General features: G+C 43.2%; 6 protein-coding genes across 11 annotated transcripts; 3 read left to right on the forward strand and 3 right to left on the reverse strand.

The window, feature by feature from the left end:
• The first annotated feature begins 1,784 nt into the window (after positions 1–1,784).
• Positions 1,785–18,962, forward strand: LOC131557669 (histone H2B 5-like). 4 transcript variants are annotated; one of them, XM_058805066.1, is made up of 5 exons: positions 1,785–2,039; positions 3,699–3,821; positions 4,713–5,012; positions 6,219–6,288; positions 14,183–18,962. In XM_058805066.1, the coding sequence occupies exon 5, from the start codon at positions 14,215–14,217 to the stop codon at positions 14,593–14,595; it is 381 nt and encodes a 126-aa protein (XP_058661049.1). In that variant the 5' UTR covers positions 1,785–2,039; positions 3,699–3,821; positions 4,713–5,012; positions 6,219–6,288; positions 14,183–14,214; the 3' UTR covers positions 14,596–18,962. The 4 variants fall into 4 exon arrangements, with proteins under 4 accessions (XP_058661049.1, XP_058661050.1, XP_058661051.1 ...); XM_058805067.1 differs by lacking the exon at positions 6,219–6,288 and having other exon boundaries at positions 14,183–18,961; XM_058805068.1 differs by lacking the exon at positions 1,785–2,039 and having other exon boundaries at positions 3,175–3,821.
• A 28,827-nt stretch (positions 18,963–47,789) lies between these two features.
• On the forward strand, positions 47,790–212,689 carry CELSR1 (cadherin EGF LAG seven-pass G-type receptor 1). Its single transcript, XM_058804814.1, has 35 exons — positions 47,790–50,487; positions 115,868–116,506; positions 137,228–137,450; positions 141,771–141,886; positions 144,522–144,610; positions 164,654–164,811; positions 165,714–165,877; positions 166,895–167,020; positions 171,675–171,841; positions 172,296–172,481; positions 172,796–172,909; positions 173,223–173,397; positions 174,089–174,230; positions 175,916–176,036; positions 177,130–177,313; positions 178,265–178,366; positions 180,184–180,278; positions 180,538–180,747; positions 183,242–183,425; positions 186,206–186,349; positions 187,539–187,740; positions 188,067–188,234; positions 190,593–190,719; positions 191,095–191,295; positions 194,673–194,847; positions 200,510–200,622; positions 201,917–201,996; positions 203,510–203,636; positions 205,533–205,658; positions 205,969–206,105; positions 206,542–206,645; positions 207,447–207,614; positions 208,492–208,734; positions 209,031–209,295; positions 210,594–212,689. Exons 1-35 carry the CDS (start codon positions 47,805–47,807, stop codon positions 210,616–210,618), a joined length of 8,283 nt encoding a protein of 2,760 aa, XP_058660797.1. The 5' UTR covers positions 47,790–47,804; the 3' UTR covers positions 210,619–212,689.
• Positions 212,690–223,042: 10,353 nt separating this feature from the next.
• Positions 223,043–233,544, reverse strand: TRMU (tRNA mitochondrial 2-thiouridylase). 2 transcript variants are annotated; one of them, XM_058805587.1, is made up of 11 exons: positions 233,457–233,544; positions 232,839–233,004; positions 230,551–230,657; positions 229,880–230,002; positions 228,597–228,769; positions 227,602–227,655; positions 227,009–227,075; positions 226,137–226,237; positions 224,950–225,094; positions 224,635–224,717; positions 223,043–223,490 (listed from the first exon to the last, which is right to left on the reverse strand). In XM_058805587.1, exons 1-11 carry the CDS (start codon positions 233,542–233,544, stop codon positions 223,344–223,346), a joined length of 1,254 nt encoding a protein of 417 aa, XP_058661570.1. In that variant the 3' UTR covers positions 223,043–223,343. The 2 variants fall into 2 exon arrangements, with proteins under 2 accessions (XP_058661570.1, XP_058661572.1); XM_058805589.1 differs by lacking the exon at positions 233,457–233,544 and adding an exon at positions 233,103–233,307.
• A 1,356-nt stretch (positions 233,545–234,900) lies between these two features.
• On the reverse strand, positions 234,901–244,977 carry GTSE1 (G2 and S-phase expressed 1). Of its 2 annotated transcripts, none has more exons than XM_058805627.1 (11): positions 244,949–244,977; positions 244,266–244,349; positions 243,510–243,573; positions 242,830–243,433; positions 241,832–241,979; positions 240,344–240,721; positions 240,080–240,152; positions 239,357–239,605; positions 238,004–238,202; positions 236,248–236,388; positions 234,901–235,304 (listed from the first exon to the last, which is right to left on the reverse strand). In XM_058805627.1, exons 2-11 carry the CDS (start codon positions 244,342–244,344, stop codon positions 235,221–235,223), a joined length of 2,019 nt encoding a protein of 672 aa, XP_058661610.1. In that variant the 5' UTR covers positions 244,345–244,349; positions 244,949–244,977; the 3' UTR covers positions 234,901–235,220. The 2 variants fall into 2 exon arrangements, with proteins under 2 accessions (XP_058661610.1, XP_058661611.1); XM_058805628.1 differs by lacking the exon at positions 244,949–244,977 and adding an exon at positions 244,582–244,607.
• A 6,728-nt stretch (positions 244,978–251,705) lies between these two features.
• TPRKB (TP53RK binding protein) lies at positions 251,706–256,577 on the reverse strand. The gene is made up of 4 exons (XM_058804872.1): positions 256,341–256,577; positions 255,765–255,887; positions 255,301–255,477; positions 251,706–254,478 (listed from the first exon to the last, which is right to left on the reverse strand). Exons 1-4 carry the CDS (start codon positions 256,479–256,481, stop codon positions 254,392–254,394), a joined length of 528 nt encoding a protein of 175 aa, XP_058660855.1. The 5' UTR covers positions 256,482–256,577; the 3' UTR covers positions 251,706–254,391.
• An 18-nt stretch (positions 256,578–256,595) lies between these two features.
• Positions 256,596–260,599, forward strand: ALG10 (ALG10 alpha-1,2-glucosyltransferase). Its single transcript, XM_058804873.1, has 3 exons — positions 256,596–256,822; positions 257,073–257,270; positions 259,053–260,599. The coding sequence occupies exons 1-3, from the start codon at positions 256,658–256,660 to the stop codon at positions 260,106–260,108; spliced, it is 1,419 nt and encodes a 472-aa protein (XP_058660856.1). The 5' UTR covers positions 256,596–256,657; the 3' UTR covers positions 260,109–260,599.
• Positions 260,600–287,765: the final 27,166 nt, after the last annotated feature.

Genomic DNA, 287,765 nt, shown 5'->3' on the forward strand with positions numbered 1-287,765 from the left:
ACCCCGGCCCCGCCGCCCGCACCTGCCCCGCGCCACGCCGGCGCCTGGAGCTCGCCTGCGGAGGAGTCCAGACGCCCAGCAGGCAAGACCCTCCCCTGCGCTGGCTGCCTGCGGTGCGGCAGCGGTGGGCACCGCACGCCGCAGTGTCCGCAGCGGGGCTGCGCTGCCCGGCCGTGAGGGCTGCAGCACCGCCGTGCCGCGATGCCCTGCCCTGCCCTGCCTTGCCTTGCCCTGCCTTGTGCTCGACCCTGAGCCCCGCAGAGTCGGGGCTTTGTCGTTCCCCGGGCTTGGCGAATGCATCGGAACGGTGTCAGCCTTGCCAGTGCTTTGCTGCCATGGTGGGAGTCGTATCGCCGGAGCTCAGTGCGCTCCGGTTAACCGGGGCTGAAGGCGAAGCCGGGGCCGGGCACGGCCGTGGCGGGGCTGGGGCCGCAGCCGGCACTGACTGACTGCAGTGGGGCAGCGGTGCCCACGGGCCGGGCTGGCCCTCGGCAGCCTCGCCGCACACATACCGGGGAGCCCGGGCCCCCGGGGAAGGAAGGGATTATCCTGTGTACAGACCCCCACTGTGTCAACACTCTGTGAGGTTGTTAATTATTTAGTGAGCGTGTAGGGCTGTGAACCATTGCTCATGCACTGTTTGTTGTGTTTTATGTTGCTTGTGGTTAACCCTGATCTTTTTTCCATAGCTTAAAAAATGCAGGGAGTATACGCCGTAGGAAACCCTTTTTTTTCTCATTCCTCTCACCTCCAGTCTCACGGGTTTGGTGATGCAGGGGCTGCCCAACCGAGTGGCTGCTGTGCAGCATAAGCAATATTATATTATACAATTTTGTAATGATTTGTCTACCTCAGCATGCGCCTCTAGCGCAGTGGCGATGAGCCGGGGTTTGCTGCGCGGCGTCCTCCAGCGAGCCCCTGGAGAGGGTGGCCCTGTCTCCAGTGCTGGTCTCCAGCAGATTTGTCCCTTTGCAGGGTAGTGATTGATGGCACGTTCTGTGCTCACCAGCATCCTTGTATTTCACGTCATCTCGTGCCCTTTGCATGCGGGCTGTGTAACTCTTTCATTTTTTGATATCAAGAATTTATGAATCAAAAGGTGGGGGAGTGTGGAGGCTGAGTCAGATCGTGAAAAAGGAAAGCCAAATGAGAGCGTGCAATTGCATATCACATTTACAAACATGGTTTCATTCATCTCCATATGTTGCTCCTGTTACTACTAATAAAGCTCTGGTTTCTCAGACTGGAGCTACCCTGGGAACACTGATCTTCCTGGCGTTTTTTCTCTATAGCCTGCATAGTATTTGTGTTACAGTATGTTATTTTCCTGATTATGTTTTCATTATATTGAACAGGTTAATATCAGAAAGAATTTGATAATATGAATGTACTTCCCACACACTCCCTCTTGTTCCTATTATTTGATGCTCAGGGGAGTGACAGTTTATTTACAGGCAGCAATTTCTTTCCCTCTCTACTGGGTAAATTAACTAATTATAATAACAAAAAAAAAAAAAAGCTTTTTTTTCCTGAGTGCTTACCCCTGTTTCCTTCTTCTTTCTTTCCTCATTTTACTAATGATAGCCAAATCCAGCATTGTGATTTTGGAGCTGCAGGAAATTTACCTTTATCTACTCAAAGATTTCTACAGAAGCTTCTATAGGCAAAGGGAGCCAGAGACAAAGGTCTGCTTTAAGCAGAATGGTGTCTGGGGTTTACTTCCCCAGCAGAGAGGTACAACTGTAGAGTGTACAGTAATTAATTTAATCCAGCGTTGAGAGAGAAGGAAGAATGATTGTATTGGGAAAGAGGTTTTTGTCAAGTATCAGATGTAAGATTTAAGCAGCAATTTCAATGACCTTTGTGATTTCTGTTTCAGACAAAAGGCAGCAACCTAGTACAAGGGTATCATTACCTTCTCCCAGCATTGTCCTTTGTTCTCCTTGGGTGTAGCCTGTCACTTCCTAGGGTTTGCCTCTGTCCGTTGTTGGGACAGCAGCACCTCTCACCCGTGACTCTCAGAAGTGCTGTGCTAGCAGGTGATTTATTTTTCCCCACTGCTCATTTCCCATCTCTGCTGTGCAAGGTCTTTTTTTCTTCATGTGGCCCTTCTTATGAGATTCTCTTTCCTGTGTCTTATTTATACTTAAGTATTTCTACCTTACCAAACATTGTGCTCATTACTTTATCTTCCTCCTCTGGTTTTTTTCTCCACTCATTTATTTTCTCTCATTTTTATTCCCTTTCATATATCTTCCTCTTACATCTCTTTTCCCCTCTGTGTCATTCTTTTTAAAGCCTCTCCTTCTCTCTCTCCTTTCTGACATCTCACTTCTGTCCACTGCCTAACTCTACCTTCCTCTTGACATTTCTTCTCCAAGCTATTGCTTTGGTCACTGTCCTTTTCCTCCCTTATATTTACATATATTTTACTTTAATATTATGTATATATATGTATACATATATTTCCACTCCACATCTTTCACTCTCCAGCTGAAAACAAGAAATTACTCATGCTGATAGTCTGATCCTATTTCATCTCTTTCTTAGCACCTGAAATACACTGCTCCTGCCCATCCTCAACCATATGTATTGGGTAGACTGAAGAACTATGTGGAAAATGTTCCTAAATTCAGATGAGTACTTGAGAAAGCATCTTGCTCAGGCTGCACTGTGAACAAAGCAGATGTTGTGCTCCCACTGACATTATTAGAGGAGGACTTTAGGCCCCTTGAAGAAAGAACCTCAAGAACCTAATGACATTCTTTTTACGTTTCTCAATTTCAGGGGGGTTTTTGGTAAATAAAAAGACTTATATTTTAAGTGAGGGACTCTGCCATATTTTTGAGATATCCCTTGGATGCTGGACTGACCCAAAATAAGACCTCCCAAAACACTTTTCTTTCTTCCCCCCCAGTTGTTTTGTTTTATGCATTTGTTAAGCCAACATTGTGCAGCTGTTGGAAGAAATATCTGCACAAAAGTGACTTAACAAATGCAAAAATTGGGGAAATGCTTTCTCCTCAGCAGAGCTAAGCTCTTCCTCTGGAAAGGGTTCTGTGTGGGGTGAGACTGGGATTTCAGCTTGTCAGCTTCCTTTTTTTCTGGAGCCAGAGGGAGAGGAGAGAGCTGTGACTGCAGGATCATATGCATTGGGTGGGAGATGGAAGAATAGATGCATAACCCAAAAATGCTACATTAACCTCAGAGGGTGGGAGAAAAGTTGTTTAATAATTTTTTCCCTTGACTGTCACTGACTACAAACATCATCATTGAGGATTAAGGGCAATTGTTAGATTTTGCTATTTAGATAAGAGTCTTAGTTTTTAAAAATATAATTTATTCTTTAAACTACTTTTTTCTGTGTTGTTCAAAGAGCTTACTACCAACTGGCTGGAATGCAAACAGCTCCATCCCACGGATTCCACCTCCGCTTTCTGGCAGCTTACCTGACTCATAAAGAGAGTGGGGGGGTTTTATGTGCCACCTACAGCAGCTCAACATTTTCCTTTGTGGTGAGACTTAATCACCACCCTTGTCATATTATTTCATCGACCTTCTTGGAGTAGGAATCCTTTACCTTTCAAACCAGCCTTAAAACTTCCTATAAAAATAGGCCGATGGTTTTTTCCTGAATTTGGTGAAAGTGCTTAGGTGGTCCAATGCAGCAAGGTTTTTTATTTTTTATTTTTTAAAAGATAACTTTTACCTGAGGACCGTGGAAGAGAGAGTGTCCATTTGCAGAGGATGTATCTGTGACACAAGATGTGTCACTTGGAGAGTTGAAATCCATCAGCTGAAGGTGGAGGACCATCCCCCAGGTAATCTCTGCAGGTGGTGTGTGCTGAGGGGCAAACTGTGGGCTTTCAGCCACCATGGTCAAGGATGAGAGTGGGCAAAATTTGTCAGAGGCAGTGCCTGTATTAGTCAGGAAAGACAGACATGCCTGTGGGCACATCAGATCTCTCCTTATAACCTGTTTGTGTAACCTCTGTGACTGTCTCTTGTAGGGAGAGAGATCATATGAAGTAGACTGATATTTGTCAAGCAGAAAATACTGCTGAGAGAAGACTGCAAGGTCGAAATGAAAACAGTAAATAAATATATAAATAAATAAATAAAACCATAAATAAACACAAAGGTGGCAATGCAATAGGTAATGTGTACAGGAGGCAATGGAAGAAAGGGTAGGAGAACAGAACCACCCCATGTTGTTGGGAGTTACAAAGAGGACATGAGTTATGCTAGAAAGCTGGGGCAGAAAGCATTTGACATTTTTTCTGAAGAAATTCTTGGAATGACATAGGGGAAGGGCAGAAAGGAAGGTATTCTGGAGCTCAGCACTTAGAGATAGAACCAAGTGTGAAGAGAGGCCAGGGAAGGCATTTGGTAAGAGTCTCCTCATTTCTCTGTCACAAAGGCGGGTAGAATCAAGGAACAGGAAGGAAGGGGGAACATTGAAAGGACTGAAGTGAACCATTGGTAAATATCAAAGAAGGAAGTGTAGGGAAGAGAAGCTGCTTGCAGGTTAACAGAAAGGCAGAAGTCCTCTTTGAGTCCTCTGGAGGACCTGGAAATTGACTGCATGACAAGTGGGGTTCTACAAGATGGGAGACAGAGAACATTCTGTCAGGAAGAAGCTGTCTGACCACACCTAATATAAATATAGGCTGTTTTCATTCTTGTTCTGTTTGTCTTAAAATGCACTGCAGGTGCAGCAGCTCTGCCCTGAAGATATGGAGGCTGCAGCTGTCCTGACCTTCCAGTACCACCCTCCTCCTTCTTGCAGGCCAGAATCAACCCCATATTATCTCCTCTCCTGCACTGGGTGTCCTCAGCCCAGCCCCAGTGATCCTCCTTATCGACTGCAGCTGCCTGATAACTGGGACACAACTCAAGAAAAGGACTTGGCAGTCACCTGCAAAGATGTGCTTCTGGAAGCAGAGGCACTAATGAGCTCTGTGGAGGGAGTGTGCTGGGGAGGCACCAGCAGGGAGGGAGGAGAGCAAAGGGTGAGCACTTCATCTGGGGGAGAAACAGCTTGGGAGGCTGTTGGACTAAAGCAGTGGGGAAACTAAGGGCATGGAAAGCTCAGGAGGAAAGTGCATGTGAGAGGATGGAGCCAAGGATGGTTAAAAATAACAGTCTTGTACAGCTAGTATGGCACTCCACTGGCATTTTAAACCTGCTGCCTTTCTGAGTTTTGAAAAGTGAGCTTTACATTTAATAGTTCTAATTGCTACTGACCATCCAGGACCACTGCCATTTTGTCCAGCAGCCCCCATTTTCTTCACTGCTGCTCCAGTGGTTGCAACCAGGTCTTCAGCATATTGCTCTTTGCATCCTTGCCTGATGTAAATATTGGTGTATCTCCAGTTATACCTTGACTTCTCTGGTAGGGAGATGGTGGGTTTTAGCTTGCATCAGCACAGTGACTAGCACACTAAATTCATGCAATAATGATCTATCACAAATTAGAGGTAAATCAAAACACTATTCACAAGCAATTTGTACAGTGTGGAATTTGGGCATGGGCTAACTTGACAGCCATTTCTTTTAAAGTTTCTGGAGAGCTGCCAGTTTTCCAGCCATGTGGCTGTTCAAAGTGCTGTGGTAGTCTCTGTATGAATACCACATGTGAGGCAGGACCAAGTGGCACAGACCTGCTGGGGCTTTGAACCTCCTGGCACTTGGAATGGATGTGAGAAAAAGAAGGAAGGAACAATAAATAAAAGAATAAAGGAAAGAGAAGTACAAAGTGAAGGACATCTGTGCATTCTGATAACAATTCTTCAGTAGCACAGCACCATAAAAAATGTTGCCTGGTTAATGTAGAGCAGTTACTTGCTATGCTGGAGCCATTTCCTAGAATTTTTATAATATCAAGTTTTGTCTTTGAAATATGGAAGGAATGGATTTCTTTGTCTTTCTCTGCTCCTCCCTTGCCTTTATCCTCCCAGTTCCAAGTAAGGATGTAAGTGAGGTTCCCTTTCATCTCCAGTGTAAATTTATTCATGAACATTATAAAACTGTTTGTCAGTTCTTGTTTCAGAGTTTACTTTTACCTTCGATAACTCTTGTGTCTTTAGTGCTTGCCCTTGTCTGTTTCTGGAGAAAAGCCAACTTGTCTCTTCAGGGGAGCTTTGCCAGACCTGGCTGTCCCAGCCCTGCTTCTCTCCTTCCATCTAACAGACTCTCCATTTTCCTCTTTCCTACAGAAGATGACCTCTAATGCTCAGAGGACTCTCTGCCTGTGGTAATGTGATCTGGTGGCAGCAGCAGAAAAGTGTCAGTAGTCTTGGATCATGTTCCCAATCCGGTTATTGAATGATCTGGGGAAGGACATTTATCTTTGTTTGACTGCAGGCTCCAGTAATAGTCACACATCTCTGTTTTACAGTAAAATTGCTTTTACCATGCAAAATTAATTATTAATACATACATTACAGTATTTTCAGTGTCCTGTAGAAATTAAATCAGATGCTGTGTCGCTTGCTGTCCTTTAGTTTGTGACATGGCTTGCAGTCCTTTTGGATATACCTGTCTGGTACCTGCTGTGTTTACAGTCTGTGTTCCCAGGCTTTACCACCATTATAAAACAGCTTTCACATATCCCTGACTTTTTTGATTGCATGCTTTCTGCTATTTTTTCTGAAACCATTTTCAAGACTTGCTGAAATGTGAGTAATGTAGCTGGGAAGGGCTGATTGAAGTGAGACTCATTTAGAAGGAATGTTGGTCATGATTGATTGCAGCTGCACACATCATGCCCTTGCCTGACATTTCTCCCCATGTAGGGGGAGACTTGGTGGTGGCGAGGTCCAGGTCTGTTGAGCATACATGCCTTAGACCCATATAGATACCTTGAAGGTTGTTAAAAGATTTTGCTGGGTTTATTTTATCCATGACATTGAGAATATAAGTACACAGGTAGATCACTACATGGCGATGTACCAATCACATCACTCATAAAACCCTTCATGACCTTGGCCTGGTCTTCAGCCTAATATGGGCACAAAGCTTTCCACTTCAGCATGGGTTTATGTCCAAATTATTGTTCTCAGTCAGTGTGGTTTGGCCAAAGTACACATTTTGGGGTACAATCCCAGCTTTTTGTTTCTTTTTGCTACCCCAGTTATCCATGGTGCTGGAATAGGGTTACAGGAGCCTGCCAAATCCTGGGTGAGGGGTGGGTAGGAGGAGGAGGTGCTGCATGTGTCTGCACTGGTTCCCAAATAACTCCTACCTTAACTCAGAGCAGCTCTCATTGCTTGGTGAAGCTTCTCCCTCTGCCACCCACTCTCTCCCTACGGCCTGCAGGTGTTGGGCTGTAGTTTCTCTCCTATTTTTGGCTGAATGGCTGAATTAGCACATTTTTAATGGATGCCTATTTCAGCACTTATGAAAATAGTCTAGAATTTTGATAATTCTCCATTACTCCATAAAATGCATAAAAATAGTTTGCTTAAATGTGATAGCAGTTCTTTAGGCTTATTGTCATTACTAGTTTAGAGACCATGGTTCCACTGAAGAAGGAGATATTTAGATATAGCAGCCTTAGTGAGGTTTTGCTCTCCTCCTTTTCCAGAGAAATTGAAATTATGTGGATAAAGAGCAAGTGATTTTCATTTTTGATACAGCACAGAGCAATTTGTTTCAAATCTGCAGTTTTTATTTTCAATAGCATAGGGTGCTATGGAATAAGTGGTATTACAGACCCCAGTCATCTCTGATTTTGGTTCTCACACCCATCTCCACTAGTCTGTACATTGCAAACCACCAAAAAGATAAAGTAGAGCTTGTGATGCTTGTGAGCAGTGGAGCTGCTGTGATGCCTTGCTCCTTCTGCCCAGCAGGATGGTCCCAGGTCAGTTGGGACAGTCAGCTGTCCTTACATGGTGAGCAGGCTCTGACCTCCCCCTGCCTCCAGAGCAGTTTTGCTGAGTTAGTCTGAGGATGGGAGCTGAACCCTGCAGTTGGACACGGGGCTGCTGCTGACAGGCTGGCTCCCAGTGGGTCCAGTTGAGTTCAAGTGGGATATGAAGGGAAAAGAAGGCTGTGGCTTGAGGAGAGGATTCATGGCAGAAGCAGAAAATCCTGATGATCCTAAAACTTGGGGAGGAAGCTCATGATGCATTTTATGTCTGAGGTTTTGAGTTATTGATAAAACATCAGGAAGAAAGTGAGCCTGCTTGTGTTCTCTGTTGGGCTTCCTGAGGATGGTTGTGATAACACAGAATCACTGAAGGGATCCACAAGGATCATCAAATCTAACTCCTACAGGTTTCTCAGAAACCCTGACCCTCTGTGGGAAAGCTGATTGGAGTGTAATTGTAGCACGTGCTGTACCAACTGGGTGTATCCCACACACATTTAACAGGTATGGATCAGTAGAAAACATAATTTTTCTTTTTGTATTTATTGGATACTTGCTCAAGCATGGGGATCAGGGCTATCCCAAAGCAAGTACACAATAAGTACTCTTACAAAGAGCAGATAATAAAGCTTTTTAAAGTACTCCTTTATTAACAGTAACAAAACCTTGATAAAATATGAGGTCGGATTTTTGTGAAGTAATGAGCCTTTTGAATTCCAGTGGAAATCAATGTCAGCTGTTGGTGCTAAACATCTCTAAACATTTCACATGTGCTTTCAGACCTGTGTTAAATCCCCACTGACTTCAGACACTCTTTAAATCAGCATAAGGACTACAGTATTTAGTCTCCCAACAGTCATTCTTCTTGCAACATTGTCTCTCTATTGCTCTATATCACTCATGGGGTAAGATTTTATTTTCTTTAAAATTTCAATGTATCTTCTCTGCAGAGAGCTCTGATGTAGGGCCCTGCTCCTTATTTTGTAGGTAATAATACAAAATCTCTGATTGAAACCTGTACAGCCTTGAGAATTACTTGCAACTTGGGCAGAGGTAGCACAAGAAATTACAGCTGTTACTGGTGATTAAACAGTAGAGAACTGTAGAGAACTCCCAAGCAATGGGTTAGCACAAGCAAGATAAGAATCAGTCAAAGAGCTCAGTGCTCTGTTCTGCTTGTATTTGTTCTAAAGAAATCTGAAAATCTACGTGAGCATCATGGGTCTGTGTCAGGCACTGAGTTTGTAGCATTTCTTTCTTGGTCAGTGAGTAGAGGTCATCTTCAATTTTAACCTGTAGTCACAGCCCTCTGTTCACTAGAAGACTGCATGTGTACATCCAATTTTGAAAGGTAGCCATTAAATGAAAACCTCACAGGAGCAGAGATACAAAGTGCAGCAGAGCATGTGGAACTGAGGATGGGGCCTTAGTGCTGTTACTGGATTACTTGGGAGGAAACCTGGGGTCTCAAAACTGTTTTCTGTACCCCTCCACCGTTGGAAGAAATCAGGCATTTCAGATTAGTTTACCTTATTCTAGGAATTTCTCCTCCTCCTTACTTCAAAGCAAATATTACCTCATCATCACATGCTAGACAACATACCAAGGGAAAAATTCTCTTCAGACCGAAATACAACTATCAGTTTTTGCACGAGGCAACATCACCAATGTCTCACAATGACTCATCATGCATCTGCTTTATACCTGAGGCAGAGCTTGCTACCAGATAATCACAAATATTGTTTGTTTTCCCAACTATGACTATATAATGACACCTGACAGATGAACAAGTTCTTGTATAATAGTAGATGGCCATGCATAATAAAAAGGAAGAGGATTTGCAGTTTGCAGAAATTCTCTTTTCCAATAACAGTCATTTGCTGACACATTGTAATTTGTAAGCTATATTTACCAGATCTCACAAGCATTTCAGAGCAGGTGAATCCATTAGAAAGCCTTTTCCTTTTGGTGGAAACATTCCCTAATTTTTTACCCTTTGTGTTTCAAAGAAAATGAAACAAAAAGCAGCAGCAAATTTCATTTGGTATTTCTTGGCATGCAGGAATAAAGCCAGGTATTCTTTCTTTTATACAGAAAGAGAAAATGAGGAAAAGGGCAATAATTGGACAGAATGGAGAGAACATTCTTATTTAAGGGGCAGAATTATCAGCAGGTAGCTGTTGATTCTAGGAAGGATTAAAGTAGAACATCAGAAGATTAACAAATATCAGAATTTCAGATGTCCAAATGATGAGAGCTTGAATTTTTTCCTACAAATATTTAATTTGTCACCTCCTAAGAACAAAATGCCGATTCTACAAATGTAACTTTTATGGTTGAATAGGAAATTACAAAAAGGGCATGAGGATATACAGTGAATGCCCCAGAACTCAGCAAGGACAGCTTTTAAAAAGAAAAAAAAAAATTTAAAAATCCAAGTGCTGTTTCCAGCCCTGCATGAGGAGAGGTCCAAAAGGGCAGCTCACAGCCCACCCACGGTTATCCATGCACACTGCTGGCAGCAGCTTGGCACTGCTCCTGCAGACTCAGCAGCAAGGCCAAAAATGAACAAAAATCTTCCCTGCTTGTCTCCCCATTGATATATCAAGCCTGGGGAGAGGAGACAGCATCAGATTCCATGTGGGATTTCTCAGCAGGGCTCCTCTCCCATTTCAAATCTGAAAGACTGTGGTGATTTGTATCTTTGAATATGTTTTTCCGTTCACTTTCCCTTTAATGATGCTGAAGAAAGGAGTGTCAGCACAAAGGAAGATGTATCTGTCACTGGCACTGCTCTGGTTTCTGGCAGCACTCAGGCTGCTGCTTGGAACTGGCTGGAAAAATTACTGTGCTTGGTTTTGTTGTTGGTTTTCTGAGGAAGGAAAAAACTGCCAGCACTGATAACGGATTTAACTCAGAGCATACAAAGCCATAAAGAAAAAAATGTTCCCAGAGATTTTTCTCAAAGACCTGAAACTTTCCAAATGTGCTGCTTGAAAATGCCTCCTCATGCATGGCCATGGCCTGCATCCCAGGGACCTCAGTGGCCTGGACCTGGAGGTGAACACCATCTCTTCTTAGGAATCCATGCAGGAATCTCAGGCTGCAGTATCCCATGGGAGATGTCAGTCAAGGGAACACAGCTCATAAAGTGTTCATAAAGTTCTACCCAGTTTCAGTCCCCAAGTGTCACAGAATGGATGAGGTTGGAGGTGCCTCTGGCAAACATCTAGTCCAGTCCATGCTCAGAGCAGGGGCAGCCACTGTGGGTTTCCCAGAGCTGTGTCCAGTTTAATTTTGAGTATCTCCAAAGATGAAGATCCTACAACCTCTCTGAGCAACCTGCACCCAATGCTTGGTCTATCTCAGAGCAGAGAAGTCAGTCATGCTGACAACACTTCCAAAATAAAAACCAATAATTATTAACCTCTTCAGGTTCTCCAGGTTCTCTCTCCAACTCTCTCCCTCTTTTATTTTTTTTCCCTTAAGGAGACAAAGATATGCAACTATTTTTATAAAAAGAAACCGTTCTTTTGAAGGTCACTTTTTGTTTTCCTCAACAAACTTTCCACAAGGACACTTTGGGAATAATTCCACTAGTTCTGTATTTATACCAGAGCTGCACCTGCTGTGGGTTGCACTGCACTGTTGACAGAAGGATTGGTGATACTGTTGACCATTATTAACATTATTTATTTAGCACCTGGCAAATGCACTCAGGCTCTGCCTGCTAGGGACTGCCCAAATAAACCACAAAGAACACAACCTGTTTTCAAAAAAGGTCTTATTTACCTGGTAAACAGTCAGCTGCAAAGAAATGGATGGAGGGAAGCACAAGCTTTTGTGCTGATCTCTGAACTTCAGCATTGTTGCTTCCCCCATTGCAGCCATGCATGGGAGGGGAGTGAGATCTGGGCTGTGCTACCCAAAGGTGTTGGCTGATCTAATGGATGGAAATGTCCTGTAGATGTGACCAGTTCTGGAGCCCTGTGAGATCACTGTGGTGCCTGTTGGGCACTCTATTCATTCTTTTAAAGCTGCAGTAGAAGTGCACTTAAGAATTAATACTTATTTTAGAAGGACATACTTTTCAAAATGCTTAAGAAATATCTATTTGCATTTTTCAGTTGTGGTGTTTTTCAGTCAGGAAATGAGCTCAAAAGAAAAAGAAGCAAGTGCACAGTTATTTCTTCCTGTAGAAAAATCATTTTCCATTGAAAAGGCATATTCAAGTCTACAAACGGGATTTCTTTTCCCAAGACTGTTTCCCAAATAGATAAGAAAAGGAAGAAAACTTGTGATTTCACCAGAGGAAGAAAATGTTGTGTTTAAGTGGGCAGGTGTCAGTTCTGAAAGGTGTCCAGAACTTTTGCGGCAGTCCAGCACTTGCCATTCCAAATGCCACCCTGGGAAGAATGCCAGAAAAAATTAAGGACATGAGGTGGCAGAGTCAGAAACTTGTCACATGAAAATCACATCTTTGGAGAAGGAACTGCTCTTCTGGAGCAGATACCCATTTCTAAGGACACTGCTGACTTTGGCTTCCAGACAGGAGAGTGTTTGGGAGGGCTGTGGTGGAGGGAGATCTCTCTTCCCCACTCCACAGCATCCCAGGCTGCCCTTGCAGCTGGGCACAGCCCTGCCTGGGAATAGCCCAGCTGGGCACAGCCCTGCCTGCAGTGCCAGTGCTGGCCCTGGACAGGGGCTGCCAGAGCAGAGCCCAGCCCTGGTGCTCGCTGCAGGTGGGAGGCAGCCCCACACAGGCTGGTTTGGAGCCATGGAGGGGATTTGGAAGCAGGAGCTGGTGCCCACGGAGGTGTGGGTGGGCACATCAATCCAGCCTCCGGATCAAAGGTGTCTCCTCCCACAGGGAGCAGCTGGGAACTTGGTCTGGGCTTGTTTGCAGCAGTGCTGCTACATCTGGCTGTGATGCAGATGGAGAAATCAGACATCCACTCACTCTCTCCCAAGGAGGAGAGGCAGGGCTGAGCATGCAGCCATTGCCTTGGCACAGGCACTGTTTAGGTCCTTCTCTGATACTCAGAGTGTGCAGACCATATGTTACATCCCAGCTTTCTCTCTTCTGTTTACTTCTATCCATTTCCCATGTGCCAGCAGCCCTGAAGCTCTTTTTTCTCTACCAGTCTCTCTTGGCCAGCAGACTGTAATTCCTAGGCCATCTTCAAAGGAGATGCAGAGCAATAAAACCCAAGCCCTGGGGTGATGCTGTAAGCTCATCCTCCAGCAAAACCTGAAGCAGCCTTCTTTCAAGGGAACATTTGAAGTGTTCTCTGAAACACAAAACCATTTACCAGGTTGCAACACAGTTATTCCCCTTGGCCCATGAAGTAAAGCCCATGTAAATTTGTAGTATAGGGGAGGCACACAGTTTTTTCATGGGTTTACATACTGGGTTTTTGTTACTTCACTTTGGATGAGAGCAGTCAGCTGCAGGTCATGGCTCTGCACATTGTGACCTAATGAAGAAAAACTCAGAGGGAGGATCAGGCATCTTGGCCAGCAAAGGCTTGCTCTCTTGAAAGCAAAAAGCATCAAATAACAGGAAATAATTTTTTCCATCAACATGTACCCTGAAAGCACTTTGCTTTTTGATTCCTATCCACATTTCTGTTTCTCAGCCAGGTGATTCCTGCCACCTCCTCTAGGCTTTTCTACTCTCTGGTATTTTTGATAGCAAATGTGAATATTGATACATTCCTGTAGCTCAGCCAGCTAGCTTAAAAGTGTATTATTTTTGATATTTCACTGGGAAACATGGTGTCAAACAATAGCCACAGAAATGCAAGCACCCTTAAAGTAAAATTCTATCTTCATGCAAATAAAAAGGGTTTATTGGAGATTGTAAACCACATAAAATAATTTTGACCAGTCTCATGTGCCTGCAGTGATACCTTGCAACAGTCTTGGGCCCATTCCAGCAAGATTTGATTTAATCCATGCTGCAGTTAGTGTTTTCTTTGGAACTGCAGTGTTCTCAGAAAGATGTTCAGGCTCCATCTCATATTTACTGAGTAGATGCCAATTAGGCTTGTGTTCAGAGATGTTGACAAGGCCAGTGTTGTAGGTATTTAAACAAAAACAACAAAAAGCCATACACAACCCAGAGAAATTCTTGCTGGCAGTTCAGAAATGCTGGCAGTTCAGAAATGCTCTTGCAAGGTCATGGGGTGTTTGTCTCAGATTCTGAGCTGTTACGTGCCTCCAACTCAGACTCTCTCATCTTGCAGTTCAATTATTCTGTAGAAGGTCAAAAAATAATTAGAATTTTTTTATTTTCTCTCCAAGCATCTCCAAGACACTGCAAAAGAGCTCTCAGGATGCCAGAGCCAGCGAAGTCAACCTCAGCCCCCAAAAAGGGCTCCAAGAAAGCCGTGACAAAGACACAGAAGAAGGGCGACAAGAAGCGCCACAAAAGCAGGAAGGAGAGCTACTCCATCTACGTGTACAAGGTGCTGAAGCAGGTGCACCCCGACACGGGCATCTCCTCCAAGGCCATGGGCATCATGAACTCCTTCGTGAACGACATCTTTGAGCGCATTGCCGGCGAGGCCTCGCGCCTGGCGCACTACAACAAGCGCTCCACCATCACCTCGCGGGAGATCCAGACGGCCGTGCGCCTGCTGCTGCCCGGCGAGCTGGCCAAGCACGCCGTGTCCGAGGGCACCAAGGCTGTCACCAAGTACACCAGCTCCAAATAGCTCTGTGTGTGTCCCCTCTGCAGCAGCACCATCGAGCGCAGGGCCCTCCACGCCAGCACGGGCAGGCAGCCATGGTGAATGGTCACAGCTATTGTCCACAGCAATCTGCAACTGGGGATGGGCACGGGAAGCTGCCCAGAGGAGGAGGAGACAGTGGTCTGGATATCAACTGGTTTCCATCATCTGGTCAGGATGTGGGAAGGATCTGCCGAGGCTGGCAGTGGAGACCCCTGCTTTTACATCTCATTCAAAGAACTGACCAGCCATGGTTTATCCAGTCTCCTCTGTGCTTGGCAAACATTCCTGTTTGGCACTGGGAGGGGGGACTGGCAGCAGCAACACAGAGACACCCTCACTGAAGTCTTCCTGTTTGACTGCTTTCTCACAGTCATCTGATATGGGTACTGAGGAGTCAGCGTCCTCTCCCTCAGAGCCTGAATCCCTCCTGGTGTGCAGTGCCTCAGCCCACCCTGTGCTGGCAGAAGTGGCATCAGCAGCTCCCAGGCACAGATTGATTCAACAGCTATCTGTGCTTGACAGCCTGTTTTAAAGAGCAAGCCTGGCAGGCAGGCAGATGCCCACGTTGATAGCAAGCACTAATCCTCCTCCTTGCTCCTGATGGATGAGCCATGGAGCAGGATGAGGGTGCTGGAGCTGCCCACTGCCTCCCGCCTTGTGCTGAGGTGGAGGGATGGACAAGGTGGGATGCTGGGAGTGGCCCTCTGTCTTTCCTGGCTGCTGCTTTGCCTGCCTTAGGACTTGCTTTGGCATGCAAGACATTGCTAATTCTGCTGCTTTTCAGAGACTTTTCCTGCCTTGATGCTGCCTGGGTGTTCCCTTCCACCATAAGTGTGGGCAAGATGGGGTGGTGCCCATGGGGGTCCCCTCTCCTGTGAGCAATAGGGTGGTGCAGGACAAACAGCACAGATGTTGTGGGCAGGGACTGAGGATTTGGGAAGCATCTGGTGTGGGAGCACAGGTGGTGAGTGCATTTTGAGGGGTGGGAGGAAGCTGGATCCCCTCAGAGATCACTGCAGGCAGCTCGCCTGGCCCTGCCCTCCCTAATTCATTCAGCAGTTAGAAAGCAAAAGCAAAATTGGGGGCTGAGTGGATATATAGGGACACTTACCTGCATCCCAGATATTTAAAAGATTAAATAGTTTTAAACTACTTCAAATACTCCCCATATCTTTTCAAAGTCCACAGTAAGGTGAGCAATAATAAAATCATGATAAAGCCATAGAGGTTAAGGGAGGAATGTCTTGGTTACAGGTTTATCTTGCCCAGACTGCTGGATAGCAGAAGGCCCTGTGTAGAACTGGTGTGAAGTTGAAGCTTCCTACTCAAACCACAAAATTAGCCAACATTAAAAAAAATCAAAGCCTCTGGTAGGCAGTAACATTCAAACAAAAAATATTCATGTCTAAAATAACAACAGCTTTCTGCACTTACTCTGTAAATAAAAGGAGCAGTAAGGAGATAGGATCCAGAACTAAGTTCTGATTCTCCCTAAGCTTCAGGACCTTGCTTTTAATTAAAAGGTAAATTCATATCCCAAAATAGCAGCCATGCAGTACATTTCTATCTTTCCCCCGCCTTTATCCTGTTTCTTTACACTTTGAGAGTGATTGGGACCTTTGGCAAATTTATGTTGCTTTTGGAGCTGTAGGGCTCTGCAGCTCCAGAAGATTCTCATTGCAGTCATTTTTCCAGCTGGTCTGAGGCATAGCCCTGCTCAGAAGGCTGGGAGCAGCCTGGGGTCTCTGTGCAAGAGTGAAGGTCAGTTTGTTTGTGGGCTGCTCACACACCCCTGCTTTGGGTGTCAGCACCCCACACTTGGGAGGGGGCCAGAGGCCACATCTCCCAGGATCACCTCCCACACTCTGCTCAGTGCTACCACACGGCTGTGTCTCATAGCCTGGTGCTGACAGCTCTCAGAAAGAACCAAACCCATCTCCCTGAGTGCCAGCACCCACAAGGAGCAGCTGCCAGCAACAGCCCCTGTATTCAGTGTCAGTGGCCTTGGTAACCTGGGCCTCTTGGCCAGGACACTGTGCAGGTGACAGCTCAGTACTCCCTTCTGTTTGCAATCCAACAGTCAGAATCAGATACCAAAGATGAGCATGTACCTGCCGTGGGCCCAGAGCCACCATCCTTGACACCTGTGCCACAAGAATCCGGGCAGTGGATGATGCACCAGGGGCACTGTTGGGAGTGAAGGGCTGGGTGCTATTGCTGTAGCTTTCTTCTTCTGTCCCTGTGAGCTGCAGGTCAGAATTCATCCCTGTGAGGAGCTCTCTTGAAGGCAGGAATTCAGATTGGAATGAGCCCTCTCCAGTCCAAGCAGTGTGTTTGAGCCAGGACACATCTCCTAGGATCACCTGGCACAGCCTCTAAACTCTCACTATTTGAGCAGAGTCCTGCTTGAGTCTCCACAGGCTGCAAGAAATCAAGAAAATAAAATAAGGGTTTGGCCCTCCAGGGTCTCCTGGGCAGCTCAGGAGCCAGGAATGAGGCTGGGCACTCAGATGGGAGCTGCTCACTCCATACTCAGAGCACTGGTCCCATTTTCTTCTGCCACTGTTGTCATTCTCCATTTTTGGAGATTGTTTCAGAGAGGAGAGCCAGTGATTTAAATATACAAAATACTTGAAGGCTTAAAGAAAACTTTTATATTGTCTAAAGCCAAATGACTGAGGCTGATCATGTCCATGCATTTATAGTTTAGGTTGTCCTTTTATGCATCATTTGCTCTTCACTGTCCATTTATATTTTTTTTCACTCACTCCTGACAATGTGAAGCACAGGATTGAAGAACTGATCCATGTTAAAACAAACCTTTTTTGTTTTCCTTTCTTTCAAGCTTTGTTTTAATCATGTTCTGGTGGCTGCTCTGTTCTGTCATACGTTTGTGCCAGCAAAGGGAAGGGATGATCCAGGAAGGGCAAGGCTGGTATTAGCTAGGACTGACACAGAAAGCATTTGGGAAGTTAATGTACAGGACACCATCCACACATCCAAATGGGAATTAGTTTGCATGTGATAAGCTTCGGCTGAGCCTTAATATTAGAGGCAACAGAAGGTGGTCTAAAAGTTCAGGGATTGATTGTCCTGTAAGTAGTCTGAGGTGTGACATATTTCACAGTTTCCTGGTAAGGAGATTTGCTGCAGAAGATGGATTCTGCACTACAGGATCAGTGCTTTTAAAGAATACATATTTCCAGCTCTGGAATTGAGAAAATGTTTTAAAAGTGAAGATAATATACCGAGCCCCACTATCTCTACCTGATCCCCTCTGCAGTCCCAAAAGCATCTCTGGGCCATGCCTGTGTTTTGCCAACTAAAGTAAATCAACTACAGATTGAAAGTTGGAAAGGAAGATGAAAAAGGTAATACAGCCTTGATACTAACCTCATATTAACCCCAAGGATATCACTGTAATTGTTATTTGTTTTCACATACAATTTAAAAGAGAAAACAAACTGCTATAGGTCTTCTGATTTTCCACCCTGCTTCCCCAGAAGGGCCTAAAGTCCATCTGCCTTTCACAGCAGAGTTCAGCCTGTAGAGGAGCTGAGTGTGGAGGCTTGCTCCTGCTCAGGACTGACAGGTTTTTAGCAAGCTTGGGGAAAATGAGCAAAAACCAGTGTGGAGGATGAGTGCCTGTCCTGGGCACAGCTGTGTGCCCCACAAGGGACACTGAAGGGTCCTGCCCAGTGGGGCTGTGTGGCCTGTGCACCCTTCACTCTGGTGAGAGGCAGCCCCAAGTCTTGCCACCCCTGGAGCAGAGTTTGGCATGGCCTCTGCATAGCCCTGAGCTTCTGTTCCATCACAGCATGTCCTGAGGGTTTACTTCCAGACCAAATTGTTTGCAGGCAAAGGAAGAATGGGAACTGAATAATAAAAATCACTTAGTGACAGAATTTGGAGGGTTTCCTGGGACCACCACCTGGGGAGCAATCTTTCATGCTTACTCCATGCATGGTATCTCTTGGGCTTATGTACACAGAGTTTTTCTGACAGTAAGTGTTACATCAAGTATGATCCATGTTAAATTGCTGCTGGGTTATGACTTTAGTGCTGCTTTCTGTTAAGTGTCTAAATAAAATGTAACTTCCATCCTGTTGGAAGTCAATGGTACCCAGCTGTTGGGGTGTCTTTGCTTCTGCCTTATCACTAGTGTTCCCCAAGCCCTGCATTTCTCCCTCTCCATGATATTTCCTCCAGGCCTGGGGTGACAGCAGCCACCCTTCCAGCAGAGACAGAGCACAGACAGCTGATGTGGCAGAAGGTCAGTCAAAAACCAGAGGAGCCCCTCACTGAAGGGATGTCACAGGCTGCCACTGGAGTCCTCATGGGCTGTCACTCAACCCAAACATGAGTGCAACATCAACATCTGTTTTTCTCAAGGCCCTTCCAATGATCTTGTCCCAGGCAGAGCTGAGCCTGCCATCTGTCCTTGCCACACTCCTGCTTGGGGTGTCTCTGCCTGGCACCCATCATTTACTTCCAAGCAGGAACAGTTTGGACTAAACAGTGTGAGATCCTGTGGCTGAAGAAGTGTTTCATTCAGAATTTCTGTTGATCTGAATTAACAATTGCTAGCACTAGAAACATATTTTCTTGGCCTCTGAGAAGTTTATAGGCAACAGCCATGGGATGAGATGTAGCATCTGAAAACCCCAGAAAGAAATAGATCTTGCCTTTAAGGAATGGTTGGTAAATACACTGCAGTGAAACACTTACCCGCTGGACATCAATATCATAATGCATTCCCTGGAGTGGGAAATGCAGGGGCCATGCTGGACACTGACTGCTGGAGAAACAAGACTTCAGACATGGCATATAACAGCAATCAGAGCTAAAAGTGTTTCCAGTGTCTCTAAAGAAATACAAGCTTAACATAATTGGGAAAATCAGCATTTAGAAAAAAATTCCCAGCCTATAACTAGATCATCTGAAATATTTATTTCCAAGGAAATAAATTTTGCTACCTGTACTGATTTCCATTTTCATACTCCTTTCCAGAGACACACCCACAGTGCAATTTCAGAACAGAGCTGACACCAAGGTATCACAAGGTTATAAAAGGTAGAGCATAGCACTATGGTCGTGCTTCTCCAGGATGTTGGGAGATAACTTTTTTTTAAATTATCCAGTTATTATCTAATAATTACTGACTGGTTATTCAAAGACCATTAAGTGGATTCAGGTGCCAGAATAATGTTGGCAGAACCAAGTGGAAGAACTCAGGAACGCCAGAATGAATGATGAGAGGATGAGGTTTGAATTAAGAGGAGCAGCCCTTCATGCAATGGATGAGCCATGAGCCACCTGTAGAGCCTTTGCCAATGGCTGTTGATGATGCTAGAATTGGCTCAAGGACAAACTACTGGGAGAAAAAGTCTTTAAGTCTTGCTAAACACATAAACTGTGCTGAAAACTATTATAGGCTGAGAGAATACAGAAGAGAAGTGACTGTGTGTGTCTGTCCTATTCCCACAGTCTGTCTTGCCTGTTCTGTCACAGCCACAGCTGGAAACAGGATTTTGGGTTGGATGCACCAAAGGGCTGGTCTGTACACACATGAACTGTAAAGAGTTTCAGGCAGTTTTCTTAGGTCTATGGAGCTTAGATCCAAGCATAAAAGAAAGTTTTTTACCTTGCTTTTCTGTGTGGCTCCTGCACTTGCTTTGAAGGTTATGTAGATTCTATTACCCTGGATTACATGAAAGATGTAAGAGATGTTTTGTTTCTAAAATAGTTAGGGTTAATAAACACAGATGTTGTGAGAATGAGGAATGGACCTTCTGCTTTCTCATATAATGGAAAGCTGTTCTCAAAAACATTTCTCATTTTCTCCCTTGAAGCAGTTTATTAAAAAAAAAAAAAAAAAAAAAAGAAGAAGAAGAAATACACCATTTCCTGCCTTTTAGTGTCTGTAATGCTAATTCCATCCCCTGGCAAAAAAAAAAAAAAAAAAAAAAAAAAGAAAAAGAAAAAAAAAAAAAAACTCTTACAGAAATTAATTCAGAAGAAAATTCTTACAGATTTAACTGTCTTCTAATAAAAGAAGAATATTCCAATAGTAATAGAAATGGGAAGGTTGGTGGGAATGAGAAAGGAATGGCAATGTGTGGGTGGGTGTGAGGCACCAGAAGGGACCTAAGGCAGGAGACTGTCAGTGATTGCTGCAGGATTGACAGATGCTGGTGAGAGCTCTCTGAGGAGCTTACCAGGGTGCCAGCACACACGGTGTGCTGCTGTTTGGATACAGGAAATAAAGGACAGGGAGTGAATCCCTGGTAAATCCCAGGGCTGGAGCAGGATGGACAGTGTAGCTGCTACCCGAAAAGGTACAAAAGGCACATCCAGAGCCAGCACATGTCACCAGTTCAAGAGCAGCACAGGAATGTGATGCAGACATGAGGGCATCATCCCTCATGCTCAGAGCAATTGCAAAGCTGGGCACACATATCCTGTGTGCTGGTCGGAGAGCTCGGATACATCTCATGAGGGTGCTGCTGCTGTGTCTGCCAATAAGGACACAAAGTCACCCTCCTGTAGGGATTTGTGTTCAGTTCGCTACACTGTGGCTGCTCATCAATCTTTTGGGTACATCCAGACTTGGGGCAGGAAAACTTTCCCATCTTCTGGGCACCGCTCCCATTTATGGGCCACTAAACCTCCTCCTAATCAGGTGTGGAAAGCATTCTTTATACAAAGTACAGCCCTATTTGCCAAGACTCAGAAAAATATCCAGCACAACTTTTCAAATAAACCAGGAGATGTTTCTGACCTAATCTGCCATATGGACTCAACACATTCTGGTGAATACAATGCCTGCCTCTGAAAAACTCACTCTGGATGGGAGAGCTTATGAGTGCAGCTGATCCAAGCACCCAGTGCCCAATCTTTGCCTGACACTGCCTGGGAGTAAAAAACAAAGGAGGGAACATAAGTACAGCACACTACTACTACTACTACTACTACTACTGAATTTCACTAAAGTGATGGAAATGTGAGAGTATTGAAACTTTGGGTTTTTTGGTAGCCTTTTGGTTTGTTTGGAGTGCCATAGTATTCAAGGGGTTCAAGGAACCCTGGTCTTGCAGGCACAGATGGAAACAGACTATTGAAGTGCTCCATCCCAATAAAACCTGCCCTTGCACAAAGCTTTCTGAGGCATGACTAAGTTATAGCAAAGTGGGAGGCCTGCAACAGTGAGGGCTGCCTGAGCATGTTGAGAGGAAGATGGCTGCTTTGTTGGGAGGTTGCTTTTTTGGGATGAACACGTATCTCACAACTCATTTCTCCTGCCATCAAGGTAATAAAATGTCACATCTGAGTACTGACTTCAGAGATGCAGGATCCTCCCATCTCTTCCACAAACACCCTGCAAATGCTGCATCCACTGTACTCACACCAAATCCACACTGCTCCCATGCTGACTTGCACTCTGGCCCTGAGTTAAAGCCAAGCAAGTGCAGCTTGAAGTGGAAAATCCACAGTGGAGTGTGGTGGTGTTCACAGGGGTCCCAGGATGAGGGAAGAGATGAGAATCTTGACTCCATGTTTCAGAAGGCTGATTTATTATTATAGTAAAAGAAAATTATACATTAAAACTTACTAAATGAATGGAAGAAAGGATTTCATCAGAAGGCAGGAAAAGGAAAAGGAAAAGGAAAAGGAAAAGGAAAAGGAAAAGGAAAAGGAAAAGGAAAAGGAAAAGGAAAAGGAAAAGGAAAAGGAAAAGGAAAAGGAAAAGGAATGACAACAAAAGCTCATGACTCGCAGAGAGACCGAGCCAGCTGACTGTGATTGGCCATTAATTAGAAACAACCAACATGGACCAATCAAAGATGCACCTGTTGCATTCCACAGCAGCAGATAATTATTGTTTTTCTTTTCCTCTGAGGCTTCTCAGCTTCTCAGGGGAAAAATCCTGGCAAAGGGATTTTTCAGAAAATATCATGGCAACAGTAGAGCGAAAGAATAAGATCAGAATTCATCCCCCGGTGCCTCTTGCAGCTCGTTTTGTAGTGAAAGGCCCAAGACACCTCACGCTGCAGCTGACCTTGGCTAACAAAGGCTGTCCCAGTGGGGTGTGCCAGCAGTCACTGGGCACTGGGCAGGAGCCAGCCCGAGCCCCTTTGGCATGGATGGTTCAGCACAAAGAGTCTTTCCAGCCCTGCAACAGCACCCCATGCCTCTGCTCTCACACCTCTCCCCAGGCTTTAAATACAAGGGACAAAAGTTCTTACATACCCCTGATTCTGTCCACTCCCTGGACCCACACCTGAAATGCTCTTTGTGGCATTTAAGTGTCTTCAGATGGAAAAGAGAGAGCTCAGGATTGCCTGCACCATCTCTCTTGGAGGCAGTTTGGCTGATGGATCCTCCTTCTGTGAAAAATGCCAATCACTTGTTTTTATAATTTTAAAAGTTTAATAGTAATAAAATGGTTATAAAAATAGTAATGCAATTAGAGTAATAATAATTTGGACAATTTGAATTAGGACAATGTGAGACAATAGAGACAAAGAGTTATGGATGTTTGGGTATCTTTTTCTGGGCAGCACGAGCCTGGAAAGGGACACACGTTAACAGAGGATTAACCCTTAAAAATAATAGCATGTTGCATATTCATACACTTCATACATGATGCATAAATTCCATTCAAATACAGGATTCTTCTCATCATCGTTCATTTCTTCTGATAAGACAGCAATAAATTCTCTTTCTCTGAAAGATTCAGGTGTCCTGTAGCTGCTATCTTGCTGCGAGTCCTTTCTTTAAAAAAAGTATCCTACATAGCATAGTTTCTATTTTAACATTTTTTTATAACCTAAAACTATATTTAACACAGTACTTAAGAGAATTAATCCAGCATTACTTTTTAACACAACACATATAATATTCATTTTAATATTTGCGAAAAGCCAATCATAAAATACACATTTTTCACACTGCCATACCTGGGGGCTGCAGGGCAGGGCAGGACACTGAGCCCCCTGAGCTGCACAGAGCTGGGGCCAGCAGCTGCAGAGCCATGCAGAGCCATGCAGAGCCATGCAGAGCCATGCATGCAGAGCCATGCAGGGGCTGAGCAGGGGCCTCCCTGCCCAAGGGAGGGCAGCCCAGCAACCAAAAGCTCTGCAAGGTTTTAAAGGGATTAGACGTGCATAGATGGCAAGAGGGATTTTCATAACAAAGGACTAAATAGATGCGAGTTTGCAAGCAGCAGTAGCTCTCTGCTTTATGGGAAAGTTACACTACATACAAAGAAATCGCAGGAAGAAATCTTATCCACCCTGCAGCTGCTGCTGTGGGGCTGGCAGCATCCTCAGAAACAGCCCAGACCTGCTGGTCCAGGCAAGGAGCCTTCCCTAGGTGAAGGCAGAACAGAAGCTCATGCCCTTGCTGCCCTTTTCATGTAAATGAATAGTCAGGTCAGACTGCTCAGAAAGAAATACTCACATTTCAGAAATTTTTCCCCTTTTTTTTGTTTTGGTTTTTCTGTTTCTTTTGCTTTTGTTTTGTTTATAATTTACCATTTTGATAAAACTATCCATGTTTTCTTTGGGCTTTAACCTGGCTGTGGGTAACTTTGACATGCAGCTACACAACTGTCAAGGCCTGAGCAGGCAACAGCTCTGAAAATGATGGGGAAAACATGAAGGCAACCCCAATATCAGCAGTTTTGCTTCTGGGAACAAAGATGCCAAAGCCTCTGTGCCTGTACAGGGCTGAACAACTTTCTGCTGATGCTCTCCCTGTTTGTCCCTATCAAGCTGTCAGGAAATGCAAAAGCAGGGAGCCACTGCTTGCCCACTCAGTGCTACAGCTCAGGGGAAGAAAAAGCACCCTGATTTCTTCCATCTGGTTGGCTGTGTAGGAAACAAGACTCTTATTTCCCTGCCAATGGCCTTGCCATTACTCCTGTGCCTAACCTGGGGCAAGCCTTTCTACCCCACTGCTGAGGCTGGGCTGCTTTTTGGAAAAAAGAAATCAAGTAAAACAAGTGTAGGAAGAAGCAAGCATTCCCAAAGCAAAGGATAACAGAGCAGTACCCTAGAAACTGTTTTTATAACATAAATTATTAGTGAGGAAGTGTGTGTGACTTGGAGCAGAAATCCATTCCCCAGGGAATGCCATCTCTTCCAGGTTCCCCACCAAGGGCACTTTTGCTTTCTAATATTTTTGGACAAGAGATCGATTTAGGAGGCAGCCAAGGGTGAGAACTCATTGGAAATTAGACACAGTAGTAGTAGTATTAAAATCTCTCACACATCTCTTTACCACAGCTCAGTGCCTGCTATGGATAAAAATCCAACCTCTGCTTCTCATTCTAGTTTCAAAACAGATGCATTAGCTGGGTCTGATGATCCAAGTACCAGCAGTAGTACCAGCATCTGTTGTTGCTCTTACCAACCTTCATGAAAGGTCTTTTGCCTGTCCTTGAAGGCAGTTTGACACTGAAAATGGTGTTCTCTCCATTTGGTGGTTGTGTCACATTCCTGCACTTGTCAGATGATGACCCAGAAGAGCCACATCAGACAGATTTCTCAGTCCCCTAGAGCCAGCCAGGGATAAGGTTTGACTGGATGCTATAAAATATTTATTGGAAGACATGTGGTTGAGCTGACATCTCTGCTCACTTGTGGGATTTCATGGCACAGCACACCAGGCTGCATTTCTCTGTGCAGGACTGCTCTTCTCCTGTGCTGGATCTCCCTGGCTCTGCCAGTGAGCCCTCACAACTGAGATTTTAGCTGTGGACTGCACAGTCTAAACCACATCATGTGTTCTATCCTGTGTCTTGCTGGATGCCCAGTTGCTGTGCTCAGTGAGCTCCTGTGAAAGATCCTAGTTGGATTCTCAGGAATCAAGTGAGATTTCATTAAGAAGTTAAATATTTTTAGCAAGGTGGAAAAATCCTTTTTCATTATCTAAGATTAAATTCTCCCCTTGAAGCCAGCCAGCCAAGACACCTCCAGCAGGGTGCTGAGTCACACAGCTGAAGATGGAACCACCTTGTCCTTGCAGCAATGAGTGTGATATCATCTGGGCTCTGAGCCCTGAGCTGAAACAGCTCCCTGACATACTGACAAGCCAGGCCAGAGGGGAAGGGACCTTGGACACAGCAAACACTCTCCAGCAATCCTGTCCAAAGCCTTGAGCCTGAAAGCAACACACACACACAGATCCTTCAGCAGCTCCTGTGTGAGCTGCCTTAAACCTGCTGCTGACAGTCTTTGTCATTCTCATGGATAAATGTAAGCTGTGGGAATGGCAGAGCAGTATTTGGTATAAATCAGTTAATTGAAACTCAGCCAGCTTGTGTCAGGGCTAAAATAAACCTGAAAGATTTCATCACAAACATTTCATTTTTATTTTAGAAATGCTAAAAGAATTGAAAGGAGAGCAAGTCTCAACACCAAAGAAAACAGCTTCTCTTCCAGAGACACTGCTCCCAGGCCCAGGACAGGCTGCAGGATGGCAAGGCATGGCCAGGAGGAGTGCCAAGGGATGCTGCCAGGGGTGCTGCAGGCAAGGGCTCTGCTGCCCTCCTGTCGCAGACATCTTTTATGGAAAATCCTTTCCTCAGGATTTTTCCTCCTGAGAATCTGAGAGGCCTCAGGAACAAAATGTAAACATTGATTATCTGCTGCTGTGGAATGCAACAGGTGCATCTGTGATTGGTCTCATGTGGTTGTTTCTAATTAATGGCCAATCACAGTGAGCTGGCTTGGACTCTGTCCGAGACAGAAGCTTTTGTTATCATTCTTTGCTGTGCTATTCTTAGCTAGCCTTCTGATGAGAACCTTTTCTTCTATTCTTCTAGTATAGTTTTAATGTAATATATATAATAAAATAATAAATCAAGCCTTCTGAAACATGGAGTCAGATCCTCGTCTCTTCCCCAATCCAAGAACCCCTGTGAGCACTGTCACACCCTCCCCTCACTGCCCTTTGCTCAAGTGCCCCCCTCCTCCTTCTGCTCCTCCCTGCATGAGGCTGGTACAGGCAAGGAGGCTTTGGCTGCTCTTCCCTGACAGGCAAGGAGGAACCAGCTCCTCTCTCTCTGAGCTCCTGTCTCCAGAAGTAGATTAAACTTGAAGAAATGAAGGGCTTATCCATTTCAAAGTCCCCCAACAGCAATGTAAAGGTGAAAAGGCCTCAAAGGATTGCTCATTGTGCCTCTGCATGGAGGAGGTTTTGTTCAGGGAGGAGTTGTAGTCCCCACACATGCTGTCAGCTGCAAAAACCCAGCATAGATAAAGGAGCATCATTCTGCTTTACTCCTCTCTGCCTGGAGGACAGATATCTGATGTGCTGGTGTCTCTCATCACTGGGGTTAAGAGCAATTTCCATTCTGTGAGCCAGCTGACATGCACTAGCAGGAAGTGGCCTGTACCCCAGGAGTGCACACTTCTCTCATTTTGCAATGGAAGGAGCCTGGAAACCTTCCTTGAAGAGCAATGTCTGGAATTAGGCTGTGGTAGGTAAGACATGGCTGAGGGGGAGCCAGATCCATGAAAAGTCCATCCAGCAGTGTCTGGTGGCTGTGCATCCCCCAGGATGTCACATCCTGACCTTCACCCAGCAGCCGTGTGTGAGCTATTCACTGTTCCCCATGGCGAGCTGCTGGGCTCAGAGATGCTGAACAACATCTGATCCAGCTCAGCAGGAAGCTCATCCAGCTCAGGCTGGCATGGACATGTCCTCTCCACAGACCTGATGCTCACAGGGACAGCCAAAAGCCCTCCCAGAGCTACAGCCCTTCCAGGCACCCATTTACCATCTCTGTGGTTTTTGGGGCAGAAACTCTGCCTGGGTCACCTCTCAGCAGGGCTCATCTGAAAGCAGGATGTCAGGGGCTTGGGTCATGGCCTCTTGGAAAAGTGGGGAGCCCCTTGAGAAGATTGTCCTGCAGATCTGTCCTCACTCACCTGCTCAGCTGGCACAGCAGCCTTGCTTTCCCCACTGGAAACCTTTCCACTGAAAGAGAAAACTCAGTGCTGCTTTCTGAATCCCACAGAGGGCAAGATAAATCCATCTGCAGGGAAAAAAAAAAAAAAAAACCAAAAATAAAGTGTGCAAGTTTTGCAGACAGCTTTTGCAGGCACCTGACATCAGTTGCCCATGTCTGTCCTGCCTGCAGCCGCTGCCAGAAGTTTTTTTGCCATTTCCATATTTGTCCTGGAGGAAGTTGTCTCTCTGCTGTTTGGAGATTGTGGGCACCAGCAGCAGCTTGAGAACAGTTTTGGATTCAGTTGTTTCAGCTTTACCTGCTTACAGCATTGGGCTGTCACCCTCAGGAAGGCAGAGCCACCTAGCTGCGTTTCTTCTGCACTGAGCTGCACAAAGAAAAGTTCAACCAACAGCTGCTCAGGGACTCAGCTGTATCTGGTGCCAGTGGTCATGGAATGGCCTAAATATGCCCTTTCATCTTCTAGTTAGAAAGAAAACAGGAAAATTATCCCTCCTGTTACCCTGCCTCCCATAAGAAAAGGAGTAAAGGAGAGCACAGATTCCTGAAGCTTTTGGAGAGGGTTAAATACTGTCACAGACTGACCTGGCTTTGTATTCAGCCATCCCTGCTCTCCCTCCAGTGTTCCTTGTGCCTAACAGCACTGGCCACATCCATGGTGCTCATATCTCCCATGGGCATATTTTGCAGCAGAGCTTTGATTCCATGAAGTGGGTGTTAGCTTCATCCAGTGTGAATAATTTTGAAGGTGGGACTGCAGGTTCGCTCCTCTGCCCTGATTTGGAGATGCCCTGAAGCAGTCAAACCTAAACACTCATGTCGCAGACATATTTTATGAGAAATCCTTTTGCTAGGATCTTTTTCTCCTGAGAAGCTGAGAAGCTTCAGCTTCTCCATGTTTTGCTGCTTTGGAATGTGATTTGGAGAATTGTTTACCCAGCATGTGAAATTTTTTTTTACTTGATGACCAATGACAGCCACCTTTGTTGAGGCTGTGAGCAGTCACAAGATTTTATTATCATTCCATTCCTTTCCTTGCTAGCCTTCTGATGAAATAATTTCTTCAATTCTTTGGATAGATAGTTTTAATATATCATTTTATTTTAATATAATATATATAATAAAATAATAAATCAGCCTTCTGAAACATGGAGTCAAGATTCTCATCTCTTCCCTCGTCCTGGGACCCCTGATAACACCACCACACACTCAGAGGCAGCAGGGGGATTAGGGACAGATTTTTGAAGCCTGTGTCTGTTCTCCTGGTGCTGAAGGAGCCAGGATCTAGCTAGCAGAGCACAGTGCTTTCCTCAGCAGCAAAGCAAGCTGTGTTTAGATCCCAGAGATCTGGGTCCCTTTGATGCTTCCTGCAAGTGAAATCAAATGCTTTGCAACTTACTTCATGAGTACCTGTGGGAGCAGAATCTGACATGCTGCATCTCTCCCTAAAACTAACATGATCCTACTACAGGGGAAGTCTGGGGGATTAGCAGCACTTAATCACACAGTTCTTTGAGCAGTATAAATCTTCCTGTACTCAGGCTGGAGAGTCACAAGTTAATGACAAATATTTGTTCTCTCTAATGTGTGTACCAAGGGAGGAGTGCCCAGCTCCTTCCAGCTTTCCTCCTCCATCCCTCTGACAGCTCTACCACCGCCTGCTCTTAGAGCAAAGTGGGCACAGAAATAAAATCCATGCTGGTTTTTGGACAGGCAGGGAATACAGGCTTGTAATGTGAGAACATGCACTTTATTTTTAAGTGCAGTGAAGAACTTGGGCACACCTTGTTGCAGATGGAGCGATGCACTTCACTTGGAAAAGAGAAGTAGCAATATTCTTATTGATATAAAACATGACGCACTTGGTGATTTGCTGCATAGAGGACAGAGTAACATAACTGTCAGGGAGACTCTCCCTTTGAGTCCTGAGGTTCACAAAGACCCTCTTGCATTCTAAACTCCTACTTTGAGGAGAGTTTAGGGATGGCTGGACCCAGACTTAGTCCCAAAACTGGTCAATGATTTATATGTAAAGGGTTTTACATGTACAATCCATCCCTTTAATCACTTAGCTAAGATTTCAAAGTTTCAGAAAATCTAAAAAGAAAGCATTTAATTCTTTCCCCAGGCTGCCTTTCTGGTATATTGCTATTATTCTACCATCTTTCCTCCAGGACCCCACCCCTCACAAGGGTCATTGCTCAAATTCCCTGGGAGCCAGGACCAGCCCCACAGGCTCCCCCTGCTTCACCTCAGCTGTCAGGAACCCTGAGCACTCTCTTCTGCCTCCCAGGCTGTCCCAAAACCAGCTCCTACTCCCCAGCAGCTCTTCTCCTCCTTGTCCTCCTCCTCATCATCATGTGCTCACCCCTCTCCTTCATCTGTAAAGACAGATATAGCCTGTGTCTCCCTTTGCCAGAGCCTGTGAGTGCTGGATCATCCTGCCCTTCTCTGCTCTGTTCCCACTCAGGAATCAGATGAAAAAGAAGTTTCTGCTTTTCTTGTGTGGATTTCAGCTTGTGAAAAGTTCCCACACAGTAGATCACAGGTGCAAATAGCCCACAGAGAGGACACTGGAGAGGCTGCCTGGCCAGCTGGTCTCACCCTGCCAGGCACAGTCAGAGTGATCACAGCTCATGGAACCAGGTGCATTTGTAACTCTGGGGCTGCAGACTGAAACACCATGGTCCAGAGAGGTGACCAGATCCCAGGCTCCCAGGGATCTATGGTGGCAGGGAAATAGCATGAAAATAAACCCAGAGGGTGCTTTTCAATAGCAGTGTCACCCTGCTGAGCCATGGGCACCTCCCAGTGCTGCCGCCATCCCTGGGATGGCACAGATGGGTTTGTGTGGCCATGCTGGGAGCCCCTGCAGCAGTGGCTGGCATAGTCACATCCCACAGCCCCATCCCAGGGTGTCCCCAGCACGCTTCAGATGGGCCTAGCCCCATCATTTACACCCTTTGGGTTCCAGGGGGGTGTAGTTTGAGTTTTTGCCTTTTTTTAATGGTGAAATAGCAGTTCTTTATGCTGTAATTATGGGGGACAGTTGAATAGCTACAGCCTTGCTCTGCCAAGACAGACATGTACCATCAGTGCTCTCATTCCAGCTTGTATGTGCATGGTCTGTGGTTGTCACAGACATCTTTTATGAAAAATCCTTTCCTTAGGATTTTTCCTCCTGAGAAGCTGAGAGGCCTCAGGAACAAAATGTAAACAATGGTTATCTGCTGCTGTGGAATGCAACAGGTGCATCTGTGATTGGCCCATGTTGGATGTTTGTAATTAATGGCCAATCACAGCTGGCTCGGACAGAGAGCCGAGCCACAAACCTTTGTGATCATTCTTTCCTATTCTATTCTTAGCTAGCCTTCTGATGAAATCTTTTCTTCTATTCTTTTAGTATAGTTTTAATGCAATGTATATCATAAAATAATAAATCAAGCCTTCTGAAGCATGGAGTCAGATCCTCATCTCTTCCCTCAACCTGAGACCCCTGTGAACACTGTCACATGTGGTAGAATGGGGTCCTGAGCCACATGAAGATCACTGAGCTCTGCAATATGAATGATAATTGGTGCAGGTGATATATAAGGTTCAGAAAAATTCAGGTCTTTGAAAGTTTAGGACTGATGCTGCTCCTGTACAGAGAACAAATGATCTATGTAAACTTAGTCCTCAGTTTTCCATTATCTTACATTTGCTAATGTTTCTGCTCCTGGTAAGTAAAACTGATAAAAACTCATTAAAAGATCATGAATATAATACATGCACTGTTGTGGATATCTAAGGTTCATGCAGTAGGATCATGTGGATATCTAACACCTGTGAATATTGGTGGCAAGATTTGGACCCTTTTTAATGACTCTTTTTGTAAGGCCACATTATAAAATCTGTGATTAGGAAACACTTTACAGGCAAATTATTAAATTTTCCTAAAAAAAAAAAAAAAAAAAAAAAAAAAAAAAAAAAAAAAAAAAAAGAAAAAGCCCACCTTCTAAAGAGCTTTATTGGCTATTCTTTGAGAGATCAAACAGTTATTCAAATGTTGTTATCATTGTATAAAAAGGTAGAGCAACTCTAGCATGATTAATTTTCCATGTATTGAGTAGAAGGGATAATTAGGGTGTGCTTCATACCAATTGACTGCAATGGCTTTCTAATTAAGTAGATGACTGCAGAGCTAATGAGATTCAAAATTAATGTTTATATATGAATTTGGCCAGACCTATTTTAAGAACCACGAAGACTGATTGGTCAGAAGCTTTCTTCTGATGTCAATCAGATTGCTATTTTGGAAATGGGAGTTTTATCACCAGGGTGGCTCCTTTGCAGCGGCTTTTGCCTCTACCTGGTGGCTGGAAGATGAATTGCAAGATTCCCGGGGTGTTTTTGCTTGAAGGCAGGCAATATGCGAACATGAAAAGCACTCTAAGATTTTACCATTTGAGGACTTATATTTTTCCCCACCCCACAGTTGGGTCAAGTAACTATTGGAAAGGACTGGTCATGTGGATATGCAAATGAATAAGGTACATTCATCTCAGCATCAACAGTCATGGCTCACATATCAAGATTCCTTTGAAACCATCAACAAACAGACAAGCAAAACCCAAAAGACACAGTCAATTCGATTTTCAAAAGGCATTGGGTAAATCCCACAACAGCAACTTGTGAAATAGCTGCCATGGATTAAGAGAGAGTGCTTTCATGTGAGCAAGCACTTGGCAAAACCCAGGGATGCAGCAGCATTATTCACAGGCAAGGGGAGTCCCAGCTGGAGTCCTGCACTGACATATGCTGCAGCTCCTCTGAGCAACCAGCTTCTACAAAACCCACAAATGAAGGTTTAATAGACCTATTATAGGAAAAACAGACCTTCTGGGATATTGAGTAATGTCAGTCAGTATGCAACTGTCCAAAATAATAAGGACAAAAGTTATTTCAGCAGCTGCAGAAGGGTTTCAGAATACCCAGAAACTGGACAATAAAGTGGCAGGTGAAATTGCAGATAAAACACAGAATAGTTTAAGTCAAACCTATCAGCAAACACAGTTGTAGCCTCCAGTGTGCAGAGATAAAACCTGAACAAGCTATTGCAAATCAAAACAAGATACACAGTTCTGGGCCCACGTTTCAAGGCAAATATAAATGTGAAAATATGTTACAGGAAAAACTGCAGCCATTAGCTCTGAAAATAAATAACTAGGAGGGTGGGAACTCTGTGCATGAAGTCTTGAGCAGGATGGAGAAAAGGAGCAGAGAACATTGTCTGAGGGTGTTTGCAGCCCTGAGCAGGTGGCAGATGCCACAGGGAAGGAGGAGGGTTCCTCTCACAATGAATGCTCAAGTTCCACAACTGTTTGTGGGAGGATGCCAAAGTTTGCACAGTTCAGAAAGCAATCAGCCAAATTCCTGGAAGAAAAATCAGTTTGTCACTATTGAAAATGAAGGTGTTTTTTCTGGTCAGGAAGTCTTTGGACCACAAATAGTTGCAGTCTGCAAGCACTTCCATGAAACACCAGCACTTTCCCCTCACCTCCTTTTGCTCTGCCTGCAGGACCTGTCACTGCCAGAGACAGGGTAACAGGCCAGGAATCTCTTTGGTCTGCTTATTCTTGATTTTTTGGTGTAATTTATATCCATTACATCTCACATTTGAAGAAAAACACCAAAGTTTATTGAGCATTTGCTGGAGCACATCTCATCTCCCACTAGGTGACATTTCAAACCTCAGCAGGAATCATTTACAGTGTCTATAATAGGAATGGAGACAGCTAGCCAGAAAAGCCTCAAGTAAACGTGAAATATGGCTAAATTCCTTTATATTACTAAGCGCACAGCGTACAACAAGTGCTACACTGAGCAACTGCAACAAACTCCCATAGTAAGTGTACTTAGAAAGTCTGTATAGCATGTAAAACATTTTAATTCTGGCATACTCTTGTGAGCTTGACTTTACAAAGGCAGTAAAGTTCATTTAATCTGATGGTTGCGTGGTTTTGTGTGAATAATTAGTAGAAATTTGTTGTCAACTTATTGTGAAAATTCCATACCTTCTCAATGATTTCTCATGGGCATTGCCTCATAGCATTGATTCCTTCTTCCTCACAGTATAGACAACAAACTGCAATTCTCACCCAGCTAACCCACTCTTTTGTAGCACTCATCCTCATTGGACACAGCTGTGGCCTGTTAAGGGCAGCCTGTTCCTAATCTTTGGTGATTGGTACAGCTGCAACTCCTCAGGTATGAGACTGCCTTCTGCACTATTCTCTTACATTCTATCCTTCCACAGAATTATTTTTTTTTTAATCACCAAGACTTTACATTTGTAGTGAACACTTTTACAGTTTGGGATGATTTTCCTTCATCAGACCCAGTACGGCTCAAGCTGCTCCCTTCCTGTTGGTGTAGGCAAAGCATGCCCAGACATGGAAATAACCCATTAGAAGGTTTAATCTGCCAGCACCTTTCATTCAGATTGTGTCCCAGGGCAGTCAGTGCTCCCCCAGCCCTGAGAGCCTGATCATGGCCCATGGTGAGCACTGGTGCCTCACAGGCTCAGCCCTGAGGTGCTGAGCACCCCCTGCCACGGCCCCACCTGTGGGCATGCTCCTCACTGCACAGCCAGCCTAGAGCAACACCAAGAGCAGGAGAACAGGCCTGTGTGGCTTTCAGACAAGCCAACAGCAGCAGCAAACCCCTGCAATGGCACTGCTGGTTACAGCAGTACAGAGGCAATCCAACCCGAGCAGAGAAACTGGGCTCAGCCCTGCCAGCAGACACCATGCCAGCTGTGACTATCACATCCCAGCATACCTCAACTAGCAGAACTGTCAGTGGATAATAGAACATTCTAGATGAACAGCGCCAGTGAGGGCTGCCAGGGAGGTCCCCCCAGCCCTCCATGTGTTTGGTGTGCCCACTGCTCCTGACCAACCACTGCAGTACTGCAAGCTCATGCCCCAAGCAGCTCCAGCTGCTGGGATTCAGACTGAGGGAGAGGGAAGACCACAGAGAAATGCTTGATTAGGAGCAGCCATGTCCCTTGGATCAGCCTGCCATCACCTCTGTGTGGTGGTGTTCACAGGGGTCCCAGGATGAGGGAAGAGAGGAGAATGTTGACTCCATGTTTCAGAAGGCTTGATTTATTATTTTATGATCATTATTATATTAAAACTATACTAAAAGAACCAAAGAAAGGATTTCATCAGCAGACTAGCTAAGAATAGAGGAGGACTGATAACAAAGGCTTGTGACTGACCAAGACAGTCTGGACAGCTGGACTGTGATTGGCCATTAATTAGAAACAACCACATGAGACCAATCACAGACGCACCTGTTGCATTCCACAGCAGCATACAATCATTGTTTACATTTTGTTCCTAAGGTGTCTCAGCTTCTCAGGAGGAAAAATCCTAAGGAAAGGATTTTCCATAAAGCATGTCTGTGACACCTCTGCCCACCCAAAGAAGGCTGTGCAGTGACAGTGACAAAGTGCAGTGCCAGCCCTGACCCTGGGCAGTTCCTACAGCAGCTCCAGGTTTCACTGGCTCTGTTTTACAGGGGGATGGGATAGCCTGGCACAGGCTGACTGCAACCCATGACAACCATCCTGAGAAGTTCAGTACCTGCCAGATTGTGAGGCCATTGTGATTTTCCACTTTGCAACCACTTTCTACTGCAGCATTGTATCTCAGTGTGTCCTAAGATACTGGTTTTAGATGAGGCCAGAAGAAAGGGAACACTAACTGATGCTCTCTCCTGGCAGTTTCATCCCTTTCTTCTGTTCTGCCTCTGGCTCTATCTTCCTTGCCCTGTTTTATCCTGCTTTTTTCCCACTATTTGTTGTCCTGTTTTGAACCACAGAATAGTTGACTTTGGAAAGGACATGCAGAAGTATCTGGTCCAAGCCTCTGGTCAAAAAAGGTCATTTACAGCTGGTTGGCCAGGCCCATAGTCAGATGTCCTTTGAGTATCTCCAGGGACAGAGACTCCACAAGATGGAGACTCCTGGGCAGCCTGTGGCAGTGGTCAGTCACCCTCTCAGTGAGAAGGTGATTCCTTGATATTCAGAGGGAAGCTCCTGTGTCTCAGTTTGTGCCCATTGCCTCTGGTTCTGTCAGTGGGCCCTGCTGAGAAGAGCCTGGCTCTGTTCTCTGTGCCCTCCCTTCAGGTGTCTGTATAACCTGATGAGATCCCCCTGAGCCTTCTCTTCTCCAGGTGAACAGTCCCAGCTCACTCAGCCTTTCCTTACAGCAGAGGTGCTCCAGCCCTTCCATCATCTCCAGGCCCATCTCTGGGCTGTCTCCAGCACATCCCTGTCTCTCCTGTGCAGGGGAGTGCAGAACTGGACCTGGCACTCCAGGTTTGGGCTCCCCAGTGCTGAGCAGAGGGGCAGGATATCCCTGACAATCTCCTCCTGGGAATACTTTGCCTGGGAGGACACCAACAGCTCACTTTGCACTGGACAATACCAGGGGAGCAACACTGCAGGGCTCACCTGAGAAGAGATGTCCCATTGAAAGAGCTCTAACAACCAAGCTCCTACCAATGAATTTGCAAGGGCAACCACTTCTGTATTTTAGAAAAATGCCACCTTGAGCCTGAACAAACCATCTGATCAAAAGTTACAGCATATGAAAAAGGCAAGGACTTTCCGAGAGAGCCTTGCCTCAATCCATGAAATAGGTGGATATGTGGATTTTTGAATGAGTTAGAGATGGGATTTTTGAGGTTTTCAGATGTTGTGATTTATTTTTCTTACCTTCTACATAGGTAGGAAGGGTGAGTTTGGTTTACATCTTTATTGTATGGCTCAGAAGGTCACAAGACTACAGGTGGAGATCATGGATTAGGACAGGAAGCAATCTTGGCTGTAGAACAGTAAAACACAGATACAGGGCAATATGCCTTCAGCAACCCAAATATAAACACATCTCTGACATCTGCAGGTTTATACAGCATGCAGTTGGGTGAGAAAGCAAAGAAAGAACATGAAAATTTCCTCCTCCAAACAAGACCAAATGTTTCCCTTCACCCCCTTTCCCAAGGAGCAGTCCATTAGCAGCCAGTGATATCCACCCATGAGAAGTGCAGCACCCCAGCACCCCAGCGCTTTGCCCCATGCCTACCCCAGGACTATTTCCTGTCCCAGCCTGTGCTGACAGCATGCTCTGTTGATTAAAAATTTCAGCATAAGACAATTTTGACAACCTTTTTCATCAGTGACAGTGGCAGCTGTGGGAATGCTTTTACTTCTAAGTCTCTCAGCCTCCTCATAGTTCAGAAAATATTTCATTTTCTCTGCTGTGGGTGGAAATGGAGATCAGCACTTTCTAATGTTAGAGCAGTGCTCTCTGCATGAGTAGCAGAGTCCCAATGTTTCACCCACAGTCTGCAAAACTGCAAAATTTCAAGGGCGCCCTGCATTTCTCTAACATGACATGCAGAAGGTGCAATGAACCTTAGAGGCAGCAGCTAAGGGTGATGCTGCACACTACAGTAGGAATGGTTAGAGATATTCCCAGAGGAATTTTTTCACCTGAAAATATGTGTTGGGCCCCCGAGGACAATGAAATCATCAAAATGGCATTTATAGCTGAAGGTCAGGTCAGGAATTATGGAATCATCAAGGCTGGAAGAGACCTTTTAGACCATCAAGTCCAACTGTCAGCCCAGTACTACCCCTGTACCCCTAAGCCACTGTCTCAGGTTTTGGGTTGATAATTGCTGCCCTGAGATGTGTGAAAGGTCTCTGTTTCGGCCTGCACGTCCGAGGAACGAGTCAGAGCTCTTCAGTTTTCAGTCTTGAAGTTGTTTATTAATTCTTATCTATAAATTCTCTTTCTGCCCAGCCGAGATCTGCTCTGCAGGGCAGCCACAGGCACTCTGACTGCCCCTGAGGTGATGTTGTCTTTTTATACTACAAACTACATATATCATATTTACACTTAATTCCCAGTACCTATCACCTATCTTAGACATTGCACTTCTATTCTAAACCAGTCCCCAAGTGCCAACATCACACCAGAAGATGGAGACCAAGAAGAAGAAGAAGAAGACTAGACACGCCCAAGTTCCTCCATCTTGTCCCCATAACCCCCATACCAAAAATCCTACAATCTCCATTTTCACCCTGTGATCACTTTGTTATTATACTGTTCAAACTTCTGTGACTTTCAGGTCCTCATACAAAGCTGGTAATTTGTTCCAGGGGTCACAATCAAATCCCCAGGTGCTCTGGGCTGTGTGCCAGGGTCTCCGAGCCCCCCGGTGGGTCCTCAGCAACTCTGGACACCCAGAGGGACGTACTGAGCTCTGACACTACTGAACTGCTCAGGAGCAGCAGGGTGGCAGTGGGGTTTTTGGCTCTGCAGAGCCCTGTGAAACCATTGCTGTGGCATGGCTGATGGTGGGATTTGACCCCAAAACTGCTCTCTGGAAATCATCCTGTGTGGGTCTTGTTCCTCTGAGGGCTGTGGGAACCCTGTCTGTGGGTACAGGGAAATCAGCCTGGCAGCAGAGATGGCGTTGGAGCACGTGCCTGACAGCCCAGTGAGCTCCCATTGCCCCAGCCTGTGCAACCAGGGGTAATTTCTGTCCTTTTTCCTGACTGAACAAGTGTTCAGGCTAGAATACCTGATGATAAGGCTGTTTTGGGGCGTGCCAGATAGAGCAGGAAATGACTCCTGGCTGTAACCAAGCAGGAAAGAGGGTCTCTGGTATCCTCCCACAGCCACTGTGGTGCTGCCAGTGAGGCTGCTGTGTACTGAGGGTTCCAGTCACTGCAAATAAGCTTCACCAATTTTACTTAAAAAGCAGAATTTGGACTGCTTCCCAGATTATAATTACCTATATATAAATATAATTATAATTACACTACCTAAGAGAGACCTCAGAGCACAAAGTTGACAAGTGATGACAACTAAATTCATTAAGAGTGCAAATGCTCTTCCTCTCCTTTATGAAACAACACTGAGTGATCTCTGAAGAAATCCAGCAGCCAGAGACACAGTCTGTTAATAAGTGGTGAGCCTGGCGAAAGCTGCTGGAGAGGCAGGACAAGGAACCCTAGTGCTCAGTAGCAGCAGAGCAGCAGAAATAGAACAGCTAAGACACTAGATTTTGAAAATGCAACGTGTTTCATACATTTGGAGTGAAATCTGTCATTCAGCTTGTTTAAACTGGGAAGTAAATCAGGGCAGGGGCCATTTTTCATCACAGAGGCCACAGGTATGGCCTGGCTTGCTCCCAGAGAGCAGCCAGCCCTTTCACCTTTCCCAGCACATTCAGGGCAGCTCTGCCCAAGTTTCTCACAGGGCACAGTCCCAAGGCTGTGCAGAGCCAGCCTGGCATGGGCTGCCCAGGGAGGGGAGCTGGCACAGGCAAAGCCCAGCCTGGGAGCCCAGCAGCAGGGCAGTGCACACAGCCTTGACCCCTCTGGATGCCTGCACATGGACGTGGTGCCTCTGTGCACCCAGCCCAGAGCCAGGGACAGCCTGAACTGAGGCCAGCACAGTGTTAGTGAGGCTTTTTTAAGTGGTTTTTCAAACACTTCTTATTTTTCCACATTCAGAATTGCCAAGCCTCAGGGATGCCAATGAATGCTCACAAATAAGTTACAAAATGCATCTATGAGAAAAAATTACTATTCTTGGGTCTTCTGGGAAAAGATGAAAAGAGGTTATGGTGCAGAGTGTGCTTCCAGGCCAGGACTAGAAACCAAGACTCTGTCTTTCCATTGAATTCTAGGTATGAAATAAAACAAAGAAAAGGGGGGACATAACAATAGCCATAATATCTCACATGGAAATCCTGTGGTGATTAGGAGAGGTGCTAAATGCTGACTTCTCCTTCTCCTGCTGAAACAGTCACAAAGCTGTAACCCCCACCACTGTCTGAGCAACCGGCTATGCTGACTTCATATTCCCACATTAAGCATTTCAGTTAATATTTTTATTTTTCCAACAAGGCAACTAACTCCCTGCCTGCAAGTGTTTCATTAGAGCTGAGTGTTTCCTCCCCTAAGAGGCTGAAATCCCTTGTCTCTGAATGTAATTGAACTTCTAGAAAATGAACAGGTTAAACCAAAGTCACAGTGTCCTTTCTTTCACTCCACCTCCATGCCCATCCACCAGAAGCTCTTTGAATACTCCTTGATAAGTTGTTGAAAGAAATTTCCTCCATGCTTTTCTTCTGCAAATGTTGCTGTGTCCAACGAGCCCATGGCAAGCTCATGAAAAACAGATACAGGGAAGGAGCCAAGCAGGAAGGGGGCTGGGTGTGTAGATGCTACAAAAATAACCAAATAACCCAGCACTGTTTAATCTAATGGCATCAGATCTAACCAGCTTCTGGAGAACAATCTCTTGGTGCTGAGCAAGTAGGCAATATAATGGCAGATGATGCTTGATGCTGATAAAGACAAAATAACAGAGATTGGAGGAAAAAGCCTAATCCTGTCTCTGTGTAAACCATAAAAAGTTCAGAAAATGTTAGTTCACTCCAATAGAAAAATAGACCCTAGAAAACAGCATTTCAATATGATATGGGTGTCTAAATATTAGAGAGAGCTGAAGGAAATACTAGGGGAGAAATTGGAGCAGTCTGGATTCTAACATCATGTTGCAAGCATCCATGTGTAGGTACTGAGGAGTAGCTGCTGATGGTGGTCCTTGTAGCACCACCAGGAACTGCTCCCTGGTGACCACATCAGGGTGTTTGTAACGTGTTGTTGGACTTCAGTCCCAAACCCATCACTCAGTCAAGCTAGAATGCCTACCAAGATAGTGTTTCCCTTTTGTACTCTGTTCTTATTAATTAGTGCCCTAATCCCCCCATCAAGCAACAGGAGCTGGCAAACCCAGCAAATCTGTCCTACTGCACCTTTATTTTGATGAGCTGACTTTCCTCCAGCAAACTTTCCTCAAACTCTTGGCCAAAGCCACAAGAGCTGACTTTTAAATCTGTTTGTACATCATAAGGTGAGACCCTGTGAGAAAGAAAGGGAAAATCCTGCAAAACCAACAATAAAAGGTAATTTCCAAGGGTTTGTTTTTCACTCAGTACCTCAGTTAATGAACAGGTGAGATATGCAAAGTACAGAAAAACACATCAATGTGCAGATTTGGGCTTTCCCCTCTGTTTGTTTACTTGAACTGGATGATTAGTCTCACATTTTATTTATTCGTTTGTTACAGTATGTGGTACAGAGCTTGTTATTATGTAGAACTATTTTTCTGATGCATTAATCTCCATATCACTTCCTTCATAAGTAACAATCAAGCCTTATTCAGCTTTCATTTGTTCTTGGCCACTGTGCAATTTTTGAACATGAAATTTGCTTTTCTATTGGTTTATTTGTCATTTTGCATGTTGTAACTGGTGGAGCCTTTAGCTAAAGTGGGGAGGGAGAAAATACCCAAACCAATTTAGAGTGAGGAAACTCACAGGCAGTGTTTGAGTAGGGTGGGGCTGAGCTCCTTAGGGTAAATTATAAATGGATGGTATGAAGTCTAAAGAAATAAACAAGTTCCAACACCGAATCGCTGCTGTATCCACTGAGGATTTTGAAAGAGGCAACAGTGTGATTGGCTGCAACAAACACCAAGAGAACTCAAAATTGTTTCTACCCTTTCTGAAAAGAAAAGCTGCATACAGCCAAGAAGCCTTAAACATAATTCCTGCAATGAGGATCCCAGCATTTTGAAATCCATTCTTGGCTTTAAGAAGAATGAATGTTAGCAATAAAAGTATTTTCTGGAACACTTCCAAACCTGTGTGGTTCCTGCAATAGGGGAAGGATCAAATTTCACCATATGGAGCTTGAACCAGTTCTTCTATTCCTAAAATGAACTCAGATTCAATGTGGAAACATAAATTGCTTTTGCTCATTTGACCATTCTTGGGCTGGACATGGAACAGATTTGCATGGGGACTGCAAGTCCAAATGCCTGCTCACAGAGGAATATCTCACGCTTTCTTTCTGTAGTGATTGGAGAAATAGTCTAAAAACCTGGGTTTATTCAACTTAAACTCACTACAGTGATCCTGTCAGCTCCTGTCCTCAGACTACTTTGCACCCTGTGGCAGGATGAGGTCTCCTGGAGGAGCTGTGAGCAGACACAGATCCTCTCTCCAGTGCCTCTCTGCACAGATCCTCTCTGTGGTGCCCTGTCCCAGAGATCCTCTCTGTGTGCCTCTGTGCACAGATCCTCTCTGTGGTGTTTCTGTGCACAGATCCTCTCTGGTGTGCCCTGTCCCAGAGATGCTCTCTGTGGTGCCTCTCTGCACAGATCCTCTCTGTGGTGCCTGTGTGCACAGATCCTCTCTGGTGTGCCCTGTCCCAGAGATGCTCTCTGTGGTGCCTCTCTGCACAGATCCTCTCTGAGGTGTCTCTGTGCACAGATCCTCTCTGTGGTGCCTGTGTGCACAGATCCTCTCTGTGTGCCCTGTCCCAAAGAGCCAGGGCTGACTCAGCCAGTGACAGACCAGGGTTCCCCCCTCCTCCTGCCACAGGCACAGGGAACCTTCAACACTGGGCAATTCCTCTTTTCTCCCCTTTCATTTTTTATCGGGCTCTGTCTGGGATCACAGAAGATTGCACTCTGCTGATGTGCAGTCCCAGACCATGGAGACACCCATCTGTGAGGGTAGGATGTAACAGCAGCCAGCACAGGTAGTCTAAAAACCAGTGAGCTATTTGTTATTTGGGTTGGTTTGGTTTTCTTCATGTCTAATATGCTGCTAGTTTATTTGAAAGAACGGGTAATAAATAACATTCCTCTCCAAAATCCATTATTCACTTGTAATGTGTGGCACAAAACATCCAGTTTCTTTCAAGTTGCTGGAAAATTGTAAGGTTGTGGAATAAATTGTGGTTAAAGGCTGTTTTATTACTACCTGTTGTGGTTTCTTAGATTATTTTCTCAAAGTGTTACTGTAGCAGGAATAGATCATTGGTGCATTTGTGAAGTGAATAAATGCAGTTATGAAGATGTGATACATATATCAGTTTATGTTAACACTATGTATATAGAGATCTCATACAAGATATAGGTTGTGTTGCATGGATAGCTAAATTTGAGGATAAATTTTCTTCTTCCCTCAAGCAAGAGTTTAGATGATAAAACCCCTGGTTTGGAGGGGTGGGGTACACACTGCACATCACTTTTTTGCAATATGCTTCAGCAATCTGATGCCAAAAAACTTTTCACCACTCTTGTTCTTTTAAAAAAATAGGAAAAAAAGGGAACTATTTTAACACAGCATTACTGAATGTGAATTTTTAAGTCTTTCCTCAAACTACTGGTGGGCTAAGAAAAGCTCCATCTCCTTCTATAGAACCACCTCTTCCACAGGGATGGATTTACACTGAATCACTTTATTCCCAACCTCAAAAATACTATTGGATCTAGATGCAGGCAACCCCACTCTGCACAAGCATTCCTCTGGGCTACAGTCCCAATTAAAGAATGATTCTTGATCTCTCCCCTGGTCTTGTAAACTTCATGTTTTAGGAAAATCCCTTACAGTTTAACTACTATTTTTTTTAAGCTGAATTAAGCTGGGTAACAATTATGCCCCTCTTTATATATATATTTCTCTGATTTTTTTTTTAATTCACTTTGGAAAGAAACTTGAAATATTTCACTCCTCCTAGACAAGTTGAAACAGAGCTTTTTTTTAGCTGGGAAATGCATATGTCATCAATTGGTACTAAGGAAACAAAGGGTCAAGGAAAACCTCTCCCACCTGCATTTTTTATGAACGTTGCTCATCATGGTGATGTCAGTGCCATTTCTTCTATAGGAAAAGGACAGCTCATATGAGAAAATCTGCAAAATTAGACACAAAGAAAGTATCTGGTTTTCTCTGGAGGATCAGCCTTCACTAAAAACCTGCCAGCTAAAACAAGAGAGATGTGTAATTCTGTTTTTGTTCCCCACCTTGAGTTGCCTTTACCAAACGTTCTGTTTCACTGCTGCCTTCTCTGGCTCTTCTGGACCCACAGAACAGCAGCAGGGACAGATCCACCTCTTGTCTAACAGCGACCCCTGTTCCCATACAGAGCACTCTGGGAGCAGGCATGAGTCATTTATTTCACCACTCCAAAGTCATTTGAGCTGCCAGAGTGTTAAACCATTCTTTTTGCTAGAGCAGTGAGTCAGTCGTAACAATTGTATTCACCATTTTGGGTTTGAAATCCATTTTAATGGCAAGATAATCTGACAAATGGTGTAATGCATGCAAGGAGCAATAAGGATAATACATTTAATCACAAAACAGTGAAACATTATTTCAATAAGATGAAATTGACTGGAAACAGAAGGCAGGTCATACAAATAGGGAAAAGATGGAGGATTTTGGGTAATCATACACAAAATTGGTTTATACAGAAGATATTACAGTATCTTCCCAAGTCACAATAGCCTTTTATTGCAATAAGAAAAGAAAAAAGTTTAAACTGTCTTTTCTTACAAATCTAGTTTGTCTTGAAATATCTACTTGGATCTCATTTTTGAAGAGCCAAGAAAAGATATTATTTCCTATCAAGAGGTTATTTTTCCAAATTGTGGGCATTGAGCATAGCAGCAATAAAATGAAGAAGGAAGCAAGAAAAGTATGGACTTAAACTGAAGTTTCCTTATGCAAATTCCAAGTTAATATTGATTAACCCAGCTACCAAGTGAGTTGCTTTGTTTCTGGAGCAGGTCACTGCATCCACTCAAACTCAATAAATGAATGGAAGGTTAAGTTTAATTTTTTTTAACTTTCTTTTCATGAGCAATCATTTTAATCAGAAGACATGCAAAGCCAAGTAAGCTTCTAAATTCCATTAAAAAAAAAATCTCAAATTGAGTAAAGCTGAATCAGCAAAACATCTTCCAAAACAACAATTTAACAATTTAAAAAGCGGTTGTCCTCCTGACAGACATACTGGCAATTATCCAGGTGGTCTTTCTTTCTCTTTCTTTCTTTCTTTCTTTCTTTCTTTCTTTCTTTCTTTCTTTCTTTCTTTCTTTCTTTCTTTCTTTCTTTCTTTCTTTCTTTCTTTCTTTCTTTCTTTCTTTCTTTCTTTCTTTCTTTCTTTCTTTCTTTCTTTCTTTCTTTCTTTCTTTCTTTCCTTCCGCCACTTCCTTCCGCCACTTCCTTCCGCCACTTCCTTCCTTCCTTCCTTCCTTCCTTCCTTCCTTCCTTCCTTCCTTCCTTCCTTCCTTCCTTCCTTCCTTCCGCCACTTCCTTCCTTCCTTCCTTCCTTCCTTCCTTCCTTCCTTCCTTCCTTCCGCCACTTCCTTCCTTCCTTCCTTCCGCCACTTCCTTCCGCCACTTCCTTCCTTCCGCCACTTCCTTCCTCCCGCCACTTCCTTCCTTCCGCCACTTCCTTCCTTCCGCCACTTCCTTCCTTCCGCCACTTCCTTCCTTCCGCCACTTCCTTCCTTCCTTCCGCCACTTCCTTCCTTCCTTCCGCCACTTCCTTCCGCCACTTCCTTCCGCCACTTCCTTCCTTCCTTCCTTCCTTCCTTCCTTCCTTCCTTCCTTCCTTCCTTCCTTCCTTCCGACACTTCCTTCCGACACTTCCTTCCGCCACTTCCTTCCGCCACTTCCTTCCTTCCGCCACTTCCTTCCTCCCGCCACTTCCTTCCTTCCGCCACTTCCTTCCTTCCGCCACTTCCTTCCTTCCGCCACTTCCTTCCGCCACTTCCTTCCTTCCGCCACTTCCTTCCTTCCTTCCGCCACTTCCTTCCTTCCTTCCGCCACTTCCTTCCGCCACTTCCTTCCGCCACTTCCTTCCTTCCTTCCTTCCTTCCTTCCTTCCTTCCTTCCTTCCTTCCTTCCTTCCTTCCTTCCTTCCTTCCTTCCTTCCTTCCTTCCTTCCTTCCTTCCTTCCTTCCTTCCTTCCTTCCTTCCTTCCTTCCTTCCTTCCGCCACTTCCTTCCGCCACTTCCTTCCGCCACTTCCTCCCGCCACTTCCTCCCGCCACTTCCTTCCTTCCGCCACTTCCTTCCCTTGCAATAATGCATTTCATGGAATGAAAACCACTGAAAGAATCTGTTTTATTCACAGTATTCATATAAGTGCTGAAGTGCCTGAACTGCCCGTGACAGATCGCTCTGAAAGTTGCCTCCCAGCTCCTACCAGTAACAAACTTTTGCAAAATCCCAGTCGGCAACTTCGGGCTGCTCGTTGTTCACCACCCCGTGTCTTCATCCTGCGTGAAGCTCCTGTACGCGGGATCTCTGTAGATCGGCCTCGGTCCTTGCCGCCGGCGGCGAGCACGGCGGGCAGGGCGAACACGGCGGGCGGCTTTCCGGCATTCCCGCATCCCCGCATTCCCGCATCCCCGCATCCCCGCATTCCCGCATCCCCGCATTCCCGCATTCCCCATTCCCGCATCCCCGCATCCCCGCACTCCCGCATCCCGCCCCGCGCCCTTCCCGCCGCCCCCACCAGGGGCCACTGCAGCCGCGGGGATGCGGCCGCAGCTCGGGCGCGTGGCTCAGGTGGCCGCACCGCTATGGGAAAAGTAGCGCGACGTACAGTAATCAGCATAAATTCGTAGAATCTACATTATTATCACCGGAGCGATATTTTCATGGGGAGTTGAGCTTTGCTTCTTCCCACAAAAGTTTGCGTTCTGTTTATTATTATTTGCGATCGCCCCAAAGAAATCTTTAACTCAGGGCTCCAGATCCCGCCGGCTGCTCTGTGTTTCAGAGCAAGGCGTGAGCACGGCAGCAGATCTTGCGCCGGGATACTGGCAGCCCCCCTTGGGCCCCCACATGATGCTCATCTTGCCCTGGAAAGTAGTTTCACTTTATTTTTCCCCCTCCATAGCGAGAATTTAATAAACAGAATTTAAATTAATTTCTGTTTAACTTTGTCCTGGACGACGGACTGAGACGACAGGTGGCTGCTGCGTGGGGAAGCGGCCGAGAGTCGCCTCCCGCGGAGCTCGTTCCACGCGGGGCAGCAGCGGAGCCGCCGCAGCGGCCGCTGCCCGAGCGCGCCCGGCCCCGCCGGGACACGGCAGCATCCCCGGCCGCCGAGGGGCGCCGGGCGGCGGAGCGGCAGCCCCGCGGGGCTGAGCTCGGCCCGGCCCCCGCCGCCGCCGCCCGGGAGGGGCCGGGCGGGGCCGGCAGCAAACCCCGCCCCGGGCAGCGCCCGCCGCGCTCCAGCCTGCGCTGCTCAGCGGAGCCGAGCCGAGCCGGGCCGGGCCGGGCCGGGAGGCTGGAGCGGGACGGGACGGGACAGGACGGGACAGGACGGGACGGACGAGGCGCGGCGGCTCTGCCGTGTCGCGCAGCCACGCGGGACCGCGCCGCCCGTGGGCCGGCCCCGCCGCGGGGGGGACCTCGGTATTTGATTGTCTTTCTTCTTTTTGGCGAAGGAGAGAAGCAGCAGGTTTATGCTAATCGCCCTCTGGGGAGCGGCGGCGGGAGGAGGAGGAGAGGAGCCATTTTGAACTCACTTCAAAGTTTAAGGTGGAAAAGTTGGAGCTCTCCAGCCTGCTGCCCGCGGACCGGGACGGGGCGCGGGGCTTGAGGCCGGCGGTGCCCGGGAGGCGAGGGCGGTGGTGGGGCCGGGCCGGCGGCTGATGGATGCAGGCGGGCGGGCAGCCCGGCGGGTGGATGGATTGTGCAGCAGCCCGCTGCCCGGCCCCGCTGCCCGCTGAGCTCCGGAGATGCCGCGGCTGCTGTCCGCCGCCGCCTGCGTGTCCTGGGCCGCGCTGCTCTGCGCCCTGGCTTCGGCAGCCGGCCGGGACCCGCGGCCGCCCCGCGCCGCCCCGCTCCTCCACCTGCCCGCGGGGGCCCCGCGCCGCCCCGCCGCTGCCGCTGCCGCTGCCGCCGCCGAGCCGCCGGCGCTGCCGCCCGCCGGGCGCCTGAGGGCTGCGGGCACCGCGCCGCGCCGCGCTCCGCCCGCCGAGCCCCGCGGGCCCCGTGCTGGCGGCCCCTGCCCGCGGCGAGCCCGGCACCGGGCGGGCGCCGAGCCCCGCGGAGCCGCCGCCGGCTGCGACCCGCTGCCGGGCACCGAGGGCGGCGGGCGGCGGGCAGCGCGGCGGGCGCGGAGCCTCAACAGCCCCCCGCAGTTCCAGCTGCCCAGCTACCAGGTCTCCATCCCCGAGAACGAACCCGCCGGCACGGCGGTCATCGTGCTGCGGGCCCAGGACCCTGACGAGGGGGAAGCCGGCCGGCTGGCGTACTCCATGGAGGCGCTCTTTGACGAACGCTCCAACGACTACTTCACCATCGACGCCGAGACGGGCAGCGTGGTCACTGCCCGCAGCCTTGACCGGGAGACGAAGGACACCCACGTGCTGAAGGTTACCGCCTCCGACCACGGTTCCCCACGCCGCCGTTCGGCCACCACCTATCTGACAGTGACTGTGAGTGACACCAACGACCACGAGCCAGTGTTTGAGCAGCCCGAGTACCGGGAGAGCATCCGGGAGAACCTGGAGGTGGGTTATGAGGTGCTGACTATCCGTGCCACTGATGGTGATGCCCCAGCCAACGCCAACATGCTGTACCGGCTGCTGGAGCCGGGAGCTGGGGACGGAGTCTTTGAGATTGACCCGCGTTCCGGGGTTGTGAGGACCCGGGCTTCCGTGGACCGTGAGGAGGTCTCCGAGTACCACCTGGTGGTGGAAGCCAACGACCAGGGCAAGGATCCGGGCCCACGCAGTGCCACAGCTATGGTGCACATCACCGTAGAGGATGAGAATGACAACTACCCTCAGTTCAGTGAGAAGCGCTACCTGGTCCAGGTGCCAGAGGATGCCCCCGTGAACAGCCAGATACTGCAGGTGCAGGCCACAGACCGGGACCGGGGCAGCAATGCCCAGGTGCACTACAGCATCGTGAGTGGCAACCTGAAAGGCCAGTTCTACATTCACTCTTTCTCTGGTGCCATCGACCTCATCAACCCTCTGGATTACGAGACTATTCGGGAGTACACGCTCCGGATCAAAGCCCAGGATGGGGGCAGACCTCCTTTGATCAACTCCAGTGGTATGGTGTCAGTGCAGGTTGTGGACGTGAATGACAATGCCCCCATCTTTGTGAGCACTCCCTTCCAGGCCACGGTGCTGGAGAATGTTCCTCTGGGCTACTCGGTGCTGCACATCCAGGCTGTGGATGCTGACTCTGGAGAGAATGCCCGCCTGGAGTACAAACTCATAGAGATGGCACCATCCACTGGAGGTGCCCCTGTAGCAGGTGACTCTGGGTTCCCTTTTCAAATCAACAACAGCACGGGGTGGATCACTGTGGCTGCAGAGCTGGACCGAGAGACTGTGGAAAACTATCACTTTGGGGTGGAGGCCAGGGACCATGGCGTGCCGGTCATGACCTCCTCAGCCAGCGTGTCCATCACTGTCCTGGACGTGAACGACAACAACCCCACTTTCACAGAGAAGGTGTATCACCTCAGACTGAACGAGGATGCAGCTGTGGGCAGCAGTGTCCTGACCCTGACAGCAGTGGACAGGGATGTTAACAGTGTTGTGACTTACCAGATTACCAGTGGCAACACCAGGAACCGTTTTGCCATCACCAGTCAGAGTGGAGGAGGGCTGATCACGCTGGCCTTGCCCCTGGATTACAAGCAAGAAAGGCAGTATGTGCTCACAGTCACTGCCTCTGATGGCACTCGCTTTGACACCGTCCAGGTCTTCATCAATGTCACAGATGCCAACACACACCGCCCGGTCTTCCAGAGCTCCCACTACACAGTGAGCGTCAGTGAGGACAAGCCCATTGGCACCTCTATTGTCACCATCAGTGCCACTGATGAGGACACGGGGGAGAATGCAAGAATCACTTATATTTTGGATGATAACATCCCCCAGTTCCGCATTGACCCTGATACAGGCACCATCACCACCCTGATGGAGCTGGACTATGAGGACCAGGCCTCCTACACGTTGGCCATTACAGCCCACGACAATGGTATCCCCCAGAAGTCGGACACGACGTATGTTGAGATTCTCATCCTGGATGCCAATGACAACGCACCCCGCTTCCTGCGCGACCGCTACCAGGGCTCGGTGTTTGAGGATGTGCCGCTCTCCACCAGTGTCCTGCAGCTGTCTGCCACTGACCGTGACTCAGGCCTCAATGGCCGTCTCCTCTACACGTTCCAGGGGGGTGACGATGGAGATGGGGACTTCTACATTGAGCCCACCTCCGGAGTGATACGCACGCTGCGTAAGCTGGACCGCGAGAACGTGGCTGTCTACAGCCTGCGGGCTTTTGCTGTGGACAGGGGCAGCCCGCCCCTGAAAGCCTCTGTGGACATCCAGGTGACCGTGCTGGACATTAATGACAACCCCCCAGTGTTTGAGAAGGATGAATTTGATATCTTTGTGGAGGAGAACAGCCCCGTGGGCTCTATTGTGGCACGCATCAGCGCAGCTGATCCCGACGAGGGGACCAACGCACAGATCATGTACCAGATTGTAGAGGGGAACATCCCTGAGGTTTTCCAACTAGACTTGCTCAACGGAGACCTCATAGCCCTAATGGACCTGGATTATGAGAGCCGGACAGAGTATGTTATTGTGGTGCAGGCCACTTCAGCGCCTCTCGTGAGCCGAGCAACTGTGCACATCCGCCTGCTGGACCAGAACGATAATCCCCCCGTGCTGCAGGACTTCCAGATCCTCTTCAATAACTATGTGACCAACAAGTCCAACAGCTTTCCCTCGGGCGTCATTGGCAAGATCCCAGCTCATGATCCCGATGTGTCTGATAGCCTGGCCTACACTTTTGTCCAAGGCAATGAGTTAAACTTGCTCCTTTTGGACTCTGTCACTGGGGAACTCAAACTCAGTCGTGATCTGGACAACAACAGACCCCTGGAAGCCCTTATGAAAGTGTCAGTTTCAGGTAAGCAGGCATTTGAGTGCATGATTTTGTTTGTCAGACCAGTATGGGGGCACGGGCAGAAATAACACACTTGCAGTTTAGAGTGTAGCTCTTGGTTTCCTGAAGCAGAAATTGATCTGTGAAATTTTTGGAGAGGGACCATAAAAATCTATCAAGTCTGTGTGCTGTGGCTTGAAGTGGTGCTTTGAAGTTATTTAGTAAATGTGGATCACAAGGATAAATAAATATGAGTGTGCATTGAAGGGAGCATACTCCCTCAGCTGAGGTGGTACTGAGGCTGGAGCTTTTCTGATGTGGTTCCATAAAGGTAGTAAATGATGTAACTTGCAAAGGTAGTAAATGATGTAACTTGCAAAGATGTAGGGAATGCACAGGTATCTGTAATGCTGTTTCCCTTCCCTCTTTATTTTTCTGTAAAAAAAAAGTTGAGATTTGATATCTGCCTTTTCAGCAGCAAAACATGTTCACTCCTTTCTGTGTACCCAGAGCTTTGGCTGGTAGTTCCTCAGACCTCAGCCCAGGGCTGGTGTGGCCCAGGTGTATGTTCTGCTGTGTTTGCACTGCTGGCCTGCACTCCTGTGGGACATGGCAGCCCTGAAAGCAGTGAGCTATGGCTGTGTGATAGCTGTGTGACATGGATAATGGCACTGGAGCTGCTTTAGTGGCACTAGGGGCAGATACTGGCCCAGTGCAGCCCCCAAATCATGGGGAGGGAGAGACAGGGAGAGGGAGGGATGCTGTGCATTAACTTCATTGGAGAACTTGTGTCTCTGTGTGTGTGTGAAGACTGTTCCATATTGTCCAATATGTACTTTTATTTGAGCACAAACACGCTCTTGGGATATCATTCTTTTTCTGCTCAGTTGCCTGTTTATCATGGAATTACTTTTTATGCCTCTAATTGTGACATCAATCGTGCAGTGAGTAATTTCCTCTTCAGGTGCCACTCTATAAAGTTTACTGTGGACCTGATCCCATATTTCTGTTGACTTTCAAAGGTTTAGCCAGATAATTTTCTTGCTGCCTCTCTTTGCAGATTAAAAGTAAGATTTGTGGTTTTTTTGTTTTAAAAAAAGGCTCAAAGTACTAGGTATGTAAAATCACACATGGGGAGATTTTTAGAAAAATAATAATCAATCTGTGGCATAATCTCAGCAGCAATTGTTTTGCTGTAAAAGTGGCCACAGTGTGCAGCAAGGCCTCAGAAAAGTGAGCCACACTCTCCCTTGTGTTTGGAAGCTTGAGGTTCTTTTTTCTTCAGAAAAATGAAAGTGACATTAACTGAGCTGACTGGTTTTGGTGCAGTGTATCCCCTGAAAAGCCACTCCTGGTTCTTCCAAAATGCTAGGGTGCAGCTTATGCGGTAAGGTAAATGCTGTTCCCATGTCCTGTGAGGACTAGCAGGAAAAACAGACAGTAGGCTTGTGACCTTAAAGAAAAACATTTGGATTAAGGTGCAGATGATTGCATGGTCACTGTCTGTTTGAACCAGTAGCTCTTTATCTGGTAGCAGAAGATAAGCACTCATCTTGGAGCACAAAGCTTGGAAGAGTTGTTAGGCTGGGTGAAGAGCGCGTTCAGTGTAGAAAAATAGCTGACATGGGTGATTCCTTTCTCAGTGTAATGATTTACACGGTTTAAGTGGGTGAAGTCGCAGGCAGGAGTGAAGACCTGTTTTCTTATGCAGGACATTGATTATTCCAGCATCCTTTTCATGTTTTGTGAAGGTGTGAACTTTGAAACTGTGCTGTGATGTTCATCAGAATGGACTGTCGCGTGTCTTGAGATACTTGAAATGCTTACGTTTTTTATGGCTAGGATTTTAAAATAATTTTAACGAGCACTGAACTACATTTGACATTTATTTGGAGAAGTTGGCTGTGTGGAAATTGGAAGGGCAGTTTGTCGTGTGATTAGCCCATGAAAGTCTCACCTGCCTGGTTTCTCTGATTTATCTGATGAAGTTCAAAAAAGAAGAGAGACAGAGAAGAAGCTCAGACAGAGGTACTCCCCGGGGTTATCTCTAAGTGTTGCGTAACACCTGCAAATCATCTGCTAAAATGAGCTGCCAGTTAACTGGGAAAAACGCGTCTGTGGAGTAGCCATTAACCTCTCAACCCAGACAAACACGGAGTCCTCGCTGCTCGCAGCTGCTCTTGGGTCAGGGCAGGACTGGAACTCCTTATGAACTTCGGGATTTGATCTCTGTACGAGTCGGAAATAACAGTGCTGCTATAAAAATCTTATTCCTGTCCAGCAATGTGTTGTGCAGCAGAGGCATGTGAGTGTGTGCAGTGCTAGCCAGGAGCCTGCTACTCACGGAGTTACTTTGAGGCACTGATACGTGGCTAAACGCAGCACTCTTTCATTTCACTTGGGGATTATTCAAATAAGCATGGTAATTTTTGCTTACTCCTTAGAAACAAAATGTAAGAATCATGAAGAGCAAGCAAATGGAGCTAAGAGGCTTCACAGAGCTGTCAGAAGTTTCATGTCATCGCTGTCAGAGCTCTGTGGGGTGGTGAGCAGTGGGGCAGGCTCTGCCCTTGTTGGAGTACCTGTGGGCTGTGCCCCCAGCCAGGCAGGAACCAAGCCAGGCCGAGGAGGGACGAGTGTGGGTGGTGTGGATATTAGCATGGCACTTTGGACTGGGAAGGAGCGTTTGAAGTCTGTCTCTTTTGAAGTGAATCTCTCTGGGTGTCCCTCTGCCTGTGCCTGTTGTGCAGGGCTGTCTGAGTGAACAAACCGGACCCCTTTTGCATGCACCTCTTCCAGACGTGCTCCAGGGGTCCCTTAAAAGGCACATTCTCCTTTTTCTAGTGTACCTTCAAGGCTTTCCTACAGAAAGGCAGAGCTTTAGCTTTATGTTCCCATGTCTGCACATTGTGTTGTTGTTTTAACAACTGGGGTAAAATCTGGACACTGCTGAAATCCTGCCCCTACTTTCCAGGAGGGACAGAATTTTACTCTGACCTTCTGAAACAGGTGGTCAAGAGCTGATCAGTCTGTGATTTCTTGGTTTTACTAATTGACAGGATGGTTAAATATGATTATTTTTTGTCCACAGCAATGTCCATCGTAATGCTAAAATGGGATTTATTTGGTCCAAAATGGGTTAAACATTGTTGAAGTCACGTTCGTTAAACATTATATTGCAGTTCTTTCTGGGGCAGCGGGAGAGGGAAGGCTGGTCTGAGCATCAGCTTTTCACAAACGTTACACAAGTTTGCTGGGTATCACATTGCAAACACTGCTGGCACCTGCTTGGCTGTGTTGCCACAAGTAGTCCCACTTATCATCAGCGACAGCTCGGTGGGATACAATGGATGTGTGTGCAAACTCCTCTGGGAACCCAGCCTAAATCAGCAGGGCAGACAAAACCCAAACTGGCTGGATGCTGCCGCTTTCGAGTGGTCCAGATAAATGTAAAATATCATTATGCAACAGACAATATACAATTCTGGGAAGGTGTTGCACCTCAGGCAGTGAGGGATAGACACCCAGGCATTTCTGAGGACTGTGCAAGCTCAAGTATCATCTTTTACATTTCTTTAGCTTTAAATATCCAGTGGCATTCAGTGAGGTTATTGACTATCAGCAAATAGAAATTAACATAGAGCTCATTTGTGTTACAATCAGCTTTGGGAATTTTTACTCAGGGCTTCATAAAGAATCTTCATTATTATTGTAATTTTAATGTCATTATTGCTAATGATCCTTAATCTCCAGGTCTGTGCCTTTTCCATACAGATACAGATGCTGCAATACTTTGGTGCAGCCCTTCTCAGAAAGGTGAGGCCACAGCTGTGCCTGAGATAAAAAGTATTGGGGTGTTACTGGTGTGTGGCAAGATTTGGGATTAAAGGGAAAAAGGAAATTTCAGCAAAAAGGTATCCTTGTATGTACAGGGACACCTGTGGGCATGGAGGGTGAGCAGGGTGTGACCTCTCAGGATGTGCAGGGCAGCACCAGGGCACAGCCCAGCCTCATGTCCCCACCTTTGGGCAGCAGGGCAGCTGCTTCTGGCTGCCACTAAGGACAGGCTTCCAGGGACAGCAAGGGACACTGAGCACCCAGGCTGCTTTCCATGGCCCCCCTTCCAGGGAAACATTGCTGCAGGCAGCTGCTGTGGGGATCCCTGTGGGTTGTTCAGGTAGGAGATGATGGAGATGGATGGGTGGAGAGTCCTCCCCTTGGAGCAGGAGATGTGTTGGGGCCTGTTCTGTGCCTGCAGGGCATCCCAGGCACCTTGGGCTCCTGCAGTTCCCTGTGCATCCATCCCACTGCAGAGCAAGGGGAGGAAGCAGCAGGGCAGAGGCTGCCGAGGCGGGGGAGGCAGTGGTGAGGGACACCTTTAGGAAGATGGCATGGAACCACAGGCTGCAGGATTGCATCCCAGTCCTTGTCTGGTGTGTTTGGTGGGACTGAAGTGAAGGATGATTGATAACAGCCAGTAGAGATGACTTTGAACATTTACATTTCTTTTCCTGAAACGGCAAATCAAGAACAGCGACCATCAATTACAGCTAGGGTAGCTCCTGGATCTGCTGTGGCTACCTGTATCCTTTATTGCATCCTTATAGCTTCCATTATAGATGTGTGTCCTTCCAGCCTGCTGGAACGTGACTTTCCATTTTCAGCTGCATGAGGTATTCCAGCTGATAAAAAGTTGTGGTTGCCTTGTTGCTTCCCTACAGGCTTCCTTCCACTTCATGCCTGGGTTTCATAGGAGTGCTGTATTTTTGTTTCAAAAGACAGAAAAACATGTGTGGCAGTGAGGGGAAATTATTTGGTGGAAGTCTGACTGACAAAGTAACATTTTATGAGATAAAAGGTATCTTCTGTCTCTCAATAAATAAAATGTTGATACTTTTCTCGTCAATTTCTGGGAAAGAGAGAAGCTGAGGTAACAAGGAGAAAGTATTAGAAGAATGAGAATGGAGATATGACAGTGAGAAAAATCTAATAGGCTTTACTTCATAACAAGTCTCATGGGAAAGAAATTAAATGTAGAGAAGTATGGTGGTGGGATTTCCTTGAAAACTTTTTTCCTCTCATTTTCACATTATTTGCAAATGAGGAGATGGTTGTAATAACATTTTCTAAAATTGGATTAGTAATTGGTTTATATTTTTGATTGCTTTTTAAGCCTCAGGGTATATTAAAGAATTGGTTTCCTTGGTGTATTCTCTTGTGATTTTTTTCCATCTCAGACATCACTGAAGTATTTTTCCTTCTGACCTGCACCCCTGAGTCCAGAAGAATCCACTCTTGTTCTGTTTTTCTGGTCAGGCATTTCAGAATTGTTTTAGGCTGGATTGTGGAGCCTGCTGCAAACTGCCAAATACAGAATAAACATTGAATTGTTGTCCAGGTAATGGCAAAAGAACCCTTTGTTCAGAATACAGGAACAGTTTTCTAAGTTTCCATGTTAGCATGATAATAAACCTGCAACAGAGGTAGTGGTGGGGGAAGCAGGTGATGTGGAGCAGTGGGATTTTATACTTCACTATCTCCAACATGCCAGGTGTTACCTGAGGAAGTGTCTGGCTGCTGATAACGCCTATCATGTTACATCTGCTCACTGAATGGTCCATTTTCCTTCAGTGTATCTACTTAATACCTGGGAACTCCCATCCATTGCTGACTCCTGTCTTGGAACTAAAGAAATTTTCTCAAGACAACCCATGACTGAGGAACATAATGTGAGGTTTTAAAGTGTAGCATTAGGTGAAGTAGGTAGTGTGCTCACTGCTCTTCTGTAGGGTGACTGAGAGACCCTTAGCAGACACTTGGATGGGAACCCAGACAGCCTCACATTTCAGCCAGTCTGGCCAGAGCATCTTGATCAGAGCATCTCGCCATCCTGGTATCTCCCAGCATCTCCATGGAGGGTTTGGGGTGACTCAGTCATGATCTGCCTCCCCCTCAGAGTGAGCAGCAGGTCTGTCAGACACCCCTGTGGCTGACAAGTTGTCTGCAATCTTTGTGCTGGCTGAGGAGTTCATGGGTCCCGGGGCCTGTGGGAGCATGCCAGAGCTCTGATGGTGATTCCAGTTCAGCCAGATGTGCTGCTGCTGCACACATTGGCATAGCTGAGCTCACACCCATCTGGTTATGTTGGGTGCAGCAATTGTTGGGCACAGGTTTGACTTGTGGGCCCTCAATTCCCTTGTGGGTCAGGTGAGACTGATGCCAAGACCCTGGGAATATGACTGCTCTGAAAACTGGAGCAGGAAACAACTGAATGTGGAGCAGAAACCTCTTTAAACCTGTGTGCAAGCACCTTTTCAATATTTAGCAGTGTAGGCAACTCTATCAGTAATGCTCATGCATGGAGGATGAGTAAGGGAAGGATCAAATGTCAAGACACAAGATCTATGCTGTCATCCCTTCTCCCTCTCTTTCTGAAGCCTTCAGGGTTTTGAGAGTCAGTTGGTGAGGACAAGCTCTCTATGAGTGCCTGAGATAACAGCACAGCTTACCTGCTTACCTCAGTATTGCCCAAGGTACAGGGTTTGGGCAACTGCTCTGTTGGCTTCCTTTGACCTACTGACTTGCATTTCCAAAAATATCTATGGAAACTATTTAGGAAATGTAGGAGGGTTAGAAGAGCTGAAGATACTCAGATCATATCTAATGACGGTCTTTGGCAATCTTCCATGTTACAGTTTATCTGTCCTGGTTTCTGTGGGAATTATGATGTTTTTAGGTAATACAGTAGTCCTGACTACTCTGACATCTACTTTGCCATCCAAGAAACAAGCATGGTAGTACTGTCTTTTCTGAAGAATAGGTTTTTTGTTGTCTGCTCCTTTTTTAAGACTAGTTGTACAAAAAATTGTGTAAATCAAAGTACAGAACAAGATGACAAGAAGTTCAGTTCTTCAAAGATTTTTTCACAGTGGTTGTCCACTTGAAACAAAGAACATCTGAGACTTAATTAAATTCAGTTTTGCCACTTTGTATTTCTGTGACAAGTGACAATATTATTTTTCCCTCCCCCAAGTGAGCTCTTTTTCCAGTGTTGAAAAACACTGAGCTATTTACAGAAGTAATGCAGTTTTCCAAAAGGGGCCAAATGTAATCTTTATAACAAATTTTGAAATCTGTTGAGATTTGCCTAATGCTTTTTTTTTTAAATTCTTAAGTCTTTGCTTGAGAATGAATTGCAATGTGTTGTTCTTGTTGGATTGAAAACAGCTTTATCAAAGGTACAGCTTGGCTTTTATGGTCAGATCTCTATCTGGTACCATGATCATCCTCTGTATCTTTTCAAATGCTTCAGATGTGGGTTGCAGCCATGACTGGGTGATAAGCAGGAGGGCTGTTGGCTGGAAATGTCCACCTTGCCCCACTGATTAAAGAGGGGACAGAAACGACTGACCTGGGCTGAGTGCTTTGCTGTTAGGTGGCTGAAGTTCAGTGGGATGAACCCACCCTGAACATGTGTGCCAGAGCAGAAGGGTTTGTTTTCTTTTGGAGAGATGATTGTACTTATTTCTGTTACTGCAAACTACCTGTAGTAACAGGCTTAGCAGATCAGATAGAAAAGATGGGGGAGGCTGTAATTTGCAAAGAGGAAAATGTTTTGCTGTGAATAATGCTAGGATATACTTTAAATATTGTCAAGGGTTTGAGTGAATGAAGGGGGAAAGTATGCTTTTATGGGGCTTTGGCATTCAACAAAGAAAGAAAATTTTAAAATACTTCAGAAAGATGATCTTCAGACTTGAAAAAAAGCACTTGAACAGAAAAGTAGGATTTGCTGGAGAGAAAGGAAAACTGTTGGACTTTGTTTCAACAAGTCGTTAATGCTGCTAAGCCGTAACCACCTTCATATTTATTCTAGTGTTTACCCTTGCCAAGCACAAAAAAAGCAAATAAATGGAACAGCAAACCTGTAATAAATCCTCAGGGGACCACATGATAAACATAGACAGGTTATGTTTATCACATACAAAGGAAAGTGATCTGTTTTCAACACCATTGCCTGACATGTGATAGATGGTACATTCCATCAGGTCTCCAGCACTTTTGGAGATGATGCATATGGTCAAAATATTTCAATGTTTTTTGAAGGAGACAAAAGAAAAATCCCTTGTTAACAACTGCTGTCAACGTGGCATCTCCTGCCTGCCATGGTCTTGGGGGCTTGGCCCAGTTTTAGGAAGAAGCAAAAGGTTCTGGACCCCACCAAAAGGGGCAAAACAAGGACTGTGCTATTACATTTGAGTTTCCAAGGTGTGATGGCCAGCACCCAGCAGCCTGTCTTTGCTGTTAGATGCCAAGGGGCTGTTAGGTTTGGGAGCTCATGCACTCAAGGAGAATCTCTGTAGCTGCCATGCCAGCGGGGCATGCATCATGGGCACAAAGATCGGCTGGGTTGGTTGGGTTTGCTCTTTCCTTTCACTAGCCACAGATCACACTCCTTGATCCTATTCAAAACTGATGTTAGCAAGTCACTGAGCTCATTACATTGAATTCCTGTCACAGCACTTTTGAACTGTCCAGGAACCGGCTCAGCCTCTCATTTATTTGTGTGCTTGTAGTGTTCGTGCTGGCTCCGTTTACTGAAGGAGACCCTTGAACATCCAAGCTGTGATTTTTAGTTTTAAAATTGATTTGGCTGTGTGCATTTACTTTAAATCATGTAAAAGCTGTCCCACACTAGTGCATTTCTTGTTTTAGCAGGCTCCAGACACTGCAGGTACCATTCAGTGGGGACTAGGGAGAGGCATTTGGCACCTTTCATCCCTTAGGCTAGTAAGAGGACTTGGATCTAACCAGCAAGTGCTAGAGCATTTCACTTGTAGGTGCCTGTTCCCTGCAGCCCTATTCTGTTTTAGGCAGTTAAGTGTCCTATAAAGTGGGAATACTTGAAATACCATCCCACTACAGCCTGGGCACTTCACTCAGCACAGCCATCAGGACACTCAGCAGGGCAGAGATGGGCTGGGCTCCAGCCCCTGATCTGAGAGCTCTCACTGTGCTGTACATTAAAGAGGAGCCCAAGAGGGTTCACAAGCTGCTGTGGGACTCATATTTCCCATCTCTTTGGTGAGTGCCATCAGGATCACACTCACTCTTGCAGGAGAGGAGGATTTCTGGTTCATGGGCATGGGCACCTCTGCTGCAGCAGCACTGTGGGCACTCTGGCTTTTACCCTCAGGATGCTGTTTAGGCTGTAACAAAAGTGGGATCACAAGCCATTCAGGCCATGTCAGGACTAGGTCACTTCTGGTTGTAACCAGGAACTGAATTCTTCTTACCTGGGTACTTAAAATAAACAAGAACCCTGGGAATTTTCATGGAGTACTTTTCTGTTGATCAGAGATGATTTGTTTCTCTCCTGGCTTTAACTATTTGTAAATATATTCTGATTTTATGTGGAGCAGCCCCCAGATGGGCTAAAGAGTCGATTATGGAAGAATTCATGGGCTCAAACTTACATTACACTGCTAAATATTCAGAGTCCAACCCATCTTTGCCTACTGTTTAATCCTCTTTCTCCCTGCACTTTGCCATGATGATAGACTAGCTGGCAATTAGGGACGTGTTGCTGCTCGTCCCCTGGGAGCGGTGGCTTTTCCTGCAGTGTGCTCTGGTGCTGCAGGCAGCCCCTGCTGCCCCACACGTGTGCCAAAGGTCCCTTGGCAGCACTGACTGGGCTGAGCTGTCCCTTTGGTGACTCAGGTTTCCTTCTCACAGGGTGCATTTCTGGTGTTGGCCTCCTCTTACTGTCACAGCGTAATTTGGTGATGTGTGCTCTGCACGATGAGCTCTCCATCTGGCAGGTAATTGCCTGCTAGTTTAAATCCCATCTTAACATCAAGTTTCTCAAGCTCATGAACCTGCTGGTGCCTTCTGGTTAGTTTTGTAGGGTGTTTGCTAAAGGGTTTGGTGCAAGTTATAGTGATGTGGGTAAATTTCTCTGGGTTTTTTGATGGATATGTAAGACAGATTAATTAACTTTTAGGTCCTACTTACCTGACATTGTTCTGCATTGAGTTTGGCAGAATGACACCTGGGTTTGTAGACCAAGCTGCTGACAGCAGGCACTGGCTGTTTGCACTGGTTATGCAGAGTGGGAACCCTGGGCATGTTCTGGGACCTGATAAATGCTGAGAGCTTGTTACACAATACATGCTGCTGTTCCTCTTCCCTTCTTCCATATATTTTTCTCCTTTCTGCCTTGGCACTCGCTGGATCTGTTTGCCCTATCCTGTTGTGCAGCAAGGTGCTGCATCTCTGGAGCTTGCTTGCTGCAAGTTTGTACAGGGCCAAGCACAGCAGAGGCCTTGCTGGGCTGCTTTTGTAATACCTGCTGTAAATAATGAGTATAACCAGCAGGCATCGAGTGAGTGACTGCCCTGTGAGATAACAGCAGTGCTGGGATGTCCTGGGCCCATGGTGTGTGTGGCAGGCCCTGGGAGCTGGCTGGCAGGGCTGGCAGGGCCTCTGGGAGGGCCTGCTTGGTGTGACAGCCTCCATTGCCACTGCCTTCCCTCTTGCATTCGGGGAGGCAGGGCAGATTTCTCACCCCCTCTGCACCTCTTCTGAGCACTGTGCTGTCCCTCAGGAGGGTGTGTTGGTGCAGGGAGAGGGGCAGGGTCCATCCATTCCTGGGATGCCCCTGGAGATGTTCCTGGTGAGCCAGTGCATTGCCCGTGCAGCCCTTGCCCTTCCCCTGGCAGTTCTGGGCTTGAGCCTTCAGCAGTGGTGGCTGCAGGTTGCAGCTTCCAGAGGTTTTGCAGGCACAATGCTCTGCCCCTGTCCCTGTGCAGAGCCCAGGGGGTTGCAGCATCAGGTGCTGCTGGCAGTCCCACAGAGGTCACCAGCATGAGCAATCCCAGGACATCTTTGTCCAGCTCCACGTGTGTCCAGCTCCACGTGTGTCCAGCTCCATGTGTGTCCAGCTCCACGTGTGTCCAGCTCCACGTATGTCCAGCTCCACATGTGTCCAGCTACGCGTGTGTCCGGCTCCATGTGTGTCCGGCTCCATCTGTGTCCAGCTCCACGTGTGTCCAGCTCCATGTGTGTCCAGCTCCACGTGTGTCCAGCTTCACGTATGTCCAGCTCCACGTGTGTCCAGCTCCACGTGTGTCCGGCTCCACGTGTGTCCGGCTCCACGTGTGTCCGGCTCCATGTGTGTCCAGCTCCACGTGTGTCCGGCTCCACGTGTGTCCGGCTCCATGTGTGTCCAGCTCCGGGCTGCAGGGCATGCTGCACACTGAGTGTCACTGCTTGCTGTCTTTGCAGTCTGTGGGAGCAGCGTCTGTGTGGCCCAGTCTGGGTGTGATGTTGACTGTATTTTTTTCCTATCCCTTGTGAAAAGGTGCAGTTGCCTTTATTGACTTGTGCCTTGGTGCCTCAGCTACCCTATGGCTCAGCTAATAACACTGTCTGGAACTTTATTCAGCTTGAAGAAGCTTTAAACTAAGAAATTCCTATTTACTACTGACAGCATTGATGGACATGACTGATTAATGGCAATAAACTCAGGTGAGAACTGAGAGACAAGGACATTTTTTGTGTTCTGGGCCGTGAACATGCTTGTTTTGTATGACTGAATTTTACAAACTTTTGTACGATCTGCTTTTAAAATGTGTCCTTTGCCAAGTGGTGGGGATTTCTTAAGCTGAGATGACTGATTCACTCCTTTATCTCAGCCAACCTGCATCAGACTGGGCTGAAGCTGAGATGCTGAAATGATCAGATAAAATTCTTCACACCCCTTCTGGCAGTTAAGTATCCATCCATCCATCCATCCTTTTTTTTCCCCTGGGGCGAGTCCTCCAGGAGAGTTTCTCCTGCTCTAGGTTGTGTCAGTGACTCCCTGAGTTTTTGCTCTGAGTTTCTTTGATCAGTCTGTAGCTGTTAAAAGATTCCATTGCTCTTTTCAAGGCCTAAGGGGAAAGTAAAGTGACATCTCTGATGGCCAGTTTGAAAGCTTTCTCAGACTGCAAAGTATCCCGTGGGGCAAACAACTTTACTCACACTCTAGCATCCCATACTGGTCATACAGGATGGCTTAGTGCTGCATAAAATTTGGATATTGTGCATTTTCAGGTATTTCAATTAAATTATAAAAGTGACTAATGATAAGAAAACCCTAATTATTTTTTCTCCTGTGATGAAACAGAATTTTAGAGAAATCAGGTTGAGATTTCAGCAGTTGTGAAATTCCCAGTGTTGTTTTTTGCACTGTAGAGCCTTTGTGTTTACTGCTGTAGTCATGTTACATGACATTGCCTAATACCAGCAAGGCGTATTCTTGGCTCATTCAGCAGGTAAGATTCCCTGAGGGTCACTGAATCTGTCCCTGCACTCAACAGAGAGCTCAGTCTGATGCTTTCACAGCCATGGATTTGCATTTCCAGTGCTTTTTTTCTTTTTGCCATGCTTTTCCCTTCTATTCTACCATGATCATCAAAACCAAGGCTCTGACTAGTTTTGTGACTGTGTCATCCCTTCCTGCATCCCACTTGCTAGCTGGTGGTCTGTGCTGGGATGTGTTTTCCCTCTTGGGCTCCATCTCCTGATGCAGTGGGAGGGCCCCACGGGTGTGGGCACCTTGCAGGGGTGGTCATGGGGTGGGTGTTGAGCTTGCAGCTGAGAGCTGGTCCATTAGAATCATGAGAAAGTGATCCATTAGAACTTCAGGGTAATATAATCCCTTTTGGAAAGCACAAATCCAATAGTTAATAATCCAATACTTAGAAAGTACCACTGTTTCTGTTCCTTATTAGACACCTTGATTAGTTTATTTTCTATTTCTGTTCTTAGGTATTTTGTAGCATTTCATTTTCTCTATGACAGTTTATGAGTCACAAAATCTCTTGGAAGAGGTTATCTTCCATGTTATAGCATTTCAGCACCTCTTGCATTTCCTTTAGTTCGATCACATGTTGCTGTTTGTTTGGAGGAAATTCTGCTGCTTCTCTGAAGAAATCAATATCTTTTTACCTGGGAATGGTGTGCCAGGGTCACACTGCTCTCTCTTTGGAGATGGACCCTCCATCAACTTATATAGTACTTAAGGTGCTTGTCAAATACTGGGATGGAAAATTACTCCATTTTCTGAAATTACACTATTTGGGTGACTTAATTTTCTTTCCTGCCACCTCCGTCTGTGTGTTTGAGTTGGTTCAGACACAGAGAAGCATCAGACCAGCAGAAAAAATGCAGTGATGTGTGGGACTTCCACCACAGGGGCTTGATAAGTGAGATGGGTTTATTACATGAAGTATTACATGCTGTTGTACAAGGCACTGCAAATATCTCATCTCTCTCTGAACAATCTAGTTCTGATTGTTCCTAGTCAAGAAAAGTTAATATATATTGTAAAGAGGACAAATGGGGGAACAGAGAGAATTTGTTTTACCAGAGGTATCATTTATGGTAGAAGATTGCATCCTTCTTATTGCAAAATAAAGGCCAAAGAAAACTATGACTGCTACCTACACCCTTGAAGTACAGGAGCAAGGCAGTTTAAAGAAAAAATGTGTAAGTTAATATAATAAATTTAGGTGGGATGTTAGAAGGCAGTTTGAAGCCTTCAGGGAAGAAAATTTCTGGGATAACTCCTCTGTGAAAGGATCCAAAGAAGTGTAGCTAGGTTTAAAATAAAGCTTGATAAATTGATAAGCTTCATAGTTTTAAGTAATATTATGTGTATACAACACATTTCCTTGAGAACCTTCCCTAAACTGAAAATTGAAGTTGCTGGTGGAAAAATTATTTCCTGTTCTCTTTTTGCTGCAGAAATTAAACATACATATTAATAAATTGTGAGAGCAATTAGCTCTTTGAACTGCCTGAGCTTGTGTAATTTGCTGTGTGTTGATAACAGCATTGCTATCTCCTCCTAAGCTTGGTATCAAAATAAGGTAAAAAATCCACAAAGTAACATGGTTCAGATACATGAATGGGACTGGAAGTTATTCACAAATGTCACAGGATGCAAGTGGCAGCAAAGATGAGCCAGTGTTGCTGCTGGCTGTTACAGCCTTTTGCTTCCCATCCCCTGTATGACCTTGTGCTGGGCTGTTCCCATCCACCAAGTTTCTAAAAAGCCAATCTGCCAATAAAAAACCCCAACAAAACAAGCTTCTGACTTAGTATGAGGAAACAGCCGAGTTCATTGAATGAGTGGAAGATAATGCAAGGAAGGATGAGTGTTGACAAAAAGCCAAACTAGCAATAAGGAACAGACCAAGAAGTTCTTAGTTGGTGTAAAGAAACAGTTCAGTGCAGTATGAAATGAGTTCCAGTGTGGAGGTGGAGAGGAGCTGTGGTAGTCAGCCCTTCCTTTAGCTTAGGGCTGCTTTGAGTTTGCAACCAAAGCAAAACTAATTTTTCTTGGTTTTCTTTTTTCAGTAGGATTTCTGTTGCCTTATGCTGGAGCAGTTCAGTACATGGTTGGACAGACATAGGGATGGTGTTAAAGAGGAGGCATTAATTAGGTGGATTTGGGCTCTGCCCTTGGCTTGGTTGTTTCTCTGCTGCTTTTTCTGGAAGGAGATATTATATAATTCTGCCCACGCTTGCATTGTGTCCCCCTGAAAGGTCAGAAGCTTCTAGAAAGTCCTTTTAAGTTATGAAGATGTTGTACTGTCCCTCCCTCAGGCCTGTGTGACCACATGGACTCATACCAAGGGAAGGATTTGTTCCAGTGCTCTGTGTGCAATACTCAGCACCTAACCCATGTAGGCAAGAGTGTCAGCACTCACCACTTTCTTCTGTGGGTACAAAGTTCCAGCTTTCATCTCTGTGAATTTCTGCCACCCAGAAATTCTACAGCTTGAATCTATCAGAGATGTTATGATACAAAATGCAGCTGCATTGTACTAACATCAAAACCTCAATTAACATGGCTAAAAATACCTGTCTTGAGAACACACAGAGTGCATGAAAAAAAGTAATGAATGGATGCAAAAATAAAAACTGAATACATTTTCCCTGTAGATTGCTGCCTTTCTAAATTTGTTAATTTAAAAGATTAACAAATTTCAGTTAAAAAAGGTAACAAATTCTCTGATAATAAGAGTTTGGCATTGAGAAAGTGTACATATTAATGAGCTCTGGCTCGGTCCTTTGAATTATCTAGGCACTACTGTAACTGATAAGTGAATGCTGATAACCCTGTTAATATTTCAAGGGCTCTGCAGCTATAGGGGAGCACTCAGTAACTATCACATTCCTTTGCACTGCAGGACAGGTTTTTTATTTGCTATCTTAATGGTATTACATACATACAAGGGTTTTTTTCTAACTCAGTTCACCTTGTCTTGCAGCAGCCCCTTGGCACACAGCCTCATGAGCTCTCTGAAATGCTTTTTACAGCAGCTAGGCTCATTGCCTGCTCTGGTGTGGCAGGGATTTGGATTGCAAATTCATGATCCAAACAAAGAGGGGGAATAGAAAGGGCTGGTCTCTGGCCTCTCTCACACTTTAGGCAACTTTGCTAGCTTCACAGGATTGTTCTGGTAACTCTGGTTACACTTCCAAAAAAGAAAAAAAACCCTCTATCTTTGCAAAGATGGGTGCAGCCCCACCAGTTGGAGAGAGGTGGCCCTGGGGAGGCTGCTGGCATTTCAGGCTACCTTGAGTTTTGTCCACACTTGTTCTCTTTTTCTCCCCTGCTTTGCTTCCTCCAAACCATGCATGGGTCTGGAAGTCCATGAGTTTAGAAAACTCATGAGAGAGTGGCATTAAAAATGGATGGAGGCAAGTGGTGCATGCAGGATGTATCCACACGTATTCCTTCACTGCTTGTTGGCTGCACACAGGGCCCTGCAATCTCAGCAGCAGCTTCCAGTAATTGATTTTGTGAGCCAGTATCAACTGGGTAGGATTTGGCCTGTGCTGGCTTGTGTTCCTTGAGGAGCAGAGAGAGGAGTCAAACTAAACAGGGTGACTCATTGGAGTCAGGTTCCTGCAGTGGTTTGTGTGAGAATGCTCAGAGTTGGGAAATGGGCTGTCATGGTTGTTAAATCATTACCCCTCCTTTGGTTTGCTGCTCTCTGGAGCCACTGGAGAAGGCCATGAGGTCCCTGTCAGTCACAGCCAGGGGCAAAAGTCTGTGTGTGCCTGACCCCTGGCTGCCATGGGGCTCTGGACAAGGACAACCACAGTGCTGCAGGGCAACTGCTGAGACTGAACCTGTGTGCTTGCACCTGGGCTTCCCTTTCTGCTGTCCCTCTCATTAAAAATGACCAAAATTGCTCAAATCACTCATTTGTGTGGAAACCTCTGCGGAGGACTTCGCACAATAAGCAGTGCTGGGCTAAGCAGCCTGCAATTATTCAGTGCTTTGGTTTAAGTGTGGTAACTACATCCCTGAAGCCAGGTTTGTGCTGTGCAATGAGGAGAGGCACTGCTTTGCTGTCTCTTGAACTGTGTTTTGACTTGACACCATTCTCCCTCTTCTCTTGGGCGCTTGTGTGTTAAAGATGTTCACCACATGCTGGAATCTCCATTTCTTTTGTGGCATAAAATCATAGGTTTTGTCTTAATGGACCAAGGAAGGACCCAGGTAGAGGCAGGGAGCAGGAGGCCAGATGGACACCGTGATTACTCTCCTTCACCCCAGGGTTGATCAGAAGAAATCCAGCCAGGGGTGAATTTCTCCTGCATGAGAAAAAGCCTCCTGGAAGGGGGAACTGGAAGGTGGAGCCAGGTGTGGATCTCTGGGAGGAGGAGAGCCTTGTTTGATCTGCAGATGAGAGCTCCTGTGGGTGCAGGGCCGGGTGGTGGCCGGGAGCAGCCGTGGGAGCCAGGGATGGTGGCCGTGGGCGGGAAGGAGCCCCAGGGCTGCCTCGCACTCATCTCTGCACACAGGAGCAGCCTCATGAAAGCATGGTCTTGAATATTATATGCACAAAACAAGCCTCTGGGAAAAGCTGCTGCTTGCTGGAGACATTTTTTGGGTGTATCCTGCTCTGTGAGGTACAATTTCTGTGAGATACAACACACACCCTCTTTGGGTGAGTTTGTTAGTCAAAAAGTGCACTGACTTCCTTCTGTCTCAGGGGGAGCAGGGCTGCAGGAGAGGCAGGTAAACAGTGTAAGGGGATCTCCTGGCATGCCTCATTTTAGAGCCAGGAGGCCACTGGGATGGGGCCTGGCCAGTTCCAGGATAGAGGTAACTAAGATATATCCTCCAATTAACCCAAGTGGCCCTTTTATTGGTGTGTGAGATCAGTGAGCCCAGCTGCCATACAGACAACAGAAAAGAGTCTGGATGATTTTAACCACTGCTTTGCATGTTTTAGTAATTTAGAGATCTGCCCTGTTAATGTTTACAGAGGCTCATTAAGCAGGACAGGTACACTTCCCTGCCCTGCAGGATAAATGGCAGAGGCTGGCTGGGCTGGAATGGTTCCCTTGGCTTTGTCCAGCCTGGTGTGGCCAGATCTGTCCCTGCAGGTGAGCCAGCTCAGCAGGATGCTGCTGCACCTGCCAAAAATTGCACCAGGTCCAGGGCTAACTCTGCTGTGTTATGTGGCAGCACTATTTGAATATATGAGTGTCTGTGGTGCCCTGTTTTATTTAGAGCCACAGGCATCACCTCTCAGACCTGCTAAATGCTGTGAGGCCAGAGGGATGGCCAAGCCAACATCCCCACTCTTGCTCTGCCCAGCAGCATACACTAAGGAAAGTGTGTGAGGAACAGGACAAGTACAGACTGATCCTTCCCTCCCTGCCCTGCTCCAGCCCACAGCAGGCAGAGGTTTGAGGGCTTTTGGGGCCACAGGGTTCCCCTGATCATGGTATTGACTCACTGTGGGGCAAGTCAGTGCCACAGCCCATGGTCCCCTCATCTCTCAGTTTCTTCAATCCCTCTGAAGTTTCTGCTTTCCCCAGTGCCTGATCACAGTCCCCACCATTCAGATCCCCACACTTGCAGAAATGGTTTTCTGTTAAAACGTTGCCTGATCATCTCACTGAGTGATCTCTTGGTTTTGTATCGTGAGGGACAGGGATTTTTTTGTTTTTTGTTTCCCTTCTTATTGTGATTTTGTATTTCTTTGTTGTGCTTCATCTTAGCCATTGTCTCTCCATCCTATAAGGAGTGCTCCTAGTCTTGCAAATACTGTGAAGATGATTTCTCCAGATGTGCCCGACTTGCCCAGGGGGGTGCAAATGAAAGAATCCCAATGTATATGGGGGGTGCATTTATGGCCAAACAATTTCCAGGAAAAAGACAAATTGCAGAGGTGATAATTGTCTGCAGTGTTCTCAGATGCTTTGAGCTTTGTATTTTTCCTGCAAGAATTGTACTGTGTTTACATAATTTTTAAAAACTTCTTTACAAAACTTCAGATATATAAACATTATTTTCCCCAGATAGCTGCTTCTGGTGGCTGCTGTTTGAAGAGCTGCAGGGTACCCCGTACAGCTTTTTGTTATTCTTTTTGCTCATCTCTCTAGCTGGGCTGTTTTGGATACTGAGCTGTTTTAATGCCCATTTCAATACACAAATAGTAGCTTTATTGCCTTCCCACTCATGTCAGAGCAAAGCTTAGTCATATATTTCAGAGAAGAATAAAGAACCAGGTGCAGCAAATGTATTTTTACAATTTTATTTGTATTTGTTGGTAGCATTTTAGCCTGCAGAGCTCTGCTGAGCAGTGTTTGCTGCAGCTGATGGAGGGTAGCTGTGACCTGGGCTGGGCATCATGTCAGAATTGAGATGTTCATCCCTTTTGGGCTCTTGCTTACATTTGGGCCCAGCTCCAGGTAATTGCTGGGAGTGCAAACAACAAGGAGAGGGTGGGAGATACCCATGAGGTCAGGGTCTCTGCACACCTTAAGCCAGGGTTGGATAGCACACCTGCCCTGCTGATCCCTGCCAGCTGGTCTCTGCTGGGTGCTGTGCAGGGAGCAGGGATCACTGTGGCTCTCCCATCCCTGGGGAAAGGCTTGACTCCTGCTAAACGTTTTACCCCGCTCATGATTCCTTTATTTATTTGTTTATGCATCTGGATACTTTTGCTTCTATAACCACATGAATTGTGAGCACATCTGAACCTGATACTTTAATAGCTGTATGAATTGCCTTTGGGTTGCTAAGGGAAAATCCCTGTTTTTTTCCTTCAACGGTGCTGTCGACCTGGTCAGGATTTTGGTTTGGGGTGGGGCAGGTGTGGCTGCCTGGTTTCTTAGACCCCCTTGCTCAGCCCTTTCCGATAGAAAGACCAGGGTAGACAGTTTATTATTTTTTTTACAATAACTCTTTCTGCTAAAATCATTACACACTGATTTTTTTAACAAAGTCAAAATCAGCTCAAGAAAGAAGATTTCTGTAGGCTTCTGAAGAAGACCAAAGCAGTGAGAATATTATCTGTTTGGCATATGGAGTATAGGGATTTGGGAGCTTCATGGTGCTGTGGAAGAATGTCTTCATGGTGCTGTGGGGCCCTTATCACCAGTCTTTTGGAGAACAACTTCACCCAAAATGGGAGCTCAATGCTTGGCAACAACATTGGACATTATTTTTAGTTGTTAGATTTAAATTTGTCTCTGTTTACTGATTTTAAAAAGTGAAAAAAAAAAAAGGCAGAAAATCCTAAGCACCATTGTTCAAATGACATAAAAAGCAAAGTGTTTGTTGTTTTTCTTTTGTTTATGTTTTGGGTCATAGGGGCTTGATCTTGGATCAAGCTTTGGATTATAAATCACTATAATAAAATGAAAAACTCCAGCAATTCTGCTTTGCCTTGCACACAAGTATGATATAGCATTTCCTTTATTTAATTTTTTCAAATTTTCCATATATATGCTTTTGATTCCATTTTTAGACTTAACAGGAATTGTATTGGTTGTGTCTTGGTCACAGATGATTGAGCAGGGAATTATTAACCCAGCATAAGAGCTAACATGAGGATTACTGGAAAGTTCCTGCCTGTGACAGCTTTAAGTGAACTGTGTTACTGCAAAAGCTGCAGAAAGTTCAGATTGCTTGAGATCGTGCCAGAGGACTGTCAGTGGTCTTTTGTTAGAGGCTGACCACCTCAGGCAGGGCTCACAAAGGGAGCCTATTTTGTTTAAACCAAACAGGGCTGGTTCTGTGCTCCAGAGTTACTGCCTAGCTACCTTTCCCTGCATCAGCATTTTGGGTATTAGCACAGTTACCCCTGTCTCCAAATGCCTCTAGCAGGGAACCTGGCAATGCTGTGACTGGGGTCTCACCAGCTTTAATGGGAACTTACTGCAAAGCTCCTGTTGTCTTGTGGACCACCTCTGTTTTTACCTGAGTCATAAAGCTTGGTTTTGACCAAATACTGCTCCTGGCTGCTCCATATGGCTGGTGACACCTGCACATCCATCTCGCTGAGGCTGAGCCCTGCCAGGCTGATGGATCACTGAAACAGAGCAGTTCCCTAAAGCCTGAGCAATCTATGAGGCTCTGAGCCTTTTCCTAAGCAGTGCAAAGCTGTGATGCAGGCATCTGCAAGGACCCTTGTGTGGCTAGGTCTGGGGAACAGGCCTCCACAGCTATCAGATTCCACCTCCAGGTGCTGAGAGAGGTCCTCTCCATTGGACATCCCTGCTCTGCACAGGCTCCATTGCCTTGAGGGATCTGAGATGTTTCACTCCTGTAATTCTTCTGGAGCAGAAAAGCCTCAAATCAGTTGCATTAGGGAACTGAGGGTCTTCTGTGCATTGGGCCAAGCCTTTCATATCAAATTGAACAGGAGTCTGTACAACCCCTGTTTCTCATGTTGTCATGTAAAGCATCCTCCACTGAGTAACTGATGTCCTTGATTCCAGTATCTGCAGTATCTGGATTTTAGATCATTTCAGGAGGTATTTGTCTGGGTTGCCAAACCCTTGGAGACAGAAGCAGAGACAGCAGCAGAACCAGGAGCTGTTCTTCACTGTCAGCTGCTGGAGAGGCTGAGATCACCCTCCAGGAAACTGGAAGATGTTGAAAACCACTGTACTGTTTGTACCTTGTGGGAAATGTGTAAATGGTGCCTGTAAGAGGGAGGGCAGAGCAGTGGGGACTGGGGGGGTTCCATCAGTTCCTCAGCTGCTCACACACACCAAGGTTACCAGCAGCTGTCCTGAGTGTGTGACCACAGCTTTCTCATGTGCTCCTGGGGATGCTGAGAGGACCAGCTGGAGAGCTGCACGCCTGGTTGCTTGGTGCTCAGTGGCAAAGTATTCTGACAGAAGTTTAACAGAAGAAATGACCTGGTCAGTGGGCAGCAAAAATCATGACTTTCAGCTTCTCTTGTCTTTTCACCTATTTTCTAGATTCATCGACCAGCTTTAGGCTGGGAGGTGTTGTCTTCTGGGATGATTTTTTTCCATCACTGTCAGCAGATTATGGAGACTGAGTCTGACTTTGTGCACCTGTGCCTCTGCTGGCTGTGATGGATGCAGGAGTTTGTCACTGATCAAGCTCCTCCCAGCATGGCCAGCATCTGTCCTGGGGGTCTAAACAAGGACCAGCCTTTGTCTTAGCTGAGAGACAATGTAATCTGTGTACAGAAGCTGGAGCTAGCCCAGGGCTAGCTGTGTGCTCTCATGGCTCTGCTGCCCTGGGAGCAAGAGGCTGCATTTTCAGAAAGGAATTGGTTGCTCTCATGGAGAGAAGCATTGCCAGTCCTACCCTGTTGGCATGTCCTGCCCACTCCCAGAGGTCCTTTGTGCTTAGTCTGAGGGGCTGTGAATGCACAACCTTCACTGGCTGTTGTGTCTTGAGGGTGAGACCTGGTTTCTTGTCTCTTTACTGATGTAATTTTTCTGACAAAGCTTATTTTCATTAGCCAAATGTATCAGCATTCGCAAATGCTTTCTAGGAAAAAGGATCCTCAGCTCCTGTGTCTTAACACTTCAGAGCTTTTTTTTTTCTCTGATGATAGCATGACAGGGACACAACTTTTACCAGGTTTTTGGTGGATGGACCTCCAGGAGGTCTATAAATAGACTTATATTGTTACATGTATGTGACCACATATCACTGCAACTATTCTTGAGGTAAAAGCATTAAGAGATCCACTATTGTTCCAGCATTTTAAACCCTAAATAGTGGCAGTAGCATGAGACAATATCATGGGTTAGTCGGACCATTTTAAAAGCTTTCTGAAGAAGCAGACCCTGGTGAGTCAGAGGAACAGAATACAGGTTTATGTGGATTCTTTCAGAAACAGAACAACAACATTGTTTCTGTTGTTTTCCCAACATCTGAAATTGTTGTGGGAGTTTTTGTAACATCTCTTTCTCCTATACATATGTGCTGCTTCTAGAAGAGAAGCTCAGTACAGTAGTTGCACTCTTAGCAAGTCAAAGGCTACCCTGCAGCACTGTATTCTACTCAGGCATGTCTAACACAAAATTAGCTCCTTTCTTTTAACTATTGTGTATTGTATAACATGGTATTGTTATTGGATAACACTGGAGTCCTCTTGGTTGTGTGTGTACCCACACGTGTGGAGAACACCAGCGTGGTAAAGGGAACAATTCCTGCAACACGTTGCTGGGGCTGCCAGCTGCTGATGCCGGCTGTGTGCAGCCTTTGCATCCCTCACATTCAATAGCAACAGCTGCCAAGGCTTTTGCGCTGGCTCTGATTGTAAAACCACTCTCTGCCTGTTCCTCCCCGTGCCCAGCCCTGCTGCAGGCTCTGGCTAGCGTGACCATTTGTACAGGATGAGTCTCCAAAATTCTCATTTTGCACCCCAGCATCTGATGCTGGTTCTCTGCCATGTGCTGTCTTAGCTGTGCCGTGTAACCTGTGTTTATTCATTTCCCTGTGAAAGGGGGGAGTAACAGGTCAGAAGTCAGAGCAGAAAATGATCAGGCTGTAACCTGGGTGGGTGCAAATCCTCACTGAAAGGGAGAACAGGGCAGCTTATGGCTACAAACCACCCCGAGAGAATGCTGAGCTCTTGGGGGGCTGAGCTAATGAGCCTCTCAATTGGCACGGGGTGAGAACTGCACTGTGAATATTGAAGAGTCTCTTTTATCATACTCCTGGTGAGGTAGTTCTTATGGAATAACACCCAATAATTGATTAAATGGAATTCTTATGGAATAACATCAAATTATCGATGAAATGGAATTCTTATGGAATAACATCAAATCATTGTTAAAAGGGAAGCCCTTTATTTACTTACTCTGGAGAGAGATGGCAATGTAGTACAAGAAATGCTGTGTAAATGCAAGTGACAAGAAATGGTTGGATTTGATTTTGTTGATGGAGATATGGTAGAGACTTGGCAGATAAAGTTTGACAAATTCTAAAAAAATCCATATTGTGGATTGAAATAAAATGCAAATGTGCAGAGGTATATAATCTTCTCCTTATCTATCCCTATGCATCTTTATGCAAGTTTACAAACTCATGAGGTACCAAAACCTTTACATCCCAGAACACCCATGCTTTACTCAAATGATGCTTATGGCATGTTGGTCTGGCCTTTTTTTTTTTTCCTTATTATTCTTTCTGTTATTTTCTTCTTCACAGCAGCAATCTTTTGGCCAGCTATAATGTAAAATTCCTGATTCTTTTTGAAAACTCATGTTTGCCAAAACGGTAACCTCATAGATTTTTCTCTTGTCAGCAAGGCTTTTAACCACGGTTTTGGCAGAGCCTTAAAACATGCCCTTTCTCAAGAAAGAGTTGTCTGGGCTAGAAAATCATTGGCATTAAAAAGAGGTTGTCATAGTGATTGAAACCTCCTCATAGACATTCCTTAGGAAAAGTAGGCTGCAAGATGCACCTTTGTAGTCTCTTTTTTAAGTAAGGGACCCTTTAAATTGAAGAGCCTATTTCATTGTCTAAATGCAGATTTCTGTCACTTGTAAAACAATAGGACTCTGGAGTGCTGTTTGTGTATCAATGCTTCTTTTAATTACTTTCTACAAGAAATGACTCAATGGGAATTAAGTTCCAATTTCTTGCTATTGCAAGGCACCAGGTTTTTAGGTTTAAACCAGGATCACAGCTTGGTTCTGAGATTAATAGGAAAAGATTTGAGGAAGACACTCCAAGTGAGCCCTGAATGACCAGCTCTGAGAAGGCTTGAAAAGCACAGCCTGGGAAATCCTTCCTTACAGAAGTTTGGTCTCTTGCCTGAAAAGACCAAAACAAGGTCGGGAATTAACTCTTACCTCTGGAGCAGGCAGATCCAAACGTGTCATCAGTGTGTTTGGCTCTGGACAGAATGATGCACATACAAAAGAGACAGCTGAGAACATGAACAAATCACTTTTATGCTAATTCTAGAAATATAGCATTGAATCAATATGGTGGGGATTTTTTACAGAGCGATGTCATTATTTATTTGAATCACTGCTATATCTGTGCTGTATTTCTCAATAAGACTAAAATAAGATGAGGAGGCACATGTTTCTTGAATGGGATCTTCACTATATAAAGTGAATAAAAATGTATAATGGATAATCTGGGAAAAGATTGAAAGAAATTAAGCTAGGAATAAAATATGTGCAGGGGCTGGGGTGAGGTTGCAGAAGTCTCTTGGCAATTATATCTTTCACTACTTGGAGTCCCTGGATGTGCTTTATTCCATACACCTACTTTCAGTTCTTTCATAACACATGCACATGCAAGGAATATTAATTAGATGAAAGTAAACTTGTGGCTAGCCCAGAGCCATCTGTTAGGAACCTACTTTTTTACCTGGCTGCCCAGCAAGAAAGGTCTAATCCTGAGCTGTTTGGAGACAGTGGCAGAATGAGAGGTGTTGATGTGAGCTGCACTGGATTTCAATGCCTGCTCCTGCAACAAAATTAACCCCGAATTCCAATCCTGTTGGGATTAAAGAAAGAGACAAAGAAAGAGACCTTCAGGAAGATCTTGTTATTTCTGGAAGTACCCAAAGCCCTGCTGGGAATGAGGCCTAATGAGAACCTATTATTGTTCTTATTGTTGTCTCCGAAGTCAAAGGGACTTCTGCAATCGACTTGAAAGGAGCAGGACCTGGGAGCCATTTATTTTACTTTCATTCCCTGCAGTGAGAGTTCATCAGTTCCAGAATAGTAACTCCAGCGTTTATGGGTATGGGAAAACCCATCTGAGGGGGAAACAGGGGCTACTTTTTTGTATTGCATCAGGGTGTCTGGGGAGCTGGGCAAAGCTGAAAGCTGCAGTGTAGTTTAAATCTGTCTCACCAGAGGTGCCAGCATTTTAGCTCAGATCTCAAGTGTGCTTTTGAAGCAGGTCTGATCATTCTCACTGACTCCACTGCAATGTGCCCTTCAGTGTGCTTTGTGCAGCCACTTGTGAGTGCAGGAACTGGGCTTCTCCCACGTGAAACTTGTCCAGAGTGCTCACTTTAAACACAGCCAGTGGACAGGTGAGACCAGGAACCCCTGAAATGCACGCAGAGAGGTGTCAGCCCCTGTTCTCTTCACCTCACGGGTCCTGCTGCACTGCCATGCCAACATCATGCGCTGTGCTGCCACACAGCCTGGAGGGGAATATGTGCCCCACCCCGAGCTTCCCAGCTGCCCATCCTTGTCTGGGTGTCAGGCAGTAGCTTGGAGCAAGTCTGCAGGGTCTCATCGGGTGAGGAAAATCCCCAGGAGGGTCACTAAGCTCACAAGATATCAGGAGACTGGTTTTGTCATTTTAGCACACAGCCATGTCTGCCTTCTCTTGCTCTCAGGGTGCTGCAGCAGGTGCTGAGTTACTGCTTTCATAGAAAAGTTTTTCTTTTCACATACGCAGCTGATTTTAAACATTTCAGAAATACTGGAATATTGAAACATGTTTAGTAGTAGATTTTTAAACCAGCTCAGCATGGTTGGATGTGGTATTACACTTGGCAAAGGGATTGCTACAGGTGAACTGATGGTTGAAATAATGTTGTGAACAATTTTTTGTCTGTGCTTCTGTCTGCCTTTTTGAAAGCTCTGAAGTTAAGGAGGACCAAAATCTGGATCCAAGTCATAATTCTTATGTGTTTTCTCCACACGAGAAAGTGCTGTAAATAATAATTCAAAAATCCTTTAGGAAGAATCATAAAGGCATTTGACAAAATTTGGCAAAATTTGCTTCAGTACTCCCTTTATGATTTCTCCCACCAGCTACGGGTGTCTCTCCAGCTGCCGTTTCGGCTCGGACATTTCTTCCCCGGGGTTTGTTTCCCTGCAGCCATCCTTTCCTGCCCCTTGCGGGGCGCGTTGGGACCCGCGGGGCGCAGGGCGCAGCATTGTCCCCGGGTTACTCATCAACCACCGGGGCCCGGAGCGCTGCCCCGTTGCCGTGGCGACCGGCGGCATCGCGCTCCGCTTGTAAATGCGATCTTTGACCGAAGCCGCTGCACCGGAGGAATTTTCACAGCTCCCGGAGAAGACAAAACTCCGGGAGCCGGGATGTAAAAGGTTATCTGATACAAGGTGGATGAAGCGGAGGCTTGTTCTGTGTGAAAGGGAATCCCTCTGCCTCGCAGTGAGGGAAATGTTGGGAAGATTTTAAAGTTTCAGGCGTATTCCCTTGCAGCTATGGTCTTGTTAAATTTGTTTTCTCTAGCTCGGTACAAGGGTCCTAGGCAGCGGTAGGGGTTTGGCCGTTGGCCATTTGCAGAGGTATAAGGTCACTCAAAATTGTTCTTGCACTTGTGTGCTCGCAGTAAGGAAATTTTAATGAGTCTTTCATCGGTAGCAGCCAGATTGTATCTGCTCCAGGGTATCACTCATCATTCACCCAGCAGAATGAACGTGCTGAATGCCCTGAGCTACGGGCTGAACTTGCAGAAAAGGAGCTCAAGTCTTTGTCTGCGTAGCCACAGCAACAAAATCACAGCTGAACTATAAGGTTCTCCAGGATCTGACAGTAAACAGGCTTTAGCCTGAAAGACTGTGATCACCTGCCTATAGGAGGCTGTTCTCAGTCAGGACTTTTTGCTTACCTCTTTCAAAGTGGAGGGTCACTGAATAAACAGAAATTGGGGCCAGAGCACTGGAGACATCATAATATCATTACATTTACCATTGTATTTTGTCTCATTTGTTCACTGTTGCATTATGTTTATAACTTTATTTTTCAGGGGAGTTTGTATGCATAGACTATATGTATCTATTCTGTATCACATTTTTATTTACTCGAATCGCTTAAAATGTTTAATTCAAGGCACAGGTTTAACAGGGCTGGTGCAGTGCTGGCAGAAAGGGAAGTGCAAGAAGTGCAGATGATGAGATTGTCCCCTCTTGCTGGGAATCTGCCCCCCTCCCATGTGCTTTAGACATTCCAAGCTCTCAGGATTTTAGAAGTCCCTTCCTTCTTCCCATACCTATGAGTTCAGGCCTTATCTGCCCCTATTCTTTCAGTTCTTAAATGGAAAATACACTGGCACCTGTGTAGTTAATGAAAATACAAGAAGTGATTGCCTGCCTGAGTTTAAGATCTGTGTGATGGCTGTGAGCAGATCCTCAGCCCTTACAGAGGGAGGATGGCATCTTGCAGCCAGCAGTGCAGGTCCTGCCCCTGGGTCAGAGGACAAGAAGGGGTGACAGGGGCCATGCTGTGTTGGCTCCAGGCTCCAGGGACAGGATGAACATCTGGTCTCTTGGGTGGTGTCAGGAATGAAACCAAGGGAATTAATGCAGTTAAACCTGCATCAGGTTTTTTCTGTTCCTTCTTAGCTACTATGGGAAGCTCCCAAAGCGAGTATGATTCAGCAGGGCCAAACAAGATGAGCTTTTGAAGATGCTCCCCTTGTGCCACTTTGGGAACTGCATTCAGATCTTGAGAGGTGCTGCAAGGAGAGCCATCCCAAGGCAAGTGTGCAGGTGAAGGCAGTCAGGGCATGGTGCTGCAGCACCACAGCCCCAGACAGAGATGATAGGCCAGATACAGTTTCACTGGGGCTTGCACTGTGGCATAAAAGGTTCTTTTTTAGTGCAGCCAAGAATTCCATTAGCCTTTTCTTTTCCCAAACAGCCTGTCTCCTAACCACTGGCAGTACGTTTTGCTTACGTTGCATCATATAGTGTGTCTTGCATGATTTTGTTCTAAAATGCATCTCTTTACATTTGCTTATATTACAGTGAATTCTGTCACTTCACTACAACCAGCTGCCACAAGCCTAAAGTCATGTAGTGTCCTGGTGATTCCATGAGTCTGTTCTCACTGGGGAGGTGAGCAGAATTTGGTTGCTAGTGGGACCAATGCCTGTCCAGCACAGTCTGTGTGACGTGGGACATTAGATGTGTTGAGGAGATTTGTGTGGTCTGGGGTGTGAAGCCTCAGAGCCTGTGAAATTGCAGTGATACAATGACATTGTGAGGTGTTTGACTTTACAGGAAATCTTTTGCTCCGTTCTTGTAATTTTTGAACATTTATCCCATTCGTAAAGACAGAATTCTCCCATTTCTTCCACTTGAATACTCTGAGAAAGCAACTCTTCTGTGGTGTGGTTAATGTTACAATACTGTCTGTGTGCACCCTCTAGTCCCTATAATGTCACATCACTTAGGGCTAGGAACCTGAGAATAGTTATTCATTACTTTAGTACAAAAAGCATCCAAAAGATCCAAGTTTTTATACCATCAAAATTAAAATAGTAGATATTAGGCACTATCACTCTTCTTAGTGAGTAACTTTGACTAAATTAGAAGAAATGTGTACTATGAAAAAGCTTTTATCTGCTAAAAGTATCTTAAAACTGTTTAAATTCTTGCTGAATTGCTTGTGAGTGGCCCTTCTGCTGTGAGAGGTAAATACTGGTTTAATTGCACTTTTTGGTGGAGCTCTTTTGGTTTCCCTGTAGATTACCAGCAGTTTATACCCACTCCTGCCATTACCCATCAGTGCAGAGAGCAGACTCTCCAGTGCTGACTCTCAGAATAAAATGGTCTGAGAAACTGTTGGCAAACAAACTGCTGCAGTTAGATGCTTTAGAACAGCACTAATGAGGATAAATTCGCAGGGATATTTGGCATGATTCAGCATGGCTGTCAACCACGTTCTCTGTTTCTGCCAAAAATACTAGAATGTGTGTAATTTGATTGCAAGTAGTAAAACAGTTTTCAGGTATAAACAGGTCATTTCTCTATAGAACAGAGACACCAAAGTGTATTATAATAATTTTCAGGTCTGAAAACTCTATCACTCATAAATATCTCTTTAGGCACCAACACTACAAATTCTTGCCTGAGTGAGCTATCTTGTCTACCTTGAGCGATTTCATTACCTTCATTCTAACTGCCAGGGTAGGAAGAGATTTGCAAGACCAGGTCAACAGTTTGACTTCCTTTCCCACGTGGTGCTAGACTTCATTGTAACAAACTCCTTCTTACCATTTTCAATTCATTTTTAGGAGGAAAGGCTGGTTTTGATAAGCGATATAGACCCTATTGCCTGTCGTCTTTTCATATGGATTTTTCTTCCCCATGGATTTTGTAACATTTTTCTCTGTTGAGATCTATTCTTTTAAGAATTGTTCTTTTGGTAAGAGCTGTTTACTTGCAGAGATTTGTGTACCTAAAGTGCTGAGGTTGTTTCTACAGTGGATTTCCACGTCTCGCGTATTTGTCTCCCTGTCGGATTAACTGTTCTTGCTGTGCCACTAGGAACATCTGTCAATCTTTTCTGCCCTGTCTGGCAGTTTCATTAAGGATCTCAAATGCATGTAAACACCTTGGGGCTGGGCCTGTCTGCCTTTCCTCTTGGCCAATGCAGTGTGTTCAGGAAGTGCTGCACCAGTGACAGCTCTAAGTAACAGACACAGATAGGGTGTGAGTACTCAGAAACAGTAGAAAATTCATGGTCTCAGTTTGAAGGGTTTGGGGACTCGCCTCTCTCACAAAAGTCCTTGGGACAGGGAGAACTTGGACTTTCCCAGGTCAAGCTTTTAATTTCCAGAATGTCCAGATTCTCTTCTGTACTGCAATTTACTGTTGGAAAGATATTTGAGGTCTTGGTAGTTTTGTTTATTTAATGGGGTTTTTGTGTGATCACTTAAGGGAATAAATGAGTACTTTTGTGTTCCCTAATTTTATTTTATACTTACATCATTGTTTGTTGGACAGATCACAGGCACAGTTTGTTCTTGGTACATGCACTTCAAGTGACATTTCCAGTGATGGCCATAAGAAAAAGAAAGCAAACAAATGTAGTAGGCACAATTATTTTTTCAAAGGCACATGGATGGAATATGCCTTCTAACCAGGAGACACCTCAAGGAGAGGATAAGACCTTCTCTGCCTGGTTAGGAAGGCAGAGAGGTGGGGCTGGCAGTCACTGGGACTTTGCCAACAGGGTGGATGTGGAGTGGGAAGCCCCAGACTGTGCATTTGGCATGCCTGCTGTGAAATACAAGGTCTTTCTCCTTTCCCTTTTGAAGTGCATTTTGTCCTTTTTTGGAATGCAGCTTCCTTGGACTGAGCATAATTATCAAACTCTGATTGATAGCTGTTATCAGTGCTTCTCTTCTCAGACACAGTTCAAGGAGGATGTGAGGAGATGGCAACCACAAGCCAGGTCTGCCCCATCTAGAATGGATCTTTTCCATTTTTATATGGAACCTGTTCTTCAGAAATTATGCAGAAACTTTTTCAATGGATGAGTTATGTCAGCTTAGTTTTCAGTGGTTTTCACTGTGGAAAGTATGTTACGTTTTTCTGACTTGGCTCAAACAATTCACTTCAGTTCCCCAAGTCATGAGATCAAGAAGGTGAGGGACTTGGGATCAAGAAGGTGAGGGAATTCTATAATCCCCTTGCAAATTTGCTGAGGTCAGTAGAGTTTTCCTACCTGAGCCCTTTGAGCTGACCTTACGGAAAATATGGGTGCCTTATCTTGATTATGATTTCCCTCAGGGTAGGTGACATGCACTAGTTAACTGCAGACAGAATAAAGCAAGAACCTCCCTCCCATGTATTCAGTACTCTCCTAAACTTCCTTCCAGTCCTTCTGCTGATATTGCCAGTGCCAGCACAGCTCTTGCTAATTAGTGAGCCCTCGTGGGACTTCTCACTTTCCCACTGGATGTGGATGGCAATCTAGGAGCAGGATCCTTCTGTGTACCCAAAACCAGAAGACAAGAGACTATAGCTATAGCTCACAGGGGAATTTGGTTTGTTGTTTAACTTTAGTTGTCTGTTTTCCAAGTAGTGCAGATGGCCCAGTTCTGAATAGTGTACAGACTTGCATGTTTTTCTTTATAAATTGTCTCTCTGTATATATTTGGGAATGTACCAATATCTATATATATTTCTCTTTTAAATGGTTTAAAAATCTCACTTTTTAAGGCAATGGCAAACTACAGTATTATTAAAAGATACAAGCATGTTGCCTTCTTCTTATATTTAGCCCAAATACGGTGAGTGGAGAGTGATTATTAGGGCTGTGAGAATGTAATGAGTGCGTTAGCAGGCTTATAAAGTCAGATTGTGAATCAAATCCTGACTCATGCACGAGAAGTTTTGACTTGCTGAGTTGCTTGTTGGATTCACACAGCCAACAAATTAATGAAGTATATGAATTATTAGCTTTTCAGCATCTCCCTTTTCCTTTTTTAGTTAAAATGTTGTTTTCATTTCAACTATGGACAGTTCATATAATGAAACTGTTTTGGTAACTGTAGACTCCTTGTTTGCATTTTCCTGCCCTTTCTTGGTAAAATTGATGCTGAGGTTTCCAGATTTGCATTGGCAGAAGTCAATGTCCAGCTTCCCTGCACAAAGACTGCATCTCATCCCCCTTCCAAGCTGCTCTTTGCCCATCGAGCAGATGCAGCATGGTCAGGATGGCAAAGCAGGTTCCTGGGCCAGAGGGACAACGGAGACAGCATCAGCACCTTTTTATGGCATGAAATTTCTACAAGCAAGCACACTTACTAGTTTTCTGAATCCCCTCACACCTGGAGCCCTGTGATTTCACAGCTATCAAATTTTCATTTTTGGGGTTAAAAAAACCAAAACTCTTTAATGAGCAAACGTTTAATTGCTTTAATACAAGATTTCCCAACCTGCTGCAATTTCATTTTGAAATCACGTGTTGTTATGAGAAAGCTGTGCTCTGACAGTTGTGCCGCATTTTAATAGAGTCCTGGGGCCTAATTCTGCCATGTTTGCATTAAGCAATGCTTTGTTCCAGGAGCAGTTGTATGGCAATTACCAGGTGTACATTACTGCACACCATGAGTAAGCATGTGATTTAATTAACTCATGGCAGATTCTCATTGATGTAAAAAGAAATATTGACCCTTCCAAAAGCTGATACCTGAACTGTGGTGGAAGTATATAAAGCTGTTTTCTATGTGAATACCAAATGTAGTAATTAAACATCAGGAACTCACTGTAAAAATGTAATGGGAAAAGTTGGCCACAGTTCTGGAAGAATTGTGGTATGGGCTGGAGCCTGTGCCGTTCCCAGGAATGGGAATTTTTCCTTTGACTTGGTGAAGAGCAAGATAAAGATCAGTGTGCTGAGTTCTGAGGGACCAGTTAAACAACTCATGTTGGTCACATTCTCACGGCAAGCCTATGGACTAAATGTGCAACTACTTCAACAAGTAAATGCCTCTAAATTAACACCGATAAATTAACTAACCTAGTCCTTTGCAGTAAATAATGTCTGTTGGGCACCATATTAGCATGTTGGGATCTGAAAAGGTTTGAAACAGAAGAGTAGAGTATGCACTCTAATGAGAGAGAGCAAGTCTGTAAGCACACTTTAGTTTTGGGGATCTCAACTGGACAATAATCAGTAGAGATTTTATTAGCAAAGCTCTCCTTTCAAGTCTGTTTATGTATAATGCACTAAGCACCTTTTATCAGATTTTCTCTCAGAGGGAGTGGCAAGAATCTCTGATGACAAAACTCTTGTCAGTGTGTTGTGTTTGCATCTAGCTCGAAGGAGGAGATATGTGCTGTACAGTTTATTCTCATCAGGTGGACAAGAAGCCACTCGTTGCTAATGGGGTTTTCTTGATTTTTTTGGTTTTTGGTTGTTCTTCATTGAGTGTTTTAGGTTTTTGTTTGAAAGATGTATTGCTGCCCCATAGACTTCTCTATTGTTTGTCTCTATAAAGTCATAGAACTGGGTTCTCACCTTCCAACTCTGAAGGGGCATCTTTTCATCCGATGATTTTGAAGTTGGAAGCCAGGGAAGCAGGAGATCTTTGTGTGTGCTCAATGTATCTTCAAATAATTTAGGAGTCAGCTTCATGGGGTGTGGGGTCAGGATCTGCCTCCTTCCCTCACTGGGTCCTTTCTGGTTTGCAGACTAAACTGGGTGGGTTGCTGGTCTTGCCTTCTCCACTTGACTATTGCAGCCAGCCTTGTAGCTGTGGTGAGGAAAGGGTGCCTGGAAATGCCAGGGCAGGATGTGAGCCCAGGAAGGGCAGGGACAGCCATTAGGCCTCCGGCACTGGAGTCCCCTTTGCTGCCCAAGTCACACATCCTGAGGGTTACACAGTGTATCGTTTTGTTCATTGTCTGAAAAATTTGTGTGACTGGGGAAGTCCATAATCTGTGGTCTCTTTATTCGTAAATACCAGCTCAGCAATTTTGTTTAATTCTTAAAAAATCTGCAGTACTGTAAATGCCTATAGAAACTATGCCCTTCTGGGTAGCATTTTCATTGGGGTCTTACCTTGGTATTCAGAGAAATTTAGAGGAAAAGTGTACTCCATTTTAACTATATAAAATCTGCTCTGATGGTTTACTGCCTGACTTGCAGATATGATTGGATTCACATGCCATGTTGGTATGTTTGTTTTGCAGTATATATTAATAAATTTGAATGTAAGGTTGCTGGAATACAGGAGACACCAAGTCTACTGTATCTTCTGCACAGTGCAGCTGTCATGCAGAAAATTCATTCCTTGTGCTACAAGAATATCTTGGGTGGTTCTTGTTCCTAAATGAGGGAAGCATTTCTTATTTCATTACTTTTGCCCTCTCCAAAGTGTTGAGTGAGGACTCTGTGTCAGGCAGCATTGAAATGTTGAAAAGTGGAAGACAATGGAAAGACAGGGATTTGTGCCCCTTCACAGTAGGAATCCCTCTCTGTTACACAGAAAAAGTATTAATCTATAAATTCCCTTATAAAACTTGCATCTATTGAAACAGGATTATTTGAACAACATAATAAAGGAAGTTATTTGAAGTTTTTAATGGCAGGATACATACCACTTTCAATTATTAATAGAGAACTCTTTCATCAATGTATTTTTCTGTTTTGATGAGTAAGTGTTTTCACCTGAAGATGATGAGTGACAGCTATGAAGGCTCTTGCAGAACATGTTGCCCTGGCAGATGAAGCCTGGGGCGGCTTGGGGCAGCTCATCAAGGAGGTGCCCATCACTCCTGCAGTGCCAGCAGGAGCTGCTTGGAGGGAAAACACTGCTTGACTTCCCATGCTGCTTCCAAAAATATGGCTGTAAAAGAGCTTGGCTTGTGCTGCTTCAAGTAACAGCTTGATCAGAGAAGCCTTGCTTACTTCATCATTTTTGTGCACTTAGACCAAGAACAGAGGCCAGTGTGACTCTGAGAAGAAACTCACACCAGGGTGGACCTGAGGTGACTCCTCTGGCACGGGTCCTAGCTCCTCACAGCTTAGACCTTGCAGTGAGATTCCTAAGGGGTGGGAAGGTTTTTAGGACCAGAGGAGTAGATTAACAGAAAAGTGTTTAATAAGGAGATTTATAAACTTTCTGTGTTAGATATGTAGATAGATATTTAGGAACTGAAGTGACCACTCATGGGATGTGGAGTTAGAGCCATGTAACAATTTTCTAGCTGTGGCACCTGGGGCAAAGTAACTGTCTCCTTTGGTCACCACTCATTGTCTTCAATTCAAAATATTAGCCCTCTGGTTTTTTTCTTTTTGTGCTGCTTTTATAAACCTTTGGGCAGGAGCAATGCATTCTTGGCATTGTTGCACTTTTTGGGGGAGCACAATTCCATGCATTCTTAGCTTTGGGAAGTGATCAGGCAGAAAGGTGTGAGCTAATGTCCAGTGATTTATCATTGTTCCACCAGAAAAGGGACACAAGACTTTAAATAATTACTGGCTGTATAAGCTCAGAAAGTTATTTTACATGGGGTTGTTTAAGCCCAAAATAGGAATGGTGACAGCCTTGCATACTGGAAAGTTGCACTCCTGTTTAAATCCATAGGCATTATTTACTTGCATGATAATTTTAATAATGCAATAATGGGGAAAAGTTTGTAAAGAAGAGATTTTTCAGGACAAATATTAAGCCTGTGAAAGCTTAATAAGTCAAAATATTTGGTACTTTGTTCAGTCCGGGAGGTCTTTATCTTTGTGTTTATAACAATGGTCTTCTCCAGCCTAGGATTTAAGTTTATTGATGGGCTGTCTTGGTGAATGAGGAACTTCCTTTCTTGCTGCTGAGAGAAAGAAAACAGCATACTTTACTGAGATTCCCCTTTTATTAAATCCAAAATCAGTTGCTTGACAACTGATCGTATGTTCTCAAGTTTTTCACAACAGAAACCCTGCATTTAAACTTTGTTTTTATTCTACAGCATACATCGTGTAGTAGAAACTCTCTAATTTAAATACAATAGTTGTAAAAGGAATATGTCAAGTGCTCTCTCAATTTCACTCTCTTTCAGAAAGCATTGGCAATTCAGATAGGCAGTAAATTGTTTAAATTTAGTTATGAATTCTGTAAAAATTATCTACAAAGTTATCACATTTCTGGGTTTTCTTGGACATATCTCCTTTCTCTTCCCAGCACTTTTGTCCAGGCAGAAAGACAGGACTTTGCTTATATAAAAGCACATTATGTCAGGCTCTTAGTGTGTGAAAATTTTGCCTAAGGAGGTGTTTGATAATTAGACTAATTAAAAGTAAGCACTAGGGCAGATGTGCTAAGGATATTTATGGAAGTTTATTCTCTGTATAAACAGAAGAGGAGCCACTTAAAAGGCTGAAAGCTTTATTTTGAATCTTTCAGTCTTGAACCAGAACACTAAGTAGCACCACTGCTACTTTGGCTTTAAAGATAACACTGCTGTGAAGACTCGTCTGTTTTTAGTACTCAGTTTTCTGGGTGACAGTCTTTTGAAGTTTGTGATGGACTACTTTGTACAGTCACATGCATGAAGTGTTTCCAGCCCTGGGTCATGATAAAGCCTCTTTAAAAGAAATCAAGTAGTGTATTTTGTTCTGGTTCACAAAAGTGGTATTGGATAACATAGTGAAAACCTTTGCTGCTTAGTGAATCAGGAGAGAAACAGTGAAGGGAGGAGAGTTGGATGTACAGAGCCTCAAGAAGGGGGAGTCCCAGGGCCTTTGGGTTTATATTCTGAAAGAAATAAAGTGCATTTTCTTTTAGACACAAGTGATTCTAATTTTGACTTCCTTCAATTGGGAGCCATGGGCAGAGCCAGGAAGTGGCTCTGAGGCAAAGCAGGGTGAGGGGGTGAGACCTGGAGGATTGGGTGGGAAAGGAGAAGGCTGCCTGTTGTGGGAAGCTGTGGGAGTTGGACACTCTCACTTAAACTGAAAAGTTTTCCTTTCCTGACTGCCCCAGAGTTTCCTCCCAGCCCTCCTTGGTGAGAAATATCTGTTGTCCTGGATCTGACAAAATATCTGTCTCTCAAGGCGTAAAGATTCCTGTTTACAGCTTTACTAAGAGAGGGAATATGTGAAAGGAGAGAGTGGGAGGGGACAAATACATGCTGTGTCTTGGGGAACTTGTGTTTCCCAGCATGTGAAGGACACAGGAATTAAACTCCCTGCTTGAAAGATGTGACTCTCATTCATTGTCAGTGTTTGTCCTCAGTCCATATGTATGTATATATATTTACCTATGTGTGTCTATGCCCATGTAATGCATAGTCATCAATGGGATTTTTTGGTTCTGTAAAGAGAGTATATTGCTTGTATTGTCATACAATTACTTAACAGCATTTGAAATAAATGGAAAATAGTGAACAAAGTTCCTGTGAGATAAAAAAACTCAACACTGAAAACCCCTCAGCAAACTAAAATTCCAATTGCAATACATGAAAAATTATTGTATTCAGTCTCTGCAGATGGAAATGTTCACCTTCAAGTCTGAAAGTGGAACTTCATTAAAATGAAGGAGTTGGAGAAAAAGAAAAACGTCCCAAGTCCAGAACCATTCCATTTCAGAAGTTTGAGCTTTCATGCTCTAAGAAAGGGAAAGCATTTGGATTTTTCAGTATACATACATGTGCTGGTTTACAATCAGAAGAGAAGTGTAAACCTCATCAGAACCACTAGGATTATTTCATGTTGGCATCTGTGAGAATAGTATTTGTCTTGTGATCCTAATGTTTTAGCTCCTACCAGAACTCAAATCCACAGGTGAAAGCTGCTGATATTTTCCTGTGAAAGTGTGAATTCACAAGGGAAAAATTGAATGTGTGGAATGGTATCATTAAAGTTGAAAGCTAGAGGAAATTGTGCAAAGTCCCAAAACACAGACACTTAGGCTGGGATCTGCTGCCATTATAGTGAATGCCAAAACTCCTATTGTTTTCCTTAGGAACTGGATTAACACTTCTATTGATATCATGCCAGTTTGAATTCCTTCTCTTATTTTTGATTTTGACAATCACTTTTTCCATTGAAGTTTCATTAAAGACTTATAACACAGCATAATAAAAGTCAGTGAAAAAAATAACTTAATGCACCTAAATTATTATGCAGATGGATACAAATTAAAATGCATTCACATAATTGCAATTCTATCTTTGCAGCAAACAATAGAATCTAAACTTCATTCTTTTTGCTTGCTAATCAATTTTCAGTTCATTGTCCTTTTTTTCCAGAGGTTTCTAGAGTATCAAAGTAATTGAAAATAATTGGTCTTTCAGTTGTTTTACAGTTAGTACTTGAATAATTAAAAATTAAGCAGATTGTGCATGTTGTATTTTAATAGAACAATTAATTCAGTGGCATTATTCAGTGGCCTCTGTTGAGCATGCCTGGCAGCGCTCAGCCCCAAACCAATGGAGACCAGTCCAGAACACAGAACTGGCCTCTCTATTTTGGCAGCCCCTGAGATTGCTATTATGGACTCTCCACAAGGAAACAAAAATAAAAGGACTGAAGTATCCTTTTTTCACCCAGGAGAAGCTGCTGCAGCAGAGATTTGGGAGCAGGGGCAGCGAGAGACTGCAGGTGTCAGAGGCTGCTGGGTCAGCTACATCTCATCTTCATTCACTTTGGCATTTGTGATAGAGTGTCTATTGGAGGATCATATGTAGATCTGAGTAAATAGTTCTTAGTCAGTGTCAACATAATAAATTCTGTCACGGTTGACCTCCGCATGGCCATGTTCCAGATTATGTATTTATATAATTCTGAACAATTGCAAACTTGGTTTTAAGGTGTATTGGCTCAGAATTTGCATGTAGGAATAAATGGAGACACTGCAGACTGTCAGTGTGCAACTTTGCTGTCATTCAGGCTGATCATGATTTATTTTTGTTTATATGATTTTGATATGAATTTAAAGATGTGACAGCAAAGATACGGTTTGAAGAAAATTGATATATTGCATCTAAAATGTTTGCAGTAAAGAACCAAAGTGTCTTATGCCCTTTTGGCTTTGAGTCCCCACAATGTCAATTCCTTTGCCTCCAGCCTTTGCATAGGACAGCTGTAGGAGCATTGCTGTAATATTTTAGTCCTTCATACAGCAAATATTGCAGACAATTAAAGACAGTTTGAAAAATGCTTTTATTTTTCAGATTTGAAAATGGTTTAGTGAGAACACCAGCCTCCTGTCTACAATATGCAATATAATTTTTCATATTACACCAAGTAATAGAACCTGACACAAACAAGGGGAGTTCTGCAAGCTGCATTTGTTTTGGGGCATTTCTACCACTTACCTGTGTGAGCAGGGTGTTCAGGTAATGCACACAGACACTGAGGAAATGGTGGTGTGGTAAGAGGCCTCGTTCCCTCTTCAAACATTGTTTTTTTTTCTCTACACATGGACACACAAGTGTTAGATGCAGAGTCCTAAGTCAGTCCCAGCAGCCTATGAAGCTCAGGCTCAGCCAAGGCCTCTGCTGGTTAATAAAGACATTTATGGCCTCCAAAAATGTCCTTGTGACAGGACAGATTTTTAATAGGGGTAATGGGGAGCTGTGGAATCTGTTGCATTCACTCAGTGCTCTGTGATGGCTCTTAGGGAGCTGGAGCTTGTTTCTGTGTTTTCCCTTTGTGGCTGGATCAGGAAAAGAAGGTAAGTCAGATAAACTCAGTTAATGGGAATGTTAGAAACACGTTGTCCCTAGGTTTTTCCCCTTCTTTTCATACATTTCATTCCACATACATTTCAAAAGAAATGGGTATTGCCAAAAGGAATGAGCAGCATGCAGGGACAATGAAACCTGAATTTGGCAGCCCGCAGCCTGCCAAGGGCTGGGAACCAGGGGGTGCAGCCTTCACAGGGCGCCAGACCGAGTAGGCTAGACCACATGCAAATCTTGATTTCAACTGTAAAGGCAATTTGGGATGGGTCTTGCTGGGATGGGTGTTCCAGATCATTCTCATATGCCCAGGGCAGATGTATTACTGTTTGAACATTTGGTTGAGACTCAGAGAGCTGTTAGCTTTACTGCTGGAGTCAGGAAGGCCAAGTTCTCTCTTCTGTAATAGCCCTGTAAGCCTCAGCAAAATCAGTGCAGTTATGTCAGGTCTGCATCTTTGGGGGTGAGGACAGTGTTTTACTTCTGGGCAGACTTCAAATACACAGATAAAAAGGGACAAGTTTCTTTTGTCTTGCAACAAAAGAACCAGCTCTTTTCTGAACACATTTGAATGGGTTTTGGAGGCCCGAGTCTGTCATCCACAGTGCATGAAGCATGGGATGAAGCTGCTCTACTGGAGCCCTGCTGCTCCCTTGCTTTGCCACAGCCCTGTGCACATGCTCACAGCTGGGTGGGCTTGCCTGGAAATGTGCACTGAACCTACGTGGTTTTATTCTTCAGCTGTCTTCTAACATTCCACCCAAGCATTGCTAGTAAAATTGTCCTTTCTATGGAGATCTAATATCATATGAGCTCTGCTTTTGAGCAAATTTACATTATTTCATGGCATGTGGTGACGAGTCTGAGGTTGCAAAGCACTGGGGTGACTTCTGTGCCAAGGGCTGGAGGGGCAGCTCCTGATGGATACCCCTTTACACATACACAAAAATCTGTGTCAGTTCTGACTGCAGCAGGTTTGTGGGCTGTGCAAAGGAATTTCAGGAGGTGTGATCCCTCATGGTGCAGCTGCAAGGACATCAGCAGAGCCACCCACTGCTGAGATTTTCTGCTTTTTCCTTTCAAAGGAGAAGCACGGAGTTTCTGTGGCTAGTTTGGAGTGTTACCTGCCTAAAAAAATCCCTTGATCCTTATACTGTCTGAGAGGCCTCTCAGGTGGGTGAACACAAGCTTAGTAGAACACAAGAGCTCAAATAGTAATCAGGTGGTTGTTTGGATAGTAATACTTTTTTATCATTTTCTTCACAAAAGGCTTAGTGAAGGTGTGGATTACTTGCTAACAGCTGAAGTCAAGCAGTGATAGGCAAATCCTTTCCCTCTATTTATGCAATATAATGCCAGAAAGCAAGAAATTTTTTTGAAATAGTCTCTGTAAGCACTGTAAAAACAAATGTCTCCACCCTTCACAAATAAAGGCTTTACTGGAGAGGCCATTTGCCATGTATAGAGCAGAGAAAAGGAAATAAAGCTGGTAAAAGTATCCTGTTCATGATGGAAGTGAGAATCCTGGCTGTTCTTCTGTCCAGGTTTGCAAACACATCTCTGCTGACTCCATGAGCTCCACAGAGCTGAGCACAGAGGAGGAAGAGAAAAACTTTGGGGGAACAGTCAGAACATCAACCACTTCCCAAACCAGTGCATTTTAAAAGCAGGTTTGGGTAGAGGGTAATGCCATTTTGGCTCTCCTAAGAGCTCCACAGCACGGACTGCTGGTGGTGCACTCCGTTTCTGAGGGCTGGTGCTTGCCTAAAGCTCACTCCTGCCCTGAAGATGCCTGTTCCTGTGCTGGTTAGTCACTGGTCTTATATTTTGTACATGTTAGCTGCTGCTCCCCAAGCAACCAGAGGTGAACCACAAACAGGTTGCAACAAGACCCTTTAAAATGCTGAAAGGTTAGAATGCAGCAAGTGGGATTTTCAGCATGTTAAAAAAAAAATCTTGTAAACCTTTCATCCCCGAAGTTTTAATGGACATTTTTAGTGTGTATGTGTGTATGTGTATGTGTATGTGTATCTTTCTAGGAATAAAAAACTATTTGAGGAGATCTAGAAGTATAAATTAACTGCAAATTGAATTAGGAAGGCATTCCAAATTCAAGAGGGAGAAGAAGACTCCTCTCCAGCATTTCTGAAGTTGTTGTGCAGTAGGGTACAAGATCTTGTAATGTTTTTTCCAGTTGTTTATTTTTATGTTTTTCAATATGGTTACTCTTCTGTCTGCCTTTTACTCTTCAGAGGGGGCTTGGCATGAACTGGGAGATATTTGAGATCTCAGCAAATCTCTGAGTTTCTGAGTTTCTGAGCCCTACATCATCTGCATTTGCACACCAAACAAAAATCCCAGAAAGGAGTATTTTTCTCTCCATGTTCATGCAGAGTTAAGAATTACTTAGTTGTCTTCCTTGTGCTGAGAAAGATCTGTGGAGGCCTCAGTTGCAGAACATGCAGCTGTTTGAAGACTCTCAAACTCCTGTTTCTGAAACGGTGATCCCCAAAGTTTGGTGCATTTTGGAAGCTGCATGGTGTTTTCCATTTAACACATGCTGTTCAGGTGGCATTTTGGTGCTCAGCCTGGTGGCCCAAAAAGCAGAGGCGCTGCTTTTGCTGACCTTCCCCAGTGGGGGCTCCAGGGGCTGTTAGTGGAGGTGAGCCTGTGGGTGGGCGGCATTGGGCACGGTGTGGGGCAGGGAGGGGATGGATGGGGTGGGCAGTGCAGTGGGAGCTGCAGCTGCAGTGCCCTGTGCCCTGCCTGGGAGCACCTGTAAGTGGGGCATGTCAACAAAGCTCACTGCTGCAGTGGAAAGGAGCTGAGCAGCCCAGGCAGGGAGTGTTGGAGACAGTGGCAATGGAGGAGTGCTGTGAAACTCCTAATAATTAACTGCCTACTGTGGACTAGATGAAAAATCTGCAAATGTTTTCTGTTTTTAAATCCTTTTTTACGTGCTGTAATGAATGGTAGAATTATGATGATCTGCCAAATAAGCTGGGGTGGCAAATTAAATGACCTTTATACAGGAAAGGGTGTTACATTGCTGTTCTCATCTTCAGCTGAAATATGTCCAGTGCACTTTTCTATTGTTTAAATTGCTTAATTGCTATGTTCTATGAAGGCATTATTTTGCTTATTATTCTTTAATTTGTAAGGTAAACTTTATTTGGGGCCAGAAGGTCAGCTCGTGAATATTTTTTAGTTTTTAGGTAAATAATTTTGCTTTTAAGAAAACTTTCAGTGCTAATTCTCTGTGTCCTGTAAAATAAGTCTGCATTGAATAAAATAAAGAAGAAGAAACATAGGCTAATGGTGAAACTGGTCAGGAGCAGGGTGCCCCTGGCTTGCCTGGTGGTACTATTGGTCACTGAGTCTGCAGCATGTCACCCTTGCAGAAGCAGCTTCTCCAGGAGCTTCCTTGGTTTCTCCTGGCAAATATTGTCTCTCATGCAAGGAGAAGGAACAGCCCTGGTGCCAGGCCTTGAAAGGTGGCAGACCCCTGAGCTAACCTGCTCTAGTCTAGTAGAGACAGATTGATGTGCTTCTCACAGCATGTTTTAAAATATCACTAAAACATTCTAAATGCTAGTCTGTACAAGTTAATCAGCTGAATTTTATCCCTCCTCAGTGCCCTGGGAAGGAGTGCTCTATGTCTGAGCTTTACCTGAGCTTGGCTGTTTGCTGTGCTTCAGAGAAATGCAGCAATAACAGATGATGGACATTCTTTCTCACAAACGTATTCTTTTTTCCATACTCCTCCTTGAATGAGCTTGTGCCAGAATTTGCTGAGCTGTTAGGAAGGTGCCGGAAGCTGGTAATTTGCTCTCCTCTCACAAAAGCTACCAATTTTTTGTGTAGTTCTTACCATCTAAAGGCATATATAATTAAGAAATTTACTTGGTTTACAAATAGGTCATGGACCATCTAATAAATTGCAATTGTTGACATTTATGGAGGCTTTTTCTCCCAAACATTGTTTGTGAAAGGCAACTGGCAAAGGCAAGGAGACAAAAACTGCTGTAGGCTCCTATTCTGGGCAGCACTCAGCCTCTCCCGCTCCTCCTCCTCTTTCTCCCCAGCATATCTTTTGAAGCTCCCTTTGAGTATTTTCATGTATGTACATGTGCTACACTTCAAATGGTGCAGTAGTTGATTTTCTTGTACTGAGAGCTGTGGGTTGTTAATTGCTAGGCTGGTATTAATGGGTTTCATCCAAATCCTGGCTTTCCTCTGGTGAGGCTGCAGAGCACGCTGATGATTTCAGCTGCCATGCGGGCTAGGCAGGGTGTCCCAGCCAGGCACAAAGTGTCCTGCCAGACCTCCTGTGGAGCTGCCACCTTCACTAGGTCAGTGTGGAGCACTCTGGCTGTCCAGAGACATTTGTGTCAGCCCCAAATCAACCTCTGGAGCAGCTGTAGGTGCATGTATGGTCTTGCTCTTTGTGGGAGAGCAGCAGTATGTCAAGCATCAAAGCTGCTGCAGGCAACAAAGGGTCAGGGTACAGTCTGTCCTTGAAGCAGCCAGTAAATTTACCATCAGGTTTTTCTTATTTCAGTTTGCTGTGCATTGCATCTCATTCTTGTACTAGAATTATTTACTCCAGTTAGAGGCAGCTGATCTGAACTAAAAATGTTTTGCTGGAGGCAAAACACATATTCTGTCTTCATTACCCACACCAGACTGGTGAGAAAAAAACAAAGGCGGGGAGCAAGGAGAACCAGATCAGGGAAGGAGCTGAAAGCAGAAGCCTGGTCTGTGTTCAGTTTTTTGCCCATGATCTGGTGTACTCAGAGGTGTGGTTAGTTAGATTCAGGAGAAGGAAAATAAGGGTCAGTCAAGGAATGACCTCAACCTGATCTTCTCAAAAACTGGCAGTATTGGGTTGTGAAGTTGCGCTTCAGAACTATTGGTAAGGAGGCAAAACCTGGACCAAGCAGATCCTGTGGGGATCTTCAAGGAACAATAGCATCTTTCATACTTCATACTTCATGTCTATAAAACACATGAATCAACTCACCTGAGGCAAGAGAAGTCAGGAGCAGCTGACATCAGCCACCAGGAGCCGAGCTGCTCATTCTTTCGGAGTTAGCGCATTTCCCGACCGACCCGGTCTGCGCTCTGGAGGCCGATCCCTCCTTCCCTGCCAATATGAGCTGGGCCAGATGTTTCAAACACTTCTGCTCTTATGTCAGACAGCTCACCACTCCCACAGAGGCCACCATGCAGGTGAGAAGCCCAGCTGGACACTGCCACTGCCGCACATAACACTGGGCAAGAGGTGCTGTGTCAGGCCCTTGGTGGTATCCCCACCGTGTGTGCTTATCCTGCAGCACTCAGGGTGTTGAGAACAGTCCTGCCCGGGGTGGTAGGGGACAGCCCAGCTCTCCCTCATGATGGGAAGCTGGAGATCAGTGTGCAGGGCTTGGCTTTTTGGATGGCTCATATGCAGTTCCACAATTGTGTCTGAGAGGCTACTTTCTTTGCACTCAAAATTATAACAGTTGGAGTTTTAGTGCAAAAGATCCCAGAGTGATCAAACTGGGATTTAATTTACCCATGGAAAAACCCCTTGTAGCAAAATCCCACCCCTTCTTGCATGGCATGTGTTAGTGTTTCAAACACCAATAAGAGCCAGAGGGAAGCTAAATGAAACTCATTTAATTTTTTTTCTTTTGCCGGAGCACTCAACCTGGTGTGAAAGGCTCCTATTAGCAGGATTATTGTCTTGTCAGATGGAAGCTGGAGATAGTTGTCCCAGATGTGCACGTCTGGTTTGAAGGCCTGATTATCTTGTTCATGTCACTTCTTGGCCTCCTATCAAAGGAACTCTCACGCACATCACCTTTCAGCTCCTCGCTCTCAGCTCTGCAAGGAGGAGGGGTACACTTAAACCATTTCCAGCTACTAAGCCAGTGTTTGTAATTTTTTTTCCTCTGGGGCAATAGTGTCAAGTGGAACAGGCTCCTGAGCATGTTAGGTGGAGAGAGGATGGAAGAAAGTTTCTCATGGTTGAGGACAATAGATGAGGACAGAGTTGCTGTGCTGCAGCAGGAGGATTACAGCCCGGTGCATTTGCCAAGCATGAGGTGCCTGTTGGATGGAGCCTTCTGGATAGCTGGGATTTGATTTAAAATAATTTTTAAACACCCTTTATTGGCGAAATGTAGCTTAAAACCTGAAAGTATTATCAGGTGGCTCAAGAGGAGAACTTAAGGAAGATTCAGAAGTACTGTAAATACTCACTTAAAAAAAATAATCTATTATTACTTTTATCAATGTGTCAATAGAGTAACTATAAGTTCTGGTATTCCTGGAGTCATTTAGTAACTTTTCATAACAAAGGTATCAAGAAGAGAAACCAAGTATTTCCTGCTTGTAAAATCCCCAGACATCATTTGATGCTTGTCAAGATGTCACCAGCCTAAATAGAGGCATATGTACTTTTGAACAGAATAAATGTAGGAGCTTCCATCTCTGTCATTCACTGGAAGGGAAAGCTTGTCCTTTCCCAAGGCACATTGACAAGGGGATGTTTAATTGAGCTGAACAAACCGGTACAGAGGGGCTGGGGCGGGGGGGATGAGCAGTGCTGGCTGTGGGGCAGGCACTGCTGTGGATGCTGTGTGCTGCTCAGTGAGCAGTCCCAGGCAAGGACTGCCAGTGAGTGAGCTCTGCTCTCAGAGTGAGCCCTGAGTGTGTGCTGTGCTCCCTGGAGTGAGCCCTGAGTGTGCACTCTGCTCTCTGCACTGAGCCCTGAGTGTGCACTCTGCTCTCAGATTGAGCCCTGAGTATGCTCTCTGCTCTCCTCACTGAGCCCTGAGTGTGCACTCTGCTCTCCGGAGTGCTGGGAGTGCCACTCCATGGAGTGCCCAGAGCCAGCACTGATGCCAGCTGGGGGAGAGAGGGGGGAATTAAAGGAGAGGAAGGAGGTAAGAGTTAAAGGAAGTCACTGTGGTGCTCCCAGCTAGATTGGCACAGGCAGCAGTTGTGAACTCAACTCCCCGTGACCATCTCTCAAGTCCAGGTGGACTGGAAGTTACTTCTGTGATTCCAGGAAAAACACTCTGAAGATATTCCACTTTCACCATATATCATTTTTATCAGTAACTAGTCTATATTAGGAAAAGTGCAACCAGTGAAGTTCACGTGGGATTAAGTTGGCTTCTGTCATGTCTGAATCCTGCAGATGGGAGCATTACTAGTATTAACAATTTACTTGTATTTTGCAAATCAATTTTAACTATGCTGACTGCTGTATTTGTTCATTACTAGCACTAAACTGCCACGTGTTGCATTACCACCTAGTTGTTCCTTTAATTCCTAAATCCTCTCAAATCTCTTTTCTTGTAGTTACATTCTACTGTTCACAGAGCTGTTCTATAGATCTACTAGCAGAATCTAGCATGCATGTAAATGCACAGTGTGTTAAAATTCCCTACCTCTTTACAAAGTGTGAAAAGCCAAGCAAGTTTATATTGTGGTGTGGTTTGTTCCTGATGTCCAGCTGGCTTCCTCTTGTAGCTGCTTTGGGGTTTGTCCCATTTATTCACTCCCATAATGTTTTGCCTCCTAATTTTCTTCATTGTCATATGGCCTTTTGTTAGCTACATCTAGCACTGCATCACCACCCCTCTGCCTCCATTCTCTCTCTCCATTGCTAGTCCAGGAATCATTGTTCTCTGTTTGGTGATGTTGCCTAGGTCACAAATTGCATGATTTATTAACATTTTTGCATAGCTCACTTCTTTCCCATACCCTCTGCATTGTGTGTGTGTACATCAATGTAGCTGTCACCAAGCACTTATATTTCACTTTTTAAATTAGTATTTTGACTCTTCAGGGTTTCTTTAAGCCATAAAAAGGAGCAGAGAGTTGGCTTTGCAGAGTAACACATTCAGGCATTTCCCCCGGCTTGCAGAAAACCCAGCTGACACAGACCTGAGAGGTATGTCTGTGTTAGGAAGATGTTTACATACTGGGGGCCTGGCAGCAGTGGAGGCAAACACCAGCCATCAGCGTGCCCTGTGTGGCTTTGTTTCTTGTCATCTATATTGTTGTGAGAATGTGTATTTCAGGAGTAAGAAAAACAATTATATTTTCTTTTAGACTCTATGCTGGAGCCTGTACTGAGACCTCTGAGCCAAGTGCCTCCTCTGCTGTTTTGCACTTATCTTGAAGCTCTTCTGAACTGTCAGTTGTGAACATAGGGAGGTCAGCACCCTCTTTGCTTAAGACCATTTAATCTTAGTACTAACCTTTCATTGAAGAAAGCACCCCTTAGCCCTGCCACTGCAGGGTAATTTCTGTGGCACTCCTGCATCCCTTGGCTGCTGTGCCATCTCTGATGACCTGCAGTGGGTACCAGAGCAGTTGCAGAGGGTCCTTCCTCTTAGCTTTTCTAGCCACACATTTCTAACATGATCCTCTTAAGCACTGACTTCCCTGTTGCCCTTCTCAGTAATTTTCACTTGAAAATACTGACTCAGAAAATTCCCTGGTATTCTTGAACTGATCCACCCTCCATATGTTTATTGTATTAATCCCAAACTTCCGGAAGGTAACTTCACATCCCATCCCATCCCATTCTCTTTCTTACAGACTGCAGGTTTTGGCTGTTCACCATGAAATAGCACTCACAGTGAGTCAGGTCACCTCTGTGTCTCCAGCCTTTGGCTCATGTTTGCTTCTTGACTGTGAGTTAGCAGAGTTTTGGGTTCCTTGTGTCCTTTGCATGCACTGCTCTCTGCAGGAGCTGAGGCTTAGTCAGTCTGAGCAGTCTCTAAGCCCACACAGTAAATTCTCCACAAACATATGCCCTGGGACCATAAATCCCTTTCTGCAAGAGATACCTTTGCTTTGTTGCCCTTCTCTCCTTGCATTTTAGCAGCCTGCTGACACCCAGAGCCAGGTGTGTGAACACAGGCAGTCCTAGGGGCTGAAAAAGGAGATGGTGAAAGTTTGCAAGGCTCTCTCAGGGTGAGGGAGGGTGGAAGGGCAAGGCCATTTGTCTCTCTACATTTGCACCCACATTTGCAGTTTGAATCTTCCCTTATCCACATGAGCATGGGAAGAAGGCATCAGTGGCTGCAGCCACTTGCACCTGCTGTCACCTGCTGTCACCTGCTGTCACCTGCCATCACAGGAGGGCAGCTTCCCAGCAGTGCTTCAGAAGAGAGAAGTTTACAGTGAGCAACAGAGGGAGGACTTTGTGGTCATTCTGGAAGGAGAGTACTCAGTACTAAGAGGAGATGAAGTGTAGGGTAAATCTGATGCTGGGAGATGGAGCCCTGCTGTGCTGACAGAGCAGAGGGTAAGTGAAGGTGTGTGACCTTAATGATGTGGAAATCTTGATGTGCCACGCCTACAGCCCATGGTAGCTCTCTGATGTTATTCCTGAGCTCGTGAGGATCCTGTGAGCCACCACACTACTGCTTTGAGGACTGTATTTGCTTTTGTTGGTGTGACAGCTCTCCTTTCTTTCCCATTTCCTTTGAGCTCTGAGGGAGGATTTTCTACAGATTTCTTTGCAAGATCTCTGCATCTCTCCAACAGAAGCATCAGATCAGGCAAGAGCTGACAGGACCTGAGCCCACACTGGTAGTACCAAACAAAAACTAATATGTAGTTTCCCCTGAATGATTAGTTTTCATATCTGCATTCATGGTTTTCCCCTGCACGGCTTCTCTGCCCATTTCTTTACTGACTGTTGGTAATTTGCATTTGAAGTAGCTGGCAATTTGAATATCAGTAGATGTTTTGTGACATTTTGAGGTGCCAAATTGGGACCTGTTCACCTCCTCAAACATGCATCTGCCTCTTTGCCCTCCTGTGCAGGTCTAGCAGCTGAGAGGAGAGGGATTAGTCTCTCTAGACAGGGCTTTCAGAAACAGACTTTAATTAAAGGTGCAGGATGGAGCTCAGTGATCACCTCTGATTACTGCTGCAAATGCTTTAAGAAGAGAAATTAGAGCAATGGCGTATTAAGAGGTGGATTCTCAGGTATTTATCTCAAGCAGTTCAGTCTTTTTAAAGTGATTTGGCCAGATTCTGCCTCCTGGTGCCTGTGTGCAAACCTAAAATAACTCCAGTACACCAAAGGTGTTCCAGAGCAGAGCAGTTACTTTGCTGCCTTGGGTAGAGACTGTTTTGAGCTCAGTGCTGCTGGGTGTGTAGCTCTGTGCTTGGAAAGAGGAGAGGGAAACACCCAATTTATTTTAAAGTGGTGAGTGATAATAGAGAAATAGTCTGCTTCATGCTCATGTGACCTTGTTGTTGCCACATTATTTCTCAACTTCTGCTGATGTCTTGGGATGTTGGTTTGGTATTTTCTAGGGCAGTATAATTATTCAAATCCCATGCCTTGCACAGCAGTGCACAGCATGCATCTAGTGAGGTCAGTACCTTAAAGTAATTACAGAAATATCATTACTTGATTGGCAGATAAAAACAGTTTTGAAAGGGAGGTACAAGATGCACTCAGAGAGACCTAAGGAGCCCTTCTGTGCTTTCATGATCTCCAGAGTGTCCTGTGCTTTCCAGATGGCTCAGTCAGTAAAATGCAGCAGATATTAAATGATGTTAAATTTAAAGAAATTGTAATATCATATCTATTGGCCTTGAGTAGTGTCTTGGTATGAGTCATGGACTGATACAGAAACCCCTAAATTCTGATAATGATTGTAAACATCTAAAGACAGAAAGGTGCATTAGGTAGGTAATATTAAAATGTTTCCTTTTTCTGGGTGCTGACTTAACTTGGGCCACCTGTTCCAACATTTTCTGAAGCCTCAGGTTACTGCTGGAGAAACAACGTGTGGGAGATGGCTTGAGCCAACTGAGAAAGCAAGAGGAGGGAGGTCACTTGCAGAGCTTGGGCTGTTTTAAAGAGCACAGGAGCCTGGTGTCACAGCACAGCTTCCTGTTCACAAGAGCCTCTTTCAAAGACAAATGTGAAAGGGTTTATCCACTAAACATGGAGCTGGCAGCAGTCCTGAAGCAAGAGCGTGGCGTTGGATTTCCGTAAGGGGAGACTGTGAAATGTCCTCTTTGCCAAACAGGTCTCTGAAAAGGACACAAAGGCAAACTGGTAATTTTTTTCAGGGCTAGAATATCTTATTTTGAGCTTGAACATTTTTTGAAATTTTCATGAGTTTTTTTTTTTTTTGTTTGGTTTGGGGTTTTTTGTTGTTTTTTTGTTGGTTGTTTTTTTTTTTTCTTTTAATTACATATCTATCCATCCTAAAATTTTAATGTTTGTTCATTTTGGTTTTTTTTAATTCTACATCCATCCTTAATTAGAAGATTGTTCCTTTTTTTTTTAATGGAACCAAAGTAGAAGACATGTTTTTCAACTGAGGAAGCACTTATAAATTTTACTGTAATGACGTTGGAGTTCATGAAAGCTTGAGTCTGGCCAAACCCACCTCACCCCATGGGCTTCATGCCCATGAACAGTTTTCCACCACTAAATGCACTGTTGGTATTTGCTTCTGCATCACTGCTCAGAGAAGAATGCAGAATGCCTATGTGAGCTGTCCTTTTCTACCTCCATCTCCTTGTAGCTACAAATGCAGCAGTTTGTTTTTCCTGGTAAGACAGAAAAAAAAATAGAGGAGTAAAAGCCAACTTCTCTGGGACAATTCTCTGTTCCTCTAGGGGTGGTGGAGGAGCAGCTGCATCCACTTCTTGTAAGCAGTCACAGGAGTCAGCCTGAGCTGGAGATCAAGAACTTCTACAGTTATGGAAGATTCCTGGTAGAAATGTTTCTCCACATGATGCTTTCTGCAGACATTGCAGCCACCTGTCATGACACTTCCTGTGCATCTTGCTCTGAGTTTTCTGGCATGAGGAATGACATCTGTGTGACAAATTGTGGAGCAGGGTTGGGTGGCAGCTAGGCATCACCACTGGCCACCACGATGCCCCCACCCAGCCTCCTGCCTGTGCTCCCTGTGACCTGGAGCGTGCCAAAGCCATCCCTGGCACACATTTATGTGAATTTTGCTGTCCTTTCCACTTACATTGGCTGTGTGGAGCTGCTGCTGCTTCCTGTGCTGCACAGGCACACTGGGCAGCCCTGTAAACCTCCTGATCTGGGTTTCAGCTGCTCTGCCTTTCTCCCCATTACCAGCTGTCACATCCAGAGAGAAATAATTCTTTCCATGCAAATACTGAAGCTCTACTTCCCTTTTGCATGAGCCCACCTGTGAGACATTCAAAGTGCCTCAAGCAGCCAGTGCTGTGGGGTCCTGCAGCTGAGGACCACTGTGGCAGGATTTGGCTGTCCTGGGACCCACCTCAGGGATCCTGCAGGCTGGGAAGCAGGAGGGGGTTTCTGGTTGGCTCTGTGGAGAGAAGGAGCAAGTCTTCCCATGTGGGATGTTTTTGGGGTTATTAATGCAGTACAGTGACTGCAGGTGTTAAAACTGAGTGGTTTTTCAGCATTTAGGAAGCTCTTTCATGAAAATGCTCACTGGCTAAATAGAGAAATATCAGGGCTAAATATAAATGGGACTAAAGAGGGTTTTGAAAATGGAGAAAATTTTAAAATAGCTGAAATACATTTTTTTTTCCTGAGAACTTTGTCATTGAGTTGAGCCAAGGCATAAGCATAATTTTATAAGTGGAGAGAGAGAATGAATGTCTGGACTCAAAGGCATGGTCCAAAGGGCTGATGTACTGTCTGTCCAGTTGCCCTCAGAGCTTAGGTGGTGAAAAGAGGTGCTCTGGACACTGAAACACAAAAATTTTCTACTAATTAAACTTCTGCTGTTGTCTGAGCTCTTGGGAAGTGACTCCACAGTGTGAAGCATCCTGCAGGAATTCAGATAATTCATATATTCTTTGCATGGAAAAATCCTGATTTACAGACAGCTGCTTTTCACAGTGTGTACTACTAAATTTTAAAAACTATATTTTAAAAATAAAATTAGTATTTATATTCTCTCAGGGATAACATTTATCTCATTGCATGCCTACAAATGGAGGACATGGGTTTGGTATGTTTTATAGAAAGATGATAGGATGAACCTCTACTAATGCTTGGTGAAATTTCATCCTTGTGACTCGGTGGTTTCTCAGGAAGCTGCACATTCTTGATATTGTACCAAAGTAGTCTCAGAGCTCAGGCTGAAGGCTTCATGTCCAGCAGTCCTGTAATGGTCAGCTGTGCTGAGATCAGTGGTATTACAGGGGTGGGGATTCCTAGAATGAAGATTTTTGTGTTTTACCAGAGCGATTGACATTTTAAGGCTCAACATTAATGGTGATAGGTTTTGAGTGTATTTTACATATGTTCAGTATTTTTATATTTTTCCATAAAACATAACTAAAACAATGAAAAATAATGCCTTTAAAGATATTAATAGGAATCTACTGGTACTATAATGAAGGAGATACATAAATTCTTTAGGTTTCATAGAATATACTAACAGCCCTGGGAAAACTCAATGTACAATGAAACATTTTGCCTCATGGGTAGTTTATTCAATGCTGTTTGGAAAATGCTGCTTCCATGGCACCACTGGGGTCATCAAATATCCAGCTTTCACTGTGCATCTCCTCTTCTACACCTGGAAATTCAGCTTGTGTTGAAAGAGAAGGCTTTTCTGCAGATGTTAAGATGTCCAGTGATCTGGTGGGAGCATTAGCTACAATGGGATACCTGGAAATGGTGAATTAAGTCTCACTGAACTGGAAAAATTTGGTGCTGTCCATGATGCAGGGAGTGTCCCAGGGAGTCACCTTGCCCTGCTTTGTGGTGGGCACATGCCTGCTGCATTTTGCCATGCTATTGTAGTAAGGCTCTGTTTGCTGTTGAATGCCCAGATCTTACCAAATAGAAGTCACCCGGATTGTCTGCAAATTTGGCAGAATAGGAAGGAGAGAACCATCACCCAGAAGAGAAAGACACAGTGATCCTGCCCTTGGCCAGAAACATGTGGCTGCTTGGCAGAGCCCAGCCTGGCAACTCCTGGTGATGTCCTGCTGATGTTGTGCTGAGATCAAGTATGTTTCAACAGCACAAATTTTTTCTCCATTTATCCATATAGTAAATTCCTTTAAAGAGAATCTTTTCCTTGTGGAATTTGCTGGACAATCTTACATTAGTCCTAGAATGCAAAATTTTGCTCCAGATCAGTGTCTTACAAAGTGTGTCTGGCAGAAAATCTTATCTGATTCTTCAGAAGTGAATCATGTAGTTATGACTTCATTTCTACAGTTCAGCTGAATAGGAATCCTTAGATAGGCATTTGAGATTGCAGTATCATTTCTGAGGATCAGTGTAGTTTCTGTGTTTCACCAGTGGCTCCCAGTCACTGCCTTACCCACTTTCATCTGTCATAGCTCGACCTGCCCCTTCTCTGCATGGGCTTCCCCAGATGGCGTGCAGCAATAGGAGCCAAGCTCTTCATTCTCCATATTTTGCCTGGGCGGCTGCTTTTGTCTTTGGAAAAGTTTTGGGGAGAAAAATACTCACCCACAGGTTCAGTACTACAGAAACAGGAAACGAGTGCTTTGTCTCTTTTGATTCTTGTCCAGCATTCTAGTTTTAGCGGCAGGGATCCAAGAATAATCTCAGCTGACCATGCAGCCAAGCCCACCATGATCTCATTGCCAGTGGCCAGTGGTGTGTAGGTGGTTGGTTAATCAGAAGGGGGTTGTTTTTGCATTACATTTTTAGTAGACTGTGTAGGTCGCCTATCAACAGAGAGTCCAGACAAAGTACCCAGCATTTTCCCTATAAATATTCCCACTGCCTGGGGAGTCTTTCCCAAAACTGTGAAAGTTTGGTAAGAGTGGTTTTACCTGTTTATTTTGTCTTTGTGTTTGTACTTCTTTAATCACATGATGCAAGCAATTTTTTATTTACATTTCTTATTTGCTTACATTCATTTCCTCATGCTTCTGATTTGTTTATTCCCTTCTTACTCTGCTTAAGTCAGCAGACCTCAGTTAACAGAAAAGACCAGCTAAACTGGTCAGCTGAAAATCTAGTAATAAAAAGGAAAATCTATTCCCTTAGAAATCAAAAATGAAGGAAAATGTGATATTTTGTTTAACATTTTCATTCTTGAGATTTTTAATGGAATTAAGCTAGTTGAAAGTCTAAATTTTTCAGACTGTGAGAGATGGGTGTATTTTTTGTCAGAACCCAGTGGATGGACTGTGATGGACCCCATCTCTTCTCTTGAATTTTATCTCCTTCTTATTAAAAATTCTTAAACATTAATTGAGCTTGAGAGAGGAAGGGAGAAAAGGTAGAGTTATAAAGGCTCTGAAACCTTTACTTTTGGATATATATGCTACAGGTGAGACATCCATGACCTGTCATTGCTCCCATCAAAATATTTGAGAACTGAAGCAGCCTGAGAGTGCTACTTTGTTTATGTGGGTCCCTTATGTTTGAGTCTGAGTCTCCTGCGTCTCCTGAACCAACTTTTCCTGTGCCTATTACATGTGGAAGCTGACATGTAGCCATTATTGCTTGTCCTGTCCCAGAGAGATAGCCCTCTGTTTTTACCTTGTATTAATTTGCAAATGCCTTAGGATGATAGAAACCACAGAAAACAACAAAAAAGAAGTGCCTATATGCCTAAGAACCCTCTTATTTCCCCAAGCTGGGCCTCCATAGCAAATGAGCACAGTCAGCAACCTGTTGAGCTACCACAGCTGAATTTTTCTGGTGTTTTTTCTGTTTCAGAGAGCTGGGCAAGTCTGCATCACCCCATATACCAATAACTTTCAGCTGATACATAGCTGTTTTGAAAGCTTGTCTGTAAACATAACTGTTGTCTTTCTTTCATTGTTCCCTTCTCTTTTTTCCACTGATGATATCAAACCTGAACCCCATCCAGCAGGAAGTGTCCCTGTGGTTTCACTGTGGGTCACAGCAAGGAGCAGAGAGCATATCTCCAGAGAAAAGCAACATGGGAATATGGAGACATTTAGAGAAATAAACCTGATGGATTTCATTTTGCTGATGCTGTTTTGAAAGGATACCTTTGAGGTTACTAATATGCAGTATGGGTGCAAACAGTGAGGCAGAGAAGCAATTTCCTTAGCACCGTTCCCAGTTTTGAAACTCCCAGGCCCCCACCCCAATTCATCCCACCTCACCCTTGCCATCCTCAAAACAGTTTTCATCTATTCCTGCTTTGAAATTGCAAAGAGAGAGATTTGAATAGAGCTCTCGCTTGCTTGTGGAAGTTCTTGCTTTAATCAGACACCATGAGTAAAAATGTTTGCAGGGGATGTGTAGCTGTGAGGAGAATGGAGGCTTTTATGGTGACCCATGAGTTGTCCCCCCACAGCACAGCCAGGCACCCCACACAGGGGCTGTCCTGTTTGAAGTGGGGTAAATGACGTAAAAGCATCTCAGGGTAAACACATTGCTCTTATGCCCTCTGTACAAAATGCATCATTTACTTGAGGACCATAGCCTGAATGGAGATTTAATTCTGGAGCATCCCATGACTGCAGTTGTTAGTCCAGTGCTTTCATGGATTTTTCCTGGAGGCCCAGGAAAAGCCCTTTGGCTGTGGGGTTAGGGGACAGCAGTGCTCCCTGTGCCTAGGCTTCATACACCTTAATGGTGTCTGACATCTCTGCCTGCCCAGCAGTGCCCACCAAGCCACTGCTGCCACCACTGCAGCACACTGTGAGATGGGGCTGCAAGCCATGAGAGTCTGCTGGGAAACTCTTTTGGCTAACAACATTTAGCTCTGCATTTAATTAGAATTAAAATGTGAATGATATTAAACCCCTCTTCCTTTAAAGTTCAGAGAAAATTATTGCAGTAATTAGGCAGTAGGTTTGATTATATATGAAACAAGATCAAGCTTTATGGGAGGTGCTGGAGGCCCCAGCAAGTCAGTCTATGAATTTATCAGGTGTAGCGATCTGGAGCAGGGTTTTTCAGCTGAGCAGGTCAGATGAGTGCTGTAAGGTGCACAGTTGCCATGGACATTAGCATTAAATGGAAATCCTTGTCTTCAGTGGGAGTCTGGAACCTGCATTGTGGCTGGCAGCTGTCAGTGGAGAAGCAGTGGAGTGGGCTCCTTGCCTGGCAGCTGTCTGTGGAGAAGCAGTGGAGTGGGCTCCTTGCCTGGCAGCTGTCTGTGGAGAAGCAGTGGAGTGGGCTCCTTGCCTGTGCACCCCACCAGGGTGTGGCTGGGAGCAGAACAAGGCTCTGGAGCTGTGCACCCCACCAGGGCTGCCATGGTCTAGAGCAGGGCAGGGCTCCTGGGCCGTGCACCCCACCACAGCTAGAGTGGCCCAGAGCAGGGCAGGGCTCTGGGGCTGTGCACCCCACATGGTCTGGTGTGGCCCAGAGTGGGATAGAGCTCCTGGGCCATGCACCTCACTGGGAGCAGTGCAGGGCTCCTGGGCTGTGCATCCCACTGAGGGCTGGCATGGCCTGGAGCAGGGCAGGACTCTGGGGCTGTACACCCCACACGGTCTGGTGTGGCCCAGAGGGAGACAGGGCTCCTGGGCTGTGCACCTCACCAGGGCTGGCATGGCTTGGAGCAGGGCAGGGCTCCTGGGCCTGTGTTGTCATATATTGCAAGAGTTCTATTGTCACTACACTGCAAGGGTTCCATATTGCTAGAGTTTTGTACCTCCTTGAGGCTTCCTGTAGGCAGCTCCTCTAGGTACTGACTCTTCCTCATCCTCACAGCAGCCAACTGACTCCAGTTCCCACCAATCCACTCTTTTATAACACTCCTCTTGTTGGCTACAGGCGTGGCCTGTTAACATCAGGCCTGCTCCTAATCTTTAGTAATTGGTTCAGCTGCAACTCTTTAGGGGATAAGATTACATTCTATACCCCTTCATTTACCCGTACTGTACCCCCTACAGAGCTGTGCACCCCACTGGGGCTGGCATGGCCCAGGGCAGGGCTCCGAGGCTGTGCACCCCACTGGGGCTGGCACGGCCCAGAGTGGGACAAGGCTCTGGGGCTGTGCACCCCACAAGGCTGGCATGGCCTGGACAGGGCACGATGCACAGGGGGGAGCTGGCCCTGCTGCCGAGCACAGCTGGGCAGGGGAGTCTGGCCAGTCCTTGCTAACAAGGAAAACCAGCTGAGGAACAGGGAGGTGTGCAGAGGCCAGAAGGAAAATTGGTTTGCATTTTAGTTAGAAGGGAAATCTCCTCTTTAGTTAAATAGCCTGTAAGGAGCTGGTTGTTAGCATGCTCATGCTATCTTCCCACATATCATACTTCCCTCTAAATGTCCCAAATCCCTTCTACTTGTGCTTTCTGCTCAGGACAGGGATTTGCTTCCTTGTTCAACCTGTTGCTCCTGCATCCCCGTGAGCATCCCTTGCCTACATCTCACCCCCTACAGAAGCTATAGCCCATGGGCACCAGGTACCTGAAGAGCAAGAAGTGATTCTGTGGGAGGGTGTTCAAGGAAATGAGGTGTATCTTCAGCCTTGCTACAGTTAGAAGTCAAGAAGGCTTATTTCTGTCAGCAGATCCAACTTGCTTTACCTCCTACCCTCTGGAAATGTTCCCCCAGACTAGCGTTATCAACCCAATTAACATTTCAAAATTCTCAGCTTGCAGGTGCTGGTTTCAGAACAGCAATCTTGTACAATGTTGAGCAATCCAGCTGGCATCAATTTGTTCAAGTTGCAGACTCAAATATGCTCTTTTTCTTTTCAGGATTGTGTACAAAGTAAATAATCCAGAGCAGCACAGGCTACGTTAAAGATAATGATGCTGAAATTGGTTTGTTTTCTTCTCTTATGTACGTCGGGAATTCACAGTTGCTTTATGCACAATTTATCCTCCCACAATTTGGGTATTTTTAGCTGTTTGATTTAGTTGGTTCAGCTACAGCTGCTGCCAAGGGAACTGTGGGGTGAGAGCCCCAAGTGCCACTGCCCACTCTCCCCAGGTGTCCCAGATATTCATCTTCTTTGCAAAAAGAAGTACATTAAGGTTTGACTTGAAATTAAGAGTGCCTGCAGGTTGTGAGCAGAAGAGGTGGCTTTGCCTGGAAGTGTCTGAACACACTTGTTGGGATCATTGCTTGCAATGACCCTGACATCATTTTACAAGTGGGGATGTGGCTGATGCTGCCATGGGCAGTGCAGTGGCAAGGCACAGCCTGGCACAGCCATCACCCAGGTGCATACCCCGTGGCCTGGGTGGCCTGGGACAGACCTCTGGGGTGCTCTGAGTTGCTGCAGTGGCAGCAGGAAGGTGCTGGAGGCAATGTGGTTAATGCTGGTTTAAGGGGAGCTGGGCACCGGCACAGTTACACATTGGCACTCTCTCTGCCACTGTGGACTTGTCTTGTCTTCTATCAGTCTGCCAGTCTTGCTGTAGTTCATCCAGACACCTTCTTTTCCCCTAAAGACATGTCTCACCCAGGACTTCCCCCTTTCTTGCAGCTCAGTCAGGACCTGCCAAGGTACTTGCATACACCATGTACCTCAGCTGCCTCCTGTTTTACCTCACCCTGAAACCTAAATACCCCTGTAACACATTTTTGTATTCCTTCTTCCTGTAAGTGCTCCAAACCTCCTTTCCTCCAAATGATGCTGGGCAACATTGGCCAATGTTTCAAAACAGAGCACCTGCTGAGGGGTGGCTGCAGGTGCTCATCCTTCCTGGAAAATGGGAGATGTTGAGGTACAGATTCAGACACCTGATTTTAGAAAACCTTTTCCACCATTACAGCTCAGGAGGTGCTGTCCATGGGCCATGTTTCTAGTGCTTGCCCTGCTTATCCCTCATGTTTTGCTTTCTGCTCTTTTGACTTTTCAAGCCTGCACCATTTCCTGGGCAGACTGTTCTTGTCTGGGGCTGCAGGGTTGGGAGTGAAGCTTTGTGTGAGTGCACTGGCAGTGACTCTGGGAATTAGGCTCTAGGCCAGATTTTGGCAGGGAGTCCAACTGAAGTCCATGGGTATCTTCCTGTTGGTGTAATGGGCTTGGGAGCAGACCTGGACTTTGACATTCTTCACAGCAGCAGTTCCATCATGAACCTTTGGCATTGTGTGAATAATAGATAGTTATTTCTATATATTGTTTCCAAAGCCCACAACTTGTGTTGGCAGTCAGTGCTCCTAAATGCAGGGAGCTGACTGGCAGCCTGAAACAAAGGGACAAAATCAATAACATAAGCTTCACGTGGCCAAGGACAGTCTCCATGTGGTTGCACCCAACTTGCTGTATTGACAGAATTGCTCATCAGCAGTGTTTTCCTAGGAAGTAGAGGCTTTGACAGAATTCATTAATGCCTGTCTAAGAAATAATAGGATATTACACCCAATATGTTATGTTTTTTACAGCAAGTGATGGAGTGTATTTCTCATGGATATTACTTTTCTGTTACTGTACCACTTAAAATCACTTTTCTCTAGCAAAAGAGGCCTTTGCACTTTGAGCTGTTCCAGCTACAAAACAGAGACTCTTTAGGGACACAGAGAGGATATTTGCCACTGGACATTGTGGTTGTCTTTTGGAAAGCTAAGACCAAAACCATCACCTGCTTCCTTTTCCATGGTGCCCTGAGGGAACACTAAAACTGGGCTCATATTCACTTTCTAAACACTTCCTCAGTGAGGCTGCTTGATAACTGGGAAAACCCTGAGATGGGAGATCTTTAAATCCACAAGTATGCCCATTTTCCTTTTCCTTTCTGGTCATGTCTTCCTGGTGTTTCAGCAAGGAATCTTGCTTAGGTTTCCACCTGCCATTTTCTGTGCAGTTTATTTTCTTTCAGGGTATTTTCTTTGCGTTATAAGCTGCTGAACTTTCTGTAACACAGAAGATATTTTAAGGAGTTTATTTTATGGGTGTTCATAGAGTTCTTATTTCTGCTCATGGATGTGAAGCTTTGTAATGCCTACAGCACTGGTTTGGAAGGGACAATATTAGCATTTAAATATTTGATGCATTTTAAATCTGCTCCCATGGTGGTGGAAGCACAATGCAAGGACAGGAGTCAGCCCTGCAATGGTGGCAGATTCTCTGAGGCAAACTAATGCTCAGGGCAGGACTGTGCAGTTTGTCTCACTTTTATTGACACATGTTGATGTTTTACTGCTGTTTGCTCAGTGGGAAGTGTGGTTTGGGTGCCAGCCTTGCTCAGACAGGCCAGCATTGCCTGCAGTGTTCATTCCTGTGAGCTGCTGCTACTGATGTGCTGCTGCCATCCAAGCTGTGGAGAGGGCACTAAAAGCACAGCATCCTCATCAGAAATTCCAGGTTTAGTGCTGGACTGGGTGTGAATGAACTCCTGTATGTAAAGACATGGCTGGAAGCAATGAGGATGCAGCTTTGGTCATTCCAAGGCCTTTACCAAGCAGTGGCTGCTACCCATGGCCACAGCTGCTTCTTATGATCTGAGAAGAGCAAGAGGTTATTTGAACCTCTGGATTGCTGGCCAAGGATTTTGCATGGCTGTTGTAAAAACTGGCATCTGCTATTTCCAGATGTGTTATAAAGCAAAATTAGAATGAGTTTGAGTCAGTATATCTGTGAAAGAAAGCTCTGATGCTAAAGTATAAAGTATGCAGCTTTCAAAAATGGTACTAAGACCATTGTATGTAATAAGCTAAAAATAGTGTTAATTATTTTATTTCTGCAAACTTAAAAAAGAAACAAAGGAGCCTTTCTGGTCAGGTGCTGCCATTGCCAAATATGCATTTCAGTTAAACTTTGCTGTGTTTACATTTCTAGGTAATAAAATTCTTTGGTTTATGGACTGCCAGAGGATAGAAAGCTGAGATTAAAGTATCAGATTTGATAAGGTTTGTTGTAAAGTAAAGGCAATAATTAAAACAATGCCCATTTAGTCAATTTTCTAGTTATTAATGTGTTTTAGAGAGCATCAAGCTTTCATCAGCCTTTCTTGTCTTCTCTTCTTTGTAATGCATCAGGGTATGTGTTTGCTATTAGATCTTTTCATTAATTTGATGAATGGTGAAGATGAGTAATTCTAGTTTTAAGTCTCCTCTTCAGCAATGACAATGACTCAAAAGACAACAATCTGCTTTGATTTCCACCTTGTGGAGAGCACTTTTGTGGAACTTATACATAGAATAATATTGCCAGAATAAAAATTCAGTGTACAGGGACCGCATTTGTAATGAACAAATTTCTGGACAGCCACCAGGCTGTCCAGAATTCTCTTTGTTCATTCATGGGTCTGTGAGACAGTAAAAGTCTTATTTTAATCCTTCCACCTTGTTTTTGATAAACTTGGCTGCAACAGCTCTTAAAAGAACCTTTTATGATTTCTTAAGGACATTTGTGTTGGTTTTGTTGTTATCCCAGTGTCTCAACATTTTATCATCTGTACCCACTATTTCACAGTTTACATATTAAGTGCTATTATCCCTATTTTATGGAAGAGAAACTTGAGGACCAAGTGACAAAAGCCATTGGTACAGGGATTTAGGAGCCAAGCCAACAAGGGTTTGGGTGAATCCTTTTTCATTCTTTGGTCTGTTCTGTGTTTCCCTTTCCTCAGGCTATCTGGGTGGCTGGGGCTGCTAAGATCCAGGCTGTCTGCTCAAATCACTCTTAGCAGGATGCCTGCACATCCCATCTGCCAGCATGAGCTGAGTGTTTAGAGCCCCTTCAGGAAGACTCCTGCACCCAGCAGGTTTGCTGAAGCCCCCACATGACGGCTGTGAGAACTGGTGACAGCTAAGCCTGGGGAATGTGTGTGCACTCGTCTGTTCCAAGATCTGCTTGAAAGAGTAAAGTGCAGCCAGAATTTTCCAGTGTAACAACTTGAAGGTTCTTTCACACCCCTGACTGAAACCATCTTGCACCTGCCATAAACATGATAGGGACTTCTTATGGCTGTATCATGAGACCTTTGGAATCTCAGATGGTTTGAGCCTTTTTAGCAGTTTGGTAGCTGCATATGGTGGGCATCTCAAACACTGAAGTTCATGAAGCATGGCCACTCCACAAAACATTACTTCCTAATAATAATAATTCTCTGGCATTTCTGGCAGGAAACCTTTTAAACATTCATGGAGTATTTCAATTATAAATCTCAAAATACATATGTTACTGGGTATTTAGGGCTTAAATAATTTCCCAAAAAAGACCAAAAAAATTTTCCACTTTCTTTATTGCAGTTGTTCCCCACCTCAAAGCCAAAGTTGTCTGTTGAAAGGAGAATAGATACTAATTTGGTCTCATAAAACCACAGATTGTTTCAACTTTCCTTGAGTTTCTGAATGAATAGCTGATCAGATCCTGTGATGCTGCTCTCAGCCTAACTGAGATATGAAAGAGGCACTTGTCCAGCCAGTTCTATGGCTGTGCCATTCTTTTGTTGCCTATAGTACACATGCTCTGCTCCTTTTTTACTCTCTTTTTAATTTAATGCTCTGCAACAGGGCTGCACAAAGCTGAGTTGGCTTTTAAAACACAACTTCATTTTGCAGCTATATGGCTGTGCCCAGTTTTCTTTTGTGCTGCCCATGGAACAAGGAGGCTGTGTGGTATCTGACACCAGGCTTTTTTCCAGTGATTTATTAACTGTGTCAGAATAGCTGTTGTGAATGCTGGGAAGCTCTTGCATATTGTGACAGTTGATATTGATTATGACAGTTTGTAGACTCTACTGCATTGTCAGACAGTGGATCTTATTTTGTCTTCTTACTATACATACCACGGGCTATAGATCATAGTGTTTTCTTTAAAAAAGGACCCATTGTCCAGCATTCTGGCTGGTATGAGGGAACTTCTGTAGCATATTGTGCAACAAATAGCAAAATAGTTCAGGCACCCTATGGGACAAACAGGCAAATGTCAATTGCTTTAGGAAAAAAAAAAAGTGAATAGTTTGTTCTGGCCTTTCAGGGGAATGAGCTGTGCAAATGATAGACATGGGTAAACTAGTCTGAGGATGTCATTTATGAAAATACTAGAAATCCTGTATTGTCTGTTGACCAGAAATCCACAGAGGATTTTGGCTACCAATAATTTGTAAAAGCTGCTTTGGGTCTTGATGGAAACTGATACCACAGATTTCTAGAATGAGTCCAAGGAAGAGAAGAAATAGATTTTTGCAAACTTGGGAGAAAATGAAAGCTGGTATGTGAGCTTCTGTGATCGGCACATAGAATCATAGAATTGTTTATTTTGGAAAGGGCCTCTAAGATCATTGAGTCCAACCATTAACCCAGCCTTGCCAAGCCCACCATTTAACCCTGTCCCTAAGGGTTAAATCCACACATCTTTTAAACACCTCCAGGAATGATGACTCCACCACTTCCCTGGGCTGCCTGTTCCAGTGCCTGAGCACCCTTTTGGTGGAGAAATTCTTCCTCATACTTAATCTAAGCCTCCCCTGGAGCAACCTGAGGTCTTTTCCTGTTGTCTTGTACTTGTTACCTAGGAGAAGTCAAACAGATCACTCCAGACAATGTCCCCTCCTGGTGGATTGGTTTTAGCCAGGCAGTAGTTAAAGTAGCACACAGAAGAGATTTTTCTATTTGCATAAAAGCTGCTTCCGTGGGGAAAAAGTCAACAGCTGAGCTTTTACAGACAACCTGATAGGAGGAAGGAGTCAAAAGCCATTTTGTTAATTAGGCTGCTGTGATCTACTGTATTGCTGCTATAAAACTGGAGGAAAAATTGTCCAATAATACATTCCTTTTTAAAACAAAACCATACTTGAGATGGAGTGGTGACAGTGAATAGGAAAGAAATAATTCTGATTTTTCTGTTCTATTCCTGCATGACCATAATAGGTCAAAAAGTTACACTTGGAGATAACAAACCTTAGCAAAATGACATTTAGCAGTCTATGCTGTTAGACTTTTGATCTCACACTAATAGATTTAAACACACTTCCTGATGCAATTGACATTGATGTGATTCAAAATCCATTTCTGCACGTACCTTGTGGTTTAATTGAAATCAAGCTTAATGGCAGGTTACTTGTGCATTATTATCACTGAGGTACTTCAGACCAAGGCTGTGACACTGAGCTGTGGCCTAAGGAAACTGGGCTCAGGTCTTGACCCCACTCTTGGGCTCATATTGGCCACTCAAAGCAATTCATCTCTCTCATGAGACAAATTCATGCCCATTTAAGGTTGTTTGTTTACACTGTGACATCTTTCAGAAGGAACATTTCCTACCGGAAGCCACTCTTGATCTCATCTGGGATTTCTGGATGCTGCTCTAATGCTAACCACATTTTCTGTAATGCAATCTGTATTTTAATGAGTCCCTAATGTTAGCAAGGAGACACATTTAAAGTAAGTGATTTGATTTAGTGATGATGCAACTTCCCATTCCACATATGCATTGAAGTTAGATTAAATTTAGCACTCTCACTGTGTCATAATTATTTTCCATAATGCCAGAATAATCTAGAATTTGTACATTTACAGTGCTGCTGTAAGCCTCAGGGTGTGCTGAAATTTTACAGTGGCAATTCTCAGTCCAGTGTCAGGTATTAGTGCTATATTTTTATAATTATGGGTTTTATTGCAGAACAGGCACAGCAGTATCAGAAATGCCTTAAAGGAAGAATAAAATGGAAGAGTTTTTAAATGTCTACTTTTCACTACAGGCATATTTAATTAAAATTTTTTTCTAATATTCATAAAATATTTTTAAGAAGTTACATGTGAGAAATGAAAAAGTTCCAGCACTCAGATGTGAAGACTTGTTTCCTTAAATGACTTATCTGAAGCTCTGGTCACAATTCTCTGTCTGTGCAGGGTTCTGGCTCCTTAAGCCTGAGACCACACCTGAAGAAGATAATTTTGGTATTGTGCTGTGAAAAGCAGCAGCTTCCCAGCACCAGTTGTAGACTAGCGGTCACTGTCAGGGGAGTCACCTTCCTCTTGGTTTCCCTTGGCTATCATAGGGCCCTCAGACTGTTTCCACACTAACCCTTGCTAGTTATTTGCCTGGCATCTTCTCCAGGTGTTCTTGCCTCTTTGAGATGTCTTGGGTCCTTTGAGTTACAATTCTTAAGAAATTTTATTTTGTTTTCCTGATAAAAGGCAATGGTAATAACTTCAGAAGGTGGATACATTTCCCTCTCTCATCCTGGTGCCCAGAACTGAGTGCCTTGCAGGTTTGTTTCATTTTCAGGAGGCTGTGGGAGCCCCCCTGTCCGTAGGTTGAGGCCTGCTCTCTGACATGGCTGTTATTTTCTCCCTTCCCTTCAGATGGAGTTCACAGTGTCACTGCAGTCTGCACCCTGCGTGTCACCATCATCACAGATGACATGCTCACCAACAGCATCACAGTGCGCCTGGAGAACATGTCCCAGGAGAGGTTCCTTTCTCCCCTCCTGTCCCTCTTTGTGGAGGGGGTGGCAACCGTGCTCTCCACCGCCAAGGACGGCATCTTTGTTTTCAACATCCAAAACGACACGGACGTCAGCTCCAACATCCTGAACGTCACCTTCTCAGCCTTGCTCCCTGGTGGCATTCGAAACAAGTTCTTCCCCTCTGAGGACCTGCAGGAGCAGATCTACCTCAACAGGACGCTGCTGACCCTGATTTCCACGCAGAGGGTGCTGCCTTTCGACGACAACATCTGCTTGCGCGAGCCCTGCGAGAACTACATGAAGTGCGTCTCCGTGCTGAAGTTCGACAGCTCGGCGCCATTCATCAGCTCCAACACGGTCCTGTTCCGCCCCATCCACCCCATCAACGGGCTGCGCTGCCGCTGCCCGCCGGGCTTCACCGGCGACTACTGCGAGACGGAAATCGACCTGTGCTACTCCAACCCCTGCGGGAGCAACGGGCTGTGCCGCAGCCGCGAGGGCGGCTACACCTGCGAGTGCCACGAGGACTACACCGGTATGTGCTTATCTTATCTGGGGCCCGTGATTTATATGTTGGACCAGCAGCCAGGCCAGCTCTGTGGCAAGCTGAAATTGCTGGCATTCTTAGGCAAAGGGAGGGAAACCCCTGGCGCTGCCTTCTAGTCAGGAGAAGGTTTGTGGGTGTCACTGAGGGTGGGTAAGTCCCGTGTCTCTGTGTGTGCACGGTGGTAGGAAGAGTGCCTCGCTCCAGGTCATGCAGGGGGACTGTCAGCTGCTGAAGAGATTTGCACTGTGTGAATTTCTGCTCAAAATGCTTTATGCAGACACATTTCTTCTGTCTGGAAAGAAAAAGGTGGGACACATCTCCTGGTTCATGGGATTGCATGTAAACCCATTGCAGGCCCCTTCACCTACCGGGGCATAGTGTGGGTGCACAGCCTCGACAGGAGCTCCTCAGCCCTTGGTCATCAGCCAGCACAGAGCATTAGCCTTGTTCTTGTTCCCAAAAAGCTGCAGTAATACACACTTAAAGGGAAATGCTGTTACTCAGCTCTGGTTTGTAAATGTTCAGATAAAACTCCAGAAGAACATAGCTGCTTCCAGGCCTGTCTCCACAGCCCGCTGAGGAACGTACTTTGCCTCATCATGGGCTTGACAGCTAATAAAGATCAAAGTGCTGCTTCTCAAACGCTCCTGAGAAGTTACAAAAGAACATTAGGTGAATGTTTTCTGGTGCTTCAGAAAAGTCAGTGAGATTATTTATGTATTTGAAATTGCACACACATTTAAGCATTCTGCACTGACGTGCTGCCAGCTGTAATTTACACTGACAGCTCAGCAATGTCTGCTGTGATCCTGCAAACAAGGGGTGGAGCAGAGGGGGCTGGTTCCCAACACTGCCTCTCACTGCTGAAGTTATAAAAAATTGAAACCATAAATTATTTAAATTCTGATGTAAAAAAAATCTCGTTGATGTGGATCCAGCCCTCCAGGTGGAAGGCTTTTCCTTCACAGTCTCTGGCTTTTGCCTCAGGGCTGTCATCAAAAATGTGACTGTGAAAGGAGCTAGGAGTTAGCAAGCAGGGACATGGCAGCAAAGGAACTGGGCTTTTCCCTGCATGAGGGACAGGCGGTGCTCCCTCAAATTTATGCAGGGCTTGGGGCAGCAGGACCAATCTGATAAGACGAGAAAAATTTTTTTGCCTGATGGGAGAAACCCTGAGCAGAACTATGAGATGGTTGGAATATTTGGTGTTTGTTACTTTTGTGCCAAGCCTCTCATGAACAAGTTCCACAGCAAAATACATTTTAAAGTCCATTATCCATAAAAACACAATACACACAGAACTGGGCATCACAAAATAGATTTTATAATTGGTAGATTTAATTTAAAATGTTTGTATACTATTGTACTGTAAATAGGAAGTAGCAGGATTCATTAACCAAAGATATGCATAAAAATGAAGTTAATACATCCATGTCTTAGTTTTGGAATGACATGCATTCCATCACATTTTTAGAATCTCTTGCTAGAAATCTGCAGAAAAAAAAGGCTAAATACACTTTTAGAATGAAAGATAATAAGCTTATATTAATAATTGATGAATGTGTTTAATACTTAATGCTGTAGTCAGAACAAACAGCACATATTTAGAAGAGAAGCACCATATTATTCTTACACAAAGATTTGATCTGGAAGTCTATTTTCAGTGCATAGTTGTTGAGTTAAAAATTAACTGTCCTGCTGTCAGGATATTAAAGTGGTCAGAAGTTAAGGAGGGAGCACTGCTTATAGCTTTGCTGTCTTTAGGTTTCAGAGTTAGCTACACTTGAGTGAAACCACTTTCTTCTGTGGAAGGACAGTTTGATCACATTCAGATTGGCCAGGGAAAAACACTTCCAACCATGATAAAGAGGGCTCTGGAATACTTTATCCCAAAAATCAATGCAAATATTGTAGAATATTTCTGGCTTATCAGTGGATGAATGCAGTAGAAATTTGACATCCGTTCTGGGGTTGGTTGAAGTTGCTTTGATGCTTTTAGGTTCCATGTTGCATAACAATGTTTTGTTCATCCAACCCAAACATCTACCCACATATGGTGGCCATTAGTTCCTTGATTTTCAACCCTTTTACAAAGCAGGATTAAAAATGTTATCAACAAGAAATCTATTACCAGAAATATTTAATGAAGGTGCATTATTGAATTTTGTCCCAATCTCCTTTAAGTATTGTTTTTTTACCTATGATTTTAATAATTTAAATATATTCATATCCATTTGCAAGTTCAGTTTATGACTATTAATCATTGTGTTTTCAGCTTGGATGTGAATTTATTGTTTACAGCATTCCAGATTTTCTATCTATTTGATATGTAAATAGCACAGGTTGGTTTCAATAGCAGCAGTGTGTGTTGGCTCATGGAATGCAGTGGCCATAAATTGGAATGAGCAGGGAATTGCCAAGTCTGAAGGTTGGAAGATTCTGGTATTACTGAAATTTTACCATGGTACTAACTTGGTGTAGTAACATACCAGTATGAGACACCTACAAATCTTTGAATTAATTGTAAAAGATGAAATATGAATGGTAATAGTCTGTGAAATGCAGCCTACTTTGGGAGCTCTCATGTTTCCATTTCCCAATTAAGAGCCTACATAGAAAAATAATTATAAGAAAATACCAAGATCTGTCATCTCTCTGGAGAGATAGGCTGCAATTTGATGAGAAATCACTACACAATCATAACCCTGTACTGATTCTATCTAACTAGTCACCTGCTAAAAATATAGTGTTTATTTCCTGTACAAGACAATTATGTCCTCTCTTAATAGGATGGAATTTCCCTCCATTTTTCCACCCTGCTTTGAAGCCCTCCATTTGGTTCCATGTAATTGTTAGTCATTTATACATGATGAAAGTTTCTCTGTCTTCAGGAGTCTTCTGTTACGGGCACAAAGGTAAACTGAGCTTCCACAAGGTATTTCTGAAACCTGATTACTGCCTGGGCTGGGGTGATTTGGAATGAACTTCACTTCCTGTGATGTAAGGATGTGAGTGAGGAAGTACATATATTTTTAATCCTTTTTTTTGTTTCCAGACTTACAACCTCTCTAACTTCTTTATATACAAATCAGTGTAGGGAACTGAGCAATGTACACACTAATAGTTGAGCCATTGATGGCAGAGAGCTGTGTGCATGACTAAAGGTTAAAGGATGTAATTTTAGTTAAGCAAACAAATTTATTGAACACTGTATAAAGCCTGTATAATTTTTCCAGCTTCATTTCATGTATCTTTGAGCGCTGCAGAAGCAGCTGAGATGAGCTGTAGGTGAAGGCTTAGACACAGGTGGAATTGTCTGTACTCCCCAGGAGGCAACCCCTGAAGTGCAAATGGATCATGTCATGGGCACTGTTTTAGGGGCATGGATGCCACAGCAGTTCCTGCATGAGCTGTACTTCCAGCCCCATCCTGGTGCCTCCTACAGAGCACACCACTGTGGCCATAAATCAGAACATTTTTGGGTGTGAATTCCCACTGTTCCTGCCCTGCCATGAGCGGTGCCTCCTCCAGTGCTGTTCTCGTGGTGCTCCTGCTCAGCAGCCACCAACACTGCTCTCCTCTATGGTCATGTTCCCAAAAAGCAAAATTTAATCAACACAGAACAAGAGCGCTCTAAGGGAAAAGAAACCAACTCCTGAAATAAAGAAATTCAATGTTCCCACAGTTCTCCTTAGCATTATCACATTCTCTCTGCCTCCTTTGCTATGCAACCCCTAGCAAGGAGCAGTTTGTAGGGGGAAAAGATCATCAGAGAATTCCCCATATCCTTTGCATGTCTCCTTGGATTTCACTTCAGAGAGAGAAGAAATCTTATGTGGCTGTAAATCTTCTGGTAATCAAATACAGCAATTAGAGATTTTCTGCATGTTACACTTTTTTCCCTCCTAATTTGTATTTGTGATACCATATTGACATGAGGAATCATTACATCTAATGTGCCTGCTATGAATTCAAACTTTGTGTCATAAGAAGGTAATTATAGCTGGTTTCTCAGCATCCTGCCAGAAGTTCCTAATCATATTGCTTAGTAAGTTCTCAGTGTTTGGCTCTTGCAAACATAGAACATAAAAGTAAACGTGAGGATATCTTCTGCTTTATCTTTACTTATATCCATTCTTCAGATAGTAATTTCTCAGCTCACTCTGATACCAGATTCTCCTTTTTCAGGTCAGAGAGATTTATTTCAGGGAATTTCAGCTTTAAGGTAGAGAAATCTGGCAGCCACAGTAGTCATAATGAGTGTTTTATCTCATGCAAGAAGGTCTGAAATTCCACCCTCAGTTGCATTTCTGCAGCTTGTTGGGATCACAGGTGTGTAACAGCCAAATCCTGCACAGCAAATCTAAATTTGATTCCTTCCTCACTGCATCTTTAACTCCTTGTTTAGCTTATGGAAGGCTGTGGTTTTGTGACAGCAAGTATGAACAAGGGTTATCTTTACTGGCCTGTGGAGCTTTGACAACATTTTCAAGCAGCTGTGACCAAGTTTTTCTTTAATATAAAACACCAAACAAGAAATTCTGTCATTCACAAACACTGCCATGAATGTAAGGACATTGTCCTTGCCATGTGACAGCTTCATTGATCATCTCTCTGAGTCTTCATTCAGATATTGAGGGAACACAATGAAGATACTGAAATGTTTTGTATCATTGGTGCCTTAACAGTATCTTTTAGTCTAGGTCTTCAGAGTTACGCTACTGGGCTCCACATGGTTTTACATACTAAAGAGATAAAAGCCTAGGCAAGGTCTAATACTCTAAAAAACATATAGTCAATTTTAAGAGTTTAAATACAATTAGAGTTCTAAGAGTGCTGGATGATTTGCAGTATTTCCAGAATTTGAACTATTAATGGGTTTTTATGAAGTTCTTCTGTTGATTTTGGATGCAGGAAAAATTGAAGAAGAGTGCTGACTAACTTTCATTGTTTCTCAGTGCCTCGAGTGGAATACCTGGTTGCCTTACCTTGCAGTGTCTGTATGGCAATATTGTGAAAAAGCTTGTGGAGGGTGATTGCATGCCAGTGAAGGTCTGGACAGCGTTGAAGGTTTAGACATTTTTCTATTTTTTTTTATTTTTCAGCAGTGCTATGCCATGCCATTATTCTGATGCTTGTAGTGAAACTAGGTCTGCAGAACAGCCTCACCACTTCCTTTGATTGCTGTGGACCTGACTCCATGCAGCTTTTTTACATCTGATGGAAAGATAAATAATTGTTTGCTTGTAAGATCCATCCTTACAATTAGTACTCTTTGGCTGATGTCCCAACACAGTCTTTTCCATCCCTCTTCAACTTCCGCTGTTTCATCAGCCCTTTTCTGTTATCTCTGTTGGTGTAGGCATGGCAAGCTGTGCCCCACATTGGCAGCAGCTGTGTACAGCCAGGTGCCTCTGTTTCCTCCCAGCCCCTTCCAAGCCCCCAATGCTTACAGCACTTGGGTAGCTTGCAAGGGCCCCACAAGCAGGGAGATGGATGGTCCAGAAGCAGAGTTTAAATCCTCCAAACACTTTTCAGAGCATGACTGGTGTAAAAGCTGGAACAGACTGTCATTTATTATCTTCATCAATGACATAGACATAGGGATCAAGCACACCATCTGCAGATTTCTCCGATGACACCAAGCTGAGTGGTGCAATCACACACCTGAAGGATGGGATGCCATGCAGAGGGACCTGGACAAGCTCAAGAAATGCATGGTGTTGCCATGAGAATCTCATGAGGTTTAAGAAGACCAAGAGCAAGGTCCTGCACCTGGGTTGGGGCATCCCTGGTACCAATACAATCTGGGGATAAGCAGATGGAGAGCAGCCCAGCCAGGAAGGTGCTGGTGGTTGTGAGGCTGGATGTGAGCTGGCAATGTGCTCTTACAGCCCAGAAAGCCACTTGTGTCCTGGACTGCACCAAAAGCAAGTCAAGAGCAGCTGAGGAAGGGACATTGCTGGGCTGCCCATGGCTGGGAACCTGGGGGGGATCCCTGTGAAAGGCATTTCTTTCCTGACACAGATTCTCAGCAGAAGTCTGTACACCCACTCACCTGGTGTGTTTAATTCTGAGATTTGCTGTGCATGTTAAAACAGGTCCTTGCTTCTTTTTGTGGCAAGGTTTGCTGTTCATGCATGCAGGGATGGGGCCAGCACACCACAGCCTTACAGCTGGATCCAAGTGATGCTGCACTGGGGCTGTGGCCCAGATGTCACAGCTGCATAACTGCTGCCTCCAGAATATAAGTGAAACAACAGAAACAGAGTAAAAAAATTCAGTCAAATTCTGAAGTCTATTATTGTCATGTTTCTGTTGATAGTATTCCTGTCCATGTCTATCATCAAGTCACAGGAGATGAATGTTGCAAATCTGGAGTTTATATCAGATTCTCAGGACTCACTACCATTTCTCTAGGTGGGTTTTTATCTGGAGGGCATGTCCTTCTGCTAATCTTCAACCTACGCTCACTTGTCAGGATGCAAAGAGCCTTTGCTAATTGGATTAGTGTGGTGTCTTTGTTGACAGTTTAGCTCTCAAATGCTGTACATGGCCTGCAGCCTTCACAGCAATCTGCTATGCTTTTTCTTAAACCCAGGCAAAGAGTTTTATCGCATTACCCTCCTCCTGATGTACATAAACTGGCTACTGTTTAAAGTTCCACAGTTTCCTCAGCCATGTCCAAACCCTCCTTGCCCTCACCCCAAGGTGCTGCATGTGGGATGCTCTTTGATTCAGCTGGCCTGCTGCAAGTGCTGGGGGCTCAGATGCCTCATCTGGAGCCTTGTGTCTTGTCTTTCTTGCCCATGGAAATATTTGCACTGATCAAAGTCCTTTTGCTGTCATGTGGAAACCTAGCTGCAGACTTCATGTTGTGTTTGTTCTTTTTAATTAGTTTTATAATTATTTGACAGGACTCATGTTCTTGCTGGGTGCTCCTGCAGTGGAGGCACCGTGGGTGCTTAGTAGAAGGAAGCAGCAGATCACACACCAATGCAATCACTTAGCTCTGGTTTCAGGAGCTCCCTTAGTAATTAATCTCCAATATACTTATGAATTCAGCTCTTCCAAACAGTTCTGTGCCTAGGAAATCCTCCTTACTGATTATGGCTTATCTTCTTTTGCTTCTCCATAAGACAGCTGTGGGGCTTGGCTGCTTCTTCCCTTCATTTAGCCACTCCCCTCATTTGTCAGCCAAAGAGTCTATCGCTGATAATTTTACACTTTCTCCCCAGATTTTGATTAAAAAAAAAAAAAAAAAAAAAAAGTAAAAGTAGCATATAGCTAGAATTCAGTGACCAGATAACTCTGGCAGTAACCTGTTTCAGGGTGGTTCCATTCTCACGGTTACATTTTCACACTTGCTGGCTCCTGCTGCCCTTGGTGTCTGTGAGATCAGGGGGAAGATGGAGGGAAGGTTGTGGGTTTTTGGCTGTGGGCTGTACAGTACAAAGTCAAGCCTTGCTGACGTGAGGGGCCTGCAAGCACAGACTGTGGTGGGACAGGGTTGCAGCTGAGGGACAAGTGCTGCCCCAGCTCTTCTACAGTGCAGGTGTTCAGTATCTAGCCCGGATGGCCAGCTGTAACCTCAGGATGTTTTGGGTTGGAAGGGACCTCTAAAGATCAGCTAGTCCAAGCCCTCTACCGTGGCTAACATCAATTTCAGTCTCTTTTTTCCAAGTTGAATTTCATTAAATAGCTGTGTGAAAAGAGCACATTTGACCCAGACACGATGCCCAGCTAAGCTCCTGTGTGCAGCCTGCTCTGTGTGAGCAGGGCAAGCTGCTGACCTGGTGTGGGTGCCTGCCTGCCTCTGGCACTGACCTCTCTTCCCACCCCTTGGCAAGGAGATGTGCTGGGAGTATGAGCTCTCAGTGGTGTCCAGTGGCAGAGAATACACAGTGAGCACCTCAGCTTTCCTTTTGGCAGCCTGCTTAACAATAGCCTGCTCCAAATTTAGCATTCCCTTTATTCTAGCGCATGTGAAATCTCTTTTATTGTATTTTATTGTGTATGACATTGCTCTGTCAATTATGAGCAGTTTCTTGAATTATTTTCCTTTTTTTATATTGATGGTATTTCTGTTACCGCACCTAAATGGGAGTCACAATTCTCCCAGGCTTTTTGAAAACCTTTGTTATAGCACATTTTCTTATCATCATTGGTCAAACTGAAATTAAAAAAAAACTTCACTGTGGGAAGTGGAATTCATCAAAGTGAAGGTATTTGCTATTATAATTTTATAGGTACATGTAAAACCCCTCCCCACTGATGTAGCTAAATTCCCACACACCGTCATAATTGTGAACATATATATGCATTGCAGATCTTTGATATGACAGGAATTAAACACAGGGAGGCTTGTTTTCATTAAAATATTTTAAATAGCAGTTTATTAAACTACAGCAAATTTCTGTGACTGAAGTTTACAATTGTGTTTTCATTAACTTAGCCAAGTTGAGCCTTGTGTAATGTAAGATTTGGGGGGATTTTCCCCATTGTTAAATTTCAAAAAGGTTAGCTGGATAAAATTTTAAGCTGCACAAGTGCATTCTCGTTATATACACTTGCTAAATACACTTGCTAAATGTCAAAACAACCCATATGTTAGATACCCCTTAAGTGGTTGTGGTTTTTTCTCACTGAAAACAAATCAGATAAGAAAAAAGGAGAAGAGAAACCAGGAGAAAAACCCAAAAACTTGCCTATAAGTTATTTGTGCAGAAGATAAAATCATAATGAGATAGTGTTTTTTTCCAGCCTACATTATGTTCTGAAAATCCCCTCACAGAGTTCATAGCAAATCAAACCCTTTCAAAGGTGAAAACAAAACAAAAAAAATTCCAGGGCATCTGAAGTGAAATATTCTAGATCTTCCAAAACAAAAAAGATATTTGCCTTCCAAGGATTAAGATAATGGAGCTCCTTTTCTCCTGTCTGCAAATAAAAAACTGGGAAACAAAACTGGGAAGCAGTACGACTGAATTGTGAAAAACATGTTGGACTTCTGTACATATATTTATAATTCCCAAACCAGACATTTTTATTTTCATCAGTGGATAAACAATGGGAAAGTGGCAGGAAGGATGGTTGGGTGCAGAGAGGAGGGTATCAGGATGATATCCTCTTAGGAAGGAAAAAAACCATGAAATAGTTGCTTGTGTCTGCGTTCTTTGTGCTATGATGATTGAAAGTGTCGACAGTTGAGCACCAGACTGAGGCACTTGGCCTTGAACATCAAGATAATTACAGTTGTGCAGAGCGTGGTGGGAACCACAACTTCATTGTTGTTGCAAATGCTCTTTTGTTTGGAGCCCCATGGTTCAGTGCCTGCACGGCAGCCCCGCTCCTCCTGGGGCGCGTTGTGTGCGCTGCCCCATCGCGCCTTCCAGAGAGCCACGCGCTCAACCCCCGCTTCTTACAGCTCAACATCAGGATACTTTCCTTCCCAAATTCTCCACAGAGAAGCTTATGAGACCTTTTATACAGCATTTTCATATGGTATAATTAAAAAGCATGTTTTAATTAGATAGGCCAGCTTCAAAGGGTCAGCACAACTGATGTGCATATGTGTGTAAGGAAGATAAAGATAGGAAGATGAATGCCTTATATTAATAATTAAACACATTCTAATTGACACAGTGAAGTGTATTAACTCTAATAAGATGGTAATCACTTAAAGTTACTTTAAAATTGAATGGTATTTAACAAAAAGGCTGAATTTTAATTCACTGGGCTGCTGTAAGCAGAGTTAAGTACAAGCTGTGAAAGCTGTCTGGATTAATTTTTTAAGAGTTCATTTAAAAACACTTTTTAAGAAAGTAACTTTTGAATGTCCATCTGTTCTGTATGTTTAAAAACACATGGATTTTGAGATTTTCTGTACAAGATGTGTGTGACATTACAATCCCTTTTTCATGACTCATTAAGAAAAAGTCAATTTCCCTGGTTAAGTTGCTTTTTGTTTTCAGTTTGTGTTCCTGTGCTGTGTACTAAATATTTTTGAGGCTACCAAAACATAAGATTACAGGATTATATTTTTAACCTTAATCTTTTTAATTTGACAAGCAAAGGGGCATTTTGATTGGTTTTTTTTTTCAGAATTTTCTTTCAATGTATAACAATGAGAATTTGACCAGCATCAGATTGTTTTGCCAGCTCTGCCTATCCCATGATGCTAAACCACTGAACTACAATTCACAGTAGTGAGGACAGACAGTGCTCTTAAGTATACCTTTCTTTTAAGCTGATAATTCTCATATAAAATAAAATATAAAGCTGAACTGCCAGCTTTCTAACATTCACTAAAGATTGACTTTAAGCATGGTTTTCTGTTGTGTTATTAATATTTTATGGCTTATCTTCAGTTATTCTCACTAATTGGCCATTACGCTTCTTTCCACCAGAGCTTCTGGGACCACCTTAGGGTGTGAAGGGGCATGGTTTGATTTGGGGCCTGCCTGGTTCTGAATTGCCATGATATTTACCATAGCATTGGATTACACTGAAAATGGGATAGTGAGATTTTCCTGTGAAAACTTCTAATTTTATGGAAAACACAAAAAGCAGGCTCTCACCAGCGCTCCTTTAATGGAGACATGCAGAGTTAGCTGCTTGTGCTGTCAGTCCCAGCAGGCTGCTGGAGACAGGGGGAGATGGCTTCTGTGTTCTGTCTCCTGTGAGTTGAATCATCCTGTCTGTAACAGTTACATGGAGAAAATTAAGTGGGATTTTAGTGAAATAAGGGCTGAACTCTCCTAAAGAGAAGAGCAATGTTTGCCTTTGAAAGGACAACACTGATCTTCATTTCTGCTTATTCTTTAGCCTTCATTTTTCGTCTTCTTTCAGAGGGCAGTTATTTGCAGATGTGTTGCCTTTTTTAATTGCTTTGAGATGCTAACTTGATCAAAAACAAGTGCTAGAGTTTTGCTCTTGCCCACCAATTTGGGAACTGGGAGTTGCAACCCTTTGGTGATCTCTGTGGAAAGCAGCTTAGGGAAACCAGGCTCAAAGCGAGCAGGGAGCCTGATGGTGCCTGAAAGTGTGTCTGGGTTTCCAGCTCCTGAGTTCCTGTTGATAAAAGATGTTATTGCACACACACCCCTGCCCCTGCCGCCACGCCTTGCTTGCTTTCCTCATTCACATAAATAGTTTAATGTATTTTGAAAAGCCCAGTGGGAGGCCCAAACAGCCTGTGGAACAGCAGCCTTGTGGAGTTAATGGTCTTGGTGGTGGCATTTGGTGCCCAGGAAGAATTGCAACTCTGTGGCATGAAATAATCTTTGTTGTCATGTGAGCAGAAGCACAATGAGCCTTTGCCCTTCTTCTGCCCCACTGCTGCCCATGGAAGGAGGTGAGAACCAGGCCTGGCAGGTGGTTCCCATGCTGGAGTGCCTGCAGGCGTGCAGGGATGCAAATGTGGATCAGCCTGCAAAGGGTGTCCCAAAGGGAATCTGTCCTGCCAGCCACGGTGCCTACTCCAGCCTTTGGCTCCCTCCATGTGCCCCTCTTCAAGTAACACTCCTGGAGAGGAATCAAGGGGCACAGAGGAGCTGAGAAAACAAAATATAATATCAGATGAATCTATAGTAAAGGTAGAGGGTGATTGTGCCTCTTAAAAATAGATGGAGGATGGGATATTCTTCTGTAAATGAATGTGTTATGCAAAGGGGTGCTTTGTTCTTACACCTCCAGCTTCTTCACCAGTTTTAAGGTGGGATTTTTTAGGAAGAGATTTATTCCAAGTAATAATGTAAATTGCAGACACAATGGCATAATCTAGTTTGAGGTTTATCTTTGACATCTATAATAATGTTATCCCCCTGATAATACATCCAGAGATAAAGCTTAGGCTTTTATTGAAAGGCACTGCTTCATCACCATATCTCACACCAAATCACTGCATTTTGCATTATGATGAATTGTCTTACATGTAAAACCTGCCACAGAGTTCAACAAAACAGGACATTTTTATGAATTTCTTTTTTGTCATGTGTAGATTTGTACTGCATTTAGCTCTGTGAGAGAGACAGAACCTAAAAGGTCTCTAAAGCTTTACCTTACAGGTCAAATGCAGAAGGAGATGACACCTTACAAGGTTCAATAATTTAGAGAGCTTAGCAACCATTGTCAAGTCAGCCAAGAATAAAGACGAAGATGTCAAGAAATTACCCACTGGACCCCATAGGGCCAATTTTGTTGTTAAGTAAGTGTGGCAGGCTAAAGGCTTGGATGCTAAAGGCCTTTTCCAACCAAAATCATCCTGGGATTCTATGGGTTTTTCTCCTCCACCACATCTAAAGCCTTCCAAAAAAGTGCTTTTCCTCAGCATTTCCTCAGAAGCCTGGGGGTGATTATGTCTGGTGCAGTGGGAGCAGGCAGCAGGGGGAAAGCAGAGACATTGTGTGCACCCTGCCCACTGGCCCACTGCAGGACCCCAGTGCCCAGGTTTCACACAGAGGTGTCTTTTCATAAGTTTGCCATTGAACATGTGCCCCACCTCTGCAAAACAACCCTCTGGGGCTTCCTTTGGAGGTATTGGCACCAATCCGTGGGCTGGAAAATCATGAGTTACCTCTTTTTCTTTTGCCAAACCGTAAGGTGGGCTTCAGAATTGAGTGTTTTCTTAAAAGGGGAATATTTTACTGTGGCATCTGGTTCCTTGCTCACCATGGTGCTGTCAGGAAAAAAAAAACACAGTACTCCTGATAAATCTTGGTTTCACTTTTAGTGCTCACACTGTTCTGGCCTCATGGCTGGAAGGTGAAAAGTGAGTTGCCTGGTGTAGATAGAGTGGAAACTTAATGCCTGGGAATTTTTAATCCTCAACAAATACACAAGGGAGGGAACACAGGTGTTCAGTTGTGACTTTTGTCTATGCTCTGTTCTTGCTGGCACTGGTGGAAATTGCACAGGAGAGTGAGGTTCAGCGATCATGCAGCATTGAGTATATATCTTCTTGAGAACATGCTCATAATTTCTGAATCCACAGACTAATTCATTTCTCCAACAGATGTGCCCCAAATATCACTAATCCTCCTCAGGCTTGTTTCTTCTCCCTCCCACCTCCCCCAATTATTCCTTCTCATTTAAATGCAAAAGCACAAAACAACCCAAATCATCAATCCATCCATCCATCCATCCTTCTCTGCAGGGTGTCTTTTGTTTTGCTTTGTTGTGTGACCAGGGAAGAAGGGGAGGAGTCCAGGGAAAATGGAGCATCTTTGCTCAGGCTGGTGCTGCTCTGGGATCCTGGCCTGGTCTGGGGCTGTGAAAGGGCCAGGCACTGTTGCAGTGGCTGCTCTGCATGTGCATTGCACCAGTGGGCACAGCCTGGAGCAGCTTGAGACATGGGGACCTGCTTTGGCTGCTTTTGCTTTTGTATAACAGAGTTTAGCTTGTTTTCCAGTGGGGAAGGATCAGCAAGAAGAATGGGATCCTGGCCTCTCCCTTGCCTGTTTGGCCCATGGGATATTTTCATGGTGGTCCTGCTTCTCCTCCCAGGAGCTTGCAGGAATTCAGAGCAGCCAGGGTGCAGAGGTTTTCCTTGAGGACCCTGGTGGGAAGAGGAACTAGGAAGGCTCAGGCTAGCATCATCCTGTTGAGGTGTGAGTAAGAATAGGAGTTCCCTCAGAACAGACAGTTTGGGCTGGAATTTGACCACCAAGAGCTCTCATCTACCTTGGGGCCAGCAGATGACACCCACAGCTTCAGAGGCAAATAAAATGAAGTAAAAAGTCTCTCACATTTATTATTTTAAAGCATCTCGTTATTAAAAATCTTAGGACACTTATTTAGCTGAGTCTTAGGATTTCTGAAAATCTGAATTGTGAGTTATCAGGGATGCCTAGGGGGAACTTTATGGAAGCACAGGGAAGGGAGAAGTGTGATGGTAAAGGAGATGTATGAGAGATATGTGTTTGTATCCAAAAGAGCAGTGGTATCTGCACAGTTTTTTCCCACCAGCTCAGAGCTTAGTGCTTATGCCCACGGAAAACCTAAAGCAGATCCAGAGATAAAAGGCTGATTTCTAGAGTATCTTATTAGGGAATCATTTCTACATATCACCTCAGAGAACTGCTTGGCAAGCTATGCGCATAGTGTGACAGGAATGTTTCTGCTGTTACTTTGCTTAGTGTTATAAGGTCAGGTTATTCTCCTGTAAATACATAATATGAAATCTGGAATGGTTAGCAACTGAAATTCTGCAGGAAAGCTGTCACTGCAAGTCAGCAGTTTGAGTGTGTATGTGTGGAGTAGGACTATGTAGGTATTTAGCATTATTTTACTTTAACCTGTTTCTTATAATATGACTTTATAAGTCAGAAAGCATCAAAGGAAGCAGAAAACAAAAGAAAGGAGGGAAACTCTAAAATAGACCTTAAGCTGCTGTTTCTCCCTATAAGAGGGTTTGGGATAATTTTAATTAACCTAGATCACTCCCAGTTCTAAAAACATAAATAAATGTGTAAAAGAAAAGACCAAAATGTATTTTCAAGTTGAAAGGTTTAGTAGCAGTGTCATTTAGAAACCTCACAAAGTCATGCCCATCAGTGTCAATAACATGGAGTCTGCATGGCCTCTCTGAAGTAGCAGTAGGAGTTTGGCCCTTGGTTTCTAAGGAACCCAGATTTTATGTCTGCTACTCAAATAACACTTCTGAGTCACTCATGGAAAATGGTACATGAATTTAGTTGTCCCCAAATTAATCTCTGTCACACTGGTAAACCAGTGGCTTCTAACTTCTATTTGATCCAGTGTCTCCATCATTCAGAATAAGCTGGCTAATGTTTCTGGGTAGCTGCTCTCTAACTTCTCTCATAAACCCAGTAGAAGTTAGTTAGTTAGTTAGTTAGTTAGTTAGTTAGTTAGTTAGTTAGTTAGTTAGTTAGTTAGTTAGTTAGTTTGTGTCACTTTTCATTGGTAATTGGCATTTGCTGCCAGTTTGCTGGGACGTAAAGCTGACCTCCCAGTAGGTTCTGAGGGCAGACTCATGCACCACAGAGCCACTGAATTTCCCTTTATGGGCATGGATTCCCCATGAATTTCCCTTTATCAAGTCGTGAATTTCCCTTTATGGAGAAAATCCAGTGCTAATTTTTATGATTTGAATTGCACCTATGTTTTAGGCAAATTTTCCTGCAGTACATCCATGTACAATCAGTGGAGAGAGGTGGGTATCTACTGGAGATGTTGATTCAGTTCTCCTAAGGCAAGCATTGAGCCACTGGACTCACACATGAGCCATCTAAAATGGCTCAAAGTTGCGTTTCCATAACAATTAAACCTTTCTAAGAATTCCTGGGTGCATGGTCCTGCCTCCTGCCCATGTGCTTGCTGTGCTATTCATCCCATCAGTTCTAGAAGGGTCTTAATCTGAAGATCACTAACGCTTCAATAAAGAAATGAATGTTGTTTTGCCATCTTAGCTCTACAGATCAGTCATCTACAGAATGCCTGCACAAGGGAGGGGGAGGAAACTGCACTGTGCTTGGGGAAAGGAGGGGACTCTCACTCTCTGAACTATGGCGAAACCACCCCCAAAGCACAGGATCCTCTATCTCTTGTCCCAGTGGAGATTTCCAAGCTGATTCTGCAGCTAATTTGTTTTTAACAACCTTCTTATTTCTTAGTGCACTGATTGCTTTGGTGCCAATTGTCATGTAAGGTTAGTAGTGCTTTAATTACTAGAGGAAAAGGAGGATTGATTTCCCATAATGTGCAAGACAGCAAATGCATTTTTAATATAGTTGGTTCTTTATTAGGGCAAACGGTCAATAGGAATTGTTTTAAGAATTTAGTTGTTCTGTTTCTTGTTGTTTCTCCTTTTGCCTTAATTATTATGGATTCTCCTTTCCTTTTTTCTGACAAAGCAACTATAAGCATAGAGAAAATGAATACGTGTCTAGGGCGAGTGGCAGGATGAGGAAAGGAGAAAAGAATCAGTTCAAACAATTACAGACAGTGAGTAAAAAATTCATTTGTCCAGGGAAACTTATGAAAACAGAACATCAGTGCAAATTTGCTGCTTCATGTAAATATATATTTAATGTACTGTTTCAGTTGAATACAATCAGAGAATAGTAAAAAAATGTGAGGACTAGTCCCTAAACTAGTGTATTGGTGAAACACACTGCAGTAAACTGATGTGAAGAGGAATTCTGTATGTATTTGGATGCCATCATCTTGTTTCCAGCAAGCTTTCAAACATTTTACATTGTTGTTGTAAAGTCAAACAACTCATCAGGAAAACCACAATTTTTGCAGATTTCTGCACAGACCAGCTCATTGATGCACACCAGTGTGTTGCCTGAAACCCACAATGTTCAGCTCACCAGGCATTTGCAATTATGAGATTATTGTCTCAGTTTTAAGATAGCTTATTTTTATTTCTTTTCACTTTTTTCATCACCATTTATTGTTTATTAGTTAAACTTTCATTACTTTATTTGGAATTGGTCAGAGAAAGACCAAATCTAGCCAGCCTTTGTATTTGCCTGTTCTTGTTATTTTGCACCTGCTATCATGGTGTCCTCACTTACATAAACTTAACAGGAACTTTATGACTAACATCTTTATAACGTTAGTCCTAAAATCGAAGAGGATAGGTATGTATTAAAGATAGGATGTTTGTGAGTAGTTTGCAGTGTCCAAAGCAACTATGACATTTTGATCTCAAGGGCTTTAAAACCAGGAAGCACTACATAAAGGGCTGCAGAAAAGCCACAAGTAGCTTTAAAAGGCATCAGTATTAATTGGGAGGCTATAAGTTCAGCTACTGGCATGTCACAGTAAATCATTTTCTGGCAAGGCAGAATTTTTCAAAGGCCAGGAATCTGCTGGCAGATAACAGGCATCCACAGCCCATGTTATCTGAGAGTGCATGCTTTAGCTTCAGCAGCTGGAGGGGCTGAGCTTCACATCCCCTGCTTGGATCCCACAGAGCTGTGATGTGTAACTGGTTTGTTCAGTGATTCCTAAAATGCAAGCCAGTGTGAAAAATGAAATTATATTAGCCAAGGAAATGCTGTGAGGAGCAAAGGAGGGTTTCACAGGCTGGGTGAGTGGCTGAGCCATGCCGCCATCCCCAGTCTCACAGACTGACCCCAGGCTGTGTGTGACAGCTATTTGGGCTGCGCTTTTATCACCCCAGCCCCTCCAGACCTCACTGCACAGCAGCTCTCCCCCTTCTGTGCTATTTTTTCCTAGCAGACTGTAAGGCCACCCTTTTGATGGCACGTGCCAGCCCTCCGACCTTGCGCTGCAAGCAGGCACACAGGCGCTTTTCATTGCCAGGGCTGGCACAGGCAGCTCCTTCCTCCCCTGCTCCTCAAGCAGCTCTTCCCTCAGGGCCTTCTGGCTCCAGCCAGCAGCCAGCTCTTCCTTCAAGTCCATGCAGGCTTTGGTTCTAATTCTGAGGATGGTTTTTAGGCTGTGCCTCAAAAATCCTGCAGGGCAGAGCTGTGGGACAGTGCTGTGTCCGAGGGGAGGTGGCTGCCCTGGGAAGTGGCAAACCCAAGGGTGACACAAAGGTACCTTCTGTTGCCAGTCCTGATCAAAGCAGTGCGTCCAGTTCTTGCTAAGATGGCTACTCCAAAAGGCAAAAATACTCTGTTTCTAAATAATTCCACGCACTTTTGGAGAAAAGGGTAATAAAGGTTTTTAAGTTTAAAATACAAAAGGTTTTTTGGTAACCTTTGTGCCTCAAAGCACAGTGACACCTTGCATTTACTGTTGAGATTTCAAAACCACTACTTTAATATGTTTTGGTAAATACACATAAAATATGAAAATTCAACATCAAAGAATATGCATCAAATGCAATTCTCATTTACATTACAGACTTAAGAGAATTCAGAATAATTTTAGTAACTGGGACATCCATGATGCTACAACCGAATAAATATGGGACAAAGAATCTTGAAGTATATTATTTTAATTTACTTCTTTACACATCATAATGAAAAGAAGTAATAAAAACAATACAATATAACTTTTCTGTAGGCTTTTCTCTTAAATAGTTCTATGCCTGTATAGGTATCTAAACAAACAGTCTATATATTCTTGTTATATCACAGAATTAATACAGAACCATCAATGACTTCCAGCTTAGGCTTTTATATTTCACCTCTGTATTGTCATGGCATTTCCACAGCATGCTGCAATGCCAGGAATCTCTCCTTTTAGCTCACCCTTTTTCTCTCTGTGTATTCAAGCCTCCGTGTTATTTGCTTTTACAAAATACATCATTCTGTTCCCAGAAAGCCTTGAAGATTACATTCTTCTGTGAGTCAGGGAGTTATTTCACAAAATATCCTACTACTTTTTTTAAAACAACAAACCTCTGTTTTTTCTTTCTGTAGGAATTTTGTTTTTCCACTTTTTTGAGAGTTTTGGTACACAAGATATGTGTATAAGGGCTGTGTTTATGCAGTGGTTCATCAACAAATGCTTGCTGTAGTGTCCTCTTAAAACATCTGATGCATGTGTGCACCATATCCTGTATACTGAGGGATATCTTGGATGATATATACATTTTTTTCCAAAAGAAACACATTATAGAGCGTTTAAAAATATTAAGGAAAGTGTATTCACATAATCTTGCCTGATATGTAGAGCTCATCAATGGAAACAGGAAAATATTTATCAAGTGATTTTCACAGCATTTCACTTAATATATTAAAGTGAGAATATAGGAACATGAGTGCTGAAGGGGAGAAGCTCTAAGCACAGGCTTGGACTCAAGGCTGTGTGGGTTATTAGTTCAGAGTAATGCACAGAGCAGGTCCATCCCCCAGGGCTGGCCCCACCTGGCTGGGGTGTGCCTGGCTCCTGATCACAGCAGCCTTGTGTTTGCTCCTGCATTTTGCCAGCTTAAGCCATACCTGGTCTGAAAGGCAAGTGATGCTGATGCAAGAAGAAAAAGGCAGCAAAGCCAGAGAGCCAAAACCACAAAGCTGCCCACCTCACCTTATCTCAGAGATCACTGCCCTTGGGGCAGTGGCTAAGCCAGCTGCAAACCATGGCATTTACAGCCTGGCACAGAAGGGAGCTGCAGCCCCAGCTCTGGGTGCACTGTACTGCTGCCTTCAGCCTCCCACTGTGAGCAGCTTTGGCGTGGGAACCTGTGGGGGCTGGGCTGTGGAGCACTAAATGGAACAAAACTTTCCATTTAAATTTACCTTTGTTAATGAGTCACTGCCCACAGCTCCTGCTGCTTTTACTTTCCTGCAGGAATGTGTTTTCACGGTTTTAACTGTGCTTGGATCAATCACAGGACCACAGAATGGTCAGGGTTGGAAGGGGTCTCTGCTCCTCCTGCCAAAGCAGGGTCACACACAGCAAGTTGCACAAGATCATGTCCAGATGGGTTTTGAATATCTCCACTGAAGGAGACTCCACAGCCTCTCTGGGGAGCCCATTCCAGTGCTCTGTCATCCTCAAAGGACAGAAGGTTTTTCTCATTCTCAGATGGAATTTCCTGCCTTTCAGTCTGTGCCTGTTGCCCCTTGTCCTATTGCTGAGCACTGTAAAGAGCCTGTCCCAATGTAATTTTATCATCTGGTGGCAGTGGTGATGCAAACACTGAAGTGTTAGAAATGTATTCCTTCAGCTGGCTGTGTTAAGTAGTATCTTTCTACATTTAATTGTCAGGCACCATTACTGGGTTCAATTCAACTGTATATGCCACCTCCAGTTTCTCTGAACAGTTTTACATGTGGGATGTGAACATACCATAAGAATACACATGTCAAAACACCAATGTTAACTAATTAACTCTCACAGAGGGTTTGGCTTTCTGTGCAATGATAATCCAGCAGCTGCTTTTGTCCCAGCCACAGCAGATATTTTTAAATTAATATCCTCTGTACTTTTTTTTTTAATTGGAATTCATTCTCAGATTTTGAGCAAGCACAGGACAGAAACCCATGGCATACATACAAAGCAAGACACTGCATTCTTTACTGTTGTATTTAACACATCCTACTACATGCTTTGGGGATGAATAAAGATAAATTATTTAGGGATGAAAAAACTTAGCAAGTGGCACACAAAATCCATAACTTTTATGGAGAGTTAACATGCCCTTCTCCAAAGGGTTCAGAAAATTGTCATCACCTGCAGGATGCATGTGTGGGAAAAGGTGGAAGCAATCTCTCTGTCATCTGTATCCTGCTTGTTGTTACTATAGACATTTTGAGAGCTTTGTCATGAGCTCAGCCATGTCCTGCTGCCACCATGGGCAGCAAAGCCAAATCCCATTTGAGACAAAGTGAAACCATTTATCTGTTTCACACAATTTCCAACTATAGTGACACACCAAAACAATTTCCACATATTTTGGTTGACAGAGAATGTGCAGGGTTTTACCTCCTCCCATCTAGATCTGTCACCAGGTCTGTATTTGTCACTCAGTTTGGAAGCAGCCAAGGAATCTGAAAACCATAGGCCAATGTTATTGGATATTTGCAAGAGGATTGCTCAGCAAATCACATTCCACACGCCTCTGAAAATTCTGCATTCTGAGGAAGATGCAGCATTCTTACCCCCAGCAATCACAGGCTTGTAACTCACTTGCTTGGGGAATCAGGTGCAAAAGTTTGGAAGCAGCTTGACCTGCAGCAGAACCCCTTGGGTAGCTGAGTGTCTCAGCTTGGTGCTGGGCTGAGGTGCCCCCTTCCCTGACGTCTGCATTTCCCGTTGCAGGAGAGTCGTGCGAGGTGAACGCGCGCTCCGGCCGCTGCGCGCCGGGCGTGTGCAAGAACGGGGGCACCTGCGTGAACCTGCTCATCGGGGGCTTCAAGTGCGAGTGCCCCCCCGGCGAGTACGAGCGGCCCTACTGCGAGATGACCACCAGGAGCTTCCCCCCTCAGTCCTTCATCACCTTCAAGGGGCTGCGGCAGCGCTTCCACTTCACCGTCTCCCTCATGTGAGTCCCAGCGGGAAGGGTTCTGGGGCTGGCGGCTTCTCACTCAGCTTGGGACTGTTTGTCATGTACTGGTGGCCACCAAAGAGCTGCCCCTGAAGGTCACTGCAGGGATGTCTGAGAGTGACTCCTGTGAGAAGGGCATGTTATTTGAAAGATTTGATTTTCTGCCTTGCTGTGCATGTTTCTCTGTTGCTGACTCACGACCTTCCCTGTTGGAGCGGGGAGAAGAGATACTAGGACCACTCTGGCCACCCATCACCAGCCTTGAGCTGCAGCAGTGCTGGGGTGAATGTTGGGTTTGACACTTGTACTGTCTGGGCCTTTGGCTTCCTGACCTTCAGCCCAGCTTCAGAACCAAACCATTTGTGCTCCTTGTTTGTTAGCACTCTTCCCATCTCCTGTTTCCCCACCTGTGAGAGGACCTGGACATGTCAGGCCATGGCTGAGCTCAGTCTGATCCTTCTCAGGCTCTTGCTTTGGGACAACCCCAACTGGTCCAGCTGCTCACTTAGCTCCTTCTGGCCTTCACACCCAGGTCCTGCTTCTGGTCCCATTCCAGCTCCCAGGTACTAGTTCTTATCCCCATCCCACCTGCCCCAACATCCACATGTTGGACAGTTTTCTTCTGGGCTCTCACTTTTGCCCTGGGGGTGCTCAGGTAGGCAAGGAGGAGAAATGATAGCTGCCACAGCCATGGGCAAGGGCTCTCCCTCACCAGGGAAAACCCCCCCCTTCTGGAGAAGACTTAATGGCTCATAGGGCTTGGTGTGGAGCCAGAGCTCCAGGTGCACAGATGCCTCTTCCCTGGGGAAGGGCTGGGTTTGCAGCTCTCCCATGGTTTAGCTGGGCAGGATTGACTTTTGGTTTTCCCTCACAGCTGACTGAGTAAACAACACAAAATGTGTTATTGACCCCAAAGAGCAGAGCTGGGGATTTTTTGATAGGTACAGCAGCAGCTGCAAGGGCAGAGCTGTGTGTGTATCTGCCCAGAGAAAGTGCTCAGGGAGGTCAGACAGGCTTCAGGCTCATGTCTCCTCCCTGGTGTTTCATATCTGTCAGGAGCCAGGTCAGTTTTTTACAGCATGTTTTTCAGTACTGTTCTTTAGCATAGTTTACTTTCCTGAGGTAAGATCCCAGAGAGACCCCCCCCCCATGTAAATACTTTGGTTAATAGAAATAAGTAATGCCCCATCCTTGTAAATGTTCAAGGCCAGGCTGGATGGGACTTGGAGCAACCTGGTCTAGTGGCAGCTGTCCCTGCCCATGGCAGCGGGCTGGGACTGGATGGTCTTTATGGTGCCTTCCAATGCAAACTATCATTTTATGATTTCTACCATTTATGTTTCATCTGCCTTAATCCTAAAGTCAAAATTTTATGGAATCTTGAAATTTTGGTTAAATCAGAAAGCACAGATGTGGTTTGCACACAAGCCAAGGCAAGGGAGAGCTGTGCCTGTGAAGATTGTTTTAGAGCATCAGGTCTAAGTGCACAGAAAAACGAAGGAGCAAAAGGCTCTGTTGGATTTGTCAGACCCACAGTGAGCAAACAAAGGTGCAGTCTGTGCTGGCTGCCAGCTTGAATTGCCTGCACTACCCTTGACTTGTCCCCTCAGCCATGAGGTGTCATTTTTCAGGCTTTTGGAAAGAGAGCTTTGACGTTTAGGGTGCTTTAAGTTAAAATTACTCAAATACCCTGTGTAGGGTTTATTGAGAAATAGCAAAGTATTGTACAAGGGTAGTCCTTACACCAGGGCTTCTTCACCATCTTTAGAACCACAATGGCTTGTTTAGTCATGAGCTAAGCACTGCCTACTCCATTTGGTGTGACTATAAGAATTCTAGGCCATTATGAGGTTCACCCCCCACTGCCTGGAATGGCCACACGTTTAGCTTTTCATACCTGAAGTTCACTTTTATTTACACTAGCTATTTCTTTGGCTTTTATTAATCCTTCAGTGGAGGAGGAAAACATCATGTGAGGACCTGCAAGATTTAGCAGTTTGACTGCTAACGATGATGATTTACCATTACACATTTTGTGATTTGGAAGCATTTGTAAAATCCCAAGGAGTCCAGCTTCCCTCAGCCTCAATGACCCACTGCTAGCAAAGAGTAGAATATTTGCCTTGTCCAGTCTCATAACTAAAATGTCTTTTTAAGTATTTAGCTTACTGACCATGCATGTCTTTCTGCTCCCAATATTATGTACCTCCCTTGCTTAATTCCAACATTTACTACTCCTTCACTCAAGAGACACTGTTAGTGGAGAGGTTTTCTCATTATTTATGCAAAATTCTGTAAGAAAGAGAGTATTTTGTTTCCTGTGTCATGAAATGAAACATATCCCTTCTATTAAAAAGCAGCATTTTTTCCCCCAGCTGGTGGGTGACAACCAGACAAGTTCAAAAGCAGTAGTGCTTTTAACAAGTATAATATTAAAGTTGCTTTTGACTAGTGGCAAAGAGTGAAACTGAGCACAGATAAAGAGATGTACAAAATGGCTTAATAATGTATTAGTGTAATAAATAATGGTTTCATACTTAAAATTATTGTAGGAAATTGTAAGAAAATGAGAAAATATATTCAAAAAGAACTAAGCTTCCTGTTATTGCTGCCAGACTAAATCTTCCTGCCCACTGAAGAGGCAGCACTAGCATTATTCTGCACAGATGTAATCAAAACATTTGGATGAAGCAGTTATCCATGAAAAAATAGTCTTGGGAAATGTTTTACAGGAACTGTATTCCTTTGGATGGAATGTTTGATGGTGAAAAGTGAAAATTAAATCCATGTTTTGATAATATTGGTATATTTCAATGATATTGTTGTAATTAATTTTGTTTGCATTTTATTTGTATACCATTATACTATGATAAAAATAGAAATAAATATGTATATCAAAACTGATTAAAAGTAATCAAAACATTAATCAATATTTTTATGGACTATAAAGCATATTCTTTGAAATTTGAATTTTACAGGAAATATCAGATCTGTGACTTCTGTTTTTTGAACCAGAACAATTCATTATCCTTCAAAAACATTAAAAAATATATGAATAAAATTTCCCATTTCCATGTAGCTCAAATTCTGAAAGGTCTCTACTCAGTGGGATCCACAGCATACATATGTCTGACAAACAACTTCTGGTAAAAATTATTCTTTATCTTTGGAACCTTTTCTTTCAAATACCAACCCTAGTATTCTAAAATACTGCTTCATTCCCATTCTCTGAAATGCAGGTTTTGCTGCATCACGTGAGAGTCTTGCCATTAGACATGATATGACAGGCACAAGAGTGACTTCTTCTGTCTGTGGAAGACAGATTTCATTTCATTAGCTGTGTTCAGTATTTCATTCATTTGTAGGAAAATGGGTTAATTTAAATCAGGCATATTTCCTGAAGTTCAAGATACAAAATCAGACTAAATTGCCATTGGGAAGCGCAAGAAATTCCCACGGTTTCTCTCTTTTTCTCTCTTTATCTAATATTAATATTTGTAAAAATGTTTATGTAAAGTGTAATTTTTTTTTTTTGCATTTCTGAGTAGATGAAAGCTGTGTGCAACTCTCCAGAGATAAGAGAATTCAATTAAAAAATAGAAAATACAACGAGCAGAAATTTTTTAAAAATGGTCTGTGCTGACATAAAAAAGTAGGCTTTTTTAAAAGTGGGGTTTCCCCTTTTTCTGCAAGAAAGATACATCCGATATTAGTAGCACAAGATAAACAAAATCCAAATGCACCTGTTGGTGCTGATCTAGTGAAATCATTTGAGTGTTGATTTTCCTTCTTCCAATTGACTGACCTGTTGATTGACTAACTCTGATTTTCCACATGGCATTATTAAAGTAACTCTTATCTTTCCCCTTACTCCTCCATCAGGCTTTTTTAGTCAGTTGATGACTATCCCAGGACACTGTAGCATTTAGACAGCAAGCAGGCAGCAAGGATCCCCCTTTGAAGTGAAAATGCTTTCTAGCTGTCACACTGTTTGCAGAGTGTAGTAAGTGCTACTGTTTGGTGAGTGTCAGATACTGCTGCTGCATCTTGTGTCTGCCTAATTTTAGCCCTCGTGAGGGTCAGCAGATCTCTGCAGAGTAGATTTCTGTAATTTCCATCTGCTTGCCTTGTTGATTGTGAAAGAGTAGATTTATCCTGCGGCTGACTCCTCAGTTTTATAATTTTCTGTCTGCAGATTGATTCAAAGGCTTGTTTATCTGCTAAACACAATGCCTTCTTTCTTCTGGGTGACTTGACCATCAGTCTTTAATCCATAAGCTGTTAAGCACAAGCTAACTCCATGTCTCTGTGTTCTAGGTTTGCAACCAGAGAGAGGAACGCTCTCCTCCTCTACAATGGGCGTTTCAACGAGAAGCACGACTTCATTGCCTTGGAGATCATCGAGGAGCAGATCCAGCTTACCTTTTCTGCAGGTGAGCTTTCACTTGAGTCCAGCATTCCTCCTTGAAGTCAGGAGATCCTCTCAAGCCATTTGGAAATGCACTTCAGTGATTTTATATGGGTATTTGCTGCCTCATTAATTTACTGGCTGACATTGCACAGTAAACAAGTGATGCCGGGCGTACTCCAGATTGTAGCGGTTTGTGGTGATTGCTCTCACTGTCGTAGGCAGGAGCTTGTCAACATATCAGTTATAAAAGCCAGAGTTTATGACTACTATAAAAGATTGGCACTAGCCTGAATGTTGGCCTCCAAGCCAATGTTTGCTTAAATTTAAATGAGACTTAATTTTATCATACTGTGATAAATGTTGTGTGTTTATACTACACCATCAGAGGTGCATAAATGTTATCTTAAAAATCAATGCAAGCCAAAGGAAAAGCTAGCAGAAGTGAAAATGGCCTACCATTCATTAGGGATTGGGGAGGAGCAATGCTGTCTCTAGAATGCATTTCTGCCCTGGAGAAGCACCTCCTCTTAGAAGAAGCCATAAAAAACAACGAATTGAAGAGAACTACGAATTGAGAAGAACTGCATGCTCATTGCTACAGTGGGCCAGGAAGCAGCAAGTGGCAGCTTTGGCTGCTTTCTGCACTAGGACTGAGCCAGTGTCTTTGGTGCTTGTAGGAGAAGAGAGGGCTGACAAGCAAAGTTCAGGCAGGACATATGCCCAGAAACAGATCTGTACTTTTGGTGGCAAGGCTTTGGTGACTTAATGAAATCTCAGTAGTGCGGACAAACTCTGGTTGTCACAGGTTTAAGCTATTTTTCTACTGAAACTAAAACAAATATCTGGAAAGGGCTGTTGTCCTGTAAGTCAAGTGGAGTTATGTGTAGGTCAAGTGAGATGTTTGTGCCACTGTATTGGGCACATAGTTCAGGAAATAATCCTGCTATTTCCCATTATCCATATTCAGACAGACATGTGGGCTCCAGTCATTTTTATTTTTGTGGCAAGTGAGACACTGCAAGCAGTAAAGCCATAGAGGCAGAAGCACAGCCTGCATTGGTGTTGCACACTCATCACCAGTGATGGCTGCTGCCCTCAGACCCCATGGTAAATCCTGTGTGACCCCATTGATTTACCAGCAATGCTGAGTGCATAGTGGGCCCGTTGGGTTGAAGGTATCCAGTTACATTTCCCCTTTATTACCTCAAAGTTGTCCAAATTAGATTTTAAGGCAGGTTTCTGAATGGATTAGTGTAAGGAAATAACATGCTGCAGAGAGATGTCCTTTCTTCTGTAGCTCTGCTTCACCTGTCTAAACTTGAATCAAATTGCTTGGAAGGTACCCTGAGGATGATTGGGAAAAAAATAAATTCTGCTTGCACTTATATGCATTTAAATGTGAAGGAACTCCTTTAAGATACATGAAACTAAATTTAGATTTGCACTGCTGCACCTGAGAGCAGGTCTGGTCCTGCACATTACAAATGGTATTTTCTTTGGAAGGAGAATGTTTTATGTTTTATAGTTTTAAGTGGCTTTTAATGAACAGTACAAGTTTTGGACACCTGATCTCACTGTGTTACATGTCGCAACAACTTTTTCTCAGAAAGCAGGGCAAAAGGATTGCAGAACAGCGATCTTCCTTTTGCAGACACTTGATAGCTGAATAGAAAGCTCAATTACCTGTATAGATTTTATCACTAAATGATAAAAACCATCACAGCAGGATGTCATACATGCTAAACTGAAATATGTATTGTTTAAATCACAGACACATATGGGATGGGAGTTAAAGGAGAGTAGGGAACACAAGAATAATACTTGACTTAGATGTTTGCTGCAAATACAGAGTTGAAAGTACATTTTAAGCTCAACAATACTATGAGATTTGTTCGTTTACAGGGGCAGTTATTTTTCCTGTGGTTTGTTATGTAGAATTTTCCAACTGTTAAAAAAAAAAAAAGGAAAAAGAAAAGGGAGCAATCCCTTCTCTGTGCCAGGCCTATTATGTACTTTCAACATGAATGTTTATTTTGCTGCTACCTCGAAACAGATATGCCTGGTTTCTGAGCTGGGTCTGCTGACTCTGTCCTGGCTTAAAAGCTTTAGCTTTCCAATTGCAATGGCAAAGTCTTACTTTCAAATATAAACATTGAAAGGCTGCCAATAATTTCATTAATCACTGGTAAAGTTTTGCTGAGCCCAAGGTTACCATGGGTTTTATACTAGAGTACTTTTGGATTTCACTTTCTCATCTCTAACAGGGAGTAGCTTCCCTTCCCTGACAAAATATCCCTTTACAAGGCTCATCATACTAAAAAACACTTCAAAGGCTGCTTTTGGCAAAAATGCAGAAAAATTAATGTACATCTCTCCCTCAGTTGATCACTTCAGCAATAGCTGTATCTACCCAATGCATCTGCTACCACCCTTTGCAGAAGCATGATAAAAACCAACATAATTCACCCAGATGTGCCAGAAGCTGGTTTCTGTGCACCAGAGTGACTCCACAAAACTGGGGGTATTTATTGTCTTGCAGGACAAACCAAATTTCCTCCCTAATGGAGCAAGGTGGCTGCATCCTGTGCCCAGTGAGAGTCTCTGTGTGTTCCTTGCAGTGGTGGTGGCTCACTTTTCCCTGCTGGCTGTCTTTGCAGGGGAGACAACCACGACGGTGGCGCCGTTCATTGCGGGCGGGGTCAGCGACGGGCAGTGGCACTCGGTGCAGGTGCAGTACTACAACAAGGTAAGGCTGCATGTGCTGCTGCTAGCCCTGCTGTTCATACAGCTACAGGGGCAGCTAGCTCTGACCTGACATAGGCAGGTGACCTGAATTGTGTTTGTTTCACCAGGCACCTTGGTACAGCTCTGCACAAATGGTACTGGTCTTGCTTACCTTGCCTGGGACAAAAATTCTCTCATAGGACGTTTGGGTTTTGGCCCAGGAAGGCAAAACTAGATGTAGTATATTTTTTTTCAGAAGTACTCCTAGGGAAACCTTCATGTGCTTGGAACTATTTTCATTTTCAGTTTTTTAAGCTGTTACAAGTGTCAGTGTGTCTAAACCAACTGATTCACTTGTATCTTGTTAAAAAAATTGTGCTATGCAGGAGCCTTCAGTGTAATAGCTACCAACCATTAGTGTAGAATTTTCTGCAGCAGAGAAAGTTATTTCCTATAGCTGTCTTTTCTTGTCAAATGATGAATTTAGCTAGCACTAGCTTCTCTGGTTTGGAAAATATGATTATTAAAAGGTTCACAGCTTTCAGTAATAAAGCACTTACTTAGTAACTTTTTGTCTGCTGTATGAAAAGATACACAAGAGAAACTCAAAAGTTGTCACTGCATGCAGTCCATGGCACTCAGAGGTGGACTCTGTGCTCCCTGTCCCTCAGCTGCCACTTGGTCACAGGGTTAGTCTGACTAAACTAAAAGCATTGCAGGCTCTCTGTGCAGAGCAGCCATTTCATGATGAACCACAAAGCAGGCTTTTAGAGTGTACAGTGTCACTGTTTACAGGTAGATGTCAGAGATCTTCTATAAACCATAACAAAAATTAGAGTTCATTTAGTGACTAAGAAGCATGGCTTTTAAGTCTGACATGCTAGAATTTTAGGGGAATCACATAAGGAAATAGAGAGGCATTGTTGGCTGTTAAAAAGGAAACAGGATACTGGTGTAGGAAGCTGAATGGAAGATGGAGGATTAATATAATCAGCAAGTTTTTTATTTCCCAGTGCTGCATCCTTTCATCACAGTTTGTGTGGCAGTTTGAATGGGAGGATTAAAATTTTATTTTGACTCCTAGATAGGATCTCCTAGTCTAAGGATATTTTATTGAGGTAGTAAAAAGCTTTCTATTAGTATTTTATATTTTCTTAAAAATTTTAAACTTAATTAAGTTTTGTGCTTAATATATGCAATATACTGTCTGCTATCGGGAGCCCAGAGAAATAGAAGTGAAACTTGTGTTTCTATGCACACATCTGTGGACACTGTGGAGCTCTTCTGCTGTTTCCACGTGTGCATATTTGTTAGAGGATTACTCTGGCAGAGTGCACAGCACTTGCTGAGGCAGTGGAGGGACACTCCAGCTTTCAGGCTCCTGGGCACAGCTGCAGGGAGAGCTGCTGGACCAGCTCACTGAAGTGCCAAGGAGCAGATAAGGGGCCTGAGCAGCAGAGGAATGCTCTTTAAAAGGCAAAGAGATCTGACACAGATGTTAAAAATAAACCCCTGCCTCATTTTCAGGGCTTGCTGTGGTTCAAGCAGACTGGTGGTGAGCCATGTTAGCAGCTGGTGTTTTCTCGTTGTTAACATGTGTGTCCTGTCATCATTTTCTTCTTCTGCCCCAGTTTTTTGAAGTGAAATGAGCCAGTCTCCACTGAACAGGACAAAATTCAGGGCAGAGAGGGAGAGCAGAGGGAAACACCAGGAAACACTGCTGATTTACTGCCTTGCCACTTGTGTGACATGAAAGTGATGAAAAGCAGGGTCACTGTGTGGAGAGCTGCACTGTGCCCTTTGCTGTCCGTGTGAGAGACTGAGGTCATCACCTTCCCCTTAGCAGCATTTATTGCAGGATGGTTAAATTTGGGCTGGAGGGGGGAGCTCACAACGTTGAGTAGTAAATGGCACAAGCAGGATATGCTCACCAGTATGTGTTCAGTGTGCTCTGAGCACTTCCCAGCACATCTGAGAATTGCACATGTTGCACCAGCTCTCCAGCAGTGGAAGAGGGAGTGGGTGTTGCAGGGCAGGGACAGCTGGAGGCAGCTCTGCAGCCCTGCCCACCAGGCTGCCCCCACACCCTGCCCCAGGGTTAAGCCTTCACCTCAGCTGGTATTTGTTTGTACAGCAGTTTCTTGGCTACTTCATGTTTTAACAAAGCTAGAAGCAAAGTTCCTGTGAGGAGGTTGAAAAGACAGGGACAGTTTAGGGATTTGAGTTGTGTCAAGATAAATGGGATGCTGTGTCTAAACTTGACACAGTTGAGATGTTTGAATAACAGGGTACCAAAACTCATGAGTTTTGAAATATGAAATTATGCACACATATTAGTTTGCAGGTACTGCATCCTTCCACTCTTTCCAAAATCCTACTGCAGTGTCAGTTCATCATCCCAAGGCTACACAGCCCCTTTGTTTTGCTCAGACAATGCATACCCTTTCTGAGCATGCAGAGCTCCCCTGAGCTGTCTCCCTCCTCCCTGTCTCTGGCTCATGTTTGATGCTCACCTTCAGGCCCTTCTCCTCCCTCCTGTCTGCCTCTGTCTTTTCCTGGCAGCAGGGCCACAGGCGCTGCCTCCACCAGCATCCCTTTGGTGCTCCTCCCCCTTTTTCCATTCTGCTCTTTGCCTGGGGAGCTTCTGGTCTTTGCTCCTTTTTGGACATCTCTTGCCAGTGTTGTCTGTGGGAAATGCATAATCATCATCACAGATATCCCTAGAGATCCAATTTATTGATTTGTCTTTCTTGCATTAAAAAACTTCAGCAGCAGCTGTTTTCTTAATAGACACATCCTGGCAATATGCAAGGTCACCCTGCACAAAGTCAGTTTGCTAATAACCATAGTGAAATGAGAAGCAAGCGTAGAAGTGACTCCTGTAAAGTATTTTCTGTACTTAGCTCAGAAGTGATGTGCTTGGTAATGTTTATCTGTATTGTTGTTGAAAAATGATTGTTTAGAATTAGCTAATAGAATTAACTAATATCAAAAGGTCCCCTGCCACGTGGGGCCAAACACTGGAGCCTCATCAGTAAACGATAAGTCCAGAGCTGGTTTTGCTGCACTGTGTTTACAGAGAGGCATCAAAGCAGTTCTCTGTCAGTTCAAGTATTTGATGCTTTCTTACCAACCCTGCTGTGTGCCAGCACTGTAAAACAATGCAGTAAGGGAGCAGATTGTATCAGAGGAAGGGAAGCAATGTCATTTTATTTACTGTGTAGTGATGGAAATGGATGCTCCCTTCATTGGAAGAAACCAGCTGGGTTCAGCAGAAGTGCCTGAGGGAAGCACATGGAACTTGTACTAAGTGTTGGCTCTGTATTGAATTTCTGGAAGGGAAGACATCAAGGGGGAGGAGTTAGAAGTTATAAGACAGCAGAAGTGAACTAGGAGTGTTTTATAACCATTATCTGGTTTCAGTTCTGTGTTAGAAGTTTTTCAGCTTCCCAGTAGCAAGGTATCAGTTTACCTGTTACTTGCCATTGTAGATGTTTGCTGACAGTGGGGGAAGACAGTCAGGAAAGCCACTTGCTGACTCTGATAGCTCAAACACATTATTTAGTGGGGTCCTGATCTTGCAGCCATTAAAATCAATGGGAGGTATTGAATTAAAGGTAACCTGTGGATGACCTGCTTTCTCAAGAGGTATATATTGATATGAAATTTAGAAGAAATGGAATTAAAAATGTTATTTTGAAAGGAAAAGTGGAAGGAGGGGGAAGATTTCAGCCTGGTAAATAAAACTGATTTTAAAATACTAGAAACAGCCTGCTGCTTGTCCACAGGATAGCTGGTGTAAGGGGCAGCAGCAATGTCAGCTGCCCTATTTGCCTCAGTACTGTACTTCCTCTCCAGGTGATGAGAATATAGTCAGCCTCTGATGGAGTTTGGTCCTCATCCTTTGGCTCTCCTGAGCCTGCAGCATGAGTGACAGTGACCAGGTTTAGCTGTGCTGGTACTTGTTTGGAATAGGAGCACACCTGTGTTTGATGGTGATGATGCTCAGTAGCAATGGCATTATATGAACTGTCTGGCATTTATTGTACATACAGGTAGGTATTACCTGCAACAGCAGATTTTACTGGACCTTGTAGTGAGTGGTGTTCTTAATTAAGTGCAAAGTTCATGCCAGTCTCCCAAATTCCTGATAGAAACACAGTTCTGTTCAGCATTTGAGATATACCATCAAACTATGGTAATGTTTTACCTGACTCATTACCTCAGGGTAGAATTCATCATTTGGCACAACATAAAAATATTTTGAGTATGGACATGTTCCTTTAATTATAGAGGGCATGTACCTGTATATTTGTATTTATATGCTCTGTATATGATGTGTTACTTATACATACATGACATCCAAGTTGCTTAAGGATGTTACTGTTCTGTAGGAAGAAGGTCCTTGTGCTCTCTTTAAGGGAGCACAGGATAGTTTTACCTCAATGACAGAAAACCTGGGAAAAGCATATAGAAGCAAGCTCTTAGTGAGTGTCTGATGTGCAGTGCAGTAATTCTGGGGGATAGGGTGAACAAAGCCCTGAATGACTCACTGGGTGACTCAGAAAAGGAACAACTTCTGTGTGCTGTTAGGCAGTGCCTGTGGTGGGATCCACTTCCATGGTCAGGAGGTGTAAGATGGTGGGTCCTTAGGAGAGTGTCTCCACTGTACTGGTGTGTCAGTCTCCTAGGATGAGCTATTCAGGACAAATGTTATTCTTTCTCCACTACTGGGATGAGATTTCTTTTCATATCTGATAATCAGTAGTAAGCTGCTGTTCTTTCTCTCCCTCCTTGAATGTCTTTGATTGAGACATGCCATGGGTTTTGTTTCAGATACTTGGCTGTCTTGGGAGTAGCCCACCCCTTCAGAGTGATTATGGTTAGTAGGGATCTGCTGACTCTCATCCCTGTGTGCTTCCCACCAGCAGAACCCAGACCTGCACTTAGCCTGAAGAGAACTGCAGAGAAAACAGGCAAATTCTTCAGTTAGAGATAAACTTGAAAGAAGTGAGGGTGATTATGGTTGATCTTCAGTGTGTTGTGAATTCAAAGGACAGGAGATGCATTGCTCTCTATTAGACTCACATATGAATTTAAAAATTTCTCGCCTGTGGTAAGTAATGGTTTCTCTTGAGTTAACTGGCCTTCATCTGGGGCAAGCTGCAGCTTGAATATCACTGAAGACTGAGTTAATACTGAAGAGATTTAGCTGTCAGCCTAGTCATGCACTAGAATTTACCAGTACCTTCCCATCTCATGGAGGTTTTATCCCTCATCCACTGGCTGAAAGCTGTTTACAGTGCCAGAACACCCTGTGTTTCAGTGCCAAGTCCCACTTGTATCTTATTTTCCATAAGGTGGGTACAGCAGCTCTCCCCTTGTGCTTGCTCAGTAGGTGAGTGAGTGGGTGGGAAGGCAGCTCCCTCCCTCCCCTGGGGGCTCCTTGGCTAAAGCTGATCCTGAAGGGCTAATTTACCATGCCCCCACAGCTGTGTGTAGCACCACAGAGCTGATTCTTTGAAGTCTGCATCCACAAATCCTCCATACTATGGATCACCAGTAGTGCCACAGACTGGCTGTGGATGCCAGGGGTGGCGTCTGGGCAAAACCCACCAGCTCCATGTCTGGGACACCTCAGTGAGCCCCATTTGTTCATGCCATCTGAGTGGGACACCTCAGTGTGCCCCATTTGTTCATGCCAGCTGTGTGGGGCTCTCCAGCACTGCTGGACAGAGATTGTGTGCCTTGCTGTGATCCAGCTGTGGGCAGCTGAGGGTCTTGAAGATGGTGTGGATTTGAGAGTGCTGCCAGCTAAGGCAGACTTGGGATGAAGTTGTTCACAACAGAGAAACAGATCCTATCTGCACCTGCTCAGGACTTAGGATAAAGCAGAAGGAAGGGCAGGGTCATGGAGGAAAAGTCAGGAAGAAAAAAAGCATTTCCAGGCCAGGTCAGGGTTTCATATGATGCTGTTCCTGTGGCTAGTCAGGCAATATGGTGGTCAGAAAGAGGAATGTCATGTGGAAGTTCTGTGAATATAGGTGTCCTTTAAAGAGGCATAAATTAAGAGCATAACTGAAGATAGTATCTGTCAATGCTCTTAATGAGATGCTCTTAAAAGCATCTGCTGGTCTGTTCTGAACCACCCACTTTCACTCCATGTACACTTTTCATCTCCATGTGCAATTTTTGTCATGCCCAAGTGTACTGGGTTTGGCTGGGGTAAAGTTAAGTTTTTTCCCAGTAGCTAATATGGGCTGTGTCTTGTATTTGTGCTGAAGGCAGTGTTGGCAATGCAGGGACATTTGAGTTGCTGCTGGGCAGGGCTTACACAAAGTCAAGGACTTTTCTGCTCCTCAGACTGCCCAGCAGTGAGGAGGCTGGTGGTGCACAAGGAGCTGAGAGGGGACAGGCAGGACAGCTGCCCAGAGGGGAACCCCATGCCATGTGATTGAAGGGAAGAAGGAGGAATGGGGGGATGTTCACAGTGATGACATTTGTCTTCCCAAGTCGCTGTTACATGTGACAGAGCCCTGCTTTCCTGAGGATGACTGAACATTTTTGGGCCCATGGAAAGTGGTGAATGAATGCCTTGTTTCGCTTTGCATGTGTGCACAGCCTTTGCTTTACCTATTAAAGTGTCTTTATCTCAACCCACAAATTTTCTCACTTTTACCCTTCTGATTCTCTCCCCCATCCTTTTGTGGGGAAAGAGAGTGAGCAGCTGTGTGGGGCTTAACAGATAAAGACTTTCTATAATTCCTCTATAAGGAGGAAAGACCTTGAGATAAAAATTGCAATGTTTACCTGGCAAGCTTGGATATGTAAAGGGAAGGTTACTGGGTTTGGGGTTTGCTGAGTTTTTGCATTTCTGGGGAGCTAAGGATGTATTCCCCCATTTTCTAAATGAAGCAGAAAAATCAACCAGTTGCAAAGTACAGTCCTGTACAGCCCCTGTATTGCTTATACTCTTGCATGCCTTATGTCTGCCACTCGTTGGCAGAATTATCTTCAGGATTATCTTTACAGCAAATCTCTAACATTCATCACTGCCTTTGTTTTACTAGAGCCTCTGTTCTGATTCTGGGAGCTCGTGTCACACAGCTGCCAAACAGTGGCCAGAGGCAGAGCACTGCTGAACAACTTGAGGATGTGTACACAAAACTTTTATTTTAAAACTCAGGTCCACCCCTGTTCTCCCACCCAGGAGCCAGCTGAGAGCAAGTTTCATGCAGCCACCTATCACTAAGAGGGGATGACACAGTTATACCCCAAAAATCAAGATCTGTAGGGCTGTGTGTTGTTGTACTCGTGGGCAGCTGAAGCTTGGTGGCCGCTTGCAGTCCCCTGATAAGGGCAGGCAGGAGGTGCCTTTTAATACAAGGGCAGAAGCACAGGTGGCACAGGCAGTGCAGGCAGTGGGAGGGGTGCAGCTCTGTGCTGGAGAGGTTAATGCAGCAATTTGTTTTCAGTAGGGTGGGATGAGTGCAGCAACCTGTGACAGTGCTGCAGAGACAAGCACAGACCCTGCTGCCTCTGGCACACATGCTCTGCACGAGGTGCCTTTGGAGCTGACAGATAGGTTATCTTGTTTCCTTCTGAAAACACAGACCTCCTCTGATGATGGCAAATTTGCCTGTTATGGAAATATATTCTGTATCCAACACTGACAATTGATTTTGTCACTTTGCCTTGAAAAAAAAAAGGCAGAGTGCCTTTCACTACAACATTGTAGTGAAACTCAGACTGTGACAATTGTGCCAAAAGACAAGGATGGCACTGATTGCTGCTCTCTTTCCTGTAAAGGGAACCAATCCTTGTTAGACTGGGTTCTCAGCACTGTTGCCCCAGGACCAGCAGGCAGAACCAGGCAGTAGCTCAGCACAGGCTTCCCTGTGCCACCCCACTCCCACCTCGTGTGAGCTTTCCAGCACAAACACCTTGTTTGCTCAGCTCTTGGTCTCCCTGCTGAGCCTGCCAAGGCGCTGCCAGCACTGTGGGTGATTTATGAGGCAGGCACATGCCTGCAGCTCAATAGGGATTGCCAGCTCCTTGGAGAAAAGCCACATAGCTGCCACCAGCTAGGCATAACTTTGTCATTGGACCCTGGGTGCAAGACACTGCCCTCACAGTATCCAAGACACCACCCAGTATCGTTTACCTCTGAATTTGAGCGGTCAGGAAAAGTGGTTGGTGATTAAATTCTTAGATTGGTATTTGGTATTGCCCCTTGCACTGGGCAGCACCTCTCACACCAGAGCAGGATTGCCCAGCTGAGTGCTGAGTTTTTTAACCTGGTTGGAAAAGACAGACAGACCCCAACAGAAGTCAAATAACTGGAAAAACAATTAGCAATAACGTTTGGGTATGACTTGTGCAGATGTCTATCACTGGTGACATCGGAGCAGATTTAATTGTGATCTGAGGGAGAATTTTTGAAGTTAATCCTCTTGGTGGCTCCCAGACTAATTTGTTAAGGGATTGAGGGAGATTTTCTAAACAAACAATGCAGTTGTTGAAGATTATGGTAATGCCACTGTTGATCAGATGTGGCACTGCCAGAGTTTGGATTTTGCTGGCTCAGATTGACATACTGTGTTTACAGCATTTGTGATTGACACAGACCTGCTCCAGCATTGCTTGGCATTGTCTGATAAAGAAAAATGCAGAACAGTAATTGCCATGTCAAGCAGACCTGGAGGTGGATAGGTACTGGAAATACTGAAAATGTTATTCAATTAGGAGCACCCTACTTCTCTGAGCATATTTTTCCAGAAGGAAATAGAATTTTGTGGCATTTCAAAACCTAAATTCATGGTATTTCTAAGAAATGCCAATAGATCTTTTAAAAGCTCTCCTAAGTGTGCAAGGCAGCACATTACAACATAGTGCTTCCTCTTAAAAGAAACCACATATTCTTACTTAAGATTTAACCATATTTCTTCCAATGTTATCATTCCCTTATCACCCATCTCATTGTGAATTGTTTAACAGCAGGATGTGCAGCAGGGTCTAGAGGCCAGTGATGCTACAGCAAGGTGGTGGATGGTGCTAACATCCAGTGTGGATGGTACACCTCACAGATCATCAATGTGTGCTGGATGCCTTTCCTTCTATGGCATTTTCATGGGATCAAAAGTTCTGCCATGGCTTATGCACAGGGAAGCCTGCAGGACACCAAAACCACAGGGAGCATGACCACAGTCAGTTCATTAGCTCATGTTTTTGAGGATTTAGCTGTACTTACCCATGTAACTGGGGGGCCTGATCTTCATAGAGAAAGGGTTTCTTCACAGGGTTTCTTCAGCTTTACATGAAAAAAAAGCATTTCAAGTGTAAAAGTCACTTTCTTTTCTAGCCACAACCAATTTTTTTAAGCAGCGTCCTGAGAGACATTAATGTTTAATTTAGTTCTCAGCTCAAGAGGGTAAGGAAATTTGACTGGAATACCAAGGTGGTTAGCCAGAAGCAGGTTATGAAGTTTTTCACAACTTTCTTACAAGAACAGAAGTTGCTGTATCAGCAGATTATTGTCCTTTTTGGTGGGTAGGCTTGTATACTGGTGAAAGATGTGGTAGGTAGTGCTGGAGGCTCCTGTACAATATGTATGAGGAATTTGTAGCTATGCATTTGTATTACTGATCTGTATTTTTGGTGCTACTGGGCATGGCCACTTAAAAAACCCTAGCAATTAAAATTGCAAGCAGGTAGAGGAAGGAAAGAAATTTAGATTTTCATTACTGAATGCATTCTGCATTTTACATTTGAAGTTCAGAATGTTGCTCTAGTCAAACACATAAAATATGTTCTTTGTGTCTGAATGCAAAAGATATCATTTCCCACATGCTCAGAACTCAATTTTTAAAATGCCATGAGAAAAGGTAATCTCAGAAAAAAATAGTTCCTTTTATGAGTCATTTCCTGGTTTTCTGGCTCATGATTCATACACTCACATCCTTGCTGAGGTCAAATTCATCCTCTTCCACCCAAAGAGGATCATCAATGAAAGTCCTCCTCTAGGTAAGACCATAGATTTGCTGTACAGAAACTGAACCTGGACAGATTCTGATTAGAATTAATATACCTGCCCACAGTTCTGATGTTCTTGCTGTCCTCTGAAATCCTTAAATCAAGTCAGTATTTCACTTTCTAAAGAAACATTTTCGCTTGGGTGCTGTTGAGCAGGACTCACTGGGTTATATTCTGTGGTTGTATAAAGCAAAAGACTGATTAGATGAGAACATGAGTCCCATAGATTCAAAAAATGTGACAGAATCCTGTGAAAGCCTGTCTTGAGTTCCAGCCTGCAGTATTGCAGGTGGAAAGCTCAGAGGGAGCAGAATTGTTGCTGCACATTTGCCCTGTTCTTACACACTTGCACAGCATCTACCACTCCCTCAGTGGGACTTTGGTCTGGCCTATGGCAACCATTTACATTCCTAACATCTCCTGAAAAGCACTGGAGGGCTGCCTGGCTAATATTTACTTTTTCTTGCTCTGGCTGGTTGTGGAGCCCTTGCAGGTGTTAGTGGGTGTAAAGGGATGGGGGGTGGGCAGCTGATCTGCCCTTGTAGAACAAAGATATGTGAGCCTGGACTTTAAAAGTCCCTCCCTGCAATTCCACCGACATTTATTCATGTGGATTTCAATTAGTAATTGTTTTTGTTGGTGTTTTGTTTGCTTTTTTTTTTTTTTTTTCTGGTGGAGGGTAAGTGTGAAGTGATTGATATCTGGGAAAGGAAATCAGGATTTGGCTGTGGAGCGACATTCCATTGTCTTGACACAAAATAACAAATAACTCACCTCTAAATCTGTGTCTCGGGAAATTAAAGTGTAAAGCAGTGAAAGTCATGTGGAGGTCATTGAGATGTAAAGTGTGACCTGCTCCCCAGCCCTGAGTAGCTCAGCTCTGTGACAGCTTTGAGAAATCTCTGGGACTGGGGAAGGGAGGGAAAGCCATGTACCCAGTGCCTGGCTTGTTCTCTCCCCCGCCTACTTTTTGGAGCTGTTGCTCTCACAGAGTTTGCAAACACCACCTGAAAAACACTGATTGTTGTGGTGGTGATTTTATATGCAAACACAAACAGTAACTTTTCAGAAAACATCTGCACAGTAAGGGACTGTGTCTTAGCAAAACCAGCCTGAGTCCCTCCTCTTTTGGAAGCCTCATCTTTGTCAAGGCTGTTCAGTGCTTACTCTTCTCACATCACCCAGGTTTTAAAGGTTTAATTTTTGTGCCCATGTAGGGCATGCACCCCCTGTCTGAACTGGGTGTCAGCTGTGTGGTTTTCCTCCTGGTGGGGAGCTCTCAGTCATGCTGGGGAACCTGGCACCCAGAGATGCTCCTGAGCCCAGTTTGCTCAAGCCCTCTGACACCTCTGCACTGCAAAAATCCCAAGACATTTAGTGGCACCTCCCAGAATGGTGATTTTTGGGATCTCCATGAGACCTGGCATAATCTGAATGGTCCTTGACTCACCGTAAGGCCCTGAGGACAGTGCTTGAAGGTTGTGCTCTGCAGCCCAGCCTGGCAAGGCCTTGCTCAAAGCCACGGAGTCATTGGAATGGCACCTCAGGAATTTGGTGCGAGTTCTTTGAAGTGCACTGTTATCACAATTAAATCATGTAGTAAATTACAGTAGCTTACTGATTTGCGGTAACTTTTCAGGTATTTTGTATCTGTCTGTGTAGTGAGAGGAAGCAGCACTTTGCAGTTACCTGGCCTTGCAGAAGTCTTTGTGTGCCAGGAGACCCTCACAAAGATCCAGCCAAGGGGATAGGGAATGAGCCCATGGAAAAGTGTGGGATTCCTGGATGTTACAGGCTGAAATGTGACTCCATTACCCACACTAAGAGCAGTTTGCTTGGCAAGGTGTCACCAGGGATTTGTCCAGAAAGGGGTTAGTTGCTGTGCATAAGTGTCACAGGTATTTCTTGGGCTCTGAGAGCAGCCCCATTGACATTCTGGATGCAAAAATATGTCATAGAAATTACAAGATTTATATAAAGCAAAAAATATTTCAGAATTGTTCTTTGGCAGGTAAACAGGGACAAGTGGCAGAGGGAGAAGGATTTGCTGAACTGGAAGAGGACAGCCGGGGAGGGAGGACAAGAGGGCTCTTCCAGCATCAAAGGATATGTTCTTCTTTCCCAGGATATGTTCTTCTTTCTTCAAAGGTGCTGGAGAACATCCTTGTTGGTGGAAAGAGAGTGAGACAGCAAAATAGACAGAAAAAGGGTTCAGAGGGCAGGAAAGGTCAAGGAGAAGGGACATCAGCCACAGGGACATTTCAGCATGAGGAAAGGGCTGCAGAGGAAGGACAGGGCACCCACAGGAGCAGGGCACTGTGGTAAGTGCCGTCTGACACATGGAAAACTGAATGTTGTCCTGAGGAGAGAATGGTCTCTTGACAGCCAAAACAGGTCTGTCTTGCTGTGTCACTGATTCAGCCTCAAAGAGCTGAGAAGCATCTGGGAACACACATTTGAGGATAAAATTTCCATTTGCAGACAGGGAAAACTCATCTTCCCATCAGCACTACAGCAGCCCTTGCCACAATTAGTCAGAACTAAGAATATACCCTTTGCAGAAGCTGGATGATATTTGTGAAGATCCTGGTCATGCTGTAGAGGCAAGGAGCATATCTGGATGTCATGTCTCTGTAACCATGGCTTTTCACAGCCCTGCTGTGCCACTGCCACATGTTGTGACAGGAGGGGCTGCTCCCCATCTCTGCCCCAGCATTGGAAGAGCAGCAGCAACTTGGGCAGTGCCCTTCACTAGTGCCAGGTCTCATAGCTGTGCTGAAACCTCCTGCTTTGAATATCAAAGTTTAGCCTCTGGATGCAGCCCTAAAGGAGATAAAAAATCAGGCCACTAAAACTCGCTTGACTTTGTGGGCCAGCCCAGATCCTGATGATTGGTGTTGCAGGGCGTTTCTCTAGGAAAAGAAACTGGTCTGATGACTTTTCAGGATTTGCATTTTTTACTCACTGATGGGAAGCTCTTTGGCTTTCCTTTTCACTGTCACAAGCTCTCGTGTTTCTGTACAGACTTGAGTCAAATTTGTATAGAGAAATGCCATTAAAATATTCAGTGAATAAAGGGGATACATACATCAAAGGAGTAAGGGGGTTATGTGAAATGACTTGTCCTGCCTTTCCCTGGTGACTAATCAGGATCTGTTCTTCACACCACCTATCTTCAAGGTACTCTGGAATCTGCAAGGGGAAACTCTAGAAAACAAAGATTAACGTTATTGGTTTCTGTAATCTGGCCTGATTTGGAGTTTCCTGATTGATCAGCGTGGTCTGCAAGTCCATGCTAAGCTCCTCTGGCATTTCCTAGTCTCTCCCCACAGGACTGTGAGCAGTGTGCTGTCCCTGTTTATTTTTTCCTGTTTATTTATTTATTTTCCTTGCTGGGGGGCTGGGCTGCGGCAGCTTGTGCAGGGAGACACTGCTGCCATGGGCCCTTAATGAGCTTTTTGAGCACTGAAGCAGCACAGCATCGCCTGGGAATGGCGGGGGCTCCTCCCTTCCCCGCGGCCGAGGGGAGCAGAGGCCGGCGGGTTAACGAAGCAGCCGGGGCTGGCAGGCGGCCTAATGAGGGCCAGGGAGCCGGGCAGGGACCCGGCAAGGCTGCAGCCCGAGCAGCAGCAGCCTCCAGCCAGTGCCCCTCACTGCAGTGCCCCCAGCAGGACCCTGTGCCACTCACTGCAATGCCCCCAGCGGGACCCTGTGCCACTCACTGCAGTGCCCCCAGCAGGACCCTGCGCCCCTCACTGCAATGCCCCCAGCGGGACCCTGTGCCATTTACTCCATTTCCCCCTGTTATTATTGTAGCTGGAAGTGTTAAAAAGCAAAGAGCCCCAAAAGGTCTAAGGCATTTTCCACCCAGCAGTTTTGTGGGTGGTGGGGTCTGAACCAGCGCATTAACAATGAAGAGGAGAGTGTTAAAAAAAATAACTAGGAAACAGATTCTTTTTAACCTTTAACCACTCCAAAAGGCCAATAAATCATTAGCTACTAATTAACAAAAACAGAAGGGTAACTTACTGTCTGGTAAGCAAACTCTTGGAATTACTGAAAGGCTGGCACTGACTTCAGGATGGCTTTTCTTCTTACACTTATTAAAAAGACAAACAAGCCAAGCTCTGAATATTAAGCTATGCCATGCAAAGCATTGTGCGAGAAGACTGACTGTCTAAAATAAATATATTTTTAATGTGTACAGTGAGCTGAGAAAATGCAGAATTTACAATATGCAACATCTGACTCGCAAGAAATTGGGTTTCCTCCTGGTGCCAAGTGTAACAAGGTACATAGTGTCTCATCTGCAGGCAGTACTGGTTTGCATTTTCTAAGTCTTGGCCATACTTACAGTCTGCTGCTGAATCATCTCCTCAGCTGCTTCAAAAGACTCAATGGGGTGGCTGAAGCAGGAGGAAGACCTTCTGGCTGAGATTTGAGCTGGAGAGCACAGCTTTCAGCCTGAGCTCAGGGAATATCCCTTATGTTGGAGCACTCTCTGATGGCTGACCAAAACCACTCTCCCTCTTCCCATCTGTGAGAAGAGTCAAGTGGCAAGTTTTTATCTAGGAGTGGAAGCTGGAAAAAAGTTGTCTGGTGGAGGAAATGTTTGTGAGACCTCTGGAACAGGCTATTATCTTGCAGATTAACTAATAAAAGGGTGAGATCTAGGAATCTGAGTGTCACCACTGCTGCTGATTAAACAAACATTTGAACTTTGCAGTATTATTATTACATGTACAGATACTATCTCATCTGCTTTAATTTAAAATAAGTCTGCCTAGGATTGGACTACTTACTTAAACCTCTTCAACGGTTTTGCATCCTGACTTGGAAACAGTAGGACATATGATCTAAAGTACAAGGGTTAAGTGTTTAGGACAAGGGCTCTCATTGTCTGTGGATCTGTATGTCTTTTCCATTCACTGTGCATCGTTACACCAGCTGTGTCTCTAATAAGTAACTGTGTGGGCTCTCACAGTTTAAATATTTACTTAAACATAATAGAGAACCCAAACGAAACTGAGCCACATGAGAATATCCACCTCTGATGTTCTAAGTGTAATCACAGTGGATTTGTGCAGTGGATTTGCAAACTATAAACAGATGTTTTGATGACTTTCTCTCCTCTGTCTGGTCTCCACTTGTAAAACACAAGTTCACAGATTAAGCTTCTCAGGGTTTTTCACCTGGGAGAAGCTACATGTCTTTCTTACTGTTGAATTTATGGGGAGAAGTCTAAACATTGCCCTGTAACTGAGTTTCACAAAAATCAGATTTGGCATCACTAGGAGAATACCTCCACAGTGGTGTTCTCTCTCTGCAGCCTTAAAAAGTCACTACAGGTGGCCAAAGGGAGTTCCATACCCTGTTGTGGCTCAAGGAGGTCACTCCTCCAGGTCACTGCTGAGACAGTAGATGAGTCTCACTGTAACCTCTGCTATGGTCAGAAAGGGAGCTGCAGTTTTCAAAATACATCCTAGGAGGCTGTCATTCCTGTAGTCACATTTTGCCTGTGACTCTCTCTGGGCAAAGGTGAACATCATGGGTTAGACATGAGATGGGAGATTGTCACTCACAGATCAGAACAAGTGATCTGCATGAAAGCTCAGTGAGGCGAATTCAAGTTTCATTACATTGTTTACAGTTTTAGGTACTAATTGTCATCTTTTGAGGAACATAAATATGGTTAATTTTCGTTTACAGATGGAGAAAAAGGTAGGGGACTTATGCTGCCCCATATTGATCCTAAGACAGGACTATTTCTTTTCTCCAGGTGACCCTATATGTGACTATAACATAAAAATATAAGAGTCAGTATAACAAGCAAAATGAATTTCATTATGGGATGCACAGAATGTTTGAGGAATCATCATGTGATGGTGATAAAACACTGCAACACTCAGGGCTGCTTTTTCTTCCTTTCATTTGAGTCCTGGAATAATGCACTTCTTTCATAGTTTGTTTAAGGGAGACCAGGTTTTCTCTCTGGCACTGTTTGGTACCTCTTCTTGCTACTCAGTGTTACAGCATGTGGTCTTTGAAATTTGAATCCCAGCTTCTTTCTGGAGAAGCACTAACTGAAAAAGCAGCCTTTAGGGTTAGGCAGCGAAAGGTAAATTTTCAGCTCCATGAGCAGGAACTCTGTTACATGACTTGCATTACTATTAATGGAGGTCATGCTGGTAAATTCCTGTACACCACATTGCACATTTACTCATGAGTGCAGAATTGGCACAGCTAATGAAACTTGCCTTTCGGGTAGCATGTCTTTCAGGAGATGGGTCTGACAGGCAGAAAGGACTGCTAAGTACCCAGATGAAAGTCTGCCTTTTAACTCCTTGAACATATTTCCAGAAAATAATAGTGTGAATTAATGCTGGTTAGTGTTAGCTGTTCCTACTGTTAGGGATCAGTCTTGCTTCAGTAGGATTTCATTGAGGCAAAGATCATGCTTGAAGTGTGAATGTGTGTGCTGTCATGTAGTGTTGGCAATTCACTTTCTGGTGCATTTTCCAAGTACTACTCACTGTCATTCATTTTCTTTCAAACATGGGCCAGTCCTCTGCTAAAATGGACTTCTATAATCATAAACAAATAAAGTTTTTTAAAATCATTTTCAGCCCTGCTACTTTCCCAACAATGATCTCTCCTATGGCTGAGCATTCTTTGGTGATTACCAGCCTACATTACTCATGGGCATCTTATACCCCTTTATTCTTAAACTGTGTGCACTACAGTGACGGCATCTTATTTCCAAAACTCTTCTCTAGCCTTTACTTTGCTAGGCTAAACCTGCCAAGTCCATTTTGCCTGTTTGATATGGTGAACTTGCTCTGGCTGCTGTTCTGTGCACCTGCTGTAATTGGAAGGTATTTTTAGTAAATGAAAACAAAACTGCCCAAATATTCCATCCTGTTCAGTGTTATGAAACTTTCCTCATATGCATCTGTGCAACAGCCCAGTGTTGTGTTGCCTTTTTAACCTTTCAATCTCACCATGGTTCCTCATTGTTTTGTAGTTAATTAGTAGGGTTGCTTTATTATTTTTCATCATTTAGTGCTGAGAGTTTCAGAGTCTGCAGCAGGAATTTTGTCATCAGATCCAAGTTTCATGTTGTGGCATTAATTGTTTTTCTTGCATGCAACTATTCAAAGTGATTTTTTTTTTAATGCATGATACTCTAAATATCCTTTGCATCATCAGTAACCTATATTTAACATTAATCAAAGTATTTAATGAATAAAATCTGTTCCATGATTCATTGCTGAAGGAGCTCTTAACTTGGGCTTTCTCTGACAAAGTCTTTTATTTACTTCCATTATTTCAATTATAAAGCATTCCCTATATTAGCTGTTGAGAAGATGAATACTTGACACATATTTTGAGATCTCATCCTATTAATTCAGTCTGAAAATATCTCTTTCCTTTCCCAGTAACATATTCTTGCATTTTGGGAAAAATCTGTCAAATTCTGTCAAATGAGACTTTTAACATGGTCAGCAAATTACCTTGTGTTTGAACTAAGTATGGTTTGAACTGCCAATACATTTCTTTACATTCACTGCAATATTCCCTTTCTTCATGGTTCTGTGTGGTCATCAGAGCCCAAGAGATACCAGAGATCTTTACTGCAATGAGCAATCAACATCTAGAGAAACACTTTTCAGTTTCTATGTTAAATAAAAGTAGAAAAAAATCAATTTTCTACTGCAGCTAGTGACTGTGAAGGAGCAGCTGCAAAGTGCTGAGTCTCATCAGGTTGCAATCATGATTAACATTGGGCAGATCCCCCCTGCTGAGGGAATAAATACCCTGCCTTTGTCAAGGCTTCCATGTAAGAAACAATAGATTATTTCAGTGAAGCACAAGAACATAAATGTTAATCGAATCATTCCTCTGAATGAATAGAAGTAGCACCCAGAACGTAAACATTTTAATTTTGGAAGGGAAGGCTTGCCTGTCAGTTGGTTAGTTTTCCATGTATTTTTAAATTTATTTTGAAAAGCTGCTCACTAACATTGCCTGCATACAATAACATTTTCAGCACTTCAAATACGTGTGTTTCCTGTCTTTCCAACCTAGGCAGTGGCAAAGTCCAGGGAGTATCGGAAAAAATAACATCTGCCTTAATATCACTAAAGAGAGGTCAAAACCTTATACTGAGTAACTGCCAAACTATGTGATCACATTAGTTCTTGGTAGAGGAAATGGAAAATACTTTCCAAATGAAATTGACACCAGGAAACATGTTTTAAAAATGTTTTTTATATATTGGGATACTTACTCTTAAAAAGAATTGTCTCTATACAGATGGTGAAAGTGGCTGTAAGTATGTTAACAAATTTATGTGTCTGTAAGTGAAACAGAAATAATTAATTTATCCCCTTACTGCTTCCTTGTTTGCTGTAAAAATAAGGAATTTCAGAATGCAGTCATGCAGTACATGTTTTAAAGCAAGTGTACAGCAAGCTACAGATGCCCAGCCATCTTCATTTTCATATGGATGCAGCTACTGTTGATTAACACATCCAGTAAATATATTTGGACTTTGGACTTAAATACGTTTTGGACCAGTGCATCTGGTCAGATCCTGCTGGCTTCATTCCTGTGTGGTGTCCTTTGCAAAGCCAGTAGAGTTCAGCTCAGTGCCTTCTCTTGTGCCCATAATGCCCTCAGAGATCTTGCACCTGTGGTAGATTAAGACCCCTCAGCTCTATATGGACATTAAACATGGAAACAGTTTTCTTACAGGATTTGCTGGCTCTTCACTGAGGCTGCTATGCTTCTGTTTGCACATGCACCTTTTTTAACAGTCATAATGTACTTCTCCACCGGACAAATCTGTCTCTCGAGTTTCTGCACAGGAAACATCATCTCCTGTCAGTCACTCAGAATACATCTGATCAGTGACAAAATTAGTGAAGATCATGAAGGATCTGTTTATGGTGGAAGCACAGAAACTTGATGACTGGTATTGAATTCCTGGTGGTCCCATAGGAAAGCCTGTCTGTTGGGATCACTGAATTTCCCCACTCAGTAGGTGCTGAAGTGTTCCCCCCACTTCAGCACCTACTGAGTGGGGAAATTCAGCGATCCCAACTGAATTTGGGGAGAATACCAAGTGACAGCAGGTGATGGGCAGAGTGAGCCAGTAACAGTGGAGGTGTGAAGCTGAGTGTGATAATTCTGGCTTTGTGGCTCATGTTCACCAGGATACATTGTGATTGAGTGGGCAGGAGTTTCCTACTGCCTGGGAGAAGCAGAGGTGAGGAAAAGCCAGAGCTTTTATTGCTGCTCTAAAACACATCTTCCATGCTGCACCTGCATCTGTGTGCCTGCACCAGAGCAAGCACAGATACATCCATTATTTTTGATTCTCCAGCTCCACAGGTCATTGGTCTCTATTCTCCTGTAACTAGAACCTGGCAGCTTCTCAGCTGACCCAGCAATGGGCAGTGGTTTTTCATGCACTCCATGCTGTAGCTGGAACAAGCAGGTTTCATCTAAGTTCCCTCCCAGTCATCAGACGACCCCTCACTACAGCTTTTATAGAGGCCTGAACTCAGTTTCTGGTAGCCTGGACAGAGTGCAGCCATCAGAGAAAATGTGATTTAAGCCTTTAATTTAAGCTTCAGTTGTAATAATACATCATTTTAGGGTTTTCATTGCCTTGAGGTGAAGAGGTGCAAAATGAGTATAATTTATTAGAATTTACTATGCAGAAGTGGGAAAACACCTGTTTGATATGATTTGGGCCAAAGTGGTTCAGCTGTGGAAAAGACCAAAGCCACTTCTGAGCACCCTGTGTACCATACTGGGCATATGTGGACTCTGACTGAAGTCATCCATCGGGGTTTTTCCTTGCCTAAATGTCGTGGGACAACCTAACTTCTGCTGTTTCATTTACATCTTCTATTCTTGTCCTCTTTGGGGGGTAATAAGAAGTGTGTTGCTGAGCTGACTGAACCAGCATTTAAATCTCATGTGTATGTAGCCCTGTATGACATGTGCCATTTCCTTTTTGAAGCCAAACATTGGCCGATTAGGAATCCCCCATGGGCCCTCTGGAGAGAAGGTGGCCGTGGTGACTGTGGACGACTGTGACACAGCAGTGGCCGTGCGCTTCGGGAGCCTCATTGGGAACTACACCTGTGCTGCCCAGGGCACTCAGACTGGCTCCAAAAAGTAAGGATTCCCTGTATTTGTGTTTTCCACTCATTCTCTTTTTCCAGTGAAGAGTCACCAGCGTGCAATTAACCACTGAGCACTAAGTGATTAACCAGTAAGTTGGAAAAACAGATGTGACATAACAACAAAAAGTAACAAAGTTTCATTCGGGATATGGAATTACTTCTGCCATTTAAGTTAAGAGTCCTATCTTAAAAGGACTTAGAAATAGAGACTGTAAACAAGCAATCATTGAAAATCACTGATTGTGAGAAAGGTTTCCTGTGAAGAAAGAAAAAAAATTGGTACTTTTGAGTTTAAGGAGAAGGTGAACAGCAGACAACACAGGGGGATATAAAGTAATGAGTGATTGCAGAGAGACCACTGAGAGACACATGGTGCTCTAACATCCCAAGAGAGGGGCACACTATAAAAACTGGGGCTAATCCAAATGACCAGATGACAACACTTCTCACACAGTGTGGAGTCATTTAGTAAAACCTACATCCACTAAATGTCATTAAGACTAAGATCCTCAGAGGATTTTAAAAGGGTTGGCACTATATGATAATTAAGTCCTTATATAAAAATGTATTGTTTCTCAACCTTGTGCTGAGTGGCATCAGCCAGTCCCTGCATGACTGGGGTCAGAAAGAAGTGTCCTGTGGCTGCACATTTTTCTCTGATTTTCATTTTCTTCTGCATACTAGCAACTGTTAGGGACAGGTCACTGGATTCTGTATGGACATGACAGCTCCTAAGTTAAAACTTAGTGTTACTGGATTTTAATTACAAGCTCTGGAAGTGCTCATGTAGCAGAGGGAAGTGTAGCTTAAATGTGCTTATGGAAACAGTAAGATAAAGAACAAAACAAAACAAATTCTTTGCAAGAAATTACGAGCATTTCTTTATTTCTTCAGATCTTTGGACCTGACTGGCCCTCTCCTCCTTGGTGGTGTCCCAAACTTGCCTGAGGATTTCCCAGTGCACAACAGGCAGTTCATTGGCTGCATGAGGAACCTCTCCATCGACAGCAAGCCCATCGACATGGCTGGTTTCATTGCCAATAATGGCACTCTGCCAGGTATGGGCTACCAGTGCCCCAAGGGTCAACACCACAAAGGTCTCTGCCACAGCTGCACGTGGGACATGGCTTAGCACGTCAAGGCTGGCACTGCGAGGAACCCCAGGAAGGGGAAGGGGACACAAGGTTCTGGAATGACCCCCTGTAGCACTGTTGATGGTAAAGCAGCTATGGAGCAGGAACTTCAGGTGCTGTATGGCATTGTGCTGCCACTGTGTCTCTGGCCAGACCTCATTTGTTTGAGTAATGTGCAGTCCACACCTGTGCCAGGGAGGCATACAATAGCCCGTGGCACAGGGCACACTTCCAGGATTCAGCAGCACATCAGAAAGGACTGGGCTTGTTTAGCCTTTCTGTATTGCTGGGAGTTTCAGCCAGGAATTTACTCCTAAATTGACTTCTTCTCTTCTATTTTTAAACCACCTATTAAATGTCATTTTGCTTTGAGAGCCAGTGGGATTAGTTCATGAAAAAGACAACACTTACAATGACTTTTTAATAAATTGTGTTTGTTCTGTAAATAAAATTCTGCAATTCCCCAAATGTGAAACCTACTTCATGGAGCAGCCTGTTGAAAGTTCTGATTTGATTTCCAGTCCCTGGATCCCTGATCAGGATTAGTTCCAGTGATTAGGCATACAGAATGTTCTCATCATCCTAAAACTGGCTCTTACCCACAAAAATGGAAAGTCCCTTCTGTCCATGCTGCTGAAGGTCTTTGTAAGAGCTAAATTGCAATTCTAAAGTATGTTGCATTGATTGTGGATTAAGGAGAGAGTCACAGCATATGCCTTTGATAGACAGACTTATCTTTGTGCATTTAACAGATGTATGCATGATCAGCTTACATAAACTTTTGCCATCCACATTTTGCTTCACTGACTTCAAAAACATTTTTTAAAAAAAGCAAAAAACCCAAACCTTTAATAGTCATGTCTTCTTTTTATGTAAAACCTCAAATTAAGAACCTTTTTTTTAATTGAAACCGTACAAAGTAATGGTTTTCCTGAATTGCAGGCTGTGCAGCTCAGAGGAACTATTGTGAAACCAACTGGTGCCAGAATGGAGGCACGTGCATCAACAAGTGGAACACGTACATCTGTGAGTGCCCTGTGCGCTACGGGGGCAAGAACTGTGAGCAAGGTAGGCTGCAGAGAGCTCTCTGTGCTTGTCATGTGTGCACATGTCACTGCTGCCATTGCCATCCCACAGCACCTATGTCCAGCTGTGATGATTGAGGGTAGCAGAAGATTGCAGCTGAGACTGTCACCCGTTATCTGTTTGAAATCATTTTAGAGATTCCCTCTCTAGTAGATGACATACTGTCATGAATAAGAGCAGCTTTCATTGATTTACTTACATAAGCAAAGTAGTTAGAAAAAACTTGGCTGTATTTAGTAATTTGTTTATAGTAAAAATGCCTGATCCTAAGCCCCTTTAAATCAGTAGAAAGAATCCTGCTGACTTTACTGGGCTTTGACTCAAACTGGGGATGAATGTGCTGTTTTAATCACTACTTTTTTGGCAAGAGAGCATTCTGTGCTAAGTAAGAGCACTTTCGGTTTTACTGGATTTCTCTTTGATTGAGCACAGTGTGCATATATGTGTAAAACCTCATTACTAAAGGATAAGGAAGGAGCAGCAGGTGAGTTTTATAGGGTGTGAAGAACTTGCAGTCAGTTTTTTCCCCTAGAAGTGAGGAGTTGCCTGTGGGAGGAGTCCCATGGGGTTGGTGCTGTAAGGTGGCTGCTCCTTTGGAATCTTCCTGGATGCTTCCAGCAAAGAAAACATGCTTCTACTTGGCCTGGTCTAGGTAGTGGTACTGGTCTAGGTAGTAGCAATTTCTCTTCCCTTTCCTGAGAAGCAGCAATATTACCTTAAGAGGAGAGGACAAATGGTTAAGTTTCTGTCTTGGAGATAAAGGTTTGCAAAGTGAAGAACAGGGAAAATGAATGATGGAGAACCTCTTCCTATGTTCCACCTCACACAGAGCCCAGAGCTATTATTATTGCCCCTAGCCTGGTACCTGCTTTCTGTAGCAGCTTCTCAAATATTTTGAGCTTCCCAGGTTTGTATGAAAATCTGATTTTTCCATGTGTCTCATGTCAAGAATATTTGTTGGTGAAATTCTTGTGTTTTCTTCATGATTGGCTTTTCTCTATGCTACAAACCCACTCTGATGTATCCTGAGGGGAGTGCCAGTGCCCAGCTATGGTGTGTCCTGTACTGGTGTAAATGGGAGTACTGCTATCACATGCAAAGACTCTCCTTCCCTCTGTTTTTCAAATGGAAATTCAAAATTTCATCAAATGTTTGTTTTATTTACTGTTTTGTTATCCCAAACTCAAGACCAATCCACAAAGTTTGGGATTTAGATTATCATCTGGGAGCTGCCCTATAGCCATCCCTGGAACCTCATTTTCAATTCAGGTGAAAGAGATGATGGCAGTCACACCAGCACTGCCTCCCCCAGTCCCAGCTGTCACCTCTGCCTCCAGCACTGTACATTCCTGCATGTCCCCTTTGTTAATGAAAAACCCCATGTTCTTGCTGATGCCTCACTTTGTGGGGTTTTTCTGACAGTTTAAAGGCAGCAGGCTGCTTGGTTCTTTAATCATATTTGTTGGCCAGTGTCCCTGTGGGAAAATTGCAAGCCAAGAAGGAAACACAATGTGACCAAAAACTTCAGGAGCCCAAAGTTAAAGTCAGGAGATAGAGTCAGTCACAGTTAATGCTATTCTCCTGTCTTTCAAATTTCTTATTTGAATGGTCAGCTATGATCCTAAGAGCATTAGCTATTATTAGGCAGCTATTTTTTTTAAAACTGTTCAATAGAATATTTGCAGTTTTGAGTAGGAGTGCTACATTTCTTTAATCCCTATGGCAGTGCTGGTTCAGCTTCAGGCTAACAGATGACAAAGACTTTGGCAAGTTACCAATTAACCTTTTTTTCATTTCCTGCTCTTCAAAACCTCTGGGATCTGGTCTACACTAGTGAGGATGGGATATTTTACCTTCACGACCCTTCTAGAATCTGTTAATTCACCTTCTGGCAGCTCCCCTGTCCCTCTGTTGATATATAGAAAGGAGATAAAATTAAGGAAAATCAGTTTCCCCTTTATTGTAATTTAATTCTTTTAAACTATTAGGTGTTGCAATTCTGTGAAGAAGATCTAGCAGCTGTGTCTGACTCACTCTTGGATGGCCAGTGTCATTGCACTAGTCTTGGGCTGGACCTAAACATAAGCTTCCACATGTCCAGCACCCACACTGCAGGTGACATCCAGTGGGGTGTTGGCTGCATGTTTCCCACACTCCAGGTGACATCCAGTGGGATGTTTCCCCAGGCTCTCTGTCTCCACAGGGAATGGCCCTCATGTGTTTCTGCTGGCCTGTTGGGTGCAGGACTCTCTTTAGAGTGAACATAGATACTCAGGCAGCGCTCCAAGTGACAAACCCTGAGCACAGGATCAGTTTGTATCACTGCACTGCCCATGGCAGGGGGTGCTGGGAAGCATGTGGCCCTTTGTGGTGACATGGGAGGTCAGGTCCCATCTGAGGACAGTGGATGTGCCACCCCTCCATGGACACTCCTGGTCCCAGGCATGAGGAAGGGCTGGGGGGAAGAGGGAGGTCAGAAGGGGACTGACAAATGGGGATTTCTGTTTAACTAGCAGGGAAAGGTGCACCCTGGCCCCAGGGAAGGGAGGGAGGCTGGGAGAAGGTGTGGGAAGGGAATGGTATTTGCAAGTACAGAAAGTCACCACCAGTGAGAAAAGGAAGAAGGTGGCTAATTGCCATGCCAGTCCAGTTCTCCCAGGACAAAGGCAAAGTGATTGCACACAGCATTCCATCATTCAGCAGGTGGGAAGCCCACAAGTTTGCATCCTGCCTCTGCACTCCGGAGGCAGATGGGCTCAAAAATCTCAGCAACAGCCCAGAAAACCAGCAGCAAAGTTGGAAGCTGAGGTTATTGTGAAGGTCAGCAGGGTAGAGGAGGAAGGCAAAGGCTGACTTTTGCACAGGTGGAGCAAGAGAAAATAATCCTGCTCAACACTGATGTCCTGGCTACTTTTACATTGATGTGGTGCAGTGTGGGCTGATGAATTGTGCCCTGGCCCAGAATTGTGCCCTGGCCCAGACAGCCAGAACTCAAGTACTGCATTCAACTTTTAAGCAACCTGAGGCATCTGTATCTGATGACAACCTTTTGTAAAGTTGCCATCTGGTTTTCAAGAGCAGGCTATGCTGCAGTTGTTCCACCATATGCCCTCTCTGGCAAAGGTGAGATCACAGGCTGGAGCAAGAGGGAGGAGGGCTGCCCCTTAGCCTGCCTGCCCTTAGCCTGGTGTGGGGTGGCTGGGTAACCACATCTTAAGGAAGGGCAAGTCAAGTTCCACCTCTGGCTTGACTAGTGGTAGCCCTGTAGTCCCTGACTTTTTGTTTCTCACAAATAGAGAGCTAAAGGGCTTGCACTTTACCCCAACACCTGCACTCCACTCCTCACCCCAGCCTTTCCCTTTGTAGACACCAGCAAGGCAGACATATGAGAATTTGGGGTTTGGCTTTATTCCTCAAAAAATGCAACTTCACATCAACTTTCCCCCATTTTTTGGTATGGTGTCATCCTTCAATCTTTTTCTAAGGACTTATACATATGCACATCGTATATAGTAACACATATGCATTTGTATATACGTGATCTACTAGAAAAACTCCAGAAAGTGTCAGCAGATATGGTAGTGTGGAGCAGAAAGGGAAAGAGTGATTTCCCTGTGATTTCACTGACTGGCATGGACTCAGTACATGATGAAATAAAAGTCTGGGTGCTAATCTCTGGTGGTTGTACCCAGTCTCCAAGGCCTGCTTCCACTGGCAAAAAGCTGCCATGAACTTCACCAACATGCCCACAAGCAAGGATGTCAGGAAGGGGCTGACTGTAGATCTCCTAGAAGGTTCCACACATGGTGGTGGTGTCATATGAGGTGTTGCAAATAGCACAGATCTCCCATGGCTTAAATTGTACTTCTAATCAGTGGGATCAACTAATCCATGGGACTGTAGCTCCTGTTACCCGGGGTAGCAACTTTAGAAGTCCAAGGGGATGGGTGTTCCTCTATTTTCCATCAGCAAAGTTCTTTCTATTGAAGGCTGTCATTGGTGTCACCCTGTAGGAGCTGTGCTTGTGCAAGGTTAGAGAGAGGGGCAATTTTGCAGCTGTCACCTCAGGATATTTAAGGCAGGTGATTTAGGCAATTCCACACAAACTTTCTCCCTGTGAAAACACTGCGTAGCTGAGGCAGCTGAATAATCTGGCCCTGGAGTATTCACAATTAATTCATATTTCCTGTTGCCTCCCAGCCTTTTCCTGTGTTTAATCTGTTAATTAGAAGCAGGTAATCAAGGTTGTGTTGAAAACATCTGAAGCAACTGTTGCCCTCATACTTCCTGCTCTGTCCACCCACTCACCAGCAGAACTATATCAGCAGAGATCCTGAGCTTCCCTTTCTAGGAACAGTTCTCATGTGGGTAATGCCAATTTATAGCAGTGTGGAGGTGCTGCTTTTGAGTACAGGCACCAAGATGCCTACCCACAACCAGGGTAGGTTGTGAATTTGCAGTATTATCAACTGTTTCACAGTAACTCCCCTAGACCAGCTCTTCGTCCATGATAGATTGAACGTAGCTCAGTGGAAGAAGGACTAGCTCCTTGTGTCATTACTGTGACATAGCATCACTTCCTCTTCACATTTGTCCTGAAGGATAAAAACCATTTCTCTTGTATTTTGATTCACAGCAATGCCTTCTCCTCAGCGTTTCAGTGGTGAGAGCATTATCATTTGGAGTGACCTTGACATCACCATCTCTGTGCCATGGTACATTGGGCTGATGTTCAGAACCAGGAAAGTCAATGGCATGTTAATGCAAGCCAATGCTGGGGCTGCATCCAAGATCAACATTCAGGTAAAGTGGTTTTTAGCTAGAAAAGAATTAATATTTCCCCAGCAGTGGATATGGCCAGATGAACTACACAGCTCCATCCACTTAGCTACATAAATGCATGTCAAAAAAACATATCATTACTTTAGCCTTTTACAATGATCAAAAAGTGAATGATCAAAATATCATTATAAAAATCATATTCATTTAAGGTTATTTTTCTAGTCAGAGGTAGTAGTGGACATTAATATAGATGTAAAAAATGGATCTATTCCTTTGGGGATTTTTTTTAAGGGAAGCTGGAGTGTGAATGTCCAAAGTTATACAAGGAGTTCTTGCAAGCATTCCCATCTTTACTCTTTGGGCTTTTTTTCCTTTTGGGTTTTCTTAAGAAATATTATCTTGCTCTCCACCTCCTTCTGCATCAAGTACAAATATGTAGCAAAAAAAGACACGGTTGGTTTTTTTTCCCCAACAGATACTGAACAGCTATGTGCAGTTTGAAGTGTACAGTGGCCTGAGTCAGGTTGCTAGTTTGAAGATGAGCCAGTCACGGGTCAGTGATGGGGAATGGCATCATTTATTAGTAGAGCTGAAGAGTGCAAAGGATGGTAAAGATCTCAAGTACCTTGCTGTCATGTCCTTGGACTATGGGATGTACCAGGTAAGGCAGCATCAAAACTGCCACTGAGCACTGCACAAATGCTTTTAGGAGAAACTAAGATAGAGGACTGTGGACAAGTGCTTATGCTGTGAGACATGTTCTGCAGTGATTTATGCCTGATCAATGATATTCATTTATTAAGCTTTATGATAATATATCTTACAAAGAAGTCATAAAAAGACACATTCCAATGTCTGGCTCCTCACTGCTTTGGTATTTTTTATGTAATCTATCAGCCACTGCTTGTCACCATCACAGCTCTGTCTGTGTCAGAGGATGATAGTGCTTCTTATCAGTTGTTATTTTCCTCACAGAGCACTGTGCAGATTGGAAATCAACTACCTGGATTGAAAATGAAAAGCATCATTGTGGGAGGTGTTTCTGGAGACCAAGTCTCTGTTCAGCAGGGATTTTATGGATGTATGCAGGTATGAAATTAAAAGCGTAGCAATAAACTTTGAATTAGTGAGAAAATGCCCAGGTGAAAGTGTGGGAGATTTCTTTTTCATCCACCCTCAAACATTTCTGTTTCCTCCATAAAAATTATCTAAGAATCAAAATATTGAAATCTTTGCCAGGTACAAATCTTATCACATAGGGGAAAAACATTTGAAAAAAAATCTGGGTTTGGCTCATTAGGTGATTTCTTTAAAATGTAGCCTCATTGATTGATGAAAATAATGAAACACATAATACTGTACTCTGAAAGGAGACTCTAAAATAATTGTCTTTTGTCACCAGGGAGTAAGAATGGGAGAGACATCTACAAACATAGCGACCCTCAACATGAAACAGGCTATCAAGATCAACGTGAGGGAGGGCTGTGAAGTGGATAATCCTTGTGATTCCAACCCATGTCCCCAGCACAGCTACTGCAGTGACGACTGGGACAGCTACTCCTGTGTCTGTGACCCAGGTAACCTGCTGGCCACTCATCCAGGAGCTGGATCACACCTCCATGAGCTCATCAGAAGCAGCACAGCAGCAGCAGCGTGCTGGCAAAGTGTTCATCTTCTGATTCTTCCTCTTGCACTCTGTATTACCCTTCTCACTCTTACTGTAGCACCCTGGAAGCTGAACTCCTGGGGGAAGAATCCCAGCAATGTATTCACCAAACAGAAAGACAATCTCTGGTCCAAAAAATTCTTGTGCACCTCCCCTTTTCTTTTAATTTATTTTTTTCTTTCTCAGACTTTTCTGATGTTGAATTTCAGTCTGTCACTCCACATCCTAATCAAGATACTTTAAATGTTTTCTCTGTTTTGGAGCATGTAGCCAGCACATGCTGTCAGCACCCAGCACAGTCACCTCCCATACATGCAGCAAGAGAATACAAAACTATTTGTAGCACATGCCCCAAGTATAAAACTGGGAACCAAAGGCACAAGGGTGCCTCAAGCATGGTAACAGACTGTCAAAAAGAATGGCTTGCTATCATTTTGTTTGAGAGGGAAAAGAGTGCTTCATTTCTGACAGTATCTCAGGGGTAATCTACTGATTATCAAAGATGTGTTATTAGTGTATAAGCTTAAGACAGACAGTCTTTTGGAGACATGCAAATCATAAATTACAATGGTTGCTGTAATTTTCTTACCTTGTCTCCCCAGGGTACTTTGGGAGACACTGTGTTGATGTATGCAACTTGAACCCATGTGAGCATGTCTCCACATGTGTGCACAAACCTAGCTCATCCCACGGCTACACCTGTGAGTGTGGACAAAGCTACTACGGACAGTACTGCGAAAGCAAGTAAGAGAATTATTTTGTTCTTGGTTTCTTGATCCTGCCAGGAAGCTCTTCACCTAAGGCAGCAATCCTCCCACTTCCTGTTCTGCTCCAATAAACTTTCCTGTTACAATTTGAGTGGTATTTTAGGCTCTGTTGCCTTTTGGTATTCCTGAGCTCTTCCCAGAAACTAGACATGTTATTCAGGAGCCACTTTGTTTCATCAGCTGCTCAGGGGCTCAACCAGTTCTGCTGTGTTGCACAGCACTGCATCTCACCTGTACTTTGTGGTGGGCTTGGCCTGAGTTTGCTCTGCATCTCTCCTCCAGCTTCCCCAGCACACAGAGCAATGCACCAGTTTGGTGGCCTCTAGGAAGATAAAGTCTCTTGGCAGTGTAGGTCCAGTTTCTGGGCTGGCAAAGAGCCATCTCTTCTGGACAGTCTGGGGCCTGTGTCTGTTGCTTTGTGGGAGAAACGTGCTGATTCCCTCGTCAGCAGCTTCGTGGTCTCTGATAAGCATTCAGCAACCAGCCTTATCCCAGAGGCGGCACTTTGATTTACTGTAATATGGGCCATTCATGATGTGCAAATCAAGTGCATTTGTCTGCCTGTTTAGGAATGGCTCATGTGATGTTTCCTTCCCTTTGAAAACTGCAAGCTTTTTCCTCTGCCTTTTGTAGTGTGGGCTTGCAAATGCTGGCCCTACTGTTGCCAGATTTGTCTTTCATTCCTCTGGATTAGCGACACAGAGACATTGTCCCTTGTCATTATCTGCTGGCATGTGTCAAGTGCAACACTGTGGTTTTCATATTATAAAGCATAGAAGTACAAACTTACCAATTACCATAAATAAAATTGGTATTGGTCTTCAAAACAGATGGAAATAGTTTTTCTTTCCTAAAAATGAGCAGCAGGGAGAGGATACCTTGTCCATTTCCAGGATCCCAGTCTCAGAGCCCTTGTCCTGTTGTTTGACAAAGACTCCCAGCTATCAGAGAATCAGAGCTCTCCTTGCCAGAATTAGTGTTGGGGCATCTGTGGGATAACCAGCTCAGAGGCTCACCCAGATGAAACAGTCCCAGTGAGAATGGGGCTTTCCTTCAGCAGGGGTGGCCTTTGCCTTGCTGCTTAGCTCCCAGTGCTGCTGCACTCAGTCTGAATCATAGTTTTGATCCACAGTCCAGATCAAAGCTGCCACCATCCCCTCTTCCATGTCCCCAGCCATGGGTCTTCGGTCTCTCCTGAGGCAGACCAGGGCTTTTCAGACCTTGTAGTGAACAGTCTGAGAAAGCCAGGCTGGCTGAAAGTAGTGGCTTTTCTTTATAGGATGAGCTTGCAGACAGCTTTGCACCTGAACTGGTGTCCCTGTGGGCTGGGGCAGGATGGGGATGGGGAGTGGGATATAAAGTCTTGGGGAGCTGTATCTCAAGGCAGTTTGTGGTGGTAGATAAACCAGGGCACAGGCTCAGAGCCACCTGCACTTGAAAATACTTAGAAAAGCATTCTCTCTAGGTTTTCATAGCACTGATATTCTAAATTTTCCTATATTATAGTGTATTTATATTTATATATTTATTGATTATTGTTTGAGATACATTACTGTCTGTAAACTGATGCAGTTGAGTGCAGATTTGGTCCAAAGCTTTATTTTCACCCTTTTTAAGAGGGAACTTAAAATAACTTTCTTTCAATTTGATTTTCTTCAATAGGATCGATCTACCTTGTCCTAGGGGTTGGTGGGGAAATCCCATCTGTGGCCCATGTAATTGTGAGACTAGTAAAGGGTTTGATTCTGATTGCAATAAAACCAATGGAGAATGCCACTGCAAGGTAAGCAAAGCAAACCATTCTTAGGTCAAAATTTCTTTAGTTTAAAAAGAAACTGTACCACTAATAATTACAAGTGAGTATCTGATACAAAGTACACACAGTTGTGCTTTGTATCACATATATATATGTATGTGCACAGTGGAGTTAATCATTACCCAAAACATTTTGCTGGCACCACCCTTCTCCAAATCATACTGTACAGCTCTTATCTTATTTGTGTTTGGAAAAGCAAGCCGAGAGGATGAAAGCCTGGCTCTGATCTCTGAAGTGCAGCCAGGTTTATCAGGGGAGATCAGGCCGGGGTGCAGAGGAGTGTCAGTGGGGTTTTGTGCATCACAAGTGAGTAATGGCCATGAAACAGCTCAGGCCAGCTGGCTGATGCTCTCTCGTGTGCTATGGCCAGCAAGAGGCCTGGCAGCTGGAGAGAGCTGCAGGGCTAAATGCTTTCCTCATCTCTGGACAGGCAGGGACAGATGGGGGACATGGGAGGGGAGGCACCTCGTCATGAAGGTTTTACAAAGGACTTCTCACAATAGGTTTAAACTGGCTTGAATGACATCAGAGGAGCTGGGCTTGTGCAGACCGGCGGCTGTGAATCTGGCCCCCTGCTCCTTTCTGAAACGCCAGCAGGACACACAGCAACTGTTGCATGAAATGGAGTCAGTGGGGTGCCAGCTCCGGCTCTTGTGCAATCCTAATGCCTCAGATCAAATGCATGTACAGCAGTGATTTGAATATGGGATCATTGCGTGCGCTCACTCCTCTACCTGAAACACAAATGCACAGTGCAGGAAGTTTCCTTAGTGGCTCCTTCATGCCATATAAAAGCAGAATTGCAAAACTGAGAAAACTGTAAATCCTCCAAGAATATGTTTGGTGGGCACTTGCAACAAGTGCCCAAGGAGTAATGTGGGCCCTGTGGCTCTGCTGTAAATGGCAGCACAAACCCTGGGTCTCTGATAATAGTAATGTAACTTTCTCTGTGCTCTGCAAAATAAGCCCTTTTATGATGTACCTGCTGCCAGAGCAGGTTTCAGAAAGATGAGCAGTTTGGAACTCAAACACCTTGTGTCTATCATTTTGGTTTTTCTAGGCCAATTACTACAGGCCCCAAAGCAGTGACACCTGCTACCCCTGCGACTGCTTCCCGTCTGGCTCCCACACGCGCGCCTGCGACATGGAGACGGGCCAGTGTCCCTGCAAGCCCGGCGTCATCGGGCGCCAGTGCAACCGCTGCGACAACCCCTTTGCAGAGGTCACCGTGAGGGGCTGCGAAGGTACCTCAGCCTCGCCATGCTGCCCAACTCTGCGGCCCAGCCACACTGCCTGACAATGCAGCCCAGTCATGCGGCCCAGCCATGCTGCCAAGCCATGCTGCCCAACCCTGCAGCCCAACCGCACTGCCCGGCCCTGTGGCCCAGCCATGTGGCCCAGCCATGCTGCCTGGCCACACTGCCGTGTGGGACCAGAGCCACTGGCAGCATGCAGATGGGGACACTGCAGGGACAGTCCTGGGCCCAACAGCACAGCTCCAGCAGTGAGGCAGTGGGGGCTGCAGCAGCCTGAACATACACCCCTCCTCCTAGATATGTGCCAGTGTGACTCATGGAGGCTGAGGGAATGGAAATAAAGCTCTTATCTCTTTAATTTTTCTCACATGGAAATATAGCCAGCTGAGGTGGAGTAGAGAGAGCAAAAGACTAGCAGCAGCTTTTCTTTAAACCCGAGTTCATCTGCCAGTGCAGTGCTTTATTGCTGAGCTGCAGCTGAAGAGGCTGGTGAGAGCCCTCATGCCTTTTGCTCACAGAGGCACCGTGCTGTGTGCCTCGTGCACTCTGCCTTCCTTCCCCACCTTGCCCATCCTGCCTTTCCTCTCACCCACCCACCCACCCACTGTCCTCCTGTGATCAGCACAAAGCTGCTGCAACAGCAGTGTGTGGGCAAAATAAAGGAGAAATGTTTTCCCACAATAAAGGAGCAAGCAGAGATAGGCAGAGCCAAAATCCAGAGCCCCATAATCATCCCGAGCTCTCCTCTGCCTGTACCTGTCTGTCCCATCTGTTGGATAAGGAGCAACTGATGGGTTACAGCTTGGAAGGCACTGCAGAGGACGGGTATCCTGACAGGGCTTTGGAATTACAGGAAGGTCCTTCAGGCAGGTTGAAATGTCTCACTGTTGTGATTTTATCTTGTCAGAAAAATTGCATCATTTCTTTTTCTGCTTTCAGTAATTTATAATGGCTGTCCCAAAGCTTTCGAGGCTGGTATTTGGTGGCCACAGACCAAGTTTGGCCAGCCAGCTGCTGTGCCTTGTCCTAAGGGCTCAGTGGGTAAGTTCCCTGGGTAAATAATTACCTACTTCATCTGCATGCCGTTTTTTTTTAAGTGTACATAGGGAATATCATTAATTCATTGGGTCTAGAGACTGCAGCATAGCCTATATATCATGAGCACAGAAGTATAGCTAGCTGAAATCAAAGAGCTGTTAATATATATTTGGAATACTAGCAATAAATAAATGCAGCAGTACAGCAGATAAACATGTATAAAGTACAGAAGTTCTCTATTTTCAAAAAAGCAGAGCCTAATTTTCTATTTTCTATTTATCAAGCAATTCTTTCACATGTAACTTTCAGTTTCTAGTGACTTATAAATGTTCTTTAGCCATACAGTTCCTCTGGGCAAAGATAAAACTAGGAGAATCATATTCCTGATGACTGCTTTACTAGGGTTGCAGCCTACTAAAGCTAGAGTTGCAATAAAACTTGCATTTTTCCACACAATATCTTTTCTGTAAGTGAAATACCTTTTCGCTGAAAAACTGAAAACTTTTATTAAAAAAAAGCTGAAAAAGAAAGCTGAAAAACACCTTTTATAAAGCAGATGATCTATGTTGTTTTGTACAACAGGCAAATGACAATTTTTTTATATATGTCTCTATAAACATGTATCAGATTTTTGAAAATAGAGTTCCCAGTCTTTTCCAAAGGCTAATCTGTGGGAAGTGAAAACTCTGTCTTGGTTCTGGACGTGGTAACTCTCTGCTGTGAGTGTTCCTTAGGCTCAGGGAGTTATAAATAGTTATGTGACTGCCCCAAATATTTCTAGGAGGAGGCCACTGCTTACAGATGTGCAGAAGATTTGTGGTCAACCTAGCTCCTTTTCTAAAGATTTTAGGAGATAGAATATTTTTTTTAGGTGAAGAATATTTTCATGATTAAGCAGTATAAAGCTGAATTAAAATGAGTTTTCTGCACTCTTCTTGAAGTGGTTCACCCAAGCATCTCTTCTAGGCAATGTTGCTTATAGTAATTGCACGTTCTAAGTAAATTTTACAAATTGTTCTAAGAAGTAAACCTTATAATAATGAATATTCAGACTAAGAACCGGAGGCTTAATTGTATTCACCTAATAATGGAAGAGAAATAATATAATTAGATACAGTAAAATTAATTATAGTTCTTATTCAGATATTGGTAATTAAATGGCTTAGACATATGCGGCATGTTATGTGCATATTAACTAGCACAAATGTCTATTTTGAATTAGATTACTTGCAATTCATGGTGAAGGATCCTCAGCCAAGAATTGCATTTTAAAATTATTTGACAAATAGTACAAAATATAATAGGCTAAATTAAACAGCAAGCTGCTCACAGTCCATTTACAAGTGGCAAAAAGGCAATTATGCATGTTGGTTGAAGTGTTTAGCACATGCAGATGTGTGGGCATGTGTTGATGTGAATACAGCATTTGTCCAGGAGCTCTTCCTATGTAGGTTATTGCACAGAAATATCAGCAGGGGTTGGTTTTCAGGAATACTTAGGAAGTGCAGAGTCCTTCTCTTTTTTGGTATAAAGAAATGAATGAATTAATTTGAGAACAATCTGGCAGTGAGGCTGAGAGCAGTTGGGCAGAACTTGGAGTTTACTGACTTTCCTCCAAAGCCTGACAAAAGCAATTCCTGAATATTAGTCATCCTTAACTTTTCTCTCGCAGGAATCCCCTGTTTGGAAATTGAAATACATGTGTAGCTTTGAGCAACTTAAAAATGTAGGAAATCTGAAAGTCTAGGATAGTAGAAATCTATGAATATTTACCCTGCACAATTCAGAAAATTGTCTGCCATTCATGCTGTTTCCTTCAGGAAACGCCGTTCGCCATTGTAACATTGAGAAGGGCTGGCTGCCTCCTGAGCTTTTCAACTGCACCACCAACACTTTTGTGGATCTAAAAATCATGGTAAGCTGGGTTTTCTCAGTTTTCCCTTTATTTTGTAAATGATGACCAGTTTGGACTCCAGTTTGATATCCCTGCACACACAGTCTTTTGACTGCAACCTTGAACAGCCTCATTTTCCATCAGGACCCTGGTGCTTTTCTGGCTCTCAATTACATCTGCCATTGAGTTTTGTTGCCAACTCTTTCTCAAGACAAACAAAACAAACAAACAAAAAATATATATATAATTGGATTTTTTTCTTCCTCTTTATCTGATTCAGAATGAGAAGTTACACCACAATGAGACCAGGTTGGATGGAGATAAAACCATACGGATCGTGAGAGCGCTGCAGAATGCCACCAAATATACACAGAGCTTGTATGGCAATGATGTGAGGACAGCTTACCAGATCATGATCCGGGTCCTCCAGTATGAGAGCCAGCAGCAAGGGTTTGACTTGGCAGCCACAAGGGATGTGGAATTCAATGAGGTAAGAGAAATACTGTATACTGTGCTGAGCCCTTACAGTTTTCCTTAAAAATTAGGTGGCAGTGGGTAATCAAATTTGTCTTTGACCAAGGTGAAGCTAATATTGTGTAATTGCCTACTCTGTTCCACAAATAAGCCTTTCTTCTCAGATTAGAATGGGAAGTTGGTTATGCATGTGTCTATGCATGCATGTGTATGTGTAATACAAATATTATAGAATGTGCTTTTCTAAAAAATATCATCATAGTAACAGCCAAAAGCAATATTCCCCATATGAAAAGAAATCATCACATTAATGTGTTTTTCTTGGCTAAAATAGTTTTGTGTACTGTATTTATTTTTGTTGTAAAACATGTCCAATGTGATCATGCTCATTTAAATGTGCAGCGAATTAAGTCTGAGCCAGTTACTGACTCTGAAGGTTTCCTCTAATTCAGTTTGAGAACACTTGAGTCATGAGTTGGTACATTGAAAGACATTCCATATCATTGGTATTTTAAAGCACATACTAAAATGTGTGCCAGAGAGTTTCTGCTGCTTTCAGAGCATTCATGAAAGTCACAGTTATTACCAAAGACCTGACCAGGGCTAGAGAACAAGCTGTAGCACCCTCCCTGTCTGGTAAAATATGTAATCGTGTTGGAAAAATGTGAAATTTGAAGGAAGTTGGGAGTATTCTGTGGCCTGATAAAGTGAAGGCTGGATGACCCATGTCAGGCTTGTAGAGCTTTCCTCAATCCCATGTGTACAGGGGTACTGTTCTCCACTCTTGCCCATGCTATCACCAAGATCCTGGCCATGGCACAACACAGAGTCCAGCTAAATCATCTGTTTGGATCTGTGCTAGCAGAGCCCAGTCTGGGCACCAGCATGTGGAATGACCCTCCATGGGTCAGGACTGGTGTCAGTGCTGGCCAAAGATCTGTTTGGCTCCCTGAGAATGTGTGCTACACCCACATCACTGCTCACAGTACTCCAGGAGGACCAGGCAGGTCAGGCAGACCTGGGGTGAAATTGGAGAGAACTTCTGAAACATTTTATGTTTTAGATGCACCAAATTTTAAGAGATTCAGTTTTTTCTTTCCTGTGGACTGTGAAACAGGCCATTCAGATCTTGAAAAGGAGCTTCATTTCTAGCCTGTTTTGTTAAGTAGAAATATGAACAATAAGCAAAAAAAAATTGGTTTGGAAACATATGCTTTAATTTATTGTTCTCTGCACTTGGCACTGAAATTCATACAGATGATGTTTTCAAGAACTCCCTAAATATTTTAGGATAGGTCAGGAATTTGAAAACTAATGAGTACAGCTCATGAATAAAAGGAGGCAACATCCTAGGCTGAGGAACCACAAGGGGAGAAGGAATTTTTTTTATAACTCCACATAGAAGCCTGAAAAATAGATAATAAAAAACCATAAATAATGTTCACAAACACGGAGGAGGCCTGGTACCAAGTACAGTATGTGTCTCCTGCATTCCTGGGATCCATGTTGTGCTTCTCACCCTAGGTAGAGGTGGTCATACTGGGAGTCTCAGCTCAGATACGTGCTTGCAGCCTCAAACAGTACAGACAGGATACAGATAGCTCCTTCTAAATGAAGCCTAAATATTTGTCTTGGCTATTTTAGAGCTTGTGGTGATTAATTCCTACTGCCATTTATGCCATTTTACCTTAGTTAGGAATTAGGTTTTGTTGCAACAACACAGTTCATATGTACACCAAGATTAAAAACTTTTTAGCATTTTCTCACTTAAGCCATTTAGCACACTCTTTTGGGGTCAATCTCCTTCCATTCACCCTGAGGGTCCCTTTGCATATTTTTCTAAGAAAGGGCAGAAGAGTCAGGTTCTCAGAAAGAAATGCCTTTTTAATACCATTTGTAAGCAATGTAAAAGTGGGGAGACAATGACATGGTTTAAGTTTTCTTATGTATTTTCAAGTTTGTCTATGCAAGTTAATATTCACTCTTAGCATTCTTCACTGTATAAGCTGTCTTCGTTATCTAGGAAACAAAGCAAAAAAATTAAAGTAAAAGAGGAAGTTATATTTCTATTCATGGCTTTCTTTCGTTTTTCAACAAAAAAGCATTATTTTGATTTATCTGGAAAAGTTCTTCAGTGTACCTGCTAAGAGCTGTGCTTTTCATGTGTCTGATCTCTCAGAAACAAAGAAAACATGGATAGGTTCTCCTCCTGCATTTTCTTGCTCGATTTCTTGTCATGAGGAGGAAGAAAGTAGGCAGTTCTCTTACAGTTTCCAATTTTGGCTTACTTTACTTGTAAAAAGTTTAGAGGGATTTGCTTTACATGACCAAAAACCCTCTGGGTGAGTAACTGGTGTGTGTATTTTATATGGCTGCAGTGGAACATGCCTGCATTAAATATTTCATTATACACTTACCTAAGGCAGTTGGGCAAATAATTTTCAATACTTCTCACTTGAAACCCAGCTCTGTGTTTGATTCATAATTTAGGCTTGTACTTTATTTCTCAGAATATTATCAGAGTGGGTAGTGCTTTGCTGGACCCTGGCAACAAGGAGCACTGGGAGCAGATTCAGCGAACAGAGGGTGGCACCGCTCACCTGCTCAGGCACTATGAGGAATATTTCAACAATGTGGCCCAGAACATGAAAAAAACCTACATGAGACCCTTTGTCATTGTTGCCACTAACATGAGTGAGTATCTGTGTTGAAAACTGCCCTTTTTTTTGACTCATAAAAATGTGCTGGACAGAGGTGCTAGTTATTTGTTTTAATAGTACCTACTTGGAAAAATCATTACATTTTTTCAAATCCATCAAGCCTTGATCCATATTTTTCAGTTGTCTTGGTGGCCTCCTGGGAAGTGTCTGATCTGTTTTGCCTCTGGACCATGCCACTGCTCCATGTGGCTATTTATTGCAGTCATAGCAGTGTAGAGATTGTAGGAAGGACTAAGTTTGCAAACAAAGGTAATGCCTTTTGAGACCAACTAATATAGTTGAATGTAGTAGATCTCATTTTTGGAGGAGTCACACCAACACCACCTGAAGAATTACTGCAGTACAAAAAAAAAAGTAACCCTACTATTGATTTTGTTGCATATTATTGGTCTTACTTGCATAGGTGGGGACTGCCCAGGGAGAGGATGGAATTCCCAGCACTGGAGATGTTCAAGAAGCAACTGGATGTGGCATTTAGTGCTGTGGTCTAGTTGACAGGGTGATGATCTATCAAAGGTTGATCTCAATGATCCTATAGATCTTTTCCAACCTAGCTGATTCTGTGATTATACCTCTGATTTTCACATGCTTTCCTAACTTGGAACCTATCCAGAAAACCATCATCTGTAGAGATTCTTGTACTGAAAGGTATTTTCACAGAATCACCAGCCCTTCAAATGCCATCCTAGTCTTGCAAAACCCATAATCAGAACAAAATCTATGGGATCCAAAATATCCAGAATGAGTGTAAATTGAGAAGGAAACATCAGGCATACCAAGACACCTTGTTCACCTATCACAGGAAATTTCTCCTCTGACAAACAAATAGCAGTTCCTGCACTTTGGACTGTGATGTATTCCACAGACATCCCTGCAGTGCATATGCAGATGAAGCACAGCAGCCACAGCCTGGTCAGCTTCTTTCCCCATTTTCTGCCCTGCTCTCTCTATTTCATTTTCTTCCCAGTTACAAACAGTCTGAGCTGAGGGGGTGTTGGTGATAGTCCTGCCCTGGGTGTGAGGTGAGATGGAGCCAGCTGACCTTCAGAAGTCCCTCACAAGCAGCATTGCTATTTGGTTTTTCTTTCAGAGCTGCTCTAAACTATATAAGCCTGAACTTGTGTTTAGCTTTTCAAGCTGTTGCTTTTATTTCAGATATGAAGAAGGCTTATGTGCCAAAAGTTGCTCTTATTTTCCCAACTACACCTGCTGTTATAGTAAGAATTTTAATTGGCTACAAACCTTGTCCCAAGAATGCTTTATGTCCACAATCACAGGGGCAAAAAATCAAAGGCATGAGGCAGTCAAGTTACAAAGGCTGTAGCATCCTGCATCAATGGGGCATAGATTATTGTTGAACTATGCCAAACTGAAACACTTTGATTTTTCTTTAATAAATGTAAATACTTTCTTATGATTCAGGACTATGAGAATCAAAATATTTTTATCTTCACACTCAGAAAAAAATGTGCTTAGGATTTTAACCCAACTGAACTGAGATGAAAACAAACCCCAGAATTTCTTGCACGTTATAAATAATGATTTTTTTTCAACCAGTTCTTCCTGTGTAAAGAGGTGTGAGCTTGAGAGTGATGAGGCAACTCTGGCCTCAAAGAGGTCTGTTTTCTTTTGAACAGTTTTTCCAGGTGAACATGGTGTTAATAGAGTTCCTAATGGCTCATCTGGGAGTTAGTTAGAACCTAGGAAAGGAATGGGAATTTGCAGGTCTTAACGTGGGTATTTCTTCACACAGAAATTTGCAGAGGATCACACCTTTTGGTGTAGGGTTACCCCTAGGACATGTAAATTGGCACTCAGTGACTTGTCCTAAATGAGAAAGTTAAAGCCAACTCAAATGCTTTTTGGGCAGTTAAACAGGCAGAGATGATGAGGTAAGCCAGGGAGGATCTGCCAGTGGGGGACTCAGGAGTAGTCCCAGATTAAATGCATGTTATTTGCTTCTGTCAGTTGACTTCACAATCCAACAGATGTAGAACTATGGTTTTGAAGCACTAGATTTAGTCTTCCCATTAAAAAGCAAGTCTAAAATTGGAACATGCAGCACACACTGGAGCAAGCCAGCAGCACATGGAGAAACTCTGTGAAGCAGGAGCATTCACTGAGCAGCAGCCAGGGAAAAGCCTCTGAAACCCCAGTCAGCTGCTGCTGGAGAAGTACCAGTGAAGTGATCTACCTCCAGATGGGTATTAGCAAAAATTTCTTCACTGAAACAATTCCCAGGCATTGAAACAGGTGGCCCAGGGAAGTCACCACCCCTGGAGGTATTTGAGACATGCAGATGTGGCCCTTGGGGCCATGGTTTAGTGCTGGACTTGGCAGTGCTGAGTTAACACAACAAAAGATCTTGGAGATGTTTTGCAACCCAAATGATTTTATGATTCTTTATTTCCAAAGTTTCCTGTATGTTTTCATAGTATGAGATGCTGTCATGTGAATTCCTTTCCACTGATCAATCAATGTATAATTTTATAAATGTTACATAACGCTGACACATAAACTTTTAGTTATTATATATATAATATAATTACTATACAATAACTAATATATATATAATATGATTATGATATATAGTAACTAATAATATAGTTATTAATTATTATATAATAATACAATATATAAGGTGTTAATGGAAAAATTATATTTTGGGGTTTAAATTTTTTATCTGCATTGTGCAGTCATTTAACCTTCCAGTAATGTTTCACTGTGGTGATGGGAAACTTTTATCCCCCCCAGTTATTGCTGTTGACATCTTTGACAAGTCTAATTTCACGGGAGCTAGAATACCACGATTTCATGAGATTAAAGAAGATTACCCCAAAGACCTGGAGTCATCTGTTGTCTTCCCTGATACTCTATTCAGACCTTCAGAAAGGAAAGGTAAAACCCTTCTGCTGCTGTTTGGTGAGCAGTTATGGGCAGCTCCCAGGGCGTGTGGTGGATCCTCAGGGAGCAGAGTGGTCCTGGGGTGAGAGCAGGGTGATGCCTGCACAAGTGAGCATTATTGAGGGATGGAGCAGCTGTGCATACTTCTGAGGCATTTTGCCTGCCGGCAGCGATGGAGGCATGGGGGGCTGTGGGACTGGCTGTACCTGTCTGTCAGGTCTCGCCTGCAGCCCCTCAAAGCCCTGTCAAAGCAGGAGAAATGCTCTGCCTCTGTTCCCACCAGGATGGGATGGGATGGCTGCCCAGCGCCTGCAGTCCCACAGCTGCCTTCCTCCAGCCCCTGCAGAGATGGAGGGAGGTGGTGTGAGAGACAGAGAATCCAAATCTGGGAACACAGAGAGGTGTTATCAGAACTAGGCAGCAATGAAAAAGTCTTGAGCTGGGTGATCAGGGAGAATACATTGGGGAGTACCTGCTTCCCAATGTCTTTAAAGTATCCCAAGATTGCTGCAAAGCACCACAAGGTTTTTGGGCAAAGGGAGAGAGGGTAACTCAAAGTTCAATAGATGTACCATTGTTGAATGTCTTCTGAATGAGGAAATAGTAACTCTTCCAAAAATAATACATAATAAGCTAGTACAGCTTTATGACTTTTTACTTAGAAACAGAGTATCTGCTTCTATGATTTGTATCTTTTCTGTAAGACAAAAGGGAATGGAAATTTAAGACAATCTTCCAAAACAGAAAGCTCATTATATGACAGAATTAGCAGGGAGAAATCTCATGTGAGTAGTTGGTGGGTCCATTAATACTAGTTTTGCCAAATATAAATGTACATGCAATTTAACAGCATGCATGTTTTAATCTTCTCCTTAAGTTATGCATGGAATACTTATATACTTATGCACCTTTTAGCTTAGAAATTGCTTATTTTATAGCTAGACTAAATGGCTTTTCACTGTTCAATGGTTATTTGATTATCAGCTATGTAACTATGAATTGTGCTGAAATTTTATTAAAAATATCAAGTAGAACATTAGAAGCATGCTGAATGCTCTAAGCCTGGAGTTGTAAGAACTCTAATATTAGTCTCTAATAGTATCTTGGCAAAGCAAAATTACCAGTTTAAATGGTAGCTCTGAAGCTGTGTGCAAAGAATTTAATATTTGTGTTGATTCCATAGCAGTGCCTACAATGAAACCTTCAAATCAGAAAATACCCTCTAAGTTGAACAATGATGTGTTCAGCCCTGAGAGTGCTTTTGCAAAGAGGAAGAAGCGACACCCAGACATTGAGACACATCACACTGTTGCCATGGTCATTATATACCGATCTCTGGGACACCTCCTGCCTGAAAACTATGATCCTGACAGGAGGAGCTTGAGGTAAACCCCAGAACTGTTTGGGAATTGTTCAGATCCCTTTTTCTGCTCTCTGAGTGTGTGGGGGAGACAGGGCTGAATTTATACTGGCCAAAAGTCATCAGTGCTGCTGTTCTCACTGCAGTACTGCCTCATGTCCTCCCCTGGCACACAGTGGGAGAATAACCATGCCAGCAGTGCCAGCAGTTTTTGGGAACGCATCTGTATGGAAGGCTGTTGGTACACTTGCCTCACTTTCTGAGCAGAAGCAACCTGAGGTCTTCTATGTGCAGAATGTAGCTTTGCATTTTGATGTGTAGACCACCATGCAAATTTTTCTCCTTGCACAGATTGCCAAATCGCCCCATCATCAACACACCTGTAGTGAGCACAGCCATTCACAGTGATGGGGAGTTTCCTCCCAACCTCGTGGAAAAGCCTGTCATAGTGGAGTATGCCATGCTGGAAACAGAGGAGAGAACAAAGCCTGTCTGTGTCTTCTGGAATCACTCCATCACGTATGTCTCCTGCTTGCTTTAGGGCTGTGAGTGACACCGTCTGAGTAGCAGAAAACTCCTGCCCTTATCCTGGGAAGATAATTCTGCAGGAAACCCTGTCTTGGTCTGTCTGTTCAACTGACAGCTGATTTTTGTGGAATAGAGCCATGTAGTCATTTCCCACCAACCTGAGAAAAATGAAAATAATTATCATAACTCCTCAAACAAAGGATTAGCCATGCGGTTTCTAAGAAACACTGTGCTGTCATGTCTTTCTGCAGGGCTCATTTTCACCCAGAAGCAATAAATCCCACAATTTCCTTGTATTTGTCCATGCTATTTGCCCACGGATGTATGTCTGGACAAACATACTCCAGCTCCAGTGTCTGAATTCATGGCTTGCCTGAGGTATTTAAGTGAGAATTTTCAGGAGATGATTCAGCTCTTCCAGGGGCTGAATCTTCTCCTGTTACACTCCAGTGACTATGGACAGAGTAGATAGCAAACAGGCACCTACCCTTGGTGCCTCAGCCAGGGCCAGTGCAAAAAATTACAAAATCAAATCTTCATTTTAGTGGAAATGAGGACTGAGGTTTTTCACATAAAATTGGGAGTAAAGATTATTAATTTCTGAATCACAAATTTTTGACTCAAAAGTCAATACAAAGGCAGTTGCACTGGTAAGAAACTTAACTTTCATTTCACCAACTATTGTGGATTTGCTTTCATTTGTTTTAGTGAAAAAATAGAGGGAGTGGAAATACCTTTTTTGGGACATTAGACCTTTTCAGTTTATGGAAAGCAATAGTAATAGAGAAGCAGAATATAAGAGAGTATTTGACTCTCTAGGAGGCAAGTGTTAGGAAAAAGATGAAATGTTCTGAAAATCGTTCATTTAGGTCTTTTGTATTCAGTAAAGTTCAAGATAAAGACATCTTTTTCTTGAAAATGAGAAAAATTATATGCGCTGGAACTGTATATGCTGATGTTTCATTGGTTTTATGGCATTGTGGAAACAGCACAGTCCTGTTGGAAATCTTTCAAGAGTGGGGATAAAACAAAAGAAAATGTTTTGAGAGGTAACCACATTCTCATATGATGCTTTCACAATATAGTAACTATTCCATATATGTTGCAATTTCCAGCTACAAATCCAGGTACACAGTGAGAGGATGACATGATCTCCCCACGGAAGGGGAATAGCTGTCACTTGTTTCCTAAAACCCCAAAAATTCTAGTAAACCTATGGAAAAATCCATTAAAAGGCAATATCCTGTGCAGCAAACTAACCTAGGGAATGTGTGCCTCCTAGTTAAAGGCTTCAGGAGGTTATATCATTTAAAGGATCAAATATGCAACAGAAATCTCTTATCTTCACAGTAATAAACTCTTCATTTGCCCACATGTGAAGTAGTGTTTTTGCTTGTATGCACTCTGTCAATCTGCTGATTGTGAGGGAATGGCAAGTCCTTTTTCATAAATTTTTAAACATTGTTTGAGCTTGAATAACTCATTAGCTCTAAAGTGATTCATGTGTTAGCTATTTGCTGGCAACTTCAGTGGCATTGTTATCTGTGTTACGTCTTCCTACAGCCACAATTGAAAAGCAGCTCTTATGTGGCTTGTAATAATGAAAGAGCTTTTAGAAAGAGAGTACTTTTTGAGAGGAAGTGATATTAAAATTTAACAAATATTTTATTGCTGAATGAAAAAGAGGTCTTGTCATATTTAATTGAAAAATCTTTCAGTAACTGCAAGACTATTTTTATTACTCATTAACTTCAGAACAGAATAATTAATAGTGATACAGAATAATTTCTGAAGTCACTGGAGTGAACCATAACTGCACAGGGAAGAATTTTAAGGCAGCAGTTCCTCCCTATTGTTAATATAAGAGATCTCCTGGCGTGAAATCTAATATTATTTATTAGAGAAGGTTTTAACCTTTTCTTGTGTACTTTTCAGAGGAACTGTATAATGATATCATATTATTGCTGAAACATATTCATATGACTCAAAAACATTTGTCCCTCTGTGGTTCTGATATCATTTAGCTCGGTTACAGACATTTTGTTCAGTGCAATCTCTTTCCCATATTGGTTGTGTGGTCACTGACCCAAAAGCACATTTTTAAATCTTTTTTTTTTAACTCAAAACATACTGTTATAAACCCACCAAATCTGGCCAGCTATCTTATCAGAAACTACTTCAGCTGAAGGCCTTTGATGATAGATACTCTTTCAGGCAGGTGACAGCTATAGATGATTCTGTCCTGTACTTGCAGTTCTCTCTGGTTGTGCAGCACAAGCTGCCACAGAAGGCAGTGGAAGGTGAGGGGAGATTGGAGGATGATGCTCAGAAATGCCTTTTTCCCCACAGGATTGGCGGGACAGGTGCCTGGTCCTCCCGAGGGTGTGAGCTGTTTTCCAGAAACCACAGCCACATTGCTTGCCAGTGCAACCATATAACCAGCTTTGCTGTCCTGATGGACATTTCCAAACGAGAGGTGGGTGATGTCAGGTTCATGATTTTTGGAGACTTGGTTTCCAAGAGCTTTGGAACAGAGCTTTGTGTGAGACTCAGAGCATTGCCAGCAGATCAGCCCCAGTGTCATGAGTGTGTTGCCCATGCCTGGCAGCCCCTGCCACTGGGTTTGCTGAAAGGACCTTCATACTTGGTTGGTGCATCCTCTGGGTGCTGCCCATAGACACTCAACATGTTTAGCAGCTAAAGAGGTGGCGTCACCCACTCCTGTTGGTCCCTAAGTAAATCTGTATGTTGGCTCAGTATAATGAAAACATTGGCATCCTGAGTAGTAGATTTGATTGGAGGAAAAGGAAGGGAAAATCCCCAGAGTTCCTGTCAATCTGTCTTTCTACAGAATGGGGAGGTGCTGCCTCTGAAGATCGTCACTTACACAACCGTATCCATCTCACTGGCGGCTTTGCTGATCACCTTCATTTTGCTGGTCCTGATCCGCACACTGCGCTCCAACTTGCACAGTATCCACAAAAACCTGGTGGCTGCCCTCTTCTTTTCTGAGCTTGTCTTTCTTATTGGAATCAACCAGACTGAGAACCCGGTAAGACTTACTCTGTGTTCATTGCTAGAGTTGTTCTCAAGCTTTAAATCAGGGGGTTTGTATTGCAGCTTTTACCTTCTCCCATCTGTTTCACTTTCTCCTCTTTTTGGCTTCAACACTTACTTGAAAAACATCAGATTTTTAGTATATTCATGTGTGATTGATAACATTAATAGCAATGGCAGGCAATAGGAGTATATCTTATTTTCAGAGAATATATGACAGCAGCCCTGTTAAAGGTTTATACCAGGAACTGAACCTTAAATACTTATTTCTTCCTTCCTTTCCATCAGTGTGTTTTCTGTCTTGCTTTGCCTGTTCAGTAGGAGGCTCTCCAGCTTCTCCTGCAGCAGGTACCTCCCAAGCCCAAATGGCTCCTGGTGTAGACTCACAGGTTGTCAGTGACGTGGTGCTGGTCAGGTGCTAATATGCACATTGTGCACCCACTGGCCATTCTGGAGAAGCCACCTGCCAGGCATGGGACAGCTTGCTACATCCAAGATTCAGTAGGATACCTGTCAGTTTGCTTTGTGCCTTCCAGACACAGGGGTTATTGGCTTCAGCCCATCATATCTGTTGACAAAACTTAGTGCAAGGATCTCCAGCATTGTGCATCTCAAGAAATGCAAGTTATGAATAGATTGAGTATGAGATAGATATAAGCCACACGTGAAGTGTGTTCTGTACTGAAGACCTCATTGCTCTCTTAACTATGTGACATTATATGTAGTCTTGCTGCTGTTCTTAGTAGCACCCATCCCAAAAGCCATGGCTGCCATTCAGACAGGTAAGAGACAAGGGCTCCAGCACTGCCAGGCTCCACAGCTGTGTCAAACAAGCTGGACACAGATGAGGGATGACATGCAACAAAATGTATGTCCTTAGTAGATAGGAAAAATATTCAGAATGTTACTTTAGGGATTATCTGAACACTGTGAAGAAAATTTATCTTCTAGAAATCCATTAATGTACATGTTTCAATCTAATTTTTGAGAGGGAAGTACAGTGTTGAGATCAAAACAAAAAAAATAGCAATAAAAAAATCATGCTGATTTCACATTATCCAAGCAGCAGAAATAGGAGAATATGCCTACATTCAATGAATATCATCACCATCATGGTAGTGACACTGTGGTGCCTAAACACACAGCCTCATTTGCTGTATAACTTAATCCTACACTGACACTCTGGCTTCTAATATCCATTTGAGCTATAACATGCATTTTTAAAAGTATCTAACCTTGACTAATTTCAGCTTCCAGTAACTGAGTGCTGACAAGAACTTTTCCTGGTAAATTTGAGAGACCTCTCTTATAAAAACCGTCATGCCAGGAAACCTCTGTTTAATAGTATTTCTTTTGGAAAACTGTATAAAACTAAGATGCTGAAATTATTCCATTTCTAAGATTCAGGTTAGTCTGCTGGGTTTTTTCCTGGGCTTCTTCTCCCACTTTACCTTTTGAAAAACTGAGTGCCAAACTGGATAAAGCTTTCCAGCTGGTTGCATCACTTCCAATTCTGTATACCAATATTCCCCTTTACCAGGAATCCTGGTCCTTTTTCTGCTGCTGTGTTGAGATCTTCTGCAGTGACCTGCCCTCTGGGATATGGTCTCATGTCATGTGTGAACTTGTGTTGTCTTTGTTTCGTTATATAAATGTTTGCATACTAAAATAACTTTGCTGAAAGGAGCTCACCTTGCCAATTGATACACAGCACTCTGTGTAACTTGACCTTTCCCATGCCTTGCTGAGCACACCACTCATTTTTCACTGCATTTCACTGGCAAGGGGTAGTTTCAGTTCTCCAACATATCTACTGGGGAGGTAGGGGCCAAGTCCACATCCCTACAGAATTTTACCAAAAATTATGCCATAAATGATGGCTCCTCATTTCCATATTAATTTCATAGTATCATGAAGTACCAAGCAGAGGTATATAAAAGCAGTAAAATAGTTCATTACATCAATACCACAAATCCTAATGGTTGTACTTGGTGAGATTGTTCTCTTTTACTCCTTCTCATTTCCATGCTTTGGGTCTCATGGTGTTATCATGTCCTGTAGGGTTACCAGGACTCAGTGAAACACCCCAGACCTTTAAACCATTTACACAAAGATCTTTAATTTATAGAATGTATTTCAAACAGCAGAAAGCTGCTCCTTACAGCGTACCCAGACAATTTGAGAAGGTAGGAGGGCTGTAAGCCATGTCTGCTTGAGACAATTATTCATCTGTCTGTATGGAATGAGAGTTGTCTAACGAGTCATGCACTGATGAACATAAAGAGGTAAAGAATGCTGGAGCACAAATAATGCTGTGCTGCTTGGCACTCAGCCTGGCTTTTATGGGTTTCTGTAAATTAACAGTCACATTTCTGGGTGAGGTTTTAATCTTTCCCTGGACTATTGATAGAAAGTGATTTATTTTCTTTCTTTTTTCTTACCTGAAAAAGGTAATGTTCAGGGCAGCACTCTACTCATAAGCATGTGAGAATAGGAATAAGAAAAAGCACTACTTACAAAGAGGGAAGAATGATGGTTTATTTAGTGAGCCACATTTTCAATAACACGTGATGTTATAATAGTGCTGATGTAGCAAGTGAATCCAGAAAGTTGGCAGCCTTTGTATGATTCTTTTGCTCAGTAAAGAGGTTAAATGTACATTAAACAGGGAAATGTACATATCTGAGCATTACACCATGAAAAACCACTAAAAAGTCATGCCAAAGTCTGAAAGCAGGGTCAGTGCTGCACAGGAACAAAAGGTTACAAAACACAAATGTAAAACATTTTCAAACAAAAACTGAATGGTTGCACAAAGTTCTCTTAATTTAAGCTTATCAACAGATACTTAGCAAAATTTTTGTTTGGCTTCTGAAAGGAGAAGGTTCATCACCAGATTACAATTCAGGTGTCAGGTGCTTGAGGTCACTCTTGTTTCTTGTTTTTACTCATCAAACTGTTAAGTAGGGAGAGAAAATTGGTTAGCAGATATTACAGAAGGGCAAGTATCTGTAGGTCATAGGTTTCAAGGTGGCTATTTGATCACAAAGATGACTTCAGCTACCAGTGTTCCCATTGTAGCTGTTACTTTTAGTCTCACTGTGGACTTGGTCTCTGGTTTCAGCAGGTTCTTAAATTTTTCTGCTCTCAGCCTGACAGAGCTTAGTGATCCACTTTACTTTAAAAAAGCAAAATCTTTCACGGTATGGGCAGCTCTTCTTAAGCTCTGAAAAACTTAATTAAAGGCAGTATATTTGTTCTGCCAAAATCTTTTTATTACATTTGCCATTAGCTACGTGGGGGGAACAAGTGACTCACCAGGTTGTGATTCAGAAGAGCAATTCTAATTTCCCTGCCCTTTCCCTTCTGCAGTTTGTGTGTACTGTGATTGCCATCCTCCTGCATTATTTCTACATGAGCACCTTTGCCTGGATGTTTGTGGAGCAGCTCCACATCTACCGGATGCTGACTGAAGTGAGGAACATCAACTTCGGGCACATGCGGTTCTACTACGTTGTTGGCTGGGGCATTCCTGCCATCATAACAGGTACCCTCAAGCACCCCAAAAAAGCTCAGTTTCCCTGCCATGTTCACTGCCCAGGTTCAGGGAAGTTGCCCCATGCCAGACAGCTATGGGAGTTTTCCTGAAGCAGGGCAGCACCGAGCCACATCTAGCAGAAGTCAGCCTGAATTTGACAGATCTGTGTACCAAATGTTTGTTGCCCTAGCTGAAGTGATGCTGATGGTTATTAGAAACATAATTGCACAGATTAAACCAGGACTTGATAACATTGCTTGGGAATAACAGTATTTTTATTTGAACAACTTTGCCAATAGCTTTCAGAAATTTTCCTTTCCTGGCTAGTACCTCCAGATATGGACACACGGTCTCTGGGGTAACTGCAGTGGCTTCAGAAGCAATGCTGCCTGCCCACAGGACATTACTGCCCTTCACTGGACATTCCCACTGCCTACTGTCAACCAGCAGTAAATACTTCTGAAGGGAATTTCAGTGGCTCTGTTTTATTTGGCATAAAACCAAGTTTGGAATACTAAAGCTGCCTTTTACTTAATTTCAGATACAAAGGCTGTAACTTTCAGCTGAGGAAAAGTAATGAAAATCTGGAGGCAGTAATCTTTTAAACCAGCCCAGAGTGATCCACTGGAACACATCCATCTCCACCCTCACTGTGCCTATTTTTGCCACAGACATTTCCAGTGTTACCCTAAGCACACGGTGCTGTGTTAATTCAGGCAGACAGCTCCTCAGGAACTGTGCTTCATGGAACAGTTGGAGTGGGCATTTTTGGTTCAACTGTTTCAGCATGTATCTGTTGCCATATGGGAAATCACATCATAGGCAGGCAGTTAACTTTTTTCCAATTAGTTTTATTTTTACAGATAATATCATACTGTCAGCAATGGCAGAGGTTTAGATGTCTCTTAGATCAAACAAATAGCTATCACTCATGTACACTTGCAAAAATATTATGGAACACGTTAGATTTAAAAATACATACTTGTTCTTTTTTCTGTGTGTTTTAAGAAGGTGTAATACGAAATCACAGCGTAGGCTGGTATAGGTTAATTCTCCCTTCAGGGAGCTGGTAAGTTTTTCCATATCATTTTTTGCCTAATAATTTCTACTTCTATCAGTTTATAGTGGAAAGCATAGCCCAGAAGGCTCTGCCATTTTAGATGTATCCCAGACACTTAAAACAGAAATTGTCCTTTAACTTCTGAAGCATTTCAGACCTGTGTGACTTTCACCAGTACATACAGGACTACTGCAGTATTTTCAGGAACACTGAAGTGCAATCAGATATTTGGCAGCATCATTTCTAGGAGAAAATAAGTATCATTAAATAAAAAAACTAATTCAATTTCAGAACTCACTATCTTTAGAAGAATTTTGTTGGAAGGAGTTTCTGCTTAAGGTTACTTTCTCTCCTGAAATCTAAATTCAGACCTTCTCAACAGATATTTATGCAATTTAAATATCACAAACATACCATTTTTACATTTTTCTACTTAATTATTGCTCTCTGTGATATGGAACTATTTTGCACTTTTGAAATCTTCCAGGTTGTGTCCTGCAATTCAATCCCCAAATCTATTGAATTTGCAGTTCTGTTTAAATGAAAAGTCAGATCGCTATTACTGAGAAAGTCAGGGGATTTTGTGAAATGAAAGATAAAGAAAACTAAGCCTTCAGTTTACCCTTCCAGGCTTATAAATCATCTGAGGAGAAAATTGTTTCTTCATAAATAGCACAATGTAGGATTTCTTGCCTCTAGATAACTTGTTACTATACATATTTTAATTAAGCTTCTTTATAAATTTTAATTTATAAACAGCAAAAAGGTTCCAACTTCATAACGTGAATCCTAAACATTATTAAAATTGATTTATGAGAGAAGGATTGTTTATTTTTCTTAGTTGTGGTATAGTCTAGATATTGGAAGAAATTTTAGTCTTGGGACATGTAGAGGACTTTTTTATTTTAAAGACAAATACCATTTCATCCTCATCCTAACTATCCTAAAAGGGGGAAAACCCCCACAAAACTACAGTAGCAGTGGCTTTTTGTATATTATTTTTTCTACTTTCTATGCTCAAATTGATATTCATTTCAAACTGGGACATAGTGGTCCTAAGGCATCTGTGATGGGACCAAGCTACTTGAATACGGGAACCTTGGCCTTTATAGGGAGATAAAACTCAGTAAAATGTTTACTCCAATGGGGAAGAACCACATTTAATCACAGCAGAGAAATGCAGAGTGCCATGAATAAGAATAGGATAGAAGCTGGGAGAAAGTTTACAGCCATCAAAAGAGTGGGGATCTGGAATAGTCCTCCATTGGGAATGACAGTGGAACATTTTAAATCAACTTTAAACTTGCTCATTTTAAAGTGTAGTTTGATCCATCTTGGAGAGGGATTTTATTACTTCCTTGCCACAGGAGCAAAGGGCTGCATTTGGCACTCAGCAAGACCCCCCCCAGTTCTGCCTGTCTCTGTGGCAGCACACTAACTGCTTGACATATGTGTGCAGTGACTGCTTTGCCATGGAGACTGCAGCCCTTGTGTTAAAACAGGTTCTTACAGAACCCTAAAACCAATGTCCCCCAGAAACTGGCACTTTTCAAATCCTAACCAAAGCAAATAATCAGGAGAGAATTGAGGCTGTACCACAGCTGCCTGAGTCACACATGGCTGCTGAGCCCTCAAGGGCTCAGAAGGGTCAAAACATGTCTCTCCTGCAGCCCTTGGCACACTCCTGTGTGTATGCTGGGGATAAGTGCTGGTCTCCACAGGACTCTTGGCCATAGGACCAGACCCAGTTCCTGCAAATGTTAGCAAGGTATCACTCAGCTTGCACACTCAGTCTGTTAAGGGCAACCAGGCTGCAGCATTTAATTGATGTGCCAAAATATTTCTCAGTATTACATTGCATTGGCTTTATTCTGCCTTTGAGTAAAGTGTTACTTCACGTGTTGTTGACTGCAGTAATATTTGACTCAGGTACCTGAAGACTGCAATTTGCCCCATTTGTTTAATGGAGAACTTCAGGGTAGGATTTTGAGAGTGAAAAAACCATTGCTATCTGCCAATTACTCATAGAGCCAGAGTCCCATTAATGGGAAAATCCAGTCCTGGGAAACAGACTGTATCCATAGAATTACATCTGTATAAAATACTTTATGGTCCCTTAATCATTTATGGCTAATTCTTTCTGGATGGCAACTGCTGAAGGGGGCGGTGGAAGGGCCAATGGGAGCAGGATGGGAGACTAGTCCTATCTCATTCCACATTTCAGTGAAAACAGATCCAATATCCACTGCTTTGCCAAATAGCCAGTTTAGTTTTCATAGACCATAGGCCTGTACCAGATGTGAATATTGGCTGTGGGCCAGTTCTAAGCAGCAAGAGTGAAATGCAGCTACCTTTCCCTTTCTCAGTGTCCTTTCATCAAAGCATGCAGGCTTCAATTCAGAAAAACATTACTTTTGTCATTTTTTCTGAATTGAAATTCAGAAATGCACGAGCCCTCCTTGCAGAGAGCAGCAGCACTGTCAGCCTTGGCCCCTCTGGAGGCAGGACAGACGCTCATGGCCATGGGTGCCCCCGTGCCCAGACAGCATGCTGCAGCCACCTGCCATATGCCACTGGCCACAGGGATCACTCTCTGTGCCCTGGAGAAGGGAGATCTCTGCAGACAGGGTACACCTGTCTCAAAGGGGGAAAAGGATCTTTGCCCAGAAATTACAGGGCTCATTAAAAGAGCTTTAAACCAGGTTTGAAGGGGGAAAGAGATAAAACCAAGCTCACTAGAGGCAACTGAAGACAGAATGCCATTGTTTGTGGGATAGCATGCTAGTGACTCCTGTCTGCCATCTCAGTGGAGGCTGAGCTTGGAGATCCATGTGGCAGCAAAGACACAGGTGTGTCTGTGTTAGAAACCATTGGGACAGTTGCCTTTGTTAGGGAGTGTTTTGACTGCCTAGAGCTTGATGTTGGTGATAATACAGTTGAGTGTTTGTGGGTAAGAATCATCAGGAAGGATGAGGCAGATACCACAGTGAGAGTCTATTATAGACCATCCAACCAGGATGAGGAGGCAGAGGTCTGTTAGAGGCCTAACTCACAAGCCTTTTGGGAGGCAGTCATGAAGGGCAAAGGAGTCCAAATATTTTACAAGCAGCTGAGAGAAGTCTCACCATCACTACTCCTTGTTCTTGTGGGAGACTTCAACTTAACAGGTGTCTGCTGGGAGTACAACGCAGCAGAAGAGAGTCCTGGAAGGTCCTGGAGTGTGTGGAAGGGAACTTCCTGATGCAGCTGATGAGTGAGCCAACAAATGGAGATATCCCACTGGACCTGTTCATTGTGAACAGAGAGGGACTGGTGGGTGATGTGATGGCTGGAAACTGTCTTGGACACAATGATAGTTTTCAGTTCTCTTAGAAGTAAAGTGGGGATTCAGCAGAACTTCCACCTTGGACTTCCACAGGGCTGACTTTGGTCTGTTCAGAGGCCTAACTCAAAAGTCTCTTGGGAGGCAGTCATGAAGGGCAAAGGAGTCCAGGAAGGTGGAAGATCCTCAATAGGAAGCCCTAAAGGCACGGGAGGAGCCACGCTGACAAACCAATGGGGAAGGCCAGCCTAGAGCCAAGGGAAAAATGGAGGAAGAAGGAGGCAGCTCAGGAGGACTAAAAGGATGTTGTGATCATCCTCCTATACCAGCACTGGTGAAGCCACACTGTGAACCAGTTCAGTTCTGGGGCCCTTACCACAAGGAAGACATTGAGGCGCTGGAGCAAGTCCAAGAGGAGCTGGTGAAGGGTCTGGAACACAAGTCTGATAAGGAGCAGCTGAGGGAGCTGGGGGTGTTTAGCCTGGAGAAAAGAAGTCTCAGGGACACCTTATGTGAAAGGTCTTTTCCAACCTAAACAATTCTATGACGTTTGATTTTGCAGGTCAAAGGCAAATCCCAGTCTATAACCATATGAGCAAGGTGTAGGTCACCAAGTCAGACAGCACTGTAAATCAGCAGGTGAATGTTGGGCTCAGAGACCCCCTTGGAATTGGCCAGGTTTTGAAAAATAAAGTAATAGAAGGTGTGGTTTTAACTCCTTGGGATTTTAATGCCTTGGGGCATTAACTTCATTTCAGGCAGTGCAGAAAGCAGGGTGAGGTACCTGGGATGGCACTTCAAAATGAATCCCACCAGAGCTCAAGCACTTAACTCCCATAAGTTCCCATGTTCCTTTGTCTCTGATGTTATTTTAGTGACAGCAAGTTAAGAATGCACTTTTATTTTTCATAGCATAGACATCTCCTCAGTTATGATTCATGTCATTCTGCTGCACAGGCTTATTGAAATTCCTCAACATGTCACTCACCCTCAAGGCTCACACTGTGTGAGAATGACTATAAAACTATGCTGAAACAGAATTAATTTGGGACTTGTATTTTTTGTCATTTTTATGTAGCTGAACTTTGTTCCAGTTGGGAAAACTCAGAGTATTGTTTGATATGAAATAACCAGGATGAAGATTTTTATTTACAGAAGTTTTGTTTCAATTTTTGCTTTCACAGAATTTCCTGTTGAATAAATTGCCATGATAATTTTGTTTATTTGAAACGACATTTGGCTATAGGCAGCGCCTTTCTGATTCAGGTTTTCTCCACTTTGTGACACAGGGCTTGCTGTTGGTCTGGATCCACAAGGCTATGGGAATCCTGATTTCTGCTGGCTGTCTGTTCATGACACCCTGATCTGGAGTTTCGCTGGGCCCATCGTAATGGTTGTTGTTGTAAGTAGGGGGAGTTGGCATCCAGAACTGTCTCTTCCTTGCTGCTACCTTTTCTCCTACGTTTTGTCAAACAGTAGGCATGCAAAGCAACCATGTTCTTTACATTTTAAGCAAATGTACTTGAGCTTGCATCTATTTCTTAAACAGATAAGACATGAGCTAAGCTCCTGGAAATCAGAGGGGGCTGCTTGCCCATATAAAGATTGCTTGATGAGCAATGGCTGTATGGCCAGAAACCTATTTCTTATTTGCTTTGTTCCATTTTTGAAGGGTTGGTCTGTGAGATTAGTAAATAAAGCAACAAAATGAGGCATAACAAGTCACTTCATCCAGAAGTCCTAAAGGAATATTAAATATTTCCACTTTCAGGAATTTAAAAGAACGGGCTGCTGTTTAACTTTTCCTTACAGCTTCTCCATCAAAGTAACACCAGAAGATAAATAGTCATGCTGTGATTCTTATCTTGAATGCCAAACGCAAGTTCTGGTCTCCTTGCCTCAAAAAGCAGACCTGGAAGCAGTGTAGGTTATGGTCACAAACCATCAGAGACATGGGACAGCCCCCATCAGAGGACCAAGTGGAGTCTTAAGCCTAGAGAAATGAAAGCTGCAGAGCAGGGAGGAAGGAGGAGCCTGTAATGGTGTGTTGGTCTGGAGAAAATGGACCCAGCCATTCAAATCTTTCCCAACACAAGCAGTACCATGAGGTGGCAGATCTAGCAGAAACAGGACAAGCTGCATCATTTCTCCATAGCATTTTAAGTTAGAAATTCCTAGAAACAGGACAATGGCAGTGATAAAACTCTACATGGTTTTGGAAAGTGAGTGATGAGACAAATTCTCAGCATTAATATTCACTACAAGTGATAAAGTACAAATGCACCACCAACCTAGAACCTACCAGCTGACATGAAAATCAGTGGAAACTGGAAGTTTATTCAGAGTAATTATCACTGTATGCTCTGCTAGAAAATATTCCTAAATTCTAGTTTGACCAACTGAAACAAGGTGCTGGGCTGAGGTGGAGAGGTGGGCTTGATTTGGACAAGGACAGCCATTCTTTCCCTCAAGCATCTTTGCACAGGGTTGTGTTACTGGGTTTCAAGTGCCAGGATGTCCTTGACTATGTTGCCTTGAAACAAGGTGAATCTTGGAATTTAGAGACCTGTAAGTTGAACAAGAAATATTCTTGGTGCCACAAACCATTTTAGGATAAAAACTATATTGTTATTGAAAATAAAGCTGTAACAAATGTACGGAAAGAATCCATGTTGTTATTTCAATTTGTCTTTCAGATAAACACTGTCATTTTTATACTCGCAATGAAAGCATCATGCAGACGAAGGCAACGTTCATTTGAAAAAACAGGAGTCGTGTAAGTTTCAGTTCAAAAACCTGTAGACATTCTGACCAGAAATAATAAAAACCAGAATTGCCTAAAATCAAGTTTTGGAGCAGGAAATAATTTTTTTTTTTTTTGAAGGAGAATGTTGGTAGAGGCATTTGTAGCTGCTTCACCTCACCCTCTCCTGGGGTTCCCTTGGACATCCTGTAAAACTTCCCCATGGTGCTCTGCACCACCAAGTGTAGGCAGGAGAAGGGAGAAAGGAAAGATCTATCCTCCAGGTGGTGTCATTGTCTCTTCTGCACTGTCACTTCACCTCTGCCCATGGCATGCCCAGGTAAACATCATTCTGGGTCTCCCTGTGCTTGGCCATGGCTCAGAAGGGTCTCCCCTCTCAAGTGTCTGGTTGCCAGCTGTGTCATAGCAAAGATCCACTGACATTCCCGTGCTGAGGGCCAGCCTTCCTGCATCCCATGCTCAGTGGGAAGAGCAGCATTGCAAGTTGCAGCCTGCCACCTTCCTGAGCTGTTGTGACAGCCTGTTCTCATTAACATCTGTTTTGCCCAAAGCTCAGAATTTACCTGTGAACTCAAATGTGATTAGCTAGTGGCAGTACAGCCCCTTTGATTCTGGTTTATTTTTTCCAACAAGGTAGCTGTATGAGATTTCAAATGGCTGCTTTTCATTTTTGTTTTTCAGCTCCAGCTGTAGGGTACTATGTATACACTTGGCAGGGCTTTTCCACCCCTGGAGCTGGACTTTGTGGTTCTCTGAACCCTAACACTAAGCTTAATGAAAACTAAAATCTGAGTGTGAGCTCCCTGGCAACATGAATGGCCCAGTTAATAGCAGTGTGGAAGGAGCAATGTTGGTGCAGTGCCATGCTCCCCTTGGCATGCCCTTTCCAGCCCCAGTTTCCATGCAGCTGTTGGCTTTGTGCATTCTGAATCCTGACCCCAGTAGTGTCTGGGTGTTGAGGATGAGGTCTAAATCTCCCTAAACCAGGGAATATAACTGCTACCTAATGGCAGCAGTTTTGCTCGTAATATAAAACTTTTGCCACTAGATTTGTTTCTGTCTTTTGAAAAGTGTCTGTGGAAATCGTATTTTTAAGCAAAGAAAATTTCCCTGAGTGCCCTCAATCCAAAACCTTGGGTAGTATCTTTGGGAAGGAATGTGAGAGTGAAGGTGACAAACTGAAATGAGATGGACATAGCCATTTACTGCCCAGATGTGTTCCTCAGAGTCATCAAGGCTGAAGAGCATGGGCTTGTAAAACAGTCAGATTTGTTTGAAGAAAGACTTGGAAATGAACCTGGAAAGAAATCACTTTCTTAACATGAACACGCTAAGCTGTGGAGTGTTGCTGTGAGAGAGTTGGAAAGTTGTGGAAACTGGGATTTGGTGAACACTGCCCTAATTTTCCCAAAGTGCTTTTCCAGTTGCCAAGTTGTTGGGCACATAGCACCATCCATGGGGAGAAGTTGGGCTGTTCTCTTGTATCCCACCACATTGCAAATGCCCATCTGTGTTTGTTTTACAGCCCTGTGCTGAGGACAGCGTTCCTGCTCCTGCTGCTCATCAGTGCCACGTGGCTGCTGGGGCTCATGGCAGTCAACAGTGATGTCATGACCTTCCACTATCTCTTTGCCATTTTCAGCTGCCTGCAGGTAAGTTGGGTAGCATCTTGTCTGTGGTAGACTCTGATGAGCACACTTCTGCACCCAGACCTCCAAAAACCTGCTCAGCATGAGCTAACTTAAGAAAACAGAGATCTCAAGGTAATTTTTGCTTTCTCTTCTGAAGGAGAGGGTTCTTTTCACCAAAACTATAATTTAGAGTAATTACGTCTCTCACTGTTAGTCATTCTCAAGGTAAGTGCACTACCATAGTAACCTGTGACAGTAGGCAGGTATACCTCTGTCATTCTAGAGACAAATTATTTGTTACTGTGTTCTGTGTGCTCATTCTTAAGTCATCCTGTTGCTATTGCAAATAAGAAACTGCTACATTTCACCCAGAGTCAGTGGCTCCAAGTTTAAGGCTTCCACAAATTAAGTTACTGTTTAAAGAAATGAGACAAATAAGGATTTTCAAATGCATTGTGAGCTGTATTATGGTTTTCCTGGGTTGCCTGTTCCAATTTACACAATTGTTGATTAAAGACGCAGAAAATAGGAGACCTGGCATGGAAGTAGTGACAGAGCTTCATGTGGTCACATTTTGAATGTGACCTAGGATGGCAGTAACTGCCCTAGCAGGTGCCTGCAGTACTAAAACAGCTACTGCAGGACACTCAGCTGCAGCACAACAGCCACAGCTTGCAGCCACAGAGAAAGCAAAGTCTGATGGGTCCCCTTTGGAGACAGCTCTCAGTGCCCTGGAAGCACAGCAGATAGTTCAGCCTGGAGCAAGGTTATTTTGCCACTGCGACTAGTGTGCTCTGTAATAAATGCACCTACTCAGGCTATAAAACCAGGCTTCCACAAATATAAAATAAAACTAAATTAAACATAAACCTGATGAAAGGGACAAAGGTCAGCAGCTGGAATTCTCCAAACTTGCCCAGAGAGGCACAGTGGTATGTGGCATTTCACATCACTGCCTTCTTTGAACTTACGTTTTTAAAGAGACATGTATGTGAATTTTATTAATGAATAATCCCAAAGTGCTAGTGCCAGCTAAGATCACATTTGATTGAATGTTAAGAAAGTGAGCTTGAAGTTTAAAGTTACTCTAAGTCAATTGCTTTGGCTGAAATCATGAAATTCAGGCTTTGTATGATGTTGGTACAGCTGCAACTTCATGAGTATTGACTTTTCTACACTGTGTGTCCAACCAAAGTTGATAACAATTTGACAGCTGCATTAATTCCCTCAGAAGTACATCTGAAGGCACACGTGTGTGTGCCCTGCCCCCAGCAAAAGCTGTTAATGTGTGTTCCTGGCAGCCAATAACTGCCCAGCCCTGGGGACTTTGCTGATTTTCCCATCAGAGGTATTGCTTAACCAAGGAACTTAGGCAACAGGAGTTGGGACCTCTCTGCTCCCAGTACCTCTTCACATCTCACAAGGCTTTCTAAAATTCTATTAGATGCAGTCTTAAGGGCTCCTTTCACAGAAGTTGCCTAGTTCCAGAGGCTTTCACTAAAGGCTGTGATATTTTTCATGTGCTGCTGTTGATTTTTTCTCAACATCTGTGTAAAAGCTCCAAAATCCCAAATTCTAAAATCTCTGCAATTTTCTAGTGGGACACTGAGGCTCCCTTTGGATTTCTTCCCAAATCAAACTCTGCTCTGTAAATTCTGGAGAAATGCATATTTCTGTATATTTTCCCAGGCCTTTAATGCACATTTGAACTTGGAATCAAATTATGAAGAAGTGCTAGGAGATCAGTCAATACTGTTTCAGTCAAGAAAGAAAATAGTTACTGCTTTTGAAATACACCATGATGGACTACAAACTAGAATTCAGGGGTTGTTTCAAAATGAGTTTCAAATATACTACTATATTTGCAATATGGTAGTAGTGAAGCATTTACATTTTTCTCTTTCTAAAATTATCCAGGGGCTGTTCATTTTCTTCTTCCACTGCGTATTTAACAAAGAAGTGAGAAAGCACTTGAAGAACACTTTAACTGGAAAGAAACCTCTTCCAGATGATTCCACTGCAACAAGAGCTACATTGTTAACAGTAAGGGAAAAAGTATTGGGAGAACAAAAACATCCTCTTGCTGGCAGAAGTTACCTAAAATAAACTTAGAGGTGGCTTATCTGTAATTAAGTGAACTGAATGATTGCTTTCAGTGACTTGTACAAAGATTACTGATGGCTTCTCTCAAAAGTTTTTGTTATTATTTTAATTGAAACCTTCAAGAGAAAATAATTCTTTCCCTTGGCATCAAAACCCATTTGGTTCTTTGAAACTTAATACATTTGTGGGTAACATGAGCTTCTGGAAGGATCATTCACTGTGGCTTTATGTCTTTTTTTTCCCCTTTCAGCGATCTCTGAACTGTAACAACACGTATATAGAAGAGCCAAACATGTATCGCACAACGATGGGGGAATCCACTGTCTCCCTAGAGAGCACCGTCAGGTCAGCCAAGAGCCACAATAGCTACCTTGCTTATATTCTCAGGTAATCTGGTGGCAGGTGCATGGCTTTCAGGTGCTTGCCTTTCCTTTTTTATTGCTGTTGTGGAAACCAGAGCTCTGGTTCAAATGCTACTTGATTTATGTCTTAACAGTTCTGTTTCATGTGACTGTCGTTCTCCTTGGTGCATTTTCTGTTGCATGTGTCTTTGGGGCAGGGTTCCAGCAGTGCAGTGATTAACCTAAGAGTGATGTTACCTATATGGGCCCTGCTGCTTGCCTGTTATAATTCAGATGTGTCTCAAGGAGCACAGTTTAGCTCATTAGCTTTGGGCTTTTTCAGAGTGTGATTCACATGGCACAAGGCAGATAGCCACATCAGGATAACCTCTGTCTCACCCTAAAGTGACTGTGCATGTCTGCCTTGTTGTTAAAAACAACAAAGTGACCAAGAAGGTTGCCCTCTGTTTTTCTTCTCAAAGGGATGAGGCTGCTCATAAAATCAGCGGATCCTCAAGTCAAGCAAGGGCTGGTCAGACTGAAGCAGATTCCTCCATTTTTCATAGGAATCCATCCAAATCCAATGGTAAGAATAATTTCTAAATGCTTTGACCCATTTGTGCACCTTCTTCTCATCACTTTCTTTGAAGTCTTCTTTAACAGGAAGAATAGTTGGAATAATTAGATGGTCTCATTCTCATTATGCTAGTGGCAAAACAAGCTGTGCAGTGGCTCCCTCACAAGGAAATCCTGGAATGAAAGAATCATATATCTGCTGCTTGTGATGGTTTAATTTTTATCTGATGCTGCACCAGCTATTGACAGTTTATGGAGTCTCCTTTCTTTCTCACAAATTATTCACTGTTGCACTTGATTTTTAGTTACAGAAATTTTAATGTTTGAGACCTTGAGGCAATATTTTCCTTTGCTCTGTGGTTTGTACAAAAAATGAGAAGTACCTTTTGTCTGATTTCCTTTCATTTTGGTCTTGACATTCAATATTTTTTTTTCCTTGTAGCAGTTTTTAAGTTCATTTCAGATTCTTGGTATTTCTAGATATCTTGTTTTGCCTGTGTGTTGTGTTCAATGAGATCCAATAGAGTTGCTGTACTGCTTGTTAAGTAAGGAAAAATATGTTCCCACTCTGTTCTGCACGTCCTGTATGAGTAAAAGGTCCTGCCCACTAGCTGAGCTGAGTGGTTGTGCTTCCCAGTGGTTGTGCTGCAGTCCTTCTGAGTTTATCCTATATACCCTTACAGGTGTAAGAGCTCATTCCTGTCATGGCCTGGACCAATGCCTGCCTTTCCTTTCTCCTTGCATTTGTCAGGTAGATTTGTTGAACTCCCATTTACAGTGTCACCCCTGTGTTTCCCATGCACGTTTGCAGAGCACGACTCAGACTCTGACAGCGAGCTGTCCCTCGATGAGCACAGCAGTTCTTACGCCTCCTCCCACTCATCCGACAGCGAGGAGGACGGGCTCGAGGCAGAGAAGAAGTGGAACACATCTACTTCCAAAAACAATGAACATGGCCCACTCCACAGCACACCCAAAGGTACCCCCAGTGTGAGGGGAGGGCAGTGGTGCTCTAAAATAGCTTTAGATTAGATGGGATAAATTTGTCAAACTACCATGTGACTGAGGCAGCATCTCTGCCTCTGTGCCTTGCTTCTGTAGAGATCCTTGTTGTTTCCAGCTTAGAGACCTTTCCTCTTCCAAAGGCTTGTTCACAGGGGTGACTGAGTACAGAATCACACAGAATTGCACAGAATGCTGAATGCCTTAAGGCAGGCAGCTTTGCAGGCAGGTCCCCAAAGCACTTGAACATGGCATTACCAAACCAGCAAAATCTCATATGAAAAAGCAGATAAAGAAGCCACTTGTTTTAAGGGCAGGGGGAAGAAATGCCTGCCTCTCCTCATGCAATAAAGGCATTGGTGTTGGGGAGGTCCTGGACCTAAAGAGGTGGCAATCACTGACCATTAATATAATTTCTGTGTGTCAGGGTGCAGGCATTTCTAAACATAGTTGATCCTCTCCTAATGAAAGGCAGCTTTAAATGACAAACATCCAGGCTGTGTACGTGGAACTTCACAGATACAGCACAGGGTGCCTGGGGTGCCCTCAGCCTTCAGAAACTAACCTCCCCAAGGAGGGATCTCTGATCCTGGAGAGCTGAGAGGGAGGATTTGCCTCACACTTCTCCATAACAGAGCTGGCAACCTCAGTCTGACAAAGGTTTGGATACCCTGCCATCCTACCAGGTGATTTTTGGGGATTTAATGCACCCCGAGGGGAGTGCAGTCCAGCAAGGACTGACTGAAGGATTGCTCTGGTTTGAGACACAGCCCCTCTCCAGCCACAGAGGCCAGGCAGTGGTTGAGAGAAGATATCAAAAGTGTTTTTTGAGCTAGTGTTTTTTTGCATTGCAGTTGATACCCTTCCCAATCATGTGAAACCCTATTGGCCCACAGAGTGCGTAACAGCCAGCGATGGCGAGGACCCCGGTAGGAAACAAAAACTCAAAGTAGAGACCAAGGTCAACGTAGAGCTTCACAGGGAAAACCAGGTGAACCACAGCAATGAAGCACCCCAGGACAAGGAGAACGAAGGGCAGCAGAAGGAGAACAGACCTCTGGCCCACCAGAATAACCAGCAGCCGGAACAGAGGAAAGGTAGCACAGCCAACCCAGCCTCACTGCTGGACTGGGAGACTGGGGGGTTAATTAGCATTAATTAGTTTAAAATGTAGCTCTGCCAGGGAAAAATACTTCCCAAATGGCTCCAACCTGTGTAGCCAGATACACCATGGGAAGCTAGTAGGTGCTGTAGTCTAATCTGTTGGTTATGAAATGAAGTGCCAAACTAGAAGTCTTAGTAAGAAATAGAGACTGTAACATCAAGCTTAGCTTGATAAATTAACTTACTGATACACTTAAAACATTTTATTATTTCCTCTTTTCCTTCACAGGCATCTTAAAAAATAAAGTTACCTACCCTCCCCCACTGGTGGATAAGAATATGAAGAACCGCTTGCGGGAGAAGCTGTCGGATTACAATCAGAGCACAGTCTCATCCAGGACTACTTCCCTAGGGACAAACGAGGGGCTCCGCTCTCCTTCGGACTCAGGGGTAACGGTGAAAAACGTTCGGAGGGAGCAGTCTCGAGACCAGCTCAACGGCATGGCCATGAGCCTCCACGTGGCAACAGGACATGCTGACACCTCAGACTCAGAGTAAGTGCCACATTGGGATGCCCTGGCTGACCTCCTATGGTCTCAGCCTTCACCTTCCAACCCCAGACTCACACATGAACAAAACTTTCCTCTGGTGACTGACCAGGGTCCTTCACCAGTGACTGTCTTGATGGTTTACCCATACCATGTCCCCAGGCCATGGGGTTTCATCCTGAGAAGGCCAAAACAGGTATCATGGGCAAGACACCTGTGACTGGGTCACCCTGGCATGCTCTGAACTGGCAGGCTGATGTGGTACTGGCACCTTTGGACAGGAGCAGCCTTGCTCTGCCCTGCGACCCTGCCAGGATTGAGTGGGGAAAGGCACAAGGCTGTGGGGGGCATGGTGTGAGCATCCATCTGGGCAGAGGGAAATGATGACTGAGGCAGGAGACCCCAAGGCTGGAGAGAAAACCAAGCTACTGATCCTAAATTACCAGGCATGTGATTCCCACCAGCTGCATGGCAATCAGTGTGTGAATTTACCACTGTAAACTAAACAAATATAAACAAAATGCTGAGGAAGCTCTCAGCCAAAGGGAATGTTTACAAACCTCATTACTCATCATAATTCTTGCATTTCAAATTATGGCAACAGTCGTATGTAAGGTCTCTGCAGGCATTTTATGCATATAGGCTCATTTTCTATTGACATGAATAACAGTCTTATTCTTTCACCAAACCAAGAGAAAATTTCTCACCCAGCTTTAACTCTGGCACTGTCCCACCAGGCTTTAAATACCCCTGTTGTCTGGTGCACAGACCATTCCCACCTCACTATAAAAGCACATGTTTAGATTGCTGGAAGTTGGCTGATGAAATAGATCCTAGTTAGCCAGGAAACATGGATGTTTTGAATAAGCCATAACTGAATAAGCTGCTACCAGGTAACACAGTCATTACTGGAGAATAACTCACCAGCTTGTACTAAGCAACTGTGTTATCTCCAGAGCTTTGGCATAATGGAAAGCTCTGCTGTTGGCAGCAGATTGCATGAATCTATCTGATACACCAGGATTCTAGCAGCTTGTAAGATCTGTGTGTGAACCTTGTATGCTCAGCAAAGCATTAGACAAATACAAGTCCTATGTGGAAGTTCACTAAAGCATTTCTGTTGTGTACTGCCTGAAGTTGTTTCTCCCAGCTGGTCTTCCCCTCTAGGACAGCATCCCCCTTGCAAGCATGGTAATTTCACAGAGCATGAGCCCTTACTAAGAAGGATTAGGTGGGTTTGGGTGGAGTGGTTTGCCTGTGCCTGTTTAACCCTGAGCCTGCACGATCCCTTCTCTCACTAACAGCGGCAGTAATGAAACTTCAATTTGAACCATCAGGAAATTGTGATCGCCTCTGCACGGTTCCGCCCCTCGCCGCGCTGCCGCCTCGGACTCCACCAGAGTGGCCACACGGTGAGGAGGATGAGGTGGGCATCCACTCCCACATGGCTTCACCTTCTGGCAGAATCCTGACTGCTCCTGGCACAGACACAGTGCCCGGCTGCCCTGGCAATAAGGGCTCTGTGTGGTACGCTCCTCCCACAGGAACCCACGCTGAACACATGATGGACAGATACCTGTGCACGGTGCAGGCAGTGCTGCAGGGCTTGCTTGTTACAGGGGAGAACCAAGGAAGAACACATTGCTTCCTAGTGGACCTACAATAAGCCTGAAGACAAGCACTAGGAGGTGTCTCTTGTGGAGTTTTGATGGCTACAGCATGAACCCTTGAGGTTGCTGAGCTCTAGGGAGGAAAATTGCAACAAGTGTCCTTTGGTTTCTATGCCAGCATCTCTGTCCACCCCTCTATGGACACGTCGTCTTAAGAAAAAAGAAATCCTTTATATATATATATATAAAAAGTGTAGATACTTTTATATATTTTGTATGGTGTTGCTAAAGAAAAAGTTCCTTTGTACATTTTACATTTATACTGATCTTCTTAATTTGATAATAGGAAATCAATTAAAAAGATGTTTTGATATTTTTATATGAACATTGCACAATTTTACTTGAATTTGGCATTTGATAAGTAACTGAGGTTTGCATGGAAGCCACCTTCAGACACAATGCAGTTTTCAAAGTAATACAGTAAAGATTACATCAAAGCCTATGACTATAATTTATAAGTTTGGTTAACAGATTTTGGAACACTTTGAGGGCACAGTATGTTTTACTCATAACCTCTTCTAAAAACTACAAAAATTTCTTTTTTCATTTTTGGTATTTTAATCTCTTCTCACAAGTGCATTGAAGTGTTCAGAAACAACTTCAGGACTACACATGTCTTTGTGTAAAGTTTCAACACAGTCCTTGTCTGGAAGAAGTCAAATCAGTATTTCCCTTACTAAGAACAAGAAAATAATTGGTGTGATTGTATGGCTCTGCAACAAACCAGCACTCTGTATGTCCCAAGGAGAGGGCCCTCCTCCCATGGGTCAAGTTCTGCCTCAGGTGCAATATTTTTTTTCCTCTTTCTTGCTCACTGGATTCAGCACATGGCTAATCAAAGCAGAAATACAAGACTTAAAAGATGTCCAGATTTGTCTGCCCAGCTCTTTGACAAAGCCCCGGCCTTCTTGATATTTCAGAAAGCTCATGGAAGGCTTAAGGTTTCATGTTGCCCACAAAATGTGCTGGTTTCACAAGTCAAGCATGACCTGTGTACTGTCTTCACCTTCCTGCAATGTTTACAGAAAGAGGAAAAGTAAGATGTGAAAAAGTTTTCATCCAGCAGTGCGAGGCAGAGCTCAGCCAGTGGCTCCCAAGGTGGGAATACATGACTCCAAGATGACAATGGTGTGCCTGTGCCTGCTCTCTGCCAACAAGGCTCTCAGAAGCTCCTTGCTCACCACAGCAGCCCTGGCTGTTGTTTGTGCAAATGTGTGTGAAAGAGAAGAAACAGAAAACGGGGCTAAATAAAATGCAGGAGTTGAGGAAAAGATGAGAAACTGTATAGTGTAATCTGGGTTTCATTATATTCCTATGCATTTTCAAAGTATCAAGGAGGCCTTTGGAAGGGGAGAGGGAGAGAAGATGCTGTTCCTTTAAAAATTATGCAACATCCTGTGTGACATTTTCTGACAGAAAAAAAATTTGAATGTTTTAAGGGTCTGGCACTTGGCTGTGTGCTCAGGCATTGTGTATAACCATGCTAGTTGTTCTTACATCTGTGTATGTATATTTTGTCCCAGTAGGTGTAGGTAGTTTTTATTTTGATCAGAATTGTCGCAGTAAATGAGGGTCAGTTGTATTAATGACAAAAAAATTAAAACCTATTTTTATGACTTTTTTAAAAGCTTTATGGCAGATTAGACACTGGAAGTTTGTTTCATTTTGTTTTTTTTTTTAACAAATGTATATTTATTAATGTGCAGAACACTGGAATTGCAGCACAGATGAAAGGAGAATTTACAATAAATTAAGAAATTTTTTTTGAACTTGTATTCTTCCTCTGGTGGTTTATTTCTAAGTGCAGTGCAGATAATGAGAGTCCAAATGTCATTTCCTGGGGATTAGCAGGAGCAGTAACATCCAGGTACCCATCTGAGCAGGGGCTGTACAGCAGCAAGCAGCCAATGCACAGCCCCTGCAGCCCAGGGCCCCGTGCTGGCACAGGATGCCACAGTGTGCATCCCATTCCAGCCCTGCAGAATCCTTCAGGCCTGGGAAATGGCCCATGGAAGAGAAATGCCCTCTGCCAACCCAGAGCAAAGCAGATCACCAGGAAAGTCTCAGATTTAGAAAAGGATGTGTGAGCAGCTCGAGGGGAGTGGCAGCCAGCCCAGCCCACAACAGCCTGCAGTGAGTGACAAGGGCCTTTGGGACAGTCTGGGCTCCATCCTTGGCTCTCCCAAGCCATGGTCCTGCTCACCCAGTCCTTTCCTGTTGTGCAAATCCTCATTCATGCATCCCACAACGCACAGCAGTGACCTGCATGTCTTGTCAGCTTTCTGGAAATAAAAGTATTTCTCAGTGACAGCTAGCCAGGTGGAGAGAGCCTGGCTTCTAACTTAGGAGCAAAATCAAATCTTCAGGATCTGCAGTTTGGAAACAGCTCTGCCAAAACTTGCCACTAAACAAACTCAAGCAGTTATCCCAAAGGAAAACTTTTTTAAATTTTATTGTACAAGTGCATTATTTGGTGGAAAACTGAGGTTTTTCTCAAGTATTAGTTCACCATTCTGTGGAGAAGCAGAAGTAAGCCTCAGGCTTTCACATAAGCAGGTTAGTGAAGGGAGAGGCCAGCCTGTGATCCTGTCTCCAGCAGTGACCTACAGCATATGTTTAGGAAAAGAGGATTATCAGACACAGGTTTCGTGGCAAGGTGGCCCCTGCAGGGTCCACACCCCCCAGCTCTCTGCAGCTCAAGCCTTCCCAGAGGAAGGGGGTGTGCTTGTCTCCAGCATTCCATCCATCCCCCTCATACATCTCTCATGTTGTTTCGGATCCATTTTAACTTCTAGTACACAGCAGGCTGCCCAATTCAGTCACAAGCAGCAAGAAAAATTTCTTCCTTCAGCTTCATTGCTGTCCCCTGCACCTTTGCTGCTTGCAGCAGGAGAGGCAGTGATAATCATCTCTCAGTCACCTTGTCCAGGTCAAAGAGAGAGAGAGGCTCTGTCCTAGAGCACTTGAGTAATCTCTTTCCAGCTAGGTAGCTTGGATCTCTGTTCCATGTGCAGAAACACTGCTGTACATTTTACCCTTCCTTCTTGCCCTTCTTCAACCCATTACCAGGTCAACCACAGCCCTTTTGGTGGTGGCAGGGAGAGGAGAGACCAGAGCAGTCCACAAAATGCAAGCAGTAGGCCTGCCAACACCCCCAATAAAAGGAAATAATTTAAGGAATCTCCACTTCATTCACTTTTCCTGTCCTAATCTTTACAATTATATTTGGCCTAAGCAAATTGTAGCAAAGAATTCCATAAGAACTGCACCACTGACAGCAGCATGGCATGGTAAGGCTGCAGTAACACAAGCAGTCATGTAGCCCAGCCTCTTCAACAACTCAGTATACTCAGATATCTTCAATTATACTCAGGGATCTGTCTAAAAGTCCTAAACAATAATTCCAGTAGAATTGCCTGCAATAGCATTTCTGAGTATTTCTCAGCTGCAGAGGATGCTCCTGCCAAGGTCTGGGGGATCACAGAAGGAGATCCCCATCAGCCCTGGTGAGATATCCCCACTGCCCACACCAACACCACCTGCAGCTCCAGGAGCAGCCTGGATGCATTTGGGCCTCACAGCCTCCCCTGCAGAGGTTCTGCCCTGCCTTTATGCCCCTGTTCACACCTGTGTAACTCACTTCTCCTCCCTAAAAGAAGCAATTCATACTGGACTCATTTTCCATTTTAGTCTATTGATTTTTGGATCCATCCTCCAGTTTCTCCTTCTCCTTTTGGATTTCAGTCCTGTCCATGAGGATGCCTGGAGGCAGCATCTGCAACCTTTACAAGGTACCTTTTATTTTATCATTAAAACTATGAATGAAAATATCGAATAAAACTAAGCCCAAGAGGGCTTTTGTAACACTTCTTGCCAAGCAAATTTTTCACCTATCTCATATTAATTGACATCAGCTGCTCTGACAGTGTTTTGTGTATGAGAAAAATGTGTGGGGCAGTATCATTTACTGAGACATGTTCCATCTGCTGCTGCTGCTCCTTTATCCACCATGCCAGGCACTGTGTTAAAGAAAATCAGATTAATCTGAAGTGTGTGGCAAAGAGACCCTGTTAATTCATGATTGTCTTCTAAATACATCAAAGCATTTGTAAGAGCCTCCAGGAACCCCCAGGGCTCTCTACTGTGCTGGTGTGTCCCCTCCTGCCTTGGTCAGACATCTGCTGCTGCCATCCCTCTGCTCAAAGATATTTCTGATTAGAAGAGTATCCACTCCTTCAAATGAAGATTTTGCACACTCTGAACATACTGTCTGTATCTGAAGGGAGGCCCAGACTGATTTCCCTGGGGACTGATGCTTCAGGGAGGTGCTGTGAGAGCCCAGCCTCTGCCCTGGGTCAGGAGACACTGCAGAGGTGGAGCAGAGTGAGACCCCTGTTAGGGAGAGAACTGAAGGTGAGAAGTGTCCTGTGTCCTGTGCTGAAGGTGAGAAGTGTCCTGTGTCCTGCGCTGCAGCTGAGAGGTGCCCTGTCCATGTGCTGAAGGTGAGAGGTGCCCTGTCTCCTGTGCTGAAGGTGAGAGGTGCCCTGTCTCCTGTGCTGAAGGTGAGAGGTGCCCTGTCTCCTGTGCTGCAGCTGAGAGGTGCTCTGTCTCCTGGCAGCTGCCATGAGTCCCAGGGCCATTGGTGTGCCCTGCCCAGCATGCCCTGACTTCTGAGGCCCCTCCTGACCTCCTCAAAGCCATCATTTTACATGAGGTGCACCCAGCTGGGTTTGCTGTACTAGTTTCTTACAGACTGGGGATTTTCCCCTCCAGAGATGTAACAGTTTGCAAACCCACCAACCCCTTGGATTAGTGTGTAGGAAAACCTCTTGCTTTTGGTCATTTGATGGAAGCTCTTTGGAAGTTCAACTGGAATGATCTTGTTGGCATGTTCAGCCTGGACTGTGCTTTTCCAAGAGAACACAGAGTTGGGTCTGTGCGGCGAGGTGCATGCGGCCCAAAAGGTCAGTGTCCGGCTAGCTGAGGATAAGGCCGACACCCAGCTGCAAATCCTGCCAGCGCCCCTCAGCGTCGTAAGGCCTCGGGCTGTGCTGGCTGCGGACGGGCTCTCGCTGCTGACAGGACGAGTGAAGGAGCAGGACACTCACTGGGGGTGAAGTCAGATTTATTGACGGACCCAAACAATCAACCAGCGAGCGACCCAGAGGGGAAGGTGAACCAAGCTTATAAAGGGGGAAGGATTCAAGGGGAAGGGTTTACAGAGGACCAATCAGGGAAGGGAAGGGAGTGAACTAAACATGACAAGCAGCATATGAGAACCAATAAGCATAAAATGAGGGAGGGGCCCCGGGACCACAGCCAACCACAACCCCCAAAGAGGAGAAGCTTCTGGAATACTAGGAGGAGTGGGGGGTGATTGACTGGGCCCAGGGAGAAGAAAAAGCATACATATAAGGAGATGAGGGGGAGGAAGAATTATATAACTAAAAAGACCCCAGTGGCAGGAGTTGCCATGGGAACAACATAATAGACAGGTCTATGGCAGGAAAACTGGTGAGGGCAGAACCATTATACAAAATGGGGGAGTAATACAAAAAATGGGGGAGCAATCAAACAAACTAATGAAACACTACAACAGGTCTGTGTTTTTGTTAGATATTCATGCACTCAAGGAAACAGTGAGCATGGGAGTATGTATGAACAGGGCAGCTGAAGCAGAGGGTCCTTGTGAATGATCCATTCCCTTCAGGTTAGGAAAATCCCACTCAATCCCATACAAAGCAGGAGCAGCTGTGGTTGGGAGCCAGCACAGTGAACAAGTTTCCAGGGGAAACCGTAAATTGGCCATTGATTTTGAGAAAAATCAATACCTTTTATTACATGTTTATTTCCTGAATAAAACAATGAGAAATGGTTAACTCCATCACTTACAGGTGCACAGGTTTCAGGGATGGAAAGGATCAGGGAAAAGTCCAGTTGGCTTATGGGCTTTAGGGGTTAGGGTTCATACTGCTGGCACAAAATGGCCCAAAGGAATGGGAGTGAGGTCAGGAGGGACTGAGCAGCCACAAAAGCACTCCTGACACACAGCTTTCTCCACCAGGCTGTCCAAGGAAAAACATTTTCCTGGCTGATTTTATCTAGGTTATGCCAAGCAGAGTGACAGGGCAGGTCCTCAAACATCCATCTGGGATCACTTCCCTGTGGGCAGATCTGTGCCAGAGCCAGAGCCATCACCACTGAGGTCACCCAAAGGGGCTCCCACCAATGCTGGAGCAGAGCAGCAACAAAGCACTCCTGTTTCTTGCAGAGTGTTCAGTTTGCCTCTGTGGTGATACACAGACACACCATGCATCCCTTGGGATTTTCTGCAAGCTCCATTAGTGTTAAACATGCCTCTTAGGAGGTTTAACATGGAGCTTCAAGCCTGGTGAGATATCACCACCGTCCACACCAACGCCACCTGCAGCCCCAGGAGCAGCCTGGGATGCATTTGGGCCTCACAGCCTCCCCTGCAGAGGTTCTGCCCTGCCTTCATGCTCCTGTTCACACCTGTGTAACTCCTCCTCCCTAAAAGAAGCAATTCGTGCTGGATTCATTTTCCATTTTAGTCTATTGATTTTTAGTCTATTGATTTTTAGTTTATTGATTTTTTTCCATTTTAGTCTATTGCTGGGCTGGTTTTCCATGGCAGGTGCTCAGTACAGCAGCATCAGCTGCAGGGAGTCCATTGTGGTTAAAGCCTTGGACAGCTGTGGCAAGGAGCACTGCAGCAGAGCTGCCTGCTCCAATTCCCAGGATCAATCTATTGTGCTTAGACAGTATTTACATGTTTCTCATCGCTGATCCATCAGGGATGCTCTCCTCTGGCCTCAGAAAGAAGGCAGCTTGGAGGGAGCCACCTTAAAAGTCATCAGCCCTCAAAGTCACCAGCCTCAGCTCTCCCCTCAGTATGGAATTGCCCTGCTTGCTCTGGAGCTCAAGCACTGCTGTTGCATTGCAGTGCAGAGGAGACACCACATGAGGACAGTCTCTGCTCCATGAAATGGTTGTGTGTTAAATAAGGCTCAATACCTGGCTATAATCAGTTCAGAGATTCTTCTTGTGCTGTCTCCTTCACCCTAAAAGGTAAGTGCAAAACTAACTCAGTGTAACAATCTTATACCATAAAACACCTTTAATATTTAAACCCAGTGTAGATTATTCTGATTTATTTCTAAAGGTGTTACTATATGAGTAGAGTACTAATAGTACATAAAGTGATTTTCAGTTTAAAAGCCACACCTGAAATCTTTCAGACTTGTAATAATTGGTCACATGGGTTTGCTTCATATAGCAAATTTGCTAACAGGCATGGAGCTGTTGGTGTGACATGGCCTATAGAGAGGACATGGCCACTCAGAGAGGAGAGATAAAAATGTGTGAAGAGTAGTTAAGTGACTGGATTAAAATAAAAAATAACTAATCCAGCACCAATCTGAAATCCACCAGATGCTACTTGGTTAGTTATCCTATTTTTACATACCAGTCCATTTTATGTTTACAATCCATCCTTTGATGTTTACAGTTTCATACAAAGCCTCATCCAGTGTAATGAGACCATACCAGACCAGCTGAGTTTGCTTTGCCACCAGGCAGGAGCTGCAGCAGGGCTGGGGATGCAGCCTTTTAGACAGATTTCCAAAGAGATCTCTGCTACCCTTTTTTACCTGCAAATTTCACTGAAGCCCTTCAAATGAGAGAAGAAATGTTCCATCACTGGTTTTCACTCAGTCTCTCCTGTGTTGCACTGACAAGTGGGCACAGCCCAGGGTTTTCCCACTGTGCTGGTGTTCATCAGCAGACTGGGAGGCAGACAGAGGAAATCTCTGCAGCGCCTGCCACAGGGAAGAGGAGCACATGGGGCACCTTCCCTGCTCCCAAGGACATGGCTGAACTTCCTGCCTCTGCTCTGATCAAATTTCATTGAAATAAAAAGAGAACTGGATGCACAGAGGGATGAAACAGCTGGCTCCCACAAAGTCAGTGCTACATATACCTCCTTCCTCCCTAGGGGCATTCTTAGAGAAAAGGAAGAATTCACCATTTGTCTGAGAGTCCAACCTGAAGTTTTTTGATACATCCCAGATGCCCCATCTGCCAGCCAGAACTGCCACTAACACTGCAACCCCAGAGACACAAACCCAGGAGCCCTGCAGGAATGCAAAGCACCAGAGGAATTTCTGTCATGAGTCCCCACAGCAGTTCTGGGGAAACCCAGGACAGAGCAGTCAGGTCACTTTTCTCTTGATGAATCTTCTCACTGGAAGTAGGTCTTCTGTTGCTTTTCACCACAGAGATTGATATGCTGTAATCACAAGACTGGTATTTTCCTGAGCTTCCTCAAAAGATGGTCCTACTGAATGGGAAAAGTGACACTGAATTATCAGAGTGGGGCAGCCACCCAAAAAAATTTAATTTCTCCAGGTAGGCTCCATTTAAGGGGTATCGGTCCACATGTGTCATTGTTTCTGGGACCTTAAACTTGCAGAATGAGTTGGAAGCTCTTTTGTACTGAAGAAATTACTCTGTATGCTGCAAACCTGCATAGAATGAGGAGCCCATTCACTTTCTGTATTCTCAAGTTTCTGTGCTAGGCCTGTAGTAAAAAGTAAGATATTTTTGAAAATAAAAACCCCAAAAGTCAGTGTTCATCAGAACCCTCACTTATTCAAAGAAGTGTAAGAATCTGGTACTAGTTCTCAAGATTAAAAAAAAAAAAAAAGAAAAAAAAAGAAAAAAAAAGAAAAAAAAAGAAAAAAAAAAGAAAAAAATCTGCCTTTTACCTCCACCCATTCAAGAACCAAAGGAAATGAAATTTGAGAGTGACCAGGAAACAAACGACCTGCACAGCCTGGCACAGGGAAAGGGGGCAGGCAGGACCTGCACTCTGATGGAAAGGTGGGTGCTGGCCCTGCTGCCAGGCTGGCACTGACCTGTCCTATGGTCTCTGCCCAGCCCCAGTGAGTTTGGCTTTCAAAGGTGCTGCTCCTCAGCCAGCTCATGGCTGAGCATTATCCCTGCCCAGGGATAAAGCAAACCCACCGAGGGGCAATTCTTCTTCTTCCAATGGATTGGCTCCGCAAAAGTCTCAAACAAAAGGGAAAAACTCACAATTACAGATGTGCCAATTGCCCCCATCTCCCAGCAATGCTGTCCAAGGTTGGGAGGGATAACCGTGCTGCCCTGGTGCCTCCTGGTGCCGAAGCTGGAAATGGCACATCACCTCCCTGCATCACTGCTATGTGCCACATTGGCGTGATTATCACATTCATCATAGATAATTTCATTTTGTTCAGTGCTTTAAAGCATGGAAATACATACAAATGCAGATAAATTGGTTTTAAAATGAAATCTGAGAGTGTTTGATGGCCCTGAGATCCCCCTGCAGCTCATTGTGCAGTCCCTGCTGCAGAGCCCAGCACAGCCCCAGCAAAGCAGGGACAGCAGAGACCCTCCAGCCCTTCCTGTGCTGAAGCTTCCAAGCTGAAAGGGTTCCTTTGGACAAAAAGAGGTTAGAAAATTCTGGTTTGGGAATAAAGGTGGAAGGGGAAATTGTATCCTTTACTCTGAAACAGCCTGATCCTGAAATGCCCAGCAGCAGAGGCTGTGCTGGGAACCCTCACTCCAGTCCCACCTCATTGCCTTCAGGCACAGTCTGCACAGGAGCCTGCACACACTCATCTCCCAGCTCCCAGGGAGAGCTCAGCCTTGTCCATGGGGGATGGATTCAATATTCACATATATAAAAGTACAAGTTTAAATGCTCCATCCAAAAATTTGGGGTTTTATTTTTGCTTTTAAGTATGCTAAAAATGTAGACCTACTCTAAAAAGGATAAAGCTTTATAAAAGCAACAGCAGCTCTGCTCCCTGTGGTTTGCAGCTAAAGAGGGAAAGCAGCTAAAGAGAGTGAATGCTCAGTTTTGAAATGGGAGTATGACAGCCTCTCTCAGCCCCAAAAACTAATGCAAACAGCAAGAGCCAATGCATTTACTGCAGGACAGTAAATACTGCACTGCCACAGTGCAAATGAAATCCTTCACCACACCTGTGCAACATCTCAGTGTTCCAAAGATCCTACCCAGCTGCAGAGACAACCACAGGATAGCCCTGCTGTCCTTGCATGGGGACACTTCTGTCCTCCAGCACCAGCTGGGGCAGGAACACTGCCAAGATGGAGCAAAACCAAGTGCAGTTAAGACAGGTTTTACACAGCACTTCTGGAATAAAACTGCACCTGGAGTGCAATTTTTCAGCCATTACACACTCAGAAACACAGGCTTCAAATATACTCACAGGGCTCAACAGAGATTTCAATTCAGAAATTGAAATTAGCTGACATGAGTCGTGGTTTTTCAGTTGCATGATCCTAATCGTATTATCACATTTTCTCCTTTGGAAGGAAGAAGTCCTTTTCTAAATAGCTATGCTTGTGAGTCCTTGAAACCAAATATTTCAAGATCTGAAAAGCTTAATGACATCTTGAAAGTGAAATCACCTGCTGCAATTTGTTGCCCAAAGTGGCAGAAGAAATTACCAAAATAAAAGAGAAAAGCCAATGAATTTTTAAAAGCACATGAATGCTAATCTTCTGCAATAGATATAAAAAAGAAAATTGACCTGCTAGACTGCTCCTTCCTCATTCAAGCCTAATCTTAGCCAAATTCCAGCCTTGGCAAAGGCTGTGTGAGCAGTGGTGTCAGTGATGGTCCCTTGTAGGGCCTGACCCCAGCACCAACCTCTGCCCCCAGCTCACCCCTTACCTCCCTGGTTCCAAGCTGCTTGGAAAGGCTGCTTCAAACTTGCAAGTGTGGTGTAGCTGCTCATGTGCAGCCTCCTGTGAAGCAGCCCATGCAAGAAGCTCTGTGCAATCTGAATTTCACAAATGCCCACTGACTCTGAGCTCACAGCAGTGTGGTGAGCTAGGGAAGAGCAGCAGTCACTCCATCATGTCCAAGGGCTTTGCTTTCACCATGGCCAGAGGCTGAGCTGCAGCCCCCACCCTTCTCAATGAGTCTGCACTAAGCAAAAACATTGCTCATGTTCACCTCTACCTCAGATGAGGATTCTTCAGCAGAACCATGAGGTTCACTTCTGATGATAAAATCCAAAGTCCTCCGAGCCTCTAAAGTGAACAGAGATCATTACTGGAGAGATTCCCACCAAAGAGCAGCATGTTACTTCTGAATTTAGCATCAGCCATCCTGGATTACTGCTGTGTCCAGTGCTTAAATCAAAAAAGGGAAGCAGAGAATATATTAAAAAGCCTCTGTTCTGTAGGTTCTGTAGCAGACATTCATTGCATCCAGTGCCAGCTGTGCTACAAGCAGGACAAGGTTAACCTGTCCTGCTGTGAGGCACTGGCTCAGCAGCTCTCAGCAAACCTGGGATCTCACTGCCAGCTAAAATCTGAAAATTCTACACCACCAGGAGTCCTGCTCCTGCACAACTGTACTTCAGGAACAGTTACCTTCTACTACCATGCTGAAAGACAGGAATTCATTCTTGCTAATTTGCTGCAATGAAAGTTTACTATAAGCTTGAGGTGTCCTCAAAATGTACCCAGTCTTTATAAACCTATCTAATTTAGATGAAGTATTCAGCTCTTCCTAAGAGCACTCAGTTTTGAGACATGGCAAGATCCAAGCATTATCAGGTCTATATTAAGCTTGATCCACAATAAGGAAATCCCTGTGAATTTGCATTTTTCTCAAGCACAACAATGCATTCTCCTCTTGAGGAGACAAACCAAACAGCCTCAGACCTCAGCAGTTAACAGAAAACCAGTAAGTTGTGTGAAAACATTTAGCATTCAAGACTGTTAAGCCCCTAAGATTTGTAACTCTGTTTTATGTAAACATCTGAAGCAACTACTTAATACAGCTGAAGAATCCAAAGCATTTTTTGTAAAACTATGGAAAATGAAAAATAAGTATCTGTTGCCTGGAGTTCATTCCAAATGCTGAATTTAAACATCATCCATTCCTCTTCTAGAGTTCAAAGAACAAACATACACCTAGTGTAAAATAACATAAGTACTTTACTAAGGATAGGTACCTTTAAGTAAGGGAAAAGAAAGCATTTCACTTACACAGGAGAGATAGATTTATTATTTCAGCCATGATTTTTGTGTTAAAATTCCTGTATGTGTTACTGCTATTACAGAACACCTTAGGACATCCCTTGACACATATTAATATAAACAGCACCATACAGTCCAGCAGAATTGCACCAAACTGGCTTTAGCTTTAAACTCCTTCAGTGCTAACAGTCAAGAGCTGGGACTCTCTGCTTAACTGGCCTTATGAACCACATTTATTATAGTTTTTATTGTTCTCAGGCAGCAAATTCTCCACAGTCCTTCAATAGACAATCCCAGGTGTCATGTTGCTGGTTCTATTTTGTCAATCTCCTCCTTCTTGGGGCTCTCCTCTCGGTTTTTGCCCTGTTGCAAGGTATACACTGATGGGCCCATCCTCAGGATCTTCCCACTGCCCAGGCACTCATCTCCCTTGTAGAACACAGCAAACTAGGAGATAAACACAGGGAGAGTCTTTTTAGCAGCTGCAAAAACCACAGTGAGCAACTTCAGGCTGTGCAAGACCTGCTGGACAGTGAGCAATTTTTATCTGTTCTGTCTAAATCTTAAAAAAAAACCCTAAAACAAACAAAAATCCCCCAATTACAGAGGATTTGTAGGCTCACGAGTGTAAATTTATAAACATGTTGGTGGAAATTTCATCATGAACTTCTACAAGGCTATCTCAAAACTCTTCAGTCACTGAGGCAGAGTGGATTGTGCTGGAAAGTTTCCATTTCAAAGATGACATATGTAACATCATCTGTGCCTTCACTTTATTTTTCCCCAGAAAACTGTGGTGGCACTTGGTAAAACATGAAGGGGGCTAAGGACTATGGCAGCAGCCCAAGGAGGTACCTGGAGCTCCCTGATGTGCTCAGCAGGTTCCTGCAGGAGAGGGGAGCCCAGCCCTCCTGCCCTGTCTCACTCCGTGGCAGTAAGAGCCTGGCTACAGGCTCAGCAGCTCCTGGCACTCGGGGGATTCTCATGTCTCCCACAAGCTCTGCCTGGATTCTTCTCAGATGATTTCCCTCCTGATATGTTCCACAGGCCCCCAAGTATTGGGGAGGGTGGGTGGAATGTATGCTGGGAGAAGGGATGCAGGGAATGCTTGAAAGCCAGTGTGCTGGAATGTGATGGAGGATCTCTATATTGACAGTGTTAAAGGCATCCCTTTTAGGGACAGCACCTCTCAGCTCTGTCTGGGACAATGGAATTCACCAGACAGAGTCTCACTACACAGGTTTGAACACTGAACCCATATTAAGTAGGCAATTACCAAACTAATGCCTTTCAAAATCTATTTCTTGCAAAGAACAACAGCTTCAATTTCTGCATGTACAACTGATTACCAGGGATGCTTCTATGTATTTCTAAAACTTGTAAGCATCTTAGGCTATACCGATAACAACAGATCCTTTGAAACTAGAAACAATCTCCCTTAAAACAGCTGATAAACAGTCAAAATAGAGCTAACCACTCACATGCAAATGAATTAATTACTTTGCTCCAGCTAATAAAAAAGGTACTCTGATTTATTAGCCAGATAAGGTAAGGCACAAAAATGGAAGGAAAAGTACTTCTAATAACTCACCTGTCCAGGTGTGATAGCTCTTGCTGGCTTCACTAATGTTACCCACACACTCCCATCTTGGTTTAGAGTCAGGACACAAGGCACTAGAGCAGAAAATGATCAAACACTTGACAGTTAACCATTATGTTTACATTAAAGAAGGAAAACCAAGGCTAAACAGACCTAAGTAATGATACTACTGTACAGAATTGTTTTGTGAGACACTGCAGAAACAGGAAGGCCAAGCCAAAGCCAATCCACTATTGCTGCAGAACTACACAAACACACTACCAGAGTTTCACAGACTAAGACAAAAAGAAAAGAAGGTTTGACTACCCAGTGCCATCTGGTGCCGAAATCTGAAATGACATTCCATCATCTTCTCCCTGACCAGCTCCGCCGGCGGCTCCTCTGCGATCCAGTGCACGCGGTTTGTCCGCAGCAGGTCTCTGTACAGGGCAGGGTGATCTCGTGATGGTGCCTTAAAACACATTTATTTATTTATTTATTTATTACTGATGGTTCTGCCAAAGAGCATGTGACTTGGAAAATGAAGCATGAAATGCAGAATAAGCATCAAGCCATAGCAAAGTGAAGGCAATATGAGCAAGAAAGCAAACCTTATCAGCACTTAAATTAGGCTAAAGCAAGCCTGAATTATTTGTCAGTCACCTGCTCCTCAGAGTCAGTCTCTCTTCTTGTATGCTCTTCCCCCCAATTGCATTTCTTCTTCAGCCTTCTTCAGGCTGAGTTCAGAAATCTGAACTTCCTTATCCTGTCTCAACAAGATGCTGCCTCCCTCTTCTCCAATTTCCCAAATGAACACCTCCCCACCAAAGGCTTTGCCTTTCACAAACTTGCTGCAGTTAAAATTTTTCTTAGTGCTCCTGTCTGTTTCATCTCAATTCTCATTTGATTATGGTCCCCTGCACTAGCACATCAACAAGTAGCAGAACACCTCATTATAATCACATCAGTATCCAGGAAGCATAACAATTGCATGAACAGGAAGCAACATTATCAATGCTAGCAAGCTGCAAAACTCTGCATCACCTCATATGATTAGCCATTAACATACCAATTATTTATTATTTATCATATATGCTCTGCCTCAGTTTTCAAAATTATAAAACTGTGTCACTGACTCCTCATTCTTTGACTAGAAAAACAAAGCAGCAATATATCACAAACCAAGGTAATAGACATTTTATAAACCACATCATAATAACTAAGATAAAACCCTCATGCGTTAGAGTAGAAAATGAGAGTTCAGAGATTGGCTCATTCTTTTCAGTATTTGTCCTTTGCTTTGAAAAGCTCTATACCAAAATCTAAAACAATTTGGTGCTCATGAAAAGCCTGTTTGGAAAAGATGTTTCACATCTGCTGATGCTAGGCTAGTTGGTTCTTGTTTTCCCCAAAGGAAAGCCAAGAATTCTGCCCAAGTTAGGCCATGTTCCATACAGCAGCAGTCACAAAATGCATGCATTAGTCATTTGCAAAGCCAGTGTTAATTAACTCACCACAAAGATATCTCCAGTGCTGACATCTTTGTCTACAACAAACCAAGCATCCTTGAGCCCTGCCAGCCGAGCCCTCTGGCCTATTGTGAAGAGGAACCAACCTAAAGAAATATGAAAATGGAATGCTGCTAGCAACTTTTCATCTTTTACTCTCAGAATGACACATTAAAATCATTTCCCCAAAACTTTACCACCAAACAAAGAATAACAAACCAAGCTGTCTTAGAGAAGAGGGCCAGCCACAAACTAAACTAACATTTACTTGAAATTTCATCTGTACCTGAAATGCAAACTAAAGATTACAACTTTATTTATTTCAGTTTCAATTTGTGGGTTATCTACCATTCAGTCTCACAAGTCTCCCTCACTTTTATGTACCTGTATAACATCCTGTTATCATAAATTACTGGGGAGAAGAACTCAGTTCTGGCAGCTTGAATTGAGGACAGCAAAAGAAGAACAAACAGGAGAAAAGGAAAAGTTAAGGTGTCCATGTTTGATGAGTTCCTCCTGTGCACCACTGAGGTGCATATTCTTCTGCAAAATTTAGGTACTAAAGAATATGGAACTGAAGCACATTCATTTTGAAGGGGTTAAGTGAACAATGGTCTCTTGGTATTAAAATAACAAATACTCAGTATCAAAAGAGTAACCCTAATAATTATTTGCTTTCTTGCAATATAGAACAAATATCCAAGAATCAGTTGTAGATCAAGGCTCCACTGTTGTATACAGCAAATTTTCCATGGTTTAACAAACTGAGTAAAAACCTTTAGGCTCCTTTGGGATTTCCCAAAATTTGTCCCTCCAAATAGAAGTGGTATTGCTCCATTTATCTAAAATTAGGTTATTAAGGTGGGTTAGCCAATTACCTTTGTGTCTTCCCATCACCTTCTTATCTTCAATGGAAACAAAGTTACCAGGTTGAGGTTCCAAATACTAACAAAGAGGAAGAGGTAAGTCACAAGACAGCCCAGAAAACCTCATAGCATATTTCAGATTCTGTCACTACATTCTCTCAAAGCTGAAAAACAACTCCTCAAGAAGCAAACTCTGCCCAAGCAGCTTACTGACTCCTTGATGCTGCTCTCAGAGAAACACAGGAAGGGCAGTCCCTATGAGCAGCAATTCCAGGCTTCACTTCCCCTACCCTCACATATGTCAGGAGCAGCAGGACCCAGCACTTTGTCCCTCTCACATTCCAACCATTTGTCAGAGCCTGGCAGGCACAGGAGTGCAGTTCACTTCTTGTGCTCCAGAAAATGAGTGACAGCTGGTAGAGGGGCAAGATGCTTCCAACAGGCTGTGGGTGTCAGTTTTTAACTAGGCTTGTGGCTGCAAAGGGAGGTGGGACATTGCTACTTAGAGTGGGTCACAAGCTGCTTGAGATTTTTCTATAGACAGTCTTTTAAAAACTGAACACCAGAACAAAACAAAGATTGTCAAGAGATTTAGTGTTGTTTACCTCAAGAAGGAAATTTTCAAAGTTTCTTTCACCAATGAAACAGACCCCCATACTCTGAAAAAGAAACATGGAGTTGAATACACAAAAGCAGAGAAAAAAATTTGAAATAATATCTATTAATAATTTGTCCAAGATTTTTTCCCCCTCCCGTGTATCCCAAACTACCCCAGGCATCTTATAAACAAATCCACAACATCTTCTGCAACACAGGCAAACATTCTACACAGAATCAGTGAAAGCTGTAAGAAGTAAGAGGAATAATAGGAAATATAACATCTGTTCAATAAATACATTAACCTTGGTGACTAGGTTGTATGTATTTTAAAACAGATGTCTCTTTCATATTAAAGTACAAAAGTAACAAAATGATACAATGATGGTCCAGCTCTTGAAAAAAACCACTTTCAGAACCAAACAGGCTTTTCTCTTCCTTCCAGTTACTGCTGACATTCTTCACTCACTCATTTACTGAGGCTGAATAATAAACATGAAAAGCAATCAAGGCAGCATCAGCAACATAATTACTGCCTGCATTACAGCTTTTAAGATCAACTCATGAAGTCTTAGCTCTCAGAGAAACATAACTCTTTTTTTTTTTAAGAGTAAATGTAGACAAACAGTATGATCCAATTTCTAAAGACATATTGAGAAATAATTTTAAGTGAAGAAGTTCTTAAAAGCTATGGAGAATAAAAAAAGCTTCTCCCTTGCTGTGACAGAGGATGTTTTCCTTTAGGCTCATAGCATCCTACACATTCACCTTCATTCTTCTGAGATACAACAGCAGACAAAATACCTGCAAGCTAAAATACACAACTAACCACAAGCTCCTAAAGTACTTTTAAGGAAGTAGCCAGCTATGAAAAATGCTTCCCAACCCATTACATTATTCTTTTTCATCAGAAATGGATGGGTTGTCCGAGGTTAAAGTTCAAAAAGTTCAAGAAAGTTGTTTTAGAGAGAAATACAAATAAAAGTGTTAAGTGTTACCATGCCTCTTTTTTCTTTAGCACATGGTGAAGGTCATGTTCTGCTGCTATCTTCTTTACAAAAGTTTTTGTTAAATCCCCTAGAGGGAAGATGGTTTTCTTCAAAGCATCCTGTGAAATCTGACTTAGAAAGAAGGTCTGGTCCTTAAAGAGGTCAGCCCCTTGAAGGAGTTTCACAGCTGCAAAGTGAAACACATAAGGCATCTCAACATAACTACTATTACGAGCTCAAATTGATTTTGTTTGATAATCAACATTTCTGATTTATTATTTTCAAATACATGTTAATAAAAACACTTGGATATTTTCTTATCACTAAAAAGATCAAGAAGATTTTGTACTATGCAGAATCCCACAAAGACTTACACTGCCTCATCTATTTCAATAGTGCACATATCACTGGCAAGGACATCAACAACGTAAAAAGCAAAAACAATTTTCACATTTCCTGTGAAATAGAGAATGAAGATTCAAATACCTTGGAATGTACTGCTCTTCAGAAAAACACTGTTTTGCTCTGAAATCACCCTACTAGAAATCAATGATTTGAACAATCAGTGGAGTTATTACCAATGCCCAGAGATGAGAGTCTCACCTTTTTCTTTACAATAGATGAAATCTCCTGATTACCCAGATGAAATAGAATTGGTACAGTTTTTCAATCATGTTCTGTCCCCTCTCTTTAAAATTAATAGCTCTGCTGTTTTACAAACACTATTTATGTGTTTCTTGACTCAAACACAAACTGGAGGCCAATAGTTCAGTTACAACTGGTGATACCAAATCTCAGTCATGGGGCAAGGAAGCCCAACACAGCACACAACATCTGCAAACCACAGTCTGGCACATGTACAGACCATAGGTCCAGCTGGGGCCATTTCAACTTTCCAGAAGTAAAATTAAAACAAAGAAAGAAATAAACCCCTTTAAGTCCAGGGGTGGACAAATGAAAGCAGGGAATCTCTAATGTAAAATCATCACTGTGGCAGCTTTGCACAGCTTTAGTTTACAAGTTTTTTTCCCTTTGGGTATAGCATGCTTCTCACCATATATCAGACATTCATCTGACTCTTAAAACAAGAAAATGTAATGCTTGACAAGCCAGGGTCATTTTCAGTAATATAAACACCCTTGTTTAGCACAAACAATCATCTACAAAGGCTGAGGTTTAATTGGTAACCATTGTGTGTAAGGTCACAAACACCCCTGATTCTGTATGTATGTACCAAATACAGTTTACATTTCTCTTTCATATGTAGGACAAAACACGAAATGAAGACACAACTTACTATTTCTAACTTCAAAACGGTTTCTGAAAAGCTTCTGTGGTCTTTTAGTATGTTTCTGTTGAAACACTTCCTCATCCTCCAGTGAGGTCCTGGCATAATGCCCAGTAGCAATTGCATCTGCTCCTATAAGGAAAGACAGGACATAAAGGCACAAACTTGAAAATCACAGTTCAAAACACAATTGCAAATACACAGTAAAACAAGCAGAAAGCAATGAAAGAAGAAAACCTAAAGAGAAGTCTTATACTGACAATAATCATACTCCTGCTATTTAAATAATACAAACTATTCACCAGCATGCCAGCACTTGTGCTTTTGTACTTTAAGGACCACCTAAGAATGTAAAACTTAATGGTCAGGTCAATGCATGTCCCTGAAATAAATCTGTTCCTACAAATGAGCAACCTAATCTAGTGGAAGATGTCCCTGCCCAGGGCAGGGGAGCTGACTAGATGACCTTTAAATGTCTCTCCCAACCTGAGCCATTCTATGATTCTTTATGTAAAAGCAACCTTAAAACCAAATACTTTGCAATGACTGACACACTCCTACAGAGATATGAGTTAGGCATGCACATGAAGTCATGTATTTCCCCACCTTTTAAAGAGTTTGTTTCCTTTAAGCATTTCCATGGCACACACTCTGTACTGACACACTTGAAAATGCCTTACCAAGGTTATCCATAGCATAATGCAGAAAATAGTTGAATTTGATGTGCTTGTTACACAAAATATCAGGATTAGGTGTCCTTCCCAATTCATACTCTTTTAAGAGGTCACTGTAAAATAAAGACTTAAATCAGAATCATTAACATACATCATACCATCAGAAATTGGACAGTGTTCAAATATGAGAAGCTGAATCTCGGTCCCAGAGAAGACTCATTCGCCATAAACATTTTATGTCAGAAATAAAATATCCATTAGATTTTGCTGTGCAAAAAAACAATGTTTGGAAGATTTTCTACAAAGTGCACTGAGGACAGGGTCAAATTATCACTTACAATCTTGTAACCCTGCTTTATCAAATTAATATTCCCTCTGGACAGATGGGGCTGTCCACTGCGTGTATCATACTCATCTCTCAGGGATTACTTACCCTCAGAATTAAACAACCCTATTTATTTGGTCAGTGGGACACTTTGGTGGTACACACCAGGAGAGTCTCAGCTGAACAGACAGTAACTTCAGCTGCAATAATGTCACCACAAGCAGTCATTCATGGGGCCTAATTTTAGACACTTTTTTCTGTCCCTTTTTTTCCCCCTTCTAGAAATTCTACGTTTCTTGAAGTTATGTTGTAGTGGCTGCATATGTTATGTTGTGTGTTGCTGCATAATTACTTAGAAAACACTGAAATAATAGCTAATGAAATTAAACCAGCATACAATGCTACCCTGAGATATCAAAAGGCCTTATCACTGCCTCATTTTGTTTGCCAGGTTGTTGTCAGCAGCCACTGCACTCAAGAAGAACTGAGGGCACAGACTGGATTTAAAAGAACAACAACAATCCTATTATTTGGCTTTACTTTTCTCATCTGAAACAGAATCAATTCATTCTTCTTTACCATGTGACACTACATTAAAAAATAGAAAATAAAGCAACATGCTCTAACTCCCTTTTAAAAGTTCTGAATTCAATAACTCATACTAATAATTAAATCACCTGGGTCTACCCAGAGCTGCCTCACACCTGACTCCTATTGTACCCCAGGAGTTCTGCAAAGGACTCACCCCAAAACCACCCTCACAGCAATTCAGAGCTGCTGGTAAAGCACAGAGCCAGAGAAGGGGCAATGAAGGCAATGTCTACTGGATCTCTCTGACAGAATGAACTGAAACAGGCTTTGCATAAACCATGGGCAAGACAAGACCTGGAACAGTCCTCGTGATAAAAGATGCTTTATGGTGAGTAACTCATTAAAGAGAGATCCAGAGGAGGAGTAAATTTAAGATCAGTGATGACAGGAAAGAAAAAAGGATTCTGAAACAAACTAAGACACTTGTAACAGAGTGTTAGGAAACACTGTACTTACTAACACATCCCAAAAAGTTTTGTAGCACTTATTCATTCCCTTACACCAAAAAGGGAAAAATGGAGTGAACTTTCCAAGAAAAGAGCTGTTTTGCTGTTTTCTTCACTAACTGTGCAAAAGTTTGGTGCTCAGCTTGATATCATTTCAACATGCAGTGTGACCAGGTTATTCCTCAGTTTCATGTAAGGTAATAACAGCACTACTTAAAGGGGGATGATGAAGATCAGGGAAAAAATTTTATGTACTTTTGTCCAGTACATAAAGATAAATTATGCTGTTATACCAACGTGTCCCTTCTTGTCCTACCTTCCATAAAATCTCTCAGCTTTTCCTATGTAGAACCTTGCCTAAAGTGCAACAAATTCACAGAAAATCTGAGCACCCTCTTTAGAGAATAGTTTCAGATTTGTTCTAGTTAAAGAAGCAAGGCTAGGTCACAATCATTTTGTGCTAAACTGGATTCAGCACACATTATGTAAAATGCACTGAATACAGTGCATACAGTCACATACAGTCACATACAGTGCATACAGTCACATACAGTGACAATAACAGTACCCCATTAAATAATTTTTTTTTCAAGTTGCAGTAAGGTTGAGCCAGTACATCAGCAGCTGAAGAAAAGCTGCAACAAAGCAATTGCTAAACACTCACACAAGCAGAAATCTCTTACTAACTAAAAAAACAACATATTAAAAGCAAAATATAAATTCTGACTGTAAATACAAAAAAGAGGAAAAAAAATCCCTCAATATTTAACAGACTTCAGGGCTTTCTCTTAGCATTGATAAAACTGCAATGAATTGCCATTGCTCATTATCTGTTCATTCTTCCTTTTCATTGTAACACAATACCACATATATATAAGTATATTATATACCACAATATATTGAAGGAGCAGCTATTGTAAATGTGTTTCTACCTGAATACTTCATTCCAGTATTCCTTCACGTAGGAAACCTGGTGAAAGGGGATATCAAGCTTCTGGCACACCCGGTAAGCATCTTCACAATCCCTGTCAACGGAGCAAGCTCCCTGCTCGTCCAGAGGGTCCCAGTTCTTCATAAACACCCCTGTCACCTGGTAGCCTATGAAATGAAGGCAAGATGACTTAGAAAGTAAAGTTCTTACAGCCTGGACATAAAGTCAGTGTTTCTCAAGAATGGCTTTAGTAACTGCATCTTACCAAAGACGTGAGCAGCCCTGTGCTACGTTTTACAGTACGGTTGCTGCATAGCCGGTTTTTGCTCTCGGTAATAGCTAATCCAAGCTCTGACAGCAACCTCAGGCCACGCTAAATCCCATCTCCCGCCCGCTCTTTCGGGCCGTTCTGCCGTCCCCGCGGTGCCCGGCTCTCCGCGCTGCCCTGCCCGGCCTGGGGCCGCTCCACCGGCCCGAGGGGCGGCCGAGCGCGGGAGGCGGCCGGACCGGGCTGCGCGGGGACCCGGAGGGGAGGCGCGGGCTCCGCAGCACGGCCCGAGCCCCACCGCCCCCGCTCCCTCCGCCCGGCCCCGGCCCCGGCCCCAGCCCCAGCCCGCACCTCGGCGGCGCAGCAGCAGCGCGGCCACGGCGCTGTCCACGCCGCCGGACACGGCGCAGGCCACGCGGCGCGCCCGGGCCGCCAGCATCGCCCCGCCGCCCTTCCGCCCGCCCCGCGCCCCACTGCGCCTGCGCGCCGCGACGGGCACGGCCGGGCCGGGCAGAGCAGGGCGGGCCACGGGGAGCGCACCGGGACAAGGAGGCCGCGACGCCTCTGGCCCCCACCAGGCCACCCGCAACCCGCATATGCTCGGCCCGACCCCTCCCGCTGCCCGGAGCGGCACCGGAGTCAGATAAAGGAAAACCCAGAGGAAAATATCTGCCTTTGAGTGCTTCATGTCCGTTTCCCTGAATAAGCCAGGTTATCCCAGCTGGGGGCAGCTACGACTAAATCATCTGGCAGTAATGTGAAATACAAAGCTGTGTTTCGTGTCAGGTACATACAGGCAATGTGTGTATTTGTGATTCTAATATGTGTGCAAACCGACCATGGGACAGTTACAAAGGCGAATTCTAATAACAACTGAGAAAAATAAAGCATGGAAGAAGGCCTTTGAACCTATTTGCAATTAACCTTTATCAGTCTGAAGTTGATTTAGGAGCATTTGACTTAAAGCTTTAAGGATGTTGCTTTTTGACAGGAACTTTCTGCTTATAAGCCTTAAAGAGTTTTGCAATAATAACCTTTTGAAGTGTAATTTTAGAATATTGCTTGTAGTAAGGATCTTTTGAAACTATAGCTTTAGAATATATAAAAAGGAAACATGCAGCTTGAGAAAAGAAGATGGACATCAACTCAAGGACTAATAGGTTTGACCAAGGGAAGCTGGACATCACTGTTATGAGATTTATAGTCCTTGCAATCAAAAGGTGGACCCACATCTGGAAACTGGACTTCACCAGATGAAATACTCCTTCCTTCTTTCAGAAACCAGACCACCACTACCTGGGATACTCCTTTCGAGATGTACATCCTGAAAAAAACTAAACCACAATAGTGTATAGAATTGTGACATAAAAATTGGGAATGGAAACTGCTGATGAGTAAAAATTGGGAACAGAAACTGCTGAGAAAGCTTATGAGTACCCCTATAAATATCTGTAAGCCCCAACTATCGGTATGCAGTTGGAGGGAAAACTTCCCCCACTGTACCCAGCACTGTATTAATATTTACCATATTAATTAATAAATTGATTGCTGCTTGAATATTGGCCTAGTCAAGCTTCTTTTTTATAACAGTAACAAGCTGTTATCTTCTCCTTGCTGTTGATTTATTCTACTGGCATTCAATACTAAAATGTTGGTTTCCAAACTTGCTACACCAACCTGAAGTCCAGTAGTTTCTACCTACATATTAGCATTTGTTAGTGAAACACTAGAAAAGTCTACCCAAAGCACGCAATAAAAAGTTGCTATTTCATACAGGTTTAGTAAACAACTCATTTATTTTAAATTAAAACTCTGTTGTACATAGAGGAATCAAATGACAATGTAAGAAGTAAGGAGGCAGGCTTCCAATTCAGAAACTGGAATTACAATTCCAATTTTTTTGCCTTAGAGCAGCATAGTTTAAATACATCCATTGCAGCACATCCATGAATAAAACCATTATCAGACTGATTGTATCCAAGAGTGTTAGAATTCTATTTTGTAAATGCAGTTCATCAATCTACAGCCATCTTCAAAAAATTAAACAAATGAGGAATAACACCAAAACCACTTCAAAGATCACAGTTGCTAAGAATTCTTCATTTCAGTTCAAATTTAGAACTTCAGTAGAGGGGAATCCAGATTTTCTTTGTTTACATCAGGGCTCAGAGTGATAAGAGGAGAACTCAAATCAATTAGCTGAAAGAAAAACAGAAACATTTAGCTATTGTAGTCAACTGCTGTGCACAGCTACTGGCAGCTATAATCTCTATTATTCTCAAGTACTTTTCTTGTTTAGGGTTCCTAGTAATATCTAGAAGACAAATACAAGCACCACACTCAAGCTTTTGTGTTCAGGTTTTTAAAAACACACTCATTTTTAGCCAAGCACAAGATTCTCAAAAGGTGGTTATTGCCCATACTTACCTTAAAAACCTCAAAGCCTTTTCTAAGTTTCACTAACTATGCATATTGTAGTGACAGTGCCATCCAGACAGGACACAGCACTTCTAAACTCCTCTGAACGTGCCCCCCAAAGTCAGAGATCTGCAATATTCCTCTTTTGACAAAATTTGAAGGGCCTGGTATTCAACAGAGCCCATCTACACCTTTTGTCAAAGGCTGCATCCTCATAGTTACCAGCATTCATCTGACAGTGATCTAAAGGCATCTGCCTTCAAGGCACTAATGCATAAAAATGCTTGTAAAATTTAGAGCAGATTCAAACAGCACACATCTTCCAACTCAGGAGAGGAGCTAAACAGGAGAGGCATTCCTTCTTTTTTGATTAAAATGAGCTGCTGCTAAGGACTGAAAATGTGCAAGAAAGGTGAAACAAGAATAAGCATGCCAACTCTGAAGACAACATTCACTTCCTGCTTCAGAACAGTTTTGTTCTATAACTGCTTTAAGTCCTAAGTTCTTTCTCCATCCTTCTCCTTTTCCTATTTGCAGACTGCTCACTGAGCTGTAGTTCAGAATACATTGTTTTTAAATATGACATTCTCTTAAGAGCACCTAATTATGTATATCATATTGAGCTAATATTAAATAATTCCTACAGTATTGTGGAACTGCTCTGCAGACAATTGACATTTTTCTGCTAACATAACTTGCAGCAGATGATGTGAATAAAGCTTACCTTTATCTGCCCAGATAACACAGGCTTTGCAGAAGTAATCTTACTCACTTCAGGAGTATTGGAAAGGTCAATCAAAGGTCTACATTCACATTCAGGAGTGTGTGGGAGAGATTTGTCTGCTCCAATATCCAGCAGTAAAGCCTTTAAAAAAAAAAAAATCAGGTTTTCTCCCTGTTCAGCAAGTTTCCTTCATATACATTGAGGCAACCAATTTAGCTTATGCAGCTTTAATAATCACAGATTAGGCTTAATTTACAGCTTGGTATCTTTCATGCAGGATTCATTGCACACAGTGTAAAACCCTCAGCTCCTACTCTCTGGCTAGCATCACAGGGAAAATGCAGTAAGGCAAAGCAAAAGAGAACCCTTGGGGCATAAAACAGTTTTTCACTTGGAAGTATAGTTAAATTTAAAACAGAAGATTAGTAACCCTCTTAATATTTAAATTATTTAACTACAATTACTGTGCAATGTTATTTAGCCATATAAACTATTCTCTACAGCTTCACACTCTAGTTGTCCTTTTGTCCAGTTTAACTACCCCATACATGTACTAAGCAATTCTGAAACACACAGTTATGCCACCAAGTAAGCTAACAGGGAACATACTGGTAAAGCAACATCAAGGAATTAATCCACAGATTATTCTAAACCTCAGTATTTGTAAATCAATATCCACTTTGTCAGGTTACTATTTCAGAACTACAACTTTAGCCTCTTCTTCCTAATGCCTGTGGATTGCCAGCTTTCAACAAGAAGCCACTACATGCTTGAGAGAGGGGAAGTGTTCACTGAAATGATTACTTGGCACTGAAGTTCACTGCTATATAGACTTTGGGGTTTAATCCTCACTCACTGTATGCAGATTTACACTCCTTTTAGGTGACTGAATTAAGCTACAGCAGTGTTTTGGGTTTGGAGGGGTTTTTTTAAATCCCTGAAGGAGCTTCATGGCTGCAACACAAACTGCCCTGCATCACTACTTTTCTAATTGAAGCTACAAGGATTTCACAGTACTCTTCCAAAAATGGAAATTTAATATACAATCTACAAGTATTTGACAGTGCATCTGAGATGGGAACACACTTAATGGAAATACTGAGCATATGATGTTCAGTGCTAAATACAGGCACTGGAGGGTTGCACATGGTTACAGCCAATTGGGCACCACAATGTAAAAAAAAGATACTGAGCTATCAGAGAGCATCCAGAGGAAGGCAGTGAGGATGGTGATGGGCCTGAGGGGGAAGCCTTATGAGGAGCAGCTGAGGGCACTTGGTCTGTTCAGCCTGGAGGAGAGGAGATGAGGGGAGACCTCACTGTGGTCTTGAACAACATCCTCAAGAGGGGAAGCAGAGGGGCAGGTACCAATCTCTTCATACTCGTGATCAGTGACAGGACTTAAGGAAACATCATGAGGCTGAGTCAGGGGAGGTTGAGATTGGACAGCAGGAAAAGGTTTTTCACTCAGAGGGTGGTTGGGCACTCGAACAGGCTCCCCAGGGAAGTGGGCACAGCACCAGCCTGACAATTCAGGAAGTGTTCAGTGTGATTCCTGGAGTGTCCTGTGCAGGGCTGGGAGCTGGACTTGATGATTCTGATGGGTCCCTTCCAACTCAGAATATCTTATTATTTCATTATTCTAACACATTTTAACCTCATGTATACTGAAGTGGTTTCCCTATTTATCCCTTATCTTGAAATAAATCAAGCACTTTACTTAGTAGTTTTGTAGGAAAATATACTCATTTCTTACCTCAGGTTGTTTCTCTTCATCCAGCTCATTTTGTACTTCAGCCAGCTCATTGTGTACTTCTGCCTCTTTTAATGCATTTTCTGCTCCTTCTGTAGCAGTTTTCTCTGGTGAGAAGTCAAGTACAAGAGGTAGCACAGCTGGAGGAGATGTATCATCCTCTGAAGATGTCTGTGTCTTACTCTCTTGTTTCTGTTTAGAACTATGGAAAAGAGTATCACAGATAACCGAGTTTTTAATCAGCATTAACTAAAGACAGAAAAGCCAATTTCTAACCTCACTGCCTCCTTTTTTACCCCAAGCTTTAATGACCAAAAGGCTTCCCATATTTTTATCCAAATAAATGCTAGTTACCCACAAAATACAAAATGCTTTATTCTGCAGAAAAAGTATAGCCTACCCATGCAAAAAAAGAAGGTATTATGAAGAATTTAATCTTACTTGACATTTCCATCCAGCCTAAACTTCACACAATGTATTTTTTTGTTTTTTTCTAAACTTGGACAGCTAGCAAAGAGGCATTGATTTTGTGTATCACTGAGCAACCCACTTCAGCCCCTGCTGAAAGGAGGTGCTGACACTGGCTGGAGGACCAGAGGCTGTAATCTGATTAGTATAATAAAGTCACTGTAGACAGAATAATTGTTTCCTTGAGAGAAAAGACTATTTGACACATTTGGCCTAAGTAACATGACACAGTTTTCTGAATCATGAATTATTCCTATTTTAATACAGTTCCTCTCCACCAGCCATAAAACAGGCCTGCATACGTATACATGGCCCTTGTCAGAAGATGCTGGGTGGCTAATATGAAGAAGGCAACACTACTTTTACATAAAAAAAAAAAAAAGAAAAAAAGAAAAGAAAAAAATAAAAGAAAATTAAAATATAAGTAAAACTGCTCAGAAAATAAAGTTCAAGTCAACAAAATCCTTGGCTTTTTGACTGATGCTTTAAAAAGTGTCATTTTACAGACCACTGGCAACAATATAAAACAAAAGTTAAAAGTAATATGCATTTTAATCAGCTGTCTCCCTTCATCAGAAGGCAACAGCAGAAAAACACCAGAGCATCGGACACAAGTCTTAAATTTTTTCCTTGCCCGAGAAATACAAATAATTTCCTATTAAAGCTGTAATTCTTTAGTGTTAGATATTGACTCACCTCAGTATGGCTTATACCATTTTACCAGTCACAAGTTTTACGTTTTTATTAGGCCTAAACAGCTTTTGTATGCTCAAATGGTTTATTCTAACATTTAGCAGAGGCCCTTGAAACCCCAGAGTCATCACTAGAGTTCACCGAGAGGCAGTTTGCCTACAATACTCATTTCACACATGAAAATTTCTGTCTTACCCAGCTGTAAAAGTCTTTTTGGCAGAAAAGCTGAAGCTCTGCTGAAGAGATGCAGTATGTGGAGAAGTTGGCACTCTTGGTACAGTTTTGGGAGTCACTGCTGGGAACCCCGAGATCCGACGGACGGGTGTAGGCAGGCCAGACCGCTTCACGCTGGCTGGAGTCATGGTGGCAGATCTCTCAGGAAAACAAAAACCCTGGAAGGCCTTATCTTCTGAGCCTTTCATAGGAGTGCTGACTGCCATGGCACTGGAAGAGGAACAGGCCTTAGCCAATACCTTCTAGAAAGTGTATGAATAACACTTTTCTACCAAACTACAGCAATCCATTTCCCTTCGCTCAGTAAGGAAACAGTAGTCACCTTAAGGTTGATAATCACAGCACAGTAAGGGCTTTACTCAATCAGAATTCTTTTATTAATTATTTCAGTCTACTTAGCACTGTAAAGAAACCTCTTCTGAATAGAGTGGGAGGGTTATTTGGTTTAGTTTTGGGTTTTGATTTGTTTTAAATCAGTTCCAATAGGTGTGTCTGGATTCCATTCTACTGGAGTTTTGAATTTGAATGGACATGGAGAATCAGTTCCAATCAACATGTCTAACTTGGCAGGTCTCAAAGCACTAGACAATGAGGTTAGAACTTTTAAAAGATTGTTGTGACACCCAACCATGTTGTATGCTAAGAAGGATGCCTCAGTGAACCCAATTTTCAGTGAAGCCCTACCTTCCAGGTGTGCCACAAAATGTTAATCCAAGAGATGGTGCTGCTTTTGGTGCCAACTTGCTTGGTGTTGCATCTAAAGAGAAAATTTTTGTTAGTTGCTATCAGATTCATATTTATTTATTTTATAGCATTTATCTTTCAGTTAAATACTAATTCCTTCCCAATGGTGGACAGAAGTGTAACGAAACAAATAACAAGGCTTCAAGGTAACATCTGCTTTTAACAACCAAAGTAGAAGACAGGTCATACAAAGTACGTGCTTACCTTGAGTCTTCACAGGAGCCTTGGTTTGACTTGTGGAAGCAGACAAAACTCTAGCCTTGGGCTTTGGACACAGGCTTCCTTTTGTTGAAGTCCCATCTTTATTCTGCTGACATAGCTGCTGCAGACTGGAAACAGAGCTTGGTCTCCGAATCCCACTGCCTGCAGCCTCAGATGATGCTGCAGAAGATGAAGATTTAGCCAGGCTTATGGCACCAGGTATTTTGGGAGTACTAGCTGATCTCACTTGCTTCCTGAATTTCTCAGTATTGGCAGCCTGCAGACATGACACTGTGGTAGGTCTGACAAGGGCCAGCCTGCTTGTACCAGATGAAAGCTTAGAGCCATTCACATCAGCTTTTGATGGCATGCTTGATTTTCCTGAAATAGAAAGTTGTACTTTTATAGTTTTTGACTAAGCAGAATAATTATACTAACACAGGAAAGAAAAGCAGCAATTTACAGCATTTAAATTCAGGTTCAACCAGTTCAAGTTTAAGGAGAATATATACAACTACTGAAAATTTATTCCTATTCCTCAAATTCTTCAGGAATTTTATTTTATAGTTTTCTCACCAAATTCCTTAATTACTGCAATCAAATGAAAGAATATTCTTCAAGGAATGCCAGAACAGTTTGCAGATGCAAATCACTTCCAGCATTTACTCCCAGCAGAGCTGGCCCTGTTCCCTTAAGTAGATTTCTGTAAAGTTCTTACTTTCAACCTGTAGGTTACTTTCATTAACAGGATGAATCTTGATTAGACAGTTCTATTGCATAAAATAGTTCATACTAAGCTTTTAATAATATGCTATTATTCTCCCAGAAAGAAGGTGCAAAATAAAAATTTGCTCAAATTTGGTATTTTGATAGATGTACAAGAACTGTAGTCCTGACATTTGTCAGTACTTCTAGAAGACTATTTTCCTGATCCTTTGAGGCTTACTGAAATATCAAATTCATGGTCTCAACACAATACAAGCCTCTTGACTGTGTTATCTCCCCAAAGGTGTTTTTCCCATCTGCTTGAGTAAATAAAGCTCAGCCTTTATTTAGGCTTACAGAAACATGGAATAATGCCTCCCCATTTCCTTCCAAATTTCAGTTGTTTTGGGGTTTTGTCTTTTCTTTTAATTCCAGTCAGACAAGCTTAGAGCATTCAGAAGCTGGCGTTCTTGGCTCTAATAGAGGAGATCATGCATAAAGGGAAGAGAATTCCTGGGGTATTGCTTCCTTTCTAGCTGTGTCAGATGCTCACATGCAGGCATCAGGTTTGTATGAATCTAGTCAATCTACAAATCATGGATGTCTAACATTTATCTCTAGTCCACAGGGATTTACTGGGCTAGCCTAGAAAATTCTCCATACAAAATACTTCTTAGTGCTTGAATGTACTGAATACCATTAAAACATTTCCAAATCCAAAGTCCAGAAAATGCTCAGCTATTTCAAAATTGATTTGTGGCACAAATCTGTAGTAAGAGAAATTACCTTTTTTGCCTATAGGAGAAATTGGTAAACTTGAATTAAGACTTGAGTTCATGCTGGAAACTGATGATGAAGATGATGATGTAGTCTTCCTTGTGAGACCACTGGCAACACGAGGACATTTCAGATATGTCATCTTCCTTAAGCCAGGCTGAATCAAAAGAAAAACATTTAAGACATTATTGTGCCATTGTCTTGGTATTGTTACTTTTTACTTGTGAATTTTAGAGGAGCTCCTTAACACAGATTACATTTTAAGAAGTGAATTTTCTTAGAGACAAACCATTGTATCTGGATTATTATACAGAAACGTCAGATCTAGGAGGCAAACAGTTATTTTTATTCCTGCCACAAAATTGAGTATGAACTCAATTTTGGAATTAGAGAATAAAAAGAGTCAGCCTAGGCAGCAGTATATCAGAGTCCTGTTATTTCTATAGGTGATGGTTCTTAAGAAGCCCCTACCCTATCTTCAGTAAAATCTGTAATACATACCAGAGGCCAAGCTATAAAGTGTAGAGCAATAAAATCCAAAAGATATTCTATCAAAAGACTGGGATTTGTGCTCACAAGGTCACTAACACAACTGTTTCCTTGCTATCCCAGGATACATTTCCATTGACAAGGATTAAATAAAGCCACTTTTACACATTAAGTATAAAATTACACATGAAGTGTAACAGTGTAGTAATTTTACCAGCAACACAGCAGTGTCAGAAACCAGTTAGAAGAGAAGCCAAGAATTACAACATTCACAAAACCAGAACACAAATGAAATTTACTTGCAAATGCTCTACACTGTCATAATAGACAAAGTAATCAGTTATTATACCATAGTACCTGCCTCATTTTTGTTCTATATACATTTTCTGACTAAGGATGAGGTAGAGAGCACCAGGAGATTAAAGTTTGCTTTTGAAAATAAAAGATTGTAGACAGATTAAATATTCATAAAACACAGACTTCACTTGAAGAAAACATTGCCCAGAACCTGACTTTACCTTGTCAATTGTCAACAAATTGCTTTTTCCACAAGCAGATGATGGTTTTGCCATTGGCAGTTTGCCAATTGCTTTTGTATTTGTTTCCTTGGCTTCCTGCTCTTCTGTCAGGGGTAAACTGGCATTTTTTGTAGGAGACACACAACTTTTAACAGGGCTTCTGTTAGGAGGAGCAGGAAGAGCATGGACTTGGCCATCTGACACGAGTTTCTGTGATGCCTTCTGAAAACAAGGGGGCAGCTGACATGCTGGGCTATCCTGCACACAGTACGTCTCCCGTTTAACGGGCCTGGGACTTAGTGCTATGTTTTTGTTTCTCAGTATCTTCAGCTTTGACTTTGAGTCCTCCACAAATGTTTCTACAATCTTGTTTTCCTGTTCTTCTGATTGGCTTATTTTGGTCTCCTTGTCCTTGCTTCCAGTCTCTATTTGCAGTGCCAACAAATGAGCTTCTTTGAAAATTTCCACAAATTTCTCTCCTTGAAGTGGGCTCCACATGAGTTTATCATCAAAAGCAGACACACTCTTTTTTGCTTCAATACTGGCAGCAATACATCTTTCTTTGTGTCCCACAGGTCCAACAAAAACTTCATCTTCATTTCCACTACAAAGAAAAATAATTTAGGCCAGCACCGTGCATGTGTCCATTTAGGAGGGTCTACAGTACTTACATAACTTACCTTGTTGAAGAGAGTGAAAGGTCAAAATCAAACTTTTCATCAGTCAGAAGAGGAAGGTCTGAAACTGTAAAAAGGATTTTGTCACAGCATGGATTTGCAATGAAAATGATTGCATATGCTTTGGCAATTTGGTGAGTGATGTCAGCTGGCAAAAAGCTTCAGCTACCAAGTTTAAAATGTTAAACTTAGGAAAACATATTTTAGGTCCAAGAAATTTAAGGTACAATTGTGAATATGATCATAATTGTGAGATGCCCAATGGCAATTTCTAATGGCAATTTCTTAATGGTAATTTCTAAGCAGCTGTAACAGCAACATGGAGAGCAGCTTATCAGCAGCCTCCAATCAAAGTAAGTGAGAACATGTAATTTAGAGCTATGTGACAGTGCAGGTGTCCCATCCATCAGTACTTTCCTCGTTCAGGTTACCACAGAACAGCAGCAAGAGTCATTAAGAAAGGTAATTTTCTTATTAGTTAATATATACACTAAATAAATCAGCAGCTGATGGATAAGGGAGGAGCTCAGATTACATATACAGAAGAGAGGTTGGTGACATCTATCACTAATACAGAAGTTTTAGCACCATGCTCCACAAGCTCCCCAGGAGGCTTCTGGGCAACAGCAGCCCATCCAAAGAGGTGAGTACACAAAGCATGATGTAAGGCAGACAGAGGATGTCTACTGCTCTGAGCTGGCTTAGCCTGTAACAGGGGATATACCACGTAGAGAATAACTCAATATGATCCCCACCTACCATTGCTCATGCAAATATCCAGCTTTTCTTCAGTCAAATGACTCAGGCTATCTATTGACATTTCTTTTTTTTCCTCCATGGTACCTGGAAAATATACAAGTAGACATGCAAGAGGTTTAAAAAAACGCCAAAACCGAACAACAGGCGCTCAGACTTTGATGATACTGCTGAATGAATGAGGAGGTAAACATTCCTTTTGAAGACTCTCATATTTAGGGACTGCCACACAGAATAGTGAGGGTTGGAAGAGTCCAATCCCGTCTCAAGGCAGGGTCACCGGGAGCAGGTTACACAGGAACGCCTCCAAGTGGGTTACCAATATCTCCCTAGAGAAGGCGACTTCGTGACCTCCCCGGGCAGCCTATTCCAGTGCTCTCCCACCCTCGTTCCTATTCACGCTGAAATGAAGCTTCCTGTGGTTTAGTTTAACTTAGCATTGGTACTCGTCCTGGCGCTGGGCACCACCCAAAGGTGGCTTATGGGATGCCACGCAGTTCACCATCCCACCGACCGCCCAACGCCCCACCTCAGCCGAGCTCGCACAGGTCCCCCCCTTCCCCGACCGCGAACGGGAAACAGGGAGAGGCCCCCGGGCACGTCGCTGGGGCTCTGGGGCCGGACCCGAGCCGGGGTTTCCCCCTCCGCCTCCGCCGTCCCCCCCGCGCTCACAGCTCGCCCCTCACCGCCACCGCGCACGGGCCGCGCCGCGCACCGCCCCGACTCGGAAAGCGCGCCCCGCTCACGTGACGCGCCGCGCGCGCTCTCATTGGCCGGTTCGAAGGATACACGAGCACTTCCGGTTCATTCTGGGACTTGTAGTTAGCAGGGGCCCCCAACGGCTGCTCTGCTGTCCCGTGCCCGCCTCTGGCACGGGCCCTGCCGTGGTGCATCACCCCCGCGGGTCGTCCTGGCTCAGCCTGGCTTGCCTGGCCGGCCTCGGTGCTGGCTCAGCCTGAGCAGGGTGTGGGCATTGCCGAAGGTCTCGCCGTGGGGCCGTGCTTTTGTGCCTCCGGGCACAGGCGCCGTGCTGGCTGCGGTGCGGCCTCCTCCGGGCCCACGCCTTTGGTTTCCTCGACACCTTTGCTGTGTGTGGTTGTCCCCGTGTCTTTAACGTTAGAAGTGAAGCTAAACGGCTGTTGAGCTTGGACATAAGAGGAATTTAATCACAGCAAGCATGACTAGACATTGGAATGGGCTGCCTGGGCAGGTGGTGGAGCCATCATCCTGCACGTGTCCAAGGAAAGACTGGATGTGGCACTCCGTGCCAGGTCTGTTTGTCCAGGTGGTGCTCAAAGGTTGGACTCAGAGCTCTTTTCCAGCCTAACAGATTCTGTGATATCCACTTCTGTGGAGGGGATTTATAGCTAATCCTAAACTGGCATAAGGAATAATGAGATCCATGGATGTCAGTCCCAGCTACAAACTATTAATTATCAGTCCCATTAAAACAGCCTGTGAAAAATGCCAGTCACTTTTTTTTTTAAATTTTAAAACTTTAATAGTAATAAAATGGTTATAAAAATAGTAATACAATTGGAGTAATAATAATTTGGACAATTTGGATTAGGACAATATGAGACAATAGAAACAAAGAGTTACAGACATCTGGATACCTTTTTCTGGGCAGCACAAGCCCGAAAAAGGACACACGTTAACAGAGGATTAACCCTTAAAAGCAATAACCTGTTGCATATTCATATACTTCATATATGATGCATAAATTCCATTCAAACACAGGATTCTGTGTGGTCTGTGTCAACTTCATCTTCTGAATCCTAACAGTGTCTTCGAGGCAGGAAGAAGTTCATTTCTCCTGATAATGGGGCAATAAATTCTTTTTCTGTGAAAGATTTAGGTGTCCTGTGGCTACTATCTCAGTGCAAGTCCTTTGTTTAAAAAAAGTATCCTACATAGCATAGTTTCTATTTTAACATTTTTTATAATCTAAAACTTTATTTAACACACTACTTAAGAGAATTAATACAGCATTACTTTCTAACACAACACATATAATATTCATTTTATTGTTTGTTAAAAGCCAATCATAAAATACACATCTTTCACAAGCCTGACTGTTAGAATAATTTTAAAAGTAGAACCATGTTCACAAAAAACACTAGGAAAACACCACTCTTCACATTTCTTCTGACATTTAATGGTGTGCAGTGCATAGGGTTTTCTCTTCATGCATGCATGGTATGAGAAATTGAGTTCCAGTGATGTATTCTGTTCTAAGTATTTTTAGATTACTAAATCAACCAGCTGGAATTTATCAGCTGAATAAGAATAGTTAATCATAACCTGCAGATTTTCATATAGATAGGATATTCTCTAATCCTTTCTCCACTTGACCATTTGTCATTTTTTTTACCTTTCATGGAGCCCCACAAGCAGTATGTATGTGACTTGAGTATGCAGCAAGTGCCCTATGTATTGGCAAATATGCACAGTAAATGGCTGGGACAAAAAGGTTTCTGCTGGGTATTAACATGCTCACCTCACACTTCTCCCTCCCTTGGGGACTCCCTCCTGGCTGGCAGTGGTCGTGGGGAACTGTCCAGCTCAGTTGCTTCTAAAATAGGTCAATCCTCATTGTCACAGTTTCTGTCTTACAGCATTTTACATCAGAATTTTCTACTTGTTCTCTTTGATGTTTTCCTCATTGCTCCTTGAATTACTCTTATGGATGTAACAATTTCAATTTATTGGTTTTGTTTATTTCTTTCCATTCAACTTCATGTCATTATAATTCCTACCTAGTCTGTTTGTTTCTCTTTTTTTCTCTGTTTTCAAGACTTCATTTCCTTTCATGAAAGGAAATTCTACATTTCCTCAAAGGAAATCTTGCAATTTCAATGAGAATCAATTTGGAAACGTGTGGTCTATTTCCCTGCACTTCATGTCATCCCATGCCATTTGTTTTCCCTTTGTTGCAATTTTTTTTTCCTCAAAGCATTTAATTTCATCTATTTCTTGTCCTCTCCTTTTGTTTGACTTCATTCCCTGATTCTGGGACTTTTGTAAATTTAATTTTGGTAATTTTGGTCTTTTTCACTGCACCTCATTTCATCCCAATTGATTTGGTTGGAATCACTGCATTCCCAAATTTCCCTTTTTTAAAAATTGCATCATATCATATCATATCATATAAATCTCCTTTCCAGAGTGTTTGTTACACTTTCTTCTCTGTTTTCAAGATTTCATTGTTGAAATTTCTGAACCAAAGTGAAAAAATGATAAGGTAATGGGATGACATGAAGCACAGGGAAATGGATCAAACCTTGCTGAATTGGTACAGTTTGAAATCACAAGATTTCATTTCCTTTCACGAAATGAAGAATTTCCTTTCCTGAAAGGAAATAAAATCTCAAAGTCAGAGAAAAAAGTGAAACAGACTGGGGCAGGGTAATAATGACAAGAAATTCAGCGGTCAAAAATAAAGAATTCCTTCTTCCAAGTCATTGTAATATTTATGTTTTTCTGTATTTAATATATTTCTAATAATGAAGAACGAGTTTTTGTCCTTGGTAGCCTCACTGGTTCCAGTGACAGTTTTAGTCACATGGGTCAACAAACTCAGTTTTCATTTTCTGAAGTGTAAGTGATTCTTCCAGGACATATTTGGAAATTACTAGTTGTTTTAATAAAACTAAGGGAACCAGTTTTATTTTTATAAAAACTTAAATGCTGTAACCAGGACATGTGAAGGAAAGGCAAAAGCTTTTAGAAATGCACCAGAACTACAGGTTCAGATTTGTCTTAATAGCAATTATATGTGACAATAAGCTGAAAGTAACAGTTAAATGAGAAATACAGTTATTTTAAAGATGATGCAAAAAAGTGTTTTGGGAAAGAAGGTTTTTGGTCTGTCTTTAAAAAGTGCAAATTTAAATGTGTTTGTTTATAAGCCCTACAGATCATTACAGGGGCATTGAATTGGTTGTACTAAACCCACCATTAACCCAGCTGGTCAGGCAACATCCAGCTTGGGAGGAACTCTGCACTGGCACAACCTCTTGGTAATTAATGGCTCCAGTGGTCAGGATGTAGCTGTTACTAACCCTGGATGTCAAAATGTGGTTTTTGTGGTGATATTATTGACTGCTGATTGAATGTGATCATATTATAAAAATCAAACTTTTTTTAAAAAGCCATCTGCTTTTTTCAGAAAAAATATTTGATTATTACAGCATATGTAAGTGATGGTGGCTTGAAATTTCACTCAAGGCAATTTAAACCAAATTGCAGTTGTAGAAAGGAACCAAGTTTTACCCCAAAATAGCTTGTGATCTAATAGAAAGTAATTCTGTTACAGCTCATCCTGCATTTTTCATCACCACCACCCTCCATCTGTGCATTACTTGTGTTGTTATAAATTTGGAAACACTTCAGCAGTGAGCTACTGTTTATAACTAGAGATCCCAGCAGCTAAAAGAAGCCAGTCACTGGGATTACTCATAATTTGCCTTGTGAACTGCTCAAGGGAATTTCTTGAAGAACTGTGTCAAAATCAGCTTTAGAAAGCATTCATTTGAGAGCTTTCATTGACACATAGAAGATTACTGTTCTGAGCTTACCGTTGGTCAAGTTGGTGGGCTTGGAAAGAAGATTCTTTTTGTTGGTACTGAGAGAAAATTTTCTCATTTTGTGCAAGGAAACAAGGATAAAATAAGCTTTCTTCCTCTCTGCAAGAAGAAATCTGACGCAGTGGGAACTCAATCAGCCAGACACCATGAATGCTTGCAGAAGGTAAGCTGCATATACTGCATTCCCCTCAGGTAGGAACAGCAAAGCAAAGTATTGGCAGAATATTCCTCTTGCGGTCTTCACATGATGCTTCCAAATGATCATGAACTGTTACTTGGTTTGCAGCTACACGAGAGATTGTCCTGATAAAAATGTTAAATGTCTAATTCTGCAATTGTCTTCTGTAAAAGCTCAACAGCAGAACTTCTGTTTTATTGATTAATTCCCTTTTGGAGATTGCATTTCCTAGTCTTAGAGTTTTAACAAATCAGTTATGACAGCTCTCTTCCAAATGTGCCTAAGTATGTAAGTTTGTTTTTACTCATAAGCTCTATCTGTGCTAACATTTGTGGTAATCTCTACTGTCACAGTAAAGCAGGAACATGTATGAACCAAACCTGCAATGCATCTAATCCATCTCAGACCCCTTCCTAACAAATGTGAAAATCACAAGCTAATTAATCTCCTTTTGGCATTCCAGTTCAGATGTAATTGCGCACATTAAACATTTCTTTTCTCTTAAAAAAAAGGGCAAAAGCAGCAGAAACAAGGACTTAGCACTGGGGCTTAGCAGGCAATTTTCAGTGAAGATAATAACTGGAGGTCTGTTGCCATAGGTGAATACTTCTCATTTCAAACCCTTTGGGAAAGGTGACAAAGCAGTGTCAATGTTACTGCAGAGAATCCTGCAGATGTGCTTTATGTAGTTACTCCTGACTGGTATCTTTGCCTAATGAAAAGATACAAGTCAGGAGTATCAGGATTCATCCTTGACACAAGTCCCCTCTGAAAAGCAGAGACAGAAAAACATGCCAGAACAGGATGGGAAGATCACATGCTGTGCTTATTCCTGTACATTAAAGCTTTGAAAACTGTAATTTTTTATTTGAACCCTGCCTCTTTCATAATATTGCAAAATGAAAGGGTACTTTTTTTCTCATACAATGATCTGTATCAATAGTGAAGAGTAAGAACATTGTTTTTCCTCTAACAAGCCCATATCCTGTCACTGTGCCTGTCAGTGGGAGAGAAATACCAAATGGCTGGTAAATGTTTTGCATTTCCAATTATAGAAATTATTTTATTACCTCCAGACAATCTGAAGAGCTCTTTCCCAAATCTAGTCAATGATTAATGCACACTCTGGATTTCATTACAAACACTACTGAACTCTTAATAAAGAAGAATCATTTTTAACCTTAATCTTGCTTTTTATTATGTCAGGATACATTCTCTCCGTGCCCACAGACAGAAACCTAATGGAAACAGAAGTGAGAACTGGCACAGCACCTCTGGGTTCCAGCAGCAGCACGGAGATTATCTTGTTACAGTCCACACCCTGTACACAGTGATCATCATGATCCTTCTAGGGGCACTCTGGGGAGCCTGGTCAAGAAAGGATTCATCCTTATAGCAGCAGTATAGGAACTTTCTCTGTCAAATATTTAAAGAAGTATTTGTGTCAATTATCCATCCACTCAAGAAGTACAAAAAATGGTCTCAGCATATTTCAGTTTACTTGAAACTGCTTAAGTGTTTGCTACTTGTGCAAGTGAATCTATGAAGCAATTTAACCAGCCATGTACAGAACATCATTTTGTGAATAACAAGAGACCTCCTTGACCTGTACACATTTATATTATCCTCAGCATGTAAATGAAACTTGAAGCATGATATTCTTGAAAGAGGAGTTCAACTTCTGTTTTATTGGTCAATATTTTGTATGTCCACCCCAGCTTTCCATTTGTGAACTTGCTGAGTCTCTACCTCTGCTAAATTTGCCTGTCCCAATCCATGGTAAAACATACACTGTAAGCAGGGAAATAATCTGCTGTGTCACAACAACATAGGAAAAAATAACCAACAAACCCAGCTATTCTGCTGGCAAAGGAAGATCACCGAAAAAGTCAAATTCTCCATTGCTGAAGAGTTTATATGGGACTTGCATCTATTATCTTTAACTTATGGTAATGACTTTGTATACTCAGGAATAAAATTATGGAATAAGCTGCTTTTGTGAATCCTTTGTCACAGAACCAGCTGGCTCAGTCTTCACCTTGTATATATTTATCTGCAACCACCACTTGCTTTTCCATAATTCATGAACATCTCATGGCAGCACCAGCTCCTACAAACACCAGCCCATCCCTGATGGGGGCATTCCATACTCCCACATTTTCAAGGAAATAATTCCACTCAGACAACCTGTAGGCTTTCTGAACATAGAGCCATTTGGCAGTTTCTATTCAACTCGTTGTTGGCTGTCTACAGCTGATGAGCACACATTAGTGGACTGGCAGCTCTGAGGGACAGGGACTGTTGGAGACAACAGTCCAAGCCTAAACTCAGCTTAAACTCCAAATTTTAACCCCAAAAAACCAAAACTCTGCAAGATATTTAGATACTTAGACATTTACACAGACTCGGATACACATTTGTAATCAGGTAGCACCTGCAGACAACACAATTCCTAAGGTATTCTGTACCCCATTTTGGTATCCATCCATAATCAGGAGGGGTATATAAACTGAAAGGTCTCTGAGAAGAGCTCCAGGAGTGTTAACAAGGATCAGTGCAGCACCAGAGACACTGGTGTCAGCTCTCAGCAGGCAGTGAGGTGCTGGTGTTGCTGTTCCTCCAACCAGGGTTACCCCACTGCACAGACACCACCTCAGCCTGCTTTAACATGGCAGCAGTGCTTTTGCTCCCTAGAGAACAGCACACAAAGGAATACTTAAGAAACCAGATGATTAGCACATTTAATACATTGTCATAGAACATAGGGACCCAGTCACAAAACATGTAGGATGAACACTACAAGTGAACACAAAAGGATGGGCCCTCCCTTGTCAATAAAGGTTTGAAGTACATGAGATGGGAGAAGGACCTACACACTCTGACAGCAGCACAAAACCCCCCAATGATCAGGGCTGTGGGACAGGCAGTGGCCTCAGCGTGCTGGAAGTCAAACACAAAATCCCAAATGCACCCCACCAAGGGAAAAAAAAAACCTAGAACAATTGACCACACATCATGATGTAGCATTTAATTGTTAAATTTATAAATTCTGCAGGAATAACCCTGCCTCTGAAGAACTGGAGGTCCAAATAAGGTACTGAAAATACTTCAGTCTCCTCTTTCACCTTGTAATAGAGGAGATGAGGTATGAAAGTTCAGAAGAGACTGCTGTAGAACATTAAATGTTTTGAAAAACATTTTTCTTAAAATTTTGCTTTCCTGGAAAACAGCCTTAGTTGATTCAACGGTAACACTAGAGATCTAAATTAAATGATTTTTAATGTGTTCAGAAAGACAACTCTATCTTTGCAGGGTGAACAAAATCTACTTTTATTAGTTTTTGTAAATAACTCATTTAAGTTGGATAATGCAACCACATCTTGTGAAAACCTGTGGTCTTGCAGGGCATAGTCTTCAAAGCAAGCAGCCTCAAATCATCTGCCTGACTGAATGACACAGGAGACTTCAACTCCCAAAATAATTTCCAGTAAATCCACCCATGAAAACACCTCATTGGGGTCTCAAAGTAAATCACAATTTAACTTATGTCAACAGTAATGAGCTATTTAATTCTCTACACCAATGAAATAAATGGAGAAGTAGAAACTGGGAACTCAAGTTTGGAATTTGTGTGTCAAAACTTTATGTAGTCATCATTTTATTACTATTTCTCCTGTACTAAACAGACTGGACAGATGTTTTACACGTGCTCAAAAAAGGCAGTGGTTTAAGTAAGCCTGTCTGCTGTTATTTTAAACTAACAAAAACATTGCAGTTCAGCCAGTGAGCCTTATGATATATTCCATGTACCAACTGGACTGTCAGAAAAGGAAAACAAGTCTCTTTATTTTCCATGGTCATTCTCACATGCTGATGTGACAGACTTTTGAAGACTCGAGTCCTTCCAAGCTCCATTTTTTACTACTGCATCACATTTCCCTTTAGAGAGAATGATGCATTCTGTAAAGCCATCTTTACAGCAAGATGTCAGCACAGCCATTTGCCCTTAATCCTTTGATAAACCTTGTCATTCCCTTAGTACTTCGTAACTAAATTTGCCATTGGTTTGGTTGGTAAGAAAAGGATGGTATTTGTACTACTGTGTTTTAACTAAGGGAAAACTTAAATGAAATCAAAATGCAAAACTGAAGCTGTACATTTCTGTATTAAACACAGAAACACAGACAAAACCATGCCTATATGTCAGTTCACTGGTCTGTTTAACTGTACTGTTATCAACTCTAAGACCTACCTCTCCTTCAAAATCTTTGTGTAAGAATGTGAGGCATTCTCTTCCAAAGATCTTTTAATTACACAAATCATAATACCTCAGAAAACATCAGGAAAAAAAATGCAGACAGCTGTAATTTTATGCACATCTTAGAAAAACAATACACCATAAAAATAACAATGAGTATGGATTTCTACCTAATTAGGACAGTACTTAAACAGGATGCTTGCATGTAATAAAATGATACACATTCACAGCTGTTGCACCTGGTGACTACTGGAAATCAACAGTCCTCCTAGTTCCCTTTGATGGCCTTCCCTAGCAGTGGTTCAGAACACCAAGTTTTATGTCCTTTAGGAATACTATGTAAGCTCTATTGACAATTTAAGTGGATACAACCTATGGTGCAAATTTGTCATGAATTCTGCACCTGTAACCAGGCTCCAAGTTCAGCATCACCATGCATAAACCAGTGTTATGAAGTAAAAGCACCACTCCTTATCCTTTAAAGCCAGCAGTGGATGACATCAGTGTCAGGTGCTAACACCACCACAGCATTACCCACTGACCTCATTCTTCATTGTACACATCCCTGACACCCCTGCTCCACACTGCCACTGGCTGGCACGGCACCCCTCTGCCCCTTCCTGTCCTCAAGGGGTGGGCAGCACTCTGTCCCAGGAGCACAAAGAGGGAGATGTTGCTGATTGTTTATGGAAAATTTCCTCTTTCTAGGCCATCAGAAACACTTGGGCTGTAAAGATGACTTTTCTGGCAGTAGCATTGTTAAAAGGATATCATCCATCGGGTTGCCAAACCAAAACAAATCAGAGCACAGTTAGTAAAAATGATTTACAATGTTTGAACTCTCTCTGGGACTACCAAAACATTTGACAAAAGATGAAAGTAAGTATAAATTTCCAAGCCTTTTGTTTAAGTTCAGCTTAAAGTACTGCCAACTCTCCCTTGTCGAGAAAAAGGACGTAAGTGTCAATGGCAAGTTCTGCTTGGCATGCTGTCTGTGCTTAGAACACAGCTCAGGTCACCCTTGTGTCCAAGCTTGGTTAAAGCTCAGATGTCATCACACTACTCAGTACTACTTCACTTCCTCTGAAATTTATTTCCACCTTTTCACAAAACATCTTTTGTTGACATTCTGCAAACAACACTATCCAATAAGGTGCCGATTTTTTCTTCCTGTGGAGTGACTTTGTACATCTGCAAAAAAAAAAACCAAGAAAAATAAGAAAGATGTATAAGAAAGAAAAAAACTGATGACGTACCTTCTAAAACTATGTACACAATCAAAGATAATTCCCCTCTCCCTCACTTTTATATTGGAAATTCCTATCTTCTTGTGACTGCAAGACAAAATTTGGACTGAAGCAAATTCTGAAACTACAAGAATAAGGAAAGCTATGAAACTGAATAAGAGCAGCACTTTAAGCTCCATATGTTAAATGCTATAATTTGTCCAATTTTATTCATGTGTCTCTTATCAGTACTTTGACAGACATGATAAAGATGATTGAAGTTACTTGAATTTTATCACATAGAAGGCATATGCTTCAAAATACTTATTTAGCATATGGTAATCTGTTAAGAGCATAAATGCCCCAAGACAGCTCCTAAGAGCTAATTAACCTGCTCCTATTCTAACCATCCCTTCTGAGACTCTCTATGTACTTAAGCTTATGAAAATGCTCAGGACTGAAATTTTTAATTAAATTAATATTTGCCTGAAAAACAGGAATCAAAAGTTCCTGGATGGTAGGCAGCAATCAGGAATTTATTTTTATGCTCTAATTCCCTGACAACATTAATAATTTGAAGACTTAAACTTTGTGATGTTAGGGTGTGACAACTAAAATTTGTTTCAACTAAAAAATTCAAAGAAATAATCAAGGTCCGCTTAAAACAAGTTTTCAGTTGTGCTAAAGAAATACAGATCCTAAGATAATTTTGTCTGTTGGTATTTAATCAGACAACTAAATAAACTGCCCCTTTTCTCCATGTCAGTCCTCTCTTTTGGCTACACACCTTTTTTACTTTGGCAGTGTCTGTTAGCTGGGGGAGTTCATCTAGGGAAACCTGCTGGCCTTCCACCTGAGATGTTATATCTGCCAGATTTATGTTCTTGTCTCCATCCACGACCAGCACAATGAGCACTGCTGTGTCGCTGTCTGAAATGCCAAACTTTTTAAATGCATCTGAAATCTGAAAAAAGAGAAAAAAATATCACGAGTCACTTTCTCACTACATATCAGGAACCTTTTCAGTTACTGTGTCAGATACACCAAGAGCATAAACTGACAGACATTTTACATTAGTGGAATTCTGACAGGCTACAAACCATAACAGCACATTAGTGTCATTAAAAATAACAATTAAAAACTTCCATTAGTAGCTGTATAGACTATTAAAGGAATACATGTAGTTAGTTTGGCTGTGTGGATCTCAGCAAGCTTTTCTGGCAAAAAAGAAATTTGTTCAATAAAACTTACATTGTTGCTCGGTGAAAGGCTGAAAATAATTTCTGCATAGAGTGTTCTAGTCTTCATTTTACCTATCTTCTGTAGATGCACTGCTTTGTTGGCTGCCACAAGAATCTGAAAAGGATCTACAATCTGTAAAACACAACAGAAAGAGTTATACAAAATTAACTTACTGTTTTGAAATCTGAAAAAAATCCTGACCACTTCATTTTGAGAGCCTAATTCTAACAAAAAGTAAACCTAGATTGTGAAACTATTTATGGGTTAAATGAGAACAAAGGCATCAAATAGTAAACTTTAGATAGCATGAATTAATTAGCATTAGAGTTTACACATGAGGCAGATTTAAACGCCATCAAGCAGGATGTGAAATTAATCAAAACAATGGTTTTGGCCAATCTTGCCAAGGCTCTGTTTAACAGAGCCGACCCTTTCAGATGTAGAACGCAATAATGAAACCAAAGGCGAGCACTTGCAGGGCCGGGGACGCGCAGAGCATCGTGTGACAGCGACGGAGAGTACGGCCAGCTTCGTGAGCTCCCGCGGGCATCCCGCTCCGGCAGGGCGGCACTCGCACTCACTCACCATCGCAGGGTTTATCAGTGCTCCCTCAATAGAGCCCTCCATAGCTTTTTTCCGCAGAGCAGCGGCATTTTTCACGTGCTGGAAGAGGAGCAGCGTGACGCTGCGCTCCGGGAACAGCTCCAGCCGGTGCGTTCGCTCCATCCCCAGGGTATCGCCGCTCGGCCCGTGGAAAACACAGCGCTAACAACACGCAGCCACAAAGACCAAGGGCTCAGCGCTTCCCACAGGAATCCCCCGATTCCCGGCCCCGCTTTCCCGGTGCCGCCCCTCGCCCCTCCCCGGAAGGGCGGCCCCATCGCTGCCGGCGCGGAGCCGGCATGGAGCGCTACGAGGCCTACGGCTTCTCGGGGGCCATGAGCGGCGCCTTCCTGCTGTCCTGCCTGCTCTTCGCGGCCGTCAGCCGCCGCCAGCGCGGGCCCTACATGGACGAGGTGTTCCACGTCCCGCAGGCGCAGGCCTATTGCCACGGCCGCTTCCTGCAGGTCGGGAGGGGCTCACCCTTGCGGCAGCGGCACAGCAGCGCTCGGGGTCGGGGCTGGCCGGACGCGGGTTGTGTAGCGGGTGGAGCCGCAGCAGCAGCCGGGCAGGGCAGAGCTCAGAGCCCTCAGGGCAGCAGTGCCGGGATGTGTCAGAGCCTGCGGCCGAGCCAGGGGTCGTGTTGGGGCGGTGTGGCCGTGTCGCGGCTCGGGCCCTGTGGAGGCAGCGGGTCCCTGACGCTGTGTTCCCTTGCAGTGGGACCCCATGATCACCACGCTGCCCGGCCTGTACCTGCTCTCGGTGGGAGTGGTGAAGCCCGCGGCGTGGCTCCTCGGCTGGACGGGAAGCGTGGTGTGCTCTGTGGGAATGCTCAGGTTTATCAATCTCCTCTTCAGTGCTGGGAACTTCTACTTACTGTACTTGCTTCTGTTCAAGATCCATCAGAAGAATAAGGTACGGTCAAAGTAAAACAATGTTATGTACTTGTGCAAGCAGCTTTGATGTCTTAGTGTGTGTTCCCTTCACTGCCTCAGTTTTATGTACCACCATTTACGAGTACCACCAGCAGTTTGGCCAAGAAGGCACACTCCTATTCTCTAATATTTTTTTGTCTTTTTCTGGCACAAGGTGCAGTCCTCTAAAAATTCATTCTTGCACATAAGTAGAAGGAGCCCTGTTGAAATAAAAGTTAGTAGATATACAGACAACTTATCCAAAGGTCTGGATGCTCATGTCATTGGAATTGCTTAAGAGTCCTCACACAACTTGAACAGCGGCTCCTCAGCTGCTCTGTGAGCAGCCTGTGCCATTTAAGGGGATTTCTTATTTTTCACTGCAGGCATTTGGATTTGGCCTTGTTGAATTTCATCATGTTTTCATTACCCCATTCCTCCAGGGTCACTCTGGATGATACCTGTGCTTTTGTGCAAATTGCCTGGTGCTGCTCATACAGTGTCAACTACAGACTCGGTGACAGTGTACTCTTGTCTATCTTGTCTTTGATAAAGCCATTAAATGGAACAGGTGCCAGTATTGATCCCTGTGGTCCTTGGGTTGTTACTGTCCTTTGGGTAGAGTGTAACCAGTTCACAACCCTGCCAGTTCTTACCTGTCCACACATCCAGACCATAACAGTTCAGCTTGCATACAAGAATGCTGTATATTTAAAAATCTAAAGCATCCACCACTGCAATAAATAAATTGTTTTAGTGGTTAATGGCCTATTTAAAATCTTGCACATTAGTAAAGTTACTTTTTTGACTTTTAACCTTAAAACATTTTTTTCCTGTTCCCTGATAACTGAAGGATTCCTTTACTACAAAGAAAATTGGTGTGTTTTCTTAGAGGAAATCTCATCATTTTTAAGCTAATGATAACACTGTACAGAATTAGATCAGATTAAATAAATGGTTTCTACTTTTAATTTTATACTTCAAAGTGGAAACATAAATGTAAGAACAAGTTTCATGATGATAGTCTGAGCATTTAGTTATCCTTCGATATTTCTTTGTCTTCAATGTTTTCTGTATTCCCCTTCCTTGTGATGAGTGGCCGTTTCAACCCACACTACATCATTCAGAAACATCATGCAGCATTTTTTAATGTTGTGATTTGTGGTGTTGTAGTGAGTGGAATAATTGGGAAGAGTTTTTAACTGCATGGTCTCCTACCTTTTTTAAAATTTCTTTTCTGACTCATTAATTATAATGAGGATAAATAATAAAAGCTACATCAAAGATCAGAAACGTGGAGTTGGCCTCTCTGTGACTGGGTTCAAAAGAGGTGATAGCAGAGGCACAGAATGGTGCTGTCACACAGACAAGCAGAATCTCATGGCGAGATTGCAGGGGAACCAACCATTGATTTTGTCTTCTGCCCATTGATGCAGCCCCTTCATCCAAAGTATGGGAGCGGTTATGCCCCCACCATGATTTTAATACCACAAATATGTGCACACCTGACATAGGAAAGAAGTTGGTGTATTTTCATTGCCATCTTTTTAAATCACCTGCAGTAATGTTCTGTGCTTTTCACTTGGATTTTAACATTGTGTAACTGTATAAGCATAGCAGGAACTTAAGACAAATACAGGATTTGTGCAATAATGGAAACAAAGAACATAGGAGATGTTATATTGTGTTAATGGAATTCTCAAGAGTTATACTAGTTTTCTTTTAATGTACTATTTTATTTTATTGGGCACTGTCTAACCACATTTTTCTGCTTCTTCTTTAGGCTGTGTCTGGATTCCAGAGGATCTTGTCTGCATTAATTCTTGCAGCATTTCCCACCCTTTATTTTTTTACATTCCTTTATTATACAGATCCAGGATCAGTATTTTTTACTCTTTTTTCCTATTTAATGTGCCTTTATGGTAACCATAAAACTTCTGCTCTCCTTGGATTTTGTGGCTTCATGTTTCGTCAGACAAACATTGTGTGGACAGTTTTTTGTGCTGGAAATGTTGTTGCAGAGAAGCTAAATGAAGCCTGGAAGATTGAGTTGCAGAAAAAGAAAGATGAAAAGATTTCTTCCAGGAAAGGATCATTTTCAGATTTGACCAGAATACTGCAGTTTCTTGTTAAATATCTCTTGTCACCCAAAAATTTAGTTACACTTACTGCTTTAACTTGGCCATACATCATTTTAGTATGTCTCTTCTTTGTTTTTGTCTTCATCAATGGTGGAATAGTTGTTGGTGACAGAAGTAGTCATGAAGCCTGTTTGCACTTTCCTCAGCTGTTCTATTTTCTGTCCTTTACTGTTTTTTTTTCATTTCCTCATTTACTGACCCCTACTAAAATCAGGAAATTCATGTTGTCATTGAAGAAGCACCCTGTGCAGTATAGCTTAGTCACTGTCATCTCTTTATTCCTGATCTGGAAATTTACCTATGTCCATAAGTATTTACTAGCAGATAACAGACATTATACATTTTATGTCTGGAGAAAAGTGTTCCAAAGACACGAGCTTGTAAAATACCTGTTAGTTCCTTTCTATCTATTTGCTGGCTGGAGTTTTGCTGATACACTAAAATCAAAATCAATATTCTGGATCTTAATGTATTTTGTATGTTTATTAGCAGTCACAGTTCCTCAAAAATTGCTAGAATTTCGATACTTTATTTTGCCATTCTTAATGTATAGACTCAATATTCCATTTTTGCCTCTATATAGACAACTTCTGGAATTGGCATTTTATGTTTTAGTAAATGCTGTAACTTTTTATCTTTTTCTAAATAGAACATTCCAATGGGAAAATAGTGATGAAGTACAGAGGTTTATGTGGTGACTTTTTTGATACTTTTATACCTGTAGGAAAACACAGTTCTGTTTCAGGACTGGACTCTGGAATGAGACAGTATGTTTTGCATCATGTAAGGACTGTTTTCCCTAGCTGGAATTGGGAAGTAAGCTCTGTGCTTATATTGTTGCAACCAAATGCATGATCTGTCATAATGTGAAGATACTCCACATATTGAATTTATGAAAATGTAAAAATTCAATATGAGGGGAAATGGGAGAACACCTTTCTGTAATTATTGTAAAATAAGGGAGATGTTTACTGTCATTTTTCATTATAATAAAATATTATATAACATGCCCTTGAAGGTAAAATAGTTTATAAGTATGTTTCAGAGGTTTCTTTTTTACAAAAGAAGGATTTCAGTCTATTAAACCTTTTTATTTATCTGTGTGCATATTTATTCCTCAGATCAGGCCATTTCCTTCTAGGTTTACTAGTGGTCAAAGTATAAACCACTATTAAAGTACAATGTTTTCAAAGCCTCCTACGTCTCTCTGAATTTTCATTACTTTTTTCTGTTAGTAAATGCTTACATTAGTTTTGTAAGAGAATGGGCTCTTAAACCACTAGAGAATGTTGAACATTTTATTTCAAGCTGATATTTAGAAAACACAGTGGATGCTGTGTGTGTGCACCTTCTTTGGAGGAATAAGTGTTGCTGTACAATAAAGCATAAATGGCAGTTGGTGATGTGACCTGCTAGAAAGGGAGCAGTTTACAGATGTCACACTGCAATGTGCAGTGAATTGCAGCCCTCTTTAATAATTGAGCTTTTATGTCCTGTGGCTCTGTGCTCACAGGTTTGTGCTGAAATCGACTCTGAGTGCACTTCTGAGTTGCACTGAGTGTTTCAAAGATCTTTGGTGTGTAATCTTCAAGAAGTGCTAATGGCATTATTGAACTATTCTTTTAAGTATTTTCCACGTTTAATGGAACTTGAGTGTATATATTCAGTTTGATAAAGTGATGTATATTTACATATATTGATGTATATATATTTAAAAGCATTCAGTGTGTACTGTCATCAGAGTAAATGAAGGCTTTAATTGTTGCTCTAAGTAAATCACTTATATTAAGTCTCAAAAATATTTGATTGCTACAATATGTAGCAGGGGAAAGTAGTCTCCAAAACTTCAGGCACCGTGTAGCTTCTTTAAATTCATTATTGTTCTGTAATGATAATACTTCAGCCAAATCTGTGCAAACATCATGTTATTGCCACTCAAGTCACTTTGAATTGGAATAGTTTCTCAAGAGATCAGTTCTGGGAGTTACAAGCTGTTACTGGTTTCTTTTACCCCACTAAGATCCCTGTCTTGGCTCCAGTTCCTTCCCTGTACCAGCCCTGTGATGGGTGTGGTGAGCTCAGATTCTGATCAATGCCTCTGCATCCCTGTTTCTCCCAAGGAAACCCTCCAGCCACTCTTCAATGAGTAGTTTGTATTGAATTCAGGATATTTGCCAGGTCACTTTTTGCTTCTTGGCATTTTGCCAGCCTGTAATTTCTTGTCAATATGTACTGTAAGGAAAACCATTTTCAATCAGTACCGATTTACTTCTTCACATTGAAGGGACAAAAGAAACCTGAAATGGATTGCTTTTGAAGAATCCATTGTAGTTCTGGCAGAGTCCAGGATGTTGTGTTGTGATTTCAGTATCACAGATTTGGGAGGGGAAGTCTTGTGTGCCTTCTGCTTCCAGTTTTGTTTTTGTATGCCATGCCAATAAAATCATAAGTTAAAGAGCATTTGCCTGCTTAAGTACAACTTCATTTGTGCCCTGAAATACTGAGTTGGAATGGTAGCATGGAAAGGCATGGGGCTCTGTCTAGTATTCCAAGTTGTATCTTAGACCCAAGGTTTTTTTCTGATTTTATGTAGGGGAGCAGGTGTAAATTCCCTTGAGAAAAAAAATTCCCTTGCAATGATCCCTGTATATTCAACAGGTGTTTTATCCAGCGTATCTGTTTTTACTGGTTTCAAATGCCATCCTTGATCAACTCTGTTGAGAGGCTGTTCATGATTCCTATTTTTAACAGAAGTAGCAGCTGTGTTTCAAGTGAAAAGAACCACTTTAAATATGTACAATTTTAAAAACAATTTAAAACTTTTTTTTTTGTTGTGAAAAGTGAATGCAAAATATCCACCAAAATTTAGAGCACAATACCTTTCTAATGAGCTCCATCCCAGGAGACACTAGAAAAATGACACATAGAGAGATGTCTGTGACCTGTTGGGGCTGGTTAAGCAGTAATATGAAATGGCATAATGTTTTATAATGGAATTTATCACCATACTTACAGGTTTTAATTTAAAAGTAAAATTATGCTCAATATATTTTGCTCATTTGAAAGCTGGCTGAGTTGATACAAGTTTATTTAAAGAGGGAAGTTGATGAATTACTGAAGTAGGAAAGGATAATGTATTTGTAGAATAAAGCTACATTTTCACTTTTGTCTATGAGCCTGAGGGTGTTTGCAGGTCATATTCAACGTTAGCCAAGTCAGTCCAGCAATCAGAGGCATTATATTGTATCAGAACTGGTCATAAAGCCAATTCCATCAGTATTTCCTAGAATTTTGACAAATAGCAGTAACACTGTTGAAATCCATTGAAAAATGGATTTTAGTATTTTGTATTTTGCCCCTGAAATATTTCCATTGTAGTTGTTTTAAATTTGTTAACTGTTTTCCTTAAAGACATGCAAAAAGGGCTGTATTTATCCTGCTTCAAGTTGCCAAGGTCTTCTACATCCAACAGAACCATAATTGCTTACTTTAGGTTAATTCTCAGCAGGTGTCAGTGAAATTTCTTACAACAGCTTTAAAATGTTAATTTCTTGTAAATTTTCTTAGTTATCAATTTAGAATAAAATCACACTAATTCCTTGAAGTATTCAAAGTAAAACCAAAAATAACATAGCTAACATTTCTATAATGGCTGCTTTGAAAAAAAAGCTCAGTTTTAATTTTTCTTGAAAATTAGATGATTTTTCAGTAGCTGTTGGAATAATAAAGATAGCTGAACAGTCACAGAATGGCCAAATTGTTTTGAAATGTAGGAAAAAGTAGAAACAATTGAATTTTTTTTTCTTTTAGTTAAAAACATGTTATTCAGCAGGATAAGAAGTTTGATAATGCTTTATGCTGTGAACTACATTTCCTGCTGTTTGTGAGCATTCTATATTTCATTCCTCATTATTTCCTTGACAACACATGTTCAAAATTAGGAAGAATTTAATACCATAAGCAATGCTGAAATATTTTTTTCTGTTAATTTTCTGGAGAGTTGATAAATAAGATGGATGACTTCTGTTAGAAAGTAAGGAAAAAGCATTTTATAGTGTCTGGGGGCAGTTGAATTTTGTCCTGCTAATGCAGTTGTGGTGTTTTTTGTTGTTCACAAGGTGGCAGTCCTGTGCTGTCTTGCTGAGGTGACCAAGTGCTTCATATAATGCTGCTTGAAATCAATGTTGTTCCAGGAACACTGATAATTGGAAAACTTCAATTAGCTAACTGATTTAGCTATAATATCCTTGGTAGTTTTAAATACATACAGTATGTTAAATTTTAGTAGAACAAGTTTTGTTCATCTTTAAAGTGTCTTTCCTGCATTTTTTTCTGTTTGTGAAATTTTCATGTCTGCTCTAAGAAAGCAAAATGAAACTTGAAATCCTAATGTTGTAAAGATGTTGTTTCTAGCAGATTTCCTTTGGGTGTTTTATTATTAAATTTCACAGTATTCTTCCTTTCTTTGCATATTCATTCTGTTTGTTTCTGTATAAGAAGAAAAAAACCCTGAAGGACAAACTGAGAAAAGTGGAATAATTATGCTTTTGAGACTGACACATGGTGACTTTCTGAAATATTCAATCTGTTTTGGGTGATGCACATACAAACTATGAATGCTCGAGTGTCTGTTGGCCCTATAGTAGTCAATATACTGTCTTTTAAATACATAATCTAGTTTTCATTTAATGAAAAATTGTAAAGTCCAGTCCATGAAAATGCTTTAATTATCTTAAACTTTGGCTATATTCAGCATCCTAAATTTTTTCCCCTGAAAAACATTGCACTCCTTGCTCACCCCTTGTAAGATAAGATATGCTTTTTATTTTCAATTCAGTGACATTTTTCTGTTACCTGAGGCGTGTTCTATGGAAAAACATCCTTCTCAAAAGTATGCTTTAGATAGATGCAGATAATTGGTTTTGCTAACAAACATCCTTTTGCAAACAAAAGGATCTGTATGAGACAGAAATGCTAATTTACCTAGCCATGTGTAGCTAAAATGCCCTTAATTTGCCAGTTTTTCTGCTTGATCTCAGAATATGCTCAGGACCTCACGCTGTTCCTTCAGCTTCACAGATAGTTGGGATACAAGGAGCAGTAAGGAAGAGGAAAAATGTTTCTGCAGATCATTGTCATGGCAGTGCTGCCCTAGCTGGGAATGTGCAAGGCTGCCAGGAGCAGGAGTCAGTGGGTGCCTCTGGCTGTGGCTGGCTAAAGTACATGGTGACAGGGAGAGCTGCTTGCCATACACGAGTGGGAATGTCTTCTCCAGCTGCAAGGAGAATCTGCTTGTTGCTAGAGCTGGCTGGATCTCTGGGAGAATGATCCTGCTGAAATCTGACAGGGAACTGGTTTGTTGGAAAATGTTTTAGGGCTTCACTCTCTGTCTGTAAATAAAAAAGTGTTCTTGCTGTGTTCAGGAAATGTGAGCTTACTTGAAACACAGCTGAGTATTCACAGATAGCAAAGGAGTTACTTTCATTTTTATGGAATCATATAATCATTAAGGTTGGACAAGACTTCTAAGACCATTGAGTCCAGCTATCAACCCACTACTGCTTTTTTCACCACTAAACCATATCCCCACCTGCCACATTCATGCACCTTTTGAACCCTTGGAGGGATGGTGATTCCAGCACTTCCCTGGACAGCCTGTTTCAAAGCCTGACTACCTTTTCCATGAAGAACTTTTTGTAATATCCAATCTAAACTTAAGGCCATTTCATCTGGTCCTCTCACTTGTTATATGGGAGAAGAAACCAACCCTGACCTCCCTACAACCTTGGTTCAGAGACCACTTTCAGACCCCTCTTCAGACCTATGAGTTTAATATATGTAAATCACATTTTCCTGCATTTTCCTGCGATTCTCATTTGATTCCCATTGAATCTTTCATGTTGTCGGTTGACCAGATACTTTAGTGGGTTTATGATCTACTTTGGACCTGTTTAACATAAGAGATTTGATAATCGTGATGCCTTGGTAAAAACAAGCAGAACTTTGAAGATTTTGGGAGGATTGGTTCAGACTGGTGACAGGCAAGAAGATTGAATCAACTTCTACAAGCAAGAGATGTTGCAAAAGGTATATGTTTATGTGATGATTAACCCGATCATTGTAGTAAAAAATTACTAGCCTTCCTGGAATAGTATAGAAGCATATGTCATCCACAGTAAAATGGGATTCTGACCACCACCCACTCAGCTGTCCCATCTCTCTCTCTCCATTGCTGATAGGTTTATAAAACAAAACTGATGTGTCTTAAAAAGTAAACATTGTTAAAGCAATGTTTCCCACGTGCCCTATATCCTGGTATTAAGTAGATGTAAATTAATATCCCATGCATTTAATTCAAATTGGCTTGAACTCCTTTTAATAAGAGCAGTGTATGTCTTTTCAAAGATGTAATTATGAGAGTTCATGTCCTTAGCTACATTTGCATCTTCTGTAATGAAATTACATTTTGACATTTTCATATCAACCCTCCTAAAAGTATTGTCATAGAAATAATCTTGTGAAAAAATAATGAAAAAGGAATGGTGATTATCACTGGCAAGAGTCTAATTTTAGGGCGATACTTCAGACCTGTAAGTTTGGTACATGCAAATCATGCTGCATTTTCCTGTGTTCCTATCAAATCTCAAAGCAGTGCCTGGCTGAACTGCAATTTAAATGACAAGTTTCAAAAGAACAAAGGAAACACAGTTGGGAACATCACTGATTCCAGAGGTAGCACTTCACCCTCAGGGTCAGTGCTGATCAAATGCCACCACATTGTTGGTGTGTCCAAGTGAGCACAGTATAAGCACAGTCCTGGTGAGGGACAGCGAGGGTGTTTGGCATACTGCATGTGGGATTCCTTCCTTTCTAGCTGCTCTGTGCATTCCTGGGCTGCTACAGCACTACATACTTATTGCCAATAGCATTATTTTACATTAGAGATAGTTGTGAAGGTGAGAATTCATCTGCCAGACATATCATTGAAAGCACCTTCTAGTGTGAGCTGCTTGCTGGTGCCAGGCAGGGCCCTCCTGAGCTGGGGAAGCCTCATGTCCAAGGCTTGAGGCCAGGATGACCAGAGTTTGAGCTCATTTTCCTGGCAGCCACTCTGCTAGCTGAATTTGAAAAGTTTCGGCCCAATCCAATGTGTTGCTAACTTGCTTTAAAATCTCAAGAAGCCTTGTGGAATTACCTTCTCTCTTCAGGTCCAGCTCCTGGAGAAAGAAACAGGAACACAACAAAGGAAAAGGAATTTATTTGCTGTTTATAGTAAAAAGTTGGATGTATCCTTACTAAAACTATGTCAGTGCACATTTGCTTCAATAACAGTGAGATTTGTTCTCTTAATTATTACTAGGATGGAATTTTCTACCTTCTTTTCTGAAACAAAGAAGAAGGATAGTTTGCTTAAAACAAAAAAGAAATTAGTTGTCTGGCAGTTTTCTTAAGAATTAAGAAAATATATTTGAGATTCTGGAAACAGCTGTTGTCTGAGAGAAGCTTTAAGTTCACCTTCAAGATAAATACTAGTAATTTCACTTCTCCCTCCTATACTCCTTATAAAATATATATTGCTTAAATTCTGGGAGGGTGGAAGAGGGGTGTAGCATTACAATGGCCTTGTCTGGCTGTTTGCCTGACAGGAGGCCACAAAATTTTATCTAAGAACTCCTACCAAGGAGGAAGTTACTCTCCACGTTATGTAAGTGAATCCTGTGGAGTTTAATATTTTGAAGCTGAAAGGGTACTCATCTTTTGAAAACATACTCTATTCAAAGCAGTCAAATAGTGATGACTGCCATTTTATTAGACAAGCTTCTGCAGAGATTAATTACTTCTACTCTTAGGAACTTTTTCTCTCTAGTTGTGATCTTCTTGCTACATCAATTGTGTGAAGACAATTCTCCCCATTTTCCTCCTCCACTTGTGCAGATACATACAATTTATGCTGGTGTGTGCAGCTCACAGCACAACAGCTTCTTAACCTACTGACCTACAGAGATATGAGAATTTGACATCCTAGACTGCTTTTCCCTAGCTTTATTTTCAGCACATAAAGAAGTTATGATTAATATAATTGGAGACTTCACAAAACTTCTGAGATATTTTTCTATAAGGAAGAAGTATCATCTAGCTAGACCTGTGCCCCCTGCTCTGTTTAGCTGAAACAAAGTCTGTGGCACCTTGTATGCATGGATACTCTCACTGTGAGGAGCCTGCGGGCTATCTTGTACATGGAACGTCAATTTTTGACTTCCAAAGTCAAGCTAATGGAAAAATCACTCCAAAACACATATATTAATTCCCACAACAACTGCTTTCATCTTTATTAGTGAAGTGGCTGGAGATATACACAACAGTTTGCTTGCTTCTCCTTGATTATTACTAAGTTAATAGTAGGGCATGTGAAGTTTCAGTTTGGCCGAGGAGTTTTTGATTTGGCTGTTTCCTGTAGAGCTCCATAAAGTTAAATGCTTCTGGAGGGAAATTTAATTGATTGATTACTGTCTTAACCTCTAAAGCCAAGGCTAACTCAAGTAGCTTGCTGTTCTATTGAGAGGTTGGCTGTGTTTGCCTTGAGGCACAGTTTGTTTGTGGAGTTCAAGCACAGGAATTTTCTGTCAAATTAAAAATAAATGTATTCAGATTATGAGACTTCTGTAAGGAAGCCTGCTTTTCTTATCCTTATAGTGACTAAACCAAATTTCATTTGCCCTGATGGGGCTCTAGGTACTCTCTAATACATGGAATCACTCTGCCTGAGGGCTAGGGACTTTAGACATTGTTTTAAACAGCTATCAGACCAGCTAACTTTGCAGGAAGCCTTTGATTTTGAATTAAAAGCTCACCACCACCATCAACTGGTGGGCTCATTCCTCTTGCACTTTCAAATCCTAGCATTATAATTAAAACTTTGTGAATAAAGAGTCTTTCTGGAAAACAATTGTACATCCTACTAGCAATTAAGTCTTCTATAAACCTTAGCATGCAATTACAGCAAAGATCAGTTCAAGTAAGCCATTTGTGACTGAATCTGAATCAAAGATGTTAACACCTGGGAAGATTCTACCTTGTTATTTAAGTCACACACAACAGACTACATGATGCTCTTGAACTTTCTTGCCCTTCAGTTTGTCAGAGAATAAGCAAGCAAGAAAAGCCTTTAAAGTCACTCCTAACATCTAACTAGCTGATAGTCTGCAGTTACTTGGCAAAGATCTAGCCTGTCAAAATCAGCTTCTAGGCTCCTCAGGGGGTTTTGCTGTGATGGATCTCATGATAAATGTTCTTCAGCCCTTTTTGTGTTTTCTTTCACAATGCAAGATCCTCTTCCCTCAATGTGGCTTTATTGCCTCTTGGATGAAAAATTGGTTTGGAGGTCTATTTTATTACATTAAAGAAGTGTTTATGCATTAACACAAGTAATACTTCGACCAAATGGATCTATACCCTGCAGTCAAAATGCAAACAACAGTGTGTATTGACAGAATCTATTCAATACTTTATTTTCTCATTAAATCTAGCATAAAGTAGACAGGATAATTTGGTATCAGATTTAATCTTTCATGCTACTCTGCAAGTGTATAGATATTGACAATTTGTTTGGTCCTTTGAACATATACTTCCGAGGCAGAGTTGAAGAAGGTAATTACAATCCAACTCTCTTTTCCATTACCCACACACTAATTTAATTGAAAGTGTAGTAAGTGCAACTTCATGAGATGGATCTATTTTCATTTCAATACTGCATTCTCTGAGGACACTAGAGGATATAAATCAACAGGAACTACACACTAAAGAAATAATAACGCCTTCTGGAACGCTTCAGCTGCATGCACTCAATCTACAACCTGAAAGAACAGGCATAAAGACCTTACAGATTTTTGGATTTGTATATCCACTAGAATATATAATGTTAAAAATAAAATAAAACTCAGGGCAGTGACTACATTTTATTTTTTTGTAAAACTGCTGTTTGATACTTGCAACAATGGAACAATACAAGGAAATACAAAGGTGAAAAGATTTCTTTTTAGAGATTTTCTGTTGTCAGCTCATATAAGGTAGAAAGCAGCTTTGCACCAAATCTGAAAAGGTGGATCTACTTGTTCTTGTACTCATCTGCATTTTTATAATTCTAAATACTTTTATTAATCTGATATTTTCCTTTGAACCTTCACTAGAACTTCTGTATTTTGATAACAAATAAAAGTAAAAACTGTAGGATTCCTGGTAAGTTGCATGGAGAAAAAAGATAAAAGTAAAAAAAAAAAGACTGGCTATGGCACTCGATGCCATGGTTTAGTTGAGGTGTTGAGGCATGGGTTGGACTTGCTGATCTTTAAGGTCTCTTCCAACCTAGTCATTCTGTAAATTCTGTGAAGTAATGCTGTGTGCATTTTCAGGAAGCTTAGGCTGGGAGTAAATTCCATTATATGAGCCCCTCAGCCTCCACTTTCATCCCTCTCTAGGGTGAGTGATCCTGTTCCTCCCACCATAGGCTGTACCTCTTTTTGCTTGTTCTTTCTTTTGTGCCAACCTCTCTTCTCCATGTAAGCATGTGCCACAGACTGTCCACAGTTGTATCTGGCTTTGTCCCAGCCACCCTGGCATGCTGAGGCTGTTTCTTTATGTCATTCCTGCTGCAGAAAAACAAAACTCAGTGTTCATTTGGGCAGGGATTTCAGTTGATGTAAATGTGGGCTGTACTTAACATCAGCTTCATTGGGATGGCATCAGAAAGACTGGCCTGGCAAAAAGGGGGTGTGATCATCCTACCTGGGCTGTCAGAAGCAAAATTTGCAGTGTGGGAGTTCTGCTTGTCTTGGTTTTCTTAGCAGGAGCTCTTCAGATGATTGATCTTTTTTAGCTGGGGTGAGCTGACAGCCCTTTTGCCTTGTCCTGAGATAATGTAACAAAGCTCTGAGCTCAGCAGACTGTGTTGTGCCACCTTCAAGAAGCACTAAAGCCCGCTATAAAATTGCATGTCAGTTGTTAGCCCAGCCTGGCCTCCTCCTCTGAGATGGTGCAGCATCAGCATTTGCACAACCTGGGAATGGATGGGTCTTCAGCAGCCCAAAAGCCAAGGCTGTTCTTTTATGTTTTGGTTCTTTATTTGATCTAATATAAATTGTGTCCCTAATTCACACATGGAAGATGTTTTGAAATGCACAAATGCAGAGCTGCACTTAAGTCTTCTGATACAGGCTTCAGAAATCCTAAGATTTAGAAACAAAGGAAGAAACAATTCCTGTCATATTTTCTGAATTCCTTGTACTCAAGAGCATGCTAAATGTAGATTTTAAGAACTGAAATTAATATGGAAAACTGTTCACCTTATAACACTCATGCTTTGTTATGTACTTTTTGTCATGTGGTTCCAATAGAAGGTAGTGATGACTGAACGAGATAATGCATGAAAGAATATTTTACTAGACATGTGACTACAGAATAAAATACACTTTTCACTGTTTTCCATGCACATGAATCTAACAGACTGGAAGACCTTACATTGGTTTCTGCTGGTGACACAGGTTCCCTGGTGGCCCATTAGAGCTTGATGTCCTTCAAACTGCTTGAGTGCAGCTGCTGAAAGTGGTCAAGTGGCACTTGTGAGTGGCTTTTTTCTTTAATTTCCAATCACTTTCTTCTTTTTGCATTTTGTCTGTGATATGTGACAAACTAGTGTCATTGACTTTCCTCTTAGTGGATAAGGACATTTTTCTGATTTTTTGTGTGTTGCCTTTATTTTTCTTCTTGCATCTCGTGGCTTTTTACAAAGCTTTTTTATAAGCAGACAATGAGTTATTTACATAGAACCAGTCTTGTCCTCTTGTTCTATACTTTATTTATTTTTTAATACTTAAAAATTGCTTTGGATAAATATACTTTCAATGTATGTAACCCAACAAAAATTACAATCAGTGTTTATTGAAGGAAATATATTGGATAGTCTCCTTTCTTTGTAGCTATTTGAGAAAATACAAGTCCTCTTGGAAGGAAAAACATTACACTCTTTTATCATTACAATCTTTTATCATTAATTAAAAAGAGATTTTGGTTTAAAATAAAGATGTAAAAATTAACCTTTACATTTTATCTTCAGTCATAAAGCACAGATTTGATTAATTGCCCTCCTCAACAACGAGAGTCAATATACTCAAATTCCCATTGGTCCTATTTAACCTTCCCTTTATCATTCAAATTAAATAAATCATTTGCAAATAAAACATAACTAAAAATACATTTTCTAGAAAAGAGGAAGCCAAAGTGGGTGGATGAAGAAGAGAAGCCTGAGTACTATGTATTTATGAACAGCAATCTCTCAGTTCCCAGATTTCTAGTAAGATGGTTTCTGCCTTCTGTCTGAAGAGCTCCTTCCCAGGAGTGAGCTGTGGTGCCATGATGGGTCAAGAATTCAAGACAACTATTGCAATACTTTCTGTATTTCTTGAAAAGCTGAACTCCCCTCAGCCTTTGCTTTTCTGGCAATGTGCCCAATTTGCTCCTTTTCCTTCATGGAAACTTAAAATAATTACTGACAGTTTAAATCTGAGAGCAGGCAGGTGACCTATGGATGAAAGCCAATGTGCTGAGAGCTCCTGATTCAAACAATGATGGGTTTTCTTGTCCACCTCACCTATTAGTGTACAACATGGATAATAAGGAAAAAGCTGAGACCTTGGCACTGACTCTGTCATTTCAGATTTTCAGTTCATTGCAAACAGAGCTGTGTTGCTCTTAAATAGCCAGGATTTCTTGTGTGTCTTAGTATTGAAAACTTACTGCAATTGATTTATAGCATTTCTGTGAGACAAAACATTCCTGCCTCAAAAAGTAATAATCTTCTGTTCAAATGAAAATAAAATGCTGGTATGCTTGGAATTAGGTATTGCCTAAGTAGAACATCCTGAAAGATGTTCCTTTATGAAGCTGTTGCTTGTTTCTTTTTTTTCTCCCTCTCTTGGAGAGTACGAGATTTTCATTAGAAAATTACAAGTGGCACATGTTGTAGTTAGTCATATCTGCACTACAAGTATCTGTGCTAACCGTAAACATGACCCAAGGCTTATTAGTCAGCCACAAAGAATCACTTGTCATATAAAGCCTGTCTGCAGGAGGACAGAAGATGCTTACTGGAATTCAGTGAGTGTCAGGGGTGGTCCCTGCTGCCACTGCCACTGCTCCTCCAAAGGCATGTTAATTAAACAACAAGCAAAGAAAATAAATCTGTCATGTTCTTGTGGTCAGAATCTGGGGAGACGTAACAGATGGTGACTTGTTTCCAAAAGCTTTATTTGTTTTTGTTTTTAAAGAAATTGTTTGGTAGATACCACGTTCATTGAAATTAAACTGAAAGGGTATTTTAACTTTCTCCTTGTGTTTAGTTCCTCTTTTGATACTGCAGAAGCCCAGAAGATAACGGGCTGGTGTGCATGTCTTGAATGCCCATAGCTGCTTGTGTGCTTATACCAGAAGATAAAGGACTAACTTATACCAGTTTCCATGGCAAGTGTGTGATTTACTAATAAAACTCTGTATGTTTTGCAAATCCTCTGACTTTTGTTTTTTTTTTTTTTCAAGTGAGCATCTACGAATCTCAGGAACTCCCTTCTCCTTAAGGATGGGATGTCACAGGATATTAGACATCTCACTGTATCAGAAGCTGTTCCAAGTATATCCATCTCTCACAAATAAATGACCATGCAGCTCAGGGAAAAGAGCTTTCTGATCCTGTTGGATTTAAAAAAAAAAAAAAAAAAGAGTGTACTCTTACTCAAACTTTGGTTACTGAAATCATTCAGATTTTGATCCACCTGGCTAGAAACAAAATATTGTAATTGAAGCTGATAGTGACATGGTGATCAACAAAGTCCTACAGCTTCACAGTTAGTATGATGGCTTTCTATTAGAATCACTTTGCAGAAGACTCACCTGTAAGGACTCAAAGGAAGTTGCTGTATCAGGCTGAAACCCTATCTAATTCTAATTTATGTATTTTATTGCAATTTCTTGTGTTGATACTTAACTCTAGTACCAATCATAGTACAAACACAATGTGCTGTAATTCAAAAATAATTGTATTTTCATTTTTATCTCTTTCAAAACTCTAACTTCTCTTGATTGTAATGTATGCCAAAACTTTGCAAAATATCCTTTTCCTACAGAGCACAGCTTATCCAAAATAGTAAAGAAATTTTCAATAGCATCAGGATCCCAGAGGACGACTTAAAAATTATATTCCTAATATAAAATAGCAAATACTTGCAAGAAATATGGATTCACATAAAAATGCTGCCTAGTAACTGGAAGTCTATATATATGCAGTAAATAACCTAACAGATTTAGAAGATTGCAAAGTTATCAATGACTCTGGTGTCTGCAGATTGATTCACTATTTTAGTAACAAAGCCTGTAATTCACTTTGGGGGAAGAGAGACAGTCTTTGTGTGGGAGATTAGTATTACATTAAGTACTACCTTGGATCTTCTATTTTAATCATCCATAGAACAATGGAAGAAGTGCCCTTTCCATTTGCAGTGTTATATTGTGTCATCATACCTACAAGACTTAAAAACCACATTCCCAGAGCTCCTTTTAAAAGCATGAAGTGAAGGGAAATACCATGTTTGATGAAAATGCATGATTAGGGCTGGGAGACTATCTGGGAGAGCTGATTTTTTATCTCTGTTTTCTCATCTTTGCAATAAGGATAAAGAGAGGAGTTTGCTTTTCATTTTGGTGCTCTTGCTAGTGAGCATTTACCTGCTGAGCACTAAAATAAAAACAGGCTGAAGACCTTTCTCCTTTTTAATGCCTTTATTAAAAGCCATTAGCTTGGGTGGCGAGAACCGAGGGGTCCGCACTCATGCCGCCGCTTCTCCCAAGAATGACTCGGAAAAGGAGGAAGAATGCAGCTTTGTCCACTGGTCTGTGGGCAGAGCTGGGAGTTCCATCCTCATGAGAACATAACGAGAGTCCCTACTTTTTGGTTCCTCATTTGAGGTCCTCTGTCGAGCCAACATCTTTAGGTTAGGGTGAGGAGTAAAAAGGGTCTTGGTGGCTACTAGATTCTGTTCTTCACATCTAGACATTGCTTTGATTCATCAATTTTGTGTTGACTTGTTTTAGGTGGTTTTGGCTAGGTTTGGTGAGGGGTCCCTCCCATTGCATGCTGGATCTGATGTCATTTGCATGTGGCTGTCCCGTCTGGGTGCCATCCTCCAGGAAGCAGCAGGGTGTCACTCGACAAAAGGGCGAATTCTTAACCATCAGTGACAGGTGATTACAATAACAGTTAGAATTCCACCCTGGCAGCAACTGGCCCAACCTGTTAACTCTGCTACCTTTTAAAAAAATGAGCAACTTTTTCTACTCATAACAAGCACCCTCAGGTGCCGGAGGTGCAGCCCCCAGCCCATGGCCCCAGCTGTAGAGGGGCTCCTGCCCTGGGGCAGCACCTGCCAGGGCCTGGTTGCCATGGGCAGGCACTGTCCTCTCCTCGGGCCACATGAGCTCCAAGTCCCTCCTGGCCTTCATCCCTGTGCCCTGAGGCTTTGCTGCATGGGGTCAGGGGAGCCTTGCAGGGCTTTCCTGAGGCAGGATTTCTGGGTGAAAGAGCAGGGCAGAGAAGGTGTGTGTGATGCAGTCTGTTTGAGGGAGTCCCCGGGCCCCCCTAAGCTGTGTGTTCACTGGCAGCAGCAGGCAGGCAAGGAGACTCCACACGGCTTCCGAGCGTGCTCATTAGGTGAGGATTTATTGGGGGTTCCACCCTCAGGAGCAGCATGGTTTCTGAGGGAGAAGGGGGAAAGGGAGAGGTCGGGGGAGAGACAGAGAGCCAGGGAGAAAAGGGCCAAGAGAGGAAAGGGCCAAGAGAGTTTCTCGTCTCCCTCACACAGCTTAACAGGGGGATTCAAAGTGGCCGTGGAATAAGATTTGGGCCAGTGGGATTACAGATCCATGATACTTCAGGGGAGGATCACAGGCTTGGAATAAACCGTACATTTTCAAGGGGCGAGACAGAGCACACCATTTAACCTAAATGTAACACCACAGGTGTGTTTTTAAATTACTTCCCCGTGCCAGTGTGCCTGTTTTCCATAGGTCTTGCCAAAATGAGCCTTAAGTAGTGTCAGACAGTCTATACAGACTGATGAAATAAGTCTGTGTTGATATTGGCACTGGAGCCACTTTGTTTCTAAAGGCTGTTCACTGAGATTGGAGCAGCGCCATGACCCCAGGCACTGGCCTGAAACTATGATGGTAGAGAGTAAAGTGCCAGGAGAAGGAGGGCAGAAGGAACCTCTGTCTGGGAAAATGAGTCAAGACTTTGTTTCAGTCTACAGCATGATTAGAGAGGTTTCATGCTCTCTGTCTTTAAGGTCCCAAGTCAGGGAAGGAGATGGAGAGCTGGTTTTGGTGTGGTCTGATGTGGCCACTGGTCAGCTCTCTTCAGGGGCATTGGGACACTCAGATCAGTGAGTGCATTTCTGGATTATTATAAAATCTGAAGGTGGCCTTTTACTACTGTAAGTGTTTGATGAAAAAAAGAAGGGGGATATCTCTGAGGTCAGCCTGAATCTGGGACTGAAAATGTCTCTCTGCAAGCCTAAGTCAGATCAGCTTTGGCCAGGGACTTAGTTACCTGTGTTTAAATGAACTCCAACAAATTCTGAATTTCTGAAGTGTGCTCAAATATACATAGGTTTTTTTTTCTAAGACCACTTGTCTGGGTCACTCTGAATATTTGGCTGCCTTTACTGTAGTGGTACTACACGTCACCTAATTTCGATGCTCATCCAACTGCTCTGGAGAAAATCCCCACTACAAGTCTGGCTAAAAGCCACTCCCCTCCTGCTCTTGTTTGCTCTAGTTGAGCCTGTGGTTGCAAATCTAAAACAAGCATTCTGAAACCAGCTTTTCTTTGATCTGTAGTGAAGCACATCTCTTCCAGTTAGAGTCAAAGGCTGCGTGTCAACTTGTAAAACATGAACAAATTGAAGGGTGACATCAGATTTCCAAGCGGTATGGGTAAGGAAGACTGAATATACCAACAGGCCATTTGCTGTTATTCTAGTGAATAACAGAGACCAGAAGAACTTATTTCTGCTGATGTTGGTACTTGGTGGTGTTTATTTGCAAGCAGCAGCAGCAGGGTTGTGAAGCCATCTGTTTACAAATCACAGTTCTTAACACGAGCTTAATCACTCATCTCAAGAATGCAGTAACAAATTATTTACATTTCTGTGTCTGACAGAAATATGTGCTCCTTCCCTTCCCTCACATTTCCTCCCTACTTGTTCAGCATCTCCTGTTCCACCACAGCCTGTTCTACTAAAAAGCTCTGAAGCATATCACTTAGCCTTTTACCTAGGGACTCAGGGCAGGGTATTTGCTCTTTAAAGGATGTCATTTGTCACTGGCAGCTGTCAGGTTTACCAGATCCTTTTAAGATGTGGTTTCTGAGCTGACTCCAGTATTCTGGCACTGCAGAAGATCTTGCAAAGCACACCTACAGTGCCCATGTTCCACTCTGCTCATTTAGCACTTTCAAAACCCGTGTGTGCTGCATTTTGCATGTTTCCCTGCACAGCTGCACTTGGTGCATATCTGTACAAATATCTGGCTGCCTCTGCATGTACAAAATAGGATGAATGTCACAATTTCTGTGTTCTGATCCCTGTGGTGAATTTTCTCCCAAAGAACCACAGGTGCTTGTGCCACTTGGGGCTCTCAGTGACAATGGGAGTAGCTACTGGCTTTACATCCCACACTCCACTAGTTCCAAGATTTTCTGAAGTTTTTTTTACAAGTACTTTTTAGATTAGCCAGTGGGTGTCTAACACTACAAGCACATTTCTGTATTAGCGTGTCTGGATTTCATGGACTTTACTCTGTGCCTTGTGTTGAAACATATTCAAAAAACTGTCTATGCTATCTGTCCACAAAGTCTTGAAATTATATTTGTATTTACTTCTGAAACATGCAATAATGTGGAATAATTTAACTGGATTTGACTCACTGGCCTGAAAGTGCCACTTGCATGGACTGACAATCAGCATTTTGATAATAGGTCCTTTACTTGTATTAGTTTCCTTCCTTTCCTTTTTATTGCCCTTAATTTCCTTCTCTTCTACCTAAACTCTGAGGAATCTTTTGTTGAAATGGGTAGTGACCAGATGACCAGGAGGATGAGTCTTAGCTGAGATGGAGATGTCTTGTCCAAGGGCACCCTAGTCCAGGTGTCTCTAAAACCTGACTTAGATCTCTTGATATTAGTAATAATAGAGTTTAATCACACTGGTATCTCATAATACCTCCATTTAATTATGTTATATTAACAGTAATAGTATTATACAGCTCGTTTACCAGAGCTATCCCATCTTTGAATATGTGGAACTTCTCTGCAATTTAATGAAAAACAAGTTGAAAATCTCAAGAATCATCATTCTCTGAGAAAATGAAATATTTTGTCATAAATTTTGTCCATCAGCCCAGACCATGACAAGAGACTTGAAAGCTCCTGTTTCTGATGATATTAATTATTTGTGAGTACAATGATTTGTGCAACATTTGTTGTATGATGGCACTGGATCACCAGTCTGGCTGATTCGGTGAGCAGTGACCTTGGCTTGGAGGGAAAATGCACAGGTGCTTTCACAGGCACAGCACAAAATGGAATTCAGTCAAATAACTCACAGGGGAAAAAAAAAGAAAAAAAAGGAAAGAAAAAAAAAGAGAGAGAGAGAAAGCAAAGAAAAACTGGAAAAACTGCAGGTGGAATGAAGCATAATGTGAAAAGGAAGACCCTTATATTTCTGAGGTCACCCAGTCTAGCAAGTATTATTCATTTGTGACAGAATCCATGCAGAAGCTGAGGAAGTGAAAAGACCAGAAAATATGTACTGTATGTGTCAATGTTTGCACCATTCAGTGTTGTTCCACTACAACAGACACTGTAATGGGCTGTGTTATTTATGTCCTCCATAGCCCTGCTCCCAGCAAAACAAATGCTGTCTTTGAGTAATCAGAATATTTATACCACAGGTCCTCAGTAAGGATGGATAAACAAGTTTAGTGCTTTAAAGAATATTTGAACTTTTGAGTTCAGAATTTCTTTAAACAGTTTAAAATGAAAATAATTGTTTTCTTATGCCTCAGACCATAAGTTTTTTTATGGTTAGGTTTTTTACGGAAAAAATTCTCTTTTAGATCAATTCACTTCCCATTGGACAAAATGTGGGAAATGTCACCAAGAAAAATATCTTAATTAAATCAGTGATTTCATTGCATCAAGAATCCCCTGCTTTCTCTGCTGTTTATTAATGTTTTTCATTTTCTAGCTTTGGCTTCTCCCAGAGTCATTGCCAATGACTTGAGAAAGTATTTTGTAGCAGAAGGACCAGCCTGCCTAGGCTCTCTGGTCTCCTCTCAAAGACAACAGAAGCAATGTGTGGCTTTCAAATCTTATTGTTTTTACAGGTAGGAAATAGGTGAGGATTAATAACAATTATGCACCTCTAGAGAAGCAACAGAGAAAAAAACCCTTCCTGAAAGGGGACAAACAAGTAAAGAAAAAAGGCAAACAGCTTACAGGGATGGATAAAGCCTGGGAATCTCTTTCTGTGGGCAGACACTTCCAGCTCAGATGTTACAAAGGACTCTCTAGTTTGAACTATCAGAGAAATGGATCAAACAGCACAGTCAGAAAGAAAGAAAAGGAACAGCACAAGATCAGATTTAGGCAAGAACAGAATTGTGCGGATGCATCAATGGAATGTAGTAATTTAAGAAGGGAGTGCCTGGGGAAGGAAGAGAGAGATAACCAGGTAGCATCACCTCAAAATCCTCCGTAATCCTCTGTGCTCTTTGTGTCCTGCAAGTAAGAATGCATTCTGCTTCCTATATGGTAAAAGCAGAAGATTATGTTTTTTATCCCATATTTACATCTTGTGGTGACATGCAGGGTCTTTGAGAACGTGTCACAGTCCCAAGGGCACTCATGTCCCTGCCCAGGCTGCCATGGCCTGGGATCCCATTTCAGCACAGTCCAGGGCCACCAGTCCCTGCCCCAGTGATGCTGGCAGGGCCTGCTCTCCAGCCCTGCCACAGCCTTGCCTCAACAAGAAAATGAGGGGTTTTTTCTGGTTTACTGAGTGAATTGCAGAACTCCCCTGGGCTTTGAGGGGGCAGGATGTGGCCCATGGCACAGTTCAGTCATCTACTGTATGGCGTAGCAGGTGATCAGTAGAGCTCTAAACCAATGGGGTTTTTGAACATCTTTTTTACATAAAGCATCCTTGTGCTGTAAAAGATGTTCTCTTGAAATAGACACAGCCTGTAGCACGTAGCAAATACATTTTTTCAGCTAATCTCCATTATCTGGTTGCTGATACTGTCAAAGATCATCCAATATATATTAGTTGTCTTTTTGATATGCCATGATAGGGGAGTTTTGTAATCTTTCCTCCATATACCTAAAAGGGGTATGTTTTTCACTGCTGATTGAGATGCTCCCTGAATGCCAGAAATGCACTCATCCACATTTCAAGTGATGTATTTATCTGAAGTAGTTTCCTTCTGATAATTTCATTTGATGAATCAAAAACGCAGCTTTCAAATCCCTGCAAATCGAGACAAAATTTTTTGAACATTTATCAAAACAGTATTGGGGTCAGATAATCTAGCCTTGATTCCTAGTGGATGTTTTATTTTCTTTTGATGCTGACACCTTATAGCAGCCCATTGAAATCCAACATCAACTTATTACAGTTCACTACCCAGCAAAAGATACAGCTGTGATGCTTGTGTGAGGAATAAGGCATTTAATTCAGCTGGCTTCAGCACACAGGGACCTCCATCAACATTGCAGAAAGGCACAAATCTCTCAAAGATTTTACTGCTAATTTTTCAGCAAGAGAGTTTTGAATTTATTATTTTTTTTGCCACTGGGAGCCAGTTATTTGAACAAAGCTCAGTCTCTCCTTCCCCATGCTCTCAGTCTTTTGCTTCCTCTCTCCTGCCATTGCTTCTACTCTCATACATCTCAAAAACAGCTTCCAGCATCCCCCACAGACTTTATTATACTAAAAGGAGGGAAAATAAGCATTTGATCTAAAATATTTGATAGGTGCAGATAAATCTATGAATTTATTTGAAGTTTCTAGCAAAAATAAAATGCTTTGGATGGATAATGAGCAATCGAAGACAGTAATCTTAGAATATTAAGCTAGAAATCTGAATTTACGGCCTGACTTTCTGTAAACACAATTACTGAGATATGCAGGTTGATTTTATTAACTTCCAAAAAACTCCAAGGCAGATGAAAACAAAAAGTAAGTGCCATGAATTATTCCAGAAATTTTTTCATTTAAAATTACTCAAAAACCTAACAAGGCCCTAGCAACTGGAGATAAACTAAATTGTACTTAGAAAATGTTATAATACTCTTTCTAGCTGCTCTATCAAAATAGATTTCAAGTTGCCAGCAAGGACAGCCATTGCCCTTCCCACATACTCTAGCATGCTTTCATGTGCTGGGAACCAAAGGAAAAGGTTTTTTAAGTTTTCCTTGAAAAGAAGGCACTTCAAGAACAGCACTGTAGAGGAATCAGAAGAGCCCTCTGAACTGATGCTTTTTGTTATGAATCCTTCTCTCTCCAGCTTAGTCCTGTGCAGAAATTATGCCATTTGGTTTTGTGCCAACCCAGGCACAGTCAGGATGCCACAAACACAGTCTGTTTGTCTGTCTGTCTGTCTGTCTGTCGTGAGGAATGCCTGTGCTGCTTTCAGGTGCAGCATTTCAACGCTGTCCTGCCACAGACTGCTAGATGTGTCTGTGACGCCAGCCCAAGGGTTTGCATTGATTTTTCTGCCTCTGCCAGCTCTCCTGGGCTCTCCCACAGCAGACTGGAGAATGAGGCAGCTGCCTGCACCCCGTCATGGCCAGATGTGGCTTCAGGGCAGGTTGCACTTGGTGCCTGTTGTCCCACCAGCCTCTCCAGCCCAGCTCATGCACACCCAGTGCTGCTCATCTGAATGAGCCTTTTGCACTTCAGGATCCAAAAAATGCAGCCATGTCCTGCTGGGGAGCAGGGCAAGGGCAGAGCAGCCCCGTTGGTGCCATCAGTGCCTGTTCAGCAGAGGATGCCATGCTCTGAGTGTGCCCCCAGGAGCACATCACCAGCTCCTCTCCCACCTGCCCTCGGGACCAGAGCAGGGCTGGTGACTGAGCCAAATTAGGGATGCCAGAAAGGCATCTTTAGTCAGGAAAACATCTGGCAAACCATTTGTGTGCAAGAAAAAGCATTGTTTACTGCTGCAAATCCTTCTGGGGGTCCGTGCTCCGGCTATGCAGTGGCAGTTCAGTCATGTGCCTGGAAATAATTTGTGGGATTATTTTTGGAAATGTCCAATTGTCTCATTATGCCAAGATTAAATAGGGCAACAGATGTAGTAATTAAAAATGAAAAAGTGACAGTTATTTTTGGCTCAAATTGATACTATTAACTGACAGGGTAGATGGGCTTTTAAAGCCAAAAATATATGCAATAGCAGTCAGAATAGCTGTTATTTCCCTGCTGGTTGTGAAAGGCTTATGAATCATGTTCTGCACCCAGCCAATGGCATACCTTTATTTCAGGTGCTATTTAAATTACATCTAATTTAAATGAAGAGGTGGAACTAAGGAAATATCTGAAGGTTTTTTTCAGACTTTGTCTGACATCAGAAGTCAAATGACTGCATATCTTGATTTCCAGAAGAACATACAAGACTAATTAACAAAATGAACAGAAGATTTATCCCAGGTAGACCTGTAAAAAGACCATATTGAATTTATAGCTGCAATGGCAGAGTTAATTTGTATTTTCATAAGATCAGTATTGAGAATGTACTTCTTTAGCTTTTTACTATTATGTGGGAGAAACTGGTGCTTTGTTACTGACCCATCATTTCCAGAGCATTGTATCAACATATACCAGTAGTAACTGCACCAATTTTTTTCTTACTTAAAATGAGAACAGTAGAATTTGACTCTGCTTCTTACATAATCCTAAATATGTCCTAGAAAGAAAAATTATTTAAAACCCCACAACTAGTTGTAGGCAGAGCCTACAACTGGGTACATTCCCTGGCTATAAGGATCTGACTGAGGACTGTGTGTCTCTGAGCTCATTTGCACTCACTGCAAGCCTTAGATAAATGCATTAACTTTTAAAAAAGGTAATCATTATATTAATTTATCTCCTTCATCTATAATGCCAGGTAATGCAGTTTGGCAAGCATCACTTATAAGTGGAATTATTCTCCCCTGGGAAGCTCTAAATGACTCCTCTTTGTCCAAATATGTTTTGCCTCAATGCACAGAGACACACAGGCTATCTTCCAACTTAAATCAATATTGTGATCAACACTGAATCCAATTAAAGCATATTTGCTTGGCTTTTCAGATGGTGAAGTAATGATCTTCCCCAGCTCCAGCAGACAGCAGGGAGGTGCAGAGGACAGCTGAGGAGCCTGGGCTGCACAGCCCCTCCTGGAGCTCTCGGGGTCACTTCATCAGCACTGGAGCCTTGGCTGGCACAGAACCAGGGGCTGCAGGTGAAAGCTTTCCTGGCACCAGCATCAGAGAGTTGCAGCACTACAGATTTGCCTTGAGCAGAGACACAAGCAGGCAATGGGAATTTATTGTGGTTCCTTTGCAGCCTCCACGGGGGGGCAATCTGCTGCAGATCAAGCCCTTGACTTTCCTGGCCATTCTCTGCTCTTGCAGGTCCACTAGAGCAGAGATACTCTGCTCCTGCAGTGGTTGCTTCCCCTGCCCACACTTTGGCAGGGCTGCTTAATCTTAATTTTAAATATTTATTGGGCATTTAGTCTAATGCCCACTACTTGGGAAATGTCTCATGTGATTGGTGTAAAAGCAAAAGTCAACTTTTTTTTGCAAGAGGCTGGCCTAAAAAAAAGCAATCTCCAGCTGTTCATTGATGGGAACACACATTTATAGCATTCCCCTTGGAGTGATATTTCTGTGGCCCTGTACTTTAAGTGAGATGTATCCTTTGGAACTTGCAAGGCAGCTCAACTAATTTGCTGTGAAAAGTAGACAGTAAATGAGAATTTATTTTTGATAAACACTTGAAAATTTTCTATCTCGATGGAACACTTGTGATACAAGAACAAATACTTGATGTCTCCTTCAGGATGAATTGGAGAAGCCCAGTTATAAAGTTTGCATAGAAATCAATCATTTCCAATTCTACATAAACGCTCTCACGAATTCTGTGTTCTGCAAAATCAGGGGAGTAAGCACATTTGTTACCATTAGTCACACACACGACACTCTGCAATATTATCTATTATTCTTTGTGCCAGAGCAATAGCTTCCAGCTCTAAATGCAGATCACACACCACAGACTTTATTTATGGCCTTTATCCCTGCTTCCTTGCAAACAGCAGGGCTAAATGGACAATATGTTAAAAAGAAGTATCAGAAATCTCTGGAAGTCTTAGGAGAGCAGCTAGAGCCTTTTTTCTGGAAATCCTCTTATGCCTATGTTTCCACATTGTAGTGGAGTTTTTTAAAGTGTCTGAAGTCCAGTTTTCAGGGGTAAATGGCTGGAGTAGGTTATTGTGCAGCTGTACCAGCAGCATGAACTAAGAAAGTCCCAAAGTGAATGCAGCCAAAGTGATAGGGAGGCATTTCAGTGTCATATGCTGAAGGAGTGTCTGGCACTGACATTTTATCTCAACTATCTATCCCATGCTCTGCAGCTCACCTTCAATAACCCCCTGACAGAGGAAAAATGTGTGACCCTGAGGATTTAAACAAAACAGTCAAAGCTTGATCTTCCACTATTTTGCACATCTTGTGATGATCTATGGCTCTCTAGAAGAAGGGCAAAGTTGCTCTGAAATGTGGCCTTCCTTGAGAAGAACTTTACACCAATTTTGTTTCCCTGATGTAAAATGTAAATCACTGCATGGCCTACAAGGTGAGTTCTCCAAGCAGATTTGTCCTCTCTTTCTGCCATTCTGTTTGAAGCCCCTTTCACAGCTGAAGCTGTGAATTAAAGCAAGGGCAGGACTGCTGGAGAAGGTGGATGTCTTGGGGAGCTGAACCACAGTTGTGTGCTGTGGGCTGTCCTGAGTTCCTGGTGTGCACACAGTGCTTTGCAAGGCACTCAAAGGTCCAAATTTCAGTGGCTTGTGCCTCCTGAGAGCATAAAGTATAATGGTGTTTTTTAAAGATGTTTGTGTCTCTAGACATTGCCTACATAGCCTTTCTTACAATTATAGATCTGTAATTATGTACTTAATGATGACACCCCCTCTGTCTGATGATAAATATATTTTTTCATAATAGCACTTAAGCACTGCATATTTACTAATCAAAAGGAGATTTGCAGTGCAAGTGAAGAATTACAAATTAATTATACCCTATCTTTAATTATACCATAAATAATCTGGATCATTTCCCAAGAAATTATATTAGAGCTCTTGCAAAGGCACTTACCCTGGGTGCCTGCAATGGTCCACATCTCGTGCTTACCCTGACAAGTGTAAGAAACCCAAAGTGCTAAGTTTTCATTACTACTGCCTCTGAAGTAACTGCAGTGCACTTAAAATAGATGTACAATTCATGAAAATGAATCATTAAAAGGCATTGAGTTGAATTGTGCCTGGCAGATGTTGTCACAAACATTGCTGAAATACTTAAACACTTCTTCCAGCAAGTGATGATAGGATGCTTGGCAGCAAAATTATACCATACCCAGAGAAGTAATGCTGTTCATGCTAATGCAAGAAAGGCTTCATAAACAACCTCTTGAGCTCTACTGCACAGTTATGAGGGTGCTCCTTCCTCATCTCTTGGATAGCTCTTGGTCAAGGCTACATCATCCTACCCATGGGGATGTCACACCTCAGCTCTGGAAAAATGAGAAGAAGAAGAAGGCAGAGGCCAGTCTGGCCTGAGCTGTTCTCCATCCCCTTGGGCTCTGTGCAGCCCTCCCTGCTCCCTGCTCACCCATGGTGCTGCTGAACAGGGCTCATCTGCTTCTCTCATCTGAAGCAGCTTGATAGAGTTAAATTTTAGCCACACCAACCTGAGTGGGGCAGAGGAGGACATCCTGGACAGCAGCAAAGAATGGGTTGGTTTAAGACGGCCAATGGCCTGAAACCAAGGTTTTGAAAAACACAGTAATTTATTGTGTCCATCCTGCTGAAGAGCTGGGTCAAGCCCAAAAATGCTTTGGCAAGTATTGCAATTGCATGATCTGCAATGGCTTGTTTGCATCATCTCCTTGAGTGCAGACATTTTTTTAAGAGGACTTGATCATGGGCAAGACTGCAGGCCCTCCAAGGCACAGCTGTAAGCTTGATTGAACCCCATTTTTGGTGAGTATATTTTGGCATTTAAACATGGTATGTCCACACCAGGCTCTTCTTCATGCCACACATCGTAAATGCCCCAGCCATCTTCCTGTGATCCAGGGAAAGCAGACTGATGGGCAATTCCACTCACATGACACAAAAAGTCATTTTAATTTTTCCCCCCTCATTAATGTTTCCCCAAATAAGACTTCTGTGTGTAGGGGTCAGTTCTTACTGGCAGGAAAATATATGGGTTGGAGGATTTTTTAACTTCTGGAGCAAAATGGTCTTATCAGATTCCTCAGCAATTGAATAAAGCATGTGGTCTCCCAGCTTACCTAGGATTTGAATAAGATCCATGCTAATGCTGATGGCTTCAAAGCACACAGCACCTAAACACACTTTGACAGATGATTTTTCTTCTGTGTGCAACTGAAAAGAGTACATCCTGGTAGAGGAGTTTATCAGTTCCAGCCTAGCTAATGAGTTTAGTCTTCTTTCTGAACTGCTGAAATGATACAAAAATGCCTGAAGGAGGCATATTGATGAAATTTTGCTTCAGCTCTGAGCACTGAGAAGCTTAATCACTTGGATCTCTCACCAGGAGAGTTTCCCCACCCACTGCAGGGTCTGCCTGAAGGGTGGGCTCTTTGCTGCTCTCAGCTCAGCCGTCAGCACCTGCTGATCCACAGCAGGCTGGTGGGTTAGCCAGGAAGCAGTGAGTGGTTGGGTACCTGAAATATTTTTCCTTGCATCATCAATAGATGATGGGGAGCTCGCCTCCTGACTGACCATCTCTATTATGATGGATACCCTCTGTGGCTGAACTTCACTGTGTTCATGTGACTTCAAAGATGCAATTGTTCTTGCTATGGTAGCAGTCATTCCTTCTACCTCTGGGCTAGTAAGCTTTCTGAGGACTTGGAAACACTCCTTATCTGACATTTTCTATTTTAGCAATTCAGAAAGTGGACACCCTACTTTGCAGTATTTTACACTATTAATTAGTCCATTTCTGGTACACAAAAGGCAAGAGACTTTCCGTAGCACATAACCTCTAAGCAGTGTAACCAGTGCTTCACAAATCCTTTGCACTTTGTTTTTCCTTCTGATGAAAGGTCTCTCTGTTTCCTGGGTTATGAATCTCCACAGAGCCTGTCTCATAACACCCTAAAGCTTTCTTCCTTCTCATAGTTATTGCTGCCATGCTCTTTTACATAGCACCATTCAAAAGCAGGTTTTGTTCTGCACGAGCACATAGTCATGTTTATAGTTCCTCTGGAGCTGTGTCCCACCACCCTCTTCCCTGGTTTCACTAATACCCACCAGCATGACATTGCTGTGTGAAAGCTCTGTGGCACTGGCAGCTTGTGCCCACATGGGATGGGTCTCTGGGCTCATTGCACGTGGCTGATTGGCACAGCTGGTACTGGGACACGGCTCTGGGAAAGCCCCAGTCCCCATGGAAAACCCACATCTAATGGGGCAGCCTAGATTTGATATCTGTAAAGCAGCATTTGCTTTCTCTCCTCTTACCTGCAGCATGTCTTGCCTGAAGCCTTTTCTGAAGGTGAGAAAGTGAAATTGTGGCAGCCTCAAAACAATGTTTGAAGAATAAGAAAATGTGATACCACTAAATGGCTCTTTCATTCTATTACTGAGCACACATTAACCTTATTTAAAAATTCCAGTACTGCATATGTCATATATGCTAATGTGGTTTTGCTTTTTAACTGAGAGCCCTTCTTTCCTTGCAAAGCTGGCAGTAAGGATATCTGTTGAAGGATTGGTTGGTATCTTGACCCTGTTTTTGTTAAAAGATTGAAAAGTTCCAGTCGTTATTGAAACTCTGTAATTGAGTTCTCCAGAGAATAGATGAACCTGAGAGCACTTGTGTTTTCCTGAACATAAAAAACAGTAAAGATTTCAAGAGACAGCTTTTTTTTTTTTTTTTTTTTTTTTTTTTTTTTTTTTTT

The sequence above is a fragment of the Ammospiza caudacuta genome, chromosome 5 (assembly GCF_027887145.1).
Source record: "Ammospiza caudacuta isolate bAmmCau1 chromosome 5, bAmmCau1.pri, whole genome shotgun sequence".
NCBI classification, from domain to species: Eukaryota; Metazoa; Chordata; class Aves; order Passeriformes; family Passerellidae; genus Ammospiza; species Ammospiza caudacuta.

Coding starts and splice junctions, on each gene's coding strand:
- LOC131557669 (XM_058805066.1), top strand. CDS start 14,215: ATGCCAGAGCCAGCGAAGTCAACCTCAGCCCCCAAAAAGGGCTCCAAG.
- CELSR1 (XM_058804814.1), top strand. CDS start 47,805: ATGGAGGCGCTCTTTGACGAACGCTCCAACGACTACTTCACCATCGAC. Junction 164,812..165,713: donor ACTCAGACTGGCTCCAAAAA/GTAAGGATTCCC, acceptor TTATTTCTTCAG/ATCTTTGGACCTGACTGGCC. Junction 186,350..187,538: donor CAGACCTTCAGAAAGGAAAG/GTAAAACCCTTC, acceptor TTGATTCCATAG/CAGTGCCTACAATGAAACCT.
- TRMU (XM_058805587.1), bottom strand. CDS start 233,544: ATGCTGGCGGCCCGGGCGCGCCGCGTGGCCTGCGCCGTGTCCGGCGGC. Junction 230,003..230,550: donor TTATGCTATGGATAACCTTG/GTAAGGCATTTT, acceptor CTTTCCTTATAG/GAGCAGATGCAATTGCTACT. Junction 225,095..226,136: donor GCACTGGAGATATCTTTGTG/GTGAGTTAATTA, acceptor ATGTGTTTTAAG/GCACCATCACGAGATCACCC.
- GTSE1 (XM_058805627.1), bottom strand. CDS start 244,344: ATGGAGGAAAAAAAAGAAATGTCAATAGATAGCCTGAGTCATTTGACT. Junction 241,980..242,829: donor ATTTGTTGACAATTGACAAG/GTAAAGTCAGGT, acceptor CTTTTGATTCAG/CCTGGCTTAAGGAAGATGAC. Junction 239,606..240,079: donor TTTTGTGGCACACCTGGAAG/GTAGGGCTTCAC, acceptor TTCCTCTTCCAG/TGCCATGGCAGTCAGCACTC.
- TPRKB (XM_058804872.1), bottom strand. CDS start 256,481: ATGGAGCGAACGCACCGGCTGGAGCTGTTCCCGGAGCGCAGCGTCACG. Junction 255,888..256,340: donor CACTGATAAACCCTGCGATG/GTGAGTGAGTGC, acceptor TGTGTTTTACAG/ATTGTAGATCCTTTTCAGAT. Junction 254,479..255,300: donor ACACTGCCAAAGTAAAAAAG/GTGTGTAGCCAA, acceptor TTTTTTTTGCAG/ATGTACAAAGTCACTCCACA.
- ALG10 (XM_058804873.1), top strand. CDS start 256,658: ATGGAGCGCTACGAGGCCTACGGCTTCTCGGGGGCCATGAGCGGCGCC. Junction 256,823..257,072: donor GCCACGGCCGCTTCCTGCAG/GTCGGGAGGGGC, acceptor GTTCCCTTGCAG/TGGGACCCCATGATCACCAC. Junction 257,271..259,052: donor AGATCCATCAGAAGAATAAG/GTACGGTCAAAG, acceptor CTTCTTCTTTAG/GCTGTGTCTGGATTCCAGAG.